This window comes from Lissotriton helveticus, chromosome 4_1 (assembly GCF_964261635.1).
Source record: "Lissotriton helveticus chromosome 4_1, aLisHel1.1, whole genome shotgun sequence".
Lineage (NCBI taxonomy): Eukaryota > Metazoa > Chordata > Amphibia > Caudata > Salamandridae > Lissotriton > Lissotriton helveticus.
Genome location: NC_136063.1, coordinates 1,039,988,790 through 1,040,277,147, shown reverse-complemented (window position 1 = coordinate 1,040,277,147; position 288,358 = coordinate 1,039,988,790). Strand labels below are relative to the sequence as shown.

Here is a 288,358-nt window from a genome sequence, read left to right as displayed (position 1 = left end):
TCTACACTTAAACCTTGCGATTTATGAATTGTCAAGCAAACAGGAAACTGCTTACGGCGAACATATAAGTCTTTTACAAGCAAAAATCTAGCAGAACAACGACCAATTAGCTGTACTTCCTCAATGCCATCAAATTTAATTTTTAAAAATTCAATTCCATCTCTATTTCTGTATTTCACAAAATCAACAACATTACCCATTGATCCATTTACCAGACCTCTTTCAACATGTAAATTCCTTCTTAAAATTATACGGCAGTTCAAGCACACATTCAGAGTCTTTTCAAAACCTGCAGTTTTAGATATACTCTTCTCTAATGAATCCAATTTTGTTTTCAGATTCTCAGACAAAATAATTGTTGATCCCATATGCTCTACTCTATCAATAGCTTCCAGTTTCACAATCTCTTGCTTTTCTAAATGCAACATTTTGTTGTTAAATTTGGCACATTCTGCAAGAGTTGGCATCAAACATATTCCAGATTTCTTCTCAGTAATTTTCTGAAAAATATTCTCAGGCACAACATCTTGTTCTGGATATAAATTTGACAGTAATCGTGCATGTAAAGCTTCTTTCCCATGCTCGGTCACTTTTCCAATTCTAACATCTTGTAGAATAGTCTTGTAAACTTCATCCTTCGCCTGACGCATATTTTCATGCAGTTCAGCATAATTGAAGTTTAACCATATATTGACGTTGCCAATGCTGCCTATGCACTTCCTGGTATCTTCATGCGTGAGCATTTTGAACACAGGTTGCCCTTTCACTGGTGTCAGCTGCAGAAGATCTCCGAAAACAATGATGTGTTTGCCACCAAATAACACATCATACTCTGTTTTGAGAACTTCTTGCATCCTCAAATGCACAAAGGCAAGCATGACATTGGAAACCATGCTTACTTCGTCAATGATACGAAGTTTCATTTTCCTCAAGATTCTTGAAACTTCAAAACAAGCATCTCCAGATAGCTTGTGATATTGTAATTTGTTGTCATGCTCCACTGGCAGCATCAGTAAACGATGTAAAGTAATCCCTTTAATATTATGTGCTGCCAGTCCAGTTGGAGCAGTGACAACACAAGACAGCGATGACTCTGTCCTTTCCTGCAAATAGCATGAAATTACTTTAATGAGGAAACTTTTTCCAGTTCCCGCTTCTCCACTCACGTACAGTCGGACAGGCTTCAACGACGTACATGAGCACTCTTTCTTATCATGACTTAATCCATGATCAATTTGCATGGTAACTTCGTCATATATTTTCCTCTGCTCAACGTTGAGTTGTCTTTCCAACTCTTCTAAGTTAACCGCATCCTCTTGAGCATGTGCCATGGCTCTTTCCACTTCATTCATAGCAGTGGCAGCTTCATTTTCAATAACAGGTCCTCCTAGTGGATCCTGACTCAATGAAGCAGAACTCTGACTGTCCTGAGAACTGTCTCTGGCAATCTCGGCTGCAATCGTTGCTTCCTGCTCAATTTCCGCATTCAACATTTCTACATATTTGGGAAAAGCAGGACATTCTATGGTCTCCTTGGCGGCATTGAAAGAGTCTTCGTAACAGAGGAAATCTCCAAGCAGTTCCTCTTCTGCACGCCAAGGCTTGAAAAGTTGCAAAAGTGCTAAATAGAAAAACTCCTTTTTTTCAGGAGATTCGCCACTCAATTTTCGATGGTTTACCAAGTGGCATTTTCTTTGCTTGACCAGACATCCCTCACTTCCTATTACAGCATACACTCCTTTCTCAGTATCTTCTTTGATGTTCCTCTTGAATATGTAATTTTGAAGAACCTCATACAGACAAACATTCTCGAGGTGAATGCTTCGATTTGGATAATATGTATCCAACATGTTGGTCTTCAAAATGTCGGTACTGTTTGGCTCCTTTTCCGCCAAATACTCAATTTCCCGCACAGGTATGAGAACTCGATTACGCGTTGCAGCAAGACCAAGACTCGCCCAAACGATACTCCTGGACTTGGCATAGAGACTTGCTGAAGACAACCGGTCAGAACATTCGTACGCTCCGATTTCTCGATGCGACAACATCTTCAGACTGAAACTGTACAACTTCTTGCTGAGGCTCTTTTCATGGGAAATGTCCTCCCACATATCCTTCAAATCTGTCGTCTCTTTTTTGGTGATGTAAGACGTCACATACCGAGCCACAGCCATACAGTTATCAGCCACAAACTGTATATCCATGTTAGCATTCCACATGGACAAAATCACCGGGTTGTAGTCGTTGATGTACTTGGACTCTTCGTTCCTCTTCAAATTGTAAGTGTTTTTAGGTGATTTCTTCATGACATTGTGTCGCAGCGAAGACATCAAACTGTTTACTCTTCCTTTAGAAATCACCGGTCGTGGAAAGCCGAAACGACATTTAGTGTAGAACTTGTCCTTGTTTCGGAATTTACGACGGCAGTACTTTCCACATCGATGGCTTTGGAAACGCAGAACTTTTTCTCTTAGGCTTTTCTTCTCCTTTGCGTTTGGAACAGCACACGTAGAATACTGTTGGATGAAACTCATCACTGAGTCTTCTGGATCCGTTCCAAATTTAGGTGCATCCTTGATCCACAGCAACATATGTATATGAGGAGCACCTCTTGCTTGGTACTCCTTTCTCCAGAAGAAATCCAACACCTCTCCAAGAGGTGGATTCTTCTTATTCATGATGAAAGACATCATAGCTTCAAATCTATGATTGAAGTACCTACATACATTGACTGGATCCAAAGAGCACAGTTCTCCGGGTGTCTTGAATTCGATGTTATCTACGTTAGCATTTGCCTCTCGTAGAAATTCAAGTAAGTCTTCCCAGCCATACTCGGCACAGCTCAGAGTGAGGAACCATGTGGGAGTACCTAAGTTCCTCAGCATACATTTTAAATCACCATGACGACGGTACCAGTACTCATTAGTACCACGCTGACATGCCATGAGATTAATCAGGTGAGAATCCAAAATACTGTCTTGGACATTGACTTTATCCATAAAGTCACTTGCCGAGATGTTTTGCATGTGTATACCACTTTTCAAGATGTGGTTCACTGAATATGACAGTCCAGACAGATCGCTTTCAAACAGGAGATGAAACAAATAAGGAATGCATTGTCGAAACCTAGCATCTCCTGCATACAATCGCAAAGTCCGGTATTCAGAAGCAGGAATTTGATGAGGTCGCTCATCATATCTTCCTCCCTGACCTGTTGGAAAAAGCTGCGGGAAACACCGAGCTTCCAAACTTTCCTCCCAAACACTAATGGGACTCCCTTTGGCTTGTTTCATTTGAAACAACTCAATAGCATTCCCCATGACTTCCTTGGAATGCAAAGGATGAACACTATAATGTTCATATATTTCTTCACTAGTAGAGGGTTCTACTTTCTCAATTTGACCAGCACACAAATCGCTATCCTCTTCCTCACTTACTTCCTCTTCTGCAACATATACATTCTTATAGTATTTATTATTTTTTTTCAAATACAATGTTGCCTTTTTAACTTTCCTAACATCTACTAAATCTTGCCATATTTTCTTATTCTTTGTCGGAACCCCATTAACTAAGATAACCAGAGGTTCCTCTTCCACTTTTTCTACTCCAATTGTGTTAATGTTTTTCTTCAAATCTAGAGGCAAATAAACAACTCTTCCCTTTAATCCTCTCTGTAAATCTGATGGAGGCAATTTCCCTGTCTTTGGCTCCATTCTTACAATAGCCTGAAAGGGATGGATACTTTGAATCAAAATAGAATCATAAGTATTTAAATCCTTCAATTCAGAAGGAATCTCAACCAATTCCAGATTATTATGAACTGCTCTAGCAGGCATCTGGTTTTGATTTAATTTGCAACAACAATAACTACACACACGTTGATCCAATCCCAAATCAAAACAATTTTCTACCATCAAGTATGTTGCGAAATCCTTCCATTCACTATTATTTTCCCTTTCACTTTTTGCATATAAATCCACTAACTTAGTCTGATTCTTATAATAAGTGCGTCGACAACACACACAAGTGAAATTAGGCCTCTCACTTGATTTCACCTCAAACGTCGCAATTTCCCTCTGGAAATTATCTGTACTGGAAACCTGTACACTATCTTCCACATGACCCTCTTCTTCTTGCTCAATTTCAACATTCTCCTCTTTACTTCCAAAGTAACAAAACTCAATTTCTTCACATATATTCTTCACATCTATTTCAGAACCATGCAAAAGAGCAGCGCATAATTGTTTAAGCATAATTGCTGGACTCTTAGCATAATACAACATTCTAACTAATTTCATCACTTTATTATGATGCACTGCTAGCATCCTGAAATGATGAAAAACACTCTGGCATACTCTCCTGGAAAGACAAGCCAGTGAATGACCATGCAAACCTGTCACTTCTCTTACTCTGCAAGGATCTAATTCTTGCAACAACCTTATTTTCTGCTTCAAACTTTTCTTATTAAATGACCGTACAAAATCACAAAGCAAATTGATGGAATCCTGTCGCACACTGCAAATACTACTACACTTCCAGGTGTACACAGGACCCTTAGCACGTCTTCCTAAAACCTCATTACCTAACACCTCTTCTGCCTCTGTTGTCACAAGTTTTTCTTTTTCAACTGGACAACCATCTTTCACTTCATAAGCACGACCACTGGTGTCAACTGCATGCACCAAATCATTATCCTGGAAATAACTCTCCTCATTAAAAAATGCCTCACAGCTTGAACTATGCATCCATTCTCCAGAAAAAACTTCACAAAAATTACTACGATTAACTATTCTCTTCCATCTACTATTTCTTTTGAAATCATAAATCGCCTTGTTTAGCTTCCTAATTCTATTGATTATCAAAATAAATAACTTACGTTTAATTTCAAATGCCTGATCAATAACTTTCTCAACTTTTTTTCTTCTCTTATAAAAAACCAGTTTCTGTTGACCTTTCTTAATATTTTTTAACAAATTGCCAATTATCCTGTTGCGGAACATTCGTTTACGAATCTCCCTAAACTGTTGTTTCCTTCTACTATCATGCACAGAGTTATCTCTTGCTCTAGCAGTAACATTTTTGATTGGCCTTTCCTTTCCATTTGAATTCCTTCTCGTTTTATGGACTGAAACATTTTCTGTAGTAATATTTTTTTTACTACACATATTTCTTATGAAATATTTTGTGCTCTTACCCGGTGCTTTCTTCGTGACTTGACAAATCTTTTTGTTAGAGGACTGCTGCTTATTTTCTTTCACCTGCTGTCTTTGACGTTTTGCAGCCTTTCTCTGTCTTTCTATTGTTGGCATGGTGAAATCTTGAAATGATCTGCAGTTGAATCTGTGGTAAAATATAATAAAAAATGTTATTAACCATTATTACCAAACAGTAAAACAATAACAGTGATCAAAAACTTAACACACTACTTGACATTTTAAATAGAAGATTTTTTAGTCCTTGCAAATTTACAATACAGAAATAGCAGAAAAGAAATGACATTTATATTTATGTTACCTGTGCTATTTTATATGTGAATCTGATCTAATTTTATGAGCATATTTTAATATTTTATTGAAGACACTACACATAACCTGCTTTTGAAGGTGTCTTTATTTTTAAATTAAACGGTTTACCTTTTTACTTTTTATTAATTATAAATTTTAAAAATAAATGTTTATATTTCCATAGGCTCAAGCAGGTCAGCTTCCCATCCTATGTCATATAATTCGGACAAATCTGCATCCTCATCACGCTCTTCTTCATCCTCAGGATTTAAATCATCCAAGGGATCAACATCCACTGATGTTTCAATTACAAGTTCAATGATGAGGTCAAAATCAACTGATTGCAGATTGTCGCTCATGTTGAGGTTGTCTTTATCTTTAAAGAAAGATAACAACAATGAGATGTTGCAGAGTAAGAGACAAATCTCAGAGATTATAATAGTAAAATTGTTTAACAAGAGTAATATTTTGCAGCTATTATTTAGCCATGTCCAGCAATGCTGAGCAGGTGAAGACTATGTCTAAATTTTCAGTGAACAGGACTCATCTCTTCTTAACCTTGGATAAGCCTCACCGACTCTGTGTGTCCTGCACATACTTAAATGTAAAGGGGCAGATTTATGTTAAATGGCACATCCCCAGGCATGCACCAGTTAACGTGCACCACTACTCTGCCACCCATGGTGTGCCGTATTTACAATCAGATAGGAGAAAGCTTCGTCAAAACCCTGCGCCTGCTTTAAGCAGGCATAGGTCTTGACGCAACATTGTGGAGATGGGGCACCCCTGAGCCTTGCTTGAGCTGCACCGCACTTGCGATACAACTCCAGCAATCACTACCTTTACAGCACAGATACGTCACGCATCTGTGCCATTTTTGCCCCATGATGCCCCGCATTCTAAATGCAGCACACCATGGGTGGCGGAACAGCGGCGCAGGATGACTGACACATCCCTGGTGATGCACCAGTCATCATAAATCTATCCCTAAGCTTCTTATCTTGTTACAGATGAACCGCCATATGTACCATCAAACTATTTTGCATTTCCTAAATAGCGAATTTTAAGGAATAAATAGCAATTCTTTACGATTCCTAATTTGCAATGAGCAAATTGCTAATTGCAAGTTACCCATTCATTTCCATGGGCTAGGAGGCTCATAGGAATGAAGGTTTAATTTGCGATTAGCAATTTGCTCATCACAAATTAGGAATTTTTCCAAGGGTGCAGGGGTGTCTCAAGAACACCCTGCTGCACCCCTGAAAAAGAAATTTGGGGGCATATGGCACACATACATGCCCTAAGGGCATGTGTTGCCGTCATATGGCACCTTTTGTTTTTTTGAAAAAAAGCTTTTTGAAAAGAATTCACAAATTACCTCCAATTTACCACAATAGTTTCCAAATCCTTAATGTCATTTTTTACATATTTTTTGTTTGATACATTGCATTTAAGTAGTCACAAAATTTGCAAATCCTTCAGTGCAATTGCAAAATAAGGAATAGCAAATTTTGCTACTCCTTATTTTGCATCAAACTTGTTTGATACATACCATTTGTCTAATTAACATTCGCAAAGGCCGAAATTCGTAGAATTTTGATCTTTGCGAATGCTAATTAGCTTGATACATATGGCCCCAAGTGAGGCCTGTCTTGCGACATGGTGCATCTTTTGCATCACTGCTGCATCGGTTTCATGTGGTACGTTTTTTTTACACCATGACATATCTGCCTAAATGCATCAATTTGTAATGTTGTCGCCTCATAGCAAATCTTTTGCACCGCCGCTGCATCATAAAAGTGACGCACAGTGGCACAAAAGAGGCATACACCTATCATAAATCTGTCCCTAGCATTTTAAATGATTAATCCAGGATGACGATAAGGTGTGGCCTATCCAGAGGTTTGTTTAAGGTGAGGCCTACTCAGGATTGCAGATTAAAGTTACGCTTGATGAAGAATACAGAGGAGATAATACATGTAAAGGCCTACCAATGAAGTAAGTAATGTGCACTTTATTGCGCCAGTCATCATAAATGTATCCCTAAGCTTCTTATCTTGTTACAGATGAACCACCATATGTACCATCAAACTATTTTGCATTTCCTAAATAGCGAATTTTAAGGAATAAATAGCAATTCTTTACCATTCCTAATTTGCAATGAGCAAATTGCTAATTGCAAGTTACCCATTCATTTCCATGGGCTAGGAGGCTCATAGGAATGAAGGTTTAATTTGCGATTAGCAATTTGCTCATCACAAATTAGGAATTTTTCCAAGGGTGCAGGGGTGTCTCAAGAACACCCTGCTGCACCCCTGAAAAAGAAATTTGGGGGCATATGGCACACATACATGCCCTAAGGGCATGTGTTGGCGTCATATGGCACCTTTTGTTTTTTTGAAAAAAAGCTTTTTGAAAAGAATTCACAAATTACCACCAATTTACCACAATAGTTTCCAAATCCTTAATGTCATTTTTTACATATTTTTTGTTTGATACATTGCATTTAAGTAGTCACAAAATTTGCAAATCCTTCAGTGCAATTGCAAAATAAGGAATAGCAAATTTTGCTACTCCTTATTTTGCATCAAACTTGTTTGATACATACCATTTGTCTAATTAACATTCGCAAAGGCCGAAATTCGTAGAATTTTGATCTTTGCGAATGCTAATTAGCTTGATACATATGGCCCCAAGTGAGGCCTGTCTTGCGACATGGTGCATCTTTTGCATCACTGCTGCATCGGTTTCATGTGGTACGTTTTTTTTACACCATGACATATCTGCCTAAATGCATCAATTTGTAATGTTGTCGCCTCATAGCAAATCTTTTGCACCGCCGCTGCATCATAAAAGTGACGCACAGTGGCACAAAAGAGGCATACACCTATCATAAATCTGTCCCTAGCATTTTAAATGATTAATCCAGGATGACGATAAGGTGTGGCCTATCCAGAGGTTTGTTTAAGGTGAGGCCTACTCAGGATTGCAGATTAAAGTTACACTTGATGAAGAATACAGAGGAGATAATACATGTAAAGGCCTACCAATGAAGTAAGTAATGTGCACTTTATTGTGCCAGTCATCATAAATGTATCCCTAAGCTTCTTATCTTGTTACAGATGAACCACCATATGTACCATCAAACTATTTTGCATTTCCTAAATAGAAAATTTTAAGGAATAAATAGCAATTCTTTACCATTCCTAATTTGCAATGAGCAAATTGCTAATTGCAAATTAGCACCGCCGCTGCATCATAAAAGTGACGCACAGTGGCACAAAAGAGGCATACACCTATCATAAATCTGTCCCTAGCATTTTAAATGATTAATCCAGGATGACAATAAGGTGTGGCCTATCCAAAGGTTTGTTTAAGGTGAGGCCTACTCAGGATTGCAGATTAAAGTTACGCTTGATGAAGAATACAGAGGAGATAATACATGTAAAGGCCTACCAATGAAGTAAGTAATGTCCACTTTATTGCGCCAGTCATCATAAATGTATCCCTAAGCTTCTTATCTTGTTACAGATGAACCACCATATGTACCATCAAACTATTTTGCATTTCCTAAATAGCAAATTTTAAGGAATAAATAGCAATTCTTTACCATTCCTAATTTGCAATGAGCAAATTGCTAATTGCAAGTTACCCATTCATTTCCATGGGCTAGGAGGCTCATAGGAATGAAGGTTGCAATTTGCGATTAGCAATTAGCTCATCACAAAATAGGAATTTTTTCAAGCGTGCAGGGGTATCTCAAGAACACCCTGCTACACCCCTGAAAAAGAAATTTGGGGGCATATGGCACACATACATGCCCTAAGGACATGTATAGGCGTCATATGGCACCTTTTGTTTTTTGGAAAAAAATGCTTTTTGAAAAGAATTCGCAAATTACCACAAACTAGAAGTTGGTGGTAGTTTCCAAATCCTTAATATCATTTTTTACATATTTTTTGTTTGATACATTGCATTTAAGGAATCGCAAAATTTGCAAATCCTTCAGTGCAATCGCAAAATAAGGAATAGCAAATTTTGAATTAAGGACATTTTAAGTAATTTCCACATGTGCAGTGTTTTCAAATTATGATTTGAAAATCGTTTTTGGGGAAAAGTAATGGTTTGCAAATTTATGACAAGGACATAATGGTGTATGCTTCTCTATAAGGCATTTCAGTGTCTCTGATGTCATTTTTCCCATATTACATTATAAGACCTTTCCCCATAGAGCACATTCCTTGTAAATATGCTCCCACCTGTGCATGGTGAATTTAGATTTTGACTGTTTGAGTCACATAGCCATGTTAAAAGTCACCCCAAAAAATTGCAAACGCTTTAAAAAAACACATTCATGTGTCTTAAGGACATTTTAAGTCATTTCCCCGTGGACAGTGTTTTGTAAGTGGCGCAAAAGAGGCATACACCTATCATAAATCTGTCCCTAGCATTTTAAATGATTAATTCAGGATGACGATAAGGTGTGGCCTATCCAGAGGTTTGTTTAAGGTGAGGCCTACTCAGGATTGCAGATTAAAGTTACGCTTGATGAAGAATACAGAGGACATAATACATGTAAAGCTCTACCAATGAAGTAAGTGATGTCCACTTCATTGCGCCAGTCATCATAAATGTATCCCTAAGCTTCTTATCTTGTTAGACATCAACCGCCATATGTATCATATAACTATTTTGCATTTCCAAAATAGCGAATTTTAAGGAATAAATAGCGATTCTTTACCATTCCTAATTTGCGATGAGCAAATTGCTAATTGCAAATTACCCATTCATTTCCATGGAGCAGGAGGCCCATAGGAATGAAGGTGCAATTTGCGATTAGCAATTAGCTCATCGCAAATTAGGAATTTTTCCAAAGGTGCAGGGGTGTCTCAAGAACACCCTGCTGCACCCCTGAAAACGAAATTTGGGGGCATATGGCGCACATAAATTTTAACAACATTCCTTTACCTCAAAAACGATTTTCAATTCATAATTTGAAAACACTGCCCACAGGGAAATTACTTAAAATGTCCTTAAGACACATGAAAGTGTTTTTTTATTGCCTTTCCAGCATGGTTGGGTCACTTTTAACATGGCTATGTAACACAAACATTTAAAATCTAAATTTCCCATGCACAGGTCGGAGCATATTTACAAGCAACTTGCGCCACAGAGAAAGGTCTTACATTAAAATGGGAAAAATAACATCAGGGACAGTCAATTGCCGTATAAAGAAGCATACACCATTATGTCCTTGTCATAAATTTAAAAACAATTCCTTTTCCCCAAAAACGATTTTCAAATCATAATTTCAAAACACTGCACATGGGAAAATTACTTAAAATGTCCTTAAGGCACATAAAAGCGTTTTTTGATTGCCTTTGCAGCATGTTTGTATCACTTTTAACATGGCTATGTAACACAAACATTCAAAATCTAAATTTTCCATGCACATGTGGGAGCATATTTACAAGCAATTTGCGCCACATAATTCATAATTTTCTCCTTAAAGCACACTATTCTCTATCTAAATTAAAGAAATATTTTCTCACCTTAGCAAATACTTTGAGTTTGAAAACAGTCTCAGAAACACACCAATTTGTCTTCAGCAGAGCAAAAGGTATGCACTCCAGAGTCTGCAGCTATCAAAAGCACAGAAATGCTGTAATTCTTCACACATATCTCTCATGTCACCCAATCAAAACTCTTCCCTCACTTTTTTTCAAATGAAAACCCTTCCCCCCTCTGCCCTTTCTGCCTTTTCTGCATGGCAACCACCTCTTGGAAGACTTCTGGTGTTTGCAAGTTCACACAACAATGTTGCAATTGAACTCTGAACTCTCAGTGCACCTGCATATCCAGTGCATTCTTTCATTTAATGATTTTTTATTGACCATTCAAAATACATCTTTCAAAGAACACATCCGTGCACCCTAACTTTCTGTTTTCAGCAATCAAAATCCACCAATCACTGTTACTGCTTCATGAACACAGAAACTCCACAGTTTTTTTCATTTTAAACTCTCATTTTTTCAACTGCCATTTCATTGCCACACTTCATCTGACTGCAGGAGAACCTTCTCTCACCATGTTTTCTGTCTGGATTGTTGGACATAGTTATATTCACTGGGCTCAAAGGTACGTTGAAAACAGGAAATTACCTAACCTCAATTTACAAGATGTGGAAATTAAGTGGTTTGGCCACAGAGGATTAAAATGTCACCAATTGATACCATTGGTGAAAACCTTTATGCATTTGCCCAAACCTGACCTGTTAATTGTGCACTGTGGAGGTAATGACTTGGGCACTTTGACTGGTGTAGGTCTGGAAATGCTTTTAAAGGACACCTTTGAGCAATTAATGGCACTTTTTCCTCAGACTGCCTTGGTATATTCAAATATATGCCAAAGACAGAAATGGAGGTGGTGAAACCAATTTTGTCCACAAATTGAGAAGTCGAGGAAGCATGTAAACAAATCTGTTTCAGCTTACATGAGAGACCATGGAATGGGCTCCCTGTACAACAATAACTTGCGTTACTACATGCAAGATATCTACAGAGGAGATGGAGTTCACTTCTCAGATGAGGGCAACAGAATTTTCACTCTGAATTTAAGAATGTGCATTGGTACCTACTTATAAGTACCTAAATGTACCATAAACCCAAAAGCTCTTCTCAGAGCTACCCTACATCTAATCACTCACAATTATTATTTTACTCTAACATTTTTCACTAATTTTCAACAAAGTACGCTCCCTGGGGCGCTACCCGGTACGCGAACCGGGAGCTAACCTCGCGAATTTTTTTTTAAAAATGTTTTTTTTTCGCACATATAAGCCTCCTCAGCCACCCTCAGAAAACCTAGGGGGTCAAGATAACTCTACCGTGCCCCCTTCTACCCATTCTGAACATTATTTGCCCTCCATCTTGTATCTTAATTCAACCGAAACACAAAATGGTGGACTCCCGGAACGCTTAAGGTTCGCGAACCGGGGCGCTCAACGGTTCGCGTACCGGGTCGCTCCCTGGGAAGCGCACCATCAAAAAAGGTGGGAAAGTAGTTCACAGAAAAGCCACTGGAGACAATTTCACCAAATATAGATTAGCTCATACTACATACCAATCCCTACCATTTTCACAAATTTGATTGGAACTCCATTTAGTCATTTAGCCTGTAGACCTCTCTAAATACCCTGAGGTAAATTACTTCACAAAACACATCTGAAGTGTTGGAATTGACAACCAATGAAAATGTTACTTTCATTTTCTACTTTTTTTACCTGACATTTCATTGGTTATATACCTGAATATATATAAAGGAAGAGAAGAAAACACAGCCATTTTGACTACTACTTCTTGCTGTACATTTCAATAGTATTTTCACTAATTCCTTCAACTTCTTTCTAAAGGTAAGTTTTTATTTTTAAAACTGAAGTATATTGTGCACTATAAGTTAATATGGTAAACTTTTTCTGATAGATATATACTATCCCTCTATAGTAGTTATAGATTTAGAGAGACTTCTCTGTTATAGTTATGGATGGAGTTAGTCTTTTCTTATATAATTATGAATTTACTTACGTTAAATCACATACACTTTTTTATATTCCTACTTCCACTCTGATACTATACACTGCCCAAAGATAAATTCACTGATAAAAAATGCCTATCTAAAATTATTCCCAACATTGCCCTATCTCTACTAATATATATTTTTTTAATCCAAATTTCAGGCAAAATGGAAGGCGAAAACCAAGTTTCTTTTGAAATGGACCTGCAAGAGAGCAGCCAAGAATTGATTGATACAATTGATCAAATTGACATTGAATTTTTCGATGAAACTTGGGACAATGAACTACTGCAATGTGTACAAGCAGTAGATAACCTCCTTGCAAATGAGGACATTTTACACCCTCAGAGACTACAATGTATATTCCATGATAATTATGAAATTTCTGACAATGAAATGTTAGAAAGTTTAATAAATTATGAAACACAATCACAATAAAAAAAAATGCTTAAAAAATAAAGAAAATAAAAAATAATCAACAAAACCAACAATCAATTAACATACTGCATTTGAAAAGTCTCTCATTCATTTTTCATTGTAGTACGCTGCCCAGAACGCTTCCCGGTTCGCGGACCGGGCGCTACCCACGCAAAAAAACAAAAAAAAATTATTTTTTTTTGCCCCGCGGGGCCCTTTTAAAGCCTCCACATTAAACCTAGGGGGTCAGGGAGGATCTACTAGGCCCCCTTATGGTTATTTCCACCTTTGTTTTGGCCTCCTCTTGTCTCTCAATCCTACCGAGAGACAAGATGGCGGCCGCTCCGGACTGTTTAGAATGTTGACAGACACCGGAGAGCCAATCAGCTTCGCTACGCGAAGTTCTGGTACGCGCCCCGGTCCGCGAACCGGGGAGCTGCCCGGTCCGCTGTTACAGATATATATCTTTTTTTAAACGTTAATTTCTCAAAATCCACTGGAGCACATATATTGAGACCTACAAAAGGCACATCGGGCTACCAGTCCCTACAATTTTGCCAAGTTTCGTGCAAATCCATTCAGCCGTTCGGGCTAAAAGTGAGGCCAACCACCCTATGGAAAACTCAATGTTAAAAACACGTTTTGGGACCCCCCTTTTTTCTCGGCCCCCCCTTGACGAACACCCCCCAAATTTTCAAGGGCTGCTCAGAAACAAAATGTTCCATTTTCCAGAAAATTTCAGCCAATTCCGTCCACAAACGCCAAAGTTATTAGACATAGAATTTTCAAAAAACCCATAGGGAAAAAATCCTAACTATATATACCTACTGGCGACCGCCAGTAGGTAATATATATATATATATGTATATATATATATATATATATGTTATATTGAACTTTGGTGTGCCATGCTATGTAGATTATACAAGAGTTTTTACCGTTGAGAACATCGTTTTTAACTTGTATTATTATTGCTGGTATGAACATTGTGATGATCGCCCACAATGTGGGTGTATACATATTGTAATGTATTTCAAAGAAAGACCACATTACATCTTTTGTACTTCTGTGATAGTGTTGTGGTACTAGATTTGACTTTTGGGACGAGTGAGGGTGACTGTAAAGTATATAAGAGATTGAATTATTCTTGAAAGGGGAAATTAAACCTCAGGCCTTGTTACTGAGCCCTGCCCCTGTTGTATGTGGGTTATCTCTCTTATTTTACTACTTGTTTAAAACTGGCAGATCTCAGACATGCTTACAGTGCAACTTCAGTGGGTAGCACAATGAGTGCTGCAGCACACCTTAGTCTTTAATTTACGAGCCTGGGTACATGTAATAACATTCACTAGATACTTGGATGTAAATTAAATGTGCCAATTAGATGTATACCATTTTTATAATGCTCAGAGAGCACAAGCACTTTACCACTGGTTAGGAAGGATAAAGTATGAAGAGTACTAATGCAAAAATAAACTGATACAGCTACAAATTAAGGTAGTGAAGGCAAAAACCTGAGGAAAAACCACACGATGGTAATTTCCAACAGCCCTCTTGAAGAAAGTGTGCCCTTTCCCACTGTGCCATGATTTCAGAAATGCTGTCCAAGAGCTCACACTGTCACACCTGGACAGTGGCAATGGCATTCTCTATGGTCTCCCAGACTCCAGTCGGACCCTTGAAAAGCATTCTACACACCACAACATCTCTCATAACAGTGGCAGAAATTCAACCACATTACCCTACCCTCATGGAACTTTACCCACTAAACCTCCAGACATGCAACACCTTCTAGACCAGCTACATTATGTATATGAATCTATAAAACTGTCCAGCAGGGCACTCCATCCTATGTGGTGGGAAATCCAATTATCTTGGGTGTTTCGTCATGTCTGTAAAAGATAAGCCTGTTTGAAACTATCATTTGCCATCTATGCTCTCGAGATTTAGAAAATGATCACCATAGCCATCAAAACTGCCCATTCCATCCTCCAATTCAGGAAACAAAAGACACACCTCTTCAGACAACACTACATCACAGCATTGTGTTAAACCATTGCTTTACCCTTTCATAAGGATTCCACTGCCGGGTAATACCTGCCTAGCACGAGCCCTGGTTCTTGTACTGTGCCCCTCTGTCTTCTGACACACGCGTGTTCTCTGAAAATACTACATAGTTATAGATGCACATTTACATCCCTTTTAAGCCTCCCACACTGACTGGAAATTTGATGGGGAACCAACAACACTAAAACACATTCTGAAAGTACCAGTCCCTAAACACTGGAGCAATCACAGAAAATGGAATAACCATTCTAAATTGCCTTATTGGAAAAAGGGAAGTGAACAGTATCCTAGAAGAGCAAACATTGGAGTGTTAGCTCTGCCCTAGGATAGCACTGTTCACCATTCTGGGTGAAGCTTCTACATAATGGCTGGTGAAGAGAACCCAGGGAGGTCCACTGTTGGTCCACAAGGAATGTATCTATGACACATTTTAGGGATACGCACTGATTATGTAAAGTATTCCCCTATAGATTTACTGTATATAAATATATTTAATGTGAATAACTTATGAACTTGTCATGGGCAAGATCATCAAGGACCAACAATAAATATGGTTGCCCTAACCACTAAGGGAACATAATCCAAACAAACATGCAGACTGTTTAGAACAACTCTGGCATTTAAAAAGAACAATTCTTTTTGCGGTAACCCCTCTATTAAAAACTCGGAAAATTCACATTTGGAAAATACTAGGGGGCAGATTTATGTCGGACTTGCGCCACGTTTACGCCGCCGTTGCGTCACGCAACGGCACGGAAACGTGGTGCATCCCTGCGACCTATTTACAACGTGACGCATCTAGGCAGATGTGTCACGTTGTAAAGCCCTGCGCCACATGAAACCTGCGTCAGGTTTCATGTGGGCATTCTGTCGCAGGGTGGGCGTTCCCTCGTAGGAAAGCCCCGTAAAACTGACGCAGTGAAATCTACAAGATTTCACTGAGTCAGTTGTATGACGCTGCTGGGTCAAATTCTTACGCCTGCTTGAAGCAGGCGTAAGGAGTGACGCACCACGTTATGTATGGGTGGCCTCTGTACATTGCAGTAGTTGCGTCGCACTTGCGACGCTACTCCAGCAATGCGCCGCCCGTACACCACAAGATGCATCACGCATCTGCCCTTCCTTGCACCATGGTGCGCCGCATTGTAAATGCGGCGCATCTGTGGTGCCGCAAGGAGGGAATTGCGTGACGCATCAGTTCTGGTGCATCCCTGCTGATTTGCAGAGATGCGCCAGAACTCATAAATCTGCCCCATGGTGCTCAATCTGACAAACGAAGCTTGCAGACTAATCTCAAGCAAACGCTTTGGAAGTGTACGCCCACTGACTCTGCATGGGCTGCAGGAGCATTGAGTGTATTAGGTGTAATTGTTCCCCTATATAAACATGTGTAACTTATTGAACGTGAGTGTTGTGCTTCTCGCCATCAGTCTCCGGAAGAGTAGCAAGCACCAACTGCAATAAAGCTCCTGACAACAAATTGCTATATACACCCTGAGGGTTAATTATTGTGGATTGCTGTTCCTCTCTAAGAGCATTGTTATAACCCACAAAATGTGATTGTTACATGTGGTCTCTCTCAACACATCTTTGTATGACTCCGAAGTTGAGAATTGTGTCTGGCTTTCTCACCACAGGTCTGTAAGTAAACTGAATGTGAGCATAAAGCAGTCTTTCCTATATATATATTACCTACTGGCGGTCGCCAGTAGGTATATATAGTTAGGATTTTTTCTCTATGGGTTTTTTGAAAATTCTATGTCTAATAACTTTGGCGTTTGTGGACGGAATTGGCTGAAATTTTCAGGAAAATGGCACATTTTGTTTCTGAGCAGCCCCTGAAAATTTTGGGGGGGTTCGTCAAGGGGGGGCCGAGAAAAAAGGGGGGTCCCAAAACGCGTTTTTCCCATGTTAATTTCCATAGGGCGGTTGGCCTCACTTTTAGCCCGAACGGCTGAATGGATTTGCACGAAACTTGGCAAAATTGTAGGGACTGGTAGCCCGATGTGCCTTTTGTAGGTCTCAATATATGTGCTCCAGTGGATTTTGAGAAATTAACATTTAAAAAAAGATATATATCTGTAACAGTGGACCGGGCAGCGCTCTGGTTCGCGGACTTTTCGCGCAACGGAGCTTTGTGAAGCGAAGCTGATTGGTTCTCCGGCGTCTGTCAACATTCCAAACAGTCCGTAGCGGCCGCCATCTTGTCTCTCGGTAGGATCGAGAGACAAGAGGAGGTCAAAACAAAGGGGGAAATAACTATAAGGGGGCATAGTAGATCCTCGCTGACCCCCTAGGTTTGATGTGGAGGTTTTAAAAGGGCCCCGCGGGGCAAAAAAAAATAATAATAATAATAATCGAACGGCTGAATGGATTTGCACGAAACTTGGCAAAATATTAGGGACTGGTAGCCCGATGTGCCTTTGCTAGGTCTCAATATATGTGCTCCAGTGGATTTTGAGAAATTAACGTTCAAAAAAAGATATATATCTGTAACAGCGCTCCGCTTCGCGTAACGGAGGTTTGCGAAGCTGATTGGTCATTCTGTCACTGGGCTATAGTTGGGCTACATCTGGCTGATATTTGGGCTACATTTGTTTTTTTGTGTGTCTGGCGGCCATCTTTGGGCTACATTGGGCTACATTGGGCTTCATTGGGCTACATTCGGCTAATTAGCAAATAGCTCATCGCAAACTAGGAATGGTAAAGAATCGCTATTTATTCCTTAAAGTTCGCTATTTAGGAAATGCAAAAAACTTTGATGATACATATGGCGGTTCATCTCTAACAAGATAAGAAGCATAGGGATACATTTATGATGACTGGCGCATCACCAGGGATGTGTTAGTCATTCTGTGCCGCTGTTCCGTCACCTATGGTGTGCTGCATTTACAATGCGGCGCATCATGGGGCAAAAACAGCACAGATGCGTGATGTATCTGTGCCGTAAAGGTGGCGCATTGCTGGAGTTGTATCGCAAGTGTGATGAAGCTCCAGCAAGGGTCGGGGGTGCCCCTGTCGCAGGGTTTCTGTTCTCACACAGAACTGTGGACAGAGGATTGGAACCTCGGCGAATGCATTGTTGGAGTTGTATCGCAAGTGTGATGAAGCTCCAGCAAGGGTCGGGGGTGCCCCTGTCGCAGGGTTTCTGTTCTCACACAGAACTGTGGACAGAGGATTGGAACCTCGGCGAATTAGGGTGTCCCAAAACTCACGTTAGTAATCAAAAACTCCTTAGCAAGCTAGGTACAGTGTCACATTGGATATAACAAACTCTCAATGTTTAGACAATCCAGAATATGAACTTATAGTACCTCAGGATACGTGGAACTCATGAACAGTCGGTCGTTATAGATTTCTTAGAAACCAGAACATGGAGTTAAGAAGAACAGATGTGTATTTGAAATGTTTATTTACTAATGCCGTCTTCTCAGGCGTAGTACCTTAGATAATAAAAGTACACATATTATCAGTAGCAAAATTACCAGCATAGTTACTAGTACATAAAAAGTGAATGGTGATAGTATGTTAACATGCTGTAAATGAATAAGAGTTAGCAACACTTATAAGCAGCCGCGGGCCGTGGAGGGAGTTACGGTGAGGCAGGGAGGCGGGGAGGGGGAGAAGCAGGGTGGAGAATACAAGTACACATATTATCAGTAGCAAAATTACCAGCATAGTTACTAGTACATAAAAAGCGAATGGTGACAGTATGTTAACATGCTGTAAATGAATAAGAGTTAGCAACACTTATAAGCAGCCGCGGGCCGTGGAGGGAGTTACGGTGGGGCAGGGAGGCGGGGAGGGGGAGGGGCAAGGTAGAGAGGGCTCCACCCTGCTTCTCCCCCTCCCCGCCTCCCTGCCCCATCGTAACTCCCTCCACGGCCCGCGGCTGCTTATATCTCACCCTCCCTAATACACATATTATATTATTTGCTAAGAAGGTCTCTTTGTGTTGGTTTAGGGCGTGCCCATACTTTAGTGTCTTAGATTTGAAGGAATCACATCAGCATACACCAGCTCTCTCTTCATGTGAACCGCATCAACTGTTGTGTATGTGTGTTCGGCAAAGCAATATAAAACCCGCCTCATGCCCAGAATTGGCAGAAGTTGCACTTATGTTATGAGTATGAAGTCGTGGAGATCAGACCTCATAACAATTCTGTATCGTGTTGTTCTTGAAACTTTAGCACTCGCTGTACAGATATAGTTTAACAAGTAAAGCAGATAGTAGACCAATAACATATTATTCTCATGTAAACCACGATGAACTACTAGGTGGAAAGCTAAAGCAACAACTAAGTGTCGTGTGCAGAAGTTGCAAAAAAGGAAAAATGGCGTTTAAACCGGTAATGAGCCCATGCTAACTTAACACGGTGTAAAGATATCCAGGACCTAGATGACACCTCCTCATGATCCGGAAACGAACTGAATAAGAAATAGAAGTGCCATCTCATGAGAGCAGATTGCAAGTTTATATGTGGACGGTCCGCAAGGTAAAGCATTAAAAACTAGGAAAATTTAATGCTAAAGAAAAATAAAACAGCCAAGTACTTTATCGAGTCTTAAGCCAATAGGCAAGGTAAATAATAAAAACTTGACAAATAAGTCAATGAATTGTCAATGAAATGCTAGTACTCAGCATATCAAACATGAAAAAGGTCTATGACATAACTGTGTATGCAAAATAAGCTGCAACAGCCTCCAATAGGAAGTCACCGTCTTCATCCGAAAACAGTTCAGCCATCCAATTTAAAAGCGGAAAAGAACATACGTGCTCTCCCAGCACCGGATCCTCTATCACCATCAGAGGACAGCTCGGTGGGTTTTCAAGAAAGCTCTGTTCCAAGAAAGACTGTGCTGCCGCCAGTAAATTCCAGGGACCAAGTAGTCCATGCATCAATGCCACAGCCATAATCCTTTCGCCAGGACAAACCAACTCGTGAGTAATGATAGGAGTCATCAGCTGATTAAAGTCGACGTCAGGAGAAACCGGTCCGCAGAGACACAAATCAATGGCCCAATCGAAATCACAGGTCAGGCAGTGAAATACAGGCTGGACACAGGTGAAGTAGGAGAATCGAAAAGATAATCCATATGCCGTGCTTAATATCGCCAACGGCATTGTGCCATAATATTCTAGCATGCGATTGCGGAACAGTGTCAGCAGCTGCAGGGTGGGAGGTTGCATAGGAGGGACATCCATATTTAAAAATGTAAAAAAGCACAAGAGCGTCCGCTGGTAATGCAAGTAAAAATGCCAATCCACGAACCAGAGTGCAGAAAATAGAATGAAAGGAAGCAGGGATGACTCCAAAGATTTTCTCAAATGAAGTCACGAGACCACTGGTAACAACTTTAAAAAAGTGCGCCAGGGACTTTGTGGAGGATGCGTTAAAGATAGTCGGAAACATGTTGCTGAAATTGAAAGGCAAATCTTAATTGAAAAGGGTGTGCACCTCTGTACGGGTGTTCGCTATGTGAAGTACGAAAGTTTCACGGGCCGAACTCAAGGCCACCTCTCTCTGAGACAAAAGAGCTCTTATTCTTGCCATGCCGTTGAAACGTGTCCCAAGGTTGGTATTTGTGGCCAGATTGAAAACTCCCTATGTTCATGTGTGGGAGGAAATAGAACATTTCTGCAGCAAATAACCCGTTCACTTACTGTTACGATAAAAGGAATACTTTTAATTAACTCAGAACAATCTTCATTATTGAGCATCAAATAACTACCATTTTCCAACAACTTGAACGTGGCGATGATAGCAGGAACTGGCGTGCCTTGCAACACGCAAGCCATATTTGGTCGGTGTTTGTTGCATGAACCGTGTAACTGTATGTGCCTACACATTAGTGAATGATCTGGCGTCTCAGTGCATTCCTCTCCATTCAGATAAACTTCTTGATCATCTTTGAAACATCTGTATGTGTATGGAAGCGACCAGACCTCATGAAGAAAAGCACTACCTAAAGGTTCATAACGACCTATTGGTATATATTTCATACAATTTGAAAACTTATATAAAGCAAAAGGCAGCGTTATTTAACCGTGGATAAGGCATGTTGCCAAAAAACCCGCAATCCTCTGCTGATGATGTCACTGAGCATGTCATGAATGATGTAATATGTGACATCATCAGCAGTGGATTACGGGTAATGGTATCTCTAGTTTACTCCCTTATAGCTGTCTTTCTTTTAACATAAGTGTCTGTTTCCTTCCCTTATACTTACTGTTTTTGGTTCGCTTCCGGTTCGCGTACCGGCGAGCGAACTGGGAAGCGAACTAAGAGAAATAGAGGTTGGCACAGTTCCAAATATTGTACCAATTTTTTAATAACAGGGAGGTAGTTCTGAAAAGAACTTTTTTTTTTATTTTTCTGAACATTTTTTTACTGTTTTTGAATTTTTCGGAAGTTTTATATTTTTTGGGGTTTTTCTTGGAGGGGGCAATGAAAACGATTCATTGTAAAGGGCTCAACAGGAGCAACAAAACAAAAAAAAGAAGTATTTATTATTTTGGGCGTTTCGGACAAACTTGCATATGATAGTCAATAGCTCTGTTGATCAGAGTGATGCTTTTTTCTCCGTAGGAAATGAATCCATCGCAAAATGCGCAGATGTGTTTTACATCACCAAATCTCATTTGTATATTTGGCACCATCTCCCTGCCCTCTGGTCCCGTTACTTCCGGTACAACAGATCTTCTGGCCATAATAGGGAGATTATCTAGGTCGTTCCGAAACTGTGCAGCACTGTAGTTGTTAGGATGCCACCTAGTCATATGGCGATGCATTGTGTAGTTTCCGAAACTGTATTTTTTGTCGGTCCCTCTGGACAGTCTATCTTGACATATAAGGCAAGTTACGTATCTTGCATTTACTTTTTTCTGACCTTTGGGAATTTTAAAAAATTGCCAAATGAAGTTTTCTTTCCGGTGAGACGTCCTGGGCTGCTCAGGCAAAAACTGCCTCTCTTCGTGCTCGTCCTCCTGTTCCTCTTCTTCTTCTTCTTCTTGAATTATAACTTGAGCAGGTGGTCCACTCTTCCTTGGATGTGGTGGAGGTGGTGGGGAAGCACCAGCTGAAGCTACTAAAGAAGCCATTGCTCAGTGATCACAAAGGGTCTTTCTCTCACAATGATGAAAGTCAGAGTGAGGAAAGAAGGAGGGATTTTCATCATTTGGGAAAAACAAGAGTTCTCAACCAATCAAAAGTGTTCATTTTAGATTATATGACCTAGTCTTACATCATTAGGAAACCAAAAGTGAAATGAACCAATGAAAAGTGTTATTACCAAGTCACATGACTTGCTGTGTTTACGTTAAGCGCTTTGCAGGGCCTCCCGGTTTGCTTCCAGAAACCTGCGCTTTGCGACTCGCTTCGCGTACCAGTTCGCTAACGTAGTACGTCATATGACGTATCACGCGACAACGTGAAACGTCATGCGGACGGGAGGCGTCACGATGTTGTTTTGTAACGCGGCACTTGCGGTAAAGAAACGTTTACCGGCTCGCGGTCTATTTCGCGGCATCAAGGTCAGCTAACGGGAAGCTTCCCGATTTGCGAAGCGGGAACGAAGAAAAAAAAATATTTTAAAAAAAAATTATTCATAAACATATAAAATATATTTTTGGATTTAAAGAAGAATACATTTTACAGCTACAGATATTAGCTGTTAAAAAACCAATGAAATTCACAGAAAAAACCATAGGTTATGGACCATATATAGTTAGGAATTAGCATTTACAAAACCTTGAAAATTCACTGAAAAAACCATAGGTTATAGACCATATATAGTTAGGAATTAGCATTTACAAAACCTTGAAAATTCACTGAAAAAACCATAGGTTATAGACCATATATAGTTAGGAATTAGCATTTAAAAAACCTTATTTTACTCACACAAAACCATTGAAATTCCATATATAGTTAGTTGCACTAACTATATATCGCGCACCCGCAATCCACTGCTGATCATGTCACATATTACATCATTCATGACATGGTCAGTGACATCACTGATGACATCACTGATGACATCTCAAATGACATCACTGATGACATCACTGATGACATCTCATTTGACATCATTCTTGTGCTAATACGATAAACCTCTTCAGACTCTAATATAACCTTAGATACATTCAGTGTATACAGACACTCACACACTGCCACTCATCCATGGAGTTACTCACACACCCAGTCAGTCATGCAAAGAAACAATCTCACCTCCATTTCTTCAACTATACAGTTAAACACACCTTACTTATTGAAACATATACTAACACATATTTACTCTCTTATACAATCCCTGATACAAGTTCACAATGATCGATACAACCACTCACTTATTCAGTGGCTCTCATGCACAGTTATTTATATATGCCAACTCTCACATGTACTGTGTTTTACATATGTACTTACTATGACATGTAGCATTGAGATATCCATTCACTCATCAATACACTCATGCACACAGTCAACTGCCCATGTAGCTGTTTCCACATGCACTCTTGAACTCATACACCTAGTGAATAAACTGCTCACACATCTATGCATAGAGTCACACACCTTCCAGCCACCCCCACACAAACTCAATCTCCCATAGAAATACTTGGGCAACCAATTAATAACACATATAGCCTCTCGTATAGCTAATGATCAACACATGCAGCAGTTTACAGAACAACAGACATAATGATGCACAAATTAAGACAGTTTAGTCACTAACCCATGCATTCAGTGAGACACATTTAATCACTCACTCATACAGTCAGTCATGCACCTACTAAATCCTTCATCCAGACACTTATACATCCACTCAAGACATATTTTAACTTTACAGAAAAATACAGTCACTGGATGTTGTCATCAGTGATGTCATTTGAGATGTCATCAGTGATGTCATCAGTGATGTCACTGACCATGTCATGAATGATGTAATATGTGACATGATCAGCAGTGGATTGCGGGTGCGCGATATATAGTTAGTGCAACTAACTATATATGGAATTTCAATGGTTTTGTGTGAGTAAAATAAGGTTTTTTAAATGCTAATTCCTAACTATATATGGTCTATAACCTATGGTTTTTTCAGTGAATTTTCAAGGTTTTGTAAATGCTAATTCCTAACTTTATATGGTCTATAACCTATGGTTTTTCAGTGAATATATATATATATATATATATATATATATATATATATATATATATATATATATATATATATATATATATATTCACTGAAAAAACCATAGGTTTCACACACGTTATAGTTAGGAATTAGCATTTAAAAAACCTTAGAAATTCACTGAAAAAACCATAGGTTTCCCTCATGTTATAGTTAGCTGGACATTTCTCTCATACAAAACCATTGAAATTCCCCCGTTATAGTTAGTTCAGCTAACTATAACTCGCGTGCCCGCAATGCACTGCTGATGACGTCACATATAACATCACTCATGACATGGTCAGTGACATCACTCATGACATCACTGATGACATCTCAAATGACATTCCTGATGATATCACTGATGACATCATCCAGTGAATGTGTGTCTTTCTAAATGTCGATGGAAGAATAAATGGGTAAATAAGTGTCTAAGTGGATGGTTTTGTTTGTAAATTTCATTGTATAACTGACTTATTAAGTGTATCTTAGTGAATACATGTATTAGCGAGTAATGTTTAAATAAGTAAATATCTGTATCAGTGTCTCACTTTGAGTACAAGTGGCTGCATGGGTTGGTGAGTAGCTACACGAGTGTCTATATGGGTTATTAGTTGTTTTTTTGAGTAGCTGTGTCATGCTGCTCCCCGTATACCTATATACAACCCGACGATTACGATATCGGAACATGAGAATTTTGAGGTGGTCTACAGTTAACCAAAATGTAGTACTGTACACATATCACCACTTCTGTGGCCTCTTGGGTGTGAGGAATGTTCATTCTCATTATGTAGATCTGTTTTGCTTTGATTGTGTTCTCTGACATGATCTGTAACTAGATCCATGAAATGGGTCTTGTTCTCTGGCAACAGACCCATCTCAGTACCTGAGCACTGCTCCTTGTCCTGTATCTAGACCTTCTGAATGGGCTACAGTTTCTGGCTGAGTGCTGAATCTTTCAGGAACTTAGGGGCTCATTAGGATGGCGGGCGGAGGCACATCCGCGGTGCTGGCGGAAAATGTCTTTTACCGCACTCCAGCAGCGGTCCTCGCGCCCGCCATATTACAATGGGCAAACATAGCCCATTTTCTGTCCGCTGCAGAGTTACGTGAACCAGCAGAAATTTGTGCCTGCCACCGCTGTGCTGCCACCGCTGAGGAGGTAGCCAATAGAGACACACCCCCGTGCGGAATGACGTCCCGTCCGCCGTACAAATCACGATGCCGCAAACAGCCCATCATACAGCAGCGGAGAATCCACCCACCCAGAGACGGAGGAAGCACGACAGCGGAGCGCGAAACTAGCCTCCCGGTCCTGACCGCAATGGATCCAGCTCTTCAAGCCTTTCCGCTGCTGTACCTCATCCACTGCCAGCAAATAATGCACCGTCGTGGACAACGCCGCAGGTACGCAAATACACAACTCTGCACACAACCACAACACACAACTCCTGTACTGACATACTGTTCCTGTCCACATCAGACACTCTGGTGGGAACAGGAACATATCCCCCAGTGTACCCACACGTGTCCTACCTGTCAGAAACTCACCCCTCCGCATTTGGGTCACCCATTAACCACGAAATCACTGCAATGTTCCCGGTCACATCACCTCAGCAGTGAAGACGCGGGAAAACCTTCACACAATGTAGTAGGCAGGGCCTGCGCCAGGCATGGGCAGTCCGCCAAGATTCACAGGCTCCACCTTCACCCTTCCCACACTATGCTTCCCACACCCATTTGGGAGAATGATGTGTGCTCCTCCTGTGCCCCCCTGCACAATTAATCTGCCAAGTGTAGCCAGACCTTGCACCTGACACATCAAAGGACAAGGGAGATTGATAGGAAGGTGGGGGTGAAGAGGAACACCCTGCATAGAAGCTATGGAGCTCAACAACCCTCCTCCTCACAATAACCTTCCACGCATGTGAAGCAAACTGAGTATGATTACAAAATGAAGACTCACACTGCCTATGAACATCCACTGAACTATTCACACTGCCTGTCAAGTCACTCACAAACACCCAACACTAACACCCAGCCACATACTCATACCATAGGTCAGCAGCAATGGAGGACAATAAATGGGCCAGCCAAAAGTGAAGTGGACAGTGCTGGAAAACCATGGAGCAAGCCACATAGTATCTGTACATCACATGCAAGAGAAGGAACATGTCACACCACCCTTAGGCCATCAAATCAGACATGGGTGGCACAGTGAGTGAAATTAAACCAAATTGACCTCTGTGCAACAACTCAGGGAGACATCAAGGCAAGCCATGCATAGGCACAGGAATGATAGGAAGTGTCTGAAGTCATACAGCGACCAGCCACACATCTGTGTCAACTTACTTGACATGTGTATGTCATCAGTACAACGCACATGGCTCATTGTCACACTCCTAGACTGTCAAACACAAGTAGGACATTCACACATACCCCTCCTCTACCCAACTCACACCTGCAGCAGACAACACCTGTGAGAAACAGACATAATGGTGAAAATGATGTCCTGTGAGTTCAATGGCAACCAATCACACTCCCTGTGGTGCATCCACAAATATCACACTCACACTCAGGGATGCCCGAACCAATGCTGACACAAAAAGAATAGCCAAACACAAAGCTCACAAACAACATCCACAGAAGTCCAACAAGCCCAGATATGTGCAGCCAAACAGTGGAAAGGCAATGTGAGCCTAGACAAAACAGGAGTACACAACATTGTCACTCAGGGCCAATGCACATACACCATGCTCCAACACAAATAAGAATTGCATCTTCAAAAAACAATCATGAACACTAACTGGGATCAGTGGGACAATCAGCTAACACAGACAGAGACACCACACCACTCATCAAGTGAACATGGTGTCATAGTGTACCAAAAGAATGCACATGCACAATCCTGACAAGTGACAGGTAAAAAATAGGAGGACGACCACCAATGTGCACTCAAAACAAGCTTAGGAACAAGAATCCACCTTGCTGCATGTGACAGACACACAAGTAATGCACACTACACTTGCATCACACATCATGAATGTATCACATAGCAACAATTACTCACACACAATGTCGTGCAAATAGAACATCACACCCACATAGCATCTGTCAGTAAAAAGAGCCAATACATACATCCACAACAAAAGCACAACAGATGCACATACAAATCCATCACATTTCAAACTTAGCTGGACATCAGGGGGATGCACACCATGCAAGTACAAGGCAGCATACACTAACAGCACTGACCGCACACCAAGCAGTGTGTGCACACCAACCAAACCAGTAGCAAACATATCTGAGTGCCACACCATGAACTCCAACAACACAAATCATCACAGCACACAGAGTACATCACACTCATGAAGGGTAGCAGTACCTCAGCAAACACACATACAGCTTAACCATCACCCACAGATGCACAACTAAGGGAAACCCAGGGGCAAACAACATGACTAGAGGAGTGTGCTGCTCAAACATATCCACTGCACACGAGCAACCATGACAGTAAAACAGTAGACGAAAATAACACATAACTAAGTGGGAAACTGTCCTGAGTGTCACATTGGTCCTGTACACAGTTCAGCCTCACACAACATAGTGTCACACTATGAAGTGGTGGGGCGGCTCACACACTGGTAAGCCATGGGGTGGAAGACATGAGATTTAAGTGGTGTGTACATGAGTAGTGGACAGGTGAGGAGTGTACAGTACACAAACACATAGAGGAGTTACTCACAATGTGTAGGCATCAGAAGCACATATAGGGGATGGCATGACTCCACATACCATACTGGAGCCAGAAATGGGTCAAGTGACAGCAATGCATGAGAAAACTCACAAATAATGTTAGTGTGGCTGAGCAGGTCTGCACAGTGAGCACAAACAGTAACAAGACACATGGCTGATTAACAAAACACAACACATAGTTGGCAGTCACACACTCTGTATACTCACAACTGGCAGTGATAACAAGTAGGTGTCCCCTAGGAGTGCAAGGACACACCAACACACTGCACAGTGCCCAACCTACAACTCCTATGTGTGCCCACAATCTGAAGCACATGGCAGACAATTGAAACAAACAGGCACTTGTTACCTTGATCATACATGTGTGAAGTTGGCATTCCAAGGGCACACACACATCAACACTACTGACAATGACAGCCCATTCACACTGTATGGCCACTCAAGTTCACATATTCAAATGTATCCATGTGACTAGGAAGACAGGCCTACATAAGATGACCACACATCAACACTGCTGTTCACACATCAAGAAAGATCACACAGATATGATGAACCCTGGCCACCCCGCAAGTAATCCTGTGGATTGAATTCACCTCTGTTGTGGTATTGCATCCTAACACAACGTGTACATTTTAGCAAACCTGACCATAGAGTGATTAGGATAAGAGTAGATCATCACAAACAACCATCATTGCACCCTCAAGCCTCAAACTCAAGAAGAACTAAAGTACATGTCACATCTGGCAAACTCTGAAAAAGTAAAACAAGTAATTGGCAATGTTAAAGTGTCATACAGGGCATGTGTCTCATGAAACCATACCCCTACATAAAATATTTTATTTAGCAAGGACATTGACACCGCAGACAAGAGGAGTAACTGTCTTTATTACATATTACCCAGATAGGCACCCAAAGTAGAAAACAGCAAAGCCATTGGCCAGTCCATAGTTCAAAGTATGTGTATGTGTGCATGAGAAACTGTGCAGGGAATGGGCATCCAAAGTGATAAACCGCAAGGCCACTGGCCAGTCCATAGTTCAAAGTATGTACATGTGTGCATGAGAAACTGCACAAGGAATGGGTATCACCGTATGCTGTCATTGGAATCAACACAGCTCTGGGGATACCAATGGGCAGTCCAGGCACAGCTGTGGAAGAGATGGGTTTGGGAGGGGGACTTTGCCTCAGACTTGGCTGTCAGTTGAACTGGGAGGTGGCTGATTGTCAGGTCAGTCAGAGGACTGGACATAGGAGAGAGAGGACCAGCTGAGGTAGAGGCATCAGTGGCTGTGGAAGCCGGAGGGCTACTTGGACCGGGTGGCATGATGGCACGGAGAGACCGAGACATGCTGCCATGAGACAGTGTGTGAGGGTGAATGTGGAGGGTTGCCTCTCCACTTCTTGGGGATTTGATAGGTAAGAATTATCTTGGTAGGAAAGGAAAGTGGGACAGGCACAACAGGCTCACTCTCCATCAAAGGTGCATCATGTGCAGGTAGCTCTCCCTGTGGGGATATACTGGATCTGGTGGTACGCTTGGGCTGGGCTTGCCTTTTCCCCTCCATCCCCTGTTGACCAGGTAAACTCACACATTGCTCTCCTGTCCCAGCTTCACAGGGGTGTAGGTGGGAGTTGAGGTTTAGGCGAATCTGCCTTAGAGAGCTGTTTGTGCAGACTCTTAGCAGGCACCAGCTTCACAGCAGGCAGAGCAACTGTTTGTTTGTCTTTGGGATCAGGTGTGGGGACGGGAGTGTCCTTGTATGGGGTGATTTGGATGCATGTGAGCCTGATACCTGCTTCTTGGCTTGATGCCCCTGAGTGTCACATGAAGGCATTTTTCCTTTGTGCTCCTGTGTGCTTGTTTTTTGTTTTGGGGATGGTGTCTGTGCTCTGGGCTGCTTGGAGTGCTGCTGTTGTGTGCTGCGTGTGGAGTACTTGGAGCCTGAGGGTTGTGATGTGTGGTTACTTTCGTCAGATGTTGCCACTGGTTGCTAAAGGGACTGGATCTGGACTCTGAGCCTGTGACAGCTGAATGCCTGCCGTCACTGTGGAGGACAAAGACTGGACAGTTCTGTATAGCCCACCCACGTCAGAATGAAGGCCCTCCATGAAGGCAACAGCCTGTGCCAACTTCTTGTCATGATCCTGAAAGGCATTCAGGACAGTAGTCTGTCCCACACACAGCTGGCGCAAAAGGTACACTGCCTCCACACTGAGGGCAGCAGGGGAGACAGTGACAGGGGCAGCGGTGTCTGGGGGGAAGGACACTCTACACTCCTTAGTGCTGCGGGCACAGACAGCACTAGTGGTAGTAGCCGAGAGGGCGGGCACTGGATGATGTGTGGTGGAAGAAAAGGCAGATTTCCCACTCCCTGTGCCCGCCAACATTGAGGAGTCACCGCTGGAGTCAAATGAAATTGGTGTTTCTGGACGTGATTCTTCAAGGGCACTCCTGTCCTCCTCCGAGGCGCTGATCACATCAGTGTCAGTGAACTCATGTGTAGCAGTCATGCCAGATGCCTCACGACTGGTGTCCATCCCATGTCCTTCTGTGCCCTCTGTAGATGCTGCAATAGGCAGAAACAGAAGTTCAGTGTGGTGCCATACTCACAAACATCATATGCAAGCAAAGCACAAAACTAGAATATTATACCCCCATGTTGCACACCACCCTGTGCAGTCTGCATGTACAACCTTAATGCAAAAGTCAGAAGATGCATGGAAACAAGCATAGATGGCATTAATGACCCATGTGACGTTCACACAGCCAAATAGCTGGCCCGTGCCTCCTTGTAACCTGACATACTGATCTCTATAAGTATACCTACGTGCCTGTAGGCGAGATAGATGTACATCTCAACATGTTGTCACAGTCACATATGGAGTCACTTTAAGGGGACAACACAGATACTGACTCCAAAATGCCCTTTTACTATGGCCATGAGCTACTGATGTCCGACCATGTTGTGCTTTGAAGCACAATGACCATTGCACATTGGTGTTGAATGTGTAGTTCTCACAATTTCCAAATCAGGCACTGCACACATCGACGAAAGCACACTAGGATGAGGCACACTGCTGTTCACTGCCTGTGATGTCTATGACACCCATAATGCAGCAGATGTCATAAGGCCACATCTCATCTTGCAATGTCAAGGGCCATTATATGAAACACATGAGAAAGTACATGCAGAGAAAATGCATGACATCTGCACTCAACACAGAGGCCACTTACAAGCCATTGCATCACACTAGAAACATCACAGAGCTCCGCACTGGCTCAGGGTTGGGATACATGCCGTCACATACACCCAAAGTACCCCTTCGCAGAATACTCACCCCTAACTTGCTGCTAATGGGCCCTCAAACATCCATCCAGCTCTGGCTGTGTCACTGCTAAGATGCAGCTATTAGTGGTGTCATGCTCCTGCGCGCCAACCTTCCAGTCCGAGGGAGCAGCCCCAGCGTCATCTCTGCCACGTTTTTGCTCAGCCAGCAGATGTCATCCCACCTCTTGTGACAGTGTGTGTGCCGTCAGTTGGAGACACCCAGAACCCGCATCTTGCGTACAATGGCCCTCCATAAGGCCTTACGCTGGTGGACTTTAACCTGCAGGCATGGGAAACAAGGAGAGGAAGTTTCAGTGACACTGTGCTATGTACCACTGTGTCTCAGTACAGGAGCATGCAAAAACGTAACTCAGCTTTACAGAAACATTGAGCAGAGGCCATACAGCAGGACACTTAGTAGATTTGCATCAGATAATTGGATTGAAATGCATGCCGGTATGAGGATGGACACAGTATCTGGCCAGCTCATACACATGCAGAATGCCAGCACAGAAAGCAATGTGAAGAAGGCCCTCATCTGTGATGCAGTATGTGAGGGAGCAAAACATACATTACATTGGAAATGATGTGTCGGGGCAGACTCACTGTGTCCAACACTACACATCCCTTAATGTCCTTGGCCTGTGAATGGCTCATTGTGTCATGGAGGTCACATTTAGGGACATGATCTTACATTCTCACACCCTTCTCACAAGGTCTGTCTTGTGCAATCCTCAGGCCTAAGATAGCTCATTGAGAAATAGGGTGGCAGACAACACATATGTCTCACTCTGTCTATTTACTGATGGGTCCTTGTCAAATTGGAAAGTATCTGTGCAGACCAGGGGGACTCACACTGAGGTTAAACGTGGGCCATCAGAACATTCACATGCATGTACCATATGACAGGGCAAACAGTGCCCACACATGCAAGTCAGTACACATAATGAAAACAATGGAAGGAGGGTGTGTCAGAAGTACATCAATCTGATGTGTCACCCTCAGGCATTTCAATCTTGTGCATAATGTTCACATATCCATGGTGGCAATATGAAAAGTGTACACACATCCTTCAGTGCCCTCTGAACGAAACCCACTTGTAATGTCACAAATGAGCATGTGAAAACCTCATGGACTCTGACATCCATTACCACCGGAAATGTTTGTTCTGACTTCCACTTTCCAAACCAGCAGTGTTACTGTATGGCTGCTGAAACACTGCATGTCCCTCCCATCCTGAAATGATGTCATGGATCTGTGGAAATTAGGCTACAACCCCCATTGACATGAAGTCAGCATGCTAGGCAGTGTATAACACAAACTTGCACTCACAGGCACATACTACAGCAGATCAACTTCATGTGTGCACTCCTCGCACTCTCCAACTTTCACTCTGAATCACTTACTGTTACATCAGGAGCACCATATAGCCTATGTTCACCACAACAGTGGGTATACAGAGTTCTTCAAAATAAGTGAAGGGAAATTCCCAATTTGGAAAAAACTGCCCTCACTCACATACCGAAGTATGTGACATGCTTCATCATAGGGCCTGCTACAAACGCCCTGGTGTAGCCACATCCAGGGCGGAGCATTAGGGAGGGGAAAAAAATAATAAATTTCCACGTTACAAGACGTACAAAACAATACGTAAATACGTACAATGAGTAACATACATAAGTGATACCGTGTATAGAGGAACACCTCGTGGATCAAAAGTGCGACACAAATAAGTGCAGTAAGGACGTGTGTTAAAACTGATTAGGGGTGCCAAAAGAAAGAATTACTTTTTTAGAACCAATTATGGTACCCTTATCAGGATTAAAAGAAAAGAAAGGATGGGAAAATGCCTTATTGAGAAAATGAGGTTTCTCAAGGCTTCCCTCCTACCACTGCTCGAGTCAACATGTTTCGACCATAGATTTGTGCCCCGAAAGGTCACCCTGGTCTTCTTCAGGACTGTCGCAGTAGGATCCACCGGTTACCCTTGTCTTAATAAGATCCTTGGGTAGCCCAGCTAGGTGTAGGTCACTAGGATCCGTACTCTGCTGGGTCTGTTTCTAAATTAGTGGAGGAAGTATCCCCATATGAATCATGGGCAAACATTCACTAGGGAAGAATAGAGAGAAGAAAATAGGTGAGAGTGAGTGCTAATCCCCCACAACACAAGATTTAATCTAGAGAAATCTCTCTTTAGTCCTGAGTATTAGTAATATGCTCAGGCTAGTCTCTGCTGTATAGCAATTCAAAGCAGGGTTCCTCTCATACTCATTGGATCTTTCATACACGGGAAGTGGTCATATTCAGCCACTCACAGTATATACGTCGGTAATAATTTACGAGGTTCTTCAAAATAAGTGATGGGAAATTCCCAATTTGGAAAAAACTGCCCTCACTCACTTACCGAAGTATGCACCATATAGCCTCCCATACTGTGAAAGCACCTCGTCCACCAGGACCTCCAGCTCCTCTGTGGTGAAGGGACGGGCCCTGATGTTCTCCGTTGTCACCATCACTGGGTCCAGGAGACAGGAACAGCCGCAGTTGGTGTTGAAGAATGTCAGGCAGCAGTGTCTGGATTCAGTGGAAATGTGTGACTCTCTCCCAGACATATATAGCCCCCTGGGGTTGTTTCAGTGGTACTCAGCTGCTGCAATTGGTCTTCCAGGTCAGCTTTTTTCAAATGTGACCAATGACCAGCCCCGCGGTGGCGGAGCATGCCCACCGCGATTTTAAAAGTGTATTTCACTACCGCGATTGTGGTTCCCATTGGCTGAAGGGGCATGGGCATTGGCGGTGTCACACCGCGGGGCCCCGGCGATCACTACCGCAATTATGCATCTTTCAATTGTATCCAATGACCGGCCCGCAGTAGCGGAGCATGCCTACCGTGATTTTCAAAAGTTTATTTCACTATTGCACTTGCCGTTCCCATTGGCTGAAGAGGCATGGGCAACACCACGGAGCCCAGGCGGTCGCTACCGCGAATTGGCATCTTGAAATTGGTCCCAATGACCATGATTGCAGTGGCGGAACACGCCTACCGTGATTTTTGAAAGTGTATTTCACTGCCGCGATTGCAGTTGCCATTGGCTGAAGGAGCATGGACATTGGAGGTGTCACACCGCAGGGGCCAGGCGGTCCCTACCATGAATTAGTATCTTGAAATTAGTACCAATGGCTGAGATTGCAGTGGCGGTGCACGCTTACGGCACCTATGGACACATCATGCTGTAGCAATGGCAATGGCCAGTCATCATTGGACAGTAGGCACTTACAATGAATCATGCCATCAGATAGTTAAATTCAATGCCAAGTCAGTGCACAGGATTACATGCCTTGGCATGTACTCCCTCACATGTGACTTATGATGTTGATGTGTATGTACCAAGATGACTTAGCCCAGTGGAGTTGGGTAGCAAAAACCCTGAACACCAACTGTCCAGAGGTAGAAAGAAGTGCTCCTCTGAGGTAGCCAGGGAGGGCTACTTCTGTCCTGGATTTTGGCCGGTCTGGGGCATGATGAGGAAAAATTGAATTATTTAAAATCTTTAAATCCTCTGATTATATGCCTACAAGAGACTTGGGCGTGCAAAGATTTTGATTGTAATGGGTTTTTTACTTTCTCTTGCTATGCTACACTAAGCACTCTGAAAGGGGACATGCCAGTGGGGGGGTCTCCATTTTGCTTAAGAACAGTATTAATTGGAATCAGAAAGTTTTTTACCATCCATCAAATCTTTGCATTTGCCTGAAGTTGGCATGTTTGGGAGAGTTTGGTAGGCCCACCTTCTTCCTGGTGGCAAATCTCTATATCCCCCCAGGGAAAAATTACGACCATTTGTTGAGTTCACTCTTTTTATATATTAATGAGATAGCCACCATGGAAGAATGCCCTCTAGTGGTATTAGTGGGATATGCTAACCCAGACAAAGAGGAAATCTGGCATATTCCCGAATCCTTTTTACCGGATAAAATAAAAACGGACAAGCGGGGATTCCTTCTGCTTGATAGCATTAGAAGCGTAGACTTGGTCATCCTAAATGGGAGGATGCCATTCGACAAAACAGCTCAATTTACCTTTCATTCTTCTCGTACACAAAGCCTATTGGACTACGTAGCCATTTCTTATCAAATGTTTGGGGCCTGTGAACATTTAGAGGTTATCCCGTCAGTATGGAGCGATCGCAGTGTAATAGGCTTGACTTTGACCTTTAACCTATCTGCACTGAATCGAGGGCAGTAGTGCCAGGGCTCGATTGTTTTTAATAAATCTAATGGTCGTTCATTTTGGACACAAAAAAATACCGTTGAGGTAGGTGCGATAGTGAAAAAAACGTTCTCAGAACAGCATGGCAATGCTCCCGTTAATATCATGCAATTTTTTTAGGCACAAATGAGGGAGATAAAAAATGTAAGCTCGGTATCCTCTGGCTGACGTAGAGTAAATCAGGTTCCCTCTAGCCTGAAAGCCTTAAACCATGAAATTAACAATTTAGTGCGGAAGCAATATAAATAATTTTCTACAGGTGTGCAACAGGAAATTAATCACCTAAAGCGAGTTAGAGTATTAAGAGTAAAGAGAGACGAGATGGATGCCAAATAGATAGGATTGAGAGAAGCAGCGAGAGCCAAAAATTCAAAAAAGTACTGGCACCTGATCGCAGAGTATTGTGATTCTAGACAGAGGACACTCCCCATTCCGATTCCAGAAAGTGAGTGGGTGGACTATATTTCATTACTATATAAACTTAACAGCGCAGTGCCTTTTCAGATGCCTGTAATAGAGGAGGCTGTCTGTATTGATTATGGTCCCCCGTCAAGGGCTGAAGTGATGGGCTATATAAAGAACGCTAGAACCTCCGGTGCACAAGGACCGGATGGTATACCGATTATGCTAATTAAAAAGGATCCAGCTGCATGGGGAGCCTTCCTGGTACCATTGTTTAACTTTTGCTTTCAATCGATTAGTATTCCCTCCTCTTGGAAGGGGAGTATCATAGTCCCGCTGTATAAAAAGGGCTCAAAAAGGTCACCTACTAGCTTTAGACAGATCACGCTGCTGGACGCTGCGGGCAAATTATTTGCAAAAAGTATACTTCAGCATTTGCAGCAGTGGGCCCAAGACCAGAACATCTTACCGCCAGAACAGGCAGGTTTCAGAAAGAACCACGGAACACTGGATAACATCGCGGTAGTCCAGACCATCGTGGAGAAATATGTTTTCTCAAAAAGCATGATAGTCTATACAGCTTTTATTGATTTCTCCACGGCGTTTGATAAAGTGGATCCTCAGACGCTGTGGAGAAAGCTCTCTCATCTTGGTATGCCTTACCATCTCCTGGGCCTCATAATAGAATTCCACACAGACACTTGGTGTCAAGTGATGATGGGTGGCTCGCAGGGGCTTTCCTGTAGGATTAATACACATAATGGTCTTAAGCAGGGTTGCCTGTTGGCCCCTCTTCTGTTTTCTTTTTATATTTATGACCTCCCCGAGAAATTAAACTCAGTGAAGGGGGACGGCCTTAGAATTGGTACAATGTCCAGTGGCTCTCTACTACATGCAGATGACGTTGCAATTTTTTATTTAACCCCCATCGGCTTGCAGCGTCGTCTGGATGCCTTGACTAAATATGCAGAGGACCATTGTTTGAAAATTAATATTGCTAAAAGCAAAATTTTAGTCTTTCATAAGAAAGGTTTTAGAATAAAGAATGGGTATAAGTGGCTGTTGGGGAAGGAAGAACTTGAACTGGTTAATACGTATCTGTATTTGGGGAAGGTTTTTCAAAAAACGGGCGTGACTCAGAGCACATCAAGGTAAGGCCGCCTCCCAGGCTGGAGCTCTAAATAGGTTTTATAAGTCTGTGGGAGATGTCATTTTAATCACGTTTGGCAGTATTCAAGGTTAAAATCCCCCCGACACTAACGTATGCTGCAGAAGTTTTGGATATGAATTACTGGCTCTCTTTTGATAAGGCTGAAGGCCGGTTTTTCCGTCAAATTTGTAATTTGAATTCTTTGGCTGCCCCACATGTCCTTCGCTTGGAATTCAATTTACGGCCACATGCATCATTGTTGGTATTTGCGATTCCTAAATTGCGAAAATTAAGGAATCGCAATTTAGAAATCGCAAATACCTATGCATTAAAAATTCGCATTTCTTTTTGCGATTCCTTATTTTTCCTTCTTTCCGATTACCAATTTTGCAAATCGCAAATAAGTGATCCCTTTACATTGATTCCTATGGGCCTAGAGGCCCATAGGAATCAATTGGAAGGCATTTTCATTTTGCGATTCGCAATTAAGGAATCGCAAAATGAGAATGCAATTTCAAGGGTGCAGGGGGGGTCCAAAGGACCCCCCCCCTGCACCCCTGAAATGTACCTGAAAGTGCTTTTTTCACACACACATGCCCAGAGGGCATGTGTGTGTTTAAAATGAAACTTTCAAAAATGCACTTTAGTACATTTTTGAAAGTTTTCTAAAATTACCATGAAGGTTAACTTCATGGTAATTTACCGCTTCTAATTTGCGAATTCGCAATTTTTTTTAAATCATGCATTGCATTTAAGAAATCGCAAAATTGCGATTTCTTAAATGCAAACGCAATTTGAGAAATTGCAAACAAATTGCGATTTCTTAAATTGCGAAAATGGCAAAAAGCTTCATGCATCCCAAAAACGGAATTTGCATTCGCAAATGGCCGAATTTTGCGATTCGCACCGTTTGCGAATGCAAAAACCCTTGATGCATGTGGGCCTTAGTTTCTTCTTATATTTCTTCTTTGGCAGCGGTCCTGAGGTGGGGTAACTCCCTCTTTTGGGGGGATGAGGGCACTCTAAGGGCTGCCTTGAATTTGGAAATTTTTGCAAAATTAAAAGTTGTCAGCCTTTTTTAGGGGGGCGTGACCACAAACTGAGCATGTCGGACGTGCTTTAGAGTAGCTCCGTCCGCTGCCCGACATACTAGCACATTATCCTGTTCCCCACTATCCCCCGATTGCCCATTCTTCCCCTGTACTAGTGCGGAAACAAAGGATTACCCGGGCCGACGACCGCTGCCTGTGAGGATCCCCTCTGTGGCCGAAACGATAGATCGACGTCTATGAGGCCTGGCTCCTGGCTGACGACCGCGGCCCACAGTGAAAGTGCTGCGCCGCCGACGCGAAAGCCGACAGCTCTCCTGCCTGCGGGGTGCGGCCGCGCGGACCAGCGCTGGACGGCGGACTTGTGACCCCCGGGCACTGAAGAGCTGCCATAACTGCCCGGCCTCCAGGACCAGGACCAGAGTGCATAGGAGGTACGAGCCTGGCCTGGGGGGAAGCGAACCGGGCGCCTCCTGCGGCGGCGCCTGTGCCACAGAGACAGCGCCATAGTGGAGGTGGCCTCATCCGCCCGCGCTCTATTCTCAAGGGCAGAGCTGGGGACCTGGTCGCGGCAATCCCCACCCGAGGACCTGGACGGTGAATCCGAGGCCCGCTGCCCGCTCCCCTGGCTGCGAAATACCTGCAGGGGCCCGGAAAGGAAGACGCGCTAAAGCCGCTGCGCCCGCCATTTTGTCCCCGATGAACCTAGTGACGCCGAGATCCCCACAGAGGTGATACCGGGGCTGCTCACACATGAACATTACAGCACTGCAAAGAACCAGAGACACGAACACGCTGCACACTGTCACGAGCGACCTGACAGACGCTGGGCATGCGTCTCCATTGGAGTTAGTGGCAGTCTGGGGCACCACGCGTGGCACAGCCGGGCGAACCTACGAGGGCGGCGGACTCTGACTCTGCAAACAGGGACGCAGCAGAGTGTTTCGGAGAACCACGACAACGCCATTTGGGCTGGCTGGAGATAATGGTGCATGGCTGACTGAGAGAAGGGATATCATCGGGCACATATACTGGCCACATTGCTGCAGGGAGACGGAGCATTTGCCTATGGTAAATTATAGATACATGCTAGGTGGCGGCGATTTCTGAGTGTACAGCCCGCAGGCGACTGCAGTGCATCCATTGCCACCGGACACACGTGAGATGCGAGGAAACAACCGTCCAGCCACCGAGAGCCATGGGAAGGAACAGAGCCAAGGTGCATGACCCCGGTGCCAACGCGGAACTACAATCTACGGGATCGGAAGAACCGCTGGCCTCCTCCAACGTGGAGGTTATCCCACCGACGGGCATGAACACCCAGGATGCCAAACTGGACCTTATATTGGCCGAAATAAAAGCATCCAGGGAAGCACTGGAATTGCGTATGCACAATATGGCGACAGGCCTCTCACTCTTACGAGCGGATCATACCAAACTAGCAGAGAAGGTATCTGCGCACAAGAAAGCGCTAGATGACCTAATCCCGCAACAAACTGTTCATTCCATGAAGCTGGAAAGCATGGAAAAACAGATCAAGCTGCTATGGTACAAGATGGACGACGCGGAAGGGCGCTCCCGCCGCAATAACGTGCGAATTTTGGGAATTCCGGAGCGCAGCGAGGGTAGGAACCCCACTCAATTTGTGGAGGACTGGTTGAAACAGCTTGTGGGCCCACAAGACCTTACCCCGCTGTACAGTGTTGAGAGAGCGCACAGGATGCCGGCGACGCCGCCTAAGCCAGGTGCACCACCACGAGCGCTCATAGCACGGCTCCTGCATTATAAAGATAGAGATTCAGTGCTGAGGGCTGCTAGGGAGAAAGCGCCACTACGATATGAGGACAAAACCATCTCAGTGTACCCTGATTTTACCCCGGCAGTGCAAAGGGCCAGATCATCGTTCCTAGGGGTGAAACGCAACCTGCGGGATAGAAAACTTAAATATGCTCTGCTGTTCCCTGCCCGACTCAAAATAATACATGGCAACAAATCGTACTTCTTTGACTCTCCTGAGGAGGCGGCAGAATGGATGGAAGTAACAGTTACACCTCCGACTACCCAAGACCCATTTGAAGATGCACAGGGCGGAGGACCTTCGCACCAGGAGGGGAGGAACAAATCTGATGCGAATGTAGGTCACAAAGGGGGATCCTCGACCAACGGAGGTGCTATGCCGGCCAGGTCACGGGAAAACATGCAGATCGAACACCTGACAGAGGCCGCGCTGGCGGCACATGATGCAAGAGGTAACTCGATGCAGGCACTCACTCGAACACACCAACGGAGGTGTCGGGCTCGGCTGATAGCCTGCTACTCTTCCCTAAAATCACAGCGCAAATGGCAAATGACCTTTGAATACGATGTGAGAAGACTCCGATTGGTAATGTATGACTTTACACATGGGGCGATCGGGGATGGGGTCACACTAGCCAAGGGCGGGGCAAAGTGCCATCTACAAGCTCTGGACTGGTGCGGGTGGACCCCACTCCCCACAGAATAGACATGTTTTGGTTACACCATTGTCCACGTTAGACGCTAATGTTTGGACCCCGGGAGTTTTTACTTGGGGATCTGAGAGTTGCGGGGTTACTAGTTGGCTTGGCACTGGGGTCATGGCAGAATATATTCACACTAACACTATCGCGGAGCCCACTGACTTTGTTTGGTACAACCCGAAATGGGGACTCTTAATGAATACAAGATGTGCACCTGGAATGTCCGGGGCCTGGGGTCCGTCCATAAAAGACATAGACTGATGGCGCAACTCAACCGAAAATATGTTAAGATTGCCTGCCTCCAGGAAACTCATTTGAACAATGTGGAGGGTGGGAAGCTACTTAAAAAATGGAAAGGGTAATTGTTTGCTACCTCTTATTCTGTGTTCTCGAGGGGGGCAGCTGTGTGGCTGAGAAACTCTGTCCCGTTTAAACTGGTGGAAAAGAGAATGGATACGGAGGGTCGATATGTATTTGTCCGTGGATTGTTGGATGGTACCCCTGTGGTGATAGGCAGCGTATATGCCCCGAACTCTGGCCAGTCAGACTTCCTAACTAGCATCAATAGAGTAGTGGCGGACTGGGCAGACTATCGTTGGATAATAGGTGGGGATTTCAATGCTGTGTTAGATATTACATTGGACAGATCACATCCGCCATTACAGGCCACGGAGAGCAGGAGACAAGCAGATGCACTGGCAAGATGGGCCGGGGGATGGGGACTGGCAGATGCCTGGAGAAGCAAACACTTGATAAGTAGGGAATACACCTTTTACTCACCACCCCACAGATTACACACTAGAATAGATCATATTTTTCGCGCTAAAACTCTGCTGGGGGAAGTCACCCTGGCGGAACACATGGGCAAGACTCTGTCAGACCACAACCCAGTGGAGATTACATTTCGATGGGGTAGGATTCCGACTCCAATACCTACATGGCGTCTCTCGCCGGGCCTACTGGAAGACACGGTCTTTCGCACAACCATTGCAGACGCCATAACCTCCTACTTTGACACTAACACTGGCTCGGCGAGTTCCAGGCGAATGGAATGGGACGCTTTTAAAGTGTCCATTAGAGGTGTGGCGATGAGCACGCAAGTGGGTATGCGGAATGTTGTCATGGAGAAGCTCCGTGAGGTAGAGGGGAGGCTGGCTATACTTGAGAGTGAGGCCGCTGGCACGAACGTCCCATTCACGCCACTCCAGGAGGCGCACATTCAGCATGCAGAACTGCTGGAGGAATTGCGAGTCCTGGATTATAGAGAATACACATGCAGACAACACGCACAAGCTGAAAGGGCAGGGCCCCTGCTGGCTCGCATGGTACGGGATGACCCAGTGCATCTACCTATTATGGAGGTTATCGATCAGGGAGGGTCCCCAACAACGACACAACTAGGTAATAACAGCGCATTTCGGGAATACTATGAGACCCTCTACGGCCCACATGGACCGTTAACAGACGTGGCATTTGAGGAGTTCATGGAGTGGTTGGACCTGCCGCGCCTCACAGCCCAACAGAGCAAGGAACTATCCCACCCCCTTACGCTTGCAAAAATACGCCAGGCCATACGCGCACTACCGCGGAATAAGACGCCGGGCACGGACGGCCTCCCAGCCGAATTTTACAGAACTTTCATTGACCTCCTTGCCCCGTGCCTCCTGGTGGTGTACCAAGAAGCGTTGCAAGCGCAGGGACTCCCGCAGACGTCACTCCAGGCCCTGATAGTGTCACTACTGAAACCAGGCAGGGACAGCATGCACGTAACTAATTATAGACCGTTATCCTTGCTAAACACAGATTATAAAATATTGCGTAAGATTCTGGCAACGAGACTAGCGCAATGTATCCCGAGACTGATACACCCTGATCAGTGCGGCTTTGTACCGGGTAGGAGCACTGCCATGAACCTACGGAGACTCAGCCAACTTATGCTCAGCGGCCCAGAGGCGCTGGGAAGGGAAGGATGTATTTCCCTGGACCTGAAACAGGCCTTCGACTCCCTCAGGTGGGACTACATGTTGGCGACTCTTACACGATTCGGAATACCTCCCGAATATGTCACATGGGTTAAATTACTGTACACCCGACCAACAGCCCGGGTCCGTACGAATGGGTGCGTTTCGCCACAACTAGATATAGCGAGGGGTACCAGACAGGGATGCCCACTGTCCCCGCTATTATTTATACTTGCATTGGAGCCACTGCTCTGCAAGCTCCGGGATTAGCGCAACACAGGGGCATATGTAAGGACAGAATGACGCACGTAGTATCGGCCTATGCTGAGGATATTATTCTGTACCTCAGAGACCTGGGAGGGGGACTGGACCCTATCCCTGACATATTTGAAAGCTTCCGCACATTATCAGGGCTTACTATAAGCGAACCAAAATCCTACGTGTTCTATTTCTCGGCAACGGAAGCAGAGGACCACCTGCCCTTCGCACCACACACATTCCAAGTGGCGGAGACGACCTTCCGCTATCTTGGTATACAGATCTACAGAAACGTGAGAGACATGCTGGATGGCAACCTAGGGAGAGCGATCGCGGCGCTGAAATCGCAGGTGCTATTTTGGACAGCATTACCACTGTCCGTATCAGGCAGGGTGACTATATCTAAGATGGTGGTGCTCCCCCGTCTTCTTTACTACTTCACAAGCATGCCCTTCATGATCCCCGTATCCACGTTAAAACTGCTGAATACCATACTGACTGAACTGGTATGGGGTTCAGGAAGGAGACGGATTAGCTTAGCCAAACTACAGCTTCCCACTGCGGCTGGCGGTATGGGGGTCCCGGACATGCAAGCCTACAACTTTGCCTGTCAACTGCAATGGCTTGCCTATTGGGTGGCCGGGAGGAACCTGCACGAAATCAGCGTCTCCGAGGCGGACTGGAATAGGGGGACTATACACACCCTGTTATTGCCAGGAGCAGACATTCCCGGATCGACTCCTCCTCTACTCCGACTTGCAATTGCATACTGGAAGAAGGCGGTGAGATATACATCCCGCACGACCTCCTACGCCCCCATGATTCCACTACTCGGACTCCCGGTGGGACTGAGACCACTTTCAAACCAAAGGTTTATGGAATGGAGGGAGGCGGGTGTAACACAGACGGGGGACTTGTTCACAGATGGTAGGATCTTATCATTTGAGGACTTTCGTACTACACACCACACTCAGGGAGGATCATTCCTACTATATGTCGGGGTGCGCCAATATATCACACAAATGTGGGCACCAGACGGGACAGAGCCGCCCACGAACCCACTGCTCACAATGCAGTACCTAATGGGGACGGGCAGCCACCTCACGAGATGGTTAACACATGGTATACGAGAGGGCAGGGCAATCTCATTACAGACACTACGAGACACATGGGAAAGAGACATAGGGAAGCCGTTCAGGGGCAAGGAATGGGACAGAATACTTGCATTTCCGAAAAAAATATCGAGAAACCCGAAATTCAAATTCATACAACTTATGATACTGCACAGAGCGTATCTGACACCGCGCTGCATTCATGCAATGTTCCCCACCGCAGCAGACACATGCCCCCGTTGTGGTGCGGAGGACGCAAACCTGATCCATATGTTCTGGGAGTGCCCAAAACTGGGTTACTACTGGACGACAGTACATAATGATCTAGCCAGATTGGTCCCCTCCAAACCATACGCTGCACTGGAATACACATTACTGGGGCTGGGCCCTGTAGAACGGAGGAGGAGTGTAGGCACACGTTTCACTGATCTGGCCCTGCTACTGGCGAAACGCACTTTAACGATGAAGTGGAAGTCGCCTAGACCGCCAGATCCGGAAGTGTGGAGGGCGGAGGTGGTGAGATGGGGGAAAGCCGAAAGCATGACGTTACAACGGGAGGAGCGTAGAGGGCTAAGGAAGAACCCCATATCGTTGGACTGGAACACATTACTGGGGTCGTTTGAGGCAGGAGAGGGCGACACATCTGATGACTCTGATGTGTTCGATTGCCGGCCATAGAGCGACACAAACAGCTAGCGCTACCCACTATTAGAGTGGGCCCTGCACATATGCTGAATGTTATACCTATCTGTGGGTGCACGGAGTAGTCGCGACGTACAAGGAGACTTACGTATAATTCCCTAGGAAGTTGTAATAGATACACCGCAAGTAATATGCTTCAATAGAGTGGACTATGACACGCGATTGCTGAATTATGCTCTGCCCAAGTGCCTAGGGTGGGAGGGGGTGGGAGGGGAATGTTTTATGGGGAATGTTTTGCAATGTATAAAATGAAAATGTATCATTAATGCAAGAAATTGTATATGCTTAATGACATGACGTGTAACATTTACGAATGCGAGTGCCATGACATGATAAATTTTATTTACACTGCCAATAAAAAGATTTTTTTTTAAAAAGTCAGCCTTTTTTAGATCATTCGCCCATGCTAACCATTCATTTGGGCTTAATTTAAATTGTGATTTACCCATGCCAAAGCCTGTATTGAAGTCATTTCTAAAGAAGTCAGTAAGCACGACTAGTACAGCAAGAGATATAGCTTTAAGTCACCTTAAAACCCGCAATGAGGTGATCTGTGTGAGTGCGACGGGGAGGAGAACCCAGCCCTATCTTTCATGGAATGTCCCACATGGAATCAAAAGGCTAATACTACTTTGAGAACTAACCTGTTGCCCCTGAGGGAAGTAACAGGCATTTGGGAAAAAACTCCTAGAGAGGAGAGAATTTGTGAACTGTGCTGTTCCCAAATACAGGATCTCAATCATGTGCTATTTGTGTGTCCAGAACTTCTAAGGGCAAGGCGAATGTTTTTGAGACCCTTATTTATCAAATGTAATATTCATTCTGCTATGGAGGCCCGATCTTTTGTGTTGGCCCCTCCAAATGAAATGATTTGCCATAGAATATTTCAGTTTTTTAAAACATTCCTGGCTATTTATTAGAATTTCTTTTTTTAGTTTAGTTGGTATGTGTATAGTTATGCTGACTGTTTAAGGTAGAATTTTGTATTTGTTATAAAGCATGTTTCTTTTATTGTATTCGTGTATTTTTGTGGACCTCCGTAGGAGTTCCGTAATAAATAAACTAATTGAATTGAATTGAATTGTGTATGTACACAGATCTGTTGTGTGTTGGACTCTCAAATATGTACACATGTCAATGTGTGAGATGGCTAAGCAACCCACAGTAATGATGGACTGACTACATGGTGTGCATATTTCACTGTGTAGATTGCTTAACTCATGTTTATACTAGATCTTTATGCACACACAGTGCTCATTGTGCTGGTAATGGGTGCCCTGTCCGAATCACGCAAGAAGGTGTGGCAGGTACAGCACCTACGTAGAAGCCAGCAGTGTTGCTGTTTCAGAAATGTGCTGTGTCAACTACTCTCATGGCTGGTGACACAAGATGTTGGAATGTACCATTTGGCATTCTCATAGTCGGAATCTGTTTTGGGGTACTCACTGTGTACATACTGGACACGTGAACAACTACTTTAGATCAAGGTGTCTCTACATGTGACTTGTGTTGTAAGCTGTAGTTTCAGGCCAGTCATTGTTGGCACTGTGTCAGTCAAAATGTAAGATGTTTAACACATCTCATAGGGAATTGAATTGACATGTGTCCCCTTTCATCTTACCTAGGAGGCGACCAAATGTGCATCGTCCATTCACATTGCTTGCGGATATGGAGGATGAGGAAATCATACGTAAAATCCGTTTGGATCGACCTACCCTTCTAGACCTATGTACTCAGATGGAGCCCCATCTGAGGCCTCTCAAAACCTATCTGATGGCTTTGACACCAACATATAAGGTGATGACAGCCCTGGATTTTTTTGCAACTGGTTCATTCCAGTACACGGTGTCCAGCGCATGTGGGATGGCTCTACCAATGTTCAGCATGGTGCTATGTGGTGTCCTGTCCGCTATGATGACCTACAAAGACAGCTACATCCATTTTCCTAAGAGACATGAATTGGCAGCTGTGAAGGGTGATTTTCATGACCATGCCCACATCCCTAATGTTGTTGGTGCCATTGACTGCACACATGTTGGGCTGGTTCCACCACAGGCATGTGAGCACATCTACAGGAACAGGAAGCATTTCCATTTCATTAATGTGCAAGTGGTATGCCAAGCGGATATGATAATCTCCCATGTCTGTGCTAAATTTCCAGGATCAGCAGATGACTCCTACACACTGCGTAACAGCATCGTACCACAGCTTGTGGCAAATCTGCATCTGGAGCGTGTATGGATTTTGCGTGAGTACGCAGAGTCAAGTAGCGTGCTGTATGTGTGACATGCTGTCCTCAGCCACAGTTATTTTACAAAATTGCTGTGTGTATCTCACACCTTGGTGACTCTGCATACCCCAACCGGCCTTGGTTGCTGAGCCCACTGAGGAATTCCAGGACTCCGGGTGAAGCCCACTACGATGAGGCCCATGGGAGGACACGTCATGTGGTGGAATGTACTTTGGTCTTCTGAAGTCTAGATTCCGGTGTCTGGACAAGAGCAGAGGTGCACTACTCTACTCTGCCCAAAAGGTGTGTCAGGTCGTAGTTGCATGCTGCATGCTCCACAACCTGGCCTTGCACAAAGAGAGCCCTCTGACCCTGGCCGATGATGAGCAGCAGATCCCCCCAACTGAAAACCCACACATGTCCAGTGATAAGGATAGTGGAGAGGAGGAAGGTGTCGACCTGCGTCAACAGCTCATCAAGCGCTACTTCCCTAGAGTGAGTGACATTGTACAACAGTGCCACTTTCTGCTGTCTTTGATGGTAGTGAAAAGGCATAGGTGCGCTTTTTGACTGCTGCATGTTGTTGGCTATGTGCTTATGTTTGTGGCACAGTGTAGTCATGACCAGCCACATGATGTCTATGTTGATATTGTTTCTCATTTTAACCCCTTCTATGCTGATGACGGCCCCCGGCCGGCATGCATCACGGTGGGCGTGTGCTGACGACGACTGGGGGCATCATGAACCCGCCCACTCAATAAGACGGCCGCACAGGCGCAGAATCGCGCCCGCTCCCAAGGGGTTAATGTGTGCTGGTTTGCGTACCTTGATGGCTAGTGTTGTGTACTGGCTGTGAAGCCATCACCTGACAAATAAATGTCTTTCTCTTGTGTCTTTCTAGAGCCTTTCAGCCTCTCAATGCCTCGTCACAATCAGAGCTTCTGGTACATTGGAATCAGAGTCTACATTGTACATCCTGTGATAAACATGGAGCTTAGACGAAAACATGGGTGTCTAAAGCGTGTTTATTTACAAAGAGTGTTTGTGACAGACGAATGATGTTTAAGAAAATGGTGCAAAGTGAATCAGTGAGTTGTCAGTGATGGTAGACGAGACAATAGAGTAGTCACCACATTGATGTGCTGGCACAGTCCAACAAACACCTGTCATCAACATGGCAGTGTGGGTAAGGATAGTCAACAAAGTCAATGTCAAGGTGAAGAGAGGTGCCATCATGGCTGGCACTTTGACTTGCATTTTGCTGGTGCATTGCCACTTGACTCTCCCGTGGTGTTCCTCGGACGGCCCCTTTTGCGTTTTCCAGGGGGACCGCTGCAGGTGGCGCAGCAGTGACTGAGGAGTCATCCTGTTCCATCTCACCCCTCTCTGTGGCCACAGCTGAGGTGGTGGGAGTATAATCCTGCGGGCCACTGGTGGGAGGTTGAGCTGTCCTTTGGGCCGCATTATGGTCCCTCAGAACACAGACAAGCTGGCCCATGACGTCCACGATATGGCCCATACGTTTGTCTATGGACCTCAGCAGCAGACGGAGCTCGCGCACTTCTTCCATTACCGGCCCATGTGTCCCTGGGTTTGTTTCTATGCCCCAAGGACTCTGGCGATGTTGGCCAGTGCTTCGGCTCCATTGTCCTGTTGATTTTGTCCTCCAGTTGCCCTCCCACCTGCCCTGCTGTTCGGAACCTGTGGCATTGCCACTCGACGCACCGGCACACTCTCCCTGCCCTCCTCAGATTGTGGGGTGGTGTTGGTATCCTCTGAGGCAAGGAGGGTGTTGCAGGCAGCACTGGTGGTGATGGTGGTGGTTGAGGCCGCACAGGTCATTGCAGCAGGGGTCCGCGTGGTTGTTGTTGCTGAGGTGGTGGTGGTGGGGACAGTGGGGGCCTGGGACATGCTGCGCCCTGGCATTCCAGATGGGCCAGGTTCGGGCTCGGCATTCGATAAACTTAGGGAGTCTGCATCCGAGAGTCCATGCTCCCTGGGGGGGGGAGACTGGCTCTGCAGGTCTGTGTTGTCATCTGCAGCAGTCAATTGTTGGTCTCCTGTTGAACAGAGGTGAAATGGTGATTGAAGTGCACCCCAAAAACCTGGTTTGGTTGTTACATGTTATACACCACACAGTTTACATTGATATCACGTTGTATGGCTGCATGATTCTGAGCACCGGTCCACTTAGTGTGTTGCTGTACTAATCGCTAAGAACCAACAAGGATAATACAAACAAATTATGAGTTACATCTGGCTGAGAATTTCTCAGCCAGATGTAACTCATTATTTGTTTGTATTATCCTTGTTGGTTCTTAGCGATTAGTACAGCAACACATTAAGTGGACCGCGGCATCTCTGTTTTGTATTTTGGTGTTATATCAAGAGGGAAGTGAGATGTCAGGTCGGTAAAAATACTTCCTTTGACCCTCCCTAACAGTTTTTTATCTGCATGATTCTGAGCATCATGACATGATGTAGAGGTACATACATTACTTGTCCATGGTGTGACATGTCAATAGATACCATGTTCCGCGTACAGATTGTGTGATTACAAGGACATGTCGTCATCTAACGACTAGCAACACAACAACTATATGTGAAGCGCCTTTTTTGTTTACTCTGCATGAAAGATGCTACATCTGAGCATAACCTAGCCATTGTGATCTTATGCATACCTTTGTCATATCATGTACTTTACTTTCTTTTTACAATTGACCATGCATGTTTTGAGTTCATATGGGCCTTGATGCTCTGCCCCCATGGCACTTACACATAGCATTCAGTGCTGTGCATGATTGTGCCCTGAATTTCTCAAACATGTGATTTGGTGAGTCAAACTTTCATTTCTGTGCCAGTTACATACGCTTTTCTGCCTGCACACTGGAAGTGGCTATTGGATCTATGCCAGATTGGATGACATGTGAGGGCTGGTGTGGTCATATGGCTCCATGCTTTTTGAGAGGAATTGCAGGGTGGATGCACTGTCTACCTACCTGTTCTGTGACACAGTTAATGGGAATTGGTGCCACATGGTTTTGGGTGTGGGGGGTGTACCATCCTGCCAAGCTTTGCGACAAGGGTGCCTGGTGGGAGTTGTATTGCAGGCTTTCCACCCACAACACCCCTCCCTGTTAGGATGGCTACCTACCTGTTAGATGAAGGTGAGCAATGCAATGTCTGCCACATGCTTCTGGATGGAGGGAGTACTCCATCCTGCTGAGCTGTTGGACAAGGGGGCCTGGTGGGAGTGGGAGTGCTGGCTTCCGACCCACATACCCCCTCCCTGTGAAGTGGAGCAGAGGAAGGGAATAGGCTACACGTGGCTCTTGGATGGGAGAGTATTCCATCCTGCTAAGGCGTGGGACAGGACAGCATAAGATGGCTACGTACATGATTAGTTAAAGTGAGCAATGCAATGTCTGCCACATGCTTCTGGGTGGGGATAATTCTCCATCCTGCTGAGCTTTGGGACAAGGGGGCCTGGTGGGAGTTGTAGTGCAGGATTCCCACCCACAAACATCCCTCCCTCTTAAGATGGCTACTTACCTGTTAGTTTGATGAAGGCAATGTAATGGCTGCCACATGCTTCTGAGGGGGAGTGCTCCCTCCTGCTGAGCTTTGGGACAGGGGGCCTGGTGGAAGTGGAAGTGCTGGCTTCCTACCCACATACCCCCTCCCTGTTAAGATGGCTGCCTCCCTGTGAAGTGGAGCAGAGGAAGAGAATAGGCTACACGTGTCTTTTGGATGAGGGAGTAATCCACCCTGCTCAGGCGTGAGACAAGAGAGCATAAGATGGCTACCTACCTGTTTGGTTAAGGTGAGCAATGCAATATCGGCCACATGCTTCTGGATGGGGGAGTGTTCCATCCTGCTGAGCTTTGGGACAAGGGAGCCTGGTCAGAGTTGTAGTGCTGGCTTCCCACCCACAAACACCCCTTCCTGTTAAGATGGCTACCTACCTGTACGTTTGTGGGGAGCAATGCAATGGCTGACACATGGTTGTGGGTGTGGGGTAGAGTGTTACATCCTGCTCAGCTTTGGGACTAGGGTACCTGGTTGGAGTTGTAGTGCTGGCTGCCTGCATACATGCCCCCATGGAAATATTGCTAGCTACCTTTGGGATGAATCAGAGGAAGTAAATATTGGATCTGTGAGACACGTGTCGGGGAGAGGGCGGTGCACATGCATGCATTTGGGCCTAGGAGGTATCGCTTTGTAGTTGTGCAAGACAGTACATAGCAGTGTAATGGGAGACATTTGTTGATACTTACCAGCCTCCACTCCCTCAGTCTCCCTACTGTGAGACTCTCAGGATGCAGTGTGGCAAACACCTTCTCCTCCCATTCAGTGAATGTTAGTAGTGGAATGGGAGGGCCACCACCAGTTATCTGAGCCAGCTTAAGGTTCTTGTTCCTCTCTTTCACCTTGCTCTTGAGGTCATTTCACTGCTTCCCGATCTCCTTCCGGAAGTATGGGATGGTCCCTTGCCCACATTTGATTTTTAGTGGCTTGTGGTGTCTGTTGGACCAGGCTTCCAAACAAATGTGGTTCTACTCTGATTACCTCATCTTCTATCACTGACAACTCATTGTCAGTTAATTTGGGCATGTACTTCTGTGGCATGATATGTGATGTGCAAATGGGTTAAAGGTGCAGGTGTGAGAGTGGTGATGGTGATGATGATGTGTGTGGTGTGTGTGTGTTGTTGTGATGGTGTGCAGATTTGCCTCTTTTTTGTGCTCAGGCCCCCAGGGTTGCTTAATCTCATTGTCATGGAAAGTATTTCTATCACTATGTACTATTTTAATCTTAGACTATAAAACTTTTCTTCTCGTGTTTTTGTTTTAAATATTTTATAGAATCGTCGTATGTCCACTGAACTATTTTTATCATGACTTTTGTATTTCAACAGCATTTATGAATTTTTTAGATCTGGGGCCATATTATGGAAGTGCCCCGGAACTCCACCGAGTGTGAACCCATGCTTTGCGCGCCCATGGGGTATATTGGTATTACAAAAGGGACTGCAGACGCTTGTGTGGTCCCTTATTTATTAAAGAGAGCTCTAGCGCACATATTGCACAGCGCTATCACCAGAGGGCATTCCCTCATTTGAATGGGGGCATGGCCCCATGGAAATGAGGGAATCCCTTTGCCTTTGCACCGATGTCTATAATATGGCGCGGGTGCAGAGGCAAAGAAGCTGTCAGGAGGCACACTGACATTGGGTCGCCTGTAGAAGTCCTCTGAAGGGCATCCTATGGACCCCCAGACATCGCCTTGCAGGCAGTGCAGTCACTCACTGCACCCGACTGCAAGAGAATCTCTCTACCCTCTTTAAAGTGCAGGCAGGTTGCTGCCTGCATGGTGAAACACAGAGCATCTGCTTCAAAGCTGCTCCATTTTTCACTTGAATGCGCTGCCCTGGGGGCACTTTCAGTTTGCAGATGTCATGGGAGCAGCATGAGTCCGCAGCTGCCATGGGGTCAGCGCATTTATTGTAATAGGGCGCACTTTCCCTGTTTGCACTCGGCACACCTGTTTTAAGGTGCGCTGTGGCCTAAACAATGTAGAGGCGCCCTACTTATAGTTCGGCTCCAGGTTGTTAGTTAAAAATGTCTTTTCATTTACATATTTCGTCATTTTTACCCATTCTGTTTTGCCTCATGTGCAGTATTGATAAAAATATTTGAATTCATTTTTAAAAATACACAAATAAACTAGCCTTAAGTACAGCAACACTTGAAAATATGAGTTCATACAATACAACTTTAATCTTGATATATTCTCTACCGTCTACATGTATACCCTATCTATGTAGTTATTAATCTATATATTTATCACTTTACTCATACTGTAGAAGGATAAAAATTGATCACTGACAAAATATCGAAAGCAAAAATGTCGAGCTACAAAAATATCGACACAAAAATATCGTTGTACAAAATATTGAAGTCCTATCTTCATATTGGTAAGTACAAAAATATCGAAAACAATATACTGTTTTAAAAAATATCGTTATTAAAGATATCGGGTTTTTTTAAAGTTTGAAAAATAGTGTCAAATAATGCAAATAATACATATAATTAAACAAAATCGTTAGAATTATTAGAAAATGTTTAAAACTATGAACAATAAATATGATATAAAAATAAATTAAACATAGATATATATATAAAATCTAATCTATATTAACTTAATATAACTAATAAATAATTATTTTAGTAAATTATAAAATGTTAGAAAAATATAAAAAATTATAAAGACATACATATATATATATATATATATATATATATATATATATATATATATATATATATATATATATATTCACTGAAAAAACCATAGGTTATAGACCATATATAGTTAGGAATTAGCATTTACAAAACCTTGAAAATTCACTGAAAAAACCATAGGTTATAGACCATATATAGTTAGGAATTAGCATTTAAAAAACCTTATTTTACTCACACAAAACCATTGAAATTCCATATATAGTTAGTTGCACTAACTATATATCGCGCACCCGCAATCCACTGCTGATGATGTCACATATTACATCATTCATGACATGGTCAGTGACATCACTGATGACATCACTGATGACAACATCCAGTGATTATGTGTTTCTGTAAAGTTTAAATATGTTTTACATATTGAAGAATGAGTGGATGTATAAGTGTCTGAATGAAGGTTTTAGTAGGTGCGTGATTGACTGTATGAGTGAGTGATTAAATGCGTCTTACTGAATGCACGGGTTAGTGACTAAACTGTCTGAAAGTGTGCATCAGTATGTCTGTTGTTGTGCAAGCTGCTGCATGTGTTGATCAGTAGCTATATAAGTAGCTATATGGGTTATTGATTGGTTGCACAAGTATTTGTATGGGAGACTGAGTGTGTGTATGGCTGGCTGGGAGGTGTGTGACTCTGTGCAGATCAATGTGTACTTGTATCAGTGATTCTATAAGAGAGTAACTATGTGTTAGTATATGTTTCAAAAATGTAAGGTGTTCTGTGTTTAACTGTATAGATGAGAAAATGGAATTGTGATTGATTCTTTTCAGGACTGACTAGGTGTGTGAGTAACTCCATGGATGAGTGGCAGAGTGTGAGTGTCTGTATAGGTGTATGAGTGCATATGATAGTGTTGTAAAGATGAGTGATTGTATGTATGAATGATTGTATGAGTGAATGTGTGTGTAGACATAGGAATCAGTGAGTGCGTATGTAGTAACTAGTATTGGTGTGTCAATGGTTTAAAAAATGATACTCTCTATTTAACACTGGGTGTAACGGAGGTTATATTACAGTGTGAGGAGATGCATTGTATTATCACATGAATGATATCATCAGTGATGTGATCATTGATGTCAAGTGAGATGTCATCAGTGATGTCATTTGAGATGTCATCAGTGATGTCATCAGTGATGTCACTGACCATGTCATGAATGATGTAATATGTGACATCATCAGCAGTGGATTGCGGGTGCGCGATATATAGTTAGTGCAACTAACTATATATGGAATTTCAATGGTTTTGTGTGAGTAAAATAAGGTTTTTTAAATGCTAATTCCTAACTATATATGGTCTATAACCTATGGTTTTTTCAGTGAATTTTCAAGGTTTTGTAAATGCTAATTCCTAACTATATATGGTCTATAACCTATGGTTTTTTCAGTGAATTTCAATGGTTTTTTAATAGCAAATATCATAAGCTGTCGAATGTCAAGTACGTGGTAAGTAAAAACATTTTCGTGTTTATGCACACTGATCTGCTTTGAATGCTGCCCCCACCCCTCATTTCTATTAGGAGTACTCTCTCTTTGCAGATAGTGGAGGGTAGTTAACGCAGCCCTTTGCCCCCTTTGTAATCCGTCGTGCCTGCTTCTCTCTCCATTTGATTGATTGTTCTCTTTGGTTCATTCTCTATTTACAAACAAGCACAGAGTCAAAATACTCTGTTTAGTCTTTGCAGATAGCGAAAAACCGTGTAAAAAAACAAAAGGAATCGAGCAAAATCAGTAGGCCACTAATGGGATCTCTTTTTGACCTCGCTAAAATAGAAACATTAGGAACAACCTGTTGAAAATAGCAATGCGTATGTACATAAGCGGCGTTCATTTGTGTTCACAGTACCCCTTGTTGATTGTTTGAATCGAGCATTGAATTGTTCGAAGTTGGTTCTCTTAAGGATCTTCTCTGCCTGCAAACGAGGAAGAATAGGAATATTCTCTCTCCCTTTGCAGATAGTGAAGGGTAGGTAACGCAAGCCTTTAACACGTCGTACCTATTTCATTCCTCATTGATTGATTGATTGTCCGAACATTGACTGTTTGGGAATTAGTTCTTTTTGGAGGTATTCCCTGTTTGCAAATAAACGTAGGAAAATCTTTGCAAGTAGTGAAAGGGTACGTAATGCGGACCTTTCTCCCCCGTTGTAATCTGTCATGCCTATCTACTCCCCACTGATTGATGCACCTGTTTCACCCGGACCATTTACTAGACATACGTCATCTGGCCCGACCAGAGAGCACCCCTAGTGAAAAGGACATATGCAATAATAACGAAGTGATCACTGTATCCTGTTAACAGAAACTTTAGCATGAAACAACCTGGAAAGAAAAGAATAGGAAATCGAAAATCAGTAGGCCACTGATGAACATGAACTTTTATTAAACAACGAACAAAGAAACGATAACATAACGTAATGATAAAACCTATTAATGTCCTAGAAACAAGAAAACGTTAGAAATATGCCAGTGGTGAGAGACCAGAAAAACAGTAAGAGAAACCAAATCACCCCTCGCTGTCCCACCGCCTGCCATGCCAAAAAAATCGATAGACTAGGGAAAATGCAAGTCAGTAGAACATCCGCCCCCACTCTGGAAACTTCCAAGGTGGGGCAGGGTTCCGGCTACGCCCAGCCAGGAGCAGCCCATATAAGGCAGGTCCTGCTGCCACGCCTCGGCCAGGAGATCCTAACGTAGGGTGTAGCCGGAGGAGAGGCCGAGACCAGCGGGACCCGGCCAGGGGATTGCCTTTACAACGCTGAACAGTTGCAGGGGGGGGGGGAATGTCTCCTCGACCCTCCCCTCTCTCTCCCAGTCCGGCCGCGGTGGCCCTTGAGAGTTGCAGGTAGTCCCGCCACATGCTCTTCCGGTCCGGCCACCAACGGTCGGGGGGCCGAGGCCGACGGGATCCGGCTGCAGCCAATAAACCAAGAAACCCGTTCATGGGGCCAGAGCCAGGGGCGTCCGGCCGACATCTACCGGAAGCCCGGCCCGAAGACGGACGGGACACTTCTTCTTTCTTGTATAATTGCTGCAACAACCCTGGGGGGGGATGTCTTGCACATGCCTCCGACCCCCCCCCCCTCGTCCTCATCGCCTGGTCCGGCCATAACAAATCTCAAGCGAGACGCCGTGGGGTGCACTGGGAGGGAGAGACGGTGCGAACAGGCCTCTCCCGCCTCCCCAGGTGGAGGCTTCCCAGCTGCACCCTCAGCGCTCCAGGCGCCCGGAAAAGGGTTCTTCCACTGTGGCCATGCTGCAACGTCTCGCCCGGCAGGGTGGAGCCCGTCCGCTCATTTGACCCCGCGATCGCCAGTAGCTACCGAACTCTCAAAATGGCGGTCGACCTGGCAAGAGCGGGCCCAGCATAAAGAAATGGCCCGGTCACTGGTTGACTCCACCACCGTAGTCCTCCACGACCTTGAAGATTCTAGAGGAGCCGCGGGAGTCTCCGACCCCCGATGGGGAATGACTGCCATGATCACCCGTGGAGTGACGAAACTGTATCCGCGGGACGTCGGCGCCAGCCTCACTTTGAATTACTAGAATCCTGCAGACCTCACTTCCGGTGAAAGCACAGTGTGACCCGGTAGGAAAAATTGTTGCACCCCCTCCTCTTTTTGACTGATAGTTCAAACCACCGATCCTTTCCTTTGCCCTTTTAACGGAACTTTGGACTGCCTCCCCCTCTTTTACATTTTCTAGAGAAAACAAAACATTAACCACTACAATAACATAGCAGTTGACACCAGAACTGTTTTCAAATTGAAAACCAACAACATCTTCAACAGAATCCTTTTTGTTTCTGCTGTGACCCTGCTACAGCACAGGCATTGTCCCCAGCAGTAATTCTGCAATGCCGGTAAGAATAGCTGTGGTGCCTACTGGACTCACTCACCCCCGCGGCGCCCCACGCCGTTATTTGCTGGGCGGCAACTTGCTAGACATCACTTTCGTGCCATCTAGATTTCAGCGCGTTCTGCTGCCTTGGAACTATTCGCACAACAGACCGCTACTGACAAGAATATTTCATTATTGGTGCTGTCAATTTCAATAAATCTATTGGATAATTCAAAAGAAATTGCCACGGTCTCTTCGTTGTTTAAATGTTTTTACTGTTTTTGTTTTGTTGTATATATTTATATGTTATTAAAGTTTTATATTCCTACTACTTTGTTGGAGTGCTATATATTTTTAATGTGACACATAATTGTAAAAACTTTGATGTACAAAGAGTGATTCCTGGAATCTTCCGCTTCAGGCTCGGTCCCCTCCCCAATCACAATACAGGATAGTTTTCAGATAGTAGGAACACGTGTGGTGTGACGGATCTCATCGGGTGTGGGCCTTGATCTACTATAACTCCTTTGAAGAGGGGTGATTCTTTACAGCTGGGGCCATAAACTACATCTGCAGGGCTAGCTGATAGCCTGGACAATCGGACACAGAGGAAGAGGAGTGTCAGAGGGTGCGGTAGTGAATAGGGCGAAAGGGAGGTGTCGGGCGGGCACAGTGTGATTCTCAGGGAAGAGCAGCGCAGATGGGGGGAGGTTTATTGCCCATGCATAAGACAGAGAGCGGGGGTGACCAGTGCCTGGGGAAGATGCTTGCGAGGGTGAGGAGCCATGCTACGAATCGACAGCGTGCAGAGAGTGGGTCTGGTCAAGACATCTAAAATGGCTGCCGTGCACGACAAAAGTGTGGCATTTCAAAAAAGGCAAGATGGCGCAGACAATGTTTTTCAACACTTCCTCATTTCCTTCGAATCGAACGTTAACAGACGTTGGGGCATATTACCAAAGTTAAGCGATATATATCGCTAACGATGCTTACCAACGAATTTTTTACCGCTAAGCATCATCAGAAATTATCGAAGATAAACCTTGCTATTATCAAGGTTTATCACAAATGCGATAATAAACGGCCGCAATGCATGAATATCGCTAAAAACTCAGCGATATTCATACATTACCGAGCTAATGCTCTTAGCCATGTTATCCACCTCCCATTGGATAACATGGCTAAGAACTGCTCAGGGCAGGTGTTACTTTTTGGAGATATTCGCGCTTAGCGCGAATATCTCCAAAAGTTGGTAATAGGAGATAGATAACTTGCATGTTGTAATGCAAGTTATTGTGGTATATGGAACTCATACCATAATCTCTCAGGAAAGCAGAAACTGATCCTTTTGGGACCGCCTAAAAAGGCCTAGGGGGTGAGGAGTACTCTACTTTGCCCCCTTTTCACGTTCCGAACTATTTTATTTTACTCTCTTCTGTAATTACACAAAATAGCAGCGATAAGATGCATCGGAGACACACAGTGAGAGAAAGGAGGCCGGAGATGAAGAAGAGATGTCAAATACACATTGGAGATAATATAGTGGCAGAAGGGAAGTAAATATGAGTAAACTTACCATGTAACATAAAAATGTTGCACTCTATACTATAAGTCTCATTTTATACTACAATCACTTCGCTACAACCTCATAAATTAAAAATAAAAATGAATAATGTCTCAAACAATTTTTGATTTCTAAATATAAATTTATTCTTCAGAATTTTCTAAATTTGAAAGAACTAGTAACATGTCCTCATCAGCAATGTCCTCATGAAAAGTCTCCAATAATGATTCTTGTAACTCTATGGTCTCCAAACACTCGATAAATTCGCCATCAAGAGATTGATCAAAAAAATCATTCAAGTCATCTCCTCCTTCTGACAATATTTCATTATTGGTGCTGTCAATTTCAATCAATGTAGTGGAATCATTCAAGTCATCTCCTCGTGACAATATTTCATTATTGGTGCTCTCAATTTCAATCAATGTAGTGGAATCATTCAAGTCATCTCCTCCTTGTGACAATATTTCATTATTGGTGCTGTCCATTTCAATCAATCTAATGGAATCATACAAGTCATCTCCTCCTTGTGACAATATTTCATTATTGCTGCTCTCAATTTCAATCAACGTAGTGGAATCATTCAAGTCATCTCCTTGTGACAATATTTCATTCTTGGTGCTGTCCATTTCAATCAATCTAATGGAATCATACAAGTCATGTCCTCCTTGTGACAATATTTCATTATTGGTGCTCTCAATTTCAATCAATGTAGTGGACAATTCAAAAGAAATTGCCACGGTCTCTTCATTGTGAGCCATTTTATTTTGAAATTGCTTGCTGTAAATTGCAGAAAAAAATAATCACTTTCATTTATCGTTTTTAGTAATACATAATATAAAACTAACTTTATCAAGTATTTAGTATAACAGAAGGACTGCAAATGAATAACAGAAAACATTTTTCAAATTATCTTCAAGTGTACAACATAGTTCCCCTTACAAATTAACAACTCACCTTTTTAAAAGTAGGAAAAGTGTTAGTACTGTGTAAATCAAACACCAGAAATTCACCACCAAAAATTCCTCACAAATGTACCTCAGACAGTAGTATCACAAAATGGCTGTGGTTTCCTCTCATTTGACATATATACATAACCAATTAACTTTCATCACACACAAATACAAAACCAAAGTAACATTTTAATTGGTTCTAAATTTCAACACTTTCAAATGTGTTTTCCCCATGCAATTTTCCATAGGACATTTACATACGTCTACAGCCTGAATGGCTGAACGGAATTACACCAAACTTGGCAAAATGGTACATCAAACCTAAGAGGTCAGGAAGGATCTACTATGCCCCCTTATGGTCATTTCCCCCTTCGCTTTGACCTCCTCTTGTCTCTCAATCCTACCGAGAGACAAGATGGCGGCCGCTACGGACTGTTTGGAATGTTGACAGACGCCGGAGAACCAATCAGCTTCGCAAAGCTCCGTAACGCGAAAAGTACGCGAAGCGGAGCGCTGTTACAGATATATATCTTTTTTTGAACGTTAATTTCTCAAAATCCACTGGAGCACATATATTGAGACCTAGCAAAGGCACATCGGGCTACCAGTCCCTAATATTTTACCAAGTTTCGTGCAAATCCATTCAGCCGTTCGATTATTATTATTATTTTTTTTTTTTGCCCCGCGGGGCCCTTTTAAAACCTCCACATCAAACCTAGGGGGTCAGCGAGGATCTACTATTCCCCCTTATGGTCATTTGCCCCTTCGCTTTGGCCTCCTCTTGTCTCTCGATCCTACCGAGAGACAAGATGGCGGCCGCTACGGACTGTTTGGAATGTTGACAGACGCCAGAGAACCAATCAGCTTCGCTTCACAAAGCTCCGTTGCGCGAAAAGTACGCGTCCTGGGCCGCAGCCCGGTCCGCTGTTACAGATATATATCTTTTTTTAAACGTTAATTTCTCAAAATCCACTGGAGCACATATATTGAGACCTACAAAAGGCACATCGGGCTACCAGTCCCTACAATTTTGCCAAGTTTCGTGCAAATCCATTCAGCCGTTCGGGCTAAAAGTGAGGCCAACCGCCCTATGGAAAACTCAATGTTAAAAACACGTTTTGGGACACCCCTTTTTTCTCGGCCCCCACTGGACGAACCCCCCCCCAAATTTTCAAGGGCTGCTCAGAAACAAAATGTGCAATTTTCCTGAAAATTTCAGCCAATTCCGTCCACAAACGCCAAAGTTATTAGACATAGAATTTTCAAAAAACCCATAGAGAAAAAATCCTAACTATATATACCTACTGGCGACCGCCAGTAGGTAATATATATATATATATATATATATATATATATATATATATATTCACTGAAAAAACCATAGGTTATAGACCATATATAGTTAGGAATTAGCATTTAGAAAACCTTATTTTACTCACACAAAACCATTGAAATTCCATATATAGTTACTTGCACTAACTATATATCGCGCACCCGCAATCCACTGCTGATGATGTCACATATTACATCATTCATGACATGGTCAGTGACATCACTGATGACATCACTGATGACATCATCTAGTGTCTGTGTGTTTTTGTAAAGTTTAAATACGTTTTACATATTGAAGAATGACTGGATGGATGGAAGACTGAGTGTGTGTGTGGCTGGCTGGGAGGTGTGTGACGCTGTGCATATCAATGTGTACTTGTATCAGTGATTGTATAAGAGAGTAAGTATGTGTTAGTATATGTGTGAAAAGTATGGTGTTCTGTGTTTAACTATAGATGAGGAAATCGAAGTGTGATTGATTCTTCACAGGACTGACTAGGTGTATGAGTGCATATGATAGTGTTCTAATAATAACTGACTGTATGTATGAGTAATTGTATGGGTGAATGAGTGAATGTGTGTGTAGACGTACGAATCAGTGAGTGCGTATGTAGTAACTGGTATTGGTGTGTCATGATGTCATCAGTGATGTCATTTGAGATGTCATCAGTGATGTCATTTCAGATGTCATTAGTGATGTCATTAGTGATGTCACTGAAGTATGGTGTTCTGTGTTTAACTGTATAGATGAAGAAATGGAAGTGTGATTGATTCTTTACAGGACTGACTTGGTGTGTGAGTAACTCCATGGATGAGTGGCAGTGTGTGACTGTCTGCATAGGTGTATGAGTGCATATGATAGTGTTGTAATAATGAGTGACTGTATATATGAGTGATTGTATGGGTGAATGAGTGAATGTGTGTGTAGACGTAGGAATCAGTGAGTGCGTATGTAGTAACTGGTATTGGTGTGTCATGATGTCATCAGTGATGTCATTTGAGATGTCATCAGTGATGTCATCAGTGATGTCATTTGAGATGTCATCAGTGATGTCATCAGTGATGTCACTGACCATGTCATGAATGATGTAATATGTGACATCATCAGCAGTGGATTGCGGGTGCGCGATATATAGTTAGTGCAACTAACTATATATGGAATTTCAATGGTTTTGTGTGAGTAAAATAAGGTTTTCTAAATGCTAATTCCTAACTATATATGGTCTATAACCTATGGTTTTTTCAGTGAATTTTCAAGGTTTTGTAAATGCTAATTCCTAACTATATATGGTCTATAACCTATGGTGTTTTCAGTGAATTTCATTGGTTTTTTAACAGCTAATATCTGTAGCTGTAAAATGTATTCTTCTTTAAATCCAAAAATATATTTTATATGTTTATTAATAATTTTTTTTTTAAATATTTTTTTTTCTTCGTTCCCGCGTCGCGAATCGGGAAGCTTCCCGTTAGCTGACCTTGATGCCGCGAAATAGACCGCGAGCCGGTAAACGTTTCTTTACCGCAACTGCCGCGTTAGAAAACAACATCGTGACGCCTCCCGTCCGCATGACGTTTCGCGTTGTCGCGTGATACGTCATATGACGTGCTACGTTAGCGAACTGGTACGCTTACCGAGTCGCAAAGCACAGATTTCTGGAAGCAAACCTGGAGGCCCTGCAAAGCGCTTAACGTAAACACAGCAGGTCATGTGACTTGGTAATAACACTTTTCATTGGTTCATTTCGCTTTTGGTTTCCTAATGATGTAAGACTAGGTCATATAATCTAAAATGAACACTTTTCATTGGTTGAGAACTATTGTTTTTCCCAAATGATGAAAACCCCTCCTTCTTTCCTCACTCTGACTTTCATCTTTGTGAGAGAAAGACCCTTTGTTACCAGTGAGCAATGGCTTCTTTAGTAGCTTCAGCTGGTGCTTCCCCACCACCTCCACCACATCCAAGGAAGAGTGGACCACCTGCTCAAGTTATAATTCAGCAAGAAGAGGAAGAAGAAGAACAGGACGACGAGCACGAAGAGAGGCACTTTTTGCCTGAGGAGCCCAGGACGTCTCACCGGAAAGAAAACTTCATTTGGCAATTTTTTTAAATTCCCAAAGGTCAGAAAAAAGTAAATGCAAGATACGTAACTTGCCTTATATGTCAAGATAGACTGTCCAGAGGGACCGACAAAAAATACAGTTTCGGAAACTACACAATGCATCGCCATATGACTAGGTGGCATCCTAACAACTACAGTGCTGCACAGTTTCGTAACGACCTAGATAATCTCCCTATTATGGCCAGAAGATCTGTTGTACCGGAAGTAACGGGACCAGAGGGCAGGGAGATGGTGCCAAATATTCAAACGAGATTTCATGAAGTAAAACACGTCTGCGTACATTGCAATGGATTCATTTGCTACGGAGAAAGAAGCATCACTCTGATCAACAGAGCTATTGACTATCATATGCAAGTTTGTACGAAACGCCCCAAATAATAAATACTTTTTTTTTGTTTTGTTGCTCCTGTTGAGCCCTTTACAATGAATCGTTTTCATTGCCCCCTGCAAGAAAAACCCAAAAAAATATAAAACTGTTCAGAAAAATTCAAAAAAAGTAAAAAAATGTTCAGAAAAATAACAAAAAAAATATAAAACAACAAAAACAATAAAAAAAAGTTCTTTTCAGAACTACCTCCCCGTTATTAAAAAATTGGTACAATATTTGGAATTGTGCCAACCTCTATTTCTCGTAGTTCGCTTGCCAGTTCGCTCGCCGGTACGCGAACCGGAAGTGAACCAAATTTTTTTTTTTTTTTAAAAACAGTAAGTATAAGGGAAGGAAACAGACACTTATGTTAAAAGAAAGACAGCTATAGGGGAGTAAACTAGAGATACTATTACCCGTAATCCACTGCTGATGATGTCACATATTACATCATTCATGACATGCTCAGTGACATCATCAGCAGAGGATTGCGGGTTTTTTGGCAACGTGCCTTATCCACGGTTTAATAACGCTGCCTTTTGCTTTATATAAGTTTTCAAATTGTATGAAATATATACCAATAGGTTGTTATGAACCTTTAGGTAGTGCTTTTCTTCATGAGGTCTGGTCGCTTCCATACACATACAGATGTTTCAAAGATGATCAAGAAGTTTATCTGAATGGAGAGGAATGCACTGAGACGCCAGATCATTCACTAATGTGTAGGCACATACAGTTACACGGTTCATGCAACAAACACCGACCAAATATGGCTTGCGTGTTGCAAGGCACGCCAGTTCCTGCTATCATCCCCACGTTCAAGTTGTTGGAAAATGGTAGTTATTTGATGCTCAATAATGAAGATTGTTCTGGGTTAATTAAAAGTATTCCTTTTATCGTAACAGTAAGTGAACGGGTTATTTGCTGCAGAAATGTTCTATTTCCTCCCACACATGAACATAGGGAGTTTTCAATCTGGCCACAAATACCAACCTTGGGAGCACATTTCAACGGCATGGCAAGAATAAGAGCTCTTTTGTCTCAGAGAGAGGTGGCCTTGAGTTCGGCCCGTGAAACTTTCGTGCTTCACATAGCGAACACCCGTACAGAGGTGCAGACCCTTTTAAATACTGATTCGCCTTTGCATTTCAGCGACATGGTTCGGACTATCTTTGACGCGTCCTCCACAAAGGCCCTGGCGCACTTTTTTAAAGTTGTTACCAGTGGTCTCGTGACTTCATTTGAGAAAATCTTTGGAGTCATCCCTGCTTTCTTTCATTCTATTTTTTCCACTCTGCTTCGTGGATTCCCATTTTTACTTGCATTACCAGCGGACGCTCTTGTGCTTTTTTACATTTTTAAATATGGATGTCCCTCCTGTGCAAGCTCCCGCCCTGCAGCTGCTGACACTGTTCCGCAATCGCATGCTAGAATATTATGGCACAATGCCGTTGGCGATATTAAGCACGGCATATGGATTATCTTTTCGATTCTCCTACTTCACCTGTGTCCAGCCTGTATTTCACTGCCTGACCTGTGATTTCGATTGGGCCATTGATTTGTGTCTCTGCGGACCGGTTTCTCCTGACGTCGACTTTAATCAGCTGATGACTCCTATCATTACTCACGAGTTGGTTTGTCCTGGCGAAAGGATTATGGCTGTGGCATTGATGCATGGACTAATTGGTCCCTGGAATTTACTGGCGGCAACACAGTCTTTCTTGGAACAGAGCTTTCTTGAAAACCCACCGAGCTGTCCTCTGATGGTGATAGAGGATCCGGTGCTGGGAGAGCACGTATGTTCTTTTCCGCTTTTAAATTGGATGGCTGAACTCTTTTCGGATGAAGACGGTGACTTCCTATTGGAGGCTGTTGCAGCTTATTTTGCATACACAGTTATGTCATAGACCTTTTTCATGTTTGATATGCTGAGTACTAGCATTTCATTGACAATTCATTGACTTATTTGTCAAGTTTTTATTATTTAGCTTGCCTATTGGCTTAAGACTCGATAAAGTACTTGGCTGTTTTATTTTTCTTTAGCATTAAATTTTCCTAGTTTTTAATGTTTTACCTTGCGGACCGTCCACATATAAAGTTGCAATCTGCTCTCATGAGATGGCACTTCTATTATCTTATTCCTTCGTTTCCGGATCATGGGGAGGTGTCATCTAGGTCCTGGATATCTTTACACCGTGTTAAGTTAGCATGGGCTCATTACCGGTTTAAACGCCATTTTTCCTTTTTTGCAACTTCTGCACACGACACTTAGTTGTTGCTTTAGCTTTCAACCTTGTAGTTCATCGTGGTTTACATGAGAATAATATGTTATTGCTCTACTATCTGCTTTGCTTGTTAAACTATATCTGTACAGCGAGTGCTGAAGTTTCAAGAACAACACGATACAGAATTGTTATGAGGTCTGATCTCCACGACTTTATACTCATAACATAAGTGCAGCTTCTGCCAATTCTGGGCATGAGGCGGGTTTTATATTGCTTTGCCGAACACACATACACAACAGTTGATGCGGTTCACATGAAGAGAGAGCTGGTGTATGCTGATGTGATTCCTTGAAATCTAAGACACTAAAGTATGGGCACGCCCTAAACCAACACAAACAGACCTTCTTAGCAAATAATATAATATGTGTATTAGGGAGGGTGAGATATAAGCAGCCGCGGGCCGTGGAGGGAGTTATGGTGGGGCAGGGAGGCGGGGAGGGGGAGGGGCAGGGTGGAGCCCTCTCCACCCTGCCCCTCCCCCTCCCCGCCTCCCTGCCCCACCGTAACTCCCTCCACGGCCCGTGGCTGCTTATAAGTGTTGCTAACTCTTATTCATTTACAGCATGTTAACATACTGTCACCATTCGCTTTTTATGTACTAGTAACTATGCTGGTAATTTTGCTACTGATAATATGTGTACTTGTATTATCTAAGATACTACGCCTGAGAAGACGGCATTAGTAAATAAACATTTCAAATACACATGTGTTCTTCTTAACTCCATGTTCTGGTTTCTAAGAAATATATAACGACCGACTGTTCATGAGTTCCACGTATCCTGAGGTACTATAAGTTCATATTCTGGATTGTGTAAACATTGAGAGTTTGTTATATCCAATGTGACACTGTACCTAGCTTGCTAAGGGGTTTTTGATTACTAAGGTGAGTTTTGGGACACCCTAATTCGCCGAGGTTCCAATCCTCTGTCCACAGTTCTGTGTGAGAACAGAAACCCTGCGACAGGGGCACCCCCGACCCTTGCTGGAGCTTCATCACACTTGCGATACAACTCCAGCAATGCGCCACCTTTACGGCACAGATACATCACGCATCTGTGCTGTTTTTGCCCCATGATGCGCCGCATTGTAAATGCAGCACACCATAGGTGACGGAACAGCGGCACAGAATGACTAACACATCCCTGGTGATGCGCCAGTCATCATAAATCTATCCCTATGCTTCTTATCTTGTTAGAGATGAACCGCCATATGTATCATCAAAGTTTTTTGCATTTCCTAAATAGCGAACTTTAAGGAATAAATAGCGATTCTTTACCATTCCTAGTTTGCGATGAGCTATTTGCTAATTACAAATTACCCATTCATTTCCTTCATTTCCATAGGGCGGTTGGACTCACTTTTAGCTCGAACGGTTGAATGGATTTCCACGAAACTTGGCAAAATTGTAGGGACTGGTAGCCCGATGTGCCTTTGCTATGTCTCAAGATATATGCTCCAGTGGTTTTTACGAAAATTAACTTTGAAAAATATATATTGGGCTACATTGGCCTATATATATGTTGGAGCCCAAATGTAGCCCAATGTAGCCCAATGAAGCCCAATGAAGCCCAATGTACCCAATGTAGCCCAAATATGGCCGCCAGAGACTAAAAAAATCAAATGTAGCCCAAATATCAGCCAGATGTAGCCCAACTATAGCCCAGTGACAGAATGACCAATCAGCTTCGCAAACCTCCGTTACGCGAAGCGGAGCGCTGTTACAGATATATATCTTTTTTTGAACGTTAATTTCTCAAAATCCACTGTAGCACATATATTAAGACCTAGCAAAGGCACATCGGGCTACCAGTCCCTAATATTTTACCAAGTTTCGTGCAAATCCATTCAGCCGTTCGATTATTATTATTATTATTATTTTTTGCCCCGCGGGGCCCTTTTAAAACCTCCACATCAAACCTAGGGGGTCAGCGAGGATCTACTATGCCCCCTTATGGTCATTTGCCCCTTCGCTTTGGCCTCCTCTTGTCTCTCGATCCTACCGAGAGACAAGATGGCGGCCGCTACGGACTGTTTGGAATGTTTACAGACGCCGGAGAACCAATCAGCTTCGCTTCACAAAGCTCCGTTGCGCGAAAAGTACGCGTACTGGAGCGCTGCCCGGTCCGCTGTTACAGATATATATCTTTTTTTAAACGTTAATTTCTCAAAATCCACTGTAGCACATATATTGAGACCTACAAAAGGCACATCGGGCTACCAGTCCCTACAATTTTGCCAAGTTTCGTGCAAATCCATTCAGCCGTTCGGGCTAAAAGTGAGGCCAACCGCCCTATGGAAAACTCAATGTTAAAAACACGTTTTGGGACCCCCCTTTTTTCTCGACCCCCCCTGGACGAACCCCCCCCCCCAATTTTCAGGGGCTGCTCAGAAACAAAATGTGCCATTTTCCTGAAAATTTCAGCCAATTCCGTCCACAAACGCCAAAGTTATTAGACATAGAATTTTCTAAAATCCCATAGAGAAAAAATCCTAACTATATATACCTACTGGCGACCGCCAGTAGGTAATATATATAAAGGTCTGGAAGACTGAAATGCATCAGGGAATAACAAAAACGCCAGCGCTTTTGTAACAGCAATAAAATCTGCCTGATTTACCGTGAAGTGTGCGGCTCAATTCCTCTTGTTGAGAGGCTCTGTTTTCATATATATATATATATATATATATGCAAACCAGTCCCACTCCAAAAAGAAACGGGTCCGACACATGCTCAGTGGCTCGAAGGAGATTAATTGAAAGGTTTCCCAGTTATAAAGTCTTGTAGTGGTGCAAATAAGGGCAGACGCGTTTCCAGTCTTTCGACTTTCCTCAGTGCCCGCTTCACCTGGAGTAACAGTTCTGCCTGAGGGGCTCGTTTAAAAAAGATGGATGGAGCTTCCCTTATTGGTGCAGGAAACTCTGGGCCCCACCTCCCACAGCTCGCCACTCCACCTCTCCTGCTGAAATCCATTTCGGGTTTTGTTGTCCCACGCTGTGCACTCTGATACAGTGATCAAATCCCACAAACACACAGTGGTGTCCCATTTCTGGCTGCGTGTTTCACTCGCCGCCGTCGATAGTCTCAGCAGGGCTCAATGCTGTTCTGTCTCCTTTGTGCCACCTTAAGCAGCATACTGCTGCTTCTTCACTCCCCAATTAGGCTTCAACTCAGGTGAGTGTTTCCGACCTTTTGGGGGGGCGCCGCGCTATGTCTTCCAAACATAACACCACCAGGCTGCAAGTTATGCGCGGAGCTCCTGACCGTGAAGGCGTGCTGGTAAGTTGGTACTTGCTCCCGACAAATATGCAAACCAGTCCCACTCCAAAAAGAACCGGGTCCGACACATGCTCAGTGGCTCGAAGGAGATTTATTGAAAGGTTTCCCAGTGATAAAGTCTTGTAGTGGTGAAAATAAGGGCAGTCGCGTTTCCAGTCTTTCGACTTTCCTCAGTGCCCGCTTCACCTGGAGTAACAGTTCTGCCTGAGGGGCTCGTTTAAAAAAGAAGGATGGAGCTTCCCTTATTGGTGCAGGAAACTCTGGGCCCCACCTCCCACAGCTCGCCACTCCACCTCTCCTGCTGAAATCCATTTCGGGTTTTGTTGTCCCACGCTGTGCACTCTGATACAGTGATCAAATCCCACAAACACACAGTGGTGTCCCATTTCTGGCTGCGTGTTTCACTCGCCGCCGTCGATAGTCTCAGCAGGGCTCAATGCTGTTCTGTCTCCTTTGTGCCACCTTAAGCAGCATACTGCTGCTTCTTCACTCCCCAATTAGGCTTCAACTCAGGTGAGTGTTTCCGACCTTTTGGGGGGGCGCCGCGCTATGTCTTCCAAACATAACACCACCAGGCTGCAAGTTATGCGCGGAGCTCCTGAAAGGTCGGAAACACTCACCTGAGTTGAAGCCTAATTGGGGAGTGAAGAAGCAGCAGTATGCTGCTTAAGGTGGCACAAAGGAGACAGAACAGCATTGAGCCCTGCTGAGACTATCGACGGCGGCGAGTGAAACACGCAGCCAGAAATGGGACACCACTGTGTGTTTGTGGGATTTGATCACTGTATCAGAGTGCACAGCGTGGGACAACAAAACCCGAAATGGATTTCAGCAGGAGAGGTGGAGTGGCGAGCTGTGGGAGGTGGGGCCCAGAGTTTCCTGCACCAATAAGGGAAGCTCCATCCATCTTTTTTAAACGAGCCCCTCAGGCAGAACTGTTACTCCAGGTGAAGCGGGCACTGAGGAAAGTCGAAAGACTGGAAACGCGTCTGCCCTTATTTTCACCACTACAAGACTTTATCACTGAGAAACCTTTCAATAAATCTCCTTCAAACCACTGAGCATGTGTCGGACCCGTTTCTTTTTGGAGTGGGACTGGTTTGCATATATATATATATATATATATATATATATATATATATATATATATATATTAATCTTCCAGGAAGGGTCCTTCCGGGATCTTGCTCCCATCGTCAGGTGGCGCGTTCTTCGGCGAACCTCAGTGCTGAACGATTAATTAAATCCACAGTTTGCTCGGAAGCACCACGCGCACTCAGAAGTATGGATGCTAAGGTTTATTCTCAGAAAACGTTACGTGTTTCGACACAAGGTGTGTCTTGATCACACGATAACCAACATGACATTTCTGGCTTGTTTAAATAAAGTAAAAAAATATCAACATAGAAAGTGAAAAGGTACACGGAATAAGATTTCATGATAATATAGGTGAATGGGTCGGCCATTTTGGAGTGGTGTAACACAGTAGTATTAACATATATTATAAACACATATACTTTTCAGTCATCATTCCTATACTAATAATAGCAGAATTGTATTCTATAGGCGACTCGGATTAACGTGCCGGTTAGGCATACTAAAAAAAAACAAGTGCTTCTATAGTCAAAGAAACGTAAAACATGACAAATCAAAGATTTCTACGGTCTAGTGCCCGATATTGCCAAACGTGTGCTGCCCGGATATGGGCTACATCTCGTTTCAAAAATAATCAAGGTCATGCCAGCGGTCTAGTATCTGGAAAAACCATGTCTTGCATATATAGATGAATCTTTATATCACAATCAAATTCCTAAGTAATCTACCATGGCAGTTAATTATTACCCACTAAAGATACAGTTAGGACTTATGAACCCAATCCTCCGTATTCCAAATTGTACAAGCAAATGGACCCAAAAAGAATAAAAAACTTTTAGATCCAAAAATAATGTCCGACTAAACAGTGCAAAAGTGAGTTTCTTATCTCGTTAAGGTGAAGTGAAATCCTCCGTTCGCCGAAGAAAAGGGTAGGGAAGATGTGAAGTGCATTTACAAAAGTGATGTCTCCCTTCATTTCCTCCTGAAATAAACATATAAACACAATATTAAAATGATGCATTAAAAATAATTAAGGATAATAGGAAAATTCTATGTCTATACAGTTCTAAACAGTTAAAATCGACAATCAGCATATAATATTAAGTTGTTCCCCTCTTAATGGATACTATTCCTAAGACAATGCGTTATCCATCATAAAGTTTGTTGCCTGGACTACTCTTCATATAAGTGAGTTGCCAATTCCTCGTCCAAATTGTGGCCCCCGGGAAATCTGCTTTCTAATTCCATGATCCACTTAGATTCTCTCTTTCTCAGTGCTAATACCCGGTTACCACCTCGTTTGCCTACATTAACTTGTTCTACTGCAAAATACCTAAGCAGAGAGGTGTTAGATTGGTGGAATTCTTGGAAAAGTCTGGCTATCGGGTAATGGACATCTATGTGTGTTATTGCTCTCAGATGTTCCCTCGCTTTTTGACCATACAGGTTGTGCTGCCCACTTACCTCATTTTACATGGGCATTCCAGCACGTAGATGACGAAATTTGTGTTGCATGTAAGGAATTGTTTGATTTTACGCTTTTCTGTGTGCCCTGGGATTCCTCATTCTTTTACCATGTAACTAGCTTTACAAGCCCTGTAATGGCCACAGGGGTGAAAACCTTTAAGACCCTGTACATGCTGCTTTTTGTTATCAGATATATCACCTTTGACCAAAATGTCCCTGAGATTTCTTCCTCTCCGGTAGGTGATTTGAGGTCTTTCTTTCAAATCAGGGCCTATTATATTTTACGGACCTTGTCGGATCTCTGGTGGAAGGTGGTTCTAATTCTGGTCGTAGTTGTCTCACATTCGATGTTGGGTTTGGGTTTAAGAGTCTCTGATCTTTCTACTTCTGCTACTTTTTTGGTTGCCTTGGTCAACACCCATTCGGGATAACCCCTCTCCCGAAATCTTGAGAGCATCATTTCTTGTTCTAGAGCAAGCCCTTCTTTATCACTACAATTTCTTTTTGCTCTTAGTAGCTCCCCATAGGGTATGCTCCATTTGAGGGGGTCTGGATGGGCACTAAGGGCATGTAGGAGGCTGTTCCCGGCCGTCTCTTTTCTGTGTAGTTTAGAGACAAGGCTACCATTGATCACCTCAATCTCAGTGTCTAGAAATTCAACGTGATCTTTGCTTATCTTGTAAGTGAGATGTATATTGTATATGTTGTTATTCAGTTTGTCAATGCAGCTACCCGCTTCCTCCTTTGTACCACTCCACACAATAAAAAGATCATCTATGTATCTCATCCAGGTTTTCACTTTGGCAAAATCATCTGCCAAACTTTCTTCACTCATAAGCTCCTCCTCCCATTTTCCCAGGAAGAGGTTAGCGAAGCTCGGCGCAAAGGCCGAACCCATGGCTGCGCCGCGGATTTGTTTGTATATTGCCCCATCGAACATGAAAATATTGTTTCTTAAACACAATTTCATCATTTCCACAAGCATGCGAGTGTGGTCAAGGAAGCCTATCTCCCTCCTCTTAAGGAAGTGGTAGCTAGCTTCCATCCCTTGAACGTGGTCAATGATTGTATAAAGAGCACTCACGTCCATGGTAAGGAGCAGAGAGCCCTCTGTCCATTGGATACTGCCTATTTTATTCAAGAAATTAGTAGTATCTTTTATGTAAGAGGGTAACAGGCAGACAAACTCTCTAAGGAAATGAACAATGTATTTGGATAGATTCTCATTGATGCTCCCAATAGATGAGACTATGAGCCTGCCGGGTGGGTCCCTAGGGTTCTTATGGACCTTCGGTAGAAGGTAAAAAATAGGTAATTTGGGGTAGTCCCTTTTAAGAAAACGAAATTCGTGCCAAGAAAGTATTCCCTCAGTGCGCCATTCATTCAGTTGTTCCCATGTTTCTGTGATACTTACATTATAGTCACTCATGTTACTTTTGCAGTAGAAGTTGACACCCTCTAACTGATACAGAGCTTCTTTCACATACATTTCTCTACCCCACAAGACAATATTTCCTCCTTTATCTGAGGGTCTTGAAATGACGTTTTTATCCTCGGCTAATGAGAAGATAAATTCCATCTGTTCTTTAGTGAGGTTAATGTCCCCCTTCTTTAATTTGGGACGTGTATGTTTAAGTTTAGTTAATTCCCTGGTTACTACTTCGTGGAAGGTGTCTATTGAATCATGGGGCAGGGTAGGGTAGAACACTGATTTAGGTCTGAAAGATGTGCCAGCGGCCCTATCTGTTCTTATCTCTCTTACACCTACAACCTGTTGGTCCTGTTCATTATCAAATGAAATACCTCCTGGAGAATAAACAGTATGAAGCATGTCTACATCCCCCACTGTGAGTTCAGGTGCACTTCCCTCCCCTTCTGGGTCTAATCCTGGTTTCTTTTTCGCCAATGAATGCCATTTAGACAATTTCAGCTTCCTAATGAATTTAAAAATATCTACCCTTGTGTCCGCATAGTCAAAGAGTTCAGTTGGGCAAAAGGTGAGTCCTAGACAAAGAGTTTGTTTTTCTTTCAAAGTTAATGTTCTGGATGAGAGATTAATTAATGTTCTGTTTACCGTTTGTTCATCCATCTTTCTTTTCTTTTCTTGTAACCACCTCGTTTGGTTTCCATTAGTTTTCTGTTGTTCTTTTCTTCTCCTCTGCTTGAGCTTGAGTCGTCTCTGTCGTGATATCCCCTGCCTCTTGCTCTTCCCCTTGGTCGTCCACGTGCTGGGTTCCTTTTGAATGCTGGTGGTTGTGACATTTCTGCTTCCTTCTCGCGCCTTGTCCTTAGAACCCGGAATGCCTCTAAAAAAGTCGCCGGTCTTTTCGTTATTTCTACTTCAGAAACTGTGCTTGTTGTTTGTCTTGATGCGTCAGTGTCAGAATCACTTGTTATATTGGCTACTATTGGTTCGCCTTCAGTGCTGATCTGACTCGGTACCTTGCCTGGTGTGCCCTGTTGTTTGTATAGTCATATTTTGGACTATATGTGAGGATGCGCCCACTGTCATAGTCTCCGCAATCCCGGTGTAATTTCCTTTGCTTTCTGTATTTAATGTCCTCCTCATGTTTCTTCAATCTGCCTTTGAGTTTATCTTTGAATTTCTTTATTATCTCTTGTTCAGAGCTTTTCAAAAATTCATCCTCCAATTCTTTGAGTTGCTTTAGGATTTCATCTCGATCCTCCCAGGCATATTTGATTAATATGCACAGCATATTTTTTTAACTGTTTGCGGAGTTCATTGACCATTCTTCTAGCATTTTCACATTGAGTGATTCGTGGGATGGTGTAATATAAATCCTCAAGCCCCTAGGTACCATTTCTTTTTCTACATAGTCCTGAAGAGACGTTGCCTCCCACCATTTTCCGCTTTCTTGTTTTTTAAATTTCTCATATTTACGCAATTGGTCGTTTAATGGATCACTTTCTGGTTTCCCCAGTGTTGTTACATTAGGTCCTCCTATGCCTGGAGCTCTGGCAAATAAGGACGCTGCCTCACGTCGTCTCTCTCCTTCCTCGTCCATAATGATGTGCGGACAGTAGATTGCTGATGTCCCTTTGTACTGTAAAGTCTGTATTTTGAACTGTTTTACGTCCGTTGGTTTTGCTGAGAATTTCGACGGTACAGCGTACCGCTTGTCTTAGATACAAAAAAGCCTCAGCTTTTGGTTTCGCATACTACATACTTCCCCGCCCTACGTTGGCGGTTCCTGATGCCGCTCATCCCAAACCTCATTTTACTGCTATGATCTCCAAAATACCATTTTCTAGACTCTTCCCTCTTCCATCCCTCCGTTATCCTATTCAATACAACAAACAAACTTGCCTGTCCACTGCTCAAATTAACTCATATTTCCCTATACTAATCCACCACTTATCCTTTTTGAGTTCCGGGGTAGAGTGCTACTCTCCGAAAAGCGCTTTGATGCTTCGTATGGGGTATAAGTGCTATACAATTACAAAAGTCTACTTATATCACCTTGACCAAACTATAGATAACTCATAAAACAATATCATTTGTTGTTCTAACCTGATTCGTCATCATACTCATAAAGAGCACATGAAAAATCGAACCCACCACAACTCAGCAGTAATGGCGTATGGATTTTATAACACGGGTTTTAGGGTTTTTATTGAAATATTGTACCCCACAAAGAAGGTAGATGTACCTCTATTGGTCTCTCTAATGATGGGCTAAACAATTACAACACTATCAGTTATTGAAAATGAACATAACAGAAGTGAAACATGTACATCGAGTGGATGAAGTGCACAATGTGAAACCAGAAAACTTGGAATCAATCCTGGCTTCCCCACTTGACCAAATTGTTTGATCCTAGGCAATTGTTTTATTTCACTTACCCTCCTTTTTCTTCATTATCACATATAAGTGAACTTTGAAATGTATGACTTTGGGATGTGCACTGTAAAACACCTTCTCCTGTGGTTGATTTAAATGAACTATAATGTTGTTCATGTATAATTGCAACCCAGGCCATCCAAAGGGTGGACGTAAACAACTGCTTTACCTCTTAGTTCACTATTGGCATTGTTGTCGGTGTGGGGAGAAGCATGGATATTTCTAAATTAAAATTTCTCACATTTTTACACATTTGCTGCAAGATGTATTTAAAAATGAAGGTTTTTCTAAAGTTAAGTAGTGGAGAACACCATCGTAACTTCCTTTCTTCATCTTCAATTAGCCTTTCAAATAAATGTTGGCCCGTTTATTTAACATACTTTTAATGTTAGTGCTGAGTTGAAAAAACAGCAGCCCAGTGCTACGGTTGATCAAGGGGCCACATGTAAAGGTCAGGAGGGCCACATGTGATTATCACTGCATAATACCATTACCAATGCTCACCTAGTGTACTCCATTCAGAAGAGACTCTTGTGAGCCCTGGCCAACACCGATGGAACAATGGAACACTGCTATGCAATGCAACACTATCTTTGAGGCCCAGACATGAAACACACCCTCTACTTTCTCTGCCATCATGACAAGCTGGTCATCACACATGTTGTGTTGTGTCCCTTCTAGGAGAGATGAATAAGAGCGCTAAATACATGGTGGATCCAAGTAGACGGTGACAATTAGGTGTGATGGCAATAGGGGGTAAGAAAAAGAATGTTAAGGAAACTTATCAACAGCCTGGTCTGCATGTGTATAAGCCAATGTACAACCTGGGACCCTATATTGATGGGTTGTGTCAGGAATGCAAATTCGATCTTTAGTTTCAAGAGGCAAGGTTACAAAAAAAGATTCAAAATAAATAGATACCCTAGCTGAAGTCTTCGACTGCCCTACTCTTGTTTCTTCTTACGTATTTTTTTTTAAGAACTGAGCTCTTGCTGGCCGGCGGAAATCCAACATTGCTGCCATGAGGTTCTTGCAGGTCGGTGTTCCACTTTTCCAGCAAAATCTCATAGGAACTCTAGGGACTAGTGCGACGCTCGCCGCAGTGCATTTCAACTGAACCAGTTTCCTGAAAGCAGCGTCTCTACTTCGCGCCAGAATATATTACCACAGAAAAGTTTCGATGTTGTCATAGTAAGACTCCTCTCATATCTCCGCCTACTTGTAGGCTGGTGTGCACACCCTAGGAGATGTTTTTTCCCTTTTTGGGTTAATTGCTAGTCATGTTTTGAGAGTGGAAATTTTTAGTGAGGCAACTCTTATTCAGAGTTGAGCGTCATTTCAGGAACTGTCAAATATGTCTGTCAAGTAAGAAAATTCGTGAAACTCAAGTAAGGAATAATTATTCATAGAAGTCAGAGTATGTTTATGTTCAAGACGCCTCTAAAAAGAAACTATTAAAGACAGAACTTTCGCTAGATCCTCTCTCTCCAATTCAGAGGAAAAGACTATTAAATAAATGTTAAAATATATACCTATATGTATATTCAACATTTTGAAGATATAATTATCTCAAGGAATAACGAACTTTACTTTCTCAACTACCAATAAGAGAGGAGCTAGTCCATGAAGCTCTGTAGGCATTGTGAATTGTATTTCAGAAATGTTACCATATTGACAGTGTATAGCATGCTTAAGATTAGCGAGTAGTTTGTGTGAGAACTGTCATTTATTCTTGGTATTCTCTCTATTCTGTAGGAATTGTCTTGTTCTAATATTTTCCTGTTGACTGAAGTCAGAACTCCTTCAGAAAGATATCTAAGGCACGACCTGTACCTTCGAGGCGGTCTCTCTTCTCTTTTCTCCCAATTCCCTTCCCCCTGGTGAATGTTTTTTTAATTAGAATTCTATTAAGGTTATTTTGGAAGCATTCACTTGGGGGTGCTGGGAATAGTTCTTCTGCTCCTGTGGAATCTCTGGCACCAGGTTAGTGTTTTGACAGGTTGGATATGATGAGGAACAATTGTTTTTGGATACATTCCACTTATAAGGAACACCCCCTGTCCTGCTCACTGTGGTCACTGGGAAGCCATAACAGCTAATATTTGCCTACGGCGCCAAAAAAGATTATGGCTGCTCAAGTCTCCTGAAAGATGCTTAGGTAAGTAGTTAAGCCGGTGATGCTAATGCCAGTACAGGATATTCTGTCCTGGCACTCTCAGACAGGCTTTTTTAGTAAGATTCTATGACCTGCCTCTGCAGGGCTGTACAGCATGCAGTTTTTTAAGTGGGTTGAAAAAACTGGGATGAGTCTCTGAAAGAGGTGTGGCCGGTATCATTAAGGACATGGCTTAAAATACTTAAGCTAAAAATCTGTGATAAGCATAGTGTGGAGCCCAACTGGTATTTTGCTGCTTCTCTCATTGCATCCAGGTATAAAATACAACAAGTAACATTACACCTACAACAAGCCAGGACTAATAAGCAACAACTATGGCTTTGTTGCACATAATATTGAAAATGGTTTGGTCCTTGTGGGAGGGGATGTGGCGTAATGGCTAGAGCTGCTGAATTTGGAGCCAGGCAAACAGGTTTGAGTCTGGGCATCATCTCAACATCCTGTGATTCTGGGCAAATCACTTAATCTCCTAAATATGTCCTTGTGTAGTGTAACTGGTGCTCATGTAAAGCACTGCAAAAAAAAGTTACCTCAAAACCAGTGAACTGCTGCAGTGTTAAGATTTTCTTTTCCACTCCGAATGCGAGAACAAAAATTGATATTTTGATAGGGACCCGTTTAAGCACCTGCTTTTCAGAACTGGTGGTGCTGAGCACTGGCAGGACCCAGCCCACTTAAAGCCCTGACAGCATGACAGCACACCAGAAGGGGAGGATCCTGGCAGACTGATGTTTCCTTACACTGAGGGGTGTGGGTGTCTGGAGCAGTCCAGTGGCTCCAAAAGATCTGTTGTTGGGCGCCCCTCAAGAAGCCTCTGCAGGGGTTTGTGTCAAGCTGTTATGAGAATGTTACAACTTATCTCCTGCAGGCAACTTCGAGGTATGTTATTTAGGGTGCTCTGACGCACAGCATGGATCCCTGACCAGCATGTCTTCCTAAGCACTCCCCCTATGATATTATAATCTGCTATGACAGCCAATACCAGAAAAAGATGGACATGAATCAACCAATGGAGGATTGCTACCTGGAATGCGCACCAGTGTACAGGTAGGGCAGCCTGGTCCACTGCTGGAAATATGCCAGGAGGCCACCAATCACCAGAAAGCCCAATTAAAGGGACAGCAAGCAGTCTATGCACTGTCCCAGCTGTAGTCTCCATAAAGATAGGGCTTGGATTATCCTGTGACCCACCCAGGGAGCTTTCCGTCAGATGGCCACATTCCAGTTTTCTTGGTCAGAGCCAAAAGAAGACCAAGGTGAGCTTATAGAGAAGACTTTATTGCATGACTGCTAAAAAAAAAACCTTGCAAACATGAATAAAATGACATTGTATCTAAAATGTACATATTTCATAAGCGGGCTTCTCTTTATAAAGTACACGCTTAGTACAAATAAGTAATAAAATCCTTGCAACATTGAGAGATAACCTTGTGTCCAAAACTACTCATTTCAAGGGCACAGGTGCATCTTTATGAGACATGTACATAAAAGAGAACAAAGAGCCAGACTATTAGAACCATTGCACCAAGATATGACTGGCTGTGTGATGTAGTACAGTAGGTTCAAGGAAATAAGGGCTTCTTTGGCCTTGCGCTATGAAGCTTTAAACTTTAAAAAAAAATTAACGCAAGGAGCATTCTCTAATAACAATTTGAGGTTTGGTCTTTGTCACTGATACAGGAGTTTGTGCTCTATCTAGACGCCTGGCCTCCTTGTCCGGGTGGCGGCTGCTTGAGTCTGGTTTAGTAATCTCAGAAAGGGAGGGTGCCATCAGACAACAGTAGGATTGGGGGGCCCAGTTCTTGGGACATTGAGAACTTTGCCACCTCTCTGCCCTTCTGCTGCGTGGTCCAAGGCCTCAACCTTTTTTACAAAATGATTCATTAATTTGACCAGAGTGCAGTTTAATGTGATATTGGATGAGTCAAAGCAGGCCAGGACTGCTTCCCTGCAGGACCTTGTGAACCTTGGCAATCCACCCCCTATGTAGCACAGCCCTTCTATCCCTTCTAAAGTGAGCTTATACAAAGGCTGGCCCCCAGCCCTTTACAGATCACACCAAGCTGAGAGGAAACATGTACCCAGCGTGCAAGATGTGGCTAGGCTGCCACGTCCCAGGACAGTGAATAACAACTGAATCCTTGAGGGGCGCTGTAGACCATTAATATTCTGATTAAGTAGTCTCCTATAGGGATTAAATCAACTTCATTAGGTGTCGTACTTACAAATGGAATGAGCGATAATAATATGCACATTGCCATAGTCCTGATGTTGCTCTTTCTGCAGCTTCTGAGCCCAATGGGCCAATTCCATGGTTCATCAGTGTTGAATACACCTACTGAGTAGAATTATCATGTTACTTACTCAGAGTTTTCAGCGCTGAAGAACCGCCTTTCCTCCCATCTTCCCCGCCTTAGGCACTATTTTTTGTTTCGTCAATGCTAAACGTTATCTTTTGGTACATATATGCCTAATCTGTCAAATTGGTGACGCTATCATCAGCACACCGCAAAACAGCTACCTGATTATTTGACACTTTAATGGGAAAGCAGTCGCTTTGAGCAATTCAAAGGGAAGACCTGGTAAAAATAATGACAACAGGAAAGGAGTAATCACACAACTGTGCGCCTATCGTACAAAAAGAGGGTTTTTAGTAAGTTCCGACTTAATAAGATTTTTCATTTCAATCCAATTATACATTTGTAGCTTAATTATAATCTTGAGACTCCATCTATCAATGGCCCATTGCTGACATTTTTGGCACCCTATATTGGGGGGCTCCAACCTTTTTTCTAAAAGAGCTACTTATGTTGAATGAAAATCATCCTGAGCTACTAATGTTATATGAGTTGTAATTGTGACCTCATCAGACAAGATTACATAGCGGACACAATAGGCATGATTATCAGCAGTGATCACCTCAGTGCATCAGCCATGAATGCCATTAAATAATGTAAAAAATATTTGCCAAAAATCATGTTAGTAAGAAGTCTCCCCAATGTCGCATGAGATATATTACATGTCGTTAAAGAGCTACAGGTCAGGGGTGGCTCCTCATCTAAGGCGGAGGAGCATCGTCCCACTGCTCTTTGAGGAGTTAAAAAAGGAAAAATAAAATGATAACAAACGTTATTATCATTTTATTTATTTGTGGCTTGTCTGGTTAGGAGCAGGCTCTAACAGGAACAGGGGAGGAGTGGTAGGCACGCACTTAAGTGCGGAGGACTGTTTGACAAGCCCTCTCAGGCTGACCAAAACAGTCCTGCACACTTTGCATGTTCTTCATCCATTCTGTACTACAGCCTGGGTGAAGAGCATGCCCAGGCCCCCAGCCCCTCTCTGAGTGCCGAACCACAGTGCTCAGACCAAACACGACCCTGCTGAGCAGCGTCGTGATTGGCTGCAGGAGTCTGGAAGCCTGGGTGTTTTCTGTTCCTGCTCCTGGAAGCGGGTAAAGAGGACCGAGAGGCAGCATCTGGCCTGAAGGTAAGTGTTTTTAAATTATTTATTTTCTCTTGTTTACCCCAATCCCATACGTCCCACCAGCATAACCCCGGCTTCTCCACCCCTGTTAAGTTGCGGCTGCCACTGCTACTGGTAGATCAAGTTACTTGTTAGAGAAGCCTGCCCTATATGATTTACTTCACTTACCTGTGTGAGCATGGAGTGCGAGAAATAGACCAATGCTGCGTCCCTATTTCAATAAAATTCAAAAACTGTGAGTGGTGCTGTCAAAGCTGAAACATAAACGGATATGTTTTAGCAAGCAACGTGGCTAGTTAAGGCATGACTACAATTGTATGTCATGCTTACCTTGGCGAATGGGGTAGGCCAGCTTCTAATGCAGTAAACTCTTGTGAAATGACCTCTGTTTTTTAAGCAAACTTGCCCCATCAGATTTTTTTCAGAATCCTTATTCTACGAGTGCAGTTTGGAGACTTTCATTAATTTGCTGTTTGACCATCTGTCTTTCGAGTAGCATTCTATTTTTTGACTATTTTGGTAAACTTCCTAACATATTGCCTTCTAAAAAGACTGGGGTGGGGGGGTATAACGGAGTAATTGAAAGCCAACTTCCATAGCGCCAAGAGGCGAATATATTTACAGTACTGTGGTACACAAACATACAAACATACAAGCACTAAATAGAATATCCACCAGCGCGTGTCGAAAGGCCATTAAAAGCGTATGCTTTTGTGACTCGCTTTTCACCGCAGACCGTGCTAGCGGTTGACTCCACCTGGTTACCGCAGGAGGTGAAAGGAAGGGGAAAGGAAGGGGCAGGGAATGTAGGTCAGAAATGCTGTCGCTCAGAGAGCGTTGAAGGTCAACGGCAGGAAAGCTATGGCATGCATAATCATGGTCTGAAGGGGATTGCTAAAGATACATTTAACAACGGGCGAGCTACAGTTTTCGCGGAGGGTGGGGTGGAGGGGGGCTATCCATAACAAAATATAGGGCACTAACATCGAAGATGGATTTGCACGGAAGCTAAAAGACTCGTCTGCATGGCTGCCATAAAAAGTACAGTCCTAGTGACGGAAGGTAGCTGACCTGGAAAAACAGATTGGAGCGGTGCATACACAAATCCGCACTTGATCAACTATTATCGGCTTTATATGTTGCTTATAGGTTACTGATGGCATGTTGCACCTTCTACCCGTAAATTAGTGTTCTGAATACACCGGGCAAGGGGCTCTATTAATAGTGCCGCAAACGTGTTGAGCTCCACTGCCTTTAATGAATCTTCCGTCGCCCTCTTCAATTTATTGCCCGTGTAATAAAAGAATCCGACTGCGAAAGCGGAGCAGAAGCTTTCAATCATACTTTTATGTAACCATTTCCATTTGCAAAATGTTCGAGTGCCGATTTATGGAAATCATATTTCAAAAAGAATTACAAAAATGTCACCGCTGAAAATGACAATAAAAAAGGGGGATGCTCGGAGGGGAAACTGGGTACATAGATGCCCTTCAGCGTGAATTCGAGTGGCTTGGGTAACAGCTGAGTTCAAAGGGTAAATGTGTAGGCTAATACAATGTGCCTTAAAATTATGCCCACGTATTTCATAAGCCCGGGGGGGCGCGTCTGGTTTCCCGAGTAGCCCTACAATGCATGTTGTATGATTCAAAGATCACCACGCTCCTTCCCCCTTTCCCATAACGTGATCGTGGATACAGATCGTGGATACATATTAAAGAATGTGTTACAATAAAATGTGAGAAAGAGACGTCCCGCCGCCCCGGTAGCCGTAAAGGTGGACGTAAACTGAACCCGGTTCCTTCAAACCCATTCATCGTACACAGTTCTCCAAACGGGTCGCCTCACATCGGGTCAATCAGATGTTGGCGAGGGGGGGGGGGGGGGGTCTGTGCCTGGCTGCCACCTCCGCCGTAGATACATGGATGCTGCACACATGGTGGCAGGAGGTGTGAACGGACGGTCGGATGAAGGCTTCTTCCCTGCTCCATCGACAAGCGGGGGGGGGGGGGGGGGGGCAGCTGTTGCCTGGTCCTGCCCCCCTCCCCCTCGTCGCAGATGGCCGCAAGGCCTGCCTGCTTGGGGATGCAGTGCAGGTATTGCAGGCGTGGGGTTTAAGTGGGCTCGGCTGACGTCGCCGGCAGAGGGCGTCTCCGCCGCATTAATGAAATGACGTTTCATTTTCGGCCAGCCGGCGAGTGAGGCTGCAGGTAGGCCAGAGGCGCTGTCACTCCTCGGGATCCCCCGCCTCCTGCCCCTCGCTCCGCCCGCTCGGTGGGACTCGCTGGAATCCAGCCCTGCAGAGCGAGGTCTGCGGAGAGCCGGGAGCTGCGGCAGCACCGCTGGAGGAGAACAGCAGCCCCCGGCCTTCCCGAGCGCCAGATCCGACCGAGGGGCGAGACGCAGCGACGAGGGGTGCTTGGGGCCGGCCTCCCAAAAAGAACCATCGCTGAGAGCAAGGAGCCTGCACCCCACATCTTGTTACCACGGGATCGGTGAATGGGATTCCCAGCAGCTGCCCCATCCTGTGGGGACCAGATGCAAGGGACGAGAATGGGCCAACGCAAATGACCCGCCGCGTTCCATTGAGGGCGCATGTTGAAGGGCAGTGCTGAGGATTGTGTGCTGCTGATGGATGAGGTTGTTTGTCGTTCTCACCTTTAGCTCGGGGTGGTTTGTCTGCCCTGGTTGGGCACCGATCACCTTGCCTCTGCTAACCATGGTAGGCGCCGCCTCGATGCAGCAGAACCTTTAGAAGCCGAGCGAGCAGCACCCCTGAGCTGACCTCCGCGCCTCGTGTGATCTTGTGCAAGTGTGCAGCCGCAGATCAAGCATCGGCTAAAAAAAAAAAAATGGCCACCCTTCTCCGCAAGATCGGGCTCATCCGCCTGCACGACCGGGACACGGAGGACCCAAAGCACCACCACCGCCACCAGGGCTCCCTGAAGGGCAGCAACAAGGGCAACCAGAAGAACAGCAGCAACCTGCACCGGCCCTGCCCCGGGGGCAGCGGCGAGGCGAACCCGGCAGAGGTCAAGCACCGGCAGCTGGAGCAGAGCAACAAGGAGCGCCAGTGCCCGGCGGCCACGGCCACGGCCGCCGCCGACAAGCCGGGCCCCGGCGCCGCCAAGGAGGGCCGCGCGCCGGCCGCAGGCGCCTCCAAGACCCCCGCGCCCTGCCAGCTGCCCCCCAACCGCCAGCACTGCACGCAGGTGCGCAGCCGGCGGCTGATGAAGGAGCTGCAGGACATCCGCAAGCTGAGCGAGCGCTTCATCACGGTGGAGCTGGTGGAGGACAGCCTCTTCGACTGGAACGTCAAGCTGCACCAGCTGGACAAGGACTCCACCCTGTGGCAGGACATGAAGGAGACGGGCACCGAGTTCATCCTGCTCAACCTCACCTTCCCGGACAACTTCCCCTTCTCGCCGCCCTTCATGCGGGTGCTGAGCCCGCGCCTGGAGAACGGCTACGTGCTGGACGGGGGCGCCATCTGCATGGAGCTGCTCACCCCCCGCGGCTGGTCCAGCGCCTACACCGTGGAGGCCGTCATGAGGCAGTTCGCCGCCAGCCTGGTGAAAGGGCAGGTAAGGCGGGCGAGGGCACCGCCCCCTGCGTTGCACTCCGCCGCTGCTGCCTGGCGCAGGGGTAGTTTTAGTGCATGGCATAGGGGGCCCTCTACCCATTCTTCGGGGCACGCTGGAGAATGCAGGGAGAGAACTGCCGCAGCCGTGAATGGGCAGACAAGACATCCAGGGAGGGCAACAGTCGTGGACGTGGTTACCACGGTATAGTAGGTGCAGTGGAACCTGGGCCCATAATCCCGACCGGCCAAATGAACCCCGAGAATGCTGCATTTTAGTACCCCAATAGCAGTCAGAGGGTCCATGTTCCTCGCATGAGCCAGAGCCGGTGGTATCCATGTTGTGCCACTGCCAGCAGAATCGAGACCGATGTTGTACCACAGGGGTCTTGCAGACAGTGCTACCGAAAGTGGCCTCTTCAAGTGCATTCATGTCATAGCTGTCATGGAGTTGTTCGTGTGCTGTGACAGTTGGTTTCATTGGTTGTATCAATTGACCAGCAGACTCTTCAGTAGTTTTTCCACAGGGCATCCGCATTCAGAAGCCCAAAATCGTTCACAACCGAGTTCAGTCCAACCGGTGTGCTAACTGATTGACCGCCACCTTCGCGAGTGAACCTCTCGTTAGTAGCGGGGGCCAGCCAAGGTGTTTGTGTGTGGGGGAGGGGTATAGGTTACTAGCAGCAGCAAACCCCAGCTTGTTGATGGTGCAGGTGAGAAGCTTCCAGCAGCCCCTGTGGGTGTTCGCACCTCACGTTCATCTTGCATGCAGCTCGGCCATGGCCACCTCCGCATTTGGGCCTGGGACAGCAGGCCATACAGCAGGCCTTAAAACAGGCCACCTCGAAAGGTGTTTGCTAGACCGCGGCGCATCAGGAGCACTCTACATGACGCATTAGGCTCCTGACCAGATTTTTTTTTTGGGTGGGGGGAGGGTGGGGTTTGGAGGATGGCTCTGCTTTTTCTTCCAGAAAAGTGGGTTCATAACTCACGACAACACCCCCCTGGACATAGCGTTGCACTGTCATAGTCTGGTAAAGGGAGCCGGTAAAGCCAGCGGGAGAAGGGTGGAGATAGCAGAGCGAACCCATGTATCCAAACCTGGACGCTATAGGCACGAGAACCTCCTTGACAGGCAAACGTGAGGTGTGGGGACACACTGAAATAATCTAGCCTCCGGCAGCCTCGTGTTTTTGCTTTCCACCTGGTCTGTGAGGAGAGTATGTTCGAACCCGCCTCCATTCGCTTCTCTTGGGTGTCAAGAGACAAACATAGTCGGCAAATAAACACATTCTCAGTGAGACCTGAACAGCTGGCCGCATTGTGAACATTGGCTCTGGTCGGGCAGATTCTGGGATTTAGGGTGACTGAGTCCCCTTTATCTGTGCGTGAGCTATGGGGTGCGTCTTGTTATTCCCGCATGTGGGAGCTGGTTGTAACTTGTCCGTGGGATGCAGGAGTGGGGCTCTCTCTGCATCGCAGAGCGATGTCTGATAACAGGTGGAGGCGGAAGAATGACCCTGCCCAAGAGAGGGCACAGCTGTCCCGAGTGCGGAGTCATGGAGGCTGGAGGCACCCTGAAGAGGGGGGGGGGGCAATTAGAAATGCTCTTCACGCTTCCAAATGTAAACAGCAGGGGAGGGAGCTGCTTGAAAACAAAAGCCCAGGTCTCGGCTACACAGTTCCTCACTGGAGCAAGGCTGAGCACCAAAGCAGAAACACAGAACGGCACCTCGAAAAAAAGATCCCAGGGTCGTTCAGTGTATTACACGGCGTGCACAATGGCCAGAGCCATTTTCACAGGTGGTTTACAGGCCTCGGAGTGCCAAAGGACTCGTGATATTTCTTTTATAAAACTGACATATAACGTGGTTCCTGGAGACACGAATGTGCCATTGTGTACACGAAAACATAATTATTTTGTCAGCATTCTTACAACATTACAGTGAAAGCATAAGCACGACTTTATAGCGCCTGCGCAGGATATTAATGAAGCTGTCAGACGTTCACATGAGGTGAGGTCTGTCCAGTCGTCCTGTCCGAAGAGGCACGCATAGTTATCAAGAATGGCACATATCAGAAATGAAGAATCACACAAGGTATCAGTGCTTCAAAGGATCATTGCTTTGTACATTGTGTTTTCAGTTTAAACCCCCCTTCTGTTATGTTCGCTTGCAGTGCTGTCCTGGGCACTGTACCAGCCTCTGCCCTGTTAGCGCCTGTGTCCTTATTGGGCTGGCTCCCTCCTTCCTCGCCGCGCGGCACTGCGGATGTTCCTGACTCACCACCCTCCTCTTCCTTCCACCATTTTCATTCAAAGTCAGGACTACACAGGGCCCTCTGTGCAGTCCTAGGCATTCAGTGCCCCATCAAGACATAGTGTCACCCATGTATCAGAACAGTACACAGGAGCATTTTACAGAAGTAACTGAAATAAATACACAGGGTTCTTTTAGGAGGATCACACCGTCGTATATGCTTTTGAAGCAGCTGTCTGTGCTCTGATGTGGCTTAGGTGTCTCTGCCCTTATTACTGTGTGCAACCTTCTGTGCACTGACTATGTAGGGCAGAGACGTCTGGGTGGTGAGTTTTTTAATGACAGGGCGGTGTTACTGTCCTCTGCGTCTCTGTGTGTGTCAGGACGTCTGCATGAATCTGTGCTCCTGTGCTGTTCCGCCTGGCGCCTGTCGATGGAATGTCCGCCATTGCTGCAATGATTCACAGTGGAAGCTAGTAGCAGAAAGAAGGACCCGTTATCTAGGCCCAGCCGGCAGTGGACGCCGCAGGCCCATCCGAGACCAGCAGACGTCACCGTTCCCGCATCTAGGCCAACGCGCTGTCCCTCGAGCAGCACTGCCAGTTCGAGCGTTGGAACTGGACAACTGGGTTTGAAGGCACAGGTGGATCTTGACAGAGTGCTCGGGCTGCGGGCACCGAGGGATGTGGCACGTGATCGCTGAGGTTTCATCTTGGCAGCCACCAGTAAGAGGACGAATCCGTCCCTTTGCAAGATGTAAACATATCTGTGGGGAGGGGGAGACACAGTGAACGAAACATCTATAGCACGTCGCAGAAGGCTCACAAAATGTATGTATTCCAGAACACAAATTGCGTCTCGGATAATTGCAGTGTTTAATTAAGGCTTGTGTTTTGCCTGATGTCTACCTCACAAGGGATTTTAGAATAAACTGGAGCCGTGTGCTGTGCCTGAAAGTGACACCAGTACTCGGCCCTGGAGGTAGCCTTGTACTAGTGAGAGAAATGAGCACCAAGGTGAGGGATGGGGCGTGAGACCGCGATTGGGAATTAGCTATAGAATGAAAGGTGCTCTGACACCTTGGTCATGTGTCTGCCGCTTAGAGGGATCCACCTATAAGCACGTTCTGGGTGAACACAGGGATTATGGCGATAGAGGAGCAAGAAAGACCTTGTGTATTCTGACTCTCAAAGAATTCTTAGAAAAATACTAAACACCTCTTAGCAAAGGAGCCTGGCTTCCAGAAAAGTCTGAAAAGTAGCACACACCAGCACCATGGCCCGCCCTCTCGTGTTGTAGGAGTGGTGAGTGGTGCTGAGGAGGAGGTGGTCTGAGCCCAGCACAAAACTGTCAGCAGGAAGGCAGGCAGAATGCAACACACTGATGAGGCTTGCTATACCCACAATGAATAAGGAACACAGCTTAAGATATACGTGATGTGCCAGCCTTGATTATTTGTAGTATGGGTGCCTGGGTCACCGATAAGAGAACGATAATAGTATGTGCTGAGGCAACATAGGGCAACAGTACTTAATCTTCAAATTCTTGGTGGATGTCTCCTGCTACAGCATTCAAACGGGTCTCTGGTTCTTCGGTAGTTAGTGGAAAACGTAAATATTTGGAGGAAATGAATACTGTTTATTATTATTTTTTATTTTTTATTTTTTTAAATGTAAGTTTTAGTACATCTTGCAAGTACATAGCTGTTTAAGAACTACCCACTAACCCCCCTCCCCCTGCAGTTGCACATTATCCGGCTGTTCATTGCGATTTCTGTGGCTGCTTCCCAGTACAAGACACCTCTTTTATGTATAATTATGATTCAATTTGTCACAAGAGTTAGGACCCAGCTTCGTCTTTCGATCCCCCATCACTCCTATCTTCTTCTGACAGTTGATCCTCCAACCACTTTCACTGCAGTGTAACCATACTTTATTGGATTTGTGGGGGTATCCACACGCTGTATAGATCTGTTCCTCCACTTTCGTGCACCAGTCCATGTTGGCCTCCCACCGTCTCAAATTTGGGCCCGTTGTGCAACCACATATCTGTATCCTATCACACCTTGCAAACACCAGCGCCACATTGCAAAAAAGGAGTGTGTATTTATCCAGCGTCTGGTCCCCCCGATATGCAGCCTCACCATCCGTCATTTAATTCCAATGGGTTATATAGCGCTTGGGAAAGCCTGCTTTTAATTGCTTGCCAGAATGGGCATTTCCCTGGACACTCACGTATCATATGTATCAGTGTAGGACGCTGTGTGCACTCCCTGAGGCATCTATCTGTTGTTAGCTTGCCCATGGCGAATAAATGAGATCAGGTATTATAGGCTCGGTGCAGGATATTGAGCCTAAAGCCTGCCCTGATTGCTACCTCCCCTGGGTAGCGGCACGCAGCCTGGCAGTCCTGGTCCTCCAATTTTCTAAGGTCTTTCGCCCATTCCTCCCATAGTGCCTTCAGTGGGCGGGGTGCTACTAGCCAGAAAAGTGCTGTAGATAACGCAGATGGCATGGCGGTGAATTGGGGCGCCCAATACCTTATACGCTAGCATGCTCTCGTCATTTATCTCTACCTCCGGGTCTATGCAGTCCTGGAGAAGGTGTCTAACCTGTAGGTACCATCGATACAGGCCACCAGTCAAGTCGTTCTAAGTCTGAAGTTCTTCATAAGGTAACATTTTTTGATTTGCCCAAACATCTCCCTTTTTCGAGAGGCCGAGCGCATCCCATTTCTTTTGACCTTCCACCCCCTAAAGCGGGGCCAGCCCAACCGCCTTCCAGGGCGGTCTCTTCAAGGTCAACACTCCGTGCCACCCCGTCCTTTTGGTAGTGCTCCTCTCAAGAATCCACAACCGTGGTGGTGGGGGTTGGCAACTCCTCAGCCTCTGTTTCGTGTATATCCATTTGATATCCCCCCTGTGGGTCCAGGGCACTCCTGTCCTCCTGTAGAAAGGATTTTGTCCGGTCTGTGAAGGAACCTTAGTTAAGTATAACAAACTGTGCTGCACACTTTTAGAGGCGGAGGTTTGGCAGTGCAATACCCCCTTCTGCTGATTTCCTGGTGAGTGTCTCCTGAGCTATGCGCGACGTGCCCCGTCACTGAGCAGATGTTTGGTTTCAAATTCCATTGTCTTTAAAAAACCCTTGGGGATTTCAAACAAGGCGTTCTGTAGCGTATACAGGAATTTTTGCAGGTTACTCAGTTTATAAAGGCCTGCTCTGCCCATAAATGACATTTGTTGCCAGTAGCCCACATCCCTTTCTAATTTCTCTGAGAGCCTGCCCAGATTATGGTCATAAAAAGGTGCCGAGGTATCAACCCTGTTGTTTCCCTTGGTATGAGGCTTAGACAGTGCTCCCTGGGATTCCCACCCTGCTAGTGTGTGTGCGCAAGATTTGGACCAATTGATGATTAGGCTGGAGTAGCACCTAAACACAGCGAAAATCAATTGAGTTCTCTGGCTCTGCCAGATATAAGAGAATGTCATTCACATAGAGTAGGAAGGCCATGTGGGAGACAAAAGACCCACTGAAGGTACCGGGTGCAGTGTCAGGGTGAAGTATTGAGCGGCAAAAGGAAAATAGAAAGTGACAGTCAGACCTGTGGCATTCAGTACAGCAGGGATGATTGGTGGGGCCGGAAAATGGAGGAGGGTTAAGGGGGTGGGAAAGGGCAGGAATCTAGGATGCAGTCATCAAAGTGGCTGTGTGGGATAGATAGGGGAGAAGTGACCCAATCATTCTAGTACAGCAGTTTCACCCAGGCTCGGAAAGAGGGGCTAAAGTCCATCCGTTCCAAGACTGCCTGTGAGTATAACCATTCCACTGAGTCGAATGCTTTTCGGCATCCAATGCCAAAAGCACAGCCGGTTCTCTTATCTGTACCTCCCTGGCAAAACACCCAAACAGACGTTGAAGGCTGTGTCTAGTGGACCTGTAGGGCATAAAGCCAGACTGATCCAATGGTAGAACTTGATGTAGTACCTGCATTGAGTGGTTTGCCAGAACCCTCGCCAATAGTAATACTGTTTATTTTCATCCGTGTGAGGGGAGGCACTTTGGATGATTGACTCCATGGTGGATTGGCTTAAGTGAAAGATGCCTAAGACGTTGTCAGTAATTACTTCACAGGTAATTACATCAAGAATCATTATAGTATGGCCTCTGCATCGGGACTCACTATACCGGGAGTACCTTTACACCACAATTTCGCAGGAATATTTATCATTCATTTTTTAAATATCCCTGTCCCTTTTTACTTTGGGGATAAACCACCTCCTTCACTGCCCTTTCTTGTTTTTTTATTTTCACTCCTTTTGTATTCAGGGGATGTAAACACACCATCTCCTTTTACCCTATAATTGGAGGGAACCCAATCCCTTCTTTTCTATGTTACTGTACTCCCAATGCCCTAATCCCCAATATATGCATGTATTCATTACATTTCTATGCCACAAACACACATATGTGTGTGTTTGTATGTGTGTATATATATATATATACATATATATACACACACCTATTCCCAAATTCATTAAAAAATGTATTCTTTGCTTTAACCATATTTTCTTTAACATATTCCTATACATGAGTGTCTAATATAGTAATTCAATAAATATTTTAATAATTTAATTATGATTTAGTTATACTATATTCATTTAACATATCTCAAATATACCCAATCTCTGTCCTTCAAATGAAATTACATTTTCTTGCTATGTTGTTTGTATGGCTTCTAATGTTCCGAGGGTGGTGCTGGTTTTGGATGAGCAAGCCCAACATTACCCCAAGCAATCCTTTAACTATTTTGCTTTTGCATAGTATGATAACATCTCTAAGTAGGTATACCTTTTATTTGTGGGTATGTATCTGTACATTTGTATATTTTCCACATACTGTGGAGGAAACAAAAGGCCTTTACACCCCTCCCCAAATCTCTTCTCCAACTCATCCAAAACCTCTATCTAACTATTCTGCTACTTTCACTCTCCGACTTGTCCCAAACCTCTCATGCTACTGATGACTGTCAAATAACCCTTTCCAAACTATACTTTAACTTATTCATCCAACTAACAGATGTACGTGTCCACCACTCCCAGTAAAAAAAAATGTATTTTCCACGATCCACCACTAAGCCACTTTGGGTTCCAGAGTAGCCAGCGACTCTCGGAGAAGTGCTTCAATGCCTCTTCAGATGTAGTAAGTGCTACATAAATACAATTGCAAATAGGTTTTTTCTCTCCTATCGATCTATCTATCTATCTATCTATCTATCTATCTATCTATCTATCTATCTATCTATCTATCTATCTATCTATCTATATATATATATATATATATATATGCTGCGAAGTAATATCTCCCGAAGTAAAGGTAGCACACCACCTTTAAAAGTTACGTCTCAGGACGTGTTACTCTCCTGACCACATCACCAGGTACAGAGAACCCTTTGTTCTCTGTACCTGCCATTCGCAGTCCTGCCTGCACTGGCCTCAAGACGTGTCTTTCAACCATGCCCCGCACAATGTATTTATGCCCTTGGATATTCACAGAGCACATGTAGTTTACGGATTATGGCCATAGCCTGTGGGTACTGGATGTCGGGTATGGGGTTTGGTCATGCCGTACAGCTTGTATTCATATAGACACAGACCATGGATGTGGTTGCAAATCATTACAATTGGCTATGCTTACACTCGACAATGCCCTGCCTCCGGTACCCTTATCTGAAACACATTGCCTTACCACAAGCTTAGCGGATATCGGGCTGTGGCGAGGGCCTTTATTGATTCCTTTTGCTTAGTATGCCTGTCTACTGTTGTTTTTAGGTAGGTTCCAAACTATAACAAGTATTTGCAATGCAATAGGTCTCTCGCATTTATAAGAATTTGAGCTATTGGCATTGTAAACGAGACTGCTTTTTATTTGTGTGTTGTTTTTAAAACAGATAAGTGTTGTCCTGTACAATACCATCAGCTTAAACTCTTGCAAATATGAGACCTATTGCATTGCAAATGCGTGGTATAAAGATAAAAAAAGCGTTCGTAGAAAATGTACCGACAAAGCTATTTGAGAAAATAGTGTTCGGAGACTGTAATTAAAGCCTACCGAGCAACAACACATGTAACAGGGGGTGCCGCCATGGAAGGTTACAAAATGAGACAAGGCGTAACTGAGGAGGGACTACTAAGCCTTTTGACAAATGAACAGGCACAGTTTACAGTGAACAGTGACACAAGCCAATGAAAAATGTGGGCGGAGAGTGCACAGAGCTTCACGTCCCGACCTCAATACAGCATGCCTTGCAGAGCACCGCATGCACTGCCCATGCCCAACCTAAAAGGCACATACCATGGCCTTATTCATTACCCTGTGGGTACTGAGTGAAGGATATAGATCAGCCTATGGCCATGTCCTGAATCCACTACGCCATTCCCTTTCAGGTGCCATGTGAATCCTAACCTGAGCTTGAAGATCAATGAGAAAGTTTTAGGCCAACATATTTGTAATAATGTGGCTTCAAATGTACACATCAAAACCCTGTGGATACATAATCTCCAGACCAAACACCTTGCTTTTAAAAACAAATACGGGCTGCTTGTTCACACTGTTCTCTAATTGCCCTATTTATTTTTCTTCTTCGGAAATGGGCCTGTAGGAGATCTCATATTAGAGGCCAGAGCAAAAATGTTTAACTGTTTACAGTTCCCCAGATTGTTTTCTCCAGTTTACAAACAATGCTTGATAGCTGTAAACCAAATAAAAATAACCATTGACAAAAGCCAACAGGTCTGGCTTTATTGTGCCGATGCATATTAACAAAGGCATTTAGTAATGTTATTATGTATGTGTTGCATGCACAATTACAAGTTAATTATTTTTAGGCCTGCCCTACTGACTTTGCCAATGCCGAGTAAAATGTAGAGAAAAGGGCTGATTGTGCTTATACAATTCATATACGATACTAAGAATTTAACTCGATAAACAGTGTGATGATTAAGTCTACATTTCGGACATAAAAGAGTCCATTATGCATTCCAATGTGAACACTTCCCGAAAGACAGAATGGTGCATCAAAAGAGGTAATAGTATGAGGAGAAAAGTAATATTCCTGGATGGAGCTAAACTTTCCTCAGTGTGTTTTTTAAAGAATTGGTAACCTTGGGCTAGATTTAGGTAAATCTATTTTACCACTTCTTAAATACCGAATTTTACCGATTCGGTATTTAAGAAGTGGTAAAATAGAGGGGGGGGGGGGTATGTAGGTGTTTCAGAATCGGTAAATACATATTTACCGATTCTGTAAATACCGATTCGGTAATGCCCATTGATTCCTATGGGCCTTGAAGCCCATAGGAATCAATGGGCAATACCGAATCCGTATTTACCGATTCGGTAAATACCGATTTCAGCAAGGGTGCAGGGGGTGTCACTTTGACACCCTCTAGCACCCCAAAGACGGGCATGTGTGCCATGTGGCACACAGACGGCTAAGGGCATGTCTGTCTGTCACATGGCTAGGTGTGCATGCACACATGTGCATGCACACCTGGATTCGGTATTTTACCACCCAATTGGATTGGGTGGTAAAATACCGAATCTGTAAGGCTTTAGGGACTCTGAAGAGTCCCACCTACATCTTGCCGTTACCGAATCAGTAAAAATACCGATTCGGTATTTTACAGAATCGATTCGGTAAATTTACCGAATCTGTAAAAATGGCCCCCTACATGCCAAATACCCATTTACCGGTCGGTAACGGCCGAAATCGGCCGTTACCGGTCGGTAAATGGCCTCCTACATCTGGCCCCATATGTCTTGCAGACTGCTGCACTGTCAAGCCACACCTAAAATAGAGTGGAAGACTGTGACCGTGGTCTTCATGAATGGGAAATGTAACTTTTGAGACCATTTTCCCCCCTCTGAACTAAACTGTACAAAACTTGCCAAGATGGATTTCAGGATTACTTAAAAAAAAAAATTGTTTAAATTTGCCATGCTGCTTTAACCATCAAAGCGTACATCATATAGAATACAGGATAACACCTTCGCCAGAGCACCTTGCATATATTTGCACAGACTCAACATAATATGTAACTTGCTACCACTTGCCATCCAGCACCACTAGCGAACAAGATATGTCCAACATAACAAATCCGAACACATTAGACACAACAACTCCCTTGCATCCAATACTGCTCTCCCATCACTCCCAACCATCCTAGCTAGCTATCAGATACTAACCAGAGAAGCCCACTAAACTATTGACTAAATGCAACGGTGCCCTTTAGAGCAAACATCTCACAGTATATCTGTGCCAGATAGTCAACCATGTAGTCAGTACTAACCACTAAGTAGACATTCACTTCATGTAAACAAAGGAACACATTTGTCAGATTGTATCTCACACTGTCAACATTGTTCAAGTATGTCACATAGCCTGAAGTACTTTGCACACATTGACTGCTGGTTGACTGCCCTTTTACTAATCTAAGAGCTTCTTGAAAGTTTCACCAAGTGAATAAAAACACGACAATCACCAAAAATAAAGTTTCCAGAATGTCCCTTCATTTCATGATGTCTGGTTGGTTTATAAAAGCTATTGCCACGTCATTCATTAGATGGCACCTTTCAGCACGTAGTAAAACCATCTCCCCTGTTATATAGTACACCTGCATTTAAAAAGATGATACTTTGCTACTCAGTCATCCAACATGAAATCTTATTATCTTCTGCAATGAAACTGTACAATTAACATTCACATCCCTTAATGGACCAACACTAGCTTGAAGATAAACCAGAGCATAGTACCTGAAAAACACATTCTATGATAACTTGGACTCTGGTGAGCAAAGAAATTCTGTAATCCCGTGACAGGATAGTAGGACTAGCGCTAAGATGTACCCCATTTGCTGTAGATGCTGAGATTTGAGGCTCCCTTGTGGTTACCTGATAAGTGTTGTAGAATGGTTTAGGGTTGCAGCAGAATGGGGACTCTGTGAAGTCAGGAAACCTAAATTCGATGAAGCAGAAATCGTTTTTCTTGCTTTATGCCCACCTGACAAGGGCTATGAAAACACTTCTGGGAGGAATTCTCAGGTAGACCAAGATACCTGCAGAGCTATATTTATTGTTGAGGGGTGGAAGACACCTATCAATGCTGTAAGCAACTCTGTAGAGATCACCTAGTGATCATTGTGGGAATCAAGGCTAAATGGGGAGATATGTGGGAGAACCATTACTCCAAACAGAGTGGAAGAAAATAGTAATCTACACTAAAACTGTGACATGTAATGCTAAGCTCTGACATTTTACACAAAGCCAACTTTACTCCTAAGCTCCTTGACAAGATGTATCCTGCACATACAGTGGCTGCCCTAGATGCCAGTGAAGAACTCAGATTTTATCTGCATGGTATAGCAATGCACCGTGGTGGGAACTTTTTGGGACAGGATCCACTGCACCTGCAAGTTACTGGAAGAAATGCAGTTGACGTACCACTGAACTAATGCATGTTAGGTATACTCCCAGGCCGTAAAAGACTGAAGATGAGGGAAACAATGATAGCAAGCTCTCCTTTTGATAAAGAAGTGTGTAACTATTCAGAGGCTGGGGAATGCGGGGCAATCTTATAATGGCTGGATACGTGATCTGAGCTAATGAGTTCTGGGAAAAGAACTTCAGGTTACAAAATTGTGTACTGATAAGGCTGCAGAGGATTTTATCATACGAAGATAAATGTATGGAATATTGATTAGTGGAGAGGTTGTAGAGAGAACTTAAAATGGAGGTGACTAAGCGTTCGATTTTTGGCAGGGAAGCGCAGCCACTACACTAACTGTGCACATCATGTGATGCTTGATTCGAATAACAATATGATGCCTGTCTGCTGATCAATTGCATACTTTTACTGCTTTTGTACGGTGCTTTGTAAAAATCAGTAACAACAATTTTAAAATATTTTTTTTGACTAGGACTATCTAGACACGGAGTAGCCATATGCAAATACGGGTTGGAACTGTTCCAGTGGCAGCAGTTCACCCTGAAATGCCAGGCCAGGACTTACACCATCAAAAGGGGGGCATTACCAATCCCATACCAGTTTGGGCCTTTTTGTGCTTCATCAGTGAGGTCTATCTTGAGTTCAGTGACACAGTGGGCCCATATCTGGGCAAGCCTACAACACTTAAGGAGACGCAACTGGAATAGAAAAAAGATGATGGATGGAATTCTTTGTTCATCTCAGTGCTAGTAACTACCTGAACCGCCTTCCATTCTATTATTTTTCTGCAAACTGTGGCACTCAAAACAAAGAGCCATATGTAAATCAGAGTTGGTTCCACTCTAATAGGAACAGACTAGCCAGCCCAAGCTCCCTTGAGATGGCAAAACTAGCAACCCAGACGTTGTTCGGCCTATTTGGCCTGTTCCCTACCCCACTGTTTATCAGTGTCTGCACCCGGTGATCACAAAGGCAGGCCGAGGGAGTGTGCAGCACCATTGTATATGATGAAGACACAGATAATGGATAACATAAAACGTTTTGGGAGAAGTAGAGAAGAGATATGGCAGAAAGGGATATATTGAGCATTGTGATAGGCCAGGTTTTACTCCTCTCTAATAAGTAGTTACGTGCGAGGGCAGAAGAGGAGGAGATATGAGAGTGGGGAAGCAGAGTGAAGGAAATACATGGGTATGAATGAAGAGAGGAAGACAGAAATAAAGGAGCACAGGAAGTGTCGATGGGAGAATAGTACTGTGATGCAGGAAGATAAAAAAGAAAAACAGAGAGACAGCAAAATAATTAGAGGCAAAAGATGTACATTAAACAAGTGATTGGCAGAAGAAAAACAGGGTAGCAGAGGAAAGGAAATGAGCGTGAAAAACAGACAAAGGAGATGAGTTTATGAAGCAAGGCAAAGCGGGAGACATTGCTGTTGAAAGGGAAAAGCAAAGAGGGAAAGTGGATTGCAGAGGAGGAGCATCTCCTCACTAAGCTGATGTGTTGATGTGTCAATAAGATGTGCCATTGGAACTTATCCTTGATGGACAGTGTGCTGAATAATTGTGCAGTACATTTTTGATTGAATATATTTTGCATTATAAATGTTGAGGTAAAAACATTTGCAGTGCATTTTATGTAAAGTAAAATATTTAAACTGGAAATTGTAAAACTGGCCAAAGCAAATTACACCAGACTAAGTAAACAACATAATTTGGCCATCCGAGCCAACTAAAAAGTAATGAATGCGAGACAAAACATAATTGTTTAGAGCATAAATCATTATTTTCAGATTTAGTGACAAAAATGGATTGCTAAAACTATCCTAATGTTGATGATGGTAAATATTCCTATATTTTAGATATAAAGATAAAGTAAAAATAATGATGTAACGCAGGGTTTACTAGCAAAAATATCATCTGATGGAAATAGAATGTGCTTAATGAAGTTTACAAAATCTATTGGGTGTAGATTTTACATTATTAACTCCAGTGGGGTGACATTTTTGTAAACAATATATTTATTACAATGTTGTGGCAGCCTACGTAACCCTTTGCTGCTAGGCCTTTTACCCCCTTTGCTAAGCCTTTTTTTGGCTATTTGGAGTAGTTTGCGCTTAGGCCCCTGTAACTTTTTGACCACATAAGGTATCCACGCCAAATTTGCGTCCTTTTCTTCCAAAATCACAGGGATTCTAAAGGTCCCCAGGCTTTGTGGATTCCCCTGGAAGGTACCCAAAATTCAGCCAAAATACAGCAAATATATATATTTTTTTAAATGGAAAAAAGGGCATCAGATTAAAGCATCTGTTTTTTCCATTGCACATGGTACCAAGAAAGGGGGTGTGCTGCTGAAATCACCATCTTCCCACCTTTGAGGTACAAGCAGACTTTTGTTAGAAACCCAATTTTCTTTTCACAGTTTTGGCATTTTTCTGGGACATAGCCTATTTTTACTATTTTTGGTGCTTTCATCCTCCTTCCAGTTAATGGTAAAAATGGGTATGAAAGCAATGATGGATATACGTTTCTATACATTTCTGAAAAGTAGACAACATTTTGAATTCAACAAGGGGTCATTTGTGTGATCCTTCAAGATTTTCGTGTAGAAACCAACAGTTGAAAATAGAAAAAATTGTAAATGAGTTTGAAAAAAACAGCCATTTGTGCCAACGTTTTCACCTGTAACTTCTACTAAGTATGGCAGATGTTTGAAAGCATCTTACTGTTGCATCCACTGGACCCTTCTGGTTGTGGGGATATATAGGACTTGTAGATTCACCAAGAACCAGAGGAACACAAAGCCAATAACTGAGCAGTGTCTTGCAATGGTTTTAAATTGTGTACCGGGTATATAGCAAATCAGTTGGAAAAATATGAACATGGAAAAATCGGTATGATATTCACCACCTATGTATTTCTGAAATGGGAACAAAATATAGAGATTAGAAACAGTAGCCATTTGCACATCTCCGAAATTGTGGGTACCCATACCAGCATGTGAATTATAGGTCATTACAAATGCTATAGGTGTCACATTTGCGAAAGTTAAAACTATTGCCATTGTAAATGACAAAGCTATTAATTTAGCTATTTTCAAAACCAACACACAAATACAAAATTTGTCATTTACAAATAACAATAGCTCAAACTTTCCTAATGCGAGACCTATTGCATTGCAAATGCTTGTTTACACATTGTCTTACATTGGAAGGCATTTAAAGTCAATAGGTAATAATAGTTGCTCCACAATTTTGTGTTCCCCAAAGTCTCCCGATAAAGATTATACCTCACTTGTGTGGATAGGTGTAGTAGCCGCGACAGGAAACGGCCCAAAACGCAACGTGGATACACCACATTTTCACAGTGAAAACTGACCCTTTTTTTGCAAAGTGCCTAGCTGTTGATTTTAAACACTAGCTCTGCCGGCAGCTTGGGAAACCTAGCTAACCTATACATTTTTGAAAACTAGACACCCAGGGGAATCCAGGATGGGGTGACTTGTCTGGCTTTCACCAGGTTCTGTTACCCAGAATCCCTTGCAAACCTCAAAATTTGTCCCAAAAACAAATTTTCCTCAGATTTCTGTGGTGGAAAGTTTTGGAATCTGCATAGACCCCCAAATTCCCTACCACCCAGCGTTCCCCCGGGTGTGCCGATGAAAATGGTACCTCACTCATGTGGGTGCCCCAAGTACCAGCAATAGGCAAGGGCCCAAAACGTATTTAGGAGAAGTGTGGCTCAATGGTTAGAGCGGCAGACCCTGATGCAGAGGTCTAGCCCGGGACCAGGGTTCAATTCCCGCCTCGGCGGGTCTTGGGCTCAACTTCCTCGGACCTGATAATTCTCGCCTCGGTACCTATTCTAATCATGGGTCCCACTCTGCAACTCTGGGCAATAGCTTGCTTAATCTCCACAACGGCCCCAACAATGCTAGGAAGCCTGGCTTCCCCTTGGGGGTGCCCAGGAGGGGGCACTTCACAGGGAAAGGCCAGGAAGGGTTCCTCAGCAGTATTCGTACAAGCGCCGAGATGCCTCATGGGTGATTTGTGCGCTATACAAGTACCACAACATTTACATCTACAAAATGACCTATCATAAAACAACCTGGTTTTCCAAGGGGGGTTACCTAGGTTTTTGGACTTGGGCTCGGGGGCCATCATGGGAAACCTACCAAACCCACACATTTCTGAAAACTGAACACCCAGGGTAGGAAAACGTTGGGGGATCCACACAAGCCATACCTCGCTGGACTCCCCCGGGTGTGTAGTTTCCAAGAATTTGTGGGTTTGGTAGTTTCCCAAGATGGCTCGTGAGCCTGGGGCCAAACATCTAAGTGACCCCCTTGCAAAATCAAGTTGTTTTGTGATAGGTCATTTTGAAGTCTCCAAAATGTTTTGGGCCCTTGCCTGTCACAGATACTTGACCCACCCACGCAAGTGAGGTACCATTTTTATCGGGAGACCTGGAGGAACGCTGGGTGGTAGGAAATTTGTGGATCCACGCAGATTCCAGAACTTTCCCACACAGAAATTTGAGAAAAAGATGATTTTTTCAGCTAAATGTGGAATTTGAAGGGGGTTCTGGGTAGGAAAACGTTGGAGGACCCATGCAAGCCATACCTCACTGGACTCCCCCGGGTGTCTAGTTTTCAGAAATGTGTGGGTTTGGTAGGTTTCCCAAGATGGCGGCCGAGCCCGAGGCCAAAAACCCAGATGACTCCCCGTGCAAAACCAGGTTATTTTGTGAAAGGTAATTTTGATGTCTCCTCAATACTTTTTTGCCCTTGCCTGTCACGGGTACTTGACCCACCCACACAAGTGAGGTACCATTGTTATCGGGAGACCTGGGGGAACGCTGGGTGGTAGGACATTTGTGGATCCAGGTAGATTCCAGAACTTTCCCACCCTGAAATTTGAGAAAAAAAGTGATTTCTTTTTCAGCTAAATTTGAGGTTTGCAGGGAGTTCTGGGTAGGAAAATGTTGGGAACCCACTCAAGCCATACCTCGCTAGACTCCCCAAGGTGTCTAGTTTTCAGAAATGTGTGGGTTTGGTAGGTTTGCCAAGATGGCCGCCGAGCCTGGGGCCAAAAACCCAGGTGACTCCCCTTGCAACAAAACCTTGTTTTGTGATAGGTAATTTTGATGTCTCCACAATACATTTTGGGCCCTTCCCTGCCGCGGGTACTTGGCCCTACCACACAAGTGAGGTACTATATCTATTGGGATACTTTGAGAAATGCTGGGTGGTAGGAAACGTGTTGTTTCTTTCTGAAGTGTGAACATTTTGGCACAATAATGCAAGGAAAATGTGACAGTCACATTTTGAGGTTTGCAGGACATTGTGGGTAAGATAACTTGTTGGGATCCACAAGAGAGACATCACCATGTACTCCCATGGGTGTTTAGTTTATGAAAATATCTACAGTTGGTAGGTTTTTCTTAGATGGAATGTACATCTTGGCAGAGAGAAAAAAAGACAAATATTACTGCACAGCCATCTTTTCCTCAAGCTCACACACATACTCGTTGGATTTGGCACGAGAATGAGTGATGGTTCAGTATTTAAAATTTAATGAACAAGAGATTTCACAAAAATGAAATGCACTGTCAATAATTGAAAGGACAAAAAACTGAACCAGAGACTCACAGCTCATGAGCTGTAAAGCTGTGTCAAGTCCCCAACCGCTTTACAGGCCATTCACACACCTTTCGTACTTGATACACACAAGACCATTCACACCACCAGGCACGAAACCAACACATTACAACATTCACAAAAAGGGACAAGGTACACCCTTCTTGAGAAAGACAGAAAAGACAAATATTTCAGCACAACCATCTATTCCTCAAGCACACATACATACCTGTTGGATTTGGCACGTGGGTGAGTGATGGTTTAGTATATACAATTGTATTAACAAGAGATTTCACAAAGATGAAATGCACTGTTAATAATTTAAAGGACGAGAAACTGAACCATTGACTCACAGCTCGTGAGCTGTAAAGCCACGACCTGGCACCAACCTCTTTACAGGACATTCATACACCTTTCATACGCGTTACACATACAAAACCATTCATACCGCCGGCCGCGGGCCCATCACATTACAACACTTCCACCAGCAGACAGCGCCATTCAAGGGCCCATCACTTTCACACGCCCACATTCCTGACACAGCAACCACACCAGCTGACGGATTGCGTGGACTGGTGTTTGGCTAGCAGTGTGTGTAGTGACCAGCAGCAAGTCACTACTCACACACCGGCAGCCAAGCGCCAGTCCACACACACCACCAGCAAAGCACCCGCACATTGCCAGGAGAGCGCTGGACCACGCACACTGCCAGCCGAGCGCCAGTCCGCGCACACTGCCAGCCGAGCGCTAGTCCGCGCACACTGCCAGCCGAGCGCTAGTCCGCGCACACTGCCAGCCGAGCGCTAGTCCGCGCACACTGCCAGCCGAGCGCCAGTCCATGCACACTGCCAGCCAAGCCCCAGTCCACGCACACTGCCAGCCAAGCGCCACACCACGCACACCGCCAGCCAAGCACCAGTCCACAAGCACCAGTCCACACACACCGCCAGCCAAGCGCCAGTCCACGCACACCGCTAGCCACACACCAGTCCACCCACACCACCAAGAGCCAGCCTACACACCGCTATCACATTTTGGGTTTGTTTTTATACAAAAAAGAAAACACAAACAAATTGCAAATAGATATACATCTACTAACACAAAATCTGAAACAATACATTGCACAAATGCCAACCTTGAAACTGAACAAAAAATATGAAACAATAGAGACTCATGGATGCTCCCAAAAATTATTTTGCGTGTGGTACTTTGTAAAACAAGCAGGCACACACAGCACAGGGTTAGAAGGACACTCAGGGCAGTACATACAAGTCTCCTTCCGTGTACCTCTTCGCCAACAGACTCTACATCTACTGGGAAAGTCTTTTGAGGGTGTGGGAGGAATATGATCAGGAAAGTGGTGATCTTTCAATCTACATCAGAGGTGGGACTGTCTCCAGTCCCCAGAAATGCACAGCTAAACGCCACTTTGGGCTGTACCTATATACGAACATTATTCTTTTGCTTATTCCACATTTATCCATAATAGTCCAACTCATTTATCATCAATATTCCAATTTTTCTCAGACGAGAGGGCGCACTTCGTGTGCACGTTAATTTTCAAATTTCTACTATTCTCCTGGTGTCACTAGGACTTTGACCAAGAATATGACAAAGACGAGAATTCATTTTAGGCAGTATTTATTGTATAACCCAATGCATTTCGGGCATCCAGCCCTTCTTCGGGGGTCACTGTAAATTATAAAAATATGACAAGATTACTGAACTGATTCACCCCTATAAATACATTTTTCACTATCTGTGCATATCCAACCACATTTAACTATTACTTTTCATTAAAAAGACATCTCAATAAACATTAAATTAATCTACACATGTTAACCAAAAAGTACCACCTCAGATTCGAACCCCTGTTGTATGCACATTGCATCATGCTGCATTATCGCGCTAAGCCACCCTTTGTCCTAATGATCTATGCCCTTCTTTTCTTAACTCAGCAAACAATTTCTACAATGCATTAATAAAATACGTGGAAGTCATGTCTCTCGAACGGTGTAGCCTCTGTGTTAAATGCCATAGCCTCAAGTTCAACAAAGCAGTAAATCTTTTCATTAACACATTTTTAACTAACGGTATTTAACCTAGATAACATCGTCTAGGAGCCCTTTAGAAAAAAAAACCCATCCCCATTCTATGCTTAAAAAACATGTTCACCTAGCTTACACGTACCTGCCGTCCCAGCGTTAACAGCTACATTGTATCTCTGGTAAAAAGAGAGTTACCAAACCACCCGTCCTCCCTCTTTTTAAACAACATATATTGTGCTCTGGTTGGTCCGAATTGTACAAAAAGTTCCCACCCTTTCTCATGACAAAATGATTACACCTGAGGTCTGTGCTGACACAAAACTACAAATCCCATCTTTCTATGTTCCCATGTGTATTCAGCTCAACTAAAAGACATCTTTAGTCACAGAAATGAAAGTCACATTAGTCCGACAGTAATTTATAAAAATCATGCTGTTTTTTTATCATTTCCAAAACCGTCCGGTATTTCAATCCAGTTCTCTTGCTGCCATCCCCATGAACCACGATGTTGGTCTTGGTGCGCGATCTCGTGTAGTCACACAAATTTCCAATCTTGTCTTTATGGGTGCAGTCCTGTAGTTTGGGCCAAAGTTATAATGTTTTTTCATGAAGGCAGGACGCACACAAGGTGTGCGTCCTGCCTTCATGAAAAAAGATCTTTCAATCTAGCCACATCCTCCACCACTCCAACTCTAGGAACACTTGCCTGTTCCACTACAACAAGCCTGCCTATTACAGACTCCTGAAACTTAGCAAAAGTCATCTTTAACTCAGGACAACAATCCTTGAATACAACAAAAGAATTAAAGGTTGCCAAGTGTAAAAGATGGATAGCCAACTTCTTATACCAAATGTAAGCCTTACGAAGAGCAGCGTAAGGTTCCAACCTCTGATCTACTCTGTCAACACCACCCATGTGCCTATTATAGTCTAAAATGCACACATATTTGCGCGCTTCAGCAACCTGACCCCAAACAGTCACAGGTGAAGTGCTTTCATCATGGATGGTTGTCAGCCTGTAGACATCTCTCTGAAAACTTCATAGCTAGAAGTTCCTCGCTACGCAACACACTGCACTGTCCCCGCACAAGCTTTTGACAAATAAGTTATTTTGAGAAACCTTTATGGTTAGAGCCGATTATGCCACAAGCAACAGTGTCCACTTTGGCCAATTCCCTGAACAACTGCACACCAGTGTAGAAGCTATTTACATATAAATGGTGATCTTTGTTAAAAAATGCCTCTACCAAGTTCCCACACAATTTTCTCAGTCACTCTTCAAAAGGGGACGGACAACCAGGGGGGTTAATCCTGGAATCCTTATTAGTGTACACCCTGAAATTAGAGACATATCCAGTCCTACTGTCACACAGCATATACATCTTAATTTCATAGCGTGCCCTCTTACTAGGAATGTATTGCCTAAAAAGCAAGCGGCCCTTGAACAAGACCAAAGACTCATCCACTGCTATTTCTTTCCCTGGAGCATAGATCTCAGAAAACGGTCACAATCGGGGTAATCTCGTGACAACGCTAAACCATAATCTATAAAATGCAGCAACCGAAGCAGAAGCAAATACATATCACGACTCATGACTGCCGGAAATATACCCGTTGCCAAGGGACTAGTAGACCAATATGGAAGACATTGATGGCTTCCTTGTTATGTTAAAATCATTTGTACCGCGCACGGTCACCCAGCGGTTTCATGGCACTCAAACAAATACGGGAGACAGGTGCAGGAGTTACTCGAAGGTTTGCTGAAAGAGGAGAGTTTTAAGCGTTTTGCGGAAACAGTCATAGCTAAAGCAGAGTCGAAAGGATATCGGAAGGGAATTCCAGAACTTGGGAGCTAAGAAAGAAAAACACAGCCCGCCGTGCTTTTTCCGTTTGAATTTAGGGACAACCAGTAGGTTGTGCGAAGTGGAGCGGAGATCTCTCTGAGGCACATAGCACTTCAAGCTAGAAGAGATAAAGGCAGGAGCTTGACCACACAGGGCCTTGAAGATCGTACAACCAAGTTTGAACATGCAACGCTTAGCCACAGGGAGCCAATGAAGGCTCCTAAGCAGCGGCGAGACATGTTGATGTTTAGGCTGGTGAAAAACCAGTCTAGCTGCCTGGTTTTGCACCAGCTGCAGGCGGTGAAGATGGTAGGCCGGGATCCCAACATAGAGAGTGTTGGCGTAGTCAATATGGGACGTGATGAGAGCCATGATAACAAGAATGAGCGTGTCCGTGGTGAGAAACCTGCTGATTTTACGAATCCTGCGAAGGTGGAAGAAGCAGGATGACGTGACTGCATTAATTTGAGGCCTCATAGACAGATCGCTGGATATAATTATACCAAGGCTCTTTACCGAATTGACAGGGCTAGGCGGGGACCCAAGAGAGGGGGGGGCAAAATTTGGTATTCCAGGGGTTAGCCAGCCCGCCTATCAGCACTAGCTCGGTCTTGGTGGGATTAAGTTTCAGCTGGCTGTGGTACATCCGCTCCGAGATGTCAAGCATAGTGGATTAAAAATTGACACAAGAGGATAGGGAAGAGTCAATGGGGAAGATCAACTGCAAATCATCGGCGAAATTAAAGATGGTAATCGGGGTATTACGGAGGGAAGCTATGAGAGGTTGCATATACAAATTAAATAAGAGCGGCGACAGGGCGGAGCCCTGCGGGACTCCGCAGGATAAGGGGGAATAAGAAGCAGAAAAGGTGGACAGGTGCACAGCCTGAGACCGCCGATGTAAAAAAGATCTAACCCACTTAAGGGCCAAGCCTTGAATGCCCGCATTGTTGACACGGTCGATCAGTATCGCATGATCGACCGTGTCAAAGGCCGCCGACAAATCCAACAGGACAAGTGCCTGGGAGATGTTCTTGTCGGCACCTTTCCTCAATGTGTCCATCACGGCCACAATGACCGCCTCAGTAGAGTGGGCTGGCCTAAAGCCAGCTTGCTGATCATCCAAAAAGGACGAGCTCTCAATGAACGCACTCAGGCAACCAGTGACCTATGTCTCCAGAATTTTCCCTAAATAAGGAAGAAGGGAGATTGGCCTAAAATTACTCAGGATCGTGGGGTTGGCATTAGTTTTTTTCAGTATAGGGACCACGACCGCCTGTTTAAAGAGATCCGGGACTATGCCGGTAGCGAGGGAGTTATTAAGCAATGCTAGCGGAGGATCAGGGCAGGCCAAGAAAGCATCTTTAAGAATTTGGGGAGGACAGCAATCATTGGGAGAACCAGAGCTCACCTTATGTAGCAGAGAAATTAACTCCATGGGAGAAATGGGAGGAAAGGCATCCAGACGGCAAGGGTTCATGGGGGGTAATGACGGGAGAATAAGGGAAGAGGGGGAAGGGATATTGTTTTTAATGGTAATAATTTTATCAATAAAATAAGAGTTAAGGGAGTCGCACAGGGCTTGTGTAGGTTGAGGTTGGGGGGTTACCCGATCAGGTAAGGAGAGCTCGTTACCAATGGAAAAGATGTCCTTCGCCTTAGAGGCTGAATCCATTATTTTCTGTGAGAAGTAGGTGGTTTTAGCCAGCAGGATAGATTTTGTATAGGCTTTCAGACGGTCTACATACACGTTTTTTAATTGCTGATCATAGTTACATCTCCAGCGGCGCTCGGCTTGGCGAAGAGTCAGTTTGTCCAATTTTACTTGATCCGTGAACCACCGCTGGGCATCATGGGGTCGCTTTGTTTTTAAGGTTTTCAGCGGGGCCACTTTATTGCTGGCAGACAGCAGCCATTGTGCAAGGTGGGAGGCCTGGCAGGCCACCGGGGCCAGGCCCTTGGGGGCAGTTGTGGCTAGTATAGAATGAAATTCGACCAAATTGGCTCTTTTCCAATTGCGGGCAGAAAAGTTGGTGATTGAAATGAGACGAATAGGTGAGATAAGGTTAAGGGAAAATGAAATAAAACAGTGATCGGACCAAGGGCAGGGGGACACTATAGGGGAAGAAATATCGAGATTAGCAGTCCAGACTTGGTCCAGGATATGGCCTCTGCTATGTGTGGGGACTTTGACATGCTGGCAGCAATTCATTCCAGACAAGAGGTCGGATAATTCCTCAGAAAGATGACTTTCCCGAGTATCTAACGGCCAATAGTTAAAATCTCCGATAATAATGACATTAGCATGGTTAATAATAAGTGGGGAGATTAGGTCACCAAATTGTTGGGGAAAGAGAGGCAAGTGATCAGGGGGTCTATAAACAAGGACACAAATAAAAGAGAACCTAGGAGAGGAAAATTTAAGAGTAAGACTGGCAGTTTTAGGGAGCGTAGCAGTAGCCAACGCTGTAAATTTATGCTGAGAACGAATGATGGCTGCGACCCCACCACCGGCTTTCCCAATGGGTCGATTTGCTTGCAGAATATAAAAGCCGGCGGGGATAGCAGCGAGGATATCTGGGCCAGAGTCGTCAGTCAACCAGGTTTCGGTCAAAAGAAAGATGTCCACTGTACTGTCATCAAGCAGTTGAAATATCTCAAGCTGGTGTTTTGCCATTGACCGAGTATTAAGATAAATCACCGTCAGGGGAAATAGCCCCGGGGATCCCACTCTAGAAGATGGTAAAATAAACTCATTACAGTGAGTGGGAGTATTCAATACAGGAGTACCTGGAGAGAGTCCTTGGGGAACAAAGATGCCACAATCCTGAGCGGCACTTACAGCGGGAGCATGAAGAGGCGCCGAGCAGTGGAGTGCCAGGAGGTCAGCAGAGGAGTAAGTAATTTACTGGGCATAAGGACTGGCCCCTGGACCCGGCCGGCCACGGACGGGCACAGACGGACTTAACTTAGGCGCAAATTGGCGCGCCCGCTGCGCTCGTCCGCTGCGCTTCCGCCAGATCCTCATGTTAAATACACCAGGAAGGGAACTACTAGACCAGGAAGGGAACAACTAGAACCTGCAGGATGGAGGGGCAGGGCGGAAGTAGTGCAGGAAGTGACGCTCAGCAAAAGACCCTCCGCAACAAACGGCACAATGCCGGGGTGGAACGGGGTCAGGAGCGTAAAAATGCAGGTGAGTAAGGTGCAAAGCTCCCACAGTTTATACAACACAACTCATGAGGCAAATACACGAACAAAATAACAGAAACAAAAACAGGTTTTAAAATCAGCAGCGCTAAGAGCACCACGTCAGCAGCCTAAATCGCCGCGTTCGTCAAGAAAAGTGTGCTACTGTGGCACCTAAAATAGGGGGAGGTGCTGCAACCACTAGACCGTTAACCTGCAGGATGGAGGGGCAGGGCGGAAGTAGTGCAGGAAGTGACGCTCAGCAAAAGACCCTCCGCAACAAACGGCACAATGCCGGGGCGGAACGGGGTCAGGAGCGTAAAAATGCAGGTGAGTAAGGTGCAAAGCTCCCACAGTTTATACAGCACAACTCATGAGGCAAATACAAGAACAAAATATTTATTTATTTTTAACATTTGTTAAGCGCGAACAATTGCCCGCAGGCGTCTCGGCGCTGTACATTTGTTTGCTCTCCTGTGTAATTTTATGGAATTTTTAGAGATTAAATAACCATGTTTTCAGTTTCTTCCTGAAAGAAATAAGATTTGGGCTGGATCTTATGGATTGCGGGAGAGTGTTCCATAGTTTTGGGGCGGCAACCAGGAAACGTCTGTCTCCCCAGTTGACCAGCTTAGTCCGTGGTACTACCAGATCGTTCTGTTTTGCTGAACGGAGTGTTCGAGAGGGAGCGTATGGAACAAGATGGTCTCTCAAAAATTGGGGTGCTTGATGATGTAACGATTTGTAGACAATACATAATGTTTTAAATTTAATTCTGTTCCTGACCGGGAGCCAATGAAAACTTCTTAAAGTCTCAGCTATAGGCTTAAATTTTGGCGTGTCTGAAAGAAGTCTGGCTGCAGCATTTTGGATTGTCTGCATTTTCTTGATAACCCTGACTTGGGCATTGGAGAACAGGCCATTACAGTAGTCCAATGCTGATAGGACCAGAGAGCTGACCAAAGTTTTGCCTACATTTTTTGGGAGGAAAGGAAGGATCTTCCTAACCAGGCGTAGTTTATAAAATGCTGTGGTGGCCGTTTGATTAGCATGGGCCATGAAGTTTAATTTGTCATCGAAGATGACGCCCAGATTTCTCACTTTTGTGGCAGGTTTTGGCAAGGCTCCAAATGATGATGGCCACCATATTGGGGACCAGTTAGGACTGAGAGGGCCAAAAGTGACCACCTCAGTTTTATCGGAGTTTAGTTTCAAACAGTTTGCTGACATCCATTGTCCGATGGCCAGCATACCTGTTTTGAAACTTTCTGCTACTGTTTCCCCATCATTTCTGACAGCCAGGATCAACTGGGTATCATCTGCATATGAGGTAAGGTTCATCCCATGCGCTTTGATGGTTTTAGCGAGGTCCGACACATAGATATTAAAGAGTGTCGGACTGAGGGATGAACCTTGAGGTACCCCACATGGCAGTGATAACTCTGCGGATTCGAATTGACCCAGAATGACTGCCTGGGCTGTCTCCGCCAGAAAAGATGCTAAAAGATTTTTTGCTAGGCCTTGCACGCCCATCCTTTCGACACGGTTGACCAGAATCTTATGGTCAACCGTGTCGAAGGCGGCCGATAAATCCAGAAGCACCAATAGTGCAGCGCCACCTTGATCTCTAATTAATCGGATATCATCCGCCGCTTTAATGAGCGCTGTTTCAGTTCCATGAAACTTGCGGAATCCAAATTGTGTTTCATCGAGCAGATGGTTTTGCTCGATGAATTCCGCAAGTTGGATATTCATGGCTTTCTCTACTATTTTGGCAAGGAGCGGTAGGTTAGCTATGGGCCTATAGTTTTTCAGTTCAGTTTTATCTAGGCCGGGTTTTTTTAGAAGAGGTTTTAATAAGGTTTTTTTTAAGTGGTTAGGGAAGATGCCTGTACGAAACATTAAGTTGCATATTTGGGTTATAACTGGAGTCACAGTGTCCATTAACGGACGGAGGGTGTTCAAGGGACATGGATCTAAGGCCGATCCAGACTTAATGGTTTTAATGACGTCCTGGATTTGATTTTCTGTGACTTCTGCAAAGAAAGATAGATTATTGCTTATGAATGGATTAATTTCCTTTTCTGTGTTTTGATTATTCCCAAGGTTAAATGCTGAAAAAATATCATTCACTTTGGTGAAAAAGAAGGATGCCAATGAGTCACAGAACTCTTGTGAGCAGGGGGGGTTCAGGTCTGGAACACATCCCGCCAGCTGTTTGGTTATTTCATATAGCTTTTTATTTGAATTTTTAGCACTTTCAATTTGCTCCGTGTAGTACCTTTTTTTGGTTTCTATGATCAAGAGTTTATATTGGGTTAAAAGTACTTTGTACGTCTTTCTATTTTCCTGATCATAATTTTTCCTCCAGTGTCTTTCTTTATTTCTGCATTGCTGTTTGAGTTTTTTAAGCTCCTCGGTGTACCATGGTGCTGAAGGGGACCTTCTATTCCTAGATATTCTTTTTACTGGTACTAATTTATTAGCTGCCTGGTTCAACCATGCATGGTATTGTTCAGTCGCAATTCCTGGGTCATTAGACAGGGTGGGTTTAGAGATATCTAATATGTCCCTAAAGCTGGAAGTATTAATGTCTTTCCATACCTTAAACAATTCTGGTCTGGGGAATGGTGTTGTAGCGATAGGTTTTTTGCCAATTTGTATCGTGGCCAATACCATGTGGTGGTCAGTCCAGGTCATTGGCAGGACATCGGTCACTAGCAGGTTCTCTAGGTTGGTGAATATTCCGTCTAGAGTGTGTCCTGCATTATGAGTAGGTCCTTTCACCAGCTGTGTTAGACCAAAAACCTCCATTTCCGACTGCAGAGATATGGTGTCTTTATCCTCACTACAGTCCAAATGGAAGTTAAAGTCTCCCAGCAATGTTATGGATTTATCATTGGCGGAGGCTTCTAGGATGGTGGTGATTTCTGTGAGAAATCCCAACCGAGTTTCAGGTCGTCTATATAGTAGTACGCCTCTAAAGTTATAGGAGGGGGACAAGTAGATATCAAATTGAAGCGCTTCACATGTCGTGGACGGAATTGTTGTGATGCGAATTTTAAAAGTATCGCGGGCAATTATGGCAATCCCACCTCCTCTTTTGCCAGTTCTGTCTAGCCTATAGGATTTAAATCCTTTTGGGACGGCTATCACAAGGTCTGGATCTGATGCTTTATCCAACCAGGTCTCTGGCAGGAACATTATATCAATGTTCCTGTCTGTGATTACATCGGCCGTTTCTTGCCTATGTTTGGCTAGAGAGCGCACGTTAATAAGGGCTATTATAAAGTTTTGTGCTGTCTGTTTAAGGTTGTCACTTCCCACCGCTTTATTTAGAAGGGAGATGGACGCCTGGCAATGCTTACAGTGTAGTGCAGTCATGGGCGATATGAGGTCTGGACTATACCTTGTGCATCCTTCCTTGGTTTGTGGGCGGAGGTCGGTTAACAAGGAGTGAGAGTATATTAGCCGTCGAGCACCTGCAATAGAGCCAGGGGTAGTGGCCCTAGGCCCGTGTCCGGCGCGGACGGGCGCAGACGGGCTTGCCTTCGGCGCGCCGCCGGCGCGCCCGCTGCGCCCGCCCGCTGCGCGGACGGGAAATGCGGCTGTTTTTATCCATTGGTTAGGTAAGGAGGGTGGGAGGGACGATAGACTACACCGTCTCCCTTCCCTTCCCAAGATGGCGGATCCGGTGGGTGGGGGTGAATGCCCAGCGCCAATCGCGAGCGGAGCTGCAATGTCCGATCGTGACGCTGCCTGGAGCGAAGTAATCTCGCCCCAGGTAAGGATCTACCTAAAAACTGCCATTTAAAATATATACAATTTTTAAAATTTCTGATCCTGCAATACTGGAATGTTATTTGCAATCAATAACAATCTATACAGAAAAGACGCAAGAGAGCGCTGAGAACCCCGGCTTCCGCCTCAGGGTGAAAAACAATCTCGGCTTTGACAAACAATACCGGACGTCGGGTTTTGTGGCCTTAAGTAGTCTGGGAGGGCGGGAGGGACGATAGACTACACCGTCTCCCTTCCCTTCCCAAGATGGCGGATCCGGTGGGTGGGGGTGAATGCCCAGCGCCAATCACGAGCGGAGCTGCAATGTCCGATCGTGACGCTGCCTGGAGCGAAGTAATCTCGCCCCAGGTAAGGATCTACCTAAAAACTGCCATTTAAAATATATACAATTTTTAAAATTTCTGATCCTGCAATACTGGAATGTTATTTGCAATCAATAACAATCTATACAGAAAAGACGCAAGAGAGCGCTGAGAACCCCGGCTTCCGCCTCAGGGTGAAAAACAATCTCGGCTTTGACAAACAATACCGGACGTCGGGTTTTGTGGCCTTAAGTAGTCTGGGAGGGCGGGAGGGACGATAAACTACACCGTCTCCCTTCCCTTCCCAAGATGGCGGATCCGGTGGGTGGGGGTGAATGCCCAGCGCCAATCGCGAGCGGAGCTGCAATGTCCGATCGTGACGCTGCCTGGAGCGAAGTAATCTCGCCCCAGGTAAGGATCTACCTAAAAACTGCCATTTAAAATATATACAATTTTTAAAATTTCTGATCCTGCAATACTGGAATGTTATTTGCAATCAATAACAATCTATACAGAAAAGACGCAAGAGAGCGCTGAGAACCCCGGCTTCCGCCTCAGGGTGAAAAACAATCTCGGCTTTGACAAACAATACCGGACGTCGGGTTTTGTGGCCTTAAGTAGTCTGGGAGGGAACAGAAAGAAAAACAGGTTTTAAAATCAGCAGCGCTCAGAGCACCACGTCAGCAGCCTAAATCGCCGCGTTCGTCAAGAAAAGTGTGCTACTGTGGCGCCTAAAATAGGGGGAGGTGCTGCAACCACTAGACCGCTAACCTGCAGGATGGAGGGGCAGGGCGGAAGTAGTGCAGGAAGTGACACTCAGCAAAAGACCCTCCGCAACAAACGGCACAATGCCGGGGCGGAACGGGGTCAGGAGCGTAAAAATGCAGGTGAGTAAGGTGCAAAGCTCCCACAGTTTATACAACACAACTCATGAGGCAAATACACGAGCAAAATAACAGAAACAAAAACAGGTTTTAAAATCAGCAGCGCTCAGAGCACCACGTCAGCAGCCTAAATCGCCGCATTCGTTCCTTAGCAAGCCCATCAAAAAAGGTAAACCCAATAACTTCTTCATCTCTTCCAGATTTGTGGGAGTCCACCGGGTAGCTCTAAAGTGGGGCCTAAGGCTGGCACTGTTCTCCCTCAAAAGCTGTTCGGCATACAAATTAGTCTGCTCAACAATCTCTACCAAAAATACATAAACAACTGAAACAAATGTATCGGCAAAAATTTTTCAGTATTCACTTTACACACTGGAACACCAGTAAAGTCTGGCAATGCTGGCTCCACCATGCCTGGGGCAACCCAGAGGTCAGCACTTCCAACGGGAAGCCTTGCAGCCCAGATGCCTCTTGCTGCACTATCGGCACATCAATGTCCTCCTCTAAAACAGGCACTTCATCCGCACTAAGAGTAGCTTCATCCGCACTGAGAGTAGCTTCATCATCCGATGATTCCTCGTGGACAGAAAACTCACTGCCTGAATCTTCCACTCCCCCCCTCTGCCTCAGATGCAGAGTCAGTCTCTAAACCATGGTCCGAGGAAGTCTCAAAAAAAGCATACCAACAACCTGCTGAGCAGTAATCCTGTAGCTAGCTATTATCCTTACTAAGAAAGAAGCCTGCACAAACAAGTCAACAACAACCAACATTGTGCAAAAGAAATAAAAAATGTGTGCCTTTATCACAAAGATCTATATACTCAAAAACTATATGATTCACTTGCAAGAGACAGCTACACTCACCAGCACCTACTCTGCAGAGACACAGCAAAGACCGACGATATCCCACGAGAAAGAAAAAAACAAAACCAATTACTCACAAGACAACAAAATACACATCAAGCACAAATGCAAAAAGATTTTGACACTTAAAAAACAGAAGCAAATCATACTGCTATTATTACACTATTTTCAAAAAACACATTCATGCAAGGAAATGAAACTCATTTAGAATAAATAGCACAAAAAAGTCAGTCAGTCAAATTACTTTTATTCGATAAATTAATATCATAAAAAGACATGGTACAATTATAAAACAGATTATTTACACAACATAGCCATATACACGATAAAAATATAATAGCATAAATATTTCATAGAAGCATGATTAGATTGCGATGGACTCCATTAACCCTCTTGTCTGCGTTAATGCCGTGATCAGGAGAAGAAGTAAAAATCATCCTATTCCTGGTTAGCTAAGGCAGATGGCGCACAAATAATTCTGTTTCTACATAGTACAGCAGCTAAAAGAAAGCTTGCAACAGAAAATATGATACGATGTGTACTTAATTTTTGGAGAAACAGAAGGGCTGGCCTAACCTGTATGAACCCTGCCTCCCTCAGGATAGGTAACAAAAACATTTTCCTGAAATCAGTATAAAGGTCGCAGAACATGAGGAAATGAAGAGTTCCCTGCGTCGAGAAATTATCGCGTCTACAGGGACTGGCCTTTTCTGGGGTGCACCAGTTATGAAAATAACCTAGTGATAAAAAAGTCTCTTACCAAACACATGCAACTACACAAACTGCAGCACCAGCAGTAACAAAACTTCAACCTGGAACATCAGTCTAAAGAGCAAAAGCCTGGAACTAGAATAAAAAGGAAAAATAGAAAGTTACTATTGCAATTCAGAAGAAATATAACAATTAACGTTATAACTCGCTATGTCACTTCTTAAATGGTCAATCTGCCAGATGGGCCTTCAAATAGGGCCAATAAAAATGGGGGTGATCGTACCCAAGGGATCTAGTGACGTTTTCTTCCAGGTCGATCTGTCCCCAGGTGGGGCAGAAAACAGCAGACAAAAATGTGCCCCCTTGCAAAAGAAATAGATCCCTTGTGCCTAGTAGGGTTTTCAGCCCCCCTCCCTCCTGGGGGCAGAAACGCCAAAAAAAGGGCAGATCTGTCCCCATCGTGGGGCAGAAAATACATAAACTTAAGGCTTTTGGAAGCAACCCTTGGCCAAAGGGTCTCTTCCACCTGCAATAAAAAAAATCCCTGGTGTCTAATGGGATTTTCTGCCTGCCCTGGGGCAGAAAGGCCTTCCAGTGAATTTAACGCCCTTGGAAGCGACCAGGGATTTTGTTTTTTGTTGTATGAAAGCCTTGGGTCGCTTTCATACAACAAAAAAACAAAATCCCTGGTGCCTAGTGGAGTTTTCTGCCCCCCCCCCACCCCACGGGACAGAAAGGCCAAAAAGACGGGCATATCTGCCCCCAGTGGGGACAGAAAAACATACCAAATTAAAATGCCCCTTGGAAGCGACCCTTGTCCAAGGGGTCGCTTCCATTCATTAACCCCTCTGCCGCGTACGGAATTCTGCGCCTGTGCGGCACATTCCGATCACGGGCGTGGTCATGACGGCTCCCAGCCGTCATCAGCACACGCCCACCGCAACTGATGACGACCGGGAGCCGTCATCAGCACCGAAGGGGTTAAATACATAACCCCTGGTGTCTAGTGGGGATTTGTGTGGCTTAGAATGAGGGCATCGTCTTCGTCGGACAGGCACAAGGGAGAGGTGTGGCGCCGCGGCCAGGGCGACTGACGCTGAAATCTGGGGACCACGGTTCGATCCCCGGCTCCGGCGGAAGGTTAGCCCAGCACCATGTGACTCTGGGCAATAGCTCGCTTAATCTTCCCGACGGCCCCCAGCGCCTAGAGACCCTTACGGGTGATTGTGCGCTTTACAAATGTGGACTTTACTTTACTTACTCCAACTGCTTTCCAACTATTTTGAGAGGATGGATAGTGATGTTGTTTAAGGAGATTGCCAGGTCTGCCAGAAACAGGTTGAAAAGAAGCAGGCCTAGGACACATCCCTAATTCAGGCTTATATTGGTAAGGATTTTTCTAGAGACTGTGCTCCCCACCCCCTTATGCACACCCACGTATTTGCATGCAGCTCAATAATCGCTCGGAGAAGATGATGTGGGATCACTAGTGGCGCTAGTTTTGCCCACTGGAGTGGCCTGGGTACAGAGTCGAAAGCATCCTTGAAGTCTATGAAAGAAAGGGAGAGAAGGGTGTAGTTAGTTACATTTTGCATTCATGAGGATAGGTTAATAATATTGGTGGTTGTGGTGCCTATTCCTTTTCTGAATCCTGTCTGGTTTATGGGCACGATGCTGTTATCGGATGCCCAGGTCTCAAGTGTCTTTTTTTGGGAGAAAGCCGCCATAGAATTTAACATCATTATACAAAACTGAGATTTGACAATGAATTCCCAGGTTTGAAGCTTCTCCTCTTTTAAAACTAGGATGTATAATGGTACCTCGCCATGAGTCCAGGATCTGACCGGTTGTTGATGCATGGTTGTAAAGCGTTGTTTGGATATGTGCTTATGTGGACGGATTTTCTTTAAATAGCATCTGGGGAAAATTGTTGGGGCTTGGTGCACCGTCTAGCCTGCTTGATGATGTGCTCTATTTGAGCCTCTGTGCAAGAGGTGTATGGTGTGGTTGGAGCTTGTGGAATGACTACAGCATCTTGGGATGGGAAGCCCCTCAGCTGCTGTAATTTGTGCTCATGTGAGGCCCAAACGTCTTCTGGGAGGGCAGCATTGTTCGCTGCTACGTGACCTTTTTCCAGTTGGTTGATTATTCCTCAGAAGTTTTTGGAGTTGTTACTTTTGCAAATGAAGAGTAATTTTGCCCAAAAGGTGTTAGCATGGTTGTTCTTGTGAACCCAGAGGTTGCTTTTGTATTGTTTGCGTATCATCCTGAAACTATTGGTCAGGTTCTTATTGGAACGAAGCGAGCCAATAGACGCAGTTCCCTTTTTAGAGCCCATTTTTTAACACTTTAGTGCTGTGCGGTGACAGCACATACTTGCCTAGCTGAGAGTCAGTAGATGAGCTTTGCACGTCACTAGTTATTGGTGCAGAAGTAAGGTTCTTACCAGGTCCTCCTACAAGTTCTTGGAGCTGTTTGATGAGTTGGCTAAAAAACTTCTAGCTTTGGCCTAATTATATCCACCAGGGTGTCCGTCCATTGTAACCTTTTCAGGTTCATTGAGTATAGAGATACTCCCAGGCACTGGGCTGCTTTGTACGATGCTGTTTCAAGGTTGATTTAATGTGTTGTGGAAAGTGGTTGCTTTCTGTCCAGGGCTCAATACGAAATTATTTAATATAAGAGAATAGCAGCCCATCCATAAGTGTGTAGTCCATTATTTATTTGGGTCTTGCAGCACTGTGTGTAGAACCAGGTGGTTGATCTTCCTTCAGGTGGCCGTTAAGAACTGTGAGGCCAAGAAATGTACAATGGTTAACTAATAATTCCTCCAGGTTGTCTTTTTTTTTTAAGTAGCTAGTTTTGCTTGACAAGGAGCTTCCAAAGTCAATCGAAAGAGGTTGTTCTCTCTTTGATCAAGGGTGTGTGGAAAAGGTTCAGGTTAAAGTCGCCTATGAGGAGTAGAAAAGTTTCATTGTAGTGACCTTGATAATGGATTGAAGTTTGCAGACCTGTTCACCTTTTTGATTTCTAAGTGGATTTATGTAGATATTTATTATTAATAATTTTGGTCCATCCCTTGGGGCCGATTTTCAAGCAGTACCAGCAACAACCACAGTTCTTCCGGTTGTAATCTGGTACATTTTAGGGCTAGATTAGATGAGACATAAGTAGAGGTGCTTCCCTTATGTCCACCTTTGAGCAAGCTATTTCCTGCTGGGATGAAAAACTCAATAAATTTAATTAATGGGGTTTGCTCACGCCTCCAAGTTTCCTGGAGAGTAAGAATGTCATACTTCTGCAAATAATGGGGGGGAGGTCGCAATCATTTAGAGTTGTTTTCAGGCCTCTAAAATTCAATGAGCATATTGTCATCTAAGTCCCCAGCCCATGCTTTAGGCTTCAATTTTTCCTGGCTGATTGTTGGCAGCCAGGACTACGAAGGTGCACTGGATTCGAGAGTTGGTCGATCTGGGTCAAGTATTACTCTCTGTGTTCCCTGCGATGGAGGAATCCCTGTTCTCAATTTAAGGCTCTGCAATGGCCCTTTGGGATACAATATAAGGATATGTGTGCGCTTCTCATCATTGCTTATGCTGATTTTCAGGGGAAAAGCATTTGTGCCGGGGGCGAGTTTGTGGATTGGGTCTCTTGTGCAATTCAAGATGGAGTAAGGGCATATTTTTTCTTGTGGCTGAATGGGAGGGCGGTCTTGACAGTGTTCATGTTTCACAGCTTGGCTCTGGTACTTTTTTGATTATTGTAGAAGCCCACATTATCAGTGGTGGTTCTTTATCCTGCTTTCCACTTCTCTGTAAGAATTGTAATGACGCTATTTCCTGTGATCTGATGTATTCCAGGTCTGGGAGAATATGGAGCAATGTAACCATGTTGCCTCAAGTTAAGGTATCTTGGGGACCTTTTGTTGCATATTTTGGATAGAATAGAAGTTGTGTGCTTGTGCATGTGGACCGTGGGTCTGACAGACAGTTGGATGTGGTTCCTTCTTCAGTTTTACCGTAGGCTTGTTTGGCCCATTGGTCCTGTGGGCTCAGGGTGACACGGGCAAGTGAGCTTTGTTGGTTGTCCAACTACAGGCCTGCTGACTTGGCTGCTCCTCCTCTCCCACACCACATCCAAGGGGTTTGGTGGCCAACCAAGCTGTAGAGTATGTTTGAACCACCTCTTGACAGCTAACGGAGCTGTAGTTTGATGGACTTGGCCACGCCTCCTCTCCCTCTGCTGTTCCTTAAAAGGATGCAGTGGACTGTCTTGTGGCTTTCGCATTCGAATGGGGAATTAGTTGTTCTGCTACCATTGTGCTTTTCTGCATAAGAGGTTGAATATTTTGCGGTGGCCTCATATGGGCCAGGTATAATCGCTTGATGCTTTACCTGAAGGCAATTCTGTTGATTTGTCTTGGGTGTGAAAATGGGAAAGACGGTATACTCTTTTGTTCCCATGGGCTCTTATTTTGGTTTCAGGTATTTTTCGCCTTTTGCTCTTCCTTTTTATTTCCCTCTCTGAGAGTGTTCTCATGTTGCCCAGATAGGCCCATTGCTTCCTGGGGGAGGGGGGGGGGGGGGTGGTACACTTGCTGGTTTTCATGAAAATGGCCTCTTTTGGTGGAGATGGGGGCCTCAGTTAAGCGGATTGCTACATCGGTGTAAGGAGTCTCGCTGGAAGACAGCGAGCTAAGTGCTGTGAGGAGCTCCTCTTTGTGTGAAAGAGAGGCCTCCATTAGGCTGTGTTTTACTTTGAGGCTCGATTCCAGCATTAGCAGTCTTTTGGTTGCCTTTCCTAGAAGGGAGTCACAGGCAAGTGGCTCAAGTTTTAATACATATTGTGTGGGTGATGCAGGTCTTGTTTTCAATTCCTGTATTACTTCAGCAATATAGGAGGGGAGTTTACTCCATTTCTAGATAAAGGGAGAGCAACAACCGCTGTTAAAAGTCGCGGATTCTATTGCCTGCTCCCTTGTTACCAAGGACCTCCAGTTTCGCATCTACGCCTAACATAAATATGGCTAGGGTATTGAGGAGGTCTACTTGGTGTTCTAGTTTTAGTGAGTGATAAGTTACGGCTTTGGCAACTTTATTGAATCGTATGGAGCAGGGCTGCCCTGCTGTCCCTTGGTTCAGCAGCTTGGTTGCAGCTAGGTATGATGTCCTCATGGTACCTCATAATTGCGGCAGCGTATTGGAGGAGCTTTCCATGCTGGTGAGGTACTGGTCGCCTCTGCTGCAGTCAGTGTTGATTCTTTTTGGGCAGCCTTAAAGGCTGGCATACTGTGTGCCTCTAGTTGGGAGGCAAATGGGAGAAGAGTCCAAGAGCAGATCTGATACATGGTGATTGGCCTCTTTGGAGAACAGATTGGGCACTAGACTAGTTGGGGGGTGCTGTTACATTTGTCTGGTGACGGCCCGATCCTTACAACACCTTGGATGACTTACGTGGTTGCTGTAACTCTACCCCCCAAGTCGCCAGCCATCACCACATGGCAATCCTTACCATGGCAGTCCTTCCTGACATATCGGGGCGCCATTAGGCTTTACAATGTCTTTGGCCCTTCGTATCTAGCACAACTTACAAGGCAGCCCATCCTGGCATATGTGTTCACCACAACCAGCACTGCACAGGCTTCCCTGACCCCGCTTGTCACTCCACTTGCGGCTTTCTTCACGGCAGCTCCCTCTTGCCATACGGGGGTCACCAACTGGAATCTACACACAGGCAAGGACCTGATCGGTGCAACAGCCATCACCTCGCACCGGGAGTCCACTCAGCTGGATCTCACTTTCTCCAAACACTCTCCTCTTCTTCACAGGTCGCATTGGTCTTGGCATACAGGCAGGGGCTGGTGATCTAGACTCCAGAGCAGGTGGTCTTTGTTTCCCTGGTGATATCCCCTCACCCAGCAAGAGGGAGATTAGATATGGCTAGGGTATTAAGGAGGTCTACTTGGTGTTCTAGTTTTAGTGAGTGATAAGTTACGGCTTTTGCAACTTTATTGAATCGTATGGAGCAGGGCTGCCCTGCTGTCCCTTGGTTCAGCAGCTTGGTTGCAGCTAGGTATGGTGTCCTCATGGTACCTCCTAATTGCGGCAGCGTATTGGAGGAGCTTTCCATGCTGGTGAGGTACTGGTCGCCTCTGCTGCAGTCAGTGTTGATTCTTTTTGGGCAGCCTAAAGGTTGGCATACTGTGTGCCTCTAGTTGGGAGGCAAATGGGAGAAGAGTCCAAGAGCAGATCGGATACATGGTGATAGGCCTCTTTGGAGAACAGATTGGGCACTAGACTAGTTGGGGGGTGCTGTTACATTTGTCGGGTGACGGCCCGATCCTTACAACACCTTGGATGACTTGGATGACAACACCTTGGAGGCCTTCACCCGTAGACCTCGTCCCAGGCAGAAGTCTTTCAGAGTTTCCCCTCCTCCACAGCCCATCTGGCTACTTGGCAGATGACACATTTTTTAAGTCTCAACCTCTCCTTCTTTTAGCCCATTTCCAGACCCCAAATGTGATGTAAGGTCTTGGAAGTTTTATGTTGGGGTTCTTCTTCTTTTGAAAGTGTACTCTCTTCTTCCTCTTGAAAGGCTGTCTGTCACAGGAGAACACACTCTGAATCTGATAGTCCCACAACATATGCCCTGGGAGAAACTTGAGTTCACCCATGTATGTCAGCCACAGTGATATGTGCATCAGAAAATGTATCCCGGGCTCCCGGCTCTAGTCTTTATGATACCCTTATCAGTCCCCTCTCCTTTCTGAAATGTGTCCAGGCCCCTTCCCTTATAATCTCTCACTGAATTAAAGAGCACCCTTTGAAGTGTACAGGGTAAGTCTCCCTTCTCCGGTGTGTTCCAACCAGCTTACAGGAATGCAGCAATACACAAATCCGTCTGAGGGGATTCCTCTACTCCTCATGGATTCACAGGCAGGCCTTGGTTTGCCAAAATGGAACCCAGGGTCCTCCATGTAAAGTACCATTGCAGGCACAGTTGGACTCAGTGTCCGCATCACACATACTGTCCAGTACTGTCGCCTCTATGTATTGTGCCACCCCAGGCGCACATGCTTTCAGCACACACAATCACTCTGTGTGCACTGCTCAGTACTGTATCCTTTCTGTATTGTGCCCAGGAGTGGACACCTCACAGGGAAAGCCAGGATGGGTTCCACAGCGGTATTTGTACAAGCGCCTTGAGACCCTTGCGGGTGAGTAGTGCGCTATACAATTATCAATTTACATTGTGTGCTACATTCAAACACACCAATTTGTAGTGCAGACATTCCCCATGTGCACAATGGACAACATTTCACACTTCATTCATTGTACTTCTCGCAAGCACATATACATCCAGCACATGCTTTAATTGCACACGCACCGCACAGCACTACCTCCCTCATGTAATGTATTCCTTGCTGTTATACATAAACCCAGTAGGCGCACTCACCAAGCATCCACTGCACTGCTCCGCTCCATCCCTGTAATGTACCCTTCCAGACACACGTACATCCAGCGCAGAGTCAACAATCTTGCCCTGCACAGCACTCTACAGCTCACATATAAAGGCAAAGGGGGAGTTAAGCACACAGCAGTGGAACTTTCAAAAAAGTGAGTGAGCCTGTAGGCCTCACTGCCAGTTACACAGGTTTAAAAAAGGATCTGTTTATTCCTACTGATCCCTACATGGTATGCTGCCACCACATCACTCAAACTGCTTTGGGCACCCCTCCGAGTCCAACAGGATTGCAGTCCATCACCACCCCCTTTTTGAATCGTTTTGGCCACCACAAGCGTGGAAGGGTATGCTCAGATGTGAGTCCCTTGCTCACTGCACCATCAGGATTCAAGCAAGCCGGGCCGAAGACGGCTGTAATGCCAGAAACCGGTCCCCGGAAGCTTGTTTCCTTTCCAGTAAAGAATTGGCTTGGTAGTTTGGTCTGCCCTGTTCCCATGATGCACTGGGCCAGGGACAGACTAATTTGCATATAGCCAGGTTCTGAACTGGGATGGTGCAGTGAACTAAAAAACGGTGATGGATCAAGCCCTGATCTGTTGACTGGGTAGGAGTGTTATGATTAACTCAGATACTCTGTCCATCACCACCCCCTTTTTGAATCGTTTTGGCCACCACAAGCGTGGAAGGGTATGCTCAGATGTGAGTCCCTTGCTCACTGCACCATCAGGATTAAAGCAAGCCGGGCGAAGATGGCTGTAATGCCAGAAACCGGTCCCCGGAAGCTTGTTTCCTTTCCAGTAAAGAATTGGCTTGGTAGTTTGGTCTGCCCTGTTCCCATGATGCACTGGGCCAGGGACAGACTCATTTGCATATAGCCAGGTTCTGAACTGGGATGGTGCAATGAGCTAAAAAACGGTGATAGATCAAGCCCTGATCTGTTGACTGGGTAGGAGTGTTCTGATTAACTCCGATACTCTGTCCATCACCACCCCCTTTTTGAATCGTTTTGGCCACCACAAGCGTGGAAGGGTAAGCTCAGATGTGAGTCCCTTGCTCACTGCACCATCAGGATTCAAGCAAGCCGGGCCGAAGACGGCTGTAATGCCAGAAACCGGTCCCCGGAAGCTTGTTTCCTTTCCAGTAAAGAATTGGCTTGGTAGTTTGGTCTGCCCTGTTCCCATGATGCACTGGGCCAGGGACAGACTAATTTGCATATAGCCAGGTTCTGAACTGGGATGGTGCAGTGAGCTAAAAAACGGTGATGGATCAAGCCCTGATCTGTTGACTGGGTAGGAGTGTTCTGATTAACTCAGATACTCTGTCCATGACCACCCCCTTTTTGAATCGTTTTGGCCACCACAAGCGTGGAAGGGTATGCTCAGATGTGAGTCCCTTGCTCACTGCACCATCAGGATTCAAGCAAGCCGGGCCGAAGACGGCTGTAATGCCAGAAACCGGTCCCCGGAAGCTTGTTTCCTTTCCAGTAAAGAATTGGCTTGGTAGTTTGGTCTGCCCTGTTCCCATGATGCACTGGGCCAGGGACAGACTAATTTGCATATAGCCAGGTTCTGAACTGGGATGGTGCAGTGAGCTAAAAACCGGTGATGGATCAAGCCCATATCTGTTGACTGGGTAGGAGTGTTCTGATTAACTCAGATACTCTGTCCATCACCACCCCCTTTTTGAATCGTTTTGGCCACCACAAGCGTGGAAGGGTATGCTCAGATGTGAGTCCCTTGCTCACTGCACCATCAGGATTGAAGCAAGCCGGGCCGAAGACGGCTGTAATGCCAGAAACCGGTCCCCGGAAGCTCGTTTCCTTTCCAGTAAAGAATTGGCTTGGTAGTTTGGTCTGCCCTGTTCCCATGATGCACTGGGCCAGGGACAGACTAATTTGCATATAGCCAGGTTCTGAACTGGGATGGTGCAGTGAGCTAAAAAACGGTGATGGATCAAGCCCTGATCTGTTGACTGGGTAGGAGTGTTCTGATTAACTCAGATACTCTGTCCATCACCACCCCCTTTTTGAATCGTCCATGAGACAGGCCTATGTCATTGCACACAGTCAGGATCAATGTTTGCCTATGCGAACAGAATTCAGCATTATGTATCCAGACAACAGAACAGTAGAACATTCAAAGTAAGGGTGCACCTCCTTAACCATAAAGGGGACTTTTCTGTCTCAACATCATCTGTGCTGCGCCCCTCTCAGAAGAGTACCAGCCAGTCAGATGTTAGAAAGTAATAAATACTTAACTTTGTAGCCCCTCCTCCCCTCAGATAAATTAATTCCATATTAGATCCAGAACAGGACGCCAAATACAGTGCTTACCTGTTACAGTGGCTCACTTGAGCTCCTTTCACAACACCATCTAAAAGACAGATGTACTAAATCTCTGACCCAAAAAACTGGTTGGAATTTCCAATGAATATTTTTGCAACCACTGTGGTATGTTGTGAAACAACCTATTTACTAGTAGGATAGATTGAGTCTCAATCCATCCTACCACTTTAATATATTTATGCGGCAGGTCTCAAATTGCCACACAATCCGATTGGACACATTCACAAGTCTGGTGGCTTGCAAAGGTCATCATACCGCCTTGTATGGGATTGCTTGAAGTACATTTTTTAAATACAACTTTTATCTTAACCCGTTGACGGCGGCACGAATTCTGCCGCGGTGCAGGCATTCTAATCAATGGGCGGGGTTTGTCACGTGGGACGGCCGGGGGCCGTCCGCAGCACCGAAGGGGTTAAAGGAAACAGGTGAATTAGAAAATGGAAGCTTTGAAAAAGTTTGAGAGTTGACCGTGGTCCCCTAAGACTCATTGTCTACTCCTCAAGAACTTTTTTTCTTCTTTTTTTTAGAATTTCACTTTTTCCATGTTGTGAATGTTTTACCATCTCTTCTCGGGAGTCTGTAATTTTTCATTGTTGTGTAACCGGATTACAGTCTCAAAACATTGATACATCTCAATACTGATTTGCAACTTTTATGGCGCAGCTACAACAGGCCCCTTCCAGATTGCAAATGGTTATCCATTTGTAATTGCATAGTAGGTGTTGGTAAAAGCTTACTGATAAAAGATTTCCAAGCACCAAAGCAGGTTTAGAATTAAAGTGCCCTTTTTTGCACTGCCCTCTACATAGGCTCAAGGGCACATTAATTTGCCTTTACCTGCTAACCATTAAGGAAGACTTCCTTTAAAATCTGGAGTAGACACCAGATTGCGATAGGATATGCCAAGCCTTTAGCCTAATTCCTCAGAGAGGCAGAATGGTTTTTCGTGATTATTCTACTACTTCTTGACCATTACAGGTTCTGTGAAGACCGACCAAGTTAAACATCTCCCAGGGAGTGATGTGGCAGGGAAATAGGCCTTAGGCTGCAGGATCAGGGTGAAGGCTTGGCTGTGAATATGTATGCGCCTGGGGCCCAGGAGAGCTTACCTACGGCTAAGGATCCGATTGTAAACGCTTAAGCATGCTTACTTTTTTAATTAACCTAAAGCTTCATGGGGTTGACATTTCCTCGGTTGCCACCATTTTAAGCCTGCTAAGTTGCTCGCATTGCAGAGCCTTAAGTTTCGCTGCTGAAGGAATTTCCCAAAGGCCATCCTGAGGTGAGTGTTCTTAAAGGGGACCGATCGCCTTTTTCATACCTCCATTTTACCTGCCATTTCGAACTCTATTGGAATTTGCATTCTGTTAAAAAACATTTAATAATCACACCTCCTTTAAAATCCTTTCTTTTAATCAATGCAATCTTCTTCTGCCGGCCCTCAGGTCATTAGCCATAGCATTTGGTGGATCAAGGAACATTTTATCTGTCTTCTCTACACATGAATGCTATCTAGGAAGATCGTATTTGAAATGGCACCAGCATTGTTTCCAATTACGTAACTTAAATTCATATCTTTAATAAGATGCGGGCAGGTTTAATCTTTTTTTGCTTTTTTGTTTGTGGTCATGTAATATTAATGCTGCCGAAAAAAAATCAAATGAATTCAGTAAAAGTTTGCTAAACCCCCGGGTACATCAACAGCAAATATATATTCTGCCTACGTTATACAATATGAGCTCTTGCTTCTTTCCCCCAAACACCAGCTGTAGAGTCAACCCTCTGCAGAATTGGCAATGTTTGTTTTAGCTTCAAGCTTAAATCAGAACTGTACTTTGAGAAGTCAGGTGATGAAGAGAAGTGTACCAGGACCCGTATTTTTATTCCAGCAAAGTAACGAAGCAAGGGAACTTGTTGCACTGCGTGAAGGGGAGAGAGTAGAAATGGTCCACTTTAATCATGATATGGCAAATTCCTACTCATCCCTTGTGCTTCCGCACTTGTGGCAGCCTAGCGCCAACACGTGTACCCTTGCGCCAGGATGCTAGGGTGCCTGCTATGTGTTCAGAATAGTTTTTGTGCAGGAAGGAGTTCCTTCCTGCACAAAAACTATTTGTGGAGGCTTATTCCTCTTTGTGCGTGTGCTGCACATGCAAAGAGGCAATAATGAGGAGAAATAATTATATTTCTCCTCGTTACACCAGTCTCAGGTAGGTGCACCATTATGGTGCAAGCCCAGGTTTACAGACTTCAGTAAATATGGGTTTGCGTCAAAATCACGGGAACGCCCATGCTTCACTATGGAGCATCTCCCCGACACAGGGTAACGTAAGGCAGCAAAATGTTAGTAAATCTGGGCCCAAATCCTTAAACCTTCAATAAATCCTGAAACCCCCACTATTGCAGGAACGTAGCCCAACTCCTGGATCCATGCTAATACAGCTCTACCAGAAGAACAAAGCACTGGGGCACCTTCAGTAAACGACACATCGGTTTAATATGTATCCATATGTCGGCTGATGTCATTCTGTCTTTCGCTTTGGAGAAAAAGTACTTTATAGGCTGTCTGCCGTGGCTTACTTAACTCGTAATTTTCGTATTCACTTTCTGCGATAAATTCCTCCTTTTTGGGTCATTTCCGGTAGTTCAGATGAACTGCTAACCACAGAAACTGGAGGGAGTCTGTGCTCTTAAAGAGGATGAAGAACCGAACCGAAGGGGGAGGGTAGTATGAAATATGAGATCCCTGCAGGCGTCCGCAGAAATTTTTCCAGGGGGGGGCAACATTTTTACTTCATCACCATCCTCCGACATAATTGAGCACAAGTATTAAATAAACACATAAAAAATCTAATAAAACAAAAGAGCTTAAATAACAAAAGAAACCCATGGGGTGGGAGAAATATCATGTAAGGCTTCACAGCAGATTACCTGACAACCACAATGAAACAGAGGAAAAAATAAACAAGCAATGGCATAGCCAATAGGTCTCGCCTTTGGGACCTTATAAGTGTTTAGCCATGCAACACTTGATGTTGTTGCACCAAGGATATTGTACTGGATAACTAAACACTTATAAGGTCGCAAAGGGGAGACCTATTGGCTATGCCAATGCTGTTTTTTTTTTAATGACAAGCAGTGCTATAGGGCTCCGGCTGCCACTTAGTCCACCACTTCCCACGTAGATGCTGCAGCCATCTTTGAATGGTTTTAAAGCCAATTTAAAAGCTGTCACCAGTGTATGTTAATCCCTATCTCAACTGTGAGACTGCTCTCCTGCTTCCCAATTCTATTAAATACAAATTATGTAAAAAGAGCATCCCATTCTGAGCTACACAGCTCATCCTACCCACGTTTCATGCGCAGATTTGAAATACTGATGGGTTGGGCTTCCCGGAATTCAACTGGTTGAGAGGTGGAGAGGTGTAGAGAGGTAGAGAGGTAGAGAGGTAGAGAGAGGTAGAGAGAGGTAGAGGGAGAGGTAGAGAGAGAGAGGTAGAGGTAGGTAGAGAGAGGTAGAGGTAGAGGTAGAGGTAGGGAGAGAGAGATAGGTAGAGAGAGAGGTAGAGAGAGAGGTAGAGGTGTAAAGGTAGAGAGAGGTATAGAGAGCGAGGGAGGGGTAGAGAGAGAGAGAGAGAGAGAGAGGTAAAGGAGGAGAGGTAGAGAAAGAGGTCGAGAGGTAGAGGTAGAGAGAGAGAGAGTGGTAGAGGGAGAGGTAGAGAGGTAGAGAGAGGTAAAGAGGTAGAGAGAGAGAGGTAGGGAGAGAGAGGTAGAGAGGGAGAGGAAGGGAGAGAGGAAGAGAGAAAGGTAGAGAGAGGGGTAGAGGTGTAAAGGTAGAGAGAGAGGTATAGAGAGAGAGGGAGGGGTAGAGAGAGAGAGAGAGAGAGGTAAAGGAGGAGAGGTAGAGAAAGAGGTCGAGAGGTAGAGGTAGAGAGAGAGTGGTAGAGGGAGAGGTAGAGAGGTAGAGAGAGGTAAAGAGGTAGAGAGAGAGAGGTAGAGAGAGAGAGGTAGAGAGGGAGAGGAAGAGAGAGAGGAAGAGAGAAAGGTAGAGGGAGGGGTAGAGAGGGGTAGAGAGAGAGGTAGAGAGAGGTAGAGGTAGAGAGAGAGAGGTAGAGAGAGAGGTAGAGAGAGAGGTAGAGGTAGAGAGGTAGAGAGAGAGAGAGAGAGAGAGAGAGAGAGAGGTAGAGAGAGAGGTAGCGAGAGAGAGGTAGAGAGAGAGAGAGAGAGGTAGAGAGAGAGAGAGGTAGAGAGAGAGGTAGAGAGAGAGAGTGGTAGAGAGAGATGTAGACAGAGAGGTAGAGGTAGGGAGAGAGAGAGGTAGAGGGAGAGAGGTAGAGAGAGAGTGGTAGAGGGAGAGGTAGAGAGGGAGAGAGAGGTAAAGAGGTAGAGAGAGGTAGAGAGAGAGGGAGGAAGAGAGAGAGGTAGAAAGAGAGAGAGAGAGGAAGAGAGGGGTAGAGAGAGGTAGAGAGAGAGGTAGAAAAAGAAGTAAAGAGAGAGGTAGAGAGAGAGAGGTAGAGGTAGAGGTAGGGAGAGAGAGAGGGGTAGAGAGAGAGGTAGAGAGAGAGAGAGGGGTAGAGGGAGAGAGAGGTAGAGGGAGAGAGGTAGAGAGAGAGGAAGAGAGAGAGGTAGAGAGGTAGAGAGAGAGAGGAAGAGAGAGAGGTAGAGAGAGAGGTAGAGGGAGGGGTAGAGAGGTAGAGAGAGAGGTAGAGAGAGAGAGAGAGAGAGAGAGAGAGGTAGAGAGAGAGGTAGAGGCAGGGAGAGAGAGAGAGGTAGAGAGAGAGAGGTAGAGAGAGAGGTAGAGGGAGGTAGAGGTAGAGATGTAAAGGTAGAGAGAGAGTGGTAGAGGGAGAGGTAGAGAGGGAGAGAGAGGTAAAGAGGTAGAGAGAGGTAGAGAGAGGGGTAGAAAGAGAGAGGAAGAGAGAGGTAGAAAGAGTGGGTGGTAGAGAGAGAGGTAGAGAGGGGTGGAGAGGTAGAGAGAGAGGTAGAGAGAGAGAGAGAGAGAGCGGTAGAGAGAGTGAGAGAGGGAGAGAGAGAGAGAGGTAGAGAAGTAGAGAGAGAGAGGTAGAGAGAGAGAGGTAGAAGTAGAGAGATGTAGAGAGGTAGAGAGATGTAGAGAGGTAGAGAGAGAGAGGTAGAGAGAGAGGTAGAGAGAGAGAGAGAGCGCTAGAGAGAGAGGGAGGTAGAGAGAGGTAGGGAGAGAGAGAGGTAGAGAGAGAGAGGTAGAGATAGAGGTAGAGAGAGGTAGAGAGAGAGAGGTAGAGAGAGAGAGAGGTAGAGAGAGAGAGGTAGAGAGAGAGAGGTAGAGAGAGAGAGGTAGAGAGAGGTGGAGAGAGAGAGGTGGAGAAAGAGGTAGAGAGCTGGAGGTAGAGCGAGAGAGATAGAGAGAGAGAGGTAGAGAGGGAGAGGTAGAGAGAGAGAGGTAGAGAGACAGGTAGAGGTAGAGAGGTAGAGAGAGAGAGGTAGAGAGAGAGGTAGAGAGGGGTAGAGAGAGAGGTAGAGAGAGAGGTAGAGAGAGAGAGAGAGAGCGGTAGAGAGACAGAGGAAGAGAGAGAGAGGTAGAGAGAGAGGTAGAGAGAGAGAGGTAGAGAGAAAGAGGTAGAGGTAGAGAGGTGTAGAGAGGTAGAGAGAGTGGTAGAGAGAGAGAGGTAGAGAGAGAGGTAGAGAGAGAGGTAGAGAGGGAGGTAGAGAGGGAGAGGTATGGAGAGAGAGGTAGAGAGAGAGAGAGGTAGAGAGAGAGAGGTAGAGAGAGAGAGCGGTAGAGAGAGAGGGAGGTAGAGAGAGAGGTAGGGAGAGAGAGGTAGAGAGAGAGGTAGAGAGAGAGAGGTAGAGGTAGAGAGCTGTAGAGAGGTAGAGAGAGGTAGAGAGAGAGAGGTAGAGAGAGAGAGGTAGAGAGAGGTGGAGAGAGAGGTGGAGAGAGAGAGGTAGAGCGAGAGGTAGAGAGAGAGAGATAGAGAGAGGTGGAGAGGTAGAGAGAGAGAGGTAGAGAGAGAGAGGTAGAGAGAGAGAGGTAGAGAGAGGTAGAGAGAAAGAGGTAGAGAGAGAGAGAGGTGTAGAGAGAATGGTGTAGAGAGGTAGGTAGAGATAGAGAGGAAATGAGAGAGACGTAGAGAGAGAGGTAGAGAGAGGTAGAGCCACGTAGAGAGAGAGGTAGAGAGGTAGAGAGAGGTAGAGAGACGTAGAGAGAGAGGTAGAGAAGTAAGAGAGGTAGAGAGAGGTAGAGAGAGAGGTAGAGGTAGAGAGAGAGGTAGCGAGAGAGAGGTAGAGAGGTAGAGACAGAGGTAGAGAGAAAGGTAGAGAGAGAGAGAGAGAGAGGTAGAGGTAGAGAGGTAGATTGCAGAACCTAGCATTTCCAGAGCATTAAAGGCTCTACTCATTTGTAACTCATTCCTTTCACTGCACATCCTGCTTTATCTAAATAACTAGGCCCCTTATATACAAAAGGATGTTGTGGTCATAAAGCTTACAATTTGCAGCATCACAGTGGTTGCTACTGATGGTTTTTACCCCTTCCTAGGGCCCCTGCAGCTCCACTCTTCCTTAGCTTGAAAAATGTGCCCCCCCCCGCCCCCCTCCCCCCCGAAATTTGACTCTAGGTGCGCATCTGCTTCAAGCTGTGGAGCAGCCAGGCCCGGACCTTCTCTCTTGCCCCTCAGCAGCAGTTTTACCGCTCATCAAGCAGGACCGTCATTGGAAGCGCTTTCTCACGCTTTTAAAATTGACGGCCCTGCAGACAAACACCACTGTCTGTGGGGGCTGTCAATAGTGACGGACCGGTGTTCCAGGGGGGGGCAAGTGCCCCCTCTTGCCCTCCCCTGCGGACGCCCATGGACATGCACTGTCTCGCCCAAGGAAAGGAAAGCAAAGCGATAAATCCACAGGGGCCACACTCTGCGTAATTATATGGGCACGTGCTCAGGTGCGCACTCAGCCCACGAGAAACACTTAACCGGGAAACCTGGCGCATTCGGCCTTTTGTTAATAGGTTTTAGACAAATGAAATATTAGATTAGACAAGCTGCTGCTTGTTGTCTGGGGGCAATAATTTAGCAGCCTTGACCCAGCTGAACTCCCTAATATCTAAATGGCTAGCCTCGGGAGCAGCTTATTGCTTGTCACAAAGCCTTAGCAGGAGAACTGAGGCAGAAAAGAGGCCCCATTCCCTTTCTATTGGGCGTTCTTAAGAGGAGCTTTTACTGTCTATTGCGCGGATATTTACTCCATTGTACTTTCAGTGTCGCTTCCGGGTTCGTGTAAGTTAAGGGCAGTCAGCCACCTTGATTATATTTGGTTTATTCGTCTTGTGGGTTCTTATTTGTTTCTCGTTTTCAATTGTCCATAAAGCTGTTTGCACCATACTTATTTTTGCTCATTTTCTCCAATGTACACAATCACACTCCTTCCTAAAACATACACGATACACCCCACTCTCCACTTCACTGACAAGACTGTACATTGAAATGTTTGATTTTGCATGTTTGCTGGGGATGCAGTGCAGTCTGTGGTGGGGCCTTGAACGTTGCTCTTTTTCAACACTGAGGCGTTCGCATTTCACAATTTGCCACTCGTTAATTGACTGCCCGGCTTTGCCTTGCTCTGTTCCCTGTTTGCTCGTCAGCGCGACTGGAGTCGCTGAACAACCCCCCTGCTCTGCTGCTGGACCGGCTGTGACCTGAAGACACCTCGTGGCCGCAGAGGAGGGTGAGGCGCCGGCCCCGGGACTGCGAGGACCAGCATACACCATCCCCAGCTGGTCCTCTTCCCGTGAGAGCCGCGCCCCCTCCCAGTGCCGCGCCTCCAGCCAAGCCCTTTAACTTCTCGCGGCACCCGCTTCGCGGGTGCCACTCGTTAATTGACTGCCCGGCTTTGCCTTGCTCTGTTCCCTGTTTGCTCGTCAGCGCGACTGGAGTCGCTGAACAACCCCCCTGCTCTGCTGCTGGACCGGCTGTGACCTGAAGACACCTCGTGGCCGCAGAGGAGGGTGAGGCGCCGGCCCCGGGACTGCGAGGACCAGCATACACCATCCCCAGCTGGTCCTCTTCCCGTGAGAGCCGCGCCCCCTCCCAGTGCCGCGCCTCCAGCCAAGCCCTTTAACTTCTCGCGGCACCCGCTTCGCGGGTGCCACTCGTTAATTGACTGCCCGGCTTTGCCTTGCTCTGTTCCCTGTTTGCTCGTCAGCGCGACTGGAGTCGCTGAACAACCCCCCTGCTCTGCTGCTGGACCGGCTGTGACCTGAAGACACCTCGTGGCCGCAGAGGAGGGTGAGGCGCCGGCCCCGGGACTGCGAGGACCAGCATACACCATCCCCAGCTGGTCCTCTTCCCGTGAGAGCCGCGCCCCCTCCCAGTGCCGCGCCTCCAGCCAAGCCCTTTAACTTCTCGCGGCACCCGCTTCGCGGGTGCCACTCGTTAATTGACTGCCCGGCTTTGCCTTGCTCTGTTCCCTGTTTGCTCGTCAGCGCGACTGGAGTCGCTGAACAACCCCCCTGCTCTGCTGCTGGACCGGCTGTGACCTGAAGACACCTCGTGGCCGCAGAGGAGGGTGAGGCGCCGGCCCCGGGACTGCGAGGACCAGCATACACCATCCCCAGCTGGTCCTCTTCCCGTGAGAGCCGCGCCCCCTCCCAGTGCCGCGCCTCCAGCCAAGCCCTTTAACTTCTCGCGGCACCCGCTTCGCGGGTGCCACTCGTTAATTGACTGCCCGGCTTTGCCTTGCTCTGTTCCCTGTTTGCTCGTCAGCGCGACTGGAGTCGCTGAACAACCCCCCTGCTCTGCTGCTGGACCGGCTGTGACCTGAAGACACCTCGTGGCCGCAGAGGAGGGTGAGGCGCCGGCCCCGGGACTGCGAGGACCAGCATACACCATCCCCAGCTGGTCCTCTTCCCGTGAGAGCCTCGCCCCCTCCCAGTGCCGCGCCTCCAGCCAAGCCCTTTAACTTCTCGCGGCACCCGCTTCGCGGGTGCCACTCGTTAATTGACTGCCCGGCTTTGCCTTGCTCTGTTCCCTGTTTGCTCGTCAGCGCGACTGGAGTCGCTGAACAACCCCCCTGCTCTGCTGCTGGACCGGCTGTGACCTGAAGACACCTCGTGGCCGCAGAGGAGGGTGAGGCGCCGGCCCCGGGACTGCGAGGACCAGCATACACCATCCCCAGCTGGTCCTCTTCCCGTGAGAGCCGCGCCCCCTCCCAGTGCCACGCCCCCACAACTGATCACTCTACTTAGCCTGACCCCCGGAACGCGCCTCGCGGGACGCGCGCGGGTCGCAGGCCGGGGCGAAGACCGGGCAAAGAGCGGGCCGTTTGAGGCCGTTCGAGGACCGGAGGGACTGGACTGGGCCACTCCCCTTGCAAGTATCTATTGTATTTTTTTACTCTTTTATTGCATCTTATTAATTACTGCCAACCTGGGAAACATTATACTGACTTCCACCCTAACATAATGGTAGTCACAAGAGGAAAGAAGACCGTAGCACCAGGGAGTGTTGGAAATATACTGGGTCCTATGGACGATTTTATTACTAAAGCGAACTCCTTCATTGACCAAAGTATTTCCCTCATGGAAAACAGAGTCTCACTAGATCTAGAATTCGCAAAAAGATCTTCCCTGGGAAATCTAGCACATGCAAAAACTCCCGTGCCGACCATCAATAAAAAAGTCCCAGGGATTGCGACCGAGGGGAGACGTAGCCTACCAAACAACGTAGACTTATCTGTATCTGAGCTCGCAGACTCCCCCCTAGGCTCTGACCTCGAAAAAACTCCCGAGCTCCCCCCTCAATCCCCCACTCAAACATTACCTCCGGAAGATATTCAAGAAAGAGGAAGGAGAGAAGGAGCAATTAGCAAAAACAAATCCACTATATTAAACCCTGCCATACCGAAAACTCCCTCCCCATCTATTGTACCACCACCATTACAGCAACAACTGATCACTGCAATAGTACATAGCGATCAACTGGAAGACGCCACTCCCATATCACTCGTCTCACCAACTCAACCTCCTGCAGACAAGGGCCTGGAAGAAAACGACAATTCTGTTCTCCTAAATAAGCTAGCTGATCTTTTTAAACAACTTCTACTGCCGATAGAGCAAAAACTAACAAGGATAGAATCCCAGATTTTGAAGCTTACCTCCCCTTCACAACATAACCAGGGGCATCTCCAACAAAAGAAAGGAGGCACCAACCCTTTTCTTAATTCCCTCTCGAACCCTGTGACTCTCGCTGCAAAATCCACAACTCCGCAAACCATTGTACCACAGGTAACCACATCGACAACACTACCCCCTACCCCAATACTCCCCATTACACTGCCCTTAAATACCTCAATCTCCACTCCTACAGCCCCAACTATAACAAAACAAGTTAATAATGTGGCGTCCACTAATCTATCCTCACAACCAGCACCAAGAAAAACTGCACCCCCCAAGACCCCGGCACAAAATTCTACTTTTCAACCAACCCAAAGAAACCCCTTAAGAGGGCCAGGAGAAATCAGAGCTCACTCTGATCTCCCCCCGAGGCCGCTCCCTACGTTGCAGTCATGGTCGGTGTACCCGAAGTAGCGCCCAATACGGCAGAACCTCCATGGTCCCTAAAAAATAAAGTCCACCATTGGCTACAGTCAAATCGGCCCATGCCAACTAACTGCCACGGAAGGATTTCCTCTCTACGCAGGACCCCTTGGGTGGGGAAAGGTAAAAAACAGTTTCCAGGGGACTGTATCATCATAACTTTCGAGGACCCCTGGGTAGCGGAATACATTATCTCCTGGGAACAACCTAATGTCACTGGTGGAATCAGTATAAAACCACTCTCCTTTTTCTACCCCATCCTCCAACCCATAAACAACAATTTTTTTGAGGACCCCGTTTTCCCCTGGGCCGATCGACCCCAGCGCCAACCCTTAGCATATGAGAATAGGCAATATGGCCCCTCTCGTTTCCGAGAGCAGGAGAATCTATGGCATGTAGTAAACCCACGCCACCAGGGCTCAAACTGGTGAGAATGGGGATACCAGCAAAGGGTGACCCGTAGAGAACCGCCCAGATGGGATCCTTGGCATAACATCCCACTAGCAAATCGATTTAGCCCCCTAGAAATGGTAGATTGACCACCAAGGGACACCGATCACACTATTCCCAATCCCCCACCCCCCCCTCCGCTATCTAATAACCCCGAGGTGATTATACAAACTCCAATCTCAAAAGATAGCTACCACACAATACCCTTCCTATTCTGGAACGTGGCGGGTCTACGCTCTAAGATTGGCGACCCCTTAGCTGTGAATTTTCTCGAACAAGGCAAAATTATTTGCCTTCAAGAGACTTGGACAACCTCAGAGCTCCATCTGTTAGGGTATAAAACCTACTTTTCCCCAGCTAGCCGCAGTGCAATGGGCAGACCCAAAGGAGGACTTACAATCTATATAGCTAACACCATATCTCGCCTAAAAGTGACCAAATCCTTTACTGACTCCAATTGCCAGATACTATTTCTCTCCCTTGCAAACGAAGATACTATAGTGCTCGTGAATTCATACAACAACTTAACGGAACACGACTTCCTAATCTTTGTTGAAAACTTGCAGGAGAAATTGCGATCCCTACTACAGAGGGAGACTAACTCCAAAACGATTCACTTACTCTGGGGAGGGGACTTTAATCTCCATCCATGCTCAATGGCAGTCTCCAAACGCTGTGGGTTTGTGGACGAACAAGAAGCTCCATTAGCCCACTTTGCCCACAATAATTCTGGCAATACTATGAATAATATCCTGTCAGAATTTGATTTAGTGATCGCTAATTCCCTAAAGGCGAGGGAACTCCAACTCGACGCAACCTATGTGGGCAGAGGCCATCAGACAACAGTGGACTATATCCTGCTATCCCAGGGCCTCGCTACAAAGGCTGCAGACTTTCAAGTAATGCCAAATATACTAAGCGACCACTATGCATTAAAGCTAGAACTCTACTGTATAGAGCTTAAATCAAAGGTCACGAATATAGCAAAAGCCCTCACTCAAGAAAGACTGCAATTAGGAAAACAAAACGGCTATACCATAAAGTGGGAAAAGATTGACCCCCAAAAACTTACAAAAAAAATAGTCAATCAATCATACCCGAACATTATTAACTGCCTGGACCCAACACTAAACCATGCAGAGGTCCTGTCAAACTTTGGAGAAATCTTGGCAGTAGCTAAAGAGCTGCTTACGGGAAAAATCACAAATAAGCCTTCAGGGGAAAAAGGTTGGTTTGATCACAACTGCACAAAGGCCCTAATTGATCTAAAATCTGCCCTTCGAAAAAAACCAAGAGACGTCGGTCTGATTCAGCTTCTGAGAAGACAGTACAAAAGGGATCGTACCCTTAGAGTCCAACAACTGAAAGAGAAACTATGGAAAGATCTTGACAGGAGTTCCTCATCAAAGTGCAGCAAGGATTTCTGGAGGACGGTGAGATCCCCATACCTCTCAGCGAACAACTCACCCAAGATAGAGGTAGCTATAGACGAGGGAACTTGGATCTCCCATTTCGGAAATATATTTAAAAATCAAGGAATCATAGACCTTCCAACGAACTCTTCCAATAAGGTACAATACCCTATCCCAATATCCTTCGATATTTCGGAAATCTTGGTGGCCCTGGAAAGAAGCAAGACAGGAAAAGCCCCGGGCCCCGATGGCGTCCCTGTCGACCTTTTTAAATCTAATCAAGATCTTTGGGCACCTATCCTAACAAGAGTTTGTGCAGCTGCAGCCAGTGAAGGAATTCTAGACTCCTGGACTAGATCAATTATGGTCCCCATTTTTAAAAAAGGGGACCGCCAGGATGTAACATGTTATCGACCTATTTCTCTCCTGGACTCCATCGGCAAAGTGGTGGGAAGGGTCATGCTGGAGAGACTCCAACTGTGGTGTGAGGAAAAAGAAATCATATCAGATCTCCAATTCGGCTTCAGAGCAGGCCTTGGAACAGTAGAACAGGCACTCAATCTTAGCCTTATAATGGCAAAATACATGCATGCCAAGAAATCCACGGTATATATGGTCTATGTAGACCTCTCTGCCGCTTTCGACTGTGTCTCACACTCCAAACTATGGACAGTCTTAAGAAAAATGGAGATAGATGCCGCTCTGCTGGATCTCCTAAGAGAGCTCTATTCTGGAGCCTCGGCGAGAGTTCGCTTTGGAAAAAACGGCGAGTTGACGGCGCCCTTCGACGTGGAGCGAGGAGTTAGGCAGGGATGCGTTCTGGCCCCCTTCCTCTTCTCGCTTTATACCAACGGCCTGGAGGAAGAGATGCTGAGGGGGGCCCAGGACCTCCCAAAAATTAAACAGAGACCGATTCCAGCACTCCTCTACGCGGATGACGCTGTCATTTTGGCCCGAACTCCGCGCGAACTCCAGCTCTCACTCAATAGATACACCTCCTTCATGAACGCTCTGGATCTCAAGGTGAACGTAAAAAAAACGTTTGTAATGATCACGGGGGGGGTGAAGAAAGGCACAAAAAACATCTTCCTAGACAAGCAACCCCTTGAGACCACAACACAATATCCATATCTGGGGGTGATGATAGACGACAAGCTATCATGGAAACCAGCGGTGCACTCCAGATGTCATCTTTTTAAACGTTCTACAGCGGCCTTGCAGTCTTTCTCACGAAAACTGGGAAGGAGACGTCCAGTAGAATTGCTGAGAATTTACAAAGCCAAGTGCCAGGCCATCGCTCTTTACGGAGCAGGAGTCTGGGGCCACACAAACGTCGAATCCTTGCAGAAAATTGAAAATGAATTCATAAGATTCCTCCTAGCGACCCCGAAAGGCACATCAATCTATGCCTCTCATATGGAACTGGGACTACCGTATCTTCAGGATCTTATTAAAATTCAGCCTTTGCTTCTGTGGAGGCGTATTTGGGTTTCGGACGTGAATACATTATCTCAGTCGATAGTGGCCGATACAATGTCACTTGACCTCGCCTCTAGACTGAAGTGGCTCCAGTACATTAAAAATTTTTTTACAGACCTTGGGCTTGAAAATTACTTTCTCCAACCAGAGTCAATTGTCTCCCTTCCAAAAAAGGAACTCACGGAATTCGCTCTACGTCATCTGGAAGCATTAAGATTGTCAACTGACGCTGCTAAACCCTCAGTAATTCATGCAAATATAATCCAGCAAACCTTTGGCATTCAACCCTACCTTACCCTACAGAGTAAAACTTACGAGAGGATGTTACTGACTAGGTTCAGATTGAATCTTTTTCACAGACTGGTAGCTTTTCCCACAAACAAAGCTTGGGAAAAAAACATGCCCCTATGCCCCTGCGACGGGATTTCAACTCAATCGAATATTCACGCTGTCCTGTTCTGTAAGTTCTACCACCCCCACAGAAAACGTTGGATTCTCCCGATATGCAGGCGGTGGGGCCTCAGACAGTGCCAACCGGCCTTTTATCGACTACAATCATTGGAGCCTGAAGAAATTTGCTACCTAGTCTTAAATTTTTTAAAATCTATTATGAATCACAGAAAAAACCTTTAGCAACATGCACTAGAGAAAGAAAAACTTTTAAAACTTTTAAAGCAAATGTATTTCTTTGTTATCATCATATTTTAAATGTTATTTGAAATGTTTTTTACTATGTACTATTGAATTTGTTGATTGTATCTTTTATGGTTTTCCCTGTGATTAACCGAATAAAGAAAGATTATATTATATTATATATATATATTATATTTCACAATGGCTATTACTGTGTGCTACACATGGCAACCTTCACTGGACACTGACGCGAACCCCTTCCTTGAGAAGAAACCAGCAATGTGTGCACGACAATCGACGCCAACAGAAACCCAAAATCGAGGCGCAAGGGAGCTGTGAATGAAGGCTTCCAGGATATTCTCATCAGGAGCAGGAAAGCTGTTGTTGATCCCCACAGCTACATGAAAATGTAGGCGCCTATAATGCGATCTATGAGTCACAGCAGCGAGCTGTGCTCCTCACCGGGGACGCAACCACAAAGGGTGATTATATGTCTGCAGGTCGAAGCAGCAGCCAGCGTAGGCAGCAGAGGAGGTATTGCTCCGGTATCAGCGGAGTAAACACAGGCTGAGGACAAGCCTCCTAGTCTGAAAGGAGGAGGTACTGAATTGTGAGTCATTAACAGTCTTTTTTAGTGAGAAGCAAGTACAACAAGCATTGGCAAAGCCAATAGGTCTTGCATTGGGCATCAGCTTTCGGGCTTTTTTTGTTTTGTCATGTTCCTTGCAAAACTTCGGTGTTTGAGAATAAACTGAGTCCTCATCAGTTAAAAACAAAATTGCAGTCAAAAGTGTTTCTGGATCTCAAAAAACCACACATTAGTACTCCCCGGCATTGAAAGGAACTACTTTGTGTATGGATGTGTGCAGCATGCCCTAACTCATAGTGAGCTGGTTGAATGGTTGAAGTGAGCCGATACATTGCTCCTTAATGCATGCTGGAGTGTCTGAAAGAAAGAAAGAAGGGAGGCAAGAAAGAAGTAATGAAAGAAGGAAGAAAGGCAAAAGAAAGAAACAGGAGGGGGAGTAAAACGAGAAATAAAAAGAGGATAACTGAATATAGAACAGTTTCAAATTGACACAATCTGATATGCCGTGAAATAGCAGCGGCCAGAAAAGCTTAACCATTCAAAAGTAATTTACAACAGCATGTGCAGGAGATGGGATCTGATAAAGATGAAATGTGCGTGCATCAGAAGCACCCTGCTATCACATCAGGCTCCAAACACAAAGGAAACACTAAAGGAATTATAAAGTTTAAAAAAACACTTGTAATGAAGGGAACTAGCTTGTTTCCAGATGTGCTGTTTGTGAGAAAAAAAAATGCTATCTCTCAAAGTGAAGTTAATCAGTCGCTTATGTAGGCTGACCGACTACTCCATGCTATATGCTGTAGTGGGTGGAAGCACAATGTGTATGACACAATATCAGACCAATGGATGAAGAGAGGTGGCTGAACGCCCCTAAATATATGTACCGATATTATACATATTGTAGTAAAATCAAAAGGTATTTGCTAATACCAGACCTACAAATATGTTTATTTACAGGGGCACTGCAGCTTGTTACTAGGGACATATTCATGCTGCCCAGCAGTGAGTGTGTGTAGTGTCTCCACACTGCTCAATATAATGTGAACCTGAGGCTGATGTATTCAGTCTACCTGTTTATCCATATGTAGAATAAAAAGCAAAGGGCCAACAATGTGCACTATCATGTTAAAACTTGGTGCAAAATTGTCATGTATTGTAAATTAGGGAATGCATGTAGACATTTGTGAGAGGAAGATTTTTGCTTTGTTTCGATCCACAATGAACTTAACCTCTCTACTTTGATATATAGGCCTGGTTTCATTGTCTTGCCCACCAATAACAAGCATTGGCATAGCCAATAGGTCTCACCTTTGGGACCTTATAAGTGCTTAGTCAGAGGTTTTGGCTTGGCATTTGTTTTTAAGCTATGTAGTAGAGCCGCGTGGCTGCTGTGCAGCATGTTGAAAAGTTATAATAAACAAGAATGGCCATGTTCCTACTTGGAGCAAAAAAGATCAACCGATGGAGAAGGGAGAGCAGGTCAGAGAAGAGATGGTGAGGGGGACACAGAAAGGCAGGTACGGGACAGTGAGAGAGCAAGTGTGACAGTCAGCCACACAGGAAGAGAGGCAACGGGAGAGCTGTAGAGAAAGGAGATTCTTGCAGAGTGACGTGGAGTGAGAAAGAGACAGATAGTCAGGAGGTAAAGAAGAAGCGAGGGGGGGGGAGAAAGAGACAGACAGAGAAAGTAGAACGGAAGAGAAAAAGAAAACACAGCCGAGATAGAGCACCATACGTCCGTGAGGTGAAAGAGGGTGGGAAGAACTGAGAGAGACAAAGAAAGTGCAGCGAAGGAGGTACAGAAAAAGAAAAGAGCCCAAGAGAGTGCCACTGAGATAGAGTTAACCGGTGAATCCGACACAGAAAAAAGGAGTAGAGATGAACGGAGTGAGAAGATGAGATTAAAACGAGGCGGGAAAGTTAAAGAATGAGAAATAGAGGTGAAGGGTGATGCGGGGGAACGGGTCGCGATAGGAAGAGTCATAGACAAAGAGGAAACAAAGGTAGGCACAGACTTGTACAAAGGGAAAGACAGAGAACGACGAAGGGAAGGGCATAGAGACAGATCCTTCGGAATAAAGCAATAGAGGAAGACCAGGAAACAATGACAGAGAGAAGAAAGAGTGTATGTGAGATATGGCAGAGGGAAAAAGAGACGCTGCAAACGAGAAGTAGGTAGTTAGTGCACGATGAGAGTTAACAAGAGACAGATCGATTGTAAATAAAGAAACTTTGAGTAAGGAGGTGAGCGCTGTCATTTATATAGCGGCCATCAGAGTCGAAGCTCTATTGACCCGAAATATGCAAACAAATCAACAGTTGAAGACGAAATATGTCCGAGAACAGCCAGGAAGTCATGAAGTCAGAGACATAGAAAGAGAGCGAAAGAGATTTTGGAAGATAGCAAGAGAAAAAGAGTAAGAGAGAGAGAGATAGATAGAAAAACATCTAAAGAAATACTGTGAGAGAAGAACACACACAAAACGTACACACAGACTCGCATGTCAAGAGAGCGTCAGAAGGAGTAACAGAAGAGTCAAGAGGCACGCGGATAACTATAGTCAGACAGCTACAGAGAAAGTCAACAAAAGAGGGAGAGAGAGCAAGGGAGAGGGAGATAGAGACTGGATGGGACAGGGACAGTCAAACAGAGAGAGAGAGCGAGAACAAGAAAGACAAGGTTACATTGAAATATATAACATCAGGAAAGGCAATAAAAGGACAAGCAAACACGCGGATGCAGCATCTGAAAGTCACAAACAGAGTTGCAGAGACATCCAACGAAGGGGAGAGAGAGAGGAAGAAAGTGCGAGGATGATGGAGAGTCACAAAGGAAAGCGAGAGCTGCAGGGGTAGAGAGAGAGAGAGTCAGAGAGATGGAGGGAGAGTGGGAAAACAAGAGAGAGACGGGCGGAGACACAGATTTAGAAAGACCTGCACAAGGGAGCATCTAAGTAAAGGATTAAAAAAGAGAGGGCAGACGAACGAGCGGCGCTGAGAGGCAAACAGAAAGAAACCTAAAACAAGAGAGGGCGGATGAAAGAGCCGCGCTGAGAGGCAAACAGAAAGAAACCTAAAACAAGCAGCAGCTGTTTTCAAGCACTCGTGCTTGTGCTGGCATTCATCTTGCGGGAGCGAGCAGCGGCGCGCGGGCCATCTGTTTTCAATTAGCACACACGTCGCTGCCCGCTCGCGCAAGGTGGATGCCAGCACAAGCACGAGTGCTTGAAAAGAGCTTACCGATTTCTAAAGGTCAGTTACTAGAGCAGCGCATGCGCGCTTCCTAGGAAAGACCTACAGAGGCCTCCCAATTTCGCCTTCGGGGAGGTGGGATTTGCAGTCCCTGCTTGCTGTGACATCCTGGCTCATCCCCCCCATCTAGGTTTGGAAAAACAAGGAAGCCCTTCAAACCTATATACCCAGGTTCATATGTTTTTCCCAGGAAGTTTTCCCAGGAAATTTGATTAAATTGACGGGGAGCAGAACAGCAACTCTTATCACCACGGTCTGAAGGAGCCACGGTATTGGAAACCTTTTTTTCACTCATAGCGCACACGCTGCCGAAGGTCCTGTACACTGGTCCAAAACCGTCCTGAAAGTGGACTCTTTACTGACTCGCTGCAGATACCTTGGCTCCTTCAAACCGCGGTGAAATGAGTTACATACTCAGCAGTGAAGCCCTTAATCCTGGCTCCACCTTCCTGTGCACTCGCTGGACCGTACTTGGGTCTGGACATACGTAACCGGGACGGAAGTACAACCGTCTAAGAGTGAAGCCACTATATTTACTCCATCGTGGTCACTATTCGGACCCCTCTTATGCGTTAAGAAACACTCAGTTTCAATAGCTAGCCGGGACGGAAGTAAAATCGGCAGAGAGATTTATGATCTCCTTCTCATTTCGAGAGATGACCCAAAGGGGATATTAAATAAATAATTAATTTTTCCTTGTGGTCGTCTCTCGAAATCCTCCCCAAGCTGGCCCCACTGCTCTTACCTGCGGCAGCCGCGGCTGGAATGAACACTTTTCTGTCCACCAGAGAGGAATCGTTTGGATTTTAACAATGATGAATCGTCCTATTTGTAAATACTAAACATAATATTATGGCTGGCTGGGAAACATCCTTTACAACGCAACTTTTACCACGCAGTGCCTTTACAACGCAACTTTTACAACGCAAACCATTACAACGCATTGCGCTGGGGGGCGCTCTATGATAGGGAATAGGTTTAATTTACTATCCAACACCTTCCCTACTATCCACGGGGACTGGAGTTGGAATAGTAAATTAAACTATTCACTATCCAGCGCCCCAAAGCACTATGCGTTGTAAAGGCATGCGTTGTAAAAACCGCGTTGTAAAGGCATGCGTGGTAAAAGCATGCGTTGTAATGTCATACATCCTGGCTGGCTATTCGCTATTATCATATTACAGCCTTCTGTTCTTCATCACTTCTATTCATCATCAAAATGTTTGAACAGGACGACACAGCTGTTATAAGAACAAGGGAAAGCCAACACCACTTGACAGGAGCCTCGTTCAGAGTCTAGATCTGGAAGTGAAACCCAGCTTTTTTTTATGAACATGCGAGGACGGCTTGATAACCGTTCTAGTCAAGGCCTACAAGACTAGCTTGATCCAACACCTTTCTGCTCACACCCTTACTTTACACAGGATAAAAATATGCATTAGAACTTCAGGAGTGCTGCCAAGAGGCACAAAGTCAGATTTGAAGTCAATGAGGTCCAGGCCATGCTAGATGTTTAGAATAACCACCGGGGCCCTTGTTAAATGTAGCTTGCAAATACCAGGATCGGAGGCGAGCATGGTTTGCTTGGAAATTCCAGTATTGTGTACAAACAATGTATGTGCCTGACCCTGGTATTCCAAATTGAGCAAAAACATCACACAACTGCCTTTTCCCCCCTTGCATGAGAAAAACTAGTCGGAAGGAAGAAAATTAGTCTGTTGGTTGTAATAGCACCACTTTCACTCGTTCTTCATTCTGAGCAAGGAAACTCTGAACCGGGTAGAGCCAATACTACTATTTTTGGATGTGATTGCTACCATAATGGTAAATGCAGTTGGCATCCCATGGGTGTGGCTGAGCACGGCTAGATGGCGGCCGCGAGCTGAGGCTGCTCTATGTTACATCCACGATCCGCAGCAAACCATCCTGTCATTGACACACTAACACCTCCCCTACGGGCCCAGGGTGATGCAGGGCACCCCCAAGGACTCAGGGAGCTCTTTAATGACCCCAAGAGCAGTTGTGGCTTGACAGGCGGTCCCTGAGAGATGGGAGGCCTTCACGGAGATCCGATCTGGGGCCTTTATACAGAGGCCCGCCTGTGCCCGGATAGACCGCTGCAACTGAGCAGCAACCCTCTGGTGTGGTATAACCCTGTCCCCCCTGAAAGTGTAGTGATGGGGATTGCTGGGTGGACATGCCTGGAAGTGGGCGGCCTGGAGTGAGTGGCGACAGTTCCTTGAGGAGGCCTGCGCTGGAGGTGAAGCGATCCTGGAGCAGCGTCACAGACCCTGGAGGAGACTTCGGACGTTCGGCCTTTGCCCGGGGAAAGGAGCGAAACCCTGCTGTCTGCCTCGAGTGAAAGGGCTGGAGGAGAACTTGCTGCACGAACTCAGAGCCTACAACACAGAAGGCAGTGAGCACATATATTCACCCGGAATATATGTGGAATGGTGTCAGCGGCATTTAATTCAACAATATTTGCACAGGCACACAGCACACATTGCATTTCTTTAGGAGATGGAAGTGGCGGGGGAGGGGATGTCCGCCTCAAAAAGAAATGGCGGGGCAATGTTTTAGCACCACATACTTAAGCTAATATGGATATGCCCAGCGGTCCCCATCGGACCGCTGACGGGGGAGATTGACCCAGGGGGGAGCTATGTATTTGTGTAGGGTCAACTTGATGAGCATCTGCCACTGTTGGGTAGCAGTTATGCACCGAACGTAGTGCAACAGGCCTTTTTACCCCTTCTCACAGTTCTGCTTGCAAAGTGGGAGCATATCCCCATGCTTATTGGAGGGGATTTCAACAGCGTACTAGACCCTGACCTGGATCGCTCCCACCCCCCACTACTGCCCCATGGTTATGTCTGCGATGGGATTGGCATAGTGGATTGCACACTGGTCGCTCCTAGATTCCAGGCCCACATTGCAGCTGGATGAGAGGGAATATTCCTAATATTTCCCACCCCATGATTTACATGTCCAGTTTGACCGGATTCTTTGCCTTCCAGCTATTCATGCACAAGTTACGGCGGAGGATTACCTAGGCCGGACTTTTTCTGACCACAATCCCCTGCTATTACTCATAGCTTTGGTGTCCCCTGCCCGCACGTCCCCACCTGACAACTGCAGCCTGCCACGCTGGAGGATAGAGTATTTCAAGATAGAACACCGTAAATATTGACCTGCAATATTGAGGAAAACTGGGGCCCAGCGGTGTACAGTATGGAGATCAGTCGAGCAGCACATCAGGGATGTCCACTGTCACCGCTCCCTTTCATTTTAGCAGTATAACCATTAGTCCAATGACTGCGAAGTAACGAAGAGGAGTGGGGTATCATACTAGGAGATGAGCATCATGCGGTCTCCCTATACGCAGATGATGTCCTCATTTACATACGGGGCATCCAGCACGGGCTTGGAGACATTGAGCTGATACTTGAGAAGTTCCAGAGAGCCTTGGGCCTGGGAGCAAATTTGGTCAAGATCTGCCTGTTCCCTGTCATACCAGCATGCCCACCGCAGTGCCTCATGGTGGACCATTCCAGGTGCGATGGGAGCCTTCCACATTCCTCTATCTTTGGATTCGTATGTATTACAACACTCAAGACTTAACAGATGGTAATCTCACAAGGTCGATCGCTTCTCTGCTGCTACAGATGGCCTTCTGGGGCACGTTGTCACTTACGGTGGAAGGAATACTCTTTCTTGCTAAGATGGCTACTCCCCCGACTCCTTTACTACTTCCATAATCTGCCTGTCCATTCACCAAGTTCTACCTTCTGTACCAGACATAGTATCCTAGGGTTGTTTATCTGGAATAAAGGGTGTAGACGAGTCGGCTTGCAGAAGCTCCAGATGTCAGTTGATAAGGGGGTCCTGGAAGCTTCTAATGTTAAACATTATTATTTGGCTGGCTGGCCGACACGTGGTAGAACTAGGCCTCACTGCACTGGACTGAGCCGCACAAGTAATTCATGAGTTGCTACTACCATCCGGTAAACTCCCCCACACTCTAACAAGCTTCAGACCATAGCCTACACCAGCTACACTAGGAGCCTCCGACTAACTCTGACCCTGACACCATACACACAGGAGTAGATTCTTGATAGATCCCTCTGACCATTCAGGGAACTGCTTGGGAGGGATGGGTGGAGGTCTGGGAGATGGAGAGGGTAGATACTCTGGGTGCCATGTTCCAAAATGGTGCCCTCTTGACTTTTGAGCAACTCCCCAAACACCGTAGCCTGCCTAAGGGCCATTTCCTGGTCCACTGAACACTGATGGCTGAACTACAGTGGCTTTGGCATATCACAGACACAGAACCAGACACTTATCCGCTACTTCATGTGCTCCACGTGATGGGCGGTGGTAGGCACCTGATCACCTGGTTCACACGTGCGATGGCCTCTGCCCCACAGGACCTGAAGCATTCCACTAGACCGCACTGGAAATGGAACATTGGCCATGAACTGACGCAGAAAGAGTTCGATGGGGCACTCATATATCCAATTAGACTTTCTCGCAATGCAAAACTCTAATACATTCAGCACAACATTTTACACAGAGCATACCTCATGCCAGTACGATTTCAGAAGCTATACGGGAGTGGGTCTGCATGCCCTAGATGCGACTCTAGCGCTGCAGCTATAGCGTACATGTTCTAAGACTGTCCAGAGGCGCAGGTACTGTGGGAGACTGTCACAAACACCTTGCTGGCAGTCAAGGGAAGTGGGTGATCTGCCCACTATGGAAGCAGGCCTGTGGAGGCTGTATAGGCGCAGGAGCAAGGGGGGGGTCACTTATCGATTTATAGACTTGGCCCTTAATATAACTAAGAGCCATAGGATGCTCGCCTTCCTGGTATGCTATACTGGTTTGCTGCAATGCTGAAGTGTGGCAGGGCCAAATCAGTGGTACTCCACAGGAAGGTGGTCACAGGTTTGCGCAGGGTTCCCATAGCATTGTAGTGGGATGCACTTCCGCATGAATTGCAGGTTCTCTCTGATGAACCCGATGGGGAGGGGTCCAACAGGGGAGTTTGATTGCTCATTATGAGCCAACACATGCACCTCATGCAGCCGTGCCCTCCCATTCACTTTCCCCTTCTCCTCTCTCCCCTCCTCATGGCCCTCTCTCCTCTCCTCCTCCCCTCCCATTGCTATTATTGCCCTGAGCCTACAACCTCTCTTTAGCTTAAATGTTTCCAGGGATTCCTCTTGCCCCTCCCCTCTGGACAACGCTTGTCCTGATGCTGGAGCGCTTAGCCCTCATGCTGTCTGCATGTAGAATATCGTTACAGCTGCTTCCCAGCCTGTGCCACGAACATCTTCTAATAAGGCTTCAAAGATCTTGAATACAAAATGTTAGTGTCCTGTAAATTACTCTTGTTGCATGAGTTGCTTATTGATTATGAAAAGAGGAACCAATGTCTCCTGTCACCACTGTTGTTACTGTTTATGATACACTGGCCCATTGGGAAATTGTGATCTCTTTTTGTAACTATTATCATACTGAAGTGATTGCATCTTATATAATTTGCTCAAAAAGTTGGTTAAAAAATGCATTTGGCAGCAAAATAGTAGTTTTATCCAGAGCACGTGTGTTCCATTTGAATAGGATAGGATAGTAAGGCCTTGCAAAACTAAAATCTCACAATATGTTCAATAACCTTCATTCCTTACTATCCTCTCCTAAACCCGCCCCATATACATGCCTTTCAAACTGTGACATCATGACCTTTTAGAATTCTCTGATCGTCTCCCTTTAAACCTCTCCTTTTACTTAGCAGTAATCCAATTAACCTGTGCTCAACTTGATATTCCCATGACGTAACCTTTTAACTCCAGGGCTTCCGGTGGCCCTCCCTTTCTGCCTGATTACCCTATATTACCCAAAATAACCTTAAGCAAAGGCCTGCAAACTAGTGGGCCAACCGCCACCAGAAAAAGGCAGCAATCTGACTTTTCTGCCCCCTCCCAATGCAAATAGCTTACTCCTGTCAAGTCCAAACCAAAAAGTCCCTCAACTCTAACAAGTATAGTCTCATCCCATTCTCCAAAAGATGCACTCTGTCTTCCCTGAAAAACTCAACCTCTTTATAATGTAAATCAACATGATGTAGCCTGCCTGAAACCCTCATCCCTGCCGAAACATCACATTCCTCTATTCGCCTTCCTCCTTGCTTTATCTATAGCTGATGACTTGTCTGCACCGCTCCAACACCTCCTGGGGATAAACTCCGTCCAAGATACAAAACCCCCTGACCATTGTGATTTTTTCTCTCTCTAATCTTGTTTCATGGAACGTAAGACTGACAGATCTTTCTCGACCACCATATAATTTTCCTCTGTATGGATCAACAAAATATTCAGGCAAATATTCCTAATCATCGACTGGTTAAGCTAGGGTAACAACTACCTCCACCTCATGTCTCCTATCCGAAACCACTCGACTGACCACAAGCTGTTGTGAACACCCAAATTCCTACACCAAGCACTCTTCCCTGCTGTCCAGTCCATCCACTTTATGAAATACTGTCATACACTCCACATTGTAGGACCTGGGACTGAACCTGAAAGAGAAAATCGTGAAAACACACCATTCTAACTAACAATCATCCTTTTCCCCCCCTCATTGCTCCTAACATACCTCTAGAAATAAATATATGACCACCAGCCTAGCCCTAATATTTTCTCCCTAGACCACCCTCTCCCACCTGCCTCTGTCACTGTTCTAGAGAAGAGGATTTAAACAATACAACAAATTACCATCACAGTAACGATTCTAATAGTCAATAACGAGAGTTGGTATGTGTTTAAAGGATTGTATTAATCATATCTTTAAGTAGATCATCTTCATTGCAAATCCCAAGTTAAATTCAGATTAATCTCAATAGTCAATATATGACAGAAATATAAAATCAATATTGGTTTATCAAATCATGTAATAAATGTGTGAAAGCATGTTCCATAAAGGAAAGAATCCTTATTCTAAGAATCGGGAAGGATGGAGCTAGGCGTAGCCCGTAAATGGTTCTAGTCCAAGAGAGAGTGAGAAAAGCATTAAGCTTTGGCTTTTGAACCATCCCAAAAAGTTAAAAAATTTCAAGGCAACAACTTCCAATAAAGAGAGGTTCAGAAAACTCAGTAGAGTCTCAAAGCAAGGTGATATAAAGTCTGGGTAAAACGGAAAAAGGTGTGGTAACCTAGTCTAAGACATGTACTGTTATACACATCACATTTCACGAAGCTTTTGCAACATGCTACTCCTCAGCCAATCAGCATCTGATGCTCTCCTAGGAACAGGATCACTCCTTATCTTCTCACATGAATACAATAGTCCTCAGACAGCAATGCTATGTTTGCAACTAAATAATAACTATGTGCTCATATCGAGTTTGCTTTATTCATGCTTGCTTTCCTACATATGTATGAAGTCTTTAACTTCCATATCAATTTTTTAGAACTGTCAAATTGAAACATCTATAATAATAAAAAGAATACATTTCTGCAGGATCATCATTTAGGGGGGAAAAACAAGTAGGTTAGAAAGTCAAATTCACATTTTAAACTCTGCATTTCAATGAATTAACACTTCACTATCCTAAAAAGTAGTTATGTGTAAACTGTGGTCTTTGTATATGTAGAAACATTCTGCTGAAATACGTGAAACTATATAAGCAGCTTATTAATTATTAGGACAACATTTATATGGAGTGGTCAAGAATCAAACGTTTTAATGTGCAGTCAAAATTTTCTATTCAAGCTTATTTTTCAAGCACCATCGATTTAGTCTTTTTGAGGCCTACTACGAGTAAATAAATCCGCTTTCAGTTTTATGCATGCTAAGTACCTTATTTTTCTTGAAGCTTGCAAGTTATTTCTGCACTTCAAATTTAAACCAGCGTTATTTTCTTATAAACTTTAAAATATCTTTTACAGATAACATGCCAGAATTAGTATGATGATGGTTTCCTCCATGTACGTAATACTGGAGTTCGGCCATACCCCGTACTTTACTACATGGACAGTATAAGGTAACTCAAAGAGTACTGGCACCAATTGCCAGAAAAGTACCTTCTTCTAGTGCAGGGGTCTTCAAACTGTGGGGCGCGATCCCCAGGGGGGCCGTGGAGCGATGCAAAGGGGGTCGCGCCTTCACAGTCATACTTTTTCCCAGGCCCAAGGGCATCAGCCCCCCTCCTCCCTTGTCGTGTCTCTCAGCCCGGCTGCTGCTGCAGTGTAACTCAATCTGCTTTAGGCTCGGATGGGCAGTGTCTGGAGTCATCTCCAGCACACCTGAGTTTTTCACAGGTCTTTAAAGACCATTTGCATATTTACATGCCTTTTGTAAACTGATTACAGATGCTTAGTTTTTTTCCTGGTTTCAGTACCCCCTGGGCCCCCACTGGGCCTGTTCCTTACATTTGTACTTTACAATTACTGCTGTAGTGTGAGAATGCATTTAATGAAAAGGAATATAAAGTAGGGTTGCCAAAAGAAAAATGCCTGCCTGTTTTGTTTAAAGGGCCTGCAAAGACCTCCTCTTGACACTAAATAGACTTTTAAATACAAAATTATCTATGCATTAGTTATGTGACTTTTCTGTCTTTTTTCTCTTTGTCAGTCAGTGATCATTGAGGCAGCCCTACAACACAATTAAAAGTGCTTTCCATTTATATTTGTTGTTCGAAGTATGCACAGATAAGTGCTTAAAATACAGCTTTAGGTGTCTGCTTATTTTTGTACCGACTGGGCCATCAAAATAATCTGCTGGCAACCCTAACCATAGGACTGTAAGTTTGTTGCAGGATCAGCACAGTATTTATTTCCTCCACCCTCGATCCCCGATTAATGCCGCAGTAGTTTAACTGAGATCTTAAACCCTACGCTGCTGTCAAGAACATGCTGAGTTACTTCAAGTGTATGGAAATGCACCCTGCATTTAGACAACTCGCTCCTCATTCTCGTCCTTCACTTTCACGCTCAACCTGCACTCGCACTGATCACCATGCACTCACACCATTCACCCTGCACTCACAGTAATCACAATGCACTCACACTGATCACCATGCATTCACACCATTCACCTGCTCACCCTGCACTCACAGTGATCACTCTGCACTCACAATGCACTTGCGCTGTTCACCCTATACCTCACCCTGCAGTCACACAAGTACACCACTCATCCTGCACTCATGTAACACTTCACTCACCTGACCCCCTCACTGCTCAATAGGCAACTTACTCAAACAAACCCATCAGTAATCATATATTAATTCGTCCCATTCTGAACTTGCATCCGCACCCAAATTCATACGCCACCTCACTCACCCTGCAGTCACTCCTCTTACCCGGTTGTATGACGTTACAACGCATACTTTTACAACGCATGCCTTTACAATGCATTTTTCACAACGCAACATCCTTTACAGCGCATTCCATTACAACGCATGCCATTACAACGAATTGTCTAAAACTACCTTTACAACGCATTCCATTACAACACATACTACCTTTACAACGCATACCATTACAACGCATGCCATTAACATTGCATGTATGGTAAGTATTGGATAGTATAGGGGTAAAAATTACAATTCTAACTCCAGGGGGTTCAAAAGTAGGGTAAGTGTTGGATAGTGTAGGGATACAAATTACTATTCTAACTCCAGGGGGTGCAACAGTAGGGTAAGTGTTGGATAGAGTAGGGGTAAAAAATACTATTCTAACTCCAGGGGGTGCAACAGTAGGGTAAGTTTTGGATAGTGTAAGAGTACTATACGTTGTAATGGTATGCGTTGTAATGACTGCGTTGTAATGACATGCGTTGTACTGGTATGCGTTGTAGTGTCATGCGATGTAATGGGTGCGTTGTAATGGCATGCGATGTAAGGGATGTTGCGATGTAATGACTGTGTTGTAATGGTAGTGCATTGTAAACGTTGCGTTGTAAAGGTTATTTCCCGCAGAGGGTTAATGTGCCTGCTACAAAGAACGTGTACCATGCAGATCACAGAAATGAGTGTGAGTAAACTATGAGTAGCGCTATAAAAAAATGAAATGTTTGCCAGAAAGGTGCTATAGAGAGATGAGGTGCATTGTTAAAGTGAGAGGTTGAATGGGGAGAGTTCAGATGTTGTAAAAAGGGGTGAAAGAAAATGGCCTGCAAAGTGAGAGAAGGATCCGGTGTTAGGAGAGGAGAGAGGGATGGAAGGGAGGGGGTGAGAGGAAAGCTGCATGGGTAAACTGCTTAACTCTGCACAAAACCGCCAGGTTTTTAAGGGACCCCTGCCTCTCCTGGCCAGGGCCAGATGAGCTTCTAATGTGGCAGCACGTATTCCTGCGGAGTGGAAGGCCCTTCTCAAAGGTTGACTAGAAATCTTTCTGATGTTAATTGCTGTATTTTGGTCATAAAAAACGGGTACTGATGGGGTGAAATATTTCCTCAGTGTTTAAAAAATGTCAAAATAATGAAGCAATGCTATCCCAAAATACGCGGCATCACATAACATCACTTACATTTTCTTCCCACACAATTTAGTCAAGCCTGTCGCGTAATTTGGTCCTCACTTGCCTCATAATTCTAGTAGCCCTGCCTACAGGTTTTGACATTTTTATCAGGAGGGGGTCCTTGCACCTCAAAATGTTGACAGGGGGGGTCTCGGCATCCAAAAGTTTGAAGACCTCTGCTCTAGTGGCATAAGCCCTGCCTGTCTCTTTAATCTTTGGCTGCCTTTTGCCAAGTAATCTCAGGTTCTGTTCCATTGTGAAACTGTTAACTAATGCATCACCTACTGAAGAAAAGTGATTAGGAGAATAGTGGAGAATGGTGAATGTTGGGATAAAAAGAGGGGCTCAGATGTTCTGGCCATGAAAAAAAAAAGGAGACTGAAAAAAGTGTCATGTTTGATAATTTATCATTAACAAGTCCGGATAAAACATTAACAGCTTGTTTTTAGATTTCGCACAGACAACACATGACATTTCATCATCATCATCGTCATCATTACATCGTTACTCGCATACCAGTGGAACACATAAAAGCTTATTAAAGTTATTAAAACTAGCTTCAGTAAGAGACTTTTAACAATTTATTTGAAAATGCATCCTGTTAAAATTCATTATTGATTGGTTGAAAGACAAACTTAAAAGATGAACCTGCACAAAAACAAGACACCTCTGAGCGCTGCTCTAGAAGTGGTGTTAAGTATGGTCCTTGCAGAAGTTCATTCGGTAAAATTCTTTACTACATCATAACATAGTTTTCTGTGAAAAAACAGCTAACTTCAGAAACAAACCTCCTCATTGCATAATAATTGCAAGTGTCCGTGCCACCCTGCATTGATCAAAACGATTATTTCGAAGATACAGTAATAAAATGTGACTGGAGAAAAGCAGTTAAAATGTACAAATACGCATTAACAATGCAAGGTCTCTCATTTACGCGAGTTTGAGCTATTGGCATTCTAAATGACAATGCCGTTTATTTATGTTTTGGTTTTTAGAACATAAATAAAAGGCAGTGTCATTTACAATGCCAATAGCTTAAACTCGCGTAAATGTGAGACCTACTGCATTGCAAATGCTTGTTTTGACTTACTGTTTTCTCGCATTCCTTATGTCCTATGAACTCTTTCCCTGCTGTTTTTATCCAATGACACCTTCCTGCCACTCCATTATACATTCATTACCATTTCACCTTCAGCTCTTCTGTAACCATGTCGGCCTACATCCCTCGCACAGCTGACTTTCTTTCACTCCATGAAAATGTGACTTTCACGCACCATACAAACATTAATATCCATATAATACCTGCTCATGTGCCTTCCATGTACACCATGCACATCTGCTTCCTTTTACCCCTTCCACCACCGCCTTCACTATACTTATAGGACACCTACCTTCCTTCTACCTATCCAACCCCCTTGCTCCCCCTTCCCGGTACTTACTCGTCATGCACTTTACAGAGGAAAAACAGAGACCTCCTGGCCAGCGCCACGGCTACCAGCGCAGCACCAGAACCCCGGCCAAAACACTGAACCTGCAGGTCGACTCCGACTCCCCACTCGTCCATGGTGAAGAGCTGCCTTTCGGCCATCAGGTTGGCATTCAGCCACATACCCCCTGTGAAGAGTAGGCATCGGCCCTGGAAGTCGGCGCTGTTCTCGGACAGCGACACCACCGCTATGAAGCCAAAGAGAAAGGCCAAAAACTAGGAGATGCATTGGGCAAAGAGGAAGTTATTGAGGGGCCATGATGCTGGCTGCAGTGGTGGCGCCAGAGGAGGCTATGGGGGCGAGGGGACCCAGCAGGCTGCGCACTGACAACTCAATGCAAAACCAGCAGGCGGATGTTATGGGATTCTGCAGTGAGAGGAGATCAGCGTCGGCGCCAGTGACTAGTAAACAAAGAGCGATTAAAGTAAATGTAAATGTAAATGTAAATTGTAAATGTGGGTGTACTTGTAAAGCGCACTGCGACTCCATGGAGTATCCTGGCGCTGAAGACCACTGGGGAACCCGTCCTGGTTTTCCCTGTGAGATGGTCCCTTTCTGGGTATCTCCAAGGTGAAACCAGGCATCCCCGGCGTCTGTGGGGGGCCGTTGTAGAGATGAGGCAAGCTTAATGCCCAGAGTTGCTGAGTGTGTTCCCTGGTTAGAGTAGGCACCGAGGCGAGAATTATCGAGTCCGTTTTGACCCTGGTCCACGACCCTGCCGCGTCGGGAGTTGAACCCTGGTCCCGGGCTGTTCTCTGCTTACGGGTCTGCCGCCTCTAACCAGTGAGCCACACCACTCCACTGTAAAGTAGCATCGGCACCAAAACATGTAAACTCGAGGTCGAGAGATGCCCTCTACACAGATATAAATGAACAAGCGACTTCCACACTGAGGGAACACAGGCAGACAGTGAGGAAATGTCCAAGCCCAAGAAGGTTTGGAGGGCGGGGCCGGCAGCAATGTGGAAGCAAGCATTATAAGCTCTGTGCTGTTCAAACCATATAGTACGTTTTCGGAAAAGTGGGTGCCGAAGGAGTAAGGCGGACTACTGCTGCAGGAGCGAGTTGCTTCAACAAACTGCGAAAAAAATAATAATATTTGCACTGCTATAGGTCTTGCATTTAAATGCGAAACCTATGGCAATGCAAACAAACAGCCACCATTTTCCAGGCTGCTTTGACAGTGAAAGCGGGCGTGGCCCGCTGAATGTAAGCAAAGTACTTCCTTGTACCTAACCTAGGAAAAACCCAATAAAGAAAATAGTACACGTACCATTTAACAACCAAGTAAAGGGGCCAGCAGCCATGGGAGGTTACAAATGAAAACATGGCCGTACTAACAAGCCTCTTTAGGAATCCGAAGACAGCATTTAGGAAGGACAATGACACAAGACAATAAAAAAATATGGGTGGGGGAGTGGGCTGGGCTTCTCTCCCATAGTGAATTACAACAGATCATCCCCAGAGCAGCGCCGGCTCAGGCTCAACCTAAAAAGACAAAATGAAGCAGGGTTTGCTGTGAGGTGCCATCACAAGGACAGGCCCTCTGAGAATCATTAGAGTATCCTAAGAGGAACCGTAATAGATGGTGTACAGTACCTCAAATGGAAGAGATCTTTCTGATCTCCCTCACGTTTCGGTCAGATACGGCACCATACCCTCTGTCTCTTTCAGGGCAAGGTACTTAGAAGCTGTGCCTTTGCAACATTAAAACCCCTCCCTCAAAATCAGTCTTTTTTCCTGGAAAAGCAATTTTACCTCCTTATTAACTGTGGAGCATCTCAAAGCAGGACAATAATCAACTCGGTGGCCTATATCTTTTAGGACTGTACCAACATAAGCCTGCCAAGGGATCCTGCTTTCCACAATCTTGGTGAAAGTAGTCAATAGTAATATTTCAATTCAGTCTGGTCGCTGGATTTGCCCAGATTCATCTCCACAATAGAATAGGGGCCAGTTTGATGTGATCCTCCAAGTAGGGTAAACCCAGTTCGTTAAGACAGATACAATTAGAACTAGCTGGAGGTTGGTTCAAAAGTGTAGTACAAATTCAGTTCTCCTCAACCACGAGGGGATGAGAGGCAGAATATCCCTGACTGTGTCATAATAAGCAATAGGAATTATAAAAAGTGATAAGGATAAGCGGTGACCCTGCCTCACGATCTTCTGGCCATATGAGATTCAGCAGGGCCCCATCTCCCCTTGATAGCTTCAAAGTACTTGCTGGAGCATGAGCACCCCATCAACCTGAATACACAGGGAAGATGTGCACGTTTGCTATCCACTTTCCATCGCATACAAGAGAAGGAACATTACGCGTATTAGGACTACATACCGTAATGTAGAATTTACTAAAATTAGTGATCAAATCCAGGTTAGTCATGATTTCATCAAAGGAGTCCACCAACCTACTAAGTGCAAGCCATGAGACCCGCATAGTCTGCGGAGAGGAATGCAGGTAAGACGATATTGCCAATTTTTGGCACATCTTTATTGACCTACGCAAGAAATGAGGTCAGGTTATTAATGTACAAAACAAACAGCAAGAGTGCCATCAGTCAACCCTGCCGAACCCCCTGTTTTACTACTAAATGCCTCTGTGAGTTCTCCACCCTTGCCCTGAGATGCTAATGCAAGGAATACAGAAAATAGACTAGGGCAGCATCCAGCCCCTTGCCCAGCAACAATCTCCATAGATTACAACGGTTCAAACTATATCCAAATCTGTAGATGGGTCTATAAATGCTAGGTATATTGGGAAGTGCCTAGCAACTGTATATTTTCATATAAAGGGGTGGAGAATGGGCACTGCTCTACTATACCCAGCCCCTCTCTGAAACCATTTAGAGAGAGGTACAATATGTTGTTCTCCCCTGCCCAAAAACAGATTCTGTTAAAAACGACCATACCCAAAATCAGTGTCAATCCGGGAAATAGAAAAATAACACTTGGGGTCCTACCTATTTCCCTTCTTAAAAATGGGTGCGATCATGGAAATGGACCAGGAACTCGGAAGGTTGATGGAGGGAAAAATTATAAAAAACATTAGTTAATAGTGGTTCCCAGAGTTCTATGTTACATTTGACTAGATCAATAGATACCCTGTTCGGCCCTTAGGCTTTGGAGCTGGGGCTGCTTGAGATAGCATCTTTAAAAGTAACTATTAACCTTGGGTATGGGGTAGGAACGTTTGCAAAAAATGATCAGAGTTTAAACTTTGCTCTGTGGGCATAGTGGGAAAAGCTTGGCCCAATCAGTAGCATTAATATCACTACAGATCTTAAGCTCCAAGCCCCCCCTCAGCCTTACAATTACCAAGTGTGCTCCAAAAGGTGTAATATTTTTTTTTTGTTGCGAGTTGGTCCCAATACTTGTGATTAAGTTTGTCTTTTCTCCTTTTAATTTCTTTTTTAAATTGAGACCTAGCATGACCCATCACCTCTGGAATCCTGGGCTTGGCATGGAGTACTTTCCCTTGGTGTCTATTGGCAGATGAACACTGTTTACCACACTACCTTGGTACCTCACGACTCTTATCAATAGGTTTGAGGAGAGATGTTCCAATACAGTTGCATAAATCCTTATAGTAATTTTTCAAGTCGGAACCCTTGACCGTTTCAGAATGACAATTAAAGAATACATTCTTATTTTGTCTGAGTAGTTTGGCTAAGCTCTTGCTAGGATTTTGAATGAACCAAGACATTCTCAGACCTCGCTATACAGTGGACCAGGTCGGTCTGAGGGGCTTTAATTCTCAAAAAGGGAGCAGATAGTGTCAAAGTCGAAGCATAATGATCACTAGCTGATGCCCCCCCCAACACAAATGTTAATATGCCCCTACTAACTGATATATAATCAGGTATAGTAGCAAACCCCCTAGCATGAATCGTAGGGAGCCTCCTACCTCCACCATACAGATAATTCATTGCACTTAGTAAGTCAAACTTAGCGATATGCCTCCCAGCTCCTTACCCTGTCCTGTTTTGCAGCTTGGCCCTTACGGAGCTCCCCCCCTGTGTATGGTGCCGAGCACGGAACGTAGAACGCCGCGCTGACAGAGGATTGCCGAGGCTGCAGTGTACTCTGCTCCGTTTTCCCCCGTTTGGCTGTCCCTGTCCTGTGGCATTCGTCCTGCGACTCTTCTGGAATGGAAAAATCGGGATAAAGCAGCTTTTTCACGTGATCTCCCACAGAAGGTATTTTTATGGTATCTGGCTCTGTAAGGGAGCGTGGAAATCTCAGGCGGCCTTAGCTTTTCAGGTTGGTGGGTTTCCCTTTTTGTCATCGTCAGGATTTTAGCTTGAGTTACCTGCGACTCTTCAGGGGGTCTAATTAGCTCCACCATACGTTTTTCTTCTCGTATAGACTTGGAATCAGGACTCGGAACTGGGAGTTGGGAAGCGGGTTTCAACAGGCAAAACCCCGGATGGTTGGTGAAGCTCCTAAACCGGCGTGGTTCCGGGGGGCCGGAGCTGCTAGAGAGTGGCGGCGAGATCCCAGGCGAGTGTCTCTGGGTTTTACCGGGGCATCATTAAGAGCTGATGTGAGAGTGGTGGGGGCAGTCCCTGAGAAGACCTCATTTAAAATATCAGGCAGTTGCTCATGGAGCACGAATAGTGGGAGGTCATCGCTGGGTGCACAGGAAGCTACCGAGGTGCCGAGGCACTTTGGAAAAGTTTGTGCTGCAGTTAACGGTAGAAGTAGCAGGGGCCGGGCGAACCTTGAGGGGCTTTCAGAATACGGCGGTGAGCCTATACCAGTCCTATTGTCTACAACAAAGGATCTTTACAGCAACAAGCAGGAGAGGGCCTGGGAGCCTTGCATGGAGGAGAGGGACGCTAACGTTGGCAGCCAGCAAGTAGGTAACCCCGGCTCCCCTTTCAAAGTGTTTGCTGGTAAAGCAGGAGTAAGTCGCTATACCCTGCGTAATCGAGCTGGGGGTATATTGTCTGCACCACAAAAGTTGCTGGTGACTCCGCCGGTGATTCAAATTCAGGCTACGTCCTGGACAGAGAGAGGGAACCATACTAGTTGTCACACTCCTACGGGGAAGGGGAAAGGCAAAAAAAAGACAAAGGGTTCAGCATCGATAGCCTCTAAGGTCACCCCTTCTTTAAAAACATTCTATAAGGTCCTTTCGCTGTCTACTACGGACAGAGCAGATAAAATGGCCTCTAGCAGTACCCTAACTACGACAGGACCGGGAGAAGGGGCAGTAACAGTAGCCACAACAACGAAAGTACCTATAGCTGCGTCCACCCAGAAGGCCCAACTAATTCAATCACCCCCATCTACATCTCCATCTCAACCCTCCGGGGGAGATTTGGTTCACCCCTCAATTGAACTGTCAAATAGCTTCTCAGCACTGGAGATACAGGATTATGTACAGGAGGAGGCGAATGATGTAGGGGGCAATGCCCCCCAAGCAACGGACGAGGGCTCCTATACTGGCCCTATTCCACCAACAGTGTCTACCCCCGTGAATACTCCTGGTACACCTACACCTACACTTATAGAGATTTTTCTGGGAATAAAGGAGGATATGGGGAAGAGATTTGGGGAGATGGGGGAAAGGTTTACGATCTCAGAGACCAACCAGGTCACGATCCAAGCATCTTGCGACGTGTTGGCCAAAAAAGTGGAGGAGGTCTCATTACGGATAGAGGCCTTAGAAGCAGAGATACCCAGGATCAAAGAAGCACTATGTACTACTTCCGCCCATATGGAAAAACTAGAGCAGCAAAATCGCGAAATGAAGGATGATATCGAGAGACTCGAAAATCACGCCAGAAAGAACAACTTAAAATTTCTGAATGTCCCAGAAGATATGGAAGGCGGGGCATTAGGGCATTCGTGGTGGCACTACTTAAAACTACAATCTTAAAGGATTCCACGGATGGTGACTCAGAATTATTGGTGGATATTCAGAGGGTTCACCGGGATCCATATAGGCGAAACCCAGGGAGAGAGCGCCCCAGGAAGATCCTGGTGAATTTCCTGACATACGCAATTAAAGAAAGGATTCTGTCCATGGCACTAAAAACAGGGGTTATAAAATCAACTTCCTTCTCCACTCCTTTCTCCTTCACAATTCGCTCGGACATTTCACACGCAACAGCCACCAAACAATGGGAGATGGGCAAGAGACTCCCCATATTTAATGCATTAGGTGCCCGTGCTCAGTTGAAATTCCCCGCTACACTCCGAATAATGTGGAGTAACCATATGTATAATATACGGCAGATAGAAGAAGCGGATATTCTCATTGAAAAGATAAAGGCAGGTAGTAAAGGGGGTGGAGGAGAACCAAGTGGTGTAGTAGCCCATAAGTAAATAGGATACAGTCTATCTGCAATAGGGTCTGTTCTCATTTTTTGAGTTATGCAGAGTCATGTAATGAAATATAATTAAATTTAAGACACACATGGGAGGAAGTACAGTGATCACTGCCATTCGGCAAAATGTAGACGATAACTAAGAAGGTTATAAACTCAACATACACAGAGGGGGGAGGAGGACCGTCCAAGGGCATATACTCGAGAAGACAGGGAGGGTTCCCCAAGGGGGGTGGGAGGAGCTGGGGTTGGGGGAGGGGTGGAGGGGGGGAGAAACACGGGTGAGGGAGTAAGGGGTACAAAAAAGAGAAAATTCGGTCCTCACTTCTATCATAAGTTCCAGGAATTCCCGGAGTACAGGCATGTGGGGGATTGGTCGACAAAGGAGGGGTGGACGGAGAATATAAATGTCCCATAATAAAGTACCTTATATCTCATGGAACGTGAACGGTCTCAGGTGCCCAAGGAGAAGGAGGTTGATTATGAATTTCTTGGAACAATCTCCGGCCAAAGTTATCCTGCTTCAGGAAACTCATTTAAGCTCTACAGAAAGTAAAGAGATCTTTGGGAAATTGAGATGGATAGGTGCATTCTGTTGTTCAAGCCAAACTGGGGTGAATAAGGGTGTTGGAATTTTTGATTAAGGCCAGGTTAAGGGGGTCCATAAAATCAACTTCTACAGATCAGTCAGGTAGATGGGTTCTGGCACAGGTCGATTTTAGTGGCAGTGAGTGGACCATAGTTTCCTACTACGGCCCTAACATGGACGACCCGACCTGGTTACTTAGAGTTCAGTCCAATGTAACGGGGGCTACCTCCCCTGTGATTATAGGGGGGGGACTTTAATGTACTTTTAGATCCTCGACAGGACCGATCTAATTATAGTCACCATGTTACCACCCCGCGTTCTAGATGAGCTATGATTAATATGATGCATGAGGTGGGGTTTAGTGACCTCTGGAGGATTAAGGGGGAGGCTGCACCGGGTTTTACGTATTTCAGCAAAAAACACGGGCATGCTTCAAGATTGGATTATGTCCTGGTAGACAGGCTAGGCCTGGAGTCTATACATGAAATTAAAATACTTCCGAAGATCCTTTCAGATCATGCTCCCATTTTATTTACATCTAGGATGGGCAGCACTAGTAGGACTTCCATTAGATGGACTCTAAAGAGGTCTGTACTTTGTAATCAGGACATAGTCACTACTATTATCACAGCAACTAATAACTATTTTTCAGATAATGTTGGTTCCGCTCCAATCGAGTTCGTCTGGGACGCTTACAAGGCCTATATTAGAGGTCACATTCATAGCCTTACTAGTGCTAGTAATAAGGAGGAGGCTCTTAAACTCAAAAATCTGGAAAACAAAATCTCATTGTTAGAAATTAAAAGCCAGAGTGTCCATTTAGACAATTTGTCACAAGTTATAGCTGACCTAGAACATCATCGGCTGGAATACCGTGGGCTGATGGACCTAAAAATCAAAGCACAATGGACAGCCCATGCTATGGAGAACTATGAGTACGGAGAGAAGGCGGGGGCTATTCTGGCTAGTAAAATAAGAGCAGGCAGGGTCAGAAACAACATAAATAGCCTAATTATTGATAATCAGGGAACCATATCATCCCAGCAGGCGGATATGGAAGTACATCTACTCTCCATGTTCTCTAAACTATATGAAAAAGATGAATTGGCACTGGATTCAGACAACACCCTACGGTGGCTGGAGAGTAAGGCCTTGCCAATATTAACAAACCAAGGTCGAGAACTCCTCAATAGTCCCTTTACGCAGGAAGAAATTGGAGTATATATCAAGAAAATAAAAATCAATAAAGCAGCTGGCCCGGATGCCCATCCCGAAGAGTTGTATAAAGTACTACAGGACATCTTAGTGTCACGGTTGTGTGATTTATTTAACTACGTCCATAGTCCGGAGGGTAGGGCACCCCCCTCATGGAAGGAGTCTATAATCGTGTTAATATTAAAACATGGGAAGGATCCCCTCAAGGCTGACTCTTTTAGACCTATCTCCCTGCTGAACGCGGACTATAAGATCTTTACTAGTGTTTTAGCAGGGAGATTGGCAAAGTTAATTCCACAACTTATAAATCCTGACCAAAAAGGGTTTGTCCCTGGGAGACATATACACGACTTAACTCTCCAGCTGATCGGAAGTATAGACTTAGCAGAGGCACGGTCGGAACCCTTGGCAATTGCGGCTTATAACACAGCCAAGGCTTTCGACCGTGTTAACTGGGTTTTTTTGTGGGATGTACTGACCTTGATGGGTTTTGGGGCAACATTTATTAAGACACTGAGGGACTGATAAGAGGGTGCATCCGCAGCAATCCTATTAAATGGTCTATTAACTTCACGTTTCAGTGTAGGGAGAGGAACTAGGCAGGGGTGCCCTATCTCGCCCCTCCTATTCGACCTTTACATCGAGCCTTTGTCGCAAGCACTTCGATTGGATGACCGGGTCACACCCTTCAGGGCAGGAAATTTCAGTTGTAAGTTGGCACTATATGCTGACGACCTGTTAATCTATACTGATAATCCGATGGAGGCACTCCCCAGAGTGGAAGAGATAATGAAGGACTTTGGCCAATACTCAGGGTATATGATTAATAACTCAAAAACGGAAATAATTTGCTGGGGGGTGGATAAATGGGGGGGGGGGCTCAAAATAAACAGTTTAGATACTTGGGAATAATAATACCACCAGATCTCAATACTATACCACAGATTAACATCAAGAAGGTGACGAAGGATATTGATCATCTTCTGCTGAGATGGCAGAACCTTCAACTCACAATTTATGGCCGGGTCAATCTGGTTAAAATGGTAATATTGCCAAAGCTGACATACTTATTTAATATGATTCCATTGACTTTCCCGCACACATTTTTGGCTAAGATCCAGGGGAAAATAGGCAGCTTCATATGGGCTAATAAGAACTCTAGGGTCTCCTGGAAAAAGCTAAAAAGAAGATTGAGGAAGGGAGGGCTTGCGCTTCCGGATATCCTTTCATACTCCTTTGCCTTTCAACTGAAAAACATCCGATGCCTCCTGTCCAGCCCCGATGATTCCAACTGGGGGCGGGTATTGAACACAATGGTGGAACAAGAGAGTGGGGGCTCTGGGTTCCTTTATAAGTTCAGTGTGCCAACATTCTACAAAAAGGTGTGCTTAAAGGTATTGAAACATGCACTTTTAGTCTGGCTTAGAGTTAAGGAGAAATGGGGCATAAAATATTATTCAGATCTCGCCCCAATCTGGGACTCCCCGGGGTTGCCGCCCTGCTTTGATGACAGCCTCTCTCTTCCTATCAGGAGAGCAGGGATAATAATATGGCCAGATATAGTATCCTCAAAGGGGGTGGTACCATGGGAGGTTTTTAGATCAAAGACTGGGGACTCCTTTTCGAGATTCAAGTACATTCAGATCTGCTCCTGGCTTGCCGCCGAAAAGGATAATATAGGTGGAAACTGGGATGTTGAGTCTTCACTCCAATCCCAGAGTCCTATGAAGAAGGAGGTAGGATTTGGGTACAGGAAAATGCTGGAGGAGGAGGAACCGGAGACTCCCCCAATGTATCATATCTGAAATACTTCTAGGCTGGAAGATTCAGCGGCAGCTCTTTATGACACATCTCTCCATTTCCCATACAAATATGGTAGATCAGCTTCCCTGAAGAAAAATCACTATTTCACCATCAATAGGCTTTATTATACACCCAAAAAAATAGCCAAATTTGTGTATCCCCCCCATCATGTTCCAGGTGCGGGTTAGTGGAAGCTGACGATTTGCATGTTTTTTTATGATTGTTCTATATTGGGCCCCTTCTGTTCTATGGTAGAGAAGGCCCTAGAGGGAATCTTTAAGGTACAATTAAGTTTGAATTTAGCTAGAGTTTTTTTTGGGCTCGATATTGATCTAATTAAGTTCATTAAGGGGGGTACAGGTAGCGTTATTTCTACGTTTAGTTTTAATTGCGCGCAGAGAGATATGTAAATTATGGAAGGACCCCAGCCCACCTCTGTATGAAAGTTGGTTACGGGCAGCACTAAGCACGGCGCGCTTAGAATCAGGACTGGGGCGAAATGTAAATAATATGGTGTGGGATCCTCTGGTGGAATGTGGAAGGGAAATGAGGCTGGGCTAAGGCCTCCTGTCCAATAATTACACCATGCCTCGGAATAAAGGGGCAGGGCGGGCTGGCCCAGGCTTCTGCAAGATCATCAGCCCTAGGGTGCCCACGACGGAATGGGTTGAGGAAGTTTATTTGCACAGCTTTTGGTGGAATGAGGACAAAAAAAAAAAGAAAAAAAAATCACGTTGCAATAAAATCACATTTTGCAGTTCAGCACATGGGTATGACACTGATCACCTAAAATAGCAAAACAATTACAATAGTCCTCAAAGAGACAGTTATCACTACTACTGAAGTTGTTGTTATAAAAAACAATCAAATTGAAGGTTAAGTTGTCACTCCCTTTTATAAGAATACATTGGAAGGCTTGTTGGGCAGTAGGGCTCTGCTATCGATCCAATTTCAAAGTGACTTTAACCCAAAGAGAAAGTCCACCTTTTGCTCGCCCTGCAGAGGAGTGGATCCCGGAGACTTAGTAACAAATCTAATCTTCGTAAAACAGATGTTCAGGTTCCCACAGCTTATCCTTAGTTATCTTCAGCATTGCTGTCTTTTCCTTCCTTTCAGTTTACCTCGGCACACCTGTGTCATGTCCTCTTCTTGTATTTGGCCCTTCCGTGGAGAACAGACCAAGTACTCGTGTCATTCCACTGTTCCCGTTTTTGGAGCTACTTCTTTTTTGGGATAAAGCACTCTATATGAGTGCTCATGTTTTCAGTCCATCTCCCATACGCCTGTCCATGTAGCTTCGAATTCCTCCAACTTATCCACCCCTTCCATGTTGTTTCCACCTCCAAGCCCAACAATGTAAGGAAATCAGCTCCTCTATGACCTGGAATAGGTACGCAGCTAGACCACAAAATACGAATATTGTTGTACTTCAAAGTGTGAATGTGATTCTGCGTGCCTTCCAAATAAAGAACGCTGCAACATTTTTTCTTGTTCCCCATATATCATTTCATAAGTGAAGCATTGTTTCTGCTGCGTTCTTCTACTTTGTCCAAAATACCGTCCTCACTGGTGCAGTTCCTATGTGAAACAGTGACAAAACCCTTCAAAATGTCTTCTCTTCAGAGATTAAGGACCCATAGAACTTGAACTGAGGCTCTGATGTAGGTCTTTGACTGCATTACTTGAAGCCACTACACTGTACGCCACTCTGCCCCACTCCGCTCTGCACCACTTCACTCTATGCCACTGCACTCTATGCCACTGCAATCTACGCCACTTTACTCTACTCTGCAGCACTGCACTCTACACCATTCTGCTCTACTCTGCACCACTCTACTCTACCACTGCACTCTGTGCCACTTTACGCCTCTGTACCACACTCTGCCTCACTCCACACTGTGTCACTCCTCTGTGCGCCACTCCACTGTGCGCCACTCCACTTTGCACCATTTCATTTAATGCCACTGCACTTCATGCCACTCACCTCTACTATGTACCACTCCACTCTACATCATTGCACTTTTTGCCACTCTACTCTGCACCCACTCTATACCACTCTGTGCCACTCTACTGCACTCTATGCCACGCTACTCTACTCTACACCATTCCACTGTACTCTATACCACTCTACATCCCTCCACTCTACTTTATACCGCCCCACTCTGCCTTTGCGCCATTCTACTCTATGCCACCTTGCTCTGCTTTGCACCACTGCACTCTACACCTCTACACTCTATGCTACTGCACTCCACTCTGAGCCGCTCTACTCTTTGCCACTCCATACCACTCTACTCTTCTCTGCATCACTCTACTCTTTGCCATCCTGCTCTACTCTGTACTACTCTACACCACTGAACTCAGTGTCACTACGCCACTACTCTCCACTCTATGCCACTCCACACCACTCCAGCCTAAGCCACTGCGCTTTGCGCCACTCCACTCTGTACCACCCCACTGAATTGCCTCTGCACTTTGCGCTATTCCACGCCACACCACTCCACTTTACTCTGCAGCACTCCAGCATAAGCCACTGCACCCTACACCACTCTATGCCTCTCTACTCTGCAGCACTCTACTGTATGCTAGTGAACTCTATGTGACTCTGCTCTACGCCATTGTACTCTGCACCACTGCACTCTATGCATTGTCCTCTGCATGAGTGCACTCTACGCCACTCTACCCTGCATCACCGCACTTTACGACACTCCACTCTGCATAATTCCACACCACTGCACTCTGTGCCTCTCCATTCTAAGCCACTCCACTCTGCTCCACTGCACTCTTCATCACTGCACCACTCCACTCTGCACCACTCCTGTCTATGCTACAGTACTCTGCACCACTCCACTCTACACAACTGCACCCTAGGCCACTGCACTCTATGGCACTCTAATCTACTTCAACACTGCAATCTACTCTACGCCAATACACTCTACTCTATGCCACTTCACTCGGCTCTGCACCACTCCACTCCACTCTACGCCACGGCACAGTATGCTGCACCCTGCACTGAACGCCATTCTTCTCCACTCTGCGCCACTTTACTCTGCGCCACTCTACTCTACTATGCCACTGCACTGTGCCAGTTCACTCCCCTCTATGCCCCTCCCCTGTCCGCCACTCCACACCACTTATCAGCTATCCACTCTACTTTACTCGATGCCACTCCACCCAATACCTCTGCAATCCACCATACGTCACTCTACTGATGCCACTCGAGGAGGCGATACTGCAGGTTCAACTCCTGCAGCAAAAACAAATGCGATTCTTTAACCAGAAATTGACACTGAGCTTTAACAGCTTGACGGAGCAGTTGGCAGACAGTAAGACCTGCAAGGACTCCAAAATGGATGCTGTTAGCCAACTCTGCACCGACCTGTCGGAGGACAGGAGCCTGCAAAGGTGCGAGGAGAGGAGCAGGGATGCCTGGATGGATGCCATGACTAGGGCTATCACTGCCCTTTCAAAGCACACAGTGGCCCTACAGGTGGAGATGGACCACTACAGAGGGGATGTCTCATGGGGGCAAGCCCTGATCACAACAGTCGGGAAGGCCATCCTAAATGCCCACATTGCCAGTGGGCTCAGTCTCCAGACGGTCAGGTGTCAAACTTCAGCAGGGTACCTCCCTTTGATGCTAATGTGCTGCGACGAAGTAACAGCCGCACTCCAGCACCTCCTCGTGGCCCCAGCTCGCATACTGGATTTGGTTAAAAGAAATGAGTGCTGGGTGGTGGTCAGGCATTGCCTTTTCTGTTATTCCCTTTCAGTTGGCGGTGATTTAACCGACCAATATGTGCATTCAAAGTATATATGCTTTTGTGCGATGGACATGTCAGTCAATTTTTGTTGAACTCTGCCATTAAATGGATCTTAGTTATGATCAATCAATTACTTGTGGGCCAGAATCCTCATCCGCTGAGACCAATCCAGTCACATGAATGGGTAAGCCTCTTCTGCAGGCTTATTATTATATATATTATTGTGGACTATAGCACAGGTTGCCACAATCATGCACAGTGTGCCACAATCTTGCAAGCCACCTTGGGTGCATGCTGAAAGACTCCCCCACTCTTGTGCAGGTACCTAAAGCAAGGTCTGAGGATCCCGAATAACAGCTCAATTACCGACCTGGTGGGCCTATGTTCTGTGTAATACTGCCTTTCATGTGGGTTGTTGAGAGACTTATAGGGTGTGAGGATCCATGGCCTCCGGGCATAGACACTGTCACCTGGCAAAGCAAATATATGTGTGAGACAGCATACAAGGAGCTATGATTGAGCAATAACATATGTGTTAACATTACTTTCCAGTACCTAGTAGGTAAGCTTCATTAAACTCCCCTCTTTCCAGTTGTTGATAAATCACACTATGCCTGAATATGTAGGAGTCATGTGTGCTCCCTGTGCTGATATTGTGTGCATTGCAGACAACTTGGATGTTCAGGGATTGGATGTTTTTTGTGGTTCCTGAATAGGTATTGTAGGTGGGATGGGGGACATATGGGAACCTGGGTCCAGTCTATACACCCTATTACCTGTGGGAATCTGGCTATCCGGTAGAATTGCAATTTTGCTGTTTGCATTTCAACATCATTTTCCTGGGCAGGTGAATGTGTTGGTTATGTAGAGGAGCATGGTGTGTAGGAAATTGCAAAGGAAACCCGAATGCACACTCTGCGACACCCCTCAGGCCACAGCTATTACATTTTGGTAACTGCCACTGGCCAATAAGTGGAGGGAGCACAACACCTGGACATGGGTGGGGATTGTATTGCTGCACTGTGCACTGCTTTCAAGGTGCAGCTTTAAGGTTGCTATTAGCGCCAAGATAACAATGCTACTCAGCCTCTATTGTTCATAGATCTCTTCCTCTGCATTCTCACACATGGTCAGTCTGACTCAGTCTCTTCTGTCTCCACCTCCTCTGCTGAGCAGCCGGTATGTGCATCATCCTCTTGATCACATACAGGGCAGCCATTGTGGAAGCCCCTGATGCACTCTGGAGCTGCCCAATTTGAATTGGTGGTAAATTGCATGTGCAAACGGGTCATTTTGCTAGTATTCCTAATTTGCGACTCCCTTGTACATGTTGCTTGCGACTCACAATTAGGGATTTCCTAATTGCGACTCACAAATATTGATTCACAAATCAATTGCATCGCTATTTTTGTTTTGCAAAATACTTGTCATACATCGCGTACAGCCGCTTTTTTGCATACGCAAAACCATTTGTGACCAATTTACAAGTCACAAATTGTTCATACATGTGGCACAAACTCATATAGATTCATGCTAATTTTTTGTTTAATGTGACCTTGGGCCACGTAGGTGTCTCTTCTAGAGTCTGTTGTCCAGCGTGAGGCAGAGACTGTGTGCCTATGTGCCAACATTTAAACACAGTCTAGCCTTCAGGAGAGTCAACAGAAGATGTATTATTTGCATGATGAGGCATATGCTCGTAGGCTTAGCTGTGGCTGTCTTCCGTTTGCAAGCTTTGCTAAACACGTGGGTGAAACTGCGTTATTCAGCAGGTTTATCTGCAGCTGAGGAATACTGCCTGCAATCTGTGATCTTGTTTTGGTAATTATAACATCTGAATTAAGAAAAATCATTGAGACCTTTTGGAAACTAAGAAAAGAAACTGCTTGCTTTGAAAACCAGCACTGCTGAAACAATAGGTCTGCGTTAGCCACCATCCTTTTTATGTTTGTCTATTATTGTGTTAATTTGTCATTTTTGCAAAACGTTATTGTTGAGGTACCGGCTGGACCCTCCCAGGGCCAGACTGGGAACCACAACCGGCCCTGGCAAAGTGCTCGCCCCCCTCCCTACTCTGGGGGGGGATGTTGGAGGTTCCGCCGAGCTCTTTGCCGGGACGATTTTGTTACAGGGCCGATTTTGTAGCTATGCTGCAAAAACGGCCCTGTAACAAAAACGGCCCCCAGGGGCACAAAACCGGCCCCCACCCATGCGGCGCACCGGGGGATTGCCCGGTGCCCGCTATGGCCAGTCCGGGCCTGGACCCTCCTCGATCTAACAACAAACAATTGGTTAAAAGCAACAACAAACTTTCGTGTGTGGAAAAGTGAACATTGCCATAGTAGTCCCCAACACTTAGAGATACTACTTTGAGTATAGATGTCCTCCTTGTGAAGAAGTATGACGTTGTCACTCATAGCGAAGTTAACCAATGTCTGAAGTGGGCTGACCCATTGCTTTAGCTATGTGCTGCAGCAGGCAGAAGAAACCTGTAAATGGCATAATAACACAAATGGATAAAGAGGGCTTGCTGAAAGTCACAATAATAAGAAAACATGGGCGTAGGAAGTGTGGGGGATGCGGGGGATATATCCCCCCCCAGATTTCGGAGTGGGGGGGACACGGGTGGGGGTACGAGGGGACAACAGAATTTCCCCTCTCCCTTCTGTTATTCGCAGGGTCATTAGCACGAGAAAGCGCTACCTAATGACCCTGCGCTTGACCTGCCTGGAGTCAAAGAGGCCACCCGCCCTCTGCCCTTTGTTATGCTGCAGGAAGGCTCGGCATTCTCTCTCTTTATTCCTCCATCTCTTTCTGTCTCGGTCCTCCTTATGTGCTGATTTCAGGAGACAGCTCTTACCTACTCTCTCTTTCCTCTCCTTTTCTTTATTTGCTCCCCTGTGAAATGATCCAAAAAAGAGCGGAACACTTTGTCAGGAAATGTCCTCATTTTCTGACCGTTTTCTATTCCAAAGAAAACCTTGGGACGGAGAGACAATATAATTAAGTACCTAAATAAAGCAATACAGAGTGGTCAGCAGACAGGCCAGATTGTTATTTACACCCACACACATTAGCACCACTTTACGGAGTTTGCCAGTAAAAGCGCTACTTTCTGTTTATCTTCTTTCTTTGAACAACATTGTTTTCCCAGGGTGGGGAAGTGCACCATTCCCAAAGGGACTGCATTACCTGGTTGATGGGTGGAGTGGAAACGTTTAATATGATCGTTTTCAACAGTTTTAATTATTTTAGCTTATAAAATGCGGCTCTATCTTCAGTGATGTGGTCTTTTTTTAAACCAAACTGCTTACATTTTGAAAGGATATAAGCAATAGATATTAAAACGGGTCCCTTCCTGGTCTTGTAGCCATGTCCTGAACTTTTCAGGCAAAATCACTTACTGATTTCTGACTAATGAGTTTAAAACCGTTAAGGTAACCATGTTGTTACCAATTACAGTTCACATGCTTTGCTTTTTCTTGCATTCCCTATGAGTGTTTGCTTTTTCCAGGGTGTTATTCGTTTTTTTTCAGGCAGCATTTTACTGTGGTCTAGTGCATAATTTGAATTTAGTTGCAACACAATTGAGTTGTAGCTGAAGGCAGTGCGAGTTTCTCTCAGTGGGGCAGTATGATGTTCGGTGTGGGAGAGGATGTGGCACTCTGGTCAGAGCTGCTGAATTTGGAACTGGAGAACCATGTTCAGCCTTCATGACCAGTCCACCAGACCACACTCCTGACAGAGCTCATTCTGATGCTACACCTTAGAAGGCCTGATAGATCTTAGAAGCCCTGGTGTCTTAGCACCCGCAGGTGGACCCTAACGGTGGCAAGCGTGAGTTAACCATGAAGGCCTGTCCACCACAATCCATACTGCGGTTCAACTCCAGTCTTGCGAGCAGGCATACGAAGAAGCACACCCTAGATCGACAGTGACTCTGTCACTGAGGTCACAAGACCCTTGAGGCGAGTCCACCGCACCCTTTGGTACCTCCATTGGCCTTTTTCAGCAGTAGTAGTGCAACTACCAGGGGTTGACAATGTAGGATTTGCATGCACACCAAACTTAAGGAAGATTATGATGCCGGTGGGCCTGCCACATCGGTGGCGGTCTCGCCACCATCGGTGACTGCATCACCCCCCACCATATTACAATTGCGGGAGGTTCCCTGGTGGTCGGAAAGACCAACCTCCACGCACCCGATGGGCTTCTTGAGCCCGCCAGTGAGGCTGAGGGGCTCATGGTTCCTACAATGCTGGTGGTGCCTACCAGGCACCGCAGTAGAGATTACAATGTCCCTTACCCACCACCATATCCATGGCGGTTCATCCGCCATGGAAAAGCTGGCAGAAAGGGACATTGGGGGCCCGTAGCAGGTCCCTTTTCCCCCAGACATGGGACCTGGGGGGATCACTGCACATGTGCCAGGCACTGCGTTGTGCCTGCCACATAGTGCAGTGATATATGTAACATGTACCTTTTTTACATTGCGGCGGATGATGCAGCCAGCAGCACCTGCTGCAGTGTAAAAGATAGGCACTGCAAACGCTGTAGTGACGGTCACATTTTAATGCCTATTGTGGGGCCGCCACCTTGAAGGCCAACAGTCTCATTCCCCGATTCGATGATGGTCGGACTGAAGTCTGCCTGCCATCGTATTCAGCCCCTAAGTTTGCAAACTGCATGGTCTCAGCTTCATGCACAAACACTTTTAACATGTGCAGCCTGCTTTCGGGCCACTGGAGTTGTGCAGCAATGGAGGCCAAAATTATGTTGCAGTGTTGACTAAATTATGCAACAACAAAAAGGCTGCAGTGTAATGTGGTATATTTTAAGATACTTTATTATTTTGACATATTTATACATACTAACAGTCTGCAAAACATTTGCCTCATTAGTACCTGTTGTTGAAAAAGTGCCCATAACCACAACTTTCTCCTACTTGGGTGTCCTATTCGATGACCATCTAAATTGGGGCCCCCTAGTCGAGAAAAAAAGAGGAGAGATTACACGGGCGAATGCCGCTATCTTTAGCTTTGCGAACAAAATGGGCAAGCGCCCAATTGCCGCAATGCTGAAGTTATATCAGGCGAAAAGCGTTGCAATTGGCAGTTATGGCAGCGAACTATGGGGATATGTAGCAGCAAAGGGCATTCAGGTGGCAGAGAACAACTTTTTAAAGCAGCTATTGGGAGTACCCAAAGGAACTTCAAATCTAATTACTCATGAAGAAACCAGGCTCCCATTCATTGGTGACATTTTAGCTATGCGCCTCTTGCTCTTCTGGCTTAAGTGCTGGTTAAATGAAGATCTTGCCCTTAACCATCAGTTGCTTAAAGAGGCTATGTCCTTGGATAACATGCTTACTATCCCCTGGCTAAAATACTTAAAATCCTGTTTTAATGAACTGGGGCGTCCAGACCTTTTTTCAAGTCCTGAAACGATTACCATTGGGGATGTGGATTATGTAAAAAAATACATTCTCTCTATGGCAAAAATTAAACAGAGACGGGGTAGACTTGGTAAAACCCAGCGTACGTAAATTCATGTTAGTCAAAACTGTTTCGTCGCTGGAACCATACCTTACGTGGCCCCTCTCTTCCCATGAGCGGTTTCTATTAACCAGGTTTAGGCTTGATTATTACCATCTTTTACTTGCTGTTCCCAAGGAAAGCCATAGAGACCAGGTGTTGTCTCCCTGTGGCTGCGATGATTCATCTCCACAGGACCGGACACACTTCATGTTCTTTTGCCACCACTACGATGCCCCTAGGAGGCTTTTTTTGAAACGCCTCTTAAAAAAGATTAATTTTACTCCAGTTCGCCCGGGCCTTTGCTTCCTGCAAATGCTAAAACCAGAAAGTACACTATCTGTGGTTGGATTTTTAAAATCTGCACTGAGACTGAGAAAAAGTTTCCCAAATTAACGGCTCCCCTTGTTGTGGTTAGTGTCTTAACTAAAAATGTATCTTAGAGTCTGCACATACTGTACCAGTGTCAGATTTTTAACATACTTGTAACAATATTTGTATGATTTATTTATAATACCTGCTTCGTGTTTTAAATTGCCCCTTTTATTACTGTAATGTTGCTTTTATGGTTTGCTATTTGTAAAACGGAATAAAGTATTTTTGAATTTGAATAGTACCTGTGTAACATACAAATGCAGCAGTGGGAAAGGTGACCAGTCAACCTTTGCAAAGCGCCCTACACTTCACAGCAACATAAGTCACATTTCTTTTAGTAATTTTTTATCCGTTTGAGCTACAAAATTGTTTTAGGTGAAATCGTTAGATTATGCAGCAGATGATGTATTATGTTGCAAATATGATACAGCCATAGTTAAGTGGAAAACATTTTTTGACTCAACTTAATTTTGCCCCAACATTGTAGTTGATCAATTTTTAGGTTCCCCAAACCCAAAAGTCGAGTTTGGGCACAATTTGCTTTTTAAAAGCAGTCCTACAACACAGGGCTACTTTTAAACTGACCTCAGGCTTCAGCAGTGCACACATGCAAGCGCAGAAAGGGCTGCTGGCCTCTAAACTGCCATGCCCTATTATATTCTAGGGATTTAAAGGTAGTTCTAATCCCCCTGCCCTATTATGCACTAGGGCCTTATAGGAGAGGTTATGCCTATCATAGGGGTACCCTAACCCATTGTGCACCCTAGTGTATGTAGGTGTTTTCATTGTATTTGTAAGTGTCTCTTTCAGAACAGCACTGGCCCTGGGTCTGTTTAGACTGAGGCCAGGGTCAGTCAGTCAGTTACCACCAGTACCAGTCAGCAAAACGTTGTGGAGTGCCTAGGGCACAGGATGGCTCTGCAACTGTAGAGAAGCGCAATCTCAGAATTTAAAACATAACACCATGGTTGGGGGGGGGGGGGTATCTTTAATAATCAGAATTGATTTCTATCCTAATGAACCCATTTTCCAACATTAGGATAAGGAATGACTGGGGGGAAAATCATAACGTTCTAATCTATACCTTGAAGTTTTTATGTAGCTCTTTGATGACGGTTAATAGCTCACTGTTCAATGTTAGGATTTTAACTTATGAACTGCAAATTCCCAAAGAATCTCTGACACAAAAGCAGTAACTCACTGACCTATTTATATGATATGCATGAAATGTGATCTGCGTGGTACAAGTTATTTATAGCAGGCATATTTCCCCACTGTGGCTACCTTACCATGAGTCAAAACTTCCACTAGACAAACCTCCGATCTCTCTCAATAAAGAACATTAATCACCAAAGTTATCTTCACATTTTTATTGTTGCCTGAAAATTTCTGGAGACCAGGAATGCAGCAGCAGGTACTTTTCAAACCATAAGGAACTTGCAAACATGACGCCCCCACCCCAAGTCAGCGACCTTTGTTTGCTTGTTGCATGAAGATACAAGATTCATATACATGTTTTTTTAACATTTGGTCTGATTACTATATGAATGTAAATAACAATAAAGCATAAATGCAAACTGTGACTACATGCCTGCTTTTCTCAATATTTCACTTCGAAAGTATGCGTATTTGTTTAACGGGTGGTGATTTGTATTTGGTCACTGGAAAGTCCACATGGTTGTCACTGTCCACCCCCCTCCCCCCCCCCCCCCCCCCCACAGTATTTTAGTGTCTCCTACGCCCCTGATAAGAAACAATAATTGTAGTCAACTCAAAAGTGCGTGGCTAACTATAGCGTGAAAAACTGACGAGCTATATTGCATGGGGTAATTATTTTAGCTGGAGTCAGTTGCGAACGTGTAGCAACACCTGACCTAAGATTGGGGCGTACTCATGAATGAGAGCTTCTATGTACAGAATGTACAAAGCAGAGCACAGTGTCTAATTTTGAGATAAAAGCGGACTCCTGCATGTGCTGTGTGAATTAGTTAGCTCCGCTTTAGCAGGTGACCGCTTCTTCGGCTGCAGGAGCAGCCTGAATTTTACACTGCTCGGGATTTATGGGGTTCCACAAAAATGTTCTCAGCCAGGGACCCTGCAGAACTGGGGGCGTCGATTCTAAGTGGGATGGTAATCCCGTTTTGAGAAATAAACTCCTGTTTCAGATGAAACTGGATTTGAAGTGATATTTCCGGGGCAAAAACCAGAAATACATATTCCCGTAAAAAGGCCGGATCTGGGGGAAACCTACATTAACACTGACTCCCCCATGTTATTCCTTACTCCCCATAATAAAACACAAAATAGGCCAACTAAGCCATGGTAACATCTCCCGGTAATTTTTAATAAAATGTGTGGTATTACTGCTGTGCAATATTACCGGGCAACTTGTTATCAGCCCTATGGGGTACACTTAAAACTCGTGTACAAGTCGATCTTGGTACGAGCAAAAAGAAGAGCGATGCTCAGCCGAGGCGTAGCCCTGTTTAGAGGCACAGACTGCGGATACTTGGAGTCTTGAGTTTTTAAACCTGATGTTGCTTTGCCAATTGTTTTACCTGGATATTCCGGTTTTTATGTCAATATACTTAGCACTTAATCACACAACGGGCTCACTCCGGAAGCCTTAGCGCAACATTTTAGAAATCTTGGCTCATTTACCATGTATATAATGATGCTGACTATTTTAGCTGCAGCAGTTCAGCCTTCGCAGTACTTTTCTCACTGCTTTTATTATTTTCCTTTATCTTTCTTTTCACACGTATGAACTGCTTTTCACAAGGTACCGTGTGGTAATATACCTCGTTCCTGGTCAGTATTTATGGCGGTTATTTCACCTGCTACTGTTTTCCAAAGGTCACGAGTGCGGTTGCAATCCAATTGGTTAACCACATACTCCTTCAGTACTCATGTCTCTTCAAAGATCCCTTCAACAGCAGTCTTGGCTTACTCCAGGAAGTGATAACAGAGATGAAAATCGGTTGCAACTGTAAAGCACATTAAACATCAGTATGTAAGAGCTGTATCTTCATCGAGGTAAGTATTTACAGTAGTGAAAGCATGGCAATTAAAGTTAGGTGCTTAAATCATACCAAAAGCCTCTAGTACCTTCATGGTCTGTGTTCATTATTCTGTTCTACATGGTTGTATCAATGTGTCTATATCCCTCCGGGGATGATTCATTCGCATTATAAATAATTGAATTTAATTTAGGTGACAAGTTTAAACAGAAATGGGATCACCACTATCTCTTCATTTTACTCCAGGTTTCCGTTGCTAAGCCCAAATCAATGTAGTCTAGGTAGCAGATATGATATTACAATTACCACGCAGGCTACAAATGGTCTGCCTTTGGTCCATGAATCTCTGCAGGCTGCAAATTTAGCAGAGATGTATGGGGGGATTAATAGCTCTGACAGTGTAAGCCAGGACGTAGGTGCCAATGCCAAGGAAGCCCTTGGATCACTCACTAGTGGAAGTGGGGAAAACCCTAATGTGACTGAAGAGCTCAAAGGTTGGGGGTACAAGTATCTCACAGAGTAACACAAGGCTGTGGTGACCTCTCAAGGTCCAACTTGCTATGCTAAATTACTTTAAATTCACCATCACGGAGTTGGCCTGATGGACCAAGGAGCAGGTATAGGAAGCAGTGCAGTTTCATCAGTATATGCCGTCCTTCATGGTCTCCAATGCTTCCTTGACCCTTAGAACCACAAATAATTGTCTCCTGGGCAGTCTTCTTGAGTCACTCCTCTACTCTTGTCTCCGTCAGTTAGGACCTGGCTATGTTTTGTCCAACCGGAGCAACTCCTCCCACACCTGGAAGTCCAGCTCCTTGCCGGGTCAGCAGTTTCTGCTTTCTCCTATGGTCCTAAGCTTAGTCCCAACCTCGTGAGCAGCAGCAACATGCCTCTGACGTGTCTTTTCGGAGCTCCTGCTGTGGAGATTTCTTCCGCTATCCAGAATGAGTATGAGAAACTCGCTCCAAAGGGCCAACATTTATGGCAAAGTGGAGTCAGTGGATAATCACAATAGATTGTACTTTTGCATTTCAAGCTCTCCAGTTCACCATAACAAGGAGCACCATCAAGGCATTTCTAAGTGTTCCTGAGCTGAAGGGAATGGAATTCATATATGGTCTCTAGGACAGTGCTTCCCAAACTTTTTAGAGCTGCAGCCAGTTTCAACAAAATTCCGCGATCCACATAACTTTAATGGACATGAGGCGGCGATTATTTAATGTGACTTAAGCATTGTGGTAGCATACTGTCATTTACAGACACCTCATTTCCATTGAAATAGCCACTAAATTTGCACTGACACTGTTTTACTGATAAAACTATATATTTCACACATATGGTAATGTGTGGAAATTTGAGTTTCAGTGAATATTCATCATTTGCGCATCATCAAGTTGAGTGTTTTGGTTTGTTTTGATCCTATTAAAGTCTTTGCACCCATTACACTTCAGAATTACAAAAACTATGCTTCATTTTTGCTTTCCTAACGGCTTAATATGAACAGTTAATTTATAGGTATTTACATTTTGTTGTGTCCCAAAACAATGACATCCTACAGTCTTTGCAGTTATACCCCTTGTACCCCAGCAATATTGTCACATAATTCACTGTACTCCTCTTTTTCTGGTCGCAAAGTGAGAGGAGTTTGTCAGCACCAATTCCCATGAAAAAAGTAACAATTTGTCAGAAGATAAAGCTTGACATTTGACCTCTGAATTTGAAGTGCAGTCAATGTAGCAAATAAATACAGAATTTAAAGGCATCTTTATATATAGCTTGGATTTTAACGACCCACCAAAAATCGCTTTGCGTCCCACAGACTGGGAAACACTGCACTAGGATGTGGATTGGGAAGTTGTGTGCCAGACATCCCAAATGCAGTCAAGCCGTTACTGAGCCGATCGCGAACCTCCTATGTACAACCAGCCAAACCTTTCACTATGCAGATCAACATGGACTGTCTCTCAGGAAAAATACATGGGTGAAGCTGGTACGAAGTGTATGGTAGAAGGTCCCTGGTGCTGAGTCTAGGGGACAACTAGCTCCTCATGTTATCACTGATTTTTTGGTTTGTCTTCATGTGCATGAGCCCCGTGGCACGAGTCTCCTGAAAAGGTGTTCTTCATGAATTGGTATGTTGCTCATCAATGGACTCTGTCGAAAGATGGATTTATTCCCTAAAGTGGTATTTTTTTGTCATGATATTTATCTTAAAGTTTCAGGTGTAGGTTCCCTATGGATTTTGTCCTTATGTCGAAACTGCAGTCCAAGCTGAGCAGTTTGCCTTGAAGCCTGACAGCAGTGACCCTCTCGAGTTCTACGGTGGTCTCCATTCATCGCCATGTCCATCCTGTTTTGACATACAGTATTGGGTACCACTTGTACGATGTCAGTACCAAGGAGGGCTTTTTCCCCTCAAGGCGAGGAGTTAACTAACCCCGACTGCCCTCTCGAGATCAGTGCACAGGCAAAAATACAAGACCATATGAGCGAATAAGAAAGACAACTGAATCACACCATGAACTGCAGACACGGGCAGGTGGAATCCCTTTTTGTGCTTTAGAAGGTGCCTGTGATAATTCTAGAGACAGACACCGCTTTCAGTCAAGGGACGCCAGTATACTCTGAGCCTGCTGCCGTGCACCCTAAAAGAAGATAGCATTGCATATGATTTCTCTGCTCTCAGTAATGCAACCAGAGCTGCCTGTTTGTGTGCTCTTCAAGGGGAACTGCAGCTGCTCAGAGATGCGTGGTATCTCGGCCAATGAGTAAAGGGTGAAAGAGCATGTGCACACAAACTTAAACTCTCCGGGCGCAGGGGCTGGCGTCTTTCAAAGACCAGAATATATTTCACCGATAGCCATTGAGCCACATGCTTGACTGGCTTTAGCAGGCCACTACTTTCGAATTGTCCTTCTTTCATTTCGCTAATCTCATTCCTTACCTATCCCCTAGCGCCATCAGTGGGGAACACGTGACGCTTTTGGAATTTAGCATTGCGCAACCCTCGGTGGTGTGCTGTCGCCATCAAATCAAAACGTCAAAGATGACTCAAATCAAGGTGTTCATTATCTTGTAAATAGCACATTGATTTTTACGGATTGGGCTTCGATCTTAAAAATAGATGCATATTGATATTATAACATCAATGCAAAGTTAAGCAGAATACAATGTAGGGCGAATACAAAACTAAATAAAAGTGTAAGGCACCCAGTATGAATGCAAAGACCCCTATAAAGCACATTACAGCTGAGCCGCCTCTGGCTCAGTTACAGCAGTGGAGGACTGGGCGGAATCTTACTGAGTTTGGCTTCTGAACAGGCCGTTTTAGATATTGCTACACCACTTGATGTCAAGGTAACCTTTGGCTAACCAATGTAGAGCAAAGGTTCTTTACTCTGATCTTTCTGGCTATCTCTCCACCTTTCCTGAGTACATCGTCGCATCCTTCTGAGGTTGCTTAAGACAGAGCTAGGTTTTTTTAATTGACTTTCTCTTGCTTGGACTAAGAGGAAAGGCCTTAGATCCACCTTGTTCCTGGACACAGCTTGACTTGAGGGGCTCACGTGACTGTGGTCATTTAGCAAACTTTTTTTCCAATGTCTAGATCAAGCATCTGGGTCGTAGCGCAGGTCTCCGTCGACCAACGTTGGACACGTCTGCTCTTGTGGGTTGTTGGTGCTATTTTAGATGTTGATTTTAGCAAATTACTTAACTTCATTGGTCAGATGTTTGCTCAGTAAAGGCTTCCTCTTTAAAAAATATACTTGGCCCCCTCCTCTCTGTGCTTTAAGCCTGTCTCTTCCCAGCCAGCCAGCTTCCCAACCATGCCACACCCCGAAGTCTGACCAAGTGCCGGACATTTCTGGAAGAGAAAGAAATCCACTTCGTGTTAATGTTTTTCATTAAGAAAATAGAGGCTGGACCCTGGTCTCTTCCCCCACTTTGTTTGTATCAAAAATATTTATAAGATGCAGTTATGAATGACATGACATTTAGACGATGTTGCTGACTACAACCTCACGGTTAGAGACAGCATGAATTTTGCTTTTGTGTTATTTATCGAATTTGAGTCCTCTTTTGCACATTTTTCGTGTCAACACAAATAAATGAATTAAAGTTCTTGTGGTACTTGTCTTTTACTCCGGTTCGTGTGATTGCTTTACCCTCCTATGTTGTTTTGTATTCATGATGGCCTTCTGCAGAGTGGCCCTTCGTGTGAACTACTTGACCAATAATAATCGTGCGTGTTGGTTTCACTGGAATGTATGAAAGCTCCAGTTGGCTTTGGGACAGGCAGTATTTTGTATTACTTTGTTGTTTTTAGGGAGCCCTATTCATGCATGCATGTGCAGATGTATGCAGAATAAGAGAGAGCAAAGATCTTTGTAGGTATTGCTTGAAAATGCTGCTGTTTGCAAGCAATATTGTTGTCAATACTTTAACGTATAGCTAGACGGGGCGACTCATCTGCAATGTCGGAGGAGCTTCGCTCCACTGGCTTTGAGTCAGCAGGTGAAAAATAAAGCAATATCCTATCATCGTTTTATTTTTCACCTGCTGGCTGAGCCAGCTTGCATAGGGAGGGGCGGGCTGGGGAGGCGGGAGGAGGACTGATTGGTACACTTCTTTAGGTGCACATGTGTGTTTGGCCCGCCATATTGGGCCGGCCAAACACACATGCTCACTTAGGTTTCTCCAAAACAGCAGTATGGAACAGCTGGGTTGGAGAAACAGCACAGATTCTCTGTCCAGAGCGGAGGGTCAAACCAGCCAACTCAGACCAATCTGCACGCTGCCCTCATAGCATGAGAGCAGCACAGGGAGTCTGTGATGCTGTCCCAGTGTCTGCAGGGACCAGGAAGAACACTGAGGCGCAATGCGGGAGGCAGCTTCAGGTAATTTCCTTTAAAAAAATATATATATATTACCCCCCCCCCCCTCACGCTCCCCTTCCTGCATCCTCCCCTACACCCGCCTCACCACTTTTTGCTTGTGGAGGCCGCAACTGTTTGCTTGTGGTGGCCGCAACTGTAGATAGAAAGAGCCTTTGCCTCAGTCTCCGATGAGTATTACTCTGTCATTACATTCTGGTGCCTGTTTGAATGCATGGATGAATCCATCCTGCTCCATTGAAGTGCATAAGGCACTATTTTTCATCCTAAAATCACATTACATTATTACACAGTCAAATCTTTAGGGGAATATGCACTGTGAAGCAATACTTTGTGTTATTTGTATTATCCAAATAAACCTTTTCACGTGTATGCTCACATTAGCCATTTTGTTCTTCTAACTGAGTGCAAATCACTTTTTTATTATATTGATGGTATTTTGTGAACAGCGCCAATGATCGCACCAGGACTACCAAGAGAACACTAAATTAACTAGGAAGCAACTAGGAATGTCCTGTCAGTATTACAGACTTCCAATTTCATTGTCTCTAAAGTATACATAAGCCTGGAAATGTTTAACTTGCAAGTGTGGTCTCTTTCATTCGTTCTGTTTGTTTTGATGTGCCTCTTTTTTCATCTTTGATCTTTATTTCACACTACATTTCCCCTCTTTTTTCAATAATGTTTTCACATTATTGAATGTTCCCATAATAATAAAAAGTAATGGATGGCATACTTTAATTGATCTTAACCACTTGTAGTTAATCTGGGAAAAATTCAACTCTGCAATTACAAAGATGCACCATATGTTAATCAGGAATAGCACTCATTACAATGCACGTGTTTACAACGCATGTCGTTACAACAACGCGTTGTTACATCTCATGCCATTACAACGCAAGTTGTTACAACAACTTGCTGTAGGGGGGGCGCTGGAGTTTGGAATAGTATAATTTACTATTCCAACTCCAGTGTCAACAGTAGGGAAGGTGTTGGATTGAAAATCCAGCACCTTCTGCCCCCTACAGCAAGTCGTTGTAACGACTTGCGTTGTAATGGCATGCAGTGTAACAACGCATTGTTGTAACATGTGTTGTAATGGCATGCGTTGTAAACGATGCTTTGTAAACGTTTACCGTAAATCAGCCATCCTATAAAAAGAGATGGTCCAACTGAAGGCCCTGGATCATGTTCATGTCCACTCAGAATAGGAAATACAAAAACCGCCACGAGTGGCAGAACACGCTGCGCACTGTGCAAATATAGTCCAGGGGGACTCTCTATTTATATAATCAAAAGTAATTCAAAAACCATCATATATTCAAACACAATTTTTCAAACACGTTGTAGTTCAGCAATTCATGCTAATATTTAATACATATACTCAATGTATGTTATGGTATCATTGTACAAATACAACAACAATAAATATGTCACTGGTTCATTGTAATCATGGAAACCAATACATTCTACTGAACGTTGAAATTCAATCTTTCATCAAGTAATTGCTTAACCCCTTCCATGCTCATGACGAGCTGGTATACCTCTTGTACACTCATGACGAGCTGAGCTCGTCATGAATAATGGGAATCAATAAAGTTCAGCACAGGGGAAAAATCTGGTTAGCACCCAAGGTGTTAATGAACATTTTGAAACATATTATGTTGTACCCGATGCATTTCGGGACAGTGGTGTCTCTTCCTCAGGGGCAATCTGGCTGAATTATTCTATTCGCCAACTGGTAATGTGTAACCACTGGAGTTGTTCAATGCTCGCTTGATGCAACTCAATGCACAACACGATAAAAACCAAGGAACTCGTTGAATTCGGCGCCGCAAACGCCGGGGCGTATGTCAGCACAACCTCCAGTCTTTGTTCATACGGCGTGCTTACTAGTTCACAGTCCCAATCAATTTTAAAGTCGAAAGAATTGAAATAACCGCCTTCCTCTTCTTACGATGTTCTCTTGGTGCAATACTGCCACTCAGAATAGTAGCACTAGCAGACCCCAGAATATGTTTTGTCTTCATCAGTGAAGTGCAGCTTGTGTCCCATAGCAGACCACAACTGTCCTTGCCTCTTGTGAGAGTCCTACAATCTCTGTATCTGGGTTTCACAGCAGCAAGATAAGATGGAAGCAAGAAATTCGAGTGAAGAAGTCGAAAGTGGAGTGAAATACCAAGAGTGAGAAAGATATAAAACAAGTTATTTTTAAGTAGCGCACTGCAGGCAGTGAGAAGAGGTCTCAGTCACAGCAGCAGGGAGAAAGTGAAAGCGAACGCGCTATAAACATTTGTCGACGAGGTGAGCCCGCAAGTGGCGTGCGCGCTCTTGGGAGAGCAGTCTGCTCATTTTCTAGCAGTGCACTCGTGCTTGTGGCGCGCCGTTGCTCACTCCCGCAAGGTGGATGCTGCCACATGCGCGAGTGTTTGCTTGAAAATGAGCAGAGTGACGGCTAAAGGCCCTCCTACCAGCGCATGCGTGCTGCATAGCGAGACCTAAAAACAAGTGAACAAATTCAGATCAAATAACAAAAAGGACTGTTTCCACACCATAATCTATATTCCTAACAAATTTCATGTAAATGTATACATCCATTTTGCCGCTACGTCAGTCTTAAAAGTATGTTTGAAAAATTAATTGGTGGAAAACCGTGTTTTGGGACCTGCCCCCTTTTCTTTTTCTTTGCACCCACTTAATTAATCTCCACAAAACTTTGCATCTTCTGCCAATGTTAAACAAGCATTGGCATAGGCAATAGGTCTCGCTTTTGGGACCTTATAAGTATTTAGTTATGCAGCACAATATCCTGGTGCAACAATATCAACTGTTGCATGTCTAAACACTTATAAGGTCCCAAAGGCGAGACCTATTGGCTATGCCAATGATTGTTTAAATCATCACACGTTTTGAGTGAGTCTCGGGAACTCTGAGGTTTACACGCATTCATATAAGCTGTCTGAACGCTCACTACATGCACGATACATAAACAGGGCTTTCCTGCACGAAGTACGCATATGATAGCAGACTTAGCTCCTGTCAAAACTGCAGTTACCCTCTCCCAGAGCTCGGTGAAAGAGGAGCCCTGGCTGAAGAAAAGACCAACCCACCCTTCAATCACACGGGACGCCAATAATAGCTACCAGCCACCCACCTCAAGCGTAGTAAAAAACAACTGCCTTCAATCAGTGGCTGAAGGTTCGTGAGAAGTAATTTCTGCGTTGTCCAAGGTGTGCCTCGGATTTTTACCTCCTTCTTATAGTTCTTTCTCTGATTGGACTTCAGTTTGACAGTTACTTCCCAGACCTCATCCACTCAGAATATTCGTTTGGGGTTAGCAGGGCAGGGAATCCATGCGTCAGACGTTTGACCATCCTCTTCAAAGCAGGTGGGAGGAGAGAGAAATAAATTCCACCAACCAATAGACCTGCTTGAGGAGGCAATACTCACCCTCTGACAACTCTTTGACGTCACTAAAGCTGAAAGAGCCTCCTCTACTGTATTGTGATTGATCTTTCTTGACGTCCGTCTCAGAGACAGTCTGGCCAACTATAACAAGGGTTGGTGGCGATGATAAGGTGTAGACGCCTTCTCTTCCGAAACCACCCACGCTAGCCCTGCGCGCGGCTGTGTAGCGGCTCCTGCACACGCCGTGGGGGTACTGGTCCCAAGGAGGAGGATGTGGCGCGCGGAGGGGAAATGGCTGCCCAAAACAAGCCGGAAGGTAAAGGAGGGGAAAACTGGAATGTTTACGGGTTATTAGAGCGGTGTTGCTGTATGCAAAGTGTTTGTGGGTGGAGGCCTGAAGGGGCTTGTCTGCCTAGGGCACCCTGGGGATGGAGAATGGATATTCACACCCCCTCAGGATTCCCTAGCGCATGGGAAATAGTGAGGCCCCGAGGGCTGTGAGGAGAGCGATGTCTTGAGGGCTGGTTTGTGGGTTCTGTTGTGTGCTTGCCTCTGTTCATGGGATCTACATCTGGGCGGTGAACTACCAGCGTGGGATCCAGGGGACACTGCGCGATACCGGACTTAGTCAGAGAATGTATGTCTTGTAATTGTGTTGAGGATGTGTTGTAAGATATGATAGGAAAAGTGAAGGTCTTTTGTGGTGTTAGTGCGTGGAAGTGAAGGGCTGCGATGTGTGCTTGTATTTTGAGCGATTAAACGGTGTGCTGGGAGAAGTTGCAGGCTGCTGGGCAGTTGGGTGCGTAGTGAGGTATGAGTGTTTTCTATGGGTTTGTTAGAAGCTCGTAGGTAAAGATGGTGAACGGTTTGGGGTGTGCTTGGGGGTTACTGAAGTGGGATTGAAGTCTGGTTTAGTAAGGATGTATGGTTGAGAAGCCAAGGGGACCTTTGGGGGTTGCGATTGAAGGCTGGTGCTGTGTGTGTAAAGGAAAGGGCAGCTGTACGGTAAGAGTGAAAGGAATGTGACCTCTGAGGTGTCTGAGTGATGGACCACTGGTGGTGTAGTGATGAAAGTAAACGTGAGAGTACTGAGTGATGCAAGAGCAACATTCAGTGGTAGAGGGTGACGTGATGGAAGGACAACATGTGAGGATAGAGTGAATAAAGGTCAACATGTATGGTTGAGTTCCTTTTACTCACCCACGTGAGCGGTGTAAGTGACGGAAACTCAACTTGAGGGCGTGTGAGTGACGGAAGCGGAACAGGTGAGTAATGTGAGTGGTGTAAGAAAACCATGGGATTGATGTGAGTGCTGGAAGGGGGAATAGTTAAGGGGTAACGGATGAGTGTTGAGAACGATTAAAGGGGAACAGGTGAGGCGTGTGAGTAACTGATTTGGGGGTAACTGTTGTGGATGATAAAGGCAATGAAGGGGCCTGTGAGGGGCATGATTGAGTGGCTGCTTAACTCTTCAGTGAAGAGTTGCTCAGTGTGTATGAAGGTATGCCTGTGAATGAGGGACATCCTCCATCTTACTATTGACAAACATGCAGTACAATAATGCAACTCCTGTAACTCTCCATTTGAAGTCTCGCCATTGCATTAAGTTATGGCAAAAGAAAATACGTTCTTCAAGTCCATAGGCACTAAGAACATTCTCAAACTACTCATATAACTACAGTTTGACCATAGCTTTTACTGTCATTCAGAAGGGTGCTTTGTTAGTGAAATTCTCATTTTCAGTGACGAAAGTGCCGTATTGAAACTAACTCTCGTTTGCTTACCGTTTGACTTGCACAGATTTCGAGTTAAGTTTCTTTGGGGATAATCTAATTTATGAAGGGGTCTGAGTACAATGCTTTGATAGCAAAACAAAAAAAAAGAAACTGCCTTAAGCAGTTATAATATGATGTCTGCATAGCTTTTCGGGAGAAACTGAGTGAGTTTGTAAACCAGCATAGGCCGCGAGGCCTTAAAAGTAACCGCCGCGCGGCCGTGAAAGCGAAGGTGATCACGAGGACGCGCTCAGTGGTAAGCACGTGAGTGGTGCACGCGCAGCAGTGATCGTGCTGGAAGGGCGGGAGATGGCAGCTGCGCTCGTGTGAACGCAGGCTTTAGGCCAGCGCAGTCTGGTAGCACTTTGAAAACCCCTGTACTAAATATCTGGCAGCGCATGCGCTGGCTCAGGCGAGACCTAGAAAGATTGGGTCTGCAAAGTTTCATGGAGGTTCATCAAACGGTGACAAAGTTGTTAGGAAGCAAAAATCTGAGGAATTCTTATCTGAATCCTAACTATAACTACAGAGTGGCTACCGCCACTCTGTACTATATATGTATTGAGGAATCGAAATTTGCCTAGCTTAATAACGGTAAGTTTCAATTCTATTAAGGACGCGGAGGCGAGGATTATGCTTTTTCCTTTCTTCGCTCTTTATTTTACAAATTTCACAGCAGCCCAGAAAAGCTCAACAAATGCTTATATATATACCCAAAACGAGGTAGAAAAGCATTAAACTGTAAAAAACACAGATTTTATGATGTCCCACAAACTACGACTCCCATCATTCCATCCAAATGGGGTCCAATATTAGTCCTTCAACAGTGTCCATAGCACGTAGATAGGTCCTCCATCTTGAGTCCTCTTCCTTCGTGCGAGTCACACTCCCATCTCACTGGTCCTGTTTCTGACCATCATTCCCTATCGGAAAAAACAAAGGCGTAAGCGTCCGAAAACCATACGCTGAAAGCACATAATATTGCATCCCGTACATGGAGTTCAACACAATAAGAGAGATGAATAACCAATTACTTACTGCAGTATGGACTGGAAAAAAATCTTCCGCAGGAAATTTTGGTGGGATAATCCTCGCCTCCGTGTCCTTAATAGAATTGAAACTTACCGTTACTAAGCTAGGCAAATTTCGATTCTATGTCAGGACCGGAGGTTTCGGATTATGCTAGTTCAAAGCTTACTTACCACCAAATGTGCAATATCCACCACCGGTTTGAAATAAAACCTCTTAAAGACCAATCAGCCGCACGCATCAAGTCTTCCGAATGCGCTCCCAGAGCAAACGCCTTGGATGCCATAGCTCCTCTAGCTGAGTGTGCTCCAAATTGGCTAGTGTCAATACCTGCTTCCTGCATGATCCATCTCACCCATCTATCAATGGTGGGTGAAGAAACAGCCTTGTGTGGCTTTCGTAAAGCAATGAGCAATTGACATTCGCCCGGAGGACGAAGTTCCAAAGTCATATCTTCATACACCCTGAGGCATTGAACAACACACAGCTTGGGAGTGTCAACAAAAGCGGGATAAGAAATCGACCTCGACGCAGATTTTGTGCGACGACCTATGGTAAACGTGACCCCATCCAGGGAGAAAACCCTTGCTGAGACGTTCAGGGCTCGAACATCCAACACCCTGTGGCAAGACACTAAACACAAAAGCATGGTCAGCTTAGCCGACAACTCTTTCAAAGAAAGGTATTTATTAAGTTGCCAGGACAAAAACAGATTTAAAACGACATTAACGTCCCAAAGGACCGAGTAGCGAGGTTCCGGAGGCAACGAAAGGCGTATAGCCCTTTGAAGTCTACAGACAAAAGAGTGCTCACCAACCGGAGAACCCTCCACCGTGTAATGAGCGGCTGATATCGCCGTCCGCGCCGCATTGATGGTGCGATAGGCTAGCCCTTCCGAGGCTAACTCGGTCAGAAAATTCAAGATGGGAACGACACCCGCGACCGTGGGATCCAAGTCCCGTCGAAGACACATTCGTACCCACCTAGTCCAGGCGGAACGGTAGCGTTTCGTGGTACTGACGGCCCAGGCCTTGGACATAAGGTCCTCAGCCAATCTCGAAAGGCCTGGGAGCGACCAGCGTCGCCTGAAAGTCGCCATGCCATGAGTTGAAGAGACCCCTGAGTTATGAGGGGATGCAGCTCCTGGTCCGGATTGAGAAGAAGGTGATGAAACCGGGGGAGTAGGATTGGAAAATCCCAAGAAAGTTCCAGAAGAACTGGAAACCAAACTTGAGACCTCCAAACCGGCGTGACCACCGGCAGTTCCGCCCTCTGACGGCGCAATTGGGCTGCTGTCCGCAACACCATCGAAAAAGGAGGGAACGCATACTCTTTTTCCTGACTCCAATCTTGTAGGAAAGCGTCCGTGGCCTCCGCTAAAGGGTCCCGCCTCCAGCTGAAGAACCGATGAAGCTGATGATCCAAGCGGGACGCAAAGAGATCCACTGAAAAAGATACACTGAAAAAGGACCCCCGAGGTCGTTCAATCATTGGAACACCCCGACGTCCAGCTTCCACAGGCTGGAGTCCCGCAAATGTCTGGAGTGCCAATCCGCCACTTGGTTGGCCCGGCAGGTACTCCGCCGTCACGGAGATGTGGTGAGCCAGGCAGTAGTCCCAAAACTCCTTTGCCAGAGCTCGGGATCGAGGCCCGCCTAGGTGGTTCACGTAGCGAACCGCCGAGACATTGTCCATCCGCAGCAGGACGCACGAGTGCACTGAGTCCCTGGTCCAACAGCGTACTGCGAAGGACCCCGCGAGCAACTCCAAACAGTTGATGTGCAAAGCTTGTTCCTCTGACGACCAGGCGCCGCCTGTGGAAAAATCCCCGCTGCGGGCGCCCCAACCTGACCAGCTGGCGTCAGATTCTATCACTAGGTCCGGGACTAATATTGGACCCCATTTGGATGGAATGATGGGAGTCGTAGTTTGTGGGACATCATAAAATCTGTGTTTTTTACTGTTTAATGCTTTTCTACCTCGTTTTGGGTATATATATGCATTTGTTGAGCTTTTCTGGGCTGCTCTGAAATTTGTAAAATAAAGAGCGAAGAAAGGAAAAAGCATAATTCGAAGCCTCCGGTCCTGACATAGAATCCCCTTGTTCTGTATTTCAGTCTTACTTATTTGATCTTCTATCCTTTCACTATTTAGTGAACACTACACAGAGTGTAGTTTTCTTTAGGGCAGAATTATGTGAAACATGCCGACCTTTTCAGAAGGTTGAAGCATTCCCCTACATTTTTAATCCTACTCACTGGGGAGACGTATAAAATACGGTTTACTCTACCAATAGGCCATTTTTGATGCCCTTTCCCTAGCCCCTCTGTTTAACTTTAAACTGACACACACACCTACAACGTATTTCTCTCCAGCTTCTCAGGATAGAAGTTTGCATTGATATACAACCTTATCAATGCGAGGAGGAACCCTTTTGAGGAGGCATGCCAACCATTGGGTGGGAGGGAACTTTTTTCCTATTTACATAAAAAAAAAATTGTAAGTCCACTTGTTTAACAGGATTCTGAGAGACATTCAGAGAGTATTATAGGTTTATCCCCTGGGTACTTCGTTATTGGTAGGTAATACACTTGGAATTGTGTACTTAGGGCCCCTTAACACTTGCTATTTGCATCACGTACTAGTACATTATTTTTGTTGTTCAAATTCCAATATATAACTTTAAAAATGTTGTATTAGCGGTTTCCTTCCTGGTGCCTGCACATGATCAGGTACTAATGACCAGTTCTTCAAATTGTTGATTTGGTGCTCATTTTGGGGATCAGTCCATCAGAGGCTTGTAAACTCCAGAGAATCCCAAGCTGAAGAACAAAGTGAATTACGATAGTCCCCGTGGTTGGTAATGTTTCGCTGGTAATAAAGCAACGGTTTTTGTTTTTTTGGTTTACTACTAGAGTAGTGAGTTTAAATATCGTCCTAATAATATTGTATCCAGGATATATTCTACCACAATATTGTGGTGGTAACAATTAGCAGGTTTTACAGTTCTTAAATGAACATCTACATCACTTGACAATACATCATTCCATCTATATGTTCATGGTAGGTGGATGTAGTTTTATGAATAATAAATATATACATACCTATACATACTTACTGTCATGATATTGATGAAAAGTATATTCTGGATATGACATTTTATAGGACATTATTTTTAATGATCGATATTCCAACATACAGCCATTTCATTTTGTAGTAGTAATGTTCTTTCTTAGGCCTACCCAAAATCAAGAACAGCCCAGCACATAGCATTCCAACCCCCACTTGGTAAGAAACAACGAGTCTATTTCTTAGAGCTCCATGAGATTCATATGTTGCCTTCAGCGAAGAGGCCAGTATGCATTACTATTCTCCCAAGGCATGGGCACAGCTTCCCTCCACTACTAAGATACAGTAATGTTTGAGCCTAGTCGTTGCAAGGCTCAAATATAAAGAATTTGAACTGTTTGGTGATGGAGTGAGCTGGATAGTGTAATACCTGAGCTTTCAATGATGGTAAACTGTAAGGTGTTCCTTCCTGATGGGCGAGTAGATCTTAATATCCCATTTCACATACGGTTCTTTTTTAACTTAAAATATTGTTTCTCTTTAGCAACATTCTGCGAATCAGGCCGTTTGCAACTGGAAAAATGCTTTGTACCTCTGGTTTACAAGCTTTCACAAATAGCAAAATTTGTGTTTTCACATTAAAGCTTGATCCTACTTTTGAAAAGGCTCTTGGGGATTAAATACTCTCCATTGGCGTTTTTACCTCTTATCTGAACACTCAAGCTGTGGCTCCGTTGTAATAAAGGAAGCAGTGCTATAAATAAGCATGGGGCATCCAATGTTCAATTTCTACACAAATATATATATAACACATGAGGATGTTCTTCTTACCACCCTTCATGAGTTCTGTGTTGTGTACTCATCTTTCATTTTCATCGAAGTTTAATGGAAACCAACACAGGCTGCAGGAAAAAGAATGAAGGAACTGTACTCCGTTGCATTGCTATGTCCTCGATCTATCACCTAGCCAGTTACTACCTTATTTTCACATCTGTCCCATTAAACGTTCGATCAGCGATTGTTTGGTGGCTGTTGTTGCAGGGACTGGTTCTTTTTGTCCATGAAGAGTGAACAACCAAGTAAGTCATAGGCCAACACCATTGTGGAATTTTCCCAACGTGATCCTCTCATCCACTTGGGGGTATTCAAGATAGTGCTAAAGAACACTGTAAGCAAAGCTAAAAAAACGCATTGCAAGTAAATGGAATTATTTTGTGCTTTAATTTGAATTAGTCCTTATTGTTGCTAAAAGTCATAATCTTCCTAAAATGGAAGGTGCATGCGTGTGTGTATGTATAATAACACTCTGAAAGCACTGCGTTTTGAAAAGAAATACAAAACGTCTAATAGAAAAAGAAGTGTTCTGTTAGCAGATGGGATTAATTGTTGCTATGGTTGCTTTCATATCCGGGCCCTGCAGAAATAATCTTTTGACCTAAGTACCTATAATAAGAGAACACATTTTGCAAAATAATTCCCACTTTGTTTAGAGCTCTGCTGGAATTCGTATATGTTGTCTTATTAAGGTCCTCAGGGCTCTAGTTATGAGAGAAATAGCTGCCTCTTAAGTAGGCTTGCCCATGCACAGCACCTGTATCCAGTAATTAAACTGGCTGATTAAGTTCTGAAGCATTTTTAATTATGTCTGCTTACAACACCAGCTCATTTTCTGAAAAGCCAGATGAGTGTTTTAAATACTTAATACGTGGATTATTCAATGTATATGCCATTTCCAAAGCACACTCTTGGTTTTACTCTTTTTTTTTCTTTCTTTCTGAATTGCATGTTGTTGTTGGTTCACGTGAATAAAACATCGTTACTGATCAGGGAACCGTTACTTTAGGGTATCTCCTAAAGATTCCTCCACTAATCCATGCTGTTTTCGGTTCCTGGTTCTGTGGTCTGATCTGTCTTTCATTTTAATGCCCTTGATTGAACTTGTTTCCTTTTTTGTTGACTCTTCATAATCTCATTAACTCTACAGTCATAAATATACTTCATAAATATACATGTCATTATAAGTGCTGGATTTATCAAGATTCAAACAATGGAACTTTATCCAGGAGTTTCCGCTAATAGGCCATGAGCCAGGACCCTAAATTTTGGCCAGTACTACTCGGATGGGATGGGTTCTAACATTTTTTTTGTTGCAGGGTATGGATGCCTAGAGATGGAATATATGTGATAGCAAGTCATCACTCTTTGTCTTTTGTCTGATATTATTGGACTAGCAACCATAGCCGGAAAGAAATAATGTTTTTCATATTTTTGATAAATAGCATACACATTCATCATAATATGTGGGAAAATAAATGTAATTCACCAGATTGGTTACATTTAATATTATTTCAAAATAAGTATGATTGGTAATTGTAATAATAACAATATAGTTCTTAAAATAATAACAATAAAATGTAATTGTATTTCTCATATATTGATAGATTATATGCATACTTTTCACTTACAGTCTCAAATAATAATTATTACATCTTACATAGGCAATGTATGTCATGAGTGAACATAACACAATTTTATCATTCACATTCGTTATCATCTTGTTCTGAATAGGTGTCATCATCCTCTGCGTCTGTTGGATTTTCACAGGTGTGAAGTCTGCACATGTCAGTGCACTTGAGGTCATTTAGACACAGACACATGTTAACAGTTTTCAGTACCTAATGCAGTTGGGAGCTAATAGATCTAACACAGCCTGAGGTGCTGTCTGACCCTCCATGCAGTCCACTGCTCCTTCCTGGTTTTGCAACATCCACCCTCTCCAAATTGGGCTAGGTGTCTTCGGATCATTCAGAAGGCATCTCTTTTTTATAGCGGCTTGTTTCTTCAGACAGTCCCTGCAAGGTGGAAGTTGACTGTCTAACTCACCTTTCTTTATGCAGAATAGGTGAAATCTCAAGTCATTCACGTGATGAACCAAAGATGTTGGTGCCTAAAACAAGCACAAGAATTGCTGCAATTTGTTCATTAGTTCTTTAGAGAGATCCCATTCATCACCGAGCTGCGATAATGTTTCCCGTGTTTGTCTGTTGGCAGACAGGATTTTGAATGCACTTACTTTTACTTTTCCTGCAAATGCACATGCTGTGTCACATTCGGTAAACGTATGGAGACCTATCATAGCTGGACAAACATTTTCACCAAGAGTTGAAGCTATTTTCCCAATGTCAAGGACTTTCATGCGTATTTTATTACCCCATTTCAAAAACTATTGAGCCAGGATTCTGTCATGGAATCCCAAACACATAATAAACACATCAGTGTCATAAGAGCTTATTCTTACTGCCTCATACACCCCTTAAAAGGTTGTGGTACAAACAGCTTGGGCTGCACAGCTACACCGTTGACTCGTCCCCTTACCAGTAAGAGTGTTATCCCATGCTAAGTTAGTGATGACATGAGGCTGAACGTTGGCTGGAAGAACAATTTGCTCATTTAAGGTAGCAGCATGTTTCTGAAGACATAAGGTGGTATAATTTTCTTCCAGTTGAGAGAATGAAATCCCATGACCAAGTCTGTTTTAGAGTACAAATGATTTCAACATTGCCTGTCAGCATTTTTACGGCCTATGGGAGTAACAACTGCTTGGGGGGTTCTGCTGGTCATTTGTTACTTCATATATAATGTCCTGACTCAATGGTTGTATAAGTAAGGTGACCCTTTTGGACAGCTTTGTGTTTTCTGGATCTCCAGTCAGAAGTCCTAATAGGGACCGTATAAGGTATTCAGGCTCGGTAAACTAATCTTTATCAACATCTGATGGATGATATGGCCATGGTGTTGATGTCAAGTTTGGTTTAATCATTGTTCTGATGTTCGATGATGTTTGTTCAATGATCTTGTTCATGCCTGTTGCCTTAACCTTTCCAACTGATCATTTTCTTTTCAAACTGGTTTTCTCTTACAATTAACTGTAGCATGACACTATCAGGTTGGGACAATAATTTTCCCTGGTGGTCTGGGAATATGTGGATGTTGTCACCGAACTCCGATTATAAATTTCTTCTAATATGTTTCTTGGTTGATTAATCTATTCCCTATATTCCTCTGCATGTCATGAGGGTTTCAAGCCTTTCAGTGAGAGTCGTCACACACATTACCTCTTTGTTAGGAATAATCACACGTCTAATGTATTCAAATAGTTCATCATATACCTCATCTCTCATATTTTTGTAGTGCTCATCAGTTTGAATGCTAGATGCATGATCTTCCTCCTTTGCTTTAACCCTTATATAGTTTCTATAACAAGATGCATGATAATGGGCTTCTGCAGCCACTATGTCCCTACTATGAACTGCTAAGATCTTTGAATCACAATTAATGGTTGCACACTCTGGCAGCCTTTTGTCAACTCTAAGCTCTGTGATCTTGATTAATTTCTCATGTGTGGATGTTCCCTTGTAGCATTTTATCTTTCCTCAGAATATACTTTCTTTAGCATACATGTTTGACTTTAATGATGTTCTTCTGTTTAAGCTTTTACTCGTGCACTCCCTTATTCCAGCATCATCACTGACACTTGCTTCAGCTTTTCGCCTAATAGTCTGAAAATCTTTATTGATTTGATTTAAATATTTCTAAAGCGCAAATGATTGCTCGAAGGCGTCTTGGCGCTGTTTAAAAACAAGAGAGGACAACCAAGCTACCAGCTTCAAAGGAAAATTGGTCACATCTACAGTAAAAAGCCAAGACTTTAGACCCGTCCTATATTTGAGACGAGAACTACCCATTGTCAGTTCAAGGGGTAGACTGTTCTAGTTTAAAGCCACACATCGATCTGGCTCCTGCCTCACCAGGTTGCCAGTCTGTCAGAGGGAACTGTCAGCTCACGATAAAAACTAGAACGGAGAGTTCTACTTGGGGAATACCACCTAAACCTGTTCTTGAGGTAATCTGGCCCAAATCCTGAAGAGCGTCGTAAGCTCTGCAAAGGCCCTAAAGATAATGTTTTGTGATTGGCAACCAGTGAAGATTACTGACCGTGTTGGGAACTGAACCATATCTGGATGTCTTAGAAAATGGGCTGCCGCATTCTGAACAATTTTCACTTTTTGTTAGATGTTTCTTTGCTAGATTTACATAGAGCACATTACAGTACTCCAACCTCGATAGCACAAGAGCAATAACAACAGTTTTCTGCATATCTGAGGACAAAGAATCTACCATTTTTCTGATGATGTGGAGAGAGAAGTAAGAAGCCAAGACATCCTTGTTTATACTTGTTCCTTATATGATAGCTGCTCGTCGATTATGAATCCTAGGATTTTTTACCTTCTGCATTGGCTTTGGCAACATGCCAAGTTCTTCTGACCACCAATCTGGAGACTATAAAATTGGGTTATTGACAAACAAAATGACCTCTGTCTTTGTGGAATTCAATGTTAAACAGTTGTGGTCCATTTAACAACCATTGCACTCATGCAGCTTCTAAAGAGCTCATTCATATTTGGGTCTTTATTAGGTTTTGACCCAATTATTTGGGTCTGGTCAGCATATGATACCAATGCCAACCCAAATGGCTTGATAAAGGTTGCTAAAGGGGTCACATTTAGATTGAAGAGAGAGTGGGGCTCAATGAAGAGTCCTGTGGTTTCCCACATGGCAGCCTGAAGGGCTTGGATGTGAAGCCCTTAAAGTCAACTGATCGAATGTGATTTGTCAGGAAAGATCTCAATAGATCGAATCCCCAAGGTCTGGAGACAGTCAAACAATAGATCATGATTGACTGTGTCAAAATCCGCAGATAGGTCCAACAGAATAAGGGCAGCATTGCTTACCAGATCCACTGAGGCCCTGATCTCTTCTGTCACCACCTGAAGGCCGACTCAGTGCTAAAACTACTACAAAAGACACATTGGTGTCATCAAGAAGGTTATTCTCTTCTAGAAAAGATGATAGTTGAGAATTCATGGCTTTCTCGCATAACTTTGCTGGGAGCAGAACCCTGGAGATAGGATGGTAATTATCCAGAACCTGCCTATTCAGGTTATGTTTGTTTAGAAGTTGCACATAATATATATGGGGTTCACCCAATTCACCCTCCACTGTCTGGGCAACAAATATCAATACCAAAAAACTGTGATGTGGCAGCACGGGGGCTATCTTCCACTGATTACAATAGATCTCTGAATTAAACATTGAATGTAAAAGGTTAGTCATGTATGGAGCTACAGCTTCTGGGATAAGATGAAAATCTTAGGAGGGCATGGAACTGACGGGAATCCAGACTTAGCTTTGGAAATCTCTTTGGCCACTTATTCCTCTGTTAATGCGACAAACTCATGAAAAGTGGGTTTGTTTAGAGGGCTTACTGAGATTTTGCCTAGCCGGATCTATAGACCTGCTGCAGATGAATTTTGAAGATTACTTCCACTTTCTGCTAAAAAATATTCTGCCAACAGCATCACAAAATGCCTGACTGCCTTCTATCCCATTACCAGAAGCTGGGGCAGAGAGATTTGTGACCACTTGGAAGAGGGTCTTGGCAGAATTACTGGCGGATTTTATTTGTTCAACTAAGAAAGCAGATTTAGATTCTGTACTAAGTTTCTTATACTTGGCAATACACACTTTGTATTTCTCTCTTTCAGTATTATTGTGTTCTCTTCTCCAAACTCTCTGCTGTCTGTAACTTTGTTTTGTAGACCTAACCGTGTCATTAAACCATGTGGAAGTAGACTTACCTCTCCTGATTATTTTTGGTTCAGCAGGGGCTACCGAAGTAATTCCACACTTAACCATCTTCAACCACTCCAACATTTTCTGTGGTAAAAACTTGGGGAACTGTGTTGCTTTTCACATTTCTTGCATTGTCTAAGTGGAATGTGATTCCTTACTTCAGCTGCCTCTAATAAAGAATTCCTTGATGAGAAGTCCTGCGGGTTGTCAGCGTAACTCTATGTTGGACATTTGACCATAAATGAATTATATACTGGGGATCAGAGGGACAGGATGTGCTTGTTTCAGTCTTCTTTATGATGCTGTATGGTCATTCACTACTAGCTCTGGGAAAAAATGTGTTCAAACATTTATACATTTTACTTGGTATACTTAATATAATCATAATTACTATTATTATTATCAATGTATATAAACACTTTTACTGTAAGTGTAATTTTACTGTAAGTGTAATTTTATAAAATAAAATTCACAATGACAAAAATTATGAAACAAATTCCAATTCACATCAAGGTATCTTAAAAGTGGGGTGGTAACACACTAAAGGCAAAGAGTAATGACTTTCTATCACATATTTTCCATCTATAGGCATCCATACCTTGCCAATAAATCATATTAGGACCCATCCCCTCCTTTGGTACCGATAACCTTCTTAGCTCAAAGCCTATATGTGCTGGAAGCGTCAGCCCTCCTCAGCTCAGGAATGCCACAGTACTTGACTTTTCCTGTCTGCTGCATTTGCCCTAACACGCTTTCTTGTTACCAAAGACGTATTCTATACCCTCCATTATTAGGAAATGTTTCGTTTTGACAGAAACTGAAGGGCTTTTCTCCCAAGTCCTAATAAATACTTCCTCACTGGCATATGTGTCCTCCACTCACCATATATCCCTTGAGTCACGTCTCGAAAAGTATATCTGCGAAGAGCCATAGTGCAGCTTCTATGTTTCCTAATTCCAGGCAGTTTTTCTGCCAGGCCTGCTTCACTTTACGAATATGCCCAGGAGCCTCTGAACCTGCTCTCCTTTAAATTTGATCTGATGGCATTTGGTGATGTATACAGGCGGTTCTTGCATGAGCCCCAATTGTTCCTTAAACCAGGAATGTATAAACTCTTAGAATATGACCACTCAGTACTTTTAGTGGAGCCAACGTCTCTCAGAAAGTTGGCTTGCCAATGATGCATGGCTAACTCAATCCTGATGTGCCATCTCTATTAATGCTCATTCTCAGGGTGAACAAGATCAGTTTCACTTGGCCTCTATATGTTTTCTTTTAATCTTGTGTCATCTTTAATGGCTTGTCTAAACACAAACATAGTCCCGTATTGTCACTTCTATTTATTTATGGAAAAATGACCCAATTCGATCCCTTCTTCTTGGGTGGTCCACTCAATGCTTGCTTTAATCCATGGAAGTTCAAGTAGATGTCCAAAAATACAGAATGATTAATTTTAGGTAGCAAAGAGTAAAGCCTATGTCAAGGGACTCCCTCACACAAGACATGCAGTAGAAATCTGAGCTACCATGCCCTTTAAGCGGGTAGGCTGCTCATCATTTCCACTGCACTGGCCGCATTTTGGCTTGTTTCAATGGACACGGATGTGGTTATAAACACACACTCCTAGTGGGCCTATTTCAATTTTAACATTGGTTATTGACAACATAAACTGATTCAAAGAGTGGATTATCTGAAAGATATCAACACTGGAGAACTGGAGTTACCATTAAGTAACTCATTTCTTTGCTCATGTGTTCTCTGACAGTTAAGTATTTCCAGTTAAATATTGGCATTATTAGGAATTTTATCTGGACAAATGTAAAAAAAAAACTAATGTATATTATTCAATTATTAACTCTTAAAGAACTAACTTGCTCCCCCCCTGTCATTGTATTGAACATCTATGCTACATAAGTGCAGGGAAAAATTACTTGTTTGAATTTTGCATTTGGCCATATGCAATTACAATTCTCAAGTCTTGTGGTAGAAACTATAGCCAAAATGCTTTTTCCTTCAGTGTACTTTTTACAGTTTTATTTGCACATCACGCCATGGCTCTTTTATGCAGGGCAATACATATAAAGTTGCAACCATGCAGAACCTTAGAATGGTCAGATTGTTTGTGAATTGGGGGCCATGTTTTGCAGAATTGCTTAGTCAGTGGGGGTAAAATGTGGTTGTCAGAAAGGTTCTCTAGCAGTCTCGTTGCAACCAACTGATGGAAACAATTTATAAATTTCAGTCTTCTGAAGGTGTTCATACAAACACTAGATCATGCTGTGTATCGAAGCACATGTAAGTCTCTTCAGCATTTAGTACTCATAAGTGTGAGGATTTCATTCAGTTTTACTCAACAGGCTTATGTTTTCGCTTACAAGCACCAGTGAGGAAATTAAGGATGTAATTTGTGATGTCATCTTTGACATCATGTGTGAAGTCAAGAAAGTGTGTTGGGTTGAAATAGAGGGCCTGATTTAGATTTCGGGAGATGGGTTACTCCGTCACAACAGTGATGGCCATCCCGTCTGCCTAAATCGAAATCCCATAATATCCTATGGGATTTAGATTTCAGTGGACCAGATATCCGTCACCGCTGTGACGGAGTAGCCCGTCCGCCGAGATCTAAATCAGGCCTATAGTTTACACAATGGTCCTAACTATTTGTAGCTTTTTGGTTTTGTTTCTAAACCATGTCAACTGTGTGTGTGTGGGGGGGATTGTGTGTGTTTGGGGGTGGGGTGGGTATATACAGCTATAGCTATCTGTGTATCCCTCTGCCTCGCACAGAGATTGATACACTATTTGCTACTACTGTTGCGTAGCGAGTGGCCATGACTCACAAAAGGCAAAGCCTTGAGTGAGTAATAGTGTCACTGCCCTCAATCACAAGAAGGGATTTTACCTAGCTGAATTCCGTGCAACTGCAGATCTGGTCTATGCCATGCTGTTTGTGGGTCCTCCCTAGAGATAGCTTTATGTGTCTTGTCTAAGAACCTTTTGTACGTAATTACAATATTCCAAATGGGGCTTGGGGTTTATAGTGATTTGCTTGGATGAGTGGTATGATTCCACTCCTTATAATCAGGTAAATACTTTTTACCTTTTTCTATCAGTATGTCATGGGAGTTAGCATGTTTCCCCCCTCTCTCTCTCTCCCCTTATGTGCTTATTTTGTTTTATGTTTCTGACACTTTCCGCTATGCATGTTGCCTCACCCAATTTCCCCTTTTCTCACCCACCATTCCCCGCTCTTCTATTTCTTTTTGTTCCCACACCTGCTGTTATTCTGCCACCCCTCTCCAATCTTTCATTGCTATTTGTCCCCACCAGTCCAGCCATTACTTAGCCACCCTTCCCACGTTTTTTTTTTCTTTTACCATACAACTACTGGGCTGCCCACTCCCTAATTTTTGAACTCCTTTGCTTATGCTTTTTTGTCATTAATTTACCGTTGAAAATGGTCGTCAGGCTTCTTGGAACAGTAAATTACGCTTCCCTACAAAAGCTAAGAGCTGCCAGTACTTTACGACCTATACACATGCATTATAATGTTACCAAGCATGCACATGGACTGAAGGCCATTCTGCCTCGGCTTTCAGCAAATACTTTTCAAAATGTTTGGCCATGCTTTCCCGCGTGTCATGATGCAGTAGTGGCCATCTTGGAGCTGTTTTTTCTCACGAAGACCAACGATTCCAAAAGGACAGTTGTTGTGCAAACATGCGAGACACAGGGAGGCTGTTTGAATAATCTATTTCTATTTTCCACTATGTTTTACAAACAAGCAATAGCAAAAACCAATAGCTTAACCTTCACCTTTTGACTTTGGCAATACTTGCTTCACGTGCAGTGGTTTTAAAAATGCTATTTAACAAATAACCAGAACACGTGGGGTCACATTCATGCAGTGAGAGAGTTACAGTAATTAGGCATTGTATGTATGGGTGCTGTTGTTTTCTTTATTAGTCCCTTGGATAGAACATTGGGAGGTGGCCAGCGAATCGGAATGCAGGATACAGCTGCCTTTAGAGACCCACAAAGGGAGCATTCTGTTCTGCCAGCTCCCACTGTCTATCAGGTGTGCTATATTCCCTGCAGGGCAAACACCACTCAAAACGGGGAGGGTTGTGGGAGCAGTTGCTGCCTCTTACTGGAAAGATAGGTTGAAAAACATTGCTTCATTCCCTCAGAGAACTTCCTCGGCCTCTTCTGAAGCAGCTTGTTGAGAAACGTACGTCTAGGCCACTCCCTTTGATGCTGCTGAGTGGAACACCCAATCAGCCAAGAAAATTAGAAAAAGCATATACTCAGTTATTCTACATTGTTCTACTTTGCTGGCTGATTTTTCCAACATCTCAGCTAAAGCAAGGGCACCCAGACAGGCGTGTCTCAAACAGCTGCTTTAGAAGAGGCTGAGGAAGTGCTGTGGGAGAGGTAGCAATTATAAAATCTCACCAAAGATGGCATTAGCTGTGCTTACCTCTTGTAATCATCAAAAAAATTAGAAAGCAACTTTTCCTCCTTCTCTTTGTTAATCTCCTTTACGGGCTTTTGATCGGAGAGCAGTTGTGAAGCAGTTTCTTTGCTCACAACTGATATATACATTGTTAATGCAGACGTGTCAAATACAGTTGGAATGGGCTTTGCCGGGTGTAACCATGTGACGAATGCAGTAGGAAAGGTTTTTGTATTGTAATTGACAAATACAATGTATTTTACTTCATGAACTCCGTGACCATCACAGGAAGAGGCCTTACCTCGCTGAACTTGAGACACCTTATTTTACAGATCTCTACTTCGGGATATGCTAGAGAGGTCTGGCTTGCACTGTGTACTTTTATAATTTAAAGTTTAGTGTATAGTTGTGGGTGAATGGAAGTGATTTTTATATTTCTTTTACAAACATGCTGTGATGTCAGAGCAGCTTGTACAAGAAAATAATTAAAAGGGTGTATAGGGAGAGTGTAGTCTCATTCACAATATAAATCGATTTAGGTACACTCAGTCTGAGTTACATGACCTGAAATAAAGTGGGGCGAGTAGCTGCCCTGGCAAGAAAACTCATACTTCATATGTTTTCTTTCAAAGGAAAGAATCACTTTGGAAAATCTTTAATGCATTTGCACTTCCACAAAGTTTTAAAATCGCAGTCCTCTTTCAATGGAACTTGTCATTTCTGTATAGAGCTGATTTGTTTACTTTTTATTATATGGACTTTGGAACCAGTACTACGAAAAGCCTAAGATATGAGTACAAATGAAGAAAATACGGCACGAGTGCACTCGAAATTGTTCTGGTTAAACACAATAATAATCTTTTCTTCAAAAACTCTAATATTAAAGTGTGCTCCCTGTAGGGGGCTCTGTCAGCCTCCTGAATACAAAAGTAGACAAAAACATCCCGGATGAATGTCCAGGAGCTCAAGGTGCACTACTATAGTGTCACTTGATCTAAATTGTACAGTTAAGTAATCACAATCATTATTTAACCAATTATGATAAACTTGATCAAGTAATCAATGAATCGTTGTCTTTCAACATGAGTACTTAATACATTTCCAAATCAAAAACAAACAAGGAAGATATATGAAATCTGCTTTTAATCAGTCCATAGCAGAATTTTTTCAAAAGCAACACGTTGATGCTTAACTCAGCATAATGAATCAGGTAACAATTGCATTTTCTTTTCCCAATGCGTTTCGGGCGGGAATCAGTCCTTCCTCAGGGGGATCTACAACATTAATATTAACTGTAAGTATCAACAAAAGAACAAACTAAAGCTGCATTAATCATGCTTAAATGTTATGTCGCTCATAGGAAAGAACTAGCAGGGGTCCAATAGTAACACTGTTATATAGGACTAAAAAGAACCATGAAGAAAAAACATGAAAAAAGCATGCTTTTATATTTTGTTGATACTTACTATAATATTGATGTTGTACATTCCCCTGACGAAGGGCTGATTTCCGCCCGAAATAAATTGGAAAAAGAAAATGCAATTGTTACCTGATTTATTATGCTGAGTTCAGCATCAATGTGTTGCTTTTGAAGAAATTCTGCTATGGACTGATTAAAAGCAGAGTTCAGATATCTTCCTCATTTGTTTTGATTTGGAAATGTATTGAGTACTCATGTTGAAAGACAACGATTCATTGATTAAGTTTGTCGTAATTTGTTAAATAATGATTGTGATTACTTAACTGTACACTCTGGATCAAGTGGCACTATAGTAGTGCACCTTGAGCTTCTGGACATTTATCCGGGCTGTGTTTGTCTACTAAGATATGAGTACTGCAGGTTTATATTTACCCCTCCACTTTCCCTTTTCATTAGGCTTGAAATATAATCAAAATGTAATACCTATCGTCCAGGCATTTGTTCATTGATAGTTTTTTCGGGTGGTTTCCATAATCTCATGTCAAGATTCGGCATCCAAATGTGTTGTAAATAATCCCTACTGTTCTGAGGCATGCAGCTTGTATTGGCTCAATTATATATCCAGGTAAAACAAGCACTATCAAAGCCAATAGGTTTTGCGATTATAATGGAAGTGCCAAGCTGTTTGTTTTGGCAATATTTGTCTGTAAAACATTGTTTTAAAAAAGTAAAAGAAAAGGCATTTCAAAATACTGGAGGTAAAGGAAACACCTCACATGTTTTCCATTTTTATAAATGGTGTGGTTTCATTTTAAAATCTTTTTTATTTAGTAAATTCCGGACAGAATTTAAAAAAGAATAAGGAAATGTCAGAAAAAAAATAGGAACACTTCCCAAACCTTAATTTACTTTTTTAGTATATAACCCTTTGCACCTCAAAACTAGCCCAGGGGGCAGATTTATGGGCCTCCAAGAGAAGTGTCATGCTAAGTACACCCTCTGCCTCAAACGCCCTGCTAAGTGAGTGCAGCAGATGGACCTCCACCCTACTCCATGACAGTTTTTGTTTGCCAAAGCTTGGTTTTAATGCAATATGTGGAATGCATGAGATAAAACAAAAAGAACCCTCAAAGTCTGCTTGTAAGCCCTAGTCCAACAAAAATATCCCTGTTGTTAACATTTTATAGAAAAACTTGAAGGGTGGGAGCAATACAGCATGAAGGGACGTATTTGAGGCTGAAGCAGTATGAGAGGGATAGAGCTAGCACACACATGCACTCTTATTGAGTGATGAATGAAAAAGAAAAAACGTAGTTCCTTAAATATTAGCAGCAGAAGGATGCAGGTCAGCCAATCACAAAGATTGTAAAGAGGGCGTGCTCCAGAATCGGGAGAACACGCAAGAGAAGGCAACCCACTGAATATGCAAGCAAGTAAGAGTGACAGAGCCAACCAGTGGTAAGCAATGGGCAGGTTGTAAGACCACTCTAAGCTCACAGTAGGTCTTTGCAACCAAGCAGCTTGTGCTGCCTAGTAGGATCGACCTAAAACAGTAACAATGAAGCCAAAATCAATACACATGGATAGCAGTCAAATTGCTTATCCATGTTCAGGGAATATCAGTAGAATGTCTCTATTCTATAAGACCCACATGGTTCATAATACTTCTGATTTAGAAGGAAAGAGAAGTTTAATTATGTTAGTTTGGCAACAGGGAAAACTGTAATGAATCCATTTGGGTAATGGAACAGCAGGAAAATGATGGTGCAGCGTCACTGCGTCTTTATAATGGTCCTCCAACAAATGTTACTTAGTGCATTGTCAATGCCTATCGTGATAATTTGACAAGAATCACCCCTTCTGCCCCATGAGCAACTTTGAGCGACCCACTGCTTCTAAAAACAGTATTAAACATGTAAATTGATTTATTTTTAATATGGGCGATATTAAGTATTTAAGGCAACTTTATTTTAGTAACTCTTTATTTCAATTACTCTTTGTTGTTGACTCCATATTTTTTAAACATGATTTATACGTGTAACATACATACATTCACTAGCACGGTGTTGAATAATCTCCATCCGCGTGCTTCAGTTGCATTGTTTATACTTTTCACGTTAAGCAATTTCGGAAATATACTTTGGAAAACCACTTTATGTAAATCATTTAATGATTTCTGTATTCTGTAAGCCCCTTTGCCATTCCTTTCACCCTGCTGGGTATATTCTTAAGCATATTAGCATCTCATTGACCCCTGACCTGCAGCGGTTTATCCATGCACATGTTAATCAGTAGTGTTTAACGAGATTAACTGAGGTTGGTTGGCTTCGTACAGAATCAAATGTGCAGCTTTGATGGAAGGAGCACCTCGGCTCCCAAAAGTCTACCAAGCATTTCTCGCATACAGCGTTTAAATTGCCCACAGGTTTTCAAAATGTGTTGTTGCGCATGTAACCACCGTTTGAAAACAGTTTTAGCTGGGTTTTGTAATGAAGTTGCCTCATGTACTCTTGAGTCTGTCTTCTATTCCTTGAACTATAAATTCCTTCAATTGTCGAAAACGGAACTATGAAGGTGCAACATCAAAGTCTAAAACCAGTTTAAGGATAAAGCTAACATCAAGAATGCAAACGTCTTTAAAATGTGAGGGCAGTTTAATTTAAGATTTACAGTGGAGGCCTGATGTGGCCACCATGCCTGCATGGGGATTCCCTAAATCTCTGTCATGTTAGGTAGAGAGGCACAAACCTTTCAGGAGCTGCAGACCATCTCTGCGCCTTGTCCCACCTGAAAGCAGCAGCCCAGCTGTAAGGTTACTAGTGCGACCCCTGTCATACTAGCCAGAAACCAGTCATTATCAAGTTGTGTGGGCACAAATAAAAAATAACTAGCATTCTAGCGTATTAAAATTAAGTGCCGGGCTTTTGTCAGGAAGCAGCTTGCACCAGCCCATTTCTCCTGTTAGCACCACCTAAAACAGAACCAAATACCAACCATAAAAGAGGGGAGAGGATGTGGTGTAACGGCCAGAGCTGCCGACCTCGGAGCTGGGGAACCAAATTCGAGTCCCAGCATTGGCTCAACATCCTGTGATTCTGGACAAGTCAATTAATCTCCTCCTGTCCACCATAAATGAATGGGAAGGTGTACTTAACTGGTGCTCATGAATAGCGCTGCTGTTGGTGATTAAGTGCTGGTGCTGAGCACCGGAACCCACCGGCTAAAACTAAGCACTGGTCTAAGCCAGCCTAATAGATTACTGGCATATTTACCAACACCCAGCTATGTACTGCTATTCAACTGTCATGTGATACCAGTATTTAAGGTGCTAATGAATTTTGATGCACACGATTTCTGATTTGAGATTCACTGATATGCTGACTGCGACGGTTATCACATCTCCAGCACAGTGTCTAAAATCTGTATTATTTCAAATGATAGAAGATTCTCTACTCGGTCACAGGTGTCTGATAATTTTGTACTGTAGCACAAACATTTATTTGCAGGGAATCCAACAGTTCTATTGCACATAACATTTTACAACCGGACCATAATGCCTTTTACGATGCAGGGTAATGAAGGGTTCTACATAGAAGTGATAGATCTTGGAGTCAACAATTATTTCAGAAGCATCATTTAACATTTGCCTCTAAAAATTGAGGGTCTTATTCAAAAGCTCCTTGCAACGCCAGTGCGTCACTTTTTGTGATGCATCGGCGGCGAGTTTTACTGCTCCATATTTACAAGGACACGAAAGCAACCCTACATGGTTTTTCCTGTCCTTGCAAATACGGCCCCTTCACACGCAGCACTTTGCGTGAAAGGGCCATTCCATGGGTGTTGCTGTGGGTGTTCCCACGCAACACCCATGGAACCTGACACATTTCCAGATTTACAAGAAATTGTAAACTTGGAAATGCGTCTGAATCCTACGTCTCCCCAGGGGAGGCGTAGGGAGGCGCAACGAGGAGAAATGTATTAATGTCTCCTTGTTTTTTTCCTCTTTCTATGCGTGCTGCATGAAGCACACATAGAACAAGGAAATCACCTATTGTGATTATTTATGTGCAGGAAGGTGTCCCTTCCTGCACATAAACAATCATTTAAAAAATGGTGTTTGACAACCTCATATGTGTGCTAATGCAGCACACATAGAAGTTCAAAACGCCATTTTAGATTGTTTATGTGCAGGAAGGTACGCCTTCCTGCACATAAACAATCATCCCCGTGATGCAGGCACCCTAGCACCATGGTGCAAGGGTGCCTGCTTTGGCAGCTAATCGTGCGCCAGGGCAGTGGAGAGCTCCGTCATGTCGTCGTAGCTTTAGTTTCTTCGGAATTAGCATAGCAGAGCCAAATGACTTGCGGCACCGTGCTGAATTAATTCTTTGTAAATAAGGCCCTGAAACTCTAAAGCCAATATATTTTGGGAAATATGCTTTAAAATGTACCAGTGGATCCCATTTAAAAAATATATGTATTTATTAGGGGCTTTTCAACCCCTCTTTTGAAAACTGACCCCGCTTGCTCCGTGAACTATACAATTCTACTATCATTTCTTTGAAATGGTTCCATAGCAGTGGCAAAAAAGAAATATCTACAAAACTGAAAGCCAGCCGTGCTGCATTTTTGCTTATTTGTGCAAAAAGCCTCAGTTGTTGCAAGCTTGATCCTCTCTACCCACTGATGTTTTGTAAATCTGCGTTACATTTTTCGTATTTTAAAATCCAACCATTTTGTTGAATTCAGTGACTGATATTGTGTTTTTTTGTTCTGTTTGTTGCAGGGTCGTATCTGCCGGAAAGCTGCCAAGTCGAAAAAGTCATTCAGCCGCAAGGAAGCAGAGGCCACGTTTAAAAGCCTGGTGAAGACCCACGAGAAATATGGCTGGGTCACCCCTCCCGTCTCTGATGGCTGATGCCGGCGTCGAGGGAACAACAAAAAAACAGACGCTTTTCAGACTCCACAAGCAGACACTCACGCACGTACACTCACACACTCAAACAAAAGTACTCCGCCATCTTGTACTCTGTGCTGTGTCTCATCACTTCCAAGGCCCCTCTCCCCACCTACATTCTCTTCTACTACCGTTTCTGTTTGAAATCATGAATGTCAAGAAGACTTTAACTTATTTATGGACAGATGTGTTTACAGAGAAATAAGAGTGAGAGGAAAGCCGGCGTTTTCTCCAGATGAAGTTTCCAGACTAATGAATGATAGTCCTGGGGTCACCTTCTTCAAGAGGTTGCGACTGCGTCATGTGTCCGTATTGTCCTCCGCTTCTTTCCATGACGGCAGCTTTGAGACGGCAGCAGTGGAAATTCCATCCACCTGCTGCTCGGCTCATTGACATGTAAATGAGGCAGTCAATATTTAATAGGCAGGCCTAGCATAGCATTGTCAGGTACATGTTTGCTGTGCTGTTGAGCTTGGCTCCTCATGCTTTTCCCGGCCGACTCCGACAAAACCGAAAGGCTGGCCTGCACGCGCAGGAAATGGCAGGCGCGGCTTGGACTGAATTGGGATTAAAACCGTGGAAGAGATTAATGTGATTAGGCTCGACCGTGAAATGGTTTTCAACTACAATTAACCAAGTAGCGGTTAAAAAGGTGACCGTTATTCCTGCTGATTGTTTGGTGTGCTGTTGTGCAAAGATAAACTTGTGCTGTTAGATAGAAGCAAAACTGCTGCTCAGTATGCGGTGTACCGCAGGATTCCCACTGGGCCGGGGGAGTAAAACAGGCCCCTGTGGCGCAAGGGGGCCCATTCAGCCTAAAGCCTCTGAATGTCTGTAAGATACGGGAGTCTTAGGGGCCCCCATCATCTGTGTTATACCACTGCATTCAGCGCATGGTATTCTCGTATTTTCCTGCCAATGTACAGTGAGGCTGTGCGAATACTGTAAATTCAGGTGCGCTTCATCGATAGTATTGCAGGTTACCGTAAAGGCACGGTTAGCTGAGTTGTTCAAATCGTCACGAGGCCGTTTCACTCTTTACCTCCCAATCAAAGCTCATCAGATTGCAGATAAATATTAACATTCATTTGCCAGAGATATCTGAAGAGCAGAGGCCGAAAGGCAAACCTGCAAGAAAACTACAACCACAGTTCAAGATCATTGTGTGCTTTTATCAACTACTGATTGAGTGAACGTGAAAAAAGGACTGAGTTCGTGCCAGACAAACGCAAAGATGAAGTTTAGAAACGACACGGTGACCGTTGTCAACAAAGCCTTGAAGCAGACCCAAAAAAAGGAGTTCTAACTGTTTGTAAGATGATTTGCATGTCACCGAAGTATGATTTGTTTTATTAGTGTTATTTATTTATTAGTCGATGTGTGTGTACTTTGAGTCAAGCGACCGAGAGAAACCACTGCTGTATATAAATGTAATGTTATTTAATTAAAGTTTAATTTATCCCTTGTGTTGATAAAATTGAGGCTTTGTGACTGCCTCCGTGAAAGGAGAGAACATTGAAGCCTTTTTGAATGTAAAAATAAAAAACAAAATGAGAGAATCAGAAAAGAAACTTTGTCAAAGCCAGTCACATCCACCCAAAACAGATGCATTGTGAAAATGTGTTTACATTCTAAGAATACCTTAAATGACTGAGAGTATCGTGGTTAAAACCCCAAAAGAGCAATTGTTAACCCTACCGTGCTCTCGCAAAACGAATGTTGTATATGTTAGAATGGATTGTTATCAATAACTGGTCTGTTCTCACTGTATTTCAGTAGGCAACTCAAAGCCCTGAGTTCAAAGGGGTCTCCGACAGACTGTCCTGCTCCCTGTCTGAAATGATGACGCCAAATGTCAATACTGACCCAAAGGTAAACGTATGCGTGGGAAACATCTTAACAACGCGGTTATTACACCGCAATGCTGTTACAACGCGGTCGTTACAACGACCGCATGCAACAACGCTATGCCATTACAACGCAAGTCTTTACATCGACTTGCGCTAGATGGAGTGCTAACATTAAAAATGGTGTAGTTTACTATCCCAACACCTTCCCTACTGCTAAGTGGACTGGAGTTGGAATAGTAAATTACACTTTTTTAATGTTAGCACGCCACCTAGCGCAAGTCGATGTAAAGACTTGCGTTGTAAAGGCATAGCGTGGTAACATGCAGTCGTTGTAACGACTGCGATGTTACAGCACGCGTTGTAATAACACGCGTTGTTACATCATACATCCCGTACGTGTAAGTTTACCATTTTTTAGTATTCACAGACTAAGTGCAAAGTTTTACCTGTCTGCATTTCCTATGCTTGTGTATGCAGAGTTCTCAACCCCGATTGCAGAGGGTCTATGTGTGGAGAACTCCAAAGCACAGGGAGTGCAGTCGTAAAATTCTGCATGTAGTTTATGAATACCAAACAGCAGTTAACTTAAACAAAAGTGTAAGTTAACCTTTGTGAATCAGGACCAAATAAATGACATTAATCCAAATTATCAGTGTTCATAAAATAAACTCTTTACCTTCCAACAATGGTTGGTAATGTTGAGTATGAATATAGTATACATGTCAGCTCTTAACTCTTGTTGACTAAGCTGTGGCTAGCATCAATTTTCCAAACCATTTCAAATTTTTCAGCCCACAACATTTTCGGCCTGTTTGTATAGTCAGGTTAATAAAGCGCCATGGTTTTGCTAACTGATTAAACAAATATATGTATTTCATTCAGCTCTCACCCTACCCAAAAAGCAAGAACTACTTTTGGCATTCATAATTGGACCGGTGGGTATTATGATTATTATGATGTTGATATTAGAATTCCCAATGTGTGGGTGCTGCTGGTACAGCATGATTCTGAAGATGTATTAGATCTCACTTAAGCAAGAAGGTACTGCCAAGAGTGGGAGGGCACTATAGCATGATGATACATGATCAGCAATTGCTTTACTATTGTCAGAACCCCTTTCATAGGGCCAATGGGAATGCAGGGACGTCTGGGCCCAACTGTGGTGGTTGTGGCTTTTTACTCCTGCTGTCTCAGGGCCCGTCCTGCTATGGATCCTGAGCAACTGGGCCAAAACCGCTTCTGCACTTGACTCTCAGTGGTAGCTGTAGATGAGCAGTCAAAGGCTTCCTCAGTGGGGTGGGGAGAGGAGTGGAAGTGTAGATACCAGTGAGTGAACAACACTCATAACCCAAAGTGTGTAGACTATAAATAATAAACCTATGTCCATTCCAACACTTTTATATGAAAAATAAGGATCGTATTTTAACTCTACACATGCAAAGGAATAACAATATTCATATGCAATAATACACCCAGATTGAGGTGGGGCTCTAGTAGTTGTCAGGCGAATCCCTGTCCCACCCGCATCCTTGTAACATGTCCAGGGTTATTCCCCCATTCACTGGTGGCCACATCCAGGGAATACATACTAGTAGACTGTATTCAAGAGTTCCCCTTTGACTTTTTAATTAATAATCAAAAGTGTCTATGGTGCAGCAACACCCTTAGGAGCAAGTTTTCATAGGCCCCACAGTCCCAGTTTAAGTCTTAATCATCCGAAGGTATGGAAGTGTTCAGCAGTGTAGCAAGTACCCTCTCCATGGCAACTCCTGAGTTCAGATCCTATTTGACTAATACGGGTCGTGTGCAGTTTATGCAGCCGCACCAGGCAGGCACAGGCTCTCTTCTTCAAGCACCACTGCAGGCTCGTCCAGTGATTGGAGCTGCTTTCACTCACCAAACATGGGGGTGGTAGGGGGATTCTCCAGCTCCTGACTGGAGCTTCAGCGAGGAAGCGATGTCTTCGGCGGAGTGCTTGCTATCTTCAGGTAATTAGTCAGGTGCAGTTTGCAGCTTTGACCTGGCAGTCACAGCAGTAATCCTCTTGTCCGTGCACGACCCAAACACTTAGCCAGAGTGGTACCGGCATTCCCTCCTGGCATACAAGCTTTCCACATTATCCACAATCGGTACGCAGACTCTTTTGGTGCGATCACCCTAACTACGGTGGCCCTTCTGGCATATGGGGTGGCCGATCTCAGCGGGCACAAGTCTCACACTCCTGTCCCAAATAAGCTAAACAGCGCCCCCCTCTCATACGGCGTCACTGCAGTTCAGGCTTGGTGTTCTTCACACAGCTTAGATCAGGGCAGACCTCTCCTGGAATACGGGATCACCAGACCTGTCCTGCACACAGGCAATGACCCGATTGGTTCACAGCATCTCTCCTCACACCTTGCTCCGGGTGTCCTCTCTGTAGGGCTATAAACTGTACCTCACTTCCTCCAATGCTCTCCTCTTCCTCACATGGTCTTGGCACGCAGGCAGGTGTTGTGGCTCCAGGCTCTAGGGGAAGGTGATCTTGGTTTCCCCTGGGTGATCTCCCCTCACCCAGCAGAGAGACTAGCAGACCTTGCCACCCCCACCCCTGGTCACAGGCAGTCATTTTTCAGAGCTTACCATTCTCACGCAGCCTATCTGGCTGCTTGGCAAATGACAACGTTTGGGGTCTCAACTTCCCCATTTCCAGACACCAAAATGTGGTTTAGGGTCCGAATCAGTGAAGTTTTATGTATGGATTCTGCTTCTTTTGAAGTGTCCACTTCTCTTTTTCTTCTTTCCTCATGAAAGGATGTCTGTCATAGCAGGCAAGAATCAGAAGCTGATTGATCGACTACACAATTAGTGGGAGTGGCCATCGTCCATACCTAGGTGTCAGCCACAGTGATGTAAGCATTAAAAGGTTAATTTCATGCCCCCAGCCCTACTCTTTATTATTCTCTTATCAGTGCCGTTGTCTTTCTTGAGTTGGGCCCAGGCCCCTTCCTTGTGATCTATCACTGAATCAAAGAGCAACCTTTTTGAAGTGTAAAGTGAGGGTCCCTTCCCTTAGTGTGTCCCACCCTGTTCACAGGAATGCAGCAATTCATAAATCTAGCTGTGGTGAATCCTCAACCCCTCAGGTCTTCACCAGGCAGTCCCGGGCTTCCCTAAATAGAACCCGGTTCCGCCATATAATGTACCGATGCAAGCACACTTACATAGTGTATATTAACGCTTAGTGTCCAACCAGCACTGGTTTCTCAATGCATTGTACTGTTACAACTACACATACATTCAGTACACACATTCAAACTGCGTGCACTGTTCAGCACTGAAGCTCTTCTATACTGTACCAGGGTGTGCTGTTTGCAAACACACTCTGTCCCAGCACATGCACTTACCATGTGCACGCTATACAACACTTCATGCAAGCATACATTCACCCAGTACGTGCTTTCATTGCACGCGCACTGCACTGCATTACAGCTTTTAGGTCATGTATTGCCCACAGGCATTGATACACTCAGCACTTGCACTAATCCCACATGTACTACACAGTGCTGCTTTATCCCTTTGCTGCACCCTTCCCAGGCGCACACACACATCCAGCACAGAATCACTACTCCGGTGCTGCACAACTCTTCACATCTGCCTGATATAGGCCATGGGTGAGTTAAGCACACTGCAGTGGAACTTTAAAAAGATGAATGAGCCTGTAGGCCTCACTCCAGTGACACAGGGTAAAAAGGCCTTGTTCAGTACTACTGATCCCTATAGGGAATGCTGCTACCACCCCCTTGTTCTGATTAACTCTTGGTGAAAACTATAGCTTTCCACCAGTGTTAAAGTAGTGCTGCGGCCGTCCCTCTCATTCCAACACCCCAATCCGCGAGACGGGCCTATGCCATGGCGCACACGTTGACAGTGTTCGCCTATAACAAAAAAAATCAGCATTAGGGATCAAGACAACAGTACAGGTGAGCACTCAGGGCAGGGGTACATGTCTTTAATCATGCAGAGGACTTATCCATCCCAACATCTATATTCGGCTAATTTGCTTAGGCCAGTATTCTGTGGCTCAAAGTGGCCGATACTCATTGATGAATTGTAGGTTACTGTTTTTTTTAGTCTCTCCAGATGGATCATAAAGTGTCCTAAATTTGCCACTTCAGCCCTCTTAAGGTGTCTTTCCACACACAAAGGACAACGCAGAAATGTTTTTGCCTGCAAAATGGTCACCTGAAAAACCTTTCTAAAGCATAAGTCGCCTGTATCAACCTCATCTTGTGAAATGTCCTCGGGTATGAGACAGGATCTGGAAAAACTTAATTTGGAGCAATGGCTGATAGGTTGCACCAAGTATGGTGCTGTTCAGACATCAGCAGATGTGATGATATTGGCCCGTAGTAGCAACACCCGGCACCCTTGTGTTGAGTTGCTTTTTAACGTGTACCACTGACACTATGATCCATTGCTGCAGAAACTGAGTTTGTTCATCTTCAGACCCCTAAGGCAAACTAATCAGCTTTAGTCTTGCAGCACTTAGCTGAGTATAAGTCCTCTCCATGAGTGCAGGCAGTTGGTCATTTCCCTGCTTCAAAACTTGGCTGAAATCTTTAGGGGCCGATGTACTAATCTCCTGCTCACAAACCATTGATAGATACCATACTAACTCACAGTTTAGAAGGAACAACCATTCCAAATTGCGATTCAGGGTGGCTTAGTAACCCCATTTTGAAATTCAGATTTTTTTCTGATTCACAAAATGGGCTTAGTACATTAGAAAGAGGGATTATGCGGGTGTAAAAACTCTGATTTTACAAATCGTAGGGCTTTTTACCATAACATTCCATAGTATATCTATCCATTAGTTTTCTAATCTCCTCGTCTATGGGTAGAGATTTGCTTTGCTACAACCGAGAATCACTGGCCAACTCATTCATCTTCTTTTCTATCTTGAGCACTGACTTCATTACTTTATGTAGTTTGCTGTTGTCCTAATTGTTGTTCCCTTTGTTCTCCATAGATTCTCTAAAAGCTCATATTTAGAAGGAGAGAACTCCCTGGAAGCGTGCAAGTCTGTAGTCTTCCCCTCAAATAACAGAATACAACTTTTCCCCATTGATTTCTTAGAGCCCAGAGAGTTCTAGGACTTTTTACTGCCAGGCTCTCTTACTGATGACCCCGCAGTCCACTGTGTATTTTTTTATTTTGAAGACCCATCCCACCTCCTTTCCCCTTACATACTTTTTCCTGGATGCAGATATAATGCCCTTCCCTCAGAGGAAGAGCTGCTGGTGTCTCTGGCCTGGTGTTTAGGAAAGGCTGATACCCAGAAATGAAGCCCCATGGTGCTTGTCATTGCCCCCTCATTAGCGACCTGTGTTTTATTTTTATTTTTATGGGGGTACCCTTCATACCCCCGTTTTATTTTTTAACTCGTCCTCCGGCCCACACCTCTGGCATCATTCCTGGAAAGTGAGTGCAAGTGAGATGGGGAAGCAGCAGTGAAAAGTCAGATTACAAGCCAGAAGATATCTTGTAGTACAATAAAAACCAGCAACAGGTCCTAATGCCTTCAGAAAACTCCATAGTGTTCCCTTTTTATTGCTTTCCAAATCATATAGCACTCAGTCTCGTGTTCAGGTCCTTATGAAATGCAGCTCTGTTCCTATTTGAGTTTGTACTTCGGGTCTCATTTCTGAATGGTCAGTTCAAGATGGTGACCCTTTTCTTGGATCTCCAAGTTGTTTATTTGCATATTCCAGCGAGGGTCTGCCGGCCATGGTTGCTATAAGTTTGCTCCCAGTGTTCACAAGATTCACAATAATTGTGACAGCCAGCTTGATATGCTCATGCATCCCAGTTCTATCCTTAACCAAACCACTGGCTGCTATATGCAGATACTCTCCCTAGATTGTTGTTTCATCTGTATCAAACATTCGACCTGCTGCCCAAACTGGGACTTTCCATCAATGTCCTAAAGTTTTGTCTTTTTCTGACGCAACGTCTCTAATCCATCCAAGTAGTAATAGACGCTGTTCAGCGCAATGCCTTTTACCCATGGGTGAGAGTCTGTCAACCACAAACAGTACCCTTATTTCAGCTAGGAATTTGCAGTCAGAGAATGATCTTTCTAGGCTTTATTGCACCGTATATGTATTTGAAATTTGTAAAGAGCAAAACATCTCGAAAGGCCGCAGAGTGTTGCATAGGCTCAAATGCAAATATACAGTCAATGAATAATTGGAGGGAAAGATGGGGTTTGGGAGTGGAGATAGACTGTTACTTTTTATGTGCAGCAGTATTCTTAAAAGTGTGTTTGTGAGACGTTGGCCTGATGTATGATGTCCACAGTTCTGTGGGCACCTTGTATCAGTCCAAACAATCCCTTATGGTGGTGGTTGTAAGTCAACCTTAAAAACAAGCTATCCTAGAGGTAGCATGGACTAAGCAGCCTAAAGGCTTAACTCAAGAGGACTGTGAAGCCAGCTGTTTTACCATATGCAATCCTGTAATATCAAATGAAAGGACACCACACAAGTTATATATTATAAAAATATATGTATTTATTCTCAGAATAATCCCCACTACTCTTTATGAGCAATGAAGCACAAGCGTTTAAACCAAAGCACAATATAACATATACAAGTCGCACGTTTATGGATGAGGCCGGTGGCCACTCAAACCATATATCAATAAAGTGGTATAACAATCACTAATCGATCGGGGGTAAGGCCTAGGGCCTTGGGAATAGCTGGGACTACACTGGACTAACAGCAGTTAGGACGGGAGTATCCCGCTGGATTCGGGTGCAGTGCAGGAAGCACACGCATGCACCAATGCAAAGTCAATGGTGCGTAAAAGTTATCGAGTCACAGTTTTAAGAGTCTTCCGACTGGACTAGAAGGACAAAACTTTAGACTTAGACACTAGAGGTGTTAACCACTACAGGAGCACCGGTGTTCAAGAGTTACCTCACCCACAGGAAGCGGATGCACAGGTGCGAAGATGTGTCGGGTTTCGTCACGAAGATCTAGGGTGCCTGGAGATGAAGATGCTGCAGGCGTCCAGAAGTGAAGTGTCCGGTGCGATCCAAGGGTGGATCGAAGATGATGGGTACCTGAAAGCAGAGGGGACAGAGTCTGGGTCACTAGCCAGTGACCAGGAAGAAACCAGGCGATGTCGGGCGCAATCAGGTTGATGTCATGAAGCTTGTCTCCGCTGCCACGTGGGCTCTGGGGCACCGAGGATGTCCTGGAGTGGATCACGAGCTGTCCCACGAAGGCTCTCGCTGTCGGCGGTGTCGGCTTCCGGATCGGAGTCAACAAACCTTGGCAAAGGCAACCCTTGCAGGATTCGAAGATGGCTTAACACTCGGACCAGCAAGGTCAGAGCGGGTGCTCCTTTTCAGGGGAGCGAGGGCCAGTCTGGAGCAACCAGACCAGCTGTGTAAATTCTTAGGTTCGTCGGTTCTGGGGCCACTAGCCAACGGGCAAGCGACCGGACCAACGCGTCGAGCAGGAAAATGCAAAAGGGCCCCACGCAGCACTCGTCGAGTGTGGAGGGGTGAGCTTCAGTGCAAAAGCTGCTTGGGGCTGGAGCTTCTCAAACTCCAATGCACAGCTTCGAGGGAGCCTCGGATGCTGCACGATCAGCGCTTCATGGTTCTTCCAAGATGGCCGCTCCCACGCTTCAGGTCGCCTCCACGGGTCTCAGCTCTGCATAGACTGTGGATCGGGCTGTTAGAAGGCAGGCACGCTGGGTCTTGTTGATCTCTGTCGCTCGAGTTCCAGCGGGAACTGCAACAAAGCAAACGTCGAGTTGCTGGATGGTGCCTGTTTGCACAGGGTGGTCACTCCTTGAGCACAAGGGAGATTCTTCAGTCTTCTACGTCGAGTAGGATGTCGAAGGGTCCAGAGTTTCGTTTCATAAATTTCAGTCAGGATAATCTGATGTGCATTGGCACTGCTCCCACCTATATTCCAAATCTGGGGGCTGGATTACCTGCTAGGTCCCTCCTATGGGTGGGACCTGGGAAAGGGGTGGTAACACCCCTTTCCTTTGTCCAGTTTGCCGCCAGGACTGGGGCAGGATGGCCCCAGAACCGGTTTGACTGGAATCTGCCCAGGGACACCATGTGTGCCCCAGGCAGTGTCTAGTTTCTTTCAACCCTCCCTGCTACAATCCACTATCTCCTGTCTGGGGTGGTGTGACACCTCCCTGTGACAGGAGATCCTTTGATCAAGCGTCCTCTGCCGAGTTTCAGTCAGCAGCAGGAGGCCAGACTCGTGTCTGTGGCAGCAGCGTCCATTTTGTGATGCTGGGGCTCTGGTTAGGATTAACCGCGTTTTCAGTAAAGTAACATGTCTTCACCCTCTAGAAGGGTGGAATGCTACCCCCGTCGCCAGAACTGGCGAGGGGGTAGTATTCCAAAGTGTATGACACCAAACACGACATGTTTTGATAAAGCCAAACCAAAGTTAGCAATAACCGCGAGGATTATAATGCACTTAAGAGTATATGGTATGGCAGTATCACTAGAACAGCTGCATGGAAATGGTTCCGACCTCTGCAGACAGGCTCAGCTCATGCTAGAGCACCATCTCACATAAAACCAAGCACTCTGCCTCCAGGATTGTTAAGGCCTGCCATAGGAGTGACTTATAGGTATATATGTGTCCAGATATAGGTTTAGATATAGGTATACTATATCTAAGCAAGGGGTGATTACACCACCTTGCCCCAGCTGTGTGAACAGCCAGTTGTGTCGATTTAAGTACCAGCCAGGGGTGGCAAAAGATATGCTGCAGCCCCTGGTAGGCCTTGGATGCACCTATGCCCTGGGCACCTATAGTGCACTGTACAGGGGCTGATAAGGTGTCCAGTACCAAATTGGTGATGTACCTATAGTACATGAAGTCCATTTAAAGAGAGAGCAGATAGCCTGGGGCCCTGATTAGCAGGATCCCAGGCCAACTAAGTTGAAAACCAGCTAAACACTAGGCAACACATCTGGGGTAACCATAGTCAGGTATCCACCTTCCTACAGTGTTTCATCAGCTCTGTCCTAAATTGGAACAAGGCAGGGTGGTCCATATAGATTCAGAGATGTGGTTATAGATTCTGAGTGCAAAAAACACAGATGGCCTGTTGTCTTGTTTTTGCATTTTTGCGCCCCTTCATCTTCAGTCTGATGGCGTCCTGATTACAAATGTGCAGTGGCCACCAGAGGTGGTCATCTAGTCAGCCAGACAGAAGGACTGCTAGTACTGATACATTTATTTGTGAGGCAATTGGTTTGATGATGTTCAGGCTGGCAAAGGGAGTCTGTAGAGTTCAATAAGTGTGGGAGTGATGTTGTTGTATTTCTTCAGGCCTTGATGACTCATGCTGTGCAATGTGGAGTATAGGTAATGGGGGCCAGCTTGCAGCATGGGTTGTCATGGAGGAGAGCATTGTCACACTCACAATCAAGGTGTACGAGTATGAAGCAATCAACAGCAGGTCTGAGTTACCTCAGATTTTACTTTGTTTTTTGGGAGGAGTAGTTTCACTTTCATTCTAGTGAGCTGGTACCAGGCCAACTTGGTTTTCATGGCAATGTTTTTTATTGATGGTGAATCGGAGTGACTTGGTATAAGTTGGAGTTGAAATCCGTCCAGGTTCAGGTTGTTAATTCAGGTTTGGACTAGAGGTTGTCTGTTGGTTATGGCGAGCAGTAAGAATTAGGTTTAGGTGGGATGGAACTTCAGGCAGGCCCTGGACATCCAGGTCTGGATGAAGTGTCAGCAGTTTTTGAGGACTTAGATGTCTGGAACGGAGGAAACTTTCAAGTAGAGTTGTGGTTCTGTGATGTATTCCTGAATATTGATTATCGATGAGTAGAAACTCAAGAGGCTACATGTAGAGGTTGTTAAAGACGATGGGTGACAAGTTGGAACCATTGGCAGTTCCACAGATGATAAGCTAATTTGGACCTGGCAGGCACCCAAGTGAATGAACTCAGGTTGATTGAAAGGTAGGAGGAGAAACAGTAATATACGTTGCTAGGGAATTCCATTTGAGACTTCGGATGAGTGAGGGTGGGATGATCTTCAGTGTTAAAGATGATTCAGAGTTTGAGCAATTTAAGGAAGAATTGTTATCTTTATTTGTGGTCAGGAGCGCATGGTCGATGATTTGAAATGTCACTGTCTCAGTGCTGCATATTAATCTGAAACCAGAGTGGTAGTCTTGCATGAGATATTTAGCATTGAAGTAATTTTAAGAGTTTTGCTTAGACACTTTTTCAATGATCTTGCCACCAAGGGTAGATGAGTGATGGACCACTAGTTGGTGACGGCATTAGAGGCTAGTGTGGGTTTCTTCGTCAGTAGGAGAATCTAGTCAATATTGAGAATGTTTAAGAAGGTGCGTTGAGTGAAGGAGCTTCTCCAGACTAGGTTCTTATGGAGGACCGGGAAGGAAGTTGACTATGTCAGCCAGATCTGCTAGAGACAGGGTGTGAAGGATGGCCATCATGTAATGCAGCGCAGAGGGTAGGTATCAACGGGATAGCAGACTTTGAGGTTAATGGCATTGCACTTGTTTATAGAGCGTGTGATGGGAGGGTCAAGCAGGGGGTGTTGCTGTGCTGATTGTCATGAAGAGCATTCTGCTTCTGTTGGCAGCTTATTTGATGGTGTTGGTATAGTACTGAGCTTTTGCTGATGTTACTGGTTCTCCGATTGCTGCAGAGAGGAACCTCAGTAATGTGAGGTCCTAAGAGGTTCTATTTTTCCTCACATTTTCGTTTCTGTCTGCAGATGGAGCGTTTTTTTCATTGAGGCCATGGGAATAGCAGGGTACTGAAGTGTTCAGCTTACACTTTCATGTTTAAGTTGCAGCTTGGATGTTCACATGATTTTCCAGAAATACATTGAAGTAATTTAGAAGGCTGTCAATGTCTGATATGGAGCTTGCAAGGATCTGGCACACATTCGCCTGGCTAACACTGCCAGTAAGAGAGGTGCATCTATCGATGTGTGAGCATTGCCAACACAGTTGCTGATGGACTTCCATATAGCGTGTTTGGTAGTGCAGAGATTAGCACAACATTTTGAATGCTTAGTACAGGCCCCATAACATCAGCAGCGGTCCACTAACTTTGACTTTGGCAATTAGAAAGCACAACAAATAACGTGTGAGGGTCTCAAGGCGCTGAAGTTGCTAACTGATTCATGTGGAGCTGTTCATTCAAACAGCCATCGCTTGAGTCCTTTCCTGAATTGCTGGAGCGATGTCCTGAGGTGCAGGGCAAGGTTGGTCCAAGCTTTGGCTGCCCAGTGTGAGAAAGAGAGTCTTTCGCCATTGCCTCGGCGGTTCTGGGAGGTGTCTGCGAGGGAGAGGGAGGCAGATCATAGGTGTCTGGTCGGTTGGTGGAAGGTCATGCGTTTTTGATGTAATGTTAATGTTAAAAATGATTTGTAAAGCGTGCGTACACCGATTGGTTTCATGGCGCTATGATGTATGCTGGTGCTTCATTGTGTAGGGCTTTATTTGCGTGGGTCAACATCTTGAACTGGCATCTCTTCTGGATCAGCTTCTTGAGGATGAGTGTGATATGTGGAGGTCGAGTATGAGTTTTGCCACTGAGGTTTGTATTGTGTATAGTTTCTTCAGGAGACATACAGTGAGTCCTACGTAGAGTATGTTCCCTAGTCCAGCCTGCTGGTGATGATGACATGCATGACAGTACTTCTGGTGTTGAAGAAGTCACTGAGGTTAGTGACCTAACCATATTTACCCCTTAAGTATTGGTGGTGCTTTATCCCTCTACAAGGGTCTACTGTTCTACTATGCTTTCAATTATCCCAGCACCTGCCATCCTGGATAATGTTGCACCAGCCCAACACTTTGTACATTTGCTGGAGGAATCATACCAACAGCAATGGTTCACTACTGTAGACCTTGACAATTAATGAGGTTAGGGGCGTTTCCAAACTTTCCCTCTAAGAACTAGTGTTGCTCTATCCCCCTACAAGGGTCTGCTGTGCCAGTACGCTCCCACTTACCCTGTAAACGTACCCTTTAAGAACCAGGGTTACTCTATCCCCCTATGGAGTTTTACTGGGCCACTATGCTCCCACTTAACCAGACGCAGCCTACTCTGGGTTAGTGCTGTACAATTCCATCGGAGCACTGCCTACCACTTTGTAATTTCTGTACTGAGTTGCACATCACAAAATCTTAAACGGCGGACTGCAGGGGTAAAAAACCCAAAGACATCAAGGCCCGCAAATCCAGCCTAAAACGTGCCAAGGCGGACTACCTACCCTATACTGACCATTAAAACACAAAGTTAACTACGTCCACAAGCTTGAATATCATTATGCAGAGACTAGGTGCACTTCACGATCTGGCGCAAGAAACCAAATTCAATACCGATACTATGCATCATGAACGAAAGGTGGTAAAACCTACTTCAAAGGGATGGCAAACGAAATCCCTAAAGCAGAATCCAAAATTTGTGTCTTGGAAGACTCACACACATCAGATTGGAAATGTGCAGATGTGACAGCGCACAGGGTGAATGCAATAACAAGGGAATTGTCAGAACTTGAGGACCACAGCTGTAGGGGCAACGTACGTATCTTTGGTTTCACTGAGAATGCGGAAGGTGGCGCAAAGTCCTGCACGGAATTTTTGGAATCTTGTATATCATTTTTCCTCTGAATCAAACTTGAAAAAGACTTTGAAATAGAAAGGGAACTTAGGATACCACTGGGCAAACCATTGCTTAACCCTGCCAATCCTGCTTTAAAGCTGAGAACAATGATTTTTAAATCATATGGTACCGTCACACAGAAGTAATCCTGATCCATATGAGAAAAATCCAATACATGCAATGAATGGCTCCAGGATAACTATCACACAGGATTACTCTAAATACACTGCAGCCACTAGGATGGGCTGTCTGTCAGTCTGTCAAGCACTGAGGGATCTTTCCATCTCCTTTTCCTTTGCTGGTCTGGCCAAAGTCTGCATTGTATATAAAGGTAAATCCAGTGGCGGCAGGTGAAATTTGAAAGTTGTGGGCATGAAAGGTTGTGATGAGTGACATGTGGCCACCAAGCACAGGGAGCAAGCCGCACAGTCACATGATCAGAAATAAAATCCTTTTACACCCAAGGCTGCGCATGTGACAGATGAAACTCAAAGGCTTTTAAATTGCACATTTTCTTTCACACACATATTAATGACATCTGCTCTTCCTGCCTGATACTCTACGGGCGCTGCAGATCCTTTCTGTGTACACACAGCACAGGAAAGGAGCGTGAATAAATGTCATAGCAGTTCCAATGCCATTATTACAGTGCTGGCCCTAACGTTTTAAACAAAAAGTGAGGCTGCTGGAGTCCAAAGTGGAGTACAGAGTTAGTACACTGAGTAAGTGCGGGACCCCATCTTTCCCGCTGCATACTTTTTGAAGTGCGAACGCTGAGGTTTTTTTTTTTTTTTTATGAAGAAAACGGAAGCCCAACACAAAATGCGATTGACACCGCAATTTCAGTAACTCACTATATTTTACATTAACGTATGCACTCCAGAGCCCCCGGTCGCTTGCCCCCAGCACTCACCTGATGTCCGGGGGCCACTGCTTCCAGGCCCTTCCGAGGGCCACCAAAGACTTTCTTGCGCTCTTCTAGGCCTTCTCTTCTTCCTGACCATCTCCTTCAAGCAGCCGAAGACGCAAGTGATGCTGGAGCTCAACGGCCGCTGTGATTGGTGAGGCGCTTCGAAGAGCGCCCCACCAGGGCCATTTTCTCTATGTAGGCTGCTGCATGCAGCCGCTTACATAGAGAAAAGGGGAGAGTGGGCGGTCCTGCTCGAGGGCAGAGCCGACCAAACAGTCAGTACGCACAACAGTGAACAAGCCACTCCCCCCTGCCCTCAAGCGGGACTGCCCACCCCCAACCAGGCACATCTGCTTTCTCGCCGTGCGAGAAGGCAGAAACACAAAATGGTAGTTATTACCATTTATGTTTCTGCCTTCTCGCACTGCGAGAAAGCAGTGGGGCAACGCCCCAATGGGGGAGCCGCCACTGGGTAAATCTCACAGAGCCAGTGGATCTCCAGTCTTTCATAACCGCGTCGACCCCATCAGATACGGTAATCTGAGATGTGGGTCATGTCTAACCTTCTGAATGTTTCTCTTCGGTGACCCCCCGATTTGCGCTGCTTTGTGTTACTCCAGATTTTTTAAGCTACTCAGAGACACAGAAGGTGGCTGTGAGTGGCTTAAAAATGTGACATAGAACTATGCGTCACACATGTTCTACATTGCATGGTTCAAACGCGGCGCAACCCTCTCATAAATATTCCCCCAAGGGTCTGAACCACCCTGTCATTCGGAAAACTATTGCATATTACTGTAATAAATTAAGAGGATATCATTTCATTACAATAAACACACCTTGATTCCATTAGGGACACTGAATTCTACCCACTGTGGGTGGTGAAGATTGATCGGGCTGTTCCCAGTAATGCAAAAGAAAATGGGGTCCTTACCATAATCATTAAAACATCTGAAATGAAGGTGCTGTCTAACTCACATGACCACCAGGGATGCTGGCTTATCATCAGAGTTAAGAAAAAAAGACGTAATTCTTTATTGGGAATATTTTTGCCCCAAATGACAATTTGGGAGAATTCTGGAAAGATCTTGACAAATAAATCTTAGAGCTACCCGATAATCTAGAAGTGATACTGGTGGGGATTTAAACCTTCTAATGGACGGGTCCTTAGACAGGATATTGATACACAAATTCCTGGGTAATAGATCACACAAACAAATGAGATCATGCTGTAAAAATAACAACCCAGTTGACGTATGGAGACTATACAATCCAGCCAGCAGCGACTACACTTTTTACCCCCCACTACATCACTCCTTCTTCAGGAATGATTATATTATGACTGGTAAATGATTGCTTGCTTTATCTCGAGATCTCAAAATAGAACCAATAGTAATCTTGAACCATGCTAGGCCTAGACTTCGGTGACGCATCCCCTACCGCCAGACATTGGGGCATCAATGACAATCTATCTCAGGCTCTGCTACTGAGGCAACAATACCACTATAGTGGTCATTTCCAAAGGAGGGGAATGATCATCTAGAAGTTAAAAATTATAGACCCATATCGCTTATCAATCTTGATTGCAAATTATATGCCAAAATCATCGCACGCAGACTGGAGACCGTCATATTAAAACTAATTTGTCCCTCACAGACTGGTTTCCTAAAGAGTAAACTTGCCGCCAACAACATCAGATTATTTTGCCATGCATTTGATAAACAAAAACTTGTAAACTCCCCAGCAACCACACTGGTGCTCGACACAGAAAAGGCATTTGACAAGGTCCCATGGTTCTTTCTCCACGCAACACTATGATGGGGTCGGGTTCCCTTTTCTGAATGTACTCTGGAACCCCTAGTCGAGAGACAGTTTGTACCTGCTTAGAAGTGCAGAAGGGAGAAATAACTCGTATCAAATTCACAGTCCCAATAGTTCATGACTCCGAAGTCTCACAGACTCCAAGTTCTAGGTTAGTTGATTTATTACAAAGCCAAAAATAACTGGACAGACAGATGCCTCAAGATGAGGTTGTAGAAATACATTGGAACTAATACAAAGCCAAACCTACTTGCACAGTTCAATCTCGGAAGCATGAAAAGAGTGACAAATTCCAATATCAGAACTCGGGTAATGAGCGCCCCAACGTCAAGATTAGTGTTCATTGGAGGTTCGTAAGTAAAGAGCATTAGTTTGTCCCTACACTACTACTAACGTGACATCCCTACTTAGCGTACCCCAGAAAAGTTCAGGAAAAGGTGTCAGCGCATGAAGACTTCCTAAGAAGTGCACTCACGTTGAATGGGTCAAATAGCATAAAGCTACAGAGCTTGTTTTAAGATGTTCCTTCTCTCTTCATCGATCTCCTCTCCTCTCCTAACTCTACCGCGTGGCACTGTCCCTAATTCCAACACCAAAATCCTAGGACACACCCATTTCACATCATCATCGCCCCTTCAGCTGCACACTTCCACGTAGGTGATTTTCCATTTCGTTTCGATCCTCCCATCCCCTAGCTCGATGACCTTGATTCTCAGGCCTTCTCCAGTGCCAAAGAACACCATCTCACATTATCAGCACTGCTTGTTAAAATGTATCCTCTCCTCCCTAAGCCTAGCTTCTATAACAAAACCGTTATTCTAGCTAACAAAGATTAATTTCTCCATTTGCAACAGAAACGTGAGTAAGAAAAAGATTCTGCATACACATGAACATTACGAACAACCCAATTCTGACAGGCAGGGAAAGGCACGATGCCTACTAAAAATCGGCTAAGAATCCACATGGAACTTCACTAAACACGCATATACACGAACATTAATATTGTGCACATTTAAATCAATGCATTACATTCCAGAGAATTAGCTTTCATTAGTCAGTTATAAACAAACATTAGGATTTTTCTCATTTAGAACACATTTACCATGTCAATTTCTCCACATTGCATGAAGTATTCCTGTCACTTCACTTTTACACGTTCTTACGTTTCACATTCCAATAACCAAATGTTATCACTGCGCAAGAATAAATGTAGGTGCAAACTACTCGCGATTATGATGCGCCTCTACAAATGAAAGAGCACAATAGTGCTCTATCAACTAAATGAGTACCATTTTGGGCAGGATTTTATCCAGATGGCTATGGCTCTCTACTCAAACCTGATAGCAAAAGGTAGGGTTAATGTCACTTTTCCTAGCCCTTTCCACCATCTCAGGGCGTATGGCAGGGCTGCCCTCTTACCCTGCTACTCTTACTGTTGACTATTGAGCAGCTGCACTCGGCACTTAGACACAATCACAGCATTAAGGGCATCCCCTTCAGCTTTGGTAGACAGTTGGTTGCAGCATATGCCAATGGTGTTCTTTTACACAGAGGAAGCTGATCTGACCATCCCACACATTATGCATGATGTAGAGAGATACTCATCAGTCTCAGATTACTTTCTCAACCAAGACAAGCCCTAGGTCTTCCCATTAAATGTCCATTGCACTATCTCCGTGCTTGGCGATTCAGGCCTGAAGTGGCAGCCTGAAGCCCTTAAATACTTGATGTAGGAAAGTAGGATGTGCATTTTATGGTTACCCCCACTTTTTTGCTTGATGTGGAGCTGTTTTTGACTAGTTTGACTGGGATCCTGCTAATTGGGACCCCAGTCTATCTGCTTTCTCCCTAAAGTATTATGTACTTAGGTACACCCCAGATTGGATACTGGGGTACCCTTGTCAGTCCCTAGTATATGTAACCCATGTACCCAAGGAATAGGTACTCCAGAGATCTCCCATGGGCTGCACCATGTATTATGCCACCCATGAAAGGCCATTCAAAATGGAACCACAGGTCTGCCATTGCAGCCTGTCTAAAGTGGCGCAAGCACCACTTACGAAAGATATAGGTTTGCTGTATCTAAGGGTCACTGCGCCTAATACCTATAAGTCACCCCTATACCAGGCCTTTACAATCCTGAGGGCAGGTTGCTTGATTCTAAGTGGGAGGGTGCCCCGGCATGAGCAGGGCACCCCTGCAGTCTATGGAGTCCCTTCTCCCGGGTTGTCAGTGAAGCAGCCATATACTAATATAGAGGAGCATTACGTGACAGCGCGAGGACCATCTCGAAAACGGCTGCAATGAACCCTATCATGTTTGATGTCAAACTTGTTGGAATCATACCCCCACACCGTTACCGTGTGAGAGGTATGGTTCCACCCACCGGGAAAGCATTCTGTTAGGCTCTCAGTGTTACCGGTACCAGCCTTCTAGTTGACAGCACAAAATGGTTGCTGCCGACCAGAGACACATTTCTGTCCTGCTGTTGAGCCAATCTCGAGCAGGGGAAGGCAGGACAGTAGGCATCCTGTCACAGGGAGGTGTGACCACCTCCCAGACAGGATTTAGTGTATTAGGGCTGGGCAGGTGTGCTTGCCAGCACCTGAAAGTATGCATTAGGGGCACATGTGGTGTCCATGTGCATACTCCAGTTCAAACCAATCCTGGGAGCTGTTGGCTCCTGCTCTGGCGCGAAGCTGGACAAAGGACATGTGAGTAACCTTCCCCTGTCCAGTACCTCGCTTGGGGACGTCCCCTGAATCTTCCCAACCCTTTCCTTAGGGTACTTAACGGCTTACCTGTGTGTAGGTCCCTAGATTCGTTGTGGACAAGAATCAGAACTAAAACCACTGCACTTCGACCATTTGGGCACTCTGGACTTCATTAAGGCCTGACTTCGCTCCCTCCCAGTCTGCTTCCTCGTCTGTGCCTGTGCACCATACAGGATCTGTGTAGGGCCTTTAGAGCATCCAAGCCACCTGAAGATAATCTCACTTGGAATGAAGGAGTCACTCCTCTGCATTCACAGGCACAGCAACACTGCTCACCTGACTGCTGATTCAGAGCTCCAACGGACTCTGAAGGGTTCAATAACAAAGGAGGTGGGTTTCTAAACCTGGGGGGAGTGGCCAAGATGGCAACCTGAGCGAACGCGAACTCCGGAGGCTCCTCGCTGCGGCCCCTCGCCCCTAGTTCTTCCATGAGCAAAGTCTCCAGCTGTGCACTGATATCAGCGGCATAGCTTGTGGTACACGGCGGCATCAGCATGAGAGGCTTTGCGAGCCTAAAGATCCACAGACCAACCCTGCAGGCGTCCTGTCGCTTCCTGAGGAAAATGACGCCCAGACAGTGAACCACCCGAGTAGGTGCCAAGCACCTACGCCCGGCTGGTGAGCCGTGTGTGAGACGCGGAACCTGTGGTGGACTCTCGCAGCGGGCCCCCAACAAGCCGTGAGTGAAGCCTGCTGGGTGGGGGGGAACGGCAGCTTCCAAGAGAGACGCACTCGGGAGCCGAGAGGCCCATTGGCGCAAAAATAGAGGGCACTGCTTCAGGGCCTACTCAAGACTCCGCCAAGGCCCCGGCAGCGCATATCAGCCCCACTATGAAAAGTGAGAGAAGTCTGCGGCGCAGGGAAGGGAGCGGCAGACTCCGGGAGCGACACAGTCGGGAGCTGACTGGCACAGCGGCATGGAAATTTAGGGTGTTGCTTCTGGGCCTGCTCAGGACTCCGCCAGGGCCCTCGTAACTCCCGTCTGAAGCACCTGTGGAGCTGACCACCATCGAATCCCAGGGCAGGAGATGCCCGGTAACAGCCCAGCACAGCAGCAGCATGCACGGCCCCCCTGCGAAATGTCAGTAAAGCCTGCGGCGGGGCGGGGGGTGCGGCAACCTCCAGGAGTGACGCAATCAGGAGCAGGGTGGCCCGACAATTGCGAAAATTGAGAGCGCTGCTTCTGGGACTACCCAGGGCTTCTGGGTCTACCTGAGACTACGCCACCTGACACACCAGTACAGTTGTCCTCCATAGAGCCCCAGGGCAGGCAGCGCCCATTACTTGCCAAACACAGCAGCAACGCACAGCCGCCGGTGACGACACCAGGCCCAGAGGAGCCGGGACAGGTGATTAGGGACACCCTCGGCGCTCCAGTGTGAAAATCGAAGGCGTGGCTGCGAGGCCTAGAATGGATTGGATCTCCTCTGCGCTGCCAACGTACAGAGAGGGCAACACCTGGGCTTGGGGAGACCCACCGCGGCGAACCCGCAGAACGCCCACCCCACGGCCTATCAGCCCAGGGCTCTCTGCAGAGATGCGCCAACCAGCGAGGGTTCAGACAGCACCTTGCAGGCAGACTCAACACACCCACGCGTCGAGACACACTTCATCTGGGGGTGAACGGAAGACCTGCTGCCAAGCGGAGGGCTGCTCTTTCTGCCCAAAACATCCGCCCAACAAACTGCCCAGGATCGAATGGCCCGCGTTGGGAGTACCGCCAACGCCACTCATTGAAAGACTTTCCCAAAAGAAGGGCCTCTTCTGCGGTTCTCATAGGATCCATCCTTGGCCCCTATCCACGACCCTATTGTATAACCGCACCAAGAATCTTCTCGATCACGAACATATCAGGACCGACTTACCCTGGTGGCGACAAGCACAGGTACCCGGGGCTGACCACGCACTTACCACGGGAGGTTGAGGGAGCGGCACCTCCGTGCAGAGACAGCGGGGTTTCCACTGGCTATCCCCCCCACCATCACGGCTGGAAAGGAGCACTGGCTACACTCCCAAGGACCAAGAGCGACAGCCCAGATTAAACATCGGGGGACATCATCATGGCCAACATGAGGAAAAAAGGAAAACGCTCTTTAAAGGACATGCTGGCAAAAGGCTCCGCAACGGGCGACAAGGGGGGCCTTACTCCTCCGGCCTCGAAGCAGCCAACTAGACAGGACGACGGAGAAGTGCCCATCACACGAGCATTCCGGGAAACTCTCTTCAACACTCTCTGCAAGGACTTTCAGACACAAACAGGAAGAAGCAGGAGAGGTTAGGGAATTACGCCGAGATGTGGACAAATTAGGAGAACGTGTGGCGGCCATAGAGAATGGTGAACTCTCCAAAAATGAAGAAGTGGAACACCTGCAACAGGAAGTCCTCCGCCTCAAACATCAACAAGTGGACCTAGAGGCACATGCCGAAGACCTCAAAAACTGATCATGTCACAACAACATTCGCGTTCGAGGGGTCCCATTCAAGGAGGAAAGGGTAGATGTGGCCGGATATCTTCAGGGCCTTTTCAGAGAGATCCTGGGTGTCGGCCCAGAATTAGAGGTCCGCATTGACCGAGCGCACAGAGTAGGACTGGGGTGATGAACACCGGGACCCCCGCCAGAAATTCTGGCCTTCCTGCCGGACTTTTCCCTGAAGGAGCGCATACTACAGAAAGCTCGACTAAAACAACCCATCAATTATCAAGGACACTCCATAGCTCTCTTCCAGGACTTAGCCTCCATCACCTTGCAGAAACTGAAGGCGTTCAGAGAAGTAACTACCTTTTTGAAGAACAACGGAGTGTCGTACTCCTGGGACCATGCCTTTCATTTGATCTTAAAATGGAATGGCAAACAACATCAACTCCGCTCCCTCCAAGAAACATGCAACCTCTTAGGCCTTACACAGCACAGTCCTCAGTCTTCCCCTGGACCCTCGCAGAGATCGTTAGGGGGAGGATGGCAGAGAGTGTGCTGAAGACGCTCCCCCATGGTAGATACGAAGCCAGACCGTGACACCATGACCCACGAAAGGGCCTCGGCCTTAGCAGCAGTTTCACAAGACACTTCCTCGCCAGAAATTCTCTAATCTGATCATGGGAACTTCAATACGCACCGTACTATAGCTGACTGGGGGGGGGCGGCGGGCGGGGTGCCCGGGCCGCCTGGGCTACACGAGTACCCTGCTCTTTTCTTTCCATATGCCCGCAGCTTGGCGAAAGGGCATTGGACATTGATGGACGGTTGGGAATGTTTTGTTAGGGTTGGGGGGAGAAGTGGGGGAGGGTTGGGGGGAGAAGTGGTGGTTGGTTGGGGCTTCAGGGGAGGGAGGGGGTGGAACCGCTGTGCTGCCAAAGAAGGAGCATAGAGAGAGAGCAAGTCCACGGTGGGGGGCTGGCAAGGCTTAGAGGCTTAGGCAGGTACTTCGAAGACAATGCGCCTCGCTGCCAAGCTGACCTATACTCCTGAAGATCTCATGTCGACCCTTACAGTCCAGGATATCACCCTTAATGTGAAAGGTTTGAACAATCCCATCAAGAGACGTGCGATATTAACCTATTTAGATGCCTCTTACAAGAAACACACCTACTATCCAAAGATTGGCACAGAATGAAATCCTGGGCGTTCCCTCACTGATTCTACTCCTCTACGGCAGATGAGAAGGGGGTGGCTATACTATTAGCACAACACTTTCATGGCAAAATCGGCAACAAAATAACAGAGAAAAAGGGTCGGCTGCTGGCCTACAGGCTATGGATGGGCGACTCCCCCATCATAATAGGGTCCCTCTATGCCCCCAACTCTGGACAGGAGACCTTTCTTAAAGACTCCCTTTCAGATGTCCTTAGCCAATACGGCAAGCAGATTTTAATAGGCGGCGACCTTAACCTGGTAATGGACCCAGAGAAGGACAGGTCAGGCCACCGTTATGGTTCCACTGGGGCAATATCGGGGGCAGGGAGAGACTGCTTGCAGAGTAGGGGGCTGGTTGATCTCTGGCGAGTGGCTCACCCTCAGAGCACACAGTATTACTTCTACTAATGTGCATCACACTTACGCCCGTCTCGATCACTTTATTGGGTCATCCGAAATCAACACCTTGGTCCACACCATCGACATCCTCCCAGCTGCCTTATCTGATCATGAAGCCATGATGGTGACTTTTGATGTACTCTCCCTACGCAGACCAAAAGGGAGGTGGCCACTTCGTGAGTCCCTACGACATCGGCCTGACATAACCCAACAGATACATAAATGCATCACTGACTATTTCGAGTCCAGCGACAATGCGGACCCACCTCTGATGGCAGTGTGGGGAGCCCTTAAAGCGGTGGTGAGAGGAGAATTGATAGCTATCTCCTCTGCCGAAAACAGAGCTCGCAAGGAGAAACGAGAATTGCTAGCGGCCAAAGTTGTAGAGTTGGAGAGAGTGCACAGTCGGACTGGGGCCCCTACAATGTGGCGACAACTGAAAGCGGCCAGGGCACAGCTAGCAAGCCTCGACCTGGACAGAGCGGAATATGCCGCCCTTCGGCTCAAACACTCGTACTACAAAGGAGGCGACAAAACAGGGCGGCTCTTAGCGAGCAAGCTCCGGGCCCGAGCTCAACGCTCCAAAATCGCAGCCCTTCACACCTCAGAAGGAAAGAAGATCGAAAGTGACGAGCGAATAGCGGAGGTCCTACAAGACTTCTACGCATCACTTTATAGCAAAGACTCGCAAATTGACAGCGCTGGAGAGGCCTACCTCAGCCAGGCGACAATGACAGCTATCAACGCGACGGGCGCCGCAGCTCTAGACATGCCTATCAGAGTCGAGGAAGTAATCAGTGTGATTTCTCGCCTCAAACTTCTAAAATCACCGGGGCCAGACAGCTTTTCGGCTGGTTTTTATAAAACCTTTTGCCCACTCCCAGCTCTGATCTTAAATCGCCTTTTTAATTACTTTCAGGGTCTTGGCTCCATCCCCGCGGATATGCTGGAGGCAGACATAATTGTCATACCCAAACCCGGGAAAGATGCCACTCAGTGTGCTGCGTATAGGCCAATTTCCCTACTCAATTTGGATCTGAAACTCTTTACGGGCGTCCTTGCGGCTAGATTGGGCCCTCGCCTACCTGGCATTATTGAACCCGATCAATCGGGTTTCATACCCAACAGACAAAGCAGTGACAACACCAAACATCTGAAGCACTTAAAAGACAAAGCCCATTACATGGGATTAGATACCCTACTACTCTCACTTGACGCTGAAAAAGCTTTCGACAGAGTAGACTGGGGGTTTCTGGATAAAACGCTAGCACACTTTGGCATAGGGGAAAGCTTCCGGGCCTGGGTCACAAGCTGCTATGACCAACTCAGCTAACGGCCGTTCGACATCAGACTTGGCACGCAACAGGGGTGCCCTCTATCACCCCTCCTCTTTGCGCTTTACATCGAGCATCTAGCCCAGAAGATACGGGACAACCCCGATATTTCGGGTATCCCTTTTGGTGGGGAACAACACACCATTAGCTTATACGCGGATGACATTTTAGCGACCTTCGACATGCCCAGACGATCAGTACCGGCTTTTCTACGGGAAGTGCTGGAATTTGGGAGAGTTTCAGGCTTCAAAATCAATATGGGGAAATCAATGCTCCTGCCTTGGGTCTTAACAAGAGTGCACCTGAAGGCATATCTCGGGATTTTGGGGAACTACAACCCCAAACCGTGATCCCTTACTTGGGGATAGTCCTGCCCCCCTCCACTGAGCAAACAGTCGCGCAGACCTACGCCAATCTCACCTCCCAAAAACAACGGGACCTACGCCGATGGCAGAAACATCCCCTGTCGCTGCTAGGTCGTATCGCCGCGGTAAAGATGTCCATTTTGCCCAAAATACTATACATATTCCAGACAATACCGGTAAGGCCTCCTATGAGTTACATCTCTAAACTACAAAAAGAGATACAACACTTCATATGGGCCGGGAAAAGGCAGAGGATACGCAGAGATCTATTCCACTGACCTCCAGATGAGGGAGGATTAGGGATTCCCAACTTGTTGAGCTACTATAGAACCGCTCAACTTCGCTATCTAGTGGAATGGAGCAGACCCAAGTCCGAGAAAAGATGGCTTTTCCAGGACAGGGAGATAGCGCGACTATCCCTCTGGAAAATACCATTCTTGAAACGTCCAGACAGACCGGCGTACCTAAATAAATCTCCAATCACCCGCTCAGTGATGCGAGTATGGGATACTGTAGGGACTAGTCGAGGGCTTACTTCCTTTCCCTCGCCCCTCACACCTCTGTTTGACAACCCAGAATTTCCACCAGGGCTTGCGGAGCGAGCGTTCCCACAATGGCGGGCATCGACCTGCAGGTCCGCAGAACACCTTTTCGATCTTAATGGGTTCCTCGATTTCTCCGACCTGCCAAACTGGTACGAATTTAAAGATCCAAAACGGTTCCGATATTTCCAACTCCGTCATTGGATACTGAAGCCGGAAGTACGCCCTTTAGTCAGTAGAAAGCTCACAGCCTAAGATAAATGGCTCCTGTCCAAGCACTCGGACCGCAAATTGATCTCCAAACTCTTTCAACTGTTACGCCCTCCAGTTCCCATGGGGTGCTCGGCCAGGCAGCGACGATGGGAGAAAGAACTAGGCAGAAGCCTCTCCCTAAAAGAATGGCAACAGGTCTACTATAGTGCGAACCACACTACCAAGAACACAGCGAGCCGAGAGGCAGCAGTTAAGGTGGCCATTTACTGGTACCTGACTCCAGTTCGATTGAACAGCGGCAACCCAGATCGTAGTCCAACATGCTGGATAGGCTGCGACGAAGAAGGAACACTAACACACATACTCTGGGACTGCAGTGAGGTGACAGGATACTGGACGGCGGTTCTTAATGACATAGACACTCACTTCAAAACTGAAATACCGTGTTTTCCTGCGTATACACTCCTCTGGCTGCCAAATGCCCTTACATTTCCACTGAAATCCTTATGGGGGAAACAGATGGGACTGGCAATGGGAGCAGCGGTTCAACACATCTTATCCTTGTGGGGCACACAGACCCGCCCAACACACACAGGGTGGTTACATAAGCTGTGGTACATCATAGGTATGGAATGTATACAAGCTAATCTTACACACTCGACAACCTCCTTCCACACTATCTGGTGCCCCATACTGTCACTGCTAGCACTAGAATTCAATTAATTCACATGTCCAAAATACCTTCACCTGCTCAGACTCACCGATACACCACAGATAGCAGAGGTCTCTTGAAGGAAAGTACATCTCCACTCCTACAAGGGGCGCTTGCTCTGATTCCAACATGGCATACTGGTTCTGGGGAGGGAGGATTTGGGGGTTGGGTCACGGGAAGAGGGGGGTGGTGGTTGGCTGTTTTGGTTACATGAGGACTCGCATATTGCCTACTGGAAAGAGACTACCGCCCTATACGTCAGTGTTAGACACTTATTTCAGACATGCATTTCTTTGTTAGCCTGCACAATGCTGAGATTGTAGAGCTGGATCTGAGAAGGGGAAGGGATTCGATTGAACGCAAACGGGTGGATGTGGGATCTATTATGTGTAATTCTAACTGCTTGAAATTCAATAAATCTAAGTTAAACAAAAAAAATACACAAACCCCTGTGCACCACATACTTTTGCAAGTATAAATGCTTGTTGGCAATTCTGCAGCAAGTGCGTTGGGCTCCAAGTAGCCCCAACCTCAGGCGACTTCTCCTGCAAATATCTTCACCCACACGTCACTGTGTGCTCCGTGGCCTGCTGTTTTGTAAAGCTGCCCAAGGTCCTCGTGCGAAACTAGTGTCTTTTACCTGTGGGTCCTACGGAGGGTCAACTATGACTTCTTTGAGCTCCCCTGATGGGTCTGACTCCCCTGCATTTGGTGAGTCTCCTGGACCTTGCTGGTCCTATTCCTGCAACTTCTTGACCTCCTGTGTGGGTTGCTTTTGCCAAGGTTTGTTGGTGCTCCTGCTGGACACCGACCCCCTCAGCACTTGACATCCTTCGCCGGACAGCTCATATCCGGCTCCTGGTCATCCTCAGCATCACCTGGTCTTCACAGCTACAGAGTCAAGGTCTTAGACATCTATCCTGAAGCACTCGACATCAGTGTGCGTTTTTCTACTGAGCCCCTGCTCACTCCCAAGTGACACAGACTCCGTCCCCTCTGCTTTCAGGTACTCTTCATCAAGAAACCACATTTGAATTCCACCGGACATTTTCTCCTCTTCCAGCAGCAGTACTTTCCTAAAGTCCTCCATTGAGTTTGACTGCGCTTTCTGATGCCACATCACACCTATGCACCCGGCTTCCCGAGGAGAAGTAATTTGGGTTCCACGGGTGGGGTGGCTCTCCAACCTTCTGTATTCCAAGGGGTTTCTTCAGGGTCCACTGGGAAGGGCACTTAATCTTTAAAAATCCAACCGCGTCTTGTACGGAGCACGCAGTCATATTCACACACTGCAGGGCATAAACACCATTGGTGACCTGGGAACACAACTTCACACCATCCCTTTCTCTAGCCTGCGTGAGAAATTCCCCTACTTGATATTGAATTCTACTACTTTTTGAAATTAAAGAGTATAATTGGAAAAGTAGCCCTCCACACACCCCTGATCTCCCTGGGCTGCTCGGTAAATTTAGGAAGATTGGGCACACTTCATCACACATCTATAAATTATTTGAGCCAACCAATAATCATCTGTTGAGACGTCTGAAAAATAAATGGGCCTCCTAATCCCACACTCCACATATTAAGCCCCTCACAGATGCAATATGTAAGAAAATATGGCGTTACCCTTTCAAATCAAAAATCACCCTGCCCTTAGCACAAGCTAAATGTTAGTCTACACATAAAACCTACTGGACTCTGGCAAGACTACACAGGGTAGGTCTGTCCAAATCGGACATTTGTTGGAGATGCGCGAACGGCACAGGTTCCCTAGATTACATGCTCTTCTCCTGTAAAATGACAACCACCGTGGGGCAAAATTCAATCCTTGATTCACGCTATCTTTGAGATACCTTTCAAGATTGACTTTTGGACAGTCGTTTTGGGGCTACGAGAAAACCCATCCACACTAGAACTCTACTATAGAGAAAGGATGGCTGGGTGATAGTTGCGCAAAGTTGTGAGGCAATTTAACCTCAAAATATAGATAGCTCAAAGGATAAGGTGACGGCCAGCCACCATCAACCAGAAAGTACAGAAAAATCTATACTATATAAAGCCAAACACGAATATATCCTGAGCTTGCATCAACAGTAAATAGAGTCCTTAGTAAATCAATGTTAGACGGGGACCTGGAGGGTCGGCCGAGCACAAGGGGAGAGGCCTCCGGTGAGGGCCGTCTCCAGCGATCGTACAGACAAGTAACTTCCCCCCCACAGATGGACACCACACGAAGGTCAGCTTAACACCTTTTATAGGCAATTCTTTGAGTAAGGTGGTACGATACAAGGAGATCAGGACCCGATGATCCTCTCAATTCTAGTCTCTATTAGGGGAAGGGGGTAGCGGGACAGTCTTGGTACCTACGGGTACTGAGGTGAAACGGTGGTAGCTCACAATCCTCGAGCTCGGCGTTCGGACGGGTCAGACCGCGGCTGCGCCAGCAGGTCCCGAAGAGGTCGTAGGTGGCAACGGGCCGCGGCAGCGCCAGCAGGTCCCAACGAGGATGACGGTTACAACCGGCCGCGGCAGCGCCAGCAGGTCCCACGAGGATGAACGGTGCAGAAGGCCGCGGCAGCGCCAGCAGGCAGGACAATAGTTCACAAGGCAGGGCCGCGGCAGCGCCAGCAGGCAGGACGATAGTTCACAAGGCGGGGCTGCGGCAGCGCCAGCAGTCCGTCAAGGATGAGTTCTTCTCGGTGTCTCTCGACTCCAGGATACAACTCCCCTCCTGCTCTGGGGCTGCCTCAGTTATAGGTCTGGCGCCCTTTGATGTCCGGACCCTCGCACTGGGAGGTCGGGAGGTCCGGGATGAGGGAGTCCAGACACCCAGCAGGGGGGTGGAGCCAGCACCCGGGGAGGCTGGGGGCGATCGGCACCTGGCGGGGGAGAGCCATCGACACTTCTTTCTCCCATTAACCTGCCAAGTGGTCCGTTCACCTCCTGGATGGATGGTGGTGCCGGGATGTCTGGGCCCGGCCAGGCCCAGGGTTGGGGTCGAGCCGAGGCCACGCGGCCGCGTGGTGCAGTGTCCAAGATGGTGGCTGGGCCGGGCAATGGGGTTGACGGGGGCCTGGGCCCGTGGCACAGAGATATCCGGGAGCCGGCGTCCCGGAGGGGGACGGGTTGCGGGTTGCTTCTGCGGGTAGCACCCGGAGAGCCGATGTCTGGGCCCTGTCATGCGGGGAGGGAGCGAGCCCTTCGTGGGGCCTGTCCAACATGCGTCCCCCCCAGCTGAAGGCGGGGAGAGTCACCCATCCTCTTGGGGACTCTCCTCGTCGAGGCGGAAAAAGCGGGACAGGCCGTCCGCGTTGGCGTGGTCTTGGCCAGGGCGATGCTCCACAGTGAAGTCCATCCCCTGCAGGGAGATGGACCATCGCAATAGTTTGGGGTTCTCTCCCCGCATTTGCATTAGCCATTGCAGGGGCCGATGATCTGTTTGTACCCGGAAGTGGGTTCCGAAGAGGTAAGGCCGGAGCTTCTTGAGGGCCCATACTACTGCGAAGGCCTCTCGCTCAATGGTGCTCCAGCGCTGTTCTCGGGGTAGGAGGCGTCTGCTGAGGAAGGCCACTGGTTGGTCGACTCCCTCGGGGTTCAGTTGGGAGAGGACGGCCCCGATGCCATGGTCTGAGGCATCCGTCTGGACGATGAAATCACGGCTGTAGTCGGGGGCCTGGAGCACAGGAGCGGTGCACATGGCGGCTTTCAGCCTCTCGAAGGCCGCTTGACAGTCGGGAGTCCAGTTGACGGTTTTTGGGTTGGTCTTGGATGTGAGTTCCGTGAGGGGCCGAACAATGCTGCCATAGTCCTTCACGAACCGCCGATAGTATCCGGTGAGCCCCAAGAAGGCTCGGACCTCGGTTTGAGTTACGGGGGGCCGCCAGGACTGGATGGCAGCGATCTTGAGCTGGAGGGGGGCCACCAGACCGCTCCCCACTTGGTGTTCGAGGTAGGTCACGGACCCCTGGCCTATTTGGCACTTGCTGGCCTTGATTGTGAGGCCGGCCTGTTGGAGGGCCTGCAGGACCCCTGGGAGGTGGCGGAGGTGGTCTGACCAGTGGTGGCTATACACCGCGATGTCGTCCAGGTAGGCGGCGCTGAACTCCTCGAGGCCCGCCAATACCTGGTTCACAAGTCGTTGAAACGTGGCTGGAGCGTTTTTCATGCCGAAGGGCATCACTCTGAAATGGTAGTGTCCATCCGGGGTGGAGAAAGCGGATCGTTCTTGTGCCCTGGGGGTGAGGCCGATCTGCCAGTAGCCCGCCGTCAGGTCGAAGATGCTTAGGTAGCGGGCCGCCCCCATGCGGTCAACTAACTCGTCGGCTCGGGGGATGGGGTGAGCGTCGGTTCGGGTGACAGCGTTCAGACCCCGATAGTCGACGCAGAACCGGAGCTCGGGTGTGGTGCCCGGGGCCGCAGCTTTGGGGACCAGTACAACCGGGCTGGCCCAGGGGCTGTCCGAGGGTTCGATGACTCCGAGGGCGAGCATCTTGGAGACTTCTTCTTGGATGCAGGTGCGTACCCGCTCTGGTACTCGGTACGTCCGGTGTCGGATAGGGGGACTGTCGCCGGTGTCCACGTCGTGCAGGCACCAGGGGGTGACCCCGGGTGTGAGGGAGAATAGGCGTGCAAATTGCAGCAGGAGGGCCCGACAGTCTTGGCGCTGCTCCGGGGTCAGGGCCTCGGAGAGTTGGACCCCGTCCACTGAACCATCTTTTTCCCCGGTCCCCAGCAGGTCAGGGAGGGGCTCGGAGTCCTCTTCAGCTCCACTGTCTGTGGCCATCAGCAGGCTGAGCTCCGAGCGCACGAAGTGGGGTTTGAGTCTGTTGGCGTGGAGGACCCGGAGGGGGTTCCGGGGGGATTCCATGTCGATGAGGTAGGTGACGGGGCTCTTACGCTCGATCACCTGGCAGGGCCCCGTCCACTTGTCCTGTAAGGCACAGGGTTCGATGGGGGACATCACCCACACCTGCTGGCCAGGCTCGAATTCGATGGAGGGGGCATGTTGATCGTACCACTTCTTCATGTCCTCCTGACTGGCCTCAAGATTGGCTTTGGCGAGCTCTCTGAATCGCCGGGTCTGATTACGGAGGGTCAGGAGGTACTTGTAGACGTCTGGAGGGGTCTTCAGGGGGGCCATTTCACACTCCTCCTTAACTAGGCTGAGAGGCCCGCGAACAGGGTGTCCGTACAGGAGTTCGAAGGGGCTGAAGCCGAGGGACTTCTGGGGGACTTCTCGGTAGGTAAAGAGGAGGCACGGTAGTAGCACGTCCCACTGGCGGCGTAGGGGTTCTTCCAGCCCCATGATCATCCCCTTGAGAGTGCGGTTGAATCGCTCGACCAGTCCGTTTCCTTGCGGGTGATAGGGGGTTGTGAATCGGTAGGTGACTCCGCACTGTTGCCATAGGGATTTCATATATTTTGAAATAAAGTTAGTGCCCCTGTCACTGACGACCTCCCTGGGGAAGCCCACGCGAGAGAAGATCCCCATTAAGGCTCGCCCTACCACTGGTGCTGTTACAGTTCGAAGGGGAACCGCCTCAGGATAGCGGGTGGCGTGGTCCACCAGGACCAGGATGAAGCGATGCCCTTGTGCGGTTCAGGGGTCCAGGGGCCCCACAATGTCTATTCCCACCCTTTCGAACGGGGTGGTCACCACGGGGAATGGTTGCAGGGGGGCCTTGAGTTTGCGGCCGCTCTTCCCGCTGGCCTGGAAGGTCGGGCAGGACCGGCAGTGGTTGGAGACGTCATTTCTCATCCTAGGCCAGTAAAAGTGAGTCACCAGGCGGTTGTATGTTTTGTCTTGCCCCAAGTGTCCAGCCAGGGGGACATCATGGGCCAGGTTCAAAAGGAAGTCTCTGAAGCGGAGGGGCACCACCAGCAGTCGACTGGTCCCCAGCTCCGCTACTCTTTGTTCGCTGTACAGCAGGTCATTGTCCCAATAGATCCAGTGGGCCCCTGTGGTGTCTCCCGCGCTCTGGGCGAGCGCTTGCTGTCGCAGTCCCTCGAGGGAGGGACAGGTCTTTTGCTCTTGCCGGAATTGTTCTTGGGTGGGCCCCCCTTCCTGACGCCACTGAGCCAGGTCCGGAAGGTCTTGGGGCTGAGCGGGCTCTTCTTGGGTCTGTTCCGGGGTGTCGGTAGGGATGGAGTCTTCCTCCGGAGCGATCGGGGGAGGAGGTGCTGGCCATGCGGGTTCTTCAGATCTAGGGATGGTGTCGGCGGCCATGGACCGGGTTGTTACGCACGCCCAGCCCGGGAGGCCTAACATCCCCAGGTGCTCTCTTCTTTCAACGGCTGCCCACGGGGAGCTCTCGAGATCGTTCCCCAGGAGGCAGTCAACGGGGGCATCGTCGCGGACAGTCACTTTTAGCATCCCGGACACTCCTCCCCATTCGAAGGGGACGCAGGCCATCCGACACAGGCTCTCCGAATTGTCGGCCGATCGGACGGGGCAAAGAACATTTGGCAGGATTTGTTCTGGGGTCACCAGGTGACAACGGACGGCCGTCGCACTGGCCCCTGTGTCACGTAGGGCTTCCGCCTTACGCCCATTTATGTTCACCCACTGGCTGTACTTCCTGGTGTTGGCTGGTAGGGGAGCCCGCGGGATCAGGTCTCTCCCCCCTAGGCAGGCCAGGGTCATGGCGGCAGGTTCCCACTCGGGCTGCTCCTGCTCGTAATCTTCAGGCTCCTCGGAGACTTGCTCTTCTCCTAGGGCGGCGGCAGCCACCTGGCAGGGCCCGGGGGTCTGGTTCTTTGGGCAGGTCGGGTCACTGGCATAGTGGCCGACTCGCTGGCATCGATGACACGTAATGTTGGCTCGGAACCCCGGGCGCATCGGGGGGTTGCCCCGGCCGGCCGGGGGCAGGGTGTAGTTCGCGGGAGCGGCCGGGACGGCGTCTCTGCCCCGGCCCGGGCCTCCTCCTCCTCCTCGGGGACGATGATGACCTTGGTTGGGTCTGTTCTGCTCATTGGGCCCACTCCGGGTCACTCGGGTGCTCTCCCATCGGTCAGCCTCGGCGGCGAGCTGCCGTGGGTCAGTCAATTTACTGTCGAGGAGGTGCTGCCTGAGCTCGACGAAGCAGTTGTTGGAGAGGTGCTCCCACACAATGAGGTTGAAGAGCTGTTCGTAGGTGGTTACGTTGCTACCCTTGATCCATCCCTCGAAAGCTCGGCTGAAATAGTTCACATATTCTATCCAGGTTGTACCCGGGATGCGGGTGCAGTTGCGGAACCTCTGGCGGTACATCTCGGACGTCAGCCCATATCGACTGAGGAGGGCGGCCTTCATGTGGTCATAGGACGTCATTTGATGGTCCGGAAGCTGCAGCAGGGCATCCCGGCCTTCATTGACGAATCTCCCCCATAGACCGGCTCCCCAGTCACTTCGAGCGATCCGGTGGGCAGTCATGGCGATCTCGTAGGCCTTGAACCACTGCTGTATGTCGTCGTTCCGGACATATTCCCGGACCACATCTTTGGGGATGTTGACCTTCTGTTCGGTAGTACCTGGGGGGCGCGGTTGCTCGGGCACCCCTAGGTCTTTGTTCTGTTTGCGCATCTCTATCTCCGCTAGCTTGCACTCGTGTTCGTATGTCAGTCTTTTTTCTTCGAGTTCTCTCTGTCTCTGCTTCTCCTCTCGCTCTTCTTGGAGCCGTAAGTGTTCTAAGTTCATCTTTTGTTCTGCCAGTTTCAATTCTCCGTCTAATTTGAGCCGTGCCAGCTCTAACTCGTGAAGTCTATTTTTCTCTCGTTCTCGGATCTCTTCCCGGGAGAGATCCGTTCTCCTTTCTTCTGTCAGGGTGGTGTTTGTTTCCGGGGCTTCGAGGTCCCGGGGTCCGGCGGTATTTGTCTCTGCCCAGGATTCTAGGGCGTGTTTGAAGTCCTCTTTCGTGCTCAGACCGGTGGTAGCAATGCCTAGTTCTATGCAAAATTGTTTTAGCTCTCGGTGGTTGTACTCTTCCAGTTTTTCCATCTGGAATTTCTCTGCAGATCCGCTCTCTCTGGTCGTCATTGTGGATTAGTCGTAGGGTGAGTTACTCTCTGTACGGTACGCGTTGGTTCGGATCGCGCCGCTGGCCACCAATGTTAGACGGGGACCTGGAGGGTCGGCCGAGCACAAGGGGAGAGGCCTCCGGTGAGGGCCGTCTCCAGCGATCGTACAGACAAGTAACTTCCCCCCCACAGATGGACACCACACGAAGGTCAGCTTAACACCTTTTATAGGCAATTCTTTGAGTAAGGTGGTACGATACAAGGAGATCAGGACCCGATGATCCTCTCAATTCTAGTCTCTATTAGGGGAAGGGGGTAGCGGGACAGTCTTGGTACCTATGGGTACTGAGGTGAAACGGTGGTAGCTCACAATCCTCGAGCTCGGCGTTCGGACGGGTCAGACCGCGGCTGCGCCAGCAGGTCCCGAAGAGGTCGTAGGTGGCAACGAGCCGCGGCAGCGCCAGCAGGTCCCAACGAGGATGACGGTTACAACGGGCCGCGGCAGCGCCAGCAGGTCCCACGAGGATGAACGGTGCAGAAGGCCGCTGCAGCGCCAGCAGGCAGGACAATAGTTCACAAGGCAGGGCCGCGGCAGCGCCAGCAGGCAGGACGATAGTTCACAAGGCGGGGCTGCGGCAGCGCCAGCAGTCCGTCAAGGATGAGTTCTTCTCGGTGTCTCTCGACTCCAGGATACAACTCCCCTCCTGCTCTGGGGCTGCCTCAGTTATAGGTCTGGCGCCCTTTGATGTCCGGACCCTCGCACTGGGAGGTCGGGAGGTCCGGGATGAGGGAGTCCAGACACCCAGCAGGGGGGTGGAGCCAGCACCCGGGGAGGCTGGGGGCGATCGGCACCTGGCGGGGGAGAGCCATCGACACTTCTTTCTCCCATTAACCTGCCAAGTGGTCCGTTCACCTCCTGGATGGATGGTGGTGCCGGGATGTCTGGGCCCGGCCAGGCCCAGGGTTGGGGTCGAGCCGAGGCCACGCGGCCGCGTGGTGCAGTGTCCAAGATGGTGGCTGGGCCGGGCAATGGGGTTGACGGGGGCCTGGGCCCGTGGCACAGAGATATCCGGGAGCCGGCGTCCCGGAGGGGGACGGGTTGCGGGTTGCTTCTGGGGGTAGCACCCGGAGAGCCGATGTCTGGGCCCTGTCATGCGGGGAGGGAGCGAGCCCTTCGTGGGGCCTGTCCAACAATCAAGGTCGAGACAATCTTCTTATCTTCGTTTATTACACAGCACTTCTTCATAAACAATCCTAGCCGCCAACACATGTTTCGTCTTTAGTGGTATAAGCCACAGACTTCCTCAGGGCTAGAATATCACAATACATACAATCAGAAACTAAATCAATAGGACAACAGCGCAAAAAAACACACAGACAAGACAAGTCAGTGCATCACATCAGGGTCAAGTGGATAAAGTGGCTAATATTATTCTAAAGAAGGCAAAACACTAAACCAATTAGGCCCTGAACAGAACTCCAAGCAAGAGAAATATATGTGCTGATGCCAGATATTAACTCAATCAATTTTAAAGTGAAAAAAACCTTACATCACCAATCACCAGTGTGCGATGTGAGATATCTCTCCCTATCATTAAGAGAAAGTATTCTCAAATTTAAAAAGAACGTACATAACGAGAAAAATAAAATATAAAGTGCTCACTTGACCAAGGCTGTGGTAAAGTGATAAAATCAACTATTTTAATAGAGTGAAATATTGGTACTAGAATTGTAGTACCCATCATTAGAAGGATGCATTCAAGCAAAAGAGAGAAAGAAAAAAGGGATGTCGTAACTAAGCACTCACCTATTGGTAACAGAAGATTCTTTAAGGTTAATGAAAATGACAAGCAATATCGCAGTATTCAATCACAAGAATCTAAGAAGCAAGGAAACCCCGATAATGGGATAAATATAAAGTCTGAAATCTAAAACATCCCAATTAAGTCCATATCAAGTTAATTTAAAGTGACTCACTATTCAGCAAAACAATGGTTTGTGGCGAAGTAGGTCAATCGCTTCTAAGAGTCTTCAGAAATAGTGAAAAAACACCAACGAACCTGATAATAATTATAATAAAAGAGAACAATCAATCTGGTCCTCTAAAAAGGAAAACTCATTTGTACATCTACAATGAGCTATATCCACAACAATGCACGTGTCACATCTCCAAATAGTAAAAGTTAAAATATCCTATCCTCTATCTGCACTAGAAACAAAGTATTATTAATACTAATGGAGATGTATCTCATACTGTAATGGAACGCCTTTCCCCGATGTATGTCAATGGGAAACAGCCTTAATAACGAAGCCTTTACAACGAATGAACTGAACAACGAATTCAAAACAACGACCTTTCTATGAACCACTACATCATTAACCACGACTTACACGAACAACGACTTTCAACTCTATGCAACATCCTGGGCTACCCAGTGGAGTGTGAACCTCTCAGGGCCTTACTGGACATTCACAGGGTGCGGGACAGTCCAACTGGGGACAGGATACTGTAGACCTTCACCCATTTTGTTAGTTTGAATAGTGTGCCAACGAGAAACATTTTTTTTTTTACCACAGTGTAGTGTGAGTTATGTCCAAGCTTGAACAGGTACACTTACTTTCTCGCACTCCCGCCACACGCGCAATCAATTTTTATTTCAACACCATTTTCAGGAATGGTGAGCATTATAGGCCTTCTTTAATACACCATACCACAGAAGATGTTTATTTTATAGCATATTTAATTTGAAACAGAGTGAATTACATCCAGAATCAGACAGTTCGTTTTCTTTAACATGTTCTTGCCTCATCACTTTGCACACATTCTACCCCACCATGAGCTGAATCTTCAAAGTTTATTTTCATGGGACTCTATCTAGTTCCAGTGAAATCACATTGACTTTGCTTAGAGTAGTTGCCGCAAATCCAGCATCTTCTTTGACCAGCAGGGGGTGGACTTGCATTGCAAACCAGTGTTGGTATTTAACAAGAACACAGTAGCTTTAAGCGTTTATTAATGTCTTATTGTAATTCGCCCGTCTGTGTAAAAAATGAATATCTAATTGATAATTTGTTACTTTAAGAATTATTAAATTAAAATTGCTTATTATAAAAATCATGTTTAATTTAATTACATGTTTTTCCCGTTTCAACCATGCGTGTTTTTTAAGAACCCAGTGGTATATTCAGGGAATGAGCCAATTGAATAATATTCGTAGTTTAGGAAGTCGTTGTTAAGAATGTAGTGGTTTGGCTTTGTTCGTGGTTTGGAATTCGTGGTTCAGGAATTCGTTGTTAAAGTAGTAGTTGTTAAATCATATAACCTTATCGGTTTTATCAGTGAAACAATTATAAAATTATTATGCAGGCATCAGAAGCAATGTATTATTTATAGCAAGGGAGACGTATCTCCTAATGTGGTGAAACACCCTTACCCGACGTGTTCTAAATGTGTATACGCACTAGCATAAACGTTAGCGGAGCCACGTCTATAGGCTAGAACTCACTGAGCAGGACGCGATGCTAATGGACTTACTAATAACAGAGGGTGTGAGAAGTTAGCCTGGTATATGATGTCCACTAGTTCTAGTGGGCACCTTGCACCAGTCTAATCGACCCCTTATGATGGTAGGTTATAAAGTCAACCTTATAGAAAGCTATCCTTAGTGGTAGCTGTGGAGAGCAGCCTTCAGGCTAAGACTTAGAGGTGAGTTAAGCGAGTTGTTTTACCATTTATAATCTCTTGAATACCAAATGAAAGCACAACATACAAGGTATATATCAAATATATATGTATTTATTCTAAACACAACCCCTCTGGACTCTTTATGAGGTCAGAGGTAAAAGAACAATACAAGGAACTTAATTAGCATATGATAAGTTGCACAGTGTACGTTTTGCCCTAGGGGCCTCACAAACCGTATACTAAAATAGTGGTAGAAGAACCACGTGAGAAATAGAAAGCAGGCCTGGGGCCTGTGGAATCGCTGGGGCTACTCAGGACAACCAAAGGTTAGGATGTAGGAGGCCCACGGGAGACGCGTGCAGTGTCTAAACACAGTCGCGGGTTACCATTGACTTTCTAAGGGAAACAAACAAGTTACAATTTTAAAGATTAAGGGTACAAGGAGGTGAACTGCGATTAAACCCTTTTAGACTAGGACACTTGGAGAGTCAATACCCATGGGAGCACCGGAGTACTCATGTTACCTCACCAAGGGAAGCCGGGTGCATAGGTGTCTTTTCGTGTCGGGTTTGATAGACGATTTCAATGGAGAGCTGCGAATAAGTGCTGCAGGCGACCAGAGGAAAAGGGTCCGGGTGGATCCAAGGGTGGATCGGAGATGTGAAGAACCTGAAAGCAGAGGAGACCGAGTCTGGGCCACTAGCCAGTGACCAGGGCGGCGATAGAAAGATGCCACCAGATGTCGGGTGATTTCAGGTGAAAAGGCAAAGTTTGTCTCTTCAGCCACAAGATCCAAGAGGCATGAACAACAACCAGGAGCTGGATTGGAGCTGTCCCACAACGGATCTAATTGACTGCGGTGTCGGTATCCGGATTGAACCCAACAAGCCTTGGCAAACGCAACCCACGCTGGATGTCGCGATTGGCTTCGGTGCAAACCAGCAAGGTCTGTGGAACTTCTCCTTTGCAGGGAAGTTGGAGCAAGCCTGTAGCAACCAGGAAAGCAGGTTCAAACAAAGGTTAGTCTTCTTGGGGGCTCACTAGTCAACGGACTAGGAACTGCGATGACGCATTGAGCTGAAATGCACAAAGCAAGCCCACGGGACACTCGTGGAGTGGGGGCCTCTGAGCTTCGGTGCAAAAGGTGCTCGGGGCTGGGGCTTCAAGCATCCCAATACACAACTTTGGGATACCTCGGGAAGTTGGTGCAGGTAGCAAAAGGCAGGATGTCCAGGAGTTCCGGTCCCATGTCTCTCGTGTCTGCCACGGATCTCAGCTTTGCTGTGAGCAAAGGTCAGGGTCAGTGATGTCTGGAATTTCATGTCCTGTGTTGCAGATTCTTTGGGATCTGGCAGGAGCCTCGAAAATGCAGACCAGCAAAAATGCTGTTTGTGCCTGTTTGAACAGGGTGGTCACTCCTTGACCACAAGGGAGATTTCTTCCATCTTCCAGTCGATATGGAATGTTGTAGGTCCAGGATATATGTTGCAGAGTTTCGTCCAGGGTAATCTAAACTCCTAGGGACGGGTGTTCTGGACTTATAGCAAGTTTAGGGGTTGGACTAACTTTAAGGTCCCTCCTATGGGTGGACCTGGGGTGGTGGTGGTTACACCCCTTCCCCTTTGTCCAGTTTTGCGCCAGAGCTGGGGCTGAGTGCCCCAGCAATCGGTTTGAACTGGGAAATGCATGGAGCACCTTGTGTGCCCCATGCAGTGTCTGGAAAGCATTCACTAAATGCAGCCCTCCCTGCCCCAATACACTAAGAGCCTGTCTGGGGAGGTGCCAGCACCTCCCTGGGCAGGAAACCTATTTTCCAGGCCTCCCCTACCGGCCGGAGGGCAGACTCGTGTCTGTGGCAGCAGCATCCATTTTGTGATGCTGAGGCTCTGTTTAACTTTAACCGAGTAAACTAGGAACTACATGTCTTCTCCCTCTAGAAGGGTGGAATGCTACCCCCACCAACAAGACTGATGGGGGGGGGGGGGATTCCAAAGTGTTTGACACCTTACACAACATATTTTGATAAAGCCAAACCAAAGTTAGCATTAACCGCGAGGATTATAATGCACTTAAGAGTATATGGTATGGCTATATCATAGAACAGCTATAAGGAGATGGTTCCGAAAGCTGCAGAGGGGCTCAGCTCATGCTAGGGCACCCTCTCACATAAAACCAATCACTCTACCTCCAGGATTGTCGAGGTCTGCCTAAGGAGTGGCTTATAGGTGTATATGTGTCTATATAGGTATATAGATATAGGTATACTATATCTAAGTAAGGGGTGATTACACCACCTTACCCAGGCTGTAAGAACAGACCTGTGATGTCAGTTTGGAAGGCAAACCAGGGGTGGCATAATACATGCTGAAGCCCCCGGTAGGCCTAGGGTGCACCTATGCCCTGGGTACCTAGGGTACACTATACAGGGGCTCACAAGGGTGACCCAGTAACCAATCTGGTATGTACATGGTATCAATTTAGAGAGAGAACAGCTGGGTTGTGGTCCTCATTAGCAGGTCCACAGCCACACTAAAGTCGAAAAACCAGAGAATCACAGCAAAAAGTGGGGGTAACCATAGGAAGCAGAGCCTGCTCTCCTACACAACCCCCCCCCCCCCAACACAGGGACATTAAACTAACCTTGATCAGTTGAGTCTTCATGTTCTAAGTGGAAATATCTGGAGAGTCCATCTGCATTGGCATGGTTACTCCCAGGTCTGGGTTCCACTGAATAGTCCATCCCCTGTAGGAAAATGGACCACCTGAGCAGTATGGTATTTTCACCCTTCATCTGTTTTAGCCACAAGAGGGGCTTATGGTCTGTCTGAACTGTGAAGTGAGTACCAAACAAGTATGGCCTCAGCTTCTTCAGGGCCCAAACCACAGCAAAGGCCTCCCTCTCAATAGCTGACCAACGTTTCTCTCTAGGTGTCAGCCTTCTGCTAATAAAAGCTACTGGCTGGTCTTGACCTTCTTCAATCAATTGTGATAGTACAGCCCCTACCCCCAACTCAGAAGCATCTGTTCGAACAATGAATTATTTGGAGTAGTTTTGACTTTGCAGAATGGGAGCAGTGCACATGGCCTGCTTCAGGTCATCAAATGCCTTTTGACAGCTGACTGTCCACTGAACTTTCTTAGGCATTCTTTTAGAAGTTAAGTCATTCAGGGGTGTCACAATGGAACCATACCCCTTGATGAATCTCCTATAGTACCCAGCCAGGCCCAAGAAAGCTTTGACCTGAGTCTGGGTGGTTGGAGCAACCCAGTCCATCATGGTCTGGATTTTGCTCTGCAATGGTTGAACCTGGCCTCCACCTACAAGGTGGCCCAGGTACACAACCTGACTCTGCCTTATCTGGCACTTAGTAGCCTTGATATTTAGACCTGCTCTCTGCAGGGCCTCCCAAACATTTTTCAGGTGGATCAGGTGATCTTCCCGGGTGGAACTAAAGAGAGCATATCATCAAGATAAGCTGCACAGTAGTCATCCAGGCCTGAGAGGACTTTGTTCACCAACCTTTGAAATGTGGCAGGTGCATTTTTCAGACCAAAGGGCATCACCACAAATTGAAAATGCCCACTAGGGATTGAAAATGCTGTATTTGGCTTGGCCTCATCAGCTAACCTGATTTGCCAGTAGCCAGCTGTCAAACCAAATGTGCTCAAATATTTGGCAGAGGCCAACTTATCTATGAGCTCATCTGCTCTAGGTATTGGATGGGCATCTGTCTTAGTGACAGCATTGTGACCTCTGTAGTCTACACAAAACCTCATCTCTCTCTTACCACCCTGGGTGTGAGGTTTTGGCACCAGGACTACTGGACTAGCCCAAGGGCTATCTGAAGGTTTAATAACTCCTAATTCCAAAATTTTCTGGACTTCTGTCCTGATACAGTCCCTGACATGACCAGGTTGCCTGTAAATCTTATTTTTAACAGGCAGACTGTCCCCAGTGTCCACTTCATGAGTGCACCAGGTAGTCTGACTTGGAGTCAGTAAAAACATATATCTGTATACCTGCAGAACTTGTCTGCAGTCACTCTGCTGCTGGTCAGTGAGGCTGCCTGCCAAGGCTACACCATCAACTAAACATCATCAGGATTCTGAGAGAGCAGGTCTGGGAGAGGGTCACTCTCTTCCTCCTGTCCTTCATCCGTAGCCATGAGCAAGCCCATGTCTGCCCTGTCAACATATGGTTTCAGTCTGTTGACATGAAGCACCCTGTGGGGGCTCCTGGGAGTTCCAATATCAACCAAATAGGTGACTTCTCCCTTCTGCTCAACAATAGTGTGGGGTCCACTCCGCTTGTCTTGGAGAGCTGCTGGGGCCACAGGCTCCAACACCCACACTTTCTGTCCTGGCTGGTAAACAGTCAGTACGGCCTTTTGGTCATGCCAGACCTTTTGCAGTTCCTGACTTGCCTCAAGGTTTTTGGATGCCTTTTTCATATACTCAGCCATCCGGGAGCGGAGACCAAGTACATAGTCCACAATGTCTTGCTTGGGAAGTTTGAGAGGTAACTCCCATCCTTCCTTCACCAGACAAAGGGGTCCCCTTACAGGATGCCCAAACAAAAGTTCAAAAGGGCTGTAGCCAACCCCTTCTGTGGGACCTCTCTGTAAGAAAACAAAAGGCAGGGTAGCAGGATATCCCATCTCCGCCTGAGCTTTTCTGGGAGACCCTTAATCATACCCTTTAAGGTCTTGTTGAACCTTTCAACTAGACCATTGCACTGTGGGTGATAGAGTGTGGTGAACTTATAGTTCACTCCACACTCCTTCCACATTGCAGTTAGGTAACTAGACATGAAGTTTGCACCTCTGTCTGATACAACCTCCTTAGGGAAAACCACTCTTGAGAAAACTCCCAAAAGGGCTCTTGCCACAACAGGTGCTGTAGTGGTCCTAAGTGGAATAGCTTCTGGGTATCTGGTGGCATGATCCACTACTACCAGAATAAACCTGTGCCCAGAGGCTGTTTGGGGATCCATTGGTCCAACACTGTCTATCCCAACTCTTTCAAATGGAACCACCACCACAGGTAGTGGTATAAGGGGGGCTTTGTAGTGCTCCCTGCTTTGCCACTGGCTTGGCAGGTTACACAGGAGTGACACGATTCCTTGGTGTCTTCTGACATGTGGGACATGTGGGGCCAGTGAAAATGTGGAACAAGCCTGTCCCACGTTTTGTTCTGGCCAAGATGTCCTGCTAAAGGAATATCATGGGCTAGTGTCAAAAGGAAGCCCCTGAATGCCAAAGGTATGACCAACCTCCTGGAAGCACCAGGCTTGGGGTCTCTACCCTCTGAATACAGGAGCCCTTCATCCATTAACCTTATGGGTTACACTAGCATTCCCTGCAGCCTCAGCAGCAGCTTGTTGTCTGAGGGGTTCAAGAGAAGGGCAGTCCAACTGCGCCTGCCTCAGATCTGCCCTAGAAGGTCCCCCTGTCCCAAGAAACTCAACCTGATCAGGTTCAAGCTCTTCTAGGACAGTTCCTTCTTTAGGCTCACAATCAGCTTCCTCAGAAGGCTGATCCTCATTCTGAGGCAGGGGAAGGCACAGCCTTAACCCTACTGCTCATTTTCCTGGTAGGCAACTGGTCCATTATTCCAGAATCCAGTGCCTGTTCAGTGTTGCAATTTTTGACCTGTGACCTAGTCACAGCAAGAACATGTGCTGATATGCCCAACATTTCTGCATGTGTCCTAAACTCCACTTCAGAGCAGGCTGAAGTCTCTAGGTCATTGCCAAGCAAACATTCTACAGGGAGGTCTGAACTAACAACAACCTTCTTCAGGCCAGTTACCTCTCCCCAGGAGAAATTAACAAATGCTATACTGTGTGTGGTAGTGACATTGCTAGCATTGGTCACTAGGTAAGTTTCACCTAGTATGATCTGTCCAGGGTCCACAAGTCAGGTATCACCATTGTGACACTAGCCCCTGTGTCCCTGTAGGCCAGAACCTCCTTTTCATTGACTAAAGGAATTTGTCTGTACTTGCCCAAGTTATTGGGACTCACAGGGAAGGACATATCCATGCCTCCATCACAGATCAAAACAGCTTGAGTTGGTACTCTGACTAGGCCAGAGTCCATCTCAGTTCCCAGGGTTAACCCTACTACACCCTTCTGTTGAGAACCCTCACTTGGAGCTGGACTAGGGGGAACAGTTGCCTTAGGGGCAATGGTGGCTGGAGCTGTCTCCTTTTTGGTGCAATCACTGGCCCAGTGAGAATTACTTTCACAAACCTTTTCACAAACTTTGCACCAGGGTTTCTTTTGGCCTTCTTTCTTTTTGGATTGTTGGGGACCCCCACCATTAGAAGCTTTTGGGGGACCTTGAGAAGACTTCTGGTCTTTTGCTTTCTCCCCACCCTTTAGATCTTGCTTCTTCCGGTCACTACCTTGGTTCTGTACCTTCTGCTTCACCCTGGTTCTGACCCATTTGTCTGCCCTCTTACCCAATTCTTGTGGCAAGGTCAAATCAAACTCAACCAGGTGTTGATGCAATAACTGGTTCTAACAATTATTAAGAGTCTGTTCTCTCGTTATAAGGGTATACAATCCTGTATAGTCACTTACTTTACTGCCCAGTAACCAGCCTTCCAGAGCCTAGGTAGCACAATCTACAAAATCTGTCCAGCCCAGAGTCTGTGTCTTTTGGGTATCTCTGAACAGCAACCTATACTGCTCAGTGGTTAGGCCAAACCCATCTATTAGAGCACTCTTCAGGACATTGTAGTTGTCAGCATCCTCTTCTTTAACAGTGAGGAGCTTGTCTCTACCTTTGTCTGCAAAGGAGAGCCACAAGATTGCTGCCCACTGACCCTGGGGTACCTGCTGTACTTTGCAGGCCCTTTCCAAAGCAGTTATCCATTTGTGGATGTCATCCCCACTCTGATAGGGAGGGACAATCTTGCTTAGGTGTCTATGGTCATAAGACCTATCCCTACCACTAGGGACTTTGCTGCCACCAGTGGGCTCTAGCCCACACAATTTACTCTCTCTTTCAAGAGCTAGGGTCTCTTTCTCCAGAGCAACTGGTTGCCTCTGGATCCTAAGCTTGACTTCTTTCATTCTAGCTTCATGCCCTCTTCTCTCAGGGGATGTTCTCCTCCTGTGAAATGAGGCAGAGGACCCTATTGATGAACTAGAATGGTGAGATTCACCTGAGTGAGATCTCTGTCTTCTAGGTACACCAGTGGGCCTACCTATGGGAATGAAGGAATGCCCACTATGGCCATCTCCCTCTCCAGATAGTCCTGTCTCTCCCAGATCTGGTTCATCAACCAGTTCCTGGCCTACATCCTTATCTTCAGAATCCTGGTGGGGAACCCCACTAGGATCTTCTTCTGATGATGGATGGCCCCATCCCTATTACACTGTGTATCTAGATCTGATGCTTTTGCTAAGTCATCTGCCACTAAGATATCTATCAGATGTTGGGTGGTGGGACTCTGTCCTTGCTTTAATTTTCTTGTGACACACAATCCCCTTAAGTCTTGGAATGTGAATGTCTAACACAGGAAAGGTTTTTAGTCTCAGAAAAGCACTGGGCGCTCAGCCTAAAGTGGACGCAATAGTGTTATGGTGACCTGTAAAATGGTGGTGCAACTGGGTGAGTGGAAAAACCCTTGTAACCACTCCGAGGTTTGTCAGAAAGGACTGACAAACCAACTGAAAATAGTCAAGATACCCTATGCACACACGTGACAATCTATCCAGTCGTGTACAAATTCCATACACAGTGTAGAAAACAAAGCAAACAGAGCAAACAGGGATCTCCTGTACAGTATTTGTGAAATTCAATTCTTTAATTTTCTTTCAGAAACAGCCAGCCGACACGTGTTTCATCGCTTCCGCGAATCCTCAGGGCTGAGTATTAGGCCGTGTAAGACAAAAAGGTCGCTCCGACGGTGATAATTCCAACCCGGCAGGGCCCGTAACCTGATCAGTTATTCTCGAGGGTTGTGAATTGTAGAGAAGTAAATAGGCACCCAAGACAAAGTCGTCAGGGCTGTACGCCCAGGAGCAACGGACTCCAACCGTGTTCCAAGTGTCACACCAGGGAAGCCGGGTGCATAGGTGTCTTTTCGTGTCTGGTTTCGTCGTTCATTCCAATGGAGAGCTGCGAAGAAGTGCTGCAGGCGACCAGAGGAAAAGTGTCCAGGTGAATCCAAGGGTGGATCGGAGATGAGAAGAACCTGAAATCAAAGGAGACAGAGTCTGGGCCACTAGCCAGTGACCAGGGCGGCGATAGAAAGATGCCACCAGATGTCAGGTGAAAAGGTGAAGTTTGTCTCTTCAGCCACGAGGTCCAGGAGGCATCAACGACAACCAGGAGCTGGATTATAGCTGTCCCACAAAGGATCTAGTTGACTGCGGTGTCGGTATCCGGATTGGACCCAACAAGCCTTGGCAAACGCCACTCATGCAGGATGTCAAGATTGGTTTTGGTGCAAACCAGCAAGGTCTGTGGAACTTAGCAGGGAAGTTGGAGCAAGCCTGGAGCAACCAGGAAAGCAAGTTGGAACAAAGGTTAGTCTTCTTAGGGGCTCACTAGCCAATGGACTAGGAACCGCAAAGACGCACCGAGCTGAAATGCACAAAGCGGGCCCACGGGACACTCTTGGAGTGGGGGCCTCTGAGCTTTGGTGCAAAAGGTGCTAGGGGCTGGGGTTTCAAGCACCCCAATGCACAACTTCAGGATACCTCGGGAAGTTGGTGCAGGTAGCAAAATGCAGGATGTCCAGGAGTTCCGGTTCCATGTCTCTCGTGTCCGCCACAGGTCTCAGCTTTGCTGTGAGTGAAGGTCGGGGTCAGAGATGTCTGGAAATCTATGTCCTGTGTCGCAGATTCTTCGGGATCCAGCGGGAGCCTCGAAAATGCAGACCGGCAAAGATGCTGTTGGTGCCTGTTTGAACAGAGTCGTCACTCCTTGACCACAAGGGAGATTTCTTCTATCTTCCAGTCGATATGGAATGTCGGAGGTCCAGGATATATTTTGTAGAGTTTTGTCCAGGGTAATCTAAAGTCCTAGGGACGAGGGTTCTATACTTATAGCAAGTTTAGGGGTTGGACTAGTTCTAAGGTCCCTCCTATGGGTGGACCTGGGGTGGGCGAGGTTACACCCCTTCCCCTTTGTCCAGTTTCGTGCCAGATCTGGGGCTGAGTTCCCAGCAACCGGTTTGAATTGGGAAATGCATGGAGCACCTTGTGTGCCCCAGGCAGTGTCTGGAGAGCATTCACTGAAGGCAGCCCTCCCTGCCCCAATACACTAAGAGCCTGTCTGGGGAGGTGCAAGCACCTCCCTGGGCATGAAACCTATTGTTCAGGCCTCCCCTGCCGGAGTTTCACCCAGCAGCAGGAGAGCAGATTCGTGTCTGTGGCAGCAGCATCCATTTTGTGATGCTGAGGCTCTGTTTAACTTTAACCAGGTAAACCACTAACTTCGTGTCTGCTCCCTCTAGAAGGGTGTAATGCTACCCCCGCCGCCAGGACTGGTGGGGGTAGTATTCCAAAGTGTTTGACACCTTACACGACATGTTTTGATGAAGCCAAACCAAAGTTAGCATTAACTGCGAGGATTATAATGCACTTAATGGTATGGCTATATCATAGAACAGCTATAAGGAGATGGTTCCGAAAGCTGCAGAAGGGCCCAGCTCATGCTAGGGCACCCTCTCACATAAAACCAAGCACTCTACCTCCAGGATTGTCGAGGTCTGCCTTAGGAGTGGCTTATAGGTGTATATGTGTCTATATAGGTATATAGATATAGGTATACTATATCTAAGTAAGGGGTGATTACACCACCTTACCCAGGCTGTAAGAACAGAGCTGTGGAGTCAGTTTGGAAGGCAAACCAGGGGTGGCACAATACATGCTGCATCCCCTGTTAGGCCTAGGGTGCACCTATGCCCTGGGTACCTAGGGTACACCATATAGGGGCCCACAAGGGTGACCCAGTAACCAATCTGGTATGTACCTAAAGTACATGGTATCAAATTAGAGAGAGAACAGCTGGGCTGTGGGCCTGGTTAGCAGGTCCACAGCCACACCAAAGTCGAAAAACCAAAGAATTACAGTAAAAAGTGGGGGTGACCATAGGAAGCAGACCCTACTCTCCTACAGTGGGTACAAAGGTGGTCTGAACAGACTGGAAATTAACCGCTCTGATCCCCTTCACAAAGTGGTGGAACATCCTATGCTCTATTACAAGCAGAGATAATATAATATATCATTGTCAGTGAAACTGCTCTCCCACCCTTGCAGCTCCACCATTAAGTGAGGCCCTCCTAAGCCCCTGCACTCCCGAAGTGTTAGTATTCGAGGCCCTCCTCCACCCGCAGGTTATACCTGCGCCTCATCCCTGGTGGTCCAGTGGACCTCTGACTCTCGCTCCACTTTCTGCCCCTTCATCCTATCCTTTCTGCTCCGTTTCCTAGTTTTTCACCCTTTATCTTTTCCACCCTTTTACTCTTTTCATCACTTTTTCATTTTTGCTATCACCTTCCTTTTCCCCGTTTTTACCGCCACTGCTGCCCCGTGTCCTCTCCCCCCAGCACCACCAGCCCGAGCCAGTTCCCCTCCCAGCTCCCGCCTCCCAGCTGTCCAACCCTCCCCAACCCCTACTTAATGGCGGTCGCTGGCCCCCCGAAGGCACACCAAAGGCAAGCCCGTCTGCGACCCAAATGCGACCAGCACCAGGAACCCTGGACCTCCGCACCGCCAATGCTCCAACCCAGCGGCACTCCACGCACTCAACCCAGGTCGCAACAACAACTGTAAGCTAGCTTCACCAGCCAACACACACGGACTCTTCAGCTGTAACAGCTGCTGGCACACCTGCAGCACCACCAGGACCAGGGATCCAGCACAACCCGCCCACAAGAACAGAACCGCACCGAGGACCCAGCAATGCATCCTCCTCAATGTCTGATCCTTCCACAAATACGTCACCAACATTTGGGACCGCCTCGCCTGGACATTGTACTCTTCACCGAAACCTGGACCAACAACACCTTGGATCCAGACATCGCCATCGCCATTCCCCAAGGATACAAGATCTCCCGGAAGGACCGCCCCACCCGCCCTGGAGGAGGAATCTCCATCATCCACAAATCCACCCTCCGGCTGAGCACACTCCCAGACGAGCCCACAGACCTGATGGAACACCTACCCTTCAAGATACAGGCCAGCCCTACCACCAACCTCCGAGGAACGCTCATCTACCAACCCCATGACCCCGCGGACCATTCATCAACTCAATCACGGACATCATCTCCCCACAAGCCATCGCGTCAACCAACTACACCTTGCTGGGAGACCTTAATTTCCACCTCGACAACCAACTAGACCCCAACACCACATCCCTCCTGGACAACCTCCACAACATTGGACTATGCCAGATCGTGACCGAACCCACGCACTCAGCAGGACACACCCTCAACCCCCTCTTCACAAAAGGAAACTCCATCACTTTCAGCCACACCACCAAACTCCCGTGGACAGACCATCGATGCATCCACTTCACCTTCAGAACACCCCCTATCCACAGACCCCAGCGCCTGCTCCCACGAAGAAACTGGACCGAAATCACCAACGACCAGCTCACCTCCTCACTCGGCAACACCGACCCAACCATCGCGGAAGACGACGACCCCAACACCGCAGCCCGAACTCTGCACAGATGGATCTCCCACAGCGCCAGCACCATAGCCCCCCCTCAAGAAGAACAACACACAAGCCAAGAAAGCCAGATGATTTCCCACCAAACTTTGAGAGTCCAGATGCACATGCCACCACCTCGAAAAGGCCTGGAGGAACTCCAAATCTACAGAAGCCCACAACTTCAGAGCTGCTACCAACGTCCACCACCAACTCATCAGAAATACGAGAAAAACTGCGATCAAAGACAGAATCTCCACACACGCGCCCAACAGCAAAGAGCTCTTCAGCATCATTAAACAGTTCGCCCAACCCACCAGCGAGTCTACTGACAACCCCCCTCACAAGCCCTCAGTGCCAAACTCAGCACCTTCTTCCACCACATAATAAAGAACATTTATGCCAACTTCGACAAAGGCAGCCAACACACTGAGCGCGCACCAACCACCCTGACACTCTGAAGCCGATTGACAGCTGGAAAACTCTCACCACCGAAGACACACTTAAGACTGTTAGACGGGGACCTGGAGGGTCGGCCGAGCACAAGGGGAGAGGCCTCCGGTGAGGGCCGTCTCCAGCGATCGTACAGACAAGTAACTTCCCCCCCCCACAGATGGACACCACACGAAGATCAGATTAACACCTTTTATAGGCAGTTCTGGAAGTAAGGTAGTACGATACAAGGAGGTCAGGACACGATGATCCTCTCAATTCTAGTCTCTAGTAGGGAAAGGGGGTAGCGGGACAGTCTTGGTACCGACTGGTACTGAGGTGAAACGGCGGTAGCTCACAATCCTCGAGCTCGGTGTTCGGACGGGTCGGACCGCGGCAGCGCCAGCAGGTCCCGAAGAGGTCGTAGATGGCAACGGGCCGCGGTAGCGCCAGCAGGTCCCAACGAGGATGACGGTTACAACGGGCCGCGGCAGCGCCAGCAGGTCCCACGAGGATGAAGGTTGCAGAAGGCTGCGGCAGCGCCAGCAGGCAGGGCGATAGTTCACAAGGCAGGGCTGCGGCAGCGCCAGCAGTCCGTCAAGGATGAGTTCTTCTCGGTGTCTCTCGACTCCAGGATACAACTGCCCTCCTGCTCTGGGGCTGCCTCAGTTATAGGTCTGGCGCCCTTTGATGTCCGGACCCTCGCACTGGGAGGTCGGGAGGTCCGGGATGAGGGAGTCCAGACACCCAGCAGGGGGGTGGAGCTAGCACCCGGGGAGGCTGGGGGCGATCGGCACCTGGCGGGGGGAGAGCCATCGACACTTCTTTCTCCCATTAGCCTGCCAAGTGGTCCGTTCACCTCCTGGGTGGATGGTGGTGCCGGGATGGCGGGGCCTGGCCAGGTCCAGGGTTGGGGTCGAGCTGAGGCCACGCGGCCGCGTGGTGCAGTGTCCAAGATGGCGGCTGGGCCGGGCAATGGGGCTGACGGGGGCCCGGGCCCGTGACACAGAGACATCCGGGAGCAGGCGTCCCGGAGGGGACGGGTTGCGGGTTGCTTCTGCGGGTAGCCCCCGGAGAGCCGGTGTCTGGGCCCTGTCATGCGGGGAGGGAGCGAGCCCTTCGTGGGGCCTGTCCAACATGCGTCCCCCCCAGCTGAAGGCGGGGAGAGTCACCCATCCTCTTGGGGACTCTCCTCGTCGAGGCGGAAAAAGCGGGACAGGCCATCCGCGTTGGCGTGGTCTTGGCCAGGGCGATGCTCCACAGTGAAGTCCATCCCCTGCAGGGAGATGGACCATCGCAATAGTTTGGGGTTCTCCCCCCGCATTTGCATTAGCCATTGCAGGGGCCGATGATCTGTTTGTACCCGGAAGTGGGTTCCGAAGAGGTAAGGCCGGAGCTTCTTGAGGGCCCATACTACTGCGAAGGCCTCTCGCTCAATGGTGCTCCAGCGCTGTTCTCGGGGTAGGAGGCGTCTGCTGAGGAAGGCCACTGGTTGGTCGACTCCCTCGGGGTTCAGTTGGGAGAGGACGGCCCCGATGCCATGGTCTGATGCATCAGTCTGGACGATGAACTCACGGCTGTAGTCGGGGGCCTGGAGCACAGGAGCGGTGCACATGGCGGCCTTCAGCCTCTCGAAGGCCGCTTGACAGTCGGGAGTCCAGTTGACGGTTCTTGGGTTGGTCTTGGATGTGAGTTCCGTGAGGGGCCTCACAATGCTGCCATAGTCCTTTACGAACCGCCGATAGTACCCGGGGAGCCCCAGGAAGGCTCGGACCTCGGTTTGGGTTACGGGGGGGCACCAGGATTGGATGGCAGCGATCTTGAGCTGGAGGGGGGCCACCAGACCGCTCCCCACTTGGTGTTCGAGGTAGGTCACGGACCCCTGGCCGATTTGGCACTTGCTGGCCTTGATGGTGAGGCCGGCCCGTTGGAGGGCCTGCAGGACCCCTCGGAGGTGGCGGAGGTGGTCTGACCAGTGGCGGCTATACACCGCGATGTCGTCCAGGTATGCGGCGCTGAACTCTTCGAGGCCCGCCAATACCTGGTTCACAAGTCGTTGAAACGTGGCTGGAGCGTTTTTCATGCCGAATGGCATCACTCTGAAATGGTAGTGTCCATCCGGGGTGGAGAAAGCGGATCGTTCTTGTGCCCTGGGGGTGAGGCCGATCTGCCAGTAGCCCGCCGTCAGGTCGAAGATGCTTAGGTAGCGGGCCGCCCCCATGCGGTCAACTAGTTCGTCGGCTCGGGGGATGGGGTGAGCGTCGGTGCGGGTGACAGCGTTCAGACCCCGATAGTCGACGCAGAACCGGAGCTCGGGTGTGGTGCCCGGGGCCGCAGCTTTGGGGACCAGTACAACCGGGCTGGCCCAGGGGCTGTCCGAGGGTTCGATGACTCCGAGTGCGAGCATCTTGGAGACTTCTTCTTGGATGCAGGTGCGTACCCGATCTGGTACTCGGTACGGCCGGTGTCGGATAGGAGGACTTTCGCCAGTGTCCACGTCGTGCAGGCACCAGGGGGTGACCCCGGGTGTGAGGGAGAATAGGTTTGCAAATGGCAGCAGGAGGGCCCGACAGTCTTGGCGCTGCTCCGGGGTCAGAGCCTCGGAGAGTTGGACCCCGTCCACTGAACCATCTTTTTCCCCGGTCCCCAGTAGGTCAGGGAGGGGCTCGGAGTCACTGTCTGTAGCCATCAGCAGGCTGAGCTCCGAGCGCACGAAGTGGGGTTTGAGTCTGTTGGCGTGGAGGACCCGGAGGGGGTTCCGGGGGGATTCCATGTCGATGAGGTAGGTGACGGGGCTCTTACGCTCGATCACCTTGAAGGGCCCCGTCCACTTGTCCTGTAAGGCACAAGGTTCGATGGGGGACATCACCCATACCTGCTGGCCAGGCTCGAATTCGATGGAGGAGGCATGTTGATCGTACCACGTCTTCATGTCCTCCTGACTGGCTTCAAGATTGGCTTTGGCGATCTCTCTGAATCGCCGGGTCTGAATACGGAGGGTCAGGAGGTACTTGTAGACGTCTGGAGGGGTCTTCAGGGGGGCCATTTCCCACTCCTCTTTAACTAGGCTGAGAGGCCCGCGAACAGGGTGTCCGTACAGGAGTTCGAACGGGCTGAAGCCGAGGGACTTCTGGGGGACTTCTCGGTAGGCGAAGAGGAGGCACAGTAGTAGCACGTCCCACTGGCGGCGTAGGGGTTCTTCCAGCCCCATGATCATCCCCTTGAGAGTGCGGTTGAATCGCTCGACCAGTCCGTTTCCTTGCGGGTGATAGGGGGTTGTGAATCGGTAGGTGACTCTGCACTGTTGCCATAAGGATTTCATATATTTTGAAATAAAGTTCGTGCCCCTGTCGCTGACGACTTCCCTGGGGAAGCCCACCCGAGAGAAGATTCCCATTAAGGCTCGACCCACCACTGGTGCGTTTACAGTTCGAAGGGGAACCGCCTCAGGATAGCGGGTGGCGTGGTCCACCAGGACCAGGATGAATCGATGCCCTTGTGCTGTTCGGGGGTCCAGGGGCCCCACAATGTCTATTCCCACCCTTTCGAACGGGGTGGTCACAACGGGGAAAGGTTGCAGGGGTGCCTTGAGTTTGCGGCCGCTCTTCCCGCTGGCCTGGCAGGTCAGGCAGGACCGGCAGTGGTTGGAGACATCATTTCTCATTTTCGGCCAGTAAAAGTGAGTCACCAGGCGGTTGTATGTTTTGTCTTGCCCCAAGTGTCCAGCCAGGGGGACATCATGGGCCAAGTTCAAAAGGAAGTCTCTGAAGCAGAGGGGCACCACCAGCACTCGACTGGCCCCCAGCTCCGCTATTCTTTGTTCGCTGTACAGTAAGTCATTGTCCCAATAGATCCAGTGGGCTCCTGCGGTGTCTCCTGCGCTCTGGGCGAGCGCTTGCTGTCGCAGTCCCTCGAGGGAGGAACATGTCTTTTGCTCTTGCCGGAATTGTTCTTGGGTGGGCCCCCCTTCCTGACACCACTGAGCCAGGTCGGGAAGGTCTTGGGGCTGAGCGGCTTCTCCTTGGGTTTGTTCCGGGGCGTCGGTAGGGATGGAGCTTCCCCCTGGAGCGATCGGGGGAGGCGGTGCTGGCCATTCGGGTTCTTCAGATCCAGGGATGGTGTCGACGGCCATGGACCGGGTTGTTACACACGCCCAGCCCGGGAGGCCCAACATCCCCAGGTGCTCTCTTCTTTCAACGGCTGCCCACGGGGAACTCTCGAGATCGTTCCCCAGGAGGCAGTCCACGGGGGCATCGTCGCAGAGAGTCACTCTTAGCATACTGGACACTCCTCCCCATTCGAAGGGGACGCAGGCCGTCCGACACAGGCTCTCCGAATTGTCGGCCGATCGGACGGGGCAAAGAACGTTTGGCAGGATTTGTTCTGGGGTCACCAGGTGACAACGGACGGCCGTCACACTGGCCCCGGTGTCACGCAGGGCTTTGGCCTTACGCCCATTTATGTTCACCCACTGACTGTATTTCCTGGTGTTGGCTGGTAGGGGAGCCCGCGGGATCAGGTCTCTTCCCCCTAGGCAGGCCAGGGTCATGGCGGCGGGTTCCCACTCGGGCTGCTCCTGCTCGTACTCGTCAGGCTCTTCGGAGACTTGCTCTTCCCCTAGGGCGGCGGCAGCCATCTGGCGGGGCCCGGGGGTCTGGTTCTTTGGGCAGGTCGGGTCACTGGCATAGTGGCCGACTCGTTGGCATCGGTGACACGTAACGTTGGCTCGGAACCCCGGGCGCATCGGGGGGTTGCCCCGGCCGGCCGGGGGCGGGGCGTTGTTTGCGGGAGCGGCCGGGACGGCGTCTCTGCCCCGGACCTGTCCTCCTCCTCCTCCTCGGGGATGATGATGACCTCGGTTGGTTCTGTTCTGCTCGTTTGGCCCACTCCGGGTCACTCGGGTGCTCTCCCATCGGTCAGCCTCGGCGGCGAGCTGCCGTGGGTCAGTCAATTTGCTGTCGAGGAGGTGCTGCCTGAGCTCGACGAAGCAGTTGTTGGAGAGGTGCTCCCACACAATGAGGTTGAAGAGCTGCTCGTAGGTTGTTACATTGCTACCCTTGATCCATCCCTCGAAGGCTCGGCTGAAATAGTTCACATATTCTATCCAGGTTGTACCCGGGATCCGGGTGCAGTTGCGGAACCTCTGGCGGTACATCTCGGGTGTTAGCCCATATCGACTGAGGAGGGCGGCCTTCATGTGGTCATAGGACGTCATTTGATGGTCCTTAAGCTGCAGCAGGGCATCCCGGCCTTCATTGACGAATCTCCCCCATAGACCGGCTCCCCAGTCACTTCGAGCGATCCGGTGGGCAGTCATGGCGATCTCGTAGGCCTTGAACCACTGCTGTATGTCGTCGTTCCGATAATATTCACGGACCACATCTTTGGGGATGTGGACCTTCTGTTCGGTAGTCCCTGGGGGGCGCGGTTGCTCGGGCACCCCTAGGTCTTTGTTCTGTTTGCGCATTTCTATCTCCGCCAGCTTGCACTTGTGTTCGTATGCCAGTCTTTTTTCTTCGAGTTCTCTCTGTCTCTGCTTTTCCTCTCGCTCTTCTTGGAGCCGTAAGTGTTCTAAGTTCATCTTTTGTTCTGCCAGTTTCAATTCTCCGTCTAATTTGAGCCGTGCCAACTCTAACTCGTGTAGTCTATTTTTCTCTCGTTCTCGGATCTCTTCCCGGGAGAGATCCGTTCTCCTTTCTTCCGTCAGAGTGGTGTTTGTCTCTGGGGCTTCGGGGTCCCGGGGTCCGGCGATATTTGTCTCTGCCCAGGATTCTAGGGCGTGTTTGAAGTCCTCTTTCGTGCTCAGACCGGTGGTGGCAATGCCTAGTTCTATGCAAAATTGTTTTAGCTCTCGGTGGTTGTACTCTTCCAGTTTTTCCATCTGGAATTTCTCTGCAGATCCGCTCTCTCTGGTCGTCATTGTGGATTAGTCGTAGGGTGAGTTACTCTCTGTACGGTTACGCGTTGGTTCGGATCGCACTGCTGGCCACCAATGTTAGACGGGGACCTGGAGGGTCGGCCGAGCACAAGGGGAGAGGTCTCCGGTGAGGGCCGTCTCCAGCGATCGTACAGACAAGTAACTTCCCCCCCCACAGATGGACACCACACGAAGATCAGATTAACACCTTTTATAGGCAGTTCTGGAAGTAAGGTAGTACGATACAAGGAGGTCAGGACACGATGATCCTCTCAATTCTAGTCTCTAGTAGGGAAAGGGGGTAGCGGGACAGTCTTGGTACCGACTGGTACTGAGGTGAAACAGCGGTAGCTCACAATCCTCGAGCTCGGTGTTCGGACGGGTCGGACCGCGGCAGCGCCAGCAGGTCCCGAAGAGGTCGTAGATGGCAACAGGCCGCGGCAGCGCCAGCAGGTCCCAACGAGGATGACGGTTACAACGGGCCGCGGCAGCGCCAGCAGGTCCCACGAGGATGAAGGTTGCAGAAGGCCGCGGCAGCGCCAGCAGGCAGGGCGATAGTTCACAAGGCAGGGCTGCGGCAGCGCCAGCAGTCCGTCAAGGATGAGTTCTTCTCGGTGTCTCTCGACTCCAGGATACAACTGCCCTCCTGCTCTGGGGCTGCCTCAGTTATAGGTCTGGCGCCCTTTGATGTCCGGACCCTCGCACTGGGAGGTCGGGAGGTCCGGGATGAGGGAGTCCAGACACCCAGCAGGGGGGTGGAGCCAGCACCCGGGGAGGCTGGGGGCGATCGGCACCTGGCGGGGGGAGAGCCATCGACACTTCTTTCTCCCATTAGCCTGCCAAGTGGTCCGTTCACCTCCTGGGTGGATGGTGGTGCCGGGATGGCGGGGCCTGGCCAGGTCCAGGGTTGGGGTCGAGCTGAGGCCACGCGGCCGCGTGGTGCAGTGTCCAAGATGGCGGCTGGGCCGGGCAATGGGGCTGACGGGGGCCCGGGCCCGTGACACAGAGACATCCGGGAGCAGGCGTCCCGGAGGGGACGGGTTGCGGGTTGCTTCTGCGGGTAGCCCCCGGAGAGCCGGTGTCTGGGCCCTGTCATGCGGGGAGGGAGCGAGCCCTTCGTGGGGCCTGTCCAACAAAGACAATGAAGTCAATCCACTCCAGGCCCCCACGGAACCCTGCGCCCACATCTTCAACAGAGCCGCCGACACCATCACACCCATGCTTTCCCACACCATCAATCGCTCCCTAGCGAACGCCTCCTTCGCTGACGACTGGAAGCATGCCAATGTCAACCCCCTCCTGAAGAAGCCCTCAGCGGACCCCACCGACCGCAAAATCTACATACCAATCTCCCTGCTCTCATTCCCATCGAAAGTCATAGAAAAAACCAGCAACAGCCAACTCGCCACCTTCATCGAAGAGCACAACATCCTCGATTCCTCCCAATCCGGCTTCAGAAAAAAACTGAAATGCCCTACCGCTCCAACTCAGCCAGATGACATCACTCCCCATCTTCACGAGAAACCTCAAAACATGGCTCTTCGATTGACCTCCTCCTTGATGGACAGGAACCTGCCCCTCCCCTCCTCCCCAGCGCCTTTAGACCCTTATGGGTGAGTAGTTGCGCTCAACAAACACATGATTGATTAAATGTATGCAAGATTGCACACCCCCTCCAACTCCAGATGCCTATGGGACTCGTTCAATAAATACTTACAGAAAAGCAAGTCACCCTAGATGTTATTATGACTTAATGTACACAGTGCTTGTACAAATTACATGTTGGGTGCCTGAAGGTGTAGTCTGTGACCATCAATAGGGCGCTGACGGTCCTGCCAAACTCATAGAACATTGCCTCTTCTCTTCCCCTCTTTCGCCGGCTCTTTTCTTCCTTCATTTGTGCGTTGCTGGGATCTTTGTACTTATGTATGGAATTGTACACTTCTGTTACGGGGCTTCAGATGACTCGCTAACACCGGGGTAAGTCTTGAGTCCACCTAGGGATGTTTACGATAAGGTGTTACCCATGTTTCAATCTCACAGATCCATGTCTCTTAACCTGGCTGTAATCTATTTCGCTTGTGCATCTTGTATTACGAGTCCAGTATCATCTTTCATGATAAACTGTCAGATATTCTTCTTTTTCTGAAGTCTTTGTATTTTCTTTTGCTGCTGTAATGTCGGTAAACAAATTAAAATGTTTGAACTAAAAAAATTAATTAAGTGCCTGTTACAATGATATATGGTAACTGTAATATAAGTAGATCCAGTAGCCGTTGATGTTCTTAAATAGATTTATTATTTAAAGTTGGTAGTAAGGAAGACCCCACCGGGAGCAGCATCCAGCTACTCAGCCCCACTCATACAAACTGACCTCACATTCAAACCATGCACACACGAACATTCTAATGACATCACACACACACAGGCTGAGCAGCAGGGAAAGAGATGACCAGAATATAACAGTGCCCTTACGTGAACTCTTTAGTAGTGGGACTCAAGTGAACAGTGCTACTGGTTATTGATCCAAGAAAGGGAGTCTCAGATACCATAGTGAGCTTACATTATTTCTTAATTTCACCGTATTATATTCTTTTGATTATAACCCCATAGAGATATATTTACAATGAAATGGCAAAGCATGTTGTTAAGCCAAGAAGGCTAATGACATGCTTCGTCACTTTAAAAACAAAGGGCTACACCATATTTACTAGAATATGGTGCAGCCCTGCGTTTCCCCCTGTCCTGGCACTAACTGTTGCTGCCTAGTGCCAACAAAGGTACCCTTGCACCATAGAGCTTAATGCAGCACTCATAGAAGTTGCAAATCAGCATATTTTTTAAATAATTAAGTGCAGGAAGGGGGACAATCATAGGCAATTTGCTGTTTCTATATGCGCTGCCCATGGCTGAACACATGGTAACAGCAGAAACGAGGATAAAATAAAGCATTTTTCCTCGTTTCAGCAGGTTAAGACCAGGTTTTCCCACCACAACACCCATTACCCTCCCATTTCACTCTAAATACAGCGTGAAAGGGTGTCTAATTTACAAGGCAGTTTTCAGCCAGGTTAATTGGCTTAACACTGCCTTTTAAATAAGGCGAAGCACATATCGCCAACACAACATCACTGAAAGTGACACTGTGGTGGCAATAGGGGCTTGTAAATATGCCCCATTGTATCTATTTTAGGACCCGGTGTCTGATATATCTTATTTTGTGAAGTATTTCATTCTAATATATACTTAATGGAGTTCTCAGTCTCTGCCCCCACACTAACACTCTGAGAAGCTTCACCCTCATCATCCTGACGGTTAAGGTAAAAAAAAGGGTGTAATTGGTGGGCAGTTTGCAGTGCCATCGTAGGCCAGGCCCAAAAACATCAGTGGTAAACATCTCCAACCAGCTCGGCTGACACCTGGTAAAATGTGCTTGCCGCATGTTCCCCAATTGGGATTCAGGAGCCTTGGTACTTTGTTGGGCACTGAGCACAAAGATGAAAATAGTGAGGTGTTCAGTCCATGTTCCTCAGTCACACTTTCAAAAGTGTTTATTGCAATGGAGTTAAGGCTTATTTGCTGAAATTTTTCTTGATCTCCCAAGAGAGTTATGGGAGGACCTAGAATTGTCAAAATAAGTATAAACCAAAATGATCTGTCATCCTTCTCCCTAAGTTGGCAGGGTATGCCCAGACGTGGGTCCCTTGCTCACTTTGCCACTGGATTCCAGATAGCCTGGCTGATGAAGGTTATGAACCCGAAACCGGTCCCAGGATGCTAGTTTCCGGTCCAGAAAACACATGGCTTGGCAGTTCGGGCTGGACTGTTCTCATGAGGCACAGAGTCAGACTGATTTGCATATGGCCATGTCTGAACTGGGGTGGTGGAGTGAGCTAAAGAATGATGATGGATTAAACCCAGATCAGTTGACTGGGGATGGGTGTTTGATTTGCTCAAACGCTTTGTCCATCATCCCCTTTGGTATCGCTTTGTTCGCCCTAAGTTGGCAGGGTATGCCCAGATGTGGGTCCGTTGCTCACTGTGCCACTGCATTCATCTTTCAGATCTGAAATTGCATTTAATAATTTCAAAATGTTTCCACGGTTCAAAATATCATAAGTGCCTCTCGTAGTATATTGAGGACAGAAGACTAATTTCCTCTTTTCAAACAACAAATCGGAAGCCTCTGTATCCTCCATATCTCCAGAATCCACTGAATCCCTCTTCCCACTAGATGGAGCCAGAACAGAAACTGTCAAATGATTTGATTCGTTAATTTCTATTGTTTTTTGGTCCCGAGTACACGGACGGACCGCCTGATCATTCCTACTACTATATTGGAGATTAATAGGATTTACTGTTTTCTGATTAGAAGTGTTTTGATCTCCTTGTTGGGAAGTTGATTCCTTTCTGGACTGAGCACATGAATCGTACCCCTGATCATTCTTACTACTACATTGGGGATTAATAGGATCTACAGTTTTCTGATTAAAACATATTTGCTCTCCTTGTTCAGCAGCCCTTTCATTTCTAGACTGATCAGATACATCTTCCCCTAACTTTAGTGAAGGCAGAACTTTGGATCCTAAACTTGGTTTAGCCTCCTCCTGCATAAAATTATCAACACACTCGTTAATTTGATTGTCCTTTAAATTAAATGCAGAATCTTTCATTGATCCGAAAATCGGAAAGTAAGCTTTCGTTTCAAGTTCCTTAGAAGTTTTAGGATTATTATTAACTGCCTTGCTAGGAGGTTTTTTTTTCCTGGGTTATTTTATTATGTGTTTTTCGTAACCTTTTTCTGGCCCGTTTGGACAGAATCTTTGGTTTAGTAGTAACACTTATTCTCTGGCTATGATTAGGGCAGATCATTTTCGTATCAGAATTTTCCATAGTGCTTAACTTGGCACAGGGTAATCACTAATTGTTTCTTCAACTACCATACCGTCTTTGTTTTTAATACATTTAAGACTAACAAGAGATACCTTTGAAGCTTGCAATTTGTTGTCATCATTTACAGGTTTATCATTCTTATCAATATCTATACTATTTCTGCTATATGTATCTTCTTGTAATATGGTTGGATTGTCTATAATCAATCACCCAGGTCTAACCATACTTCTTAAAACATTTTTTTTCTTGGCTAGGTTACTAGTTTCTTCATAGCCTTGAACTTTTCTACCCGACAACAATTTTACTTCATGCACCATTGATCTAACAATTGACGGTAGATCCGAGATTTTATCTATCAATTGTGCGCATGTACAGGTTATTAACTGACTCTCTTTATAAGCTTGCACCTTAGTAATCAGGTTAGTTAATTGCAGAAGCTTTCAATCAATACCTACTACATGTGATGCCAATGTGTTTAGGATATCTACCTGAATATCTAACTTGTCTGAATGGAAGTTGAGAGCATTCGTGATTGAGTCCATAGTGTGTAAGAGACAATCTTATATACCATGCTCAGGTCTGGAAATGCTATTTTTCTAACACACCAGATGTAGCCTGAAAGTTCCCGTCAAATTTAGTTAATAAAGATAAATCAGCTGGGTTAAACTGATTATTTAAAACTAAATTACATTGCTCATTTGAATTAGGAACATTCTCTCAATACTACCCACCTCTGGAACCAATAATGATGTTATGATAGTGAAGCTATTCTCCAGGATTATGCTAGACTGATCCAAATTAAAAAGTCTAGCATTGCCAGTTTTATCAAATTGGCTATTTGGACTGGATACCAATTCTTCTGACGCTAATATAGGCACGAAAAACCACTCCTTGGAATTAGACTCTCCAACTTTAAAATCTGATACAATAACCTCTTCGCTTACGTTCTGAACCACACAGGAGGAAATATCAATTACTGATCCAGACTCTTTACTGCTCTCGACTGTCGCTTTACGGTGCACCTCCTGGCCGGTAATCTGAGAATCATCAACCACATTTACCTCTGCAGGACAGGCAACAGAGACATATGAGTGAATTTGAGCCTGTAACTATCCAGAAGCTGCTAATAGTGAATTGGACGGTAACAACACATCATCCTTTTCAGCCTTTTGATCAATTACAATCCTGACCTGTACATCTACTACATCATTCAATTTTTTTCTGTTTCAGAGAACAATTTAGGCCGTGTTAAAACACAAGGGAAAACACTTTTTCCTCCTTTTCCACATAATAATAGTGAAGGTGTTACGCAGTCACCAGCAGACTCAACAGTCTCTTTATTTTCATTAGTATCTCTTTTTTGTTTTTGATACTGTTTTTGATGGTACTTAAAAAAGAAACTTTTTATCGATGGCTGCATAGTGTGCGGCGACTTCATACAATCCTGACCAAAAGTTATAGGTAAAACAACTGCCTTAGCTGGCTGGCTCATATGCTCTTCTGAGGCGACACTGCCACCACTACTTTCCTCATTTTCTTCATTTTTTTGGCACAGCTCCAATTGGAGTACAGCAACTATAGTTTCCTTGGTCTTCTGTCTTTGTTTTAATTTTGGTAATGTCCCACGCTGACGGCCTGACCTCATCCTCTACCGTCTGATGGCAGGAGTGTATTTAGATGTAATATTAATTTAGTAATTTGTAAGATGGGACAAAAAGGGCTAAAATGAGGCTGGAGGGGCCGGCACGGCTGGACAGAGCGGGCAGGGCCTCGTCTCAAGGAAAAACCCATGCCAGCACCACTCAATGCCTCAATGCCAAGGTCAAAGGCCAAGGTCAAATCAATTTTGCAACTCACGACTCACAGCTCTGCTCCTTGCAGTGCAAGTGTACCTCTCAATCACTTCTCTGCACTGCTGCCGCGTTTCCTCAGCCTAATACAGCTTCCTCAGCTTAATACACGGTACCTGCTACTTCATTTATAATTCGGCCGCCTCACCAGCTGCAGAAAACCATGAAAGCTGTGAAATTCAAGACCGGGTTGAAACGGGACCAGTTGGTTGGTTGAAACAAGTCCCCCCTTTCCTTCCTCCTTTCTCCTTTCACCTTGTTCCTTTTCTTTGTCTTTATCGCAATTTGCGGCTCGTGGCTCACAGCTCTGAATGGTCTGCTGCACTGCCGCTCTACCGCACTTCTCCTTCGGCCCGTGGCTCGCAACACATCAGCTCGGCGGCTCAGCTCCGTCTCTCCGCCACAGCACCGTCCCACCGCGAGTCTCCTTCTCCTTTGTTGCTCGGCCTGACCACAGCTTGCGGTCTGTGATTTGCGGATTGCGGGTTACAGCTCTACTCAGACCGCTCGGACCGCTCCAGTGCTTCTCCTTGCTTCTGCTCCTAGCTTAGCACGGCTTACTCGCGACCCGGAACCGGAGCTTAACTAGGGCTAGAAGCTCTGTTCGCAGTTCTTACCAAGGGCTTCCAAGTAGGGCAACCAGAAGGAGAAGGTTGCCTGCTTTGTCACGGTTGAAGGCTGTTCTGGCTGTTTTTTGACTGTTTTTGACAGTCTAACTACGAATCAATGCTCCAGCGGGCTTTGCTCTACACTTCTACTCTACTCTCTGAACCAGTCTCAGTCTGCTCCCCCAGCAGCTAATCACCGGTGAAATGAGGTTGACTGATATGTGGAAAGGTGAGGAACTGGGGGAGCGAGGGCAGGTGCAGAAGCGTTCAATCTGCTTGGTCTCTGCTTGAGGTGTTCGAGGTGCAGGAGAGGAAGCGGGATGAGATGTTGCCTCCACACTCCCCCGCACAGCCTGCTCTACCTGCTCGGACCCCAATCAACCCCGCTCAACCTCACCGGTCACTGTCTCTTGCCGCCAGTTCTGATCACGCAACCCTCCGTACACACGCTCCTCCTCCCGACTTGTAGCTGAACAGCTTGACCGGGCTGGGTGCGTCGTGTCTGTCTGGTCTCCAAGGCCCGTCCTTCTGCCAAGCTCTAGCATGGCTCCTGATGCTCACTGCTTCACTACCACGCTCACTGGGGCTTCCAGCAGCCTCCCGTGGCTCCAACACGGCTTCGCGATTCAGTTCCCGATTCGCGGTTCTCGGGCCCCCCCGCGGTTCTCGGGTTCTGCTCTGCCGCCGCTGCCGCTGGTTGCTGCTGCTTTCCGGCTCTCACAGCGGGTCTCCTGCAAAACGAGGACTGGATCGTTTCTCATAGCCACCAAACCTTTCCAGATGACTAAACAAATATAGGGGTTTTGCATGGGGTAGTGTATTAAAACGTGGGTATTTGAATTTGGTACCTTAAAATTAATACTGGAGTACTAAAATTAATGCTCACATTTAATATTTATATTATAAATATTATACTAACAATTAGTTAGGTATCACAAAAATAATTTCTATTACAATTACTATTTTATTACATAATATTTAATACAAGTACCAAACATTAAAGTTAATACCAGAGTACTAAAATGAATTCTTGAATATTTTTATAAGAATAAAAAAAATCTTATAAACTTTTACTATATATGACCCAAATATTTTATACACATGTTCAAAAATTATTACAAAAAATAATAATACATTTTTTTTTTAAAACCACATTTTATCAAATTATTCAAAAAATTGTCAATATAAACACAAGCCAAAGAAACAAACATTAATACACCTGATTTTAACAAACTATCTACCCTTCATAATTTTAAAAATTAAACTTAATTAAAACACAATAACACAAAATTAATGGAAACACAAACAAACAATACACCATTTGAAAATTCACAAAAATTAAAGTCCTACAACTCTTTCAATGAAATTACTTCGAGCCGGAAATAGCCAAAATAGAGGTCATAACATACATTAAAAAAAATTACAAACATTAACATAACAAAATAATTATTTACATTCTTACACAGCATTAAAAACACAACAAATAAATATACACAAAACATAATTTCATTCTAAATAACGTTCAAAACGTATAAAAAATAACATCCACCATTTTAAAAACAGTGGTTACCTTATTACCAAAGACTGCACGTGTGTTTTGCTACGAAAAATGTAAAACCTCAAAACGAGCCATCTAAAACACCTAGAGGCCCATTAGGATGGCCGGCGGATCCCCCCCGCCGGGCCGGCGGTAGCCACGCCTGGCCCGGCTGGGGTGATCCGCACACCATCCATACCAGAAAGACCCTCCACCATATTCATATGGCTGGGGGGTCCACGGCAGACAGAGAGACCATCCGCCACTTTTCACCGGATGACTCGTTGACCGGGCAGAAAAGGGGCATAACATGGTGGCGGTGGCGGCAAGACACCGCCATGCATATTAGGATGATGGCGGAGATCAAGACATGCTGTTTTTGCTTTTGGGGGCCTGTTGCAGGCCCCCAGGGTGTTGGGGGGGTGGGGTTGCACATGGGGGGTACCTCTGGTACCCCCCGGCATTTGCATGCACAAGGTGGCAGGCATCACACGGTGCCTGTTATGTTGTGCATACAAATGCACTACATGCATTTTTTACATTGTGGTGGGTGCTGCTTACAGAACCGCCCGCTGCAATGTAAAAAATGCGGGATGCGCCCGCCAGTGTGGCGGGTGCATTCTAATTTGAATGGCGGGAGCGCTGAACCTATGGCGGGCGGTCCCTTTTATCGTTGCGGTGGCGGCCCACCATCGTAATAGACCCCAAAGTAAGTAAAAACTATAGCAATTGTAAAATATTTACAAATTAATCTATACACAAATATCATAAAATAAAGCATTTTCTTTTTCTTTTAGTTTGTTTATAAACATTTCAACCTTCTATAAAAGAGTTGAAAAAACTCTGTTTTCGACAATTTATGTATAAAGTGAGTGAACAAGACTATATACATTTTTGAATCGTTTTTAATTAAATGTATAGTGGTGGGTTTACATTGACTATTCCAACTAGAAAGGATGCTCCCAAGTAAAATGCTACATACTAATGGGGTTAAAACTACTATTCCAAATACAAAGACTGGTTGCCTATTAGAAAATATTATATAGTACGAGTTCAAATAACTATTCCAACTCCAACTGCTGGATAGTGCTTTGATTAAAATTACTCTTCCAACTCCAAAGGGTGCTTGCATCATGTGAAATGCTGCATAATAATGGGGTTTAAAATACTATTCTATTCTAACTCCAACAAATACTTATCTCACAAAAAAATCTGTATTGTGGTAGTGTTAAAATTACTATTGCAACTCTAAAGAGTGCTTACCTGAAGGAAAATGCTGAATAGTAGTGGTGTTTAAATTACTATTGTAACTCCATGAGGTGCTTGCCTCAGGATAAATGCTGGATAGTAGTAGTCGGGTTAAATGACTATACCAACTCCAAAAGGTGCTTGCCTCTGATAAAATGCTGAATAGTGATGTTGTTTAAATTACTATTCCAACTCCAAAAGGCGCTTGTTTCAGGGAAAATGCTGGATAGTGGTGATGTTTAAATTACTATTCCAACTCCATGGGGTGCTTCCTTCTAAAAACATGCTGGATAGTGGTGGAGTTTAAATTACTATTCCTACTCCAAAGGGTGCTTCTCTCAGGTAAAAAAGCTGGATAGTGGTGGTGTTTAAATTACTATTCCAACTCCAAGGGATGCATACCTCAAAGAGAGTGCTGTCTAATAAGGGGGTTCAAATTACGATTCCTACTCCAAAAGGTGCATACTTCAAAGAAAGTGCTAGATAGTGATAAGGCTGAAATTACTATTCCTACTCTAAAGGGTGCCTGCCTAAGTGAAAATGCTGGATATTGATGTAAGCTAAATTACCGATCCTGCTCCAACATTAGGTTATCTCTGTAAAACATACTTTTTTTAAAATTAGGATATAAATAGTTACAAAATATAAATATTTAATCTACTTTTTATTATATCAACAGATTGCTACTACAGCCATCAACGCTAACAAAATAACAGCAATATTTGGACCAAAAATATATATACAGAAGACCTTTTGAAAAGGGTATTACAAGGTAATAAACTTAAATATGTACTCCAAAAAGAAGTAAACCAATGATATAATATGAGCAGACAAATGTGCAAAATAGAATTACATCCTCATAACATGTTTTGAACAATGGTAAAATATTTATTCTTTAAGCTTTGACATTTTTCAACATACATCAAAAACATAAGATAATTTTCACATCAATAAAATAGTTCAATAAAGTTTTGACTAATATTATTAGAATTCAATAAAATTCTCTTCTCCAAATGAAATATACCTTTTGCAGGTAAATGCATTTTTTAAACTTCACTTAATAGATATAGACAAATAAACACAAATGTATCTCTTCTGTGAAAAATGAAAATGTTTTGTAAAAACACAAAACATTAACCTGTTCTCCCTTAACCAAAAATCTGTTATTGTATTTCAGATAACATTTTAAAAATATTTTTAATGTCCTAACAATGATTATTTTCAAATTCTTCAGGACACATTACAATCCAAGTTCATATCCAAATCAACAAACAGATTTTTTTTTTTTTAAAAGTAACATTTAAAACACAAAAAACATTGCAAATACTTAACCATGTTTCTCTCACTAGTCAACCTTATTTAAATATTAGGGGCCCCATAACAATGACGGGCGGATCATAACGGCAAATGGGACCGACCGCCAAAGGTGCAAGGGTCCCGCCAGGTCCATTAGAATGCGACTGCCACGCTGGCGGTCGCATCCCGCATATTTTACATTGCGGCGGGCGGTGCTCTAAGCAGCACACGCCGCAATTTCAAATATGCATGTTGTGCATTGGCATGCACAACTTGACAGGCACCACACGGTGCCTGCTACCTTGTGTATGCCAATGAAGGGGGGTACCATAGGTACCCCTCAAGTGCACCCCCTTCCCCCCAACACTGCGGGGGCCCGCAACAGGCCCCCAATGCCAGAGACCACCTGCCTTTACACGGCGGCATCGCCGCCATGGAAAGGCCTTTTTACGCATATATCATAATATGGATGGCGGTGCCACCATATTATCAGCCTTTTCCGCCCGGCCAGCAATCCGACCGGCAGAAAAGCGGCAGACAGTCTTTCTGTCCCCCACGGTGCCCCTCGCCATACTAATATGGTGAGGGGTGTCACAGGGACATTTGGCGGGCGGAACACCACCGCCAGGATGGCGGTGGCTACCGCGAGCCCGGCGGTGGCCACCGTGGGCCCAGCGGTGATCCACCCGTGTTCATAATAGGCCCCTAAATATCTAATAAAAGACATCAAATCTTTATCATTTTAGAACTAACAAATAAACATAAGAATCCACCAAATTAAATGCATTAAACAACATCTAATCCAAAGGTAAGAATCTACAAATATTTATCAATAAAACAACTTAACCATTTTTCTCTCCCAATAAAGTTGTTTTTAAAAAAAAAAAAAGTCATCAAATATAGAAATGCAACAAGTTGAAAAATGAAACATAACATGAAAAAGCATAAACTTTAAACTGTTACATTATTTACATAACATGTACTGTATCTTTTTCCTCTAAACAGGTATACACAATAACTTATGAAAAGAATAACACTTTTGTTCTTTTTTTTCCTTTTCAGAACTGAAAATGTCTGCCACAGAAGCAAAATACATTACCTCTAAAAGAGGAAGTAAACTACTTAATCATAGTGGGTATGTTTATTGTAAGAAGAGACTATCTGAGCCCAGTTTGTCATTAGAGGTGTGTGCAATACTACTCAAACCATTGCACAGGCAGAGCGATTACTCTTGGCGACACTGTTTTAAGAACCACAGACCATAACCACTCTGCTTCTGCTATGGAGATTGAGGTTAGAGAAACAATTCATGAGATTAAAGATGTTGCATCCACCTCCAATGAACCCTGTGGTGCAGTTTTAAGGGAGGTATCCTAACACATTCCCCCACATGTTACAAGTAATATGCCCACCATACCTAATTTGTGAAGAAGTATTCAATTTCAAAAACAGACAAGTAACCCACAAAGAGCAAAACCCCAAACCTACACAGACATAATAATTCCACATGAACTCTCTGTCACTGTTTCTAATGAACCTTTCCTTTTGCATGACAACCGAAACCCCCAAAAGATAATACTAATCTTTAGCACACCCCATAATCTTATAAGGCTAACCGTGATATTTGGATGAAGGATGGAAAGTTTAAAAGCACACCCCATCCATTCACACAAATATACATTATTCTCGCATACATTAACAATACAGTAGTTCCTTTAGTTTACTCCCTGATAAACAATCCCCAACATACACTGAATTATTGACAGTGATAAAATCTAAAACATCAAACAAACGTCCTAGAAAAGCACTAAACTGACTTTGAATCAACTATGATTAATACAATACCCAAAAAGTACACAGATACCCAAGTTCAAGGATGTTTTTTCCACTTTTCACAGGCATATTGGAGAAAACTTTAAAAAAACATCCTTATTTGAGGATTATATGTCAGTTAGAAAACTACAGTTTGAACTTAAAAAACTAACTGCCCTTTGCGTTGTACCTCCTGACTGTGTAGATGAGTACTACACTTCAAGTACAGAATCCGAATACTTTACGACAAACAAAGAGAAATTGGCACCTGTTCTAAATTATTTTGAAGACACATGGACTGGCCATCTAAGCAGGTGGAACTGTTACTCAACCTGCTTAGAGGGATGAGCAAACACAAACGATGCCATAGAGGGATGGCACAACTCCTTCAGTACATCAATTCGCAAACCTCATCCTAATTTCGATAATTTCTTGGAAATTTTGAAGAAGGAGCAACGTTTCCAAGAAATGAGAATGTTGCAATCATTAATCAGGTAGTCTGAACCCACGTATTTCTAAAAGAACTAAAGAAATGTCTGAAAGACTATTGGGTGTAATTCAACAGTTTACGTTGACAGTGGGTTCAGACTACCTTGATAATCTTGCACATATCCTCCATTTCTAACACACACTATCTTTTTACTTGTCTGTTTTGCCATAAAACAAATACTACTAATTCAATTGGTTATTTCCAAACATTTTTAAATTAATAATAAAAATCTGGTCTCTTTACCTTCAGATGTTTTCTTTCTTCAACTCTTGAACTTACATTCCATCCATTAGTTCACCAAGTGTCCTTTTTTGGGGGGGGGAAATCCATTGGGAAAATCCATAACCCAATAAAAAAGATATTAATATGCACACAAAAAACAGTGCATATCTCAAAAAACTCACCCAATAAAAAAATTCCGAAAAATTAAGGTATTTTTTAAAAAACGCAAAAAATTCCAACTTTGCAATCCAATTCTTATATAAAGACAATGACATCTCGATATCTGTAGAATTCCAAAATAAACACACCGAAAATAAAATCCCAAAAAGCTTTTTTTATTTTTAGAAAAAACGCGACAAATTACAACAATGCAATCCATCTGGCCAAAAAATCCTTTCTAAAATTTGATAATGAGCACATCCAAAATATTTAACTTTAAATCACATTATAAATGCATCTAACTGCAACAACAATAAAAAAACATTTTTTTAAATCGTGTTGCAAAACTAAAAAAGCACACCTTACAAAACACTTTTGTTTAATAAATTGTTTCATATATATATTAAACCAAAATTTTTCAAAAAAGAAGAGACCAGACGAAGGCCTACTATTGCAACCTGTAATGGCAGAAAATAGTTAGTAAACACACATCAAAAATACCTAAAACACATTTTCTACATCTATGTACCTCCCTCCTCTCTCCTTACAATAAACATTACCACTCCACTATGTATTTTAATAATTTAAATTTGTCTTACCTTAATGCAGCTCTCCCTTGCTTCTGTTCTCTCCCACAATGATATCCGTAATGATGAAAGTTACGTTTACGCATCTACGTAATTTCTTTCTGTAAAGGTAAAAAAATTACATTTTCTCTCATTGACTTCAAAGGAAAAGCCTGAGAAAAATGTACAAAAATGTATTATAAAATGTAACTGTACATAATAAAATGCAAAATTATTTGTATAAAATATTTATGTTTCTACTCTATTTTTTATATATTTTTTCAAATGTATTTCTATAATTAAAAAAAATAATACATTTTAATAAACATGTTATGAATGCATTACATGTCTTGGATTTCTTTATTCATATTTATCTCCCCAAAAATATAAAACTGCAAAATAATATTTGACTAAATTACACATTAAAATGTATAATTTTTAATTTTTTAAATCATTAATAATGATTCTTATATTACAATAACCCTATAATAAAATAATTGTTTATCCAAAAATATATTATTAAAAATTAAAAAACATACTCTAGTACTTATTTGAAAACCTGAATACTACTTTACATCTACTTTACATTAGTTCATATTTCTAATTTTTTTCCATTAAACTCTTATCCATCATAATATTTAAACATCACAATACTTTCTTTTTTCATTATTAATTATTAATATTTAAAATATGTTTACTATATTAATACTTACATTAATACCTGACTATTAAATTAAACAATTACATAATTTCCTCAGGGGGATGGGGTCTAATTCGTTTATAGGCAAATCTTGATGTCTGTCAAATGATTGCGTTTGCTGTGTAGGAAGTAGCACATAGAGCACAAGCATAAAGGACTGGACTTGGTAAGACTCATCTACAGAAGTCTGCCTCACTCTTACTAGTACACACATGGAATTAATCTATATAATACATCTATTCACCATGTTTTCTTTCATTTAAAACAGAAGCTCTTTGAGGTTACCAAACGTTCCAATTTAAAGATGTTATAGTCAACTCTGACTCATCGCATCTCTGATCACTTTAGCATCTTTCATCAGATCATTACTGGAGAGTAATTCGTACCTCCGCCTTAGTTGTAAGTGTTGCAGCTTTTTTTCCCAACCATTTTCTGGTTGGCACAGAATCACTGAGCAGGTAATGCATGCCCTCTTTGAGGAAAACAGTCTCACGAGAACACAGAATGGGTAATTAACTGTGTATAGCACTTTGTTTGAGAAACTCTTCTTCACTTTTTGGTTCGTCATTGTATGGTGGCGTGGATGACTTTTTACTTCACATGGTACCTCCCGAAGTGAGTATGGGATGACTTATGGATTCTATAGTCTCATTTCTATTAACTAGGAATGTTTGTCTGTGTCTGTGTAGTTCATTCATGTCTTGGTTTCTCATTTTCCTAAATTGGCACTTATTTTATGTATTGTGTTCTTTTATGAGATCTTGGTCCAATCAACTTTATACTTGTATATACTGTATGGGTTAATATTAAGATATTGTCTGTACTTTTTAGGTACTCCTGTCGTTGAATGAGTACACATTTTTGGGAAGGTCCTGAAGAAGGTGGTTTTACATCTGTTATATCCCACGAAACCAGCGTCGACCTTGTTGGATACATCCATCTCACTATATGGTCACGGAGACCGTCAATATCTTTGGTCCCTTCTGATCTTGATGTGTGAGTGTGTTTTTGGAGTGATTGTTAGGTTGAATTTGAATTTAAAAGTATTTATTAAGCGCACGATTACCAGGCGGTTTCTTGGCGCTAAAGGACTCAGGCCCTAGAAGACAGAGGAGCAGATGCTAGGTGGAGAAGGCTTGCAGGAAAAGAAAAGTTTTGAGTGCCCCGCGGAACTTAAGATAGCAGCCTGCAGATCTTATGTGGGGGGGGTAAGGGTGTTCCAGAAGGTAGGAGCGAGAACCGCAAATTTCATCCCCCCGATTTGTTCTTCTTGAACCGTGGTACAAAGAGAAGGGACTGAGAGGATGAACGTAGCTCTCTGCATGGAGTATAAGCCTTTATTTCAGAATTAATAAAGCGGGGGCAGTCCCAGCACGGGCCTGAAGAGTTGTGCAACCCAGCTTGAAAAGGGCACGTTCTTTAATAGGGAGCCAGGGTAGGGCCTTAAGCAGAGGGGTCACATGATAGGATTTAGAGAGACCATAGACAAGGTGGGCAGCCTGATTCTGGACCAGTTGGAGGCGTCGGAGGGCATAGGCAGGAATGCCATTGTACAGAATGTTGCCGTAGTCCAGGCGCGATAGAACCAGCGCCATGAGAATAAGTTTCAGGGCCGGGAAGGAAAAGAACCGGGAAATCTTCTGAATAGTGCGGAGAGTGAAAAAGCAAGATGAGACTACGGTTCTAATCTGGGAGTGCAGTGTGAGGTGTTGGTTCAGTGTAATCCCTAATGTTTTAGCTGAAGGGGAAGGTGACGGAGGGGTACCAAGAGAAGGGGGCCAAAAAGTGGGGGTCCAGGGACTGCGATGACCTCCGGTGAGTACTAGCACGGTTTTATCCCGGTTCAATTTGAGATGGTTGTAGTTCATTCAGTCCCTGATGAAGGTCATGACTGATTGGAAATTGTGAATAGAACCAGGGGAGTGTGAAAGATTGAAAATAAGTTGGAGGTCATCGGCATAGTTGAAGACCGTGACTTCCATATGCTGTAAAGCAAAAATCAGAGGGAAAATGTACAGATTAAACAAAAGGGGGGAGAGGGAAGAACCTTGAGGAACACCGCACTGCACCTTACGTGGGAGAGCATAGAAGTCACCGAGATGGACAGCCTGAGTACGGTCGCTAAGAAAGGAGTGAAGCCAAGCCAAGGCCGACCCCCCGATGCCCGCCGCCTTGACACGGGTAAGATGGATGGAGTGATCAACCGTGTCAAAGGCGGCGGATAAATCAAGGAGGACAAGGGCCTGGGGCAAATTGGTGTCCATCCCCTCTCTAAGCTTGTCCATGATGGAGATGACAACCTTCTCGGTGGAATGTAATGGGCGGAAGCCCGCCTGACTTGAGGCTAAGCAACCACTCTCTTCCACAAATGTTCTGAGGACTTTGGTGACGTGAGACTCAAGGACTTTACCAAGGAAGGGGAGAAGGGAAATAGGACGATAGTTGGACGGGGAGGATGGATCAATGCCGGGCTTTTTTAGGATGGGAATTAATGTTGCCGACTTATGGAAGTTGGGGACAAGGCCAAGTTTAAGGGAATCATTCAGGAAGGTAAGGGGGGGCTGTGGGCAAGCAGAGAAGATCTCTCTGAGAACATATGCAGGGCAAATGTCAGAGGGGGATCCTGACTTGACTCGGGCCAACAAAGGGGAAATAGTTTGACTAGTCAGGGGCGGTATGTGATCCAGATAAAAAGTGTTGGGCGGTGGTTGGGTGTCGGAGAACGTGGAGGAAGGTGATGGTGTATTGGCCTTGATAATTATGATTTTCTCGATGAAAAAGTAATTGAGAGAATCACAGAGGGATTGGGAGGGGGGAGGTTTAAGAGTGACTCTGTCGGAAGAGGCCAGCTCATGGACCATGGGAAGAATTGCCCTAGGTTGGTTGTCGGCTGAGACGATTCTACCAGAGAAGTAATCAGTTTTGGCACAAAGAATAGCTTTTTTGTATTCGTTGAGGGTGGAGGTATACTGTGATTTGAGAGCAGGACAATATGCACGACTCCAAGCGCGCTCTGCCCGTCGCGCTTCCAGTTTTTTCTCCTTGAGGTCTGCAGTGAACCATCTGTTTGCGTCGTTGTTGTTTTGGTTTGACTGAGTGAGATTGAGTAATTTGGTTGATTGGATATTTGGTCAGGGGTCCAGAGCATAGTGCCATATTTAAACTGCATTTTTTATAAAGTGTTGAGTCATGTATAAAATTAAAAAAATATATGTTTTCCAAATAACAAATCTATTTTGGTGTGATGTTAACAGAAAAACAATTACGAGTATTACATATATGTTGAATCAATAATACATTTTGAATTAAATATTGTCATTACATTGATGAGGTTTCTTTTATGATTAATGTTTAAGCCATTTCTGATTTGTTCTACATGATGAAAGAAATATAGGTCGTGAGGGAGCTTTATTACATATTGTATTTACTGTATTTATTGCTCCCCCTTTTCTCCCTGACCTTATCTTCTCTTAGAGGGAACTCCCTTTGTGCATGATGGGGCCCCTGGGGCCAGAAATGGCCCAGGTGAGGGGGCCACACGGCCCCCCTCTGGCACAATATATTCGTAAAAAAACGAGGCCAAGCCCGGGGGGATAGGGTCCCCGGGACAGAAATGGGTGCGAAATGGCCCAGAGGAGGGGGCCACGCGGCCCCTCCTCCTTGCAAATTATAATATATTATAATATATATAGTTGGCCCCGAGGGACCCTCAGGATTCAAGGGGACTTAATCCCCAAACTTACAACCCGCCAGGGGGCGCGTTTGCACAGTGGTGCAGGGAGGGGGCTGGCCCTGATATAACAACTTAGCAATCCTGCTGTGTGGGACATACTGGAGGTTACAAAAGGGGTAGCTGGCCCCCATGGTTGCCATTGGGGGATAACTACCCCTCTTGTTACCTCCAGTAAATCCCACACAGTGGGGTTGCTAAAAGGTGTCTGGAGGCCATGCTAACCTTTCTCCACCACTCTGCTAACGCGACTGCTATGGTATAGTTAGAAATTAGTATTTAAAAAACCTTTGAAGTTTACTGAAAAAACCATAGGTTTCAGGGACGTTATAGTTAGAAAATAGCATTTAAAAACCTCTGAAGAAACCATAGGTTTCAGGGACGTTAGTTAGAAATTAGCATTTAAGAAACCATAGAAATTCACTGAAAAAAACACAGATTTCAGGCACTTTATAGTTAGTTGGACATTTCACTTGTACAAAACCAGAGAAATTCGGCCATTATGGTTAGTTAAGCTAACTATAACTCGCGCCCCCGCAATGCACTGCTGATGACGTCACATATTACATCATTCATGACATGGTCAGTGACATCACTGATGACATCTCAAATTACATCACTGATGACATCATCCACGTGCTAATCTGATGCACCTCCTCATACCCTAATATAACCTTTGGTACACCCACTCTAAAATACAGACTACAATTTTCAAAACCATAGACACACCAATACCAGTTACTACTTACCTACTCACTGATTCCTAGGTCATACACACATCCACTCATTCACACATACAGTCACTCATACATGCAGTCACTCATCATACTCACATACCTTGTCAGTCATGCAAAGAATCAATCACACTCCCATTTACTCACCTATACATTTATACACACCCCACCTCACTTATTCATACAGATAGTAACACATACTTACTCTCTTATATAACCACTGATACAAGCACACACACATCCATACAGGCACTCTCACAATGACTCACTCTCACATATAGTCATTTATATAGTCCAACACTCACATATACTGCCTTTCACATATGTAGTTACTCACACATGTACCACTGAGACATCCATTCACTCACCAACACACCCATACACACACTCCCCCACCCATACAGCACTTCATAGATGCACTCTTGAACCCATACACCCAGTGAATCACCTACTGACACATCTATACACAATCACACACACCCCACACACCCACACAGACACTCAGGCACTAATACTGATATTCAGACAACCAATCAATAACCCATATAGACACTCATGTAGCTGCTCACCAACCCATGCAGCCACTTACACACCAACTGACAGACTAATACAGACATTCTCACAGTTTAGTCACTAACCCATGCATTCAGTAAGACACAATGAATCACTCACTTATACAGTCAGGCACCTACTAAATCATCCATTTAGACACTTATACACCCACTCATTCTTCAATACACCTTGTTAGATATATATATATATATATATATTCACTGAAAAAACCATAGGTTATAGACCATATATAGTTAGGAATTAGCATTTAAAAAACCTTATTTTACTCACACAAAACC

At 45.5% G+C, this 288,358-nt stretch overlaps 1 protein-coding gene across 1 annotated transcript; it reads left to right on the top strand.

Annotated features, from left to right (window-relative positions):
• The first annotated feature begins 83,813 nt into the window (after positions 1-83,813).
• Positions 83,814-212,287, top strand: UBE2QL1 (ubiquitin conjugating enzyme E2 QL1). The gene is made up of 2 exons (XM_078687634.1): positions 83,814-85,144; positions 210,546-212,287. Exons 1-2 carry the CDS (start codon positions 84,413-84,415, stop codon positions 210,675-210,677), a joined length of 864 nt encoding a protein of 287 aa, XP_078543760.1. The 5' UTR covers positions 83,814-84,412; the 3' UTR covers positions 210,678-212,287.
• Positions 212,288-288,358: the final 76,071 nt, after the last annotated feature.

Coding starts and splice junctions, on each gene's coding strand:
- UBE2QL1 (XM_078687634.1), top strand. CDS start 84,413: ATGGCCACCCTTCTCCGCAAGATCGGGCTCATCCGCCTGCACGACCGG. Junction 85,145..210,545: donor CCAGCCTGGTGAAAGGGCAG/GTAAGGCGGGCG, acceptor TGTTTGTTGCAG/GGTCGTATCTGCCGGAAAGC.